Raw genomic sequence first — 241,351 nt, 5'->3', positions numbered from 1 at the left:
TAAGATATCATCCTATTACCGTCCAATATATTCACATATAGGAGCAGGTATGGTGAGAAGGCAAAAGGTATTTAATCTGTTGGTTTTATCGTTCCCAGTTCCATTTTGATCACTCAGTCACACGCCAGACTGTTTTAATATGTAGTAGGTACTCCATTCTTCCTCCATCAGCCAGGCTGTTTTATGGCAATACTTGTCCAGATATGTTGCAAACCCAATGTTATTAATCATGCTGATTTCAAGCTCTTCATGTCTGATAAGCATCATCGCCATCAGTGATCAATTTGCTAATCAAAAAATTTATAAATTAAACAGAACTGTTGATTACACATTATTTTCGATCATTAAAACCTCAAAAACCTACATAAAATACAAGCTTAAATTTCTTTGTGAATAATTTCTAAGGTAAGCAGGGCATGCAGAGAGCCTTCAGAGTGAAATCCAGAGGTGAGTTAAATCCCATTAACCAAACACCTTAAATCCATAATCTGAAGATTTAGACAAGCAAATGGCTTAAGGCTAACAATAATCAGAAGGTGTTTGCCTACCTGGAGGAGAGAGAGCAATAAAGACCCAGATGAAATGAGGATAGTATAATTCTTCTGATGAGATGTGAAACCACTGCCCTACTTGGTCATTAAACCTCCATTGGCTGTAAGAGTAGGTGTGTTACCTTGTTGTCATAGCTCAATTGCACTCCAGGCTTGAACAATCTGACCTCCCAGAAGTTCCTGGCACAGCAGTTTCTCTCTTCCCCCTGGCTGCCCCTGTGGGGCTGCAGCTGTAGAAAGGCTGAATTGACCAGGTAGGGCTGCATTTCGGTGGGGGATGGAGTAGGTCCTGTCTACAGGTGAAGTGTTTTGTGATCCTCTGTGAGGAATCCACAGAATTAAAGTTTCAGGTGCTAACTCATAGGATGCCATGGCATTTAAGCATAAAACCTTTTTTAATCAGAAATCCTTTCAAGCTCCTATAATCTATTAATAATCTATTCATGTTTTTTTTTTCCTCCAGGTCTCAGAAGTGTGAAAGTAAACTGACAACTAAAAGTAAGGTCTCACTGCACCTCCAGTCCAGGGCTGTGCTGCCTGACAAGCATTACAAGATAGGGAGTTCAAAACAGAGTCAATTTTGTGGTAGGAGAGCTTACAGAGATGTGAAAACTCTCTAGTGGGGACACCAAATTAGGTGGGTTTACAACAACAACAACAAAACTATTTGAAATCTATCTGTACATCAGCTCTTTAAAGAAAATGCCATAGGGTGTTTCTTTTCATATACCAAAGAAAGAGCCAAGGACACAGATGGTGTATCTTTAATAAAGATACAGGCAGGACTTGAATTTCATTTATTGAAGGGAAGATGTGAAGGCAGTAGATCCGCACTCACTCTGATGGTGTCCTGGCCATTAGAGGACTTCATGTTCCCTCTCTAAATTCAGTACCAAATCTGTCTCACCAACCCGCCAAGTGCAACAGCACAGCTCCATTCCTTTTCCTCATCTACATCACAAGTCTGCACCAAATCTAACTCACAAAATGAATGAATGGGAAACACTGGTCAGGGAAAATGCAATGACTGTTATGGAGCAATCCCAGACTGTCCTGACTGTGCACCAAAACCTAAAACCTGATGTGGCATCCCAAGGAAGACACATATGGATCCTTATCAGATGAACTGATTGAGTGTATATATATTGAGAGAGAATGTACTGCATGTATTGTACAGTATATATGATGCACTTTCAATCCACTAGCTTCAGGTACAGCAACTAGTGAATTCACGCTGTCAGATGAGTGAAGGTTTAGCTTCATATCTATGACCTTATTTTCTGAAAACCTGGTGTGTTTGTGTCTGCAACAGTCTGTATTAAATATTTAAACAACAGTCTGTATTAAATATTTTAAGATACGGTTTCTACTTCAGCCGCTTTTAGAATACAGAGGTGTAACACTTCATTAATTCTGCATATTGTATTAATATTTTCCTCAAATCATGTTTGTCACTTATAAACCAGATCTAGGAATTGAACTCCAAATGAAAAGTTTCAAAAATCTAATAACATTTTATAGACAGTTGCGTAGTGCAAACCTAGGATCATAAACTCTTGCCCTTCAAAAAAACTTTCATTTATGGATCATCTGAGCTCTCATATCATTAAATATACTATTTACTCAATTGGAGTAAACATATTAACATATTAATTAAGTAATGAAGAGCTCATCTTGAATAAAGGTCAGACAACGGTTTTCTAAGGATGAGGATCTGGACTAAATTAAAACTTTGTCCCCTTCCTACTTCAATCACATATTCAAAACTGGGGCCTAATCCTGGGATTTCTGACTTCCAGTCATCCTGGCACTATCAGGGCTGATACATTCAAGGACAGGTGCAGGCAGGGGGGCTGTACTGATTTAACCTAAGGCCAGGCAAAAAAACAGTGCCCCTTCCACTGAGGTCTTGCATGTTAAATAAACATAAACCAAATTCACATTTGCACTATAAATAAAGTGAAATATAAAAACCTCAATTTAGTAGCAAGAGAAAAAATACGCAATAAATAAATTCGCTACAAATTTCTCCAAATAAAAATACAAAGCCTTTAAAGCTCTAAATTTATATTGCATTATCTGACTCTACAATTGTAGTTAAAAGCTCAAATTTTACAGAAGGGCTGAAGCCTGTCAAAACTTCTTTGTCCAGAGGATTTGATTTCATATTTAGACTCTGTAAGGCAGGCATCAATGAGAGTTTCTCCACAGGCAGTTCTGCAAAACAAAGATAAATTGAGATGAGTCACACATCCATATAGAATGCAACAACCCAGAGAAAAACAAAATCGCAAAATCACATTAATTTATCAGTCTTCATCCACCAATCACACAAAGCAAAGAGAATAAGAGGTAATATCTCTAATGTTCCTAAGTAGTCCTAAAATAAATTCTACGAATTTAACTTAAAATAGAATTGTTTGTTAGTAAATGAGTAAGAACAGACTGGAGCAAAGAACTGTAACATATGGTTGATGATCAGGCTGAAGTACCATTTTCAAATACTGAAACTTTTAGTTCCGTTGAAAGGCACAGCATGAATGTAACACAAAAGAACATAAGAACAGCTACAAATGAGAGGAGCCCATCTGGGTCCAGCTAATCCATCTGGTCAACAGAAGCTAACTGATCGAAGAACTTCATCCAGCTGTTTTGTAAAACAATTGTGGATACAGGCTTCTAAAAATGAGTGGGTAGCTTATTCCATACTTCCACAGCCCTTTGTGTAAAGTGACTTCTGTAATCATTTGTTCATATCACTGGTTGAACTAAAAGGGTCATTTCTGTCCACCAGTCTTTCATTATATATTTTTAAATACAGCTGTATGTATTTGGGCACCCCAAATTGTATGTTTCACTGAATCTCTAAGTGAAAAGAAGTAAGCACAACCTCTACAGGGCACAAACGTAAACATGGCATATTTCTGCACATTTTAAAACACAATTACTATTAGTACTGTACTGTCGTACAGTTCTATTCTTATTTGAAAAATGAACTTTCCATACATCTCCTCAAAACCATAATTTTGTAAATCTACTTTTCATCTAAACGAAAATGATACATTCACTGAGTTGTACATGTTACAAGAATGATCACTCTTGCAATAAAAGATCATTGCAATATCGGTCATCTTACAAAAAAATAACATTCTAAAATAATTTAAGTCAGAAGAGAAAATATTTGTATTAAACCAGTGGCACTCCGGGGCTGTGGTGTAGAGAATGGTGTTTAAATAACTGATGTCCTGTCTCTGCTGACAGAGAACCAGAGGAATATTAAACCAAGGCCTATCCCAGTTTAAACAGAGCACAAAATACACTTGTATGGGATATTGCTCCTTCAGAGATTAACCCACACTTTCTGAGCTGCCTGGAGGAATTGAGATATGCTACCTTATTCAAAGACACCAGAACAGCGTCCGTGTTCATAACCTGAATTCAGGCTCACTAGTATGGAGCCCAAGACACCACCCAGCCTTATTAAGGCAGCTCTTTGCCAAAACGTCAGCAGTTAGCTGGAGTAAGGGACATTTCCTGTTTGACCAACAGCCTTTAGAAATTGTGAAAAGGGGAAAAAAGAGATTTTCAACTTCGTGAAAAAGTCAGACAGAACTGAAGAGGAAAAACAACTGAGAGACAGATAATGCAGGTCCTACACTTAACATTGACAAGATCACAGGGCAGACTTCAGTGTGATTCAGAGCCTCTCAGAAGAAAGGCTCTTGCAACATCAAAAGAATCCAAGCACAATCCTTTAGCAACCCCTGGAAATGAATCTTCCATCTTCCACAGAAAACAAACATTGAGTGTGTCAGAATATTTTCTGTCTAAGAATATGAAGATTTTCATTCCTTCTGATCAATGTTCTTTGCTTTACCTTTTGGATGGATTCACTTTTTTCAGGAAGAAGAGAATTCATACAATTGCAACAGATTCATTCATCACATCAAACACTAAAACTTTCTGTGGAAAATATTATTTTTAAAATCTTAATCTCAATTAAAAGCATGATTTTCCTTTAATGAGTGTATTACAATTCCATCTCAATTTCAACACACCAGAAGAGAAAAACAATCAATAATAATGCATGTGTCAATAAATCTCCCTGGTCTTCCTCTGCCAGTAGTGTTTGATCAAGCCTTCTCATCTAGAATAAGTATTTCACGTTTTCAAAAACAGCTGCTGTGATGAACTTCAATGCTGGCAACACCCGAGATTTATTTAAAGCAACAAGATGCAATACAAATTTGAAAGCCATGATAACCAACATGGATTTTGAAAAGATAGGTCATGCTTAACACCATTTCAAAGTTCTCTGAACGAGCCACAACAGTAATGGATACATACAAAGCGTACAGGATGATGATTTAGATTTTTCAAAGGCTTTTGATAAATTCATAATAGATTGCTTCTCAAAGTACGAGATGTAGGCATTTGAGAAAAGGGTTGTTGTGATAGAGAATTGGTTAATGCACAGAAAGTACAGATAAGGGGTGCATGCTCAAGCTGGTAACTAGTGGAGTACCCCAGGGATCTGTACTAGGACCACTGCTCTTCCTAATCTATATCCACGATCTAGATTTTGCTATAATAAATGAACTAGCTAAGCTTCCAGTTGATGCTAGAATAGGAGGATTTCTACAATGCTATAGAAAAAGGAAACTAAAATTCAAAAAGATTAAGATAGAATTAAAGACATCACAATCACCTGGCAAATATATTTAACCTTACGCATGTAATGAAGTAATATAATCAGTAATGAAAAATGAGCTAGAAGAGGCTACTTATGAAAAAGACTTGAGTATTTTCACACATCACAACTTGTAGACAAAATGGGCAAGCAATAAAAAGGCAAATACAATGTTAGGATATACAGTTAAGAGCAAATAATTTGAATTAAGGGGTGTTACAGTATGTTACAATTGTACAATTGACTAGTAAGACCTCATTTATAATATTGTGTTCAATTTTGGTCACCAAGTTCTAAAAAATAGTGCCTTAGGGAGTCAATTCAGATAAGAACAACCAGATCCATTCCATGGTTTAAGGGAATATCCTACACAGAAAGGCTAAAAGACCCTTTCAATCTTGAACAGCGAAGACTACAAGGGGACCTGATTCGAGTATTAAACTCATTGAAAAAGTCAAGCAAAAGTGCACTTTTTTGGAATTACCAGTATAGCGGCAAGGCTTATTAAAGTACAGGAATTAAGTTTGCTGCTCCCTTGCCAGTCTCTCTCCTTCATCTCAGTGGTGCTTGATACAGAGAGGCCATTCCATTTGGTTCACAATTAAGGTGTTTTTCTAGCCGATAGAGTGTCTTGATAAGGAACAACTCCCAAAGCTGAGATTCTCCAGCAACCCTAATAAATGGTCATCTCTGGCGCCTTACTGTCAAGGAGAGTCTCATCCTAAGTTGTTTACAACCCCAAGGTCAGAGTGCATGGTTGCTCATCCTCCACCTAGATCAGCCAATCAGGAACTGGTAGGGCAGGTTAACCCCCCGTGGGTCTCACATGCCCATGAAACTTTCAACCAATGAACGACCGTAGTCCCTCCGAGCGCCTCCTGGACATTCTCAGACTCAGCTCAGACAACCACGTAACGGCCAGTGTGTCCGAGTGCAGGACTTTTACTTTGTTCTAAGAGTCGAGAACGGAGGTTGCCAGCGCGTAACCAAAGGATCCACCCGAGGTTAGCCCAGCAGCAAGCCTCGTGAACCCACCACGAACGCTCACCTGATCAACAAGTGAACTACGGTCGGAACTGTGGACAACTGAATATAAGTATTCAGAACTAGCGCTACATCAGGAACGAATCGGTCTTCTTTCTATCTAAAGAGTGTGACCTGCTTGGACCCGCAGTCACTTTTCTCCTGTGCACAAACTCTGATAGTAAGCCAGGACTAACTAGCCGATCTTCAGAGAGCATCAGCTGCACATCGCAGCAGGAATCTCTCCCATCACGTCGCAAGCCGCAACAGTACTGCCAGGCACCGAGCCAGAGAGCGCCGATTGGACATAGCAATAGCCTGCCACTGCTTCATTGTGCCCGCGGGAGATCTGAATCCACACAGATCGGATGAGTATTCAACATTCTGCATTACAGCTCGAGAATTCAATTGTTACCTCAACCTGAGTTGATATCAATTAAATTCCTATGAGTGATGTACTTGCTTTTGAGTATCTAGTGTAGAAGTTGTAACCAAGTTCATTTATGAAACAGTCTAAATGAATGGTATACTGAATGTATGTCCCTCTTGGTTTGTAACTCTTCGTGATTGAATATATACCTTTTGTATTCTGCTAACACTCACGATAAGATCTGATATGTTTATTTGCACATTTTATGTTGTGATATATTGTTGGGTATTAGTACCCATGTGTGCGTTGTTTATCCCGCAAGGTTGATTCTAATAGCCATCAAAGAACCATTTTGTGACTTAATGCTACAATTAATAATTGTCCCAGTAAATGCACAAACCCCTACATTTATTGGTGCCTCGTGAGAGGATGCCTACACCAGTGAGAGTGTTGTCAGGATATTTTCTCAAGAGGGTTGTGAAAGCATTAAAAAAGCTATCCAGACATGCTGGATATTCTGGGTTCTTTCAAGAAATAGCTGGATGAGATCCTTTGATCTTCTATCAACTATTATCTACCAAACAAGTTAGATGTGTCAAAGGATCTCCTCTCATTTGTGACAGTTCTTATGAAAAGGGTCCTATTCGCTCGTGTAATGTGTACTATAATTTTATCCACAGCGGTGGTTTGAAAACACTGTAAAATCCTAGTTACACAAATGCTCATCAACATGCAAGTAAATGATTTTAAAACTCCCCTGTAAATCCTATCTAACCCATTTCAACTTTGTAATTAAATTCGGAAAATAGCTGGCCAAGGTTGCTTGCACTGATATCCCTATCTTGATTGATTCTTTATTGCCTTATTTTTAATTAGATTTATAACATGGAGCTGACTAATGGCATTTACTGCTCAGAGTTTTCTCTTAATGCTGATTTAGAGTCAGCAACCACTGTACAGTTTTCTCAAGTAGGTGAAGCTCTATTACTTACAATGGAAAAAAAATGAAAATGTCAAATTCAATCTGTAGCCCAGCTGCTTGTGGAAATCTATTGGTGAGCTCCTATAGCAGGGCATACACCATCCTAAGCCTTCACTTAAAGCTAATAAGTCCAGTAGAGCAATACAGCAGATGTGGGTCTTTCAGCAATATCACTCTCAGCTGATTTACACATTTTAGCCACTGTTACTGTGGAGTGACAGGAACGTCTCCTGCACTGCCTGTAACTCTGACAAAACTAGGAATTGTGACAGGTCTGTATGCTGTAAATTGCCATCTAGCTAAAAAATCCCATTTGCTCTGAAGCTAAAATATGAATAAGTAAAATAAATGCTCACACACTGATGTCCTTTTGGAATGCAAGGTCTGTCATTACTGTTGTTCCAAAACAAATAAAAGCCTGTAAAAGCACTCTTACACATTTCTTACGACTCTCAAACAAAAAAGCACTTAGCAAGTTTTAATGCATAATTCAGAAATTACAATATGTTGTAAATTCAAGGCTGTGTTAGATTACTTAAATCTACTTCAATCACATTTACATTGATCATCACCCTGAGGAACACTTAAACATACACGATAGGTAATGGACTATATCTGATTCTTAGTTAACAATGCACAAGTACATTCACGTCAAAACAGATTCATCTTCAAAAAGGTCTCATTTACATGTGTAAAAAACCCTTTTGATTTATAAAATTCTACCATTTTTCTCCATTAAGGCAGCAGTTCATTATTAAAAAAGTATCTTGAATAACCCCAAAATAAAACCAACTCACACTGGAATTGAACTATAAGAACCTTACTGTTTTATGAATCTGGAGTCCTTTGTCATGTAAGGTTGTCATAATGGTCACAAAAATAAACAAGCCCAAGTTTCCACTGAACTGCACCATGGGATTGTAACATTGCCATAACCTCTTTCTAAAGGGCAAGACATACAATACATTTCAATTCCACTCACAAAGCCTCCTTCCTTCTCGTCTCAGAGCCCCTGGGGCTCCAACTATGAAACAGTTGACTTTTGCTCCAGAGAACTGTACTGGCGTTCAGGCTAATAATAGAGCCATTACATTCCAAAACTACTGCATATAGGTTTGAAGAATTTGTCCTTTTGGAATAGTGCAGTAAATAAAACAATATTGCCCTATGGCATCTACACCTGCAGTCTACATTAAATGTCCATGTATTTGATTTGCATCCTGGAAAAGTGATATTTAGAATAGTTTTGTATTGTCCTGTCATAGACTCACAGCATAGCTCATGTTCATTCATCTGAAATCCCACCCCATTGAAGGATGTTAAGGAAAAGAAACACCCAAAGAAAAAGCCAAAATCTCTGTGGTTGAACAATAGCTGGCTCACACCTGTCATATTCACAGAACAGGGGTTAAGATTTTACACTGGTATAGAATCTCATATAACCATTTCTGAATATATGCTCTAGAAAAAATATTAACCACTTTTTTTAATTTGCTCTTTTCCTTTAGGATTAGTAATTATTTTAGTTTTTAGAAATCTGTGATACGCTGAAGATTATGATGCACTTCAAAAATGTACGTTTGAAAGCTCAATTTAAAAGTGACATCAAGTAGAACATGTTTTAAATTCAAGAATGTTTTGTATTGTGGTAGAAGAGCATTTTTTTCATCACATTTGCATAGCTGCCGCTTGTCTGTTTGAGTAACATTTAATCATGCATATTAAGTGATGGACAACATCTTACTCTAAGCAATTTCTCCATTAATATTTCATTAATATATCCAACAGATGTCTCAAAACAGTTTAATCACCAAAAAGGCCTTATTTGCATGTACAAATTATAACATTATCATTGATTTCTCAAAATGTATACTTCCATTCACTATATTACATCTCAGTATTCATAATATTCATAATAGGGGGATAAAACAACTTGCCTATGATCAGTTATTTAAAGTCAATGTTCTCTTTGGAAAAGAGAATCTCTGAAAAATTCTACATTATTAAGTGTAACAAGAGTTTCCACATTCCGCCCACAGTTAAGTTACGTACAAACCTCATTAGTGGCACCAAGCATAAGCTTATTCGTGGAATAGCATTAAGAATACTAGCCCTGTTCATAATTTATATAACAATTCAAAACTAATTTTAAGACTACTGCTCTGCTACATGATACAGAATGCAGAAGACCTCAAGAAGACCCACTGAGATGAATCAGCCTGAAAGCAGATAAAAACTCAAATAATGAAATTAAATAAATTCACATTTAAATGTGCATTTTAAGTTGTTCTTGTTCCTTATTATCGATACAACTGGGTTACTTCTCTATGTCTGTAGCAGGGCTATAGCTGGAATTTAGTTCAAATATAAAAATAAAAGCTGAGTGATGTCATTCATGTTTGTCTTCTACATTGAGAACTACAGTCAAAGAGCAGGATCGATTGAGTGTCCTAAAAGGGCATGGCATACCCAGTATGCAGCTCTGTGAAATATTAAATATGAGCATTTCACTAAAGCAAAAACCTAAAAACTAATTAATTTCACAGACAACACAAAAAAACAGTCTTATCATTCAGCACTGATAAAACTGACAGCCTTTAATTGATGCAGTAAATTAAGTGTCTTTACAATGCATCTTAATAAGACATCTGCTTTATGGAGTGAGGAAACGAATAGCTGCTGCACAGAATTTAAGTCTTTAATTGACATGAAAAAAACGTTTGAGATGTTGGTGTACATAGCAACGTTACCATCCTGTAGCCTGACCTGGACAGTTCTCACAAGCTGGACAAGGCTGGGCCTGGTCACTACTGGGATGGGAGACCTCTAATTAAAACCAGGCTGCTGCTCGTCCAAGGTGGATCTGGACATCGATCTCCCTCCCTCTGGAGCAGAATTCCCCCAGTGTTGCCCCAGTGTGGTAGTGGAACAGACACTGTGCTGTCCTCCTGTAAGTCTGATGGCATTCCACCAACATCCCAGCTAAATTCACCTCTGGTCCTGCACAATCTGGCCTCCCAGAATTTTCTGCTTAATTCAAATGCAGAAACTATTTTCCATTCCTCCGCTTGATCTGCTGTGCAGTGGGGCAGCAGGTTTATAATGGGCTTAGAGCATCCCCCAGGCAGGTGCTGCACTCCTATATGAAAAGTGCAAAGTGTTGTGACCCACAGCACAATAAAAATGCAGTTTAATACTTTTGTTGTTATAAGAGGCAATGCCTGGAGAGAGAAATTCTTTGAAGTTCAAAATGGGAGATTCATAAAGCATGCGGTTCATTGCATGCTGGGAAGGACCAGAGGCAAAAAAAAAACCCTGAATAACAACATAGCGCTCTTTGTGAACAGCAGAGTCATGACAGAAAGAAAACGGAAAAGTCCAACCTCGATTACCTGCTGTGTTTACCTAATAATTTCAATTTCATTTCACAATCGTAAACTGCTGGGAGTCAAACAATTACTTGACAATTACCACGACTACACGAGCAAATAGTGCTGGTTATGTAGACATTAGATATAGCCATGCATACTGTATATCTGTTCTGGAAGCTTCAGTCTTTGTATTTTAAAACCATGTGTATTGTACACAACATTCAAGATCTGGATGGCTCACGTGTGGTGTAGTAACATGGTTTAACTGCATCCCTGCTTCCAGTGAAAAGGGCGAAAAAACTTCCTGAATCGAACAGCAGTTGGATTTGGCAAAACGCTTATCTTGTTGTTTAATGACGTCACCTGTACTCACCCGTGATCTCGTTTCCTTCCAGATTAATCTTCTTAAGCGTTTTAATGTCAGTAAGCTCCTCTGGAAAGACAGAAAATTTATTTCTGGCCAGGTTGATGCTTGTCAGGTTCTCCATTGAACCAGTTGCTTCTGGGAGCTGTGTGAGTTTATTTCCTTCCAGGTTTAATTCTATAAAGAGTTAAAATAGACACTATGATTAGTTACTCGTTCTCTGAAATTGTGTGCTTAAATTACATTACTGGCAGGTAATAACATTTTATGTGACACCTCCACGTTATCCTTTAAGTAGCTGTCAGTTTCAGACGAAAGCAGGTTTAACTCCAATTTGTACATTGAAAATTTGGAAAATGATTTTCTTCTTAATTTTAAAAAAATCTTTTAAAAAATTATTTTCACAAAGCTGGTGAAAGCCAAGATACATTTCCTGAAATGTTTTGCAAAAAAAGATTCTTTATACTAATAAAAAAAAACATTCTTCTCAAAAATGAATAAAAGGAACTTCAGAAGTTTCACAAAACAATCCTTTTTGCCTCACTGAAAGGCATTAAAAATGATTCTGCACTCCTATATCAACACCTCTGTAAAAATTGAACCTTATAAAAATATTTATTGGCTGATTGCTGGAGGCAACAAGCCAATCTTAAGTAAACTTCTGTTCGCAATAATGAGAAATATTAAACAGAATCCATGGATGTTTAAAACAAAACATGGGTGGCACAGTGGTGCAGTGGTTAGCGTCGATGCCTCTCAGCACTGTGGGCCTGGCATCAATTCCAGACTTGGGGTCCTATCCCCATGGTGTTTGTATGATCTCCGCATGTTTGTGTGGGTTTCTGGTGTTCTCCAACAGTCCAAAGACATACTGGTAGGTTAATGGGCTTCTAGAAAATTTGCCCTGGAGTGAGTGAGAGCGTACTGTATATGTCTGCGTGTGCCCAATGATGGACTGGCATCCTGTCTTGGGTGTGTCTTGGCTTGGGCCTGTTGCTTGTTGAAACAGGCCCCCCATGACCCCAGACTGGATGAAGTGATTACAGTGGATACTGAAAGCTAGAAGAGCTGAATCTAAACCGATCAATCTTCACTTCAACACAATGTCACACTTGGTCTGTCCAGCAGTTTTGTTTTCTTAGAAATCCATATTGCTGACAGAAATGATCTGCTTTCTATTGTCAATTGTACAGCAAAATGTATCATGATTTTTATTTAATGTAACATTTTTATATACACCTAAATACAGACTAGCACAGAAATCCAGACAGTCTATAAGGAATAATTTATTTTGAGGATGGAAAAAAATGCTTTACTTTCCTCAAAATGGATATAATCTTTGCAGGTTTCATTACTTGTACTCTAACGGCACATTCATTTTCAAGACCCCATCGGCATCATTTATCCCACTACAACTTTATCTTGGTACTTAACAGTTTAGGTGAATTTGTTGTTGAAAGTTTCCCTCATTGCCCAAAGGAAATACAAAACATTATTTCACTGTGACAATTGGACTTTTTGATTTTGGGCCTCCTGGGCTTTAAATAGCCATCAATCATTTAAATTGCAAAGCCCCTAGATTTCATCTTTGTCAAAAATGTAAATTTCACAAGTAAAAACAAATTATCTTCCCTGAAGCAACTGTGCAATGGAATATTAATTGGGATAATCCAGAGACACTTCCAAACTCAAATATCCACTGAGCATTTTAAATAACTGCCTCCAATAATAAATTAATTCTTGATGACCTAACAGAAACCTGTGGGCATTTCCTAATTGCCTCCCCCTAGTTTTCTATAAGACAAACTGTTTGCTTTTGATCACCCCTGATGAGATTGTTCACTACACAAACTGTACTACTGCCACTATTGCCACCCCTGCTACTACTATGGGCATTTCTACCAATGGTACCATTACTACGGCTCCACACTATTTCACATTTATTATTGGTGAACAATTAACAGCTAAAAAGACTTCACCTACTCTTTCTCAATTCACGAGAACATAACTGGAAAAGCACAAGGCTTGATTTAGTAATGTAATAGAAAATATTGCCTAGACACAACTCTTCTGATTTAGATTATCTGTAAGAATTTTCTCGCATGAGAGAATAATACTTTCCTGACTTTCATGAATTGATCAGCAGCACAGATCAGACTACCAGGAGTTACTAAACAATGTTAACAAAGACATGGACAGACTGTATGACATTACATACTAATCAATTGAGTGACAAGAATTGCCACTGATGATAGAAACATGATAAAACTTTATAATTATACAAAAATTAAATAATAAATAAGTTAAATTATAACTAAAAAACAAGAAAGGGAAGTATTAATACATAACCTTTTTGCTATGATAAATGATTTAAACTATTTTTAGTAAGACTGATTTTTTTTTATTCAATGGAAAGAATTTACCAAATAAACACATAACATTGTCCCATAGAACAAGGCATTACAATTTCAAAGACCAAACATAGCAGTAAATGCATAAAACAAGCATGCATGAAATATTTCTTCAACATACAAGGATGTTCAGAATTACATAAAAAGAAAGCAAAAAAAAAATCATTTTAATATAATACTGTAGGTCCTTCATAATTGGAGCCAGCAGCTTAGCAGTTCTGAAAATGTGCACTGGACAGCTGATTATGTGATTTTTTGGCAAGCCGGATTGACTATTTCAGCAAAGGCCTGTCTCCTTTTTTTGATCATCCAATTTACTGAATTTTTGATTATGTAGAAACTTTGCAACATATTTCCCTACTGCCTATCACAGGTTCAGTTCAGTTTCAGTTGTTTTTGAAAGTCTCATCACATCACAAAGAGTTTCATACTTATTCAGTGTTATTTGGGGTGCTCCTAGTGAACTTCTCTGGCTTCTCTTTCATGCAGTCAGGAGCCAGGTACAATCTAGAGAACAGGGGCCAGACAGTCCTACAGCCAACTCAGTTCTGTTCCATGGAGGGACTGACAGACTGAGAACAAGCCTTAACTCAGAGAGCCTAACCTCCTGTCATAGGGGTGTGAGTGACAGATCTTGCAGGTTTTAAAGCTCTCTCAATCACCTGCTGGAGACCTGTGAAAGGCAGCCATCGTGACTCATTAAACCACGAATGAGTCAAACTACTTGTCATGTAGAACCAAAAGTGGAAGAAAATCCAGAACATTTTTTGTCCTTAAGAAACTGGATTTTGGAATTTTTCAGGCTAAAGAACACCGGAAAGGACTGTTTGAAAAATGAATATGATATTGACCAGATCTATCTCATCTTGGGGAGACTGATATTGCTGTTCTTGTCCTTCTCTACAGAGTAAAGATGGTGCTACTTTTTATATTACAAGAAAAGGACAGTTTTATTTGATGACTGCATATGAATATTAGACTTCTGAACCAAAGTCGAGATGGGTAGTTTAGTGAAATTAATTCCCAGAAAACCAATATTGACTGCCGAAAAGCTCCTTTCTACTGGCATTTTTTAACGTGATTTCCTTGGTAGGTTTGTTTGACTTTAATTTAACCAGACTTCCAATCCTTTATCTCATTGATTTATTCATTCACACCACAAGAGACAATACTGGCTTTAGGTACTCATTCTACATATATTACTTGTTTGTTCTCCAATATTTACCATTTTGATGTAGTTTTATCAAAAATAAAATCGTTTCCTTTTTTGTTTCTGCCTTGCAGGACTTCCTTCAGAAGACCAGTTAATAGTTTGCAAGCTTTCTGAAGGAGAAAAACATTTGTTAAACCCACAATGAATCAATCTTTATTTCACCTCTTGCTGGATTCAAATAAAATCAGTTCCTAAAACCAGTCAATATCAATGAAAGAAGTGGAGAAAGAGAGTTTAGCAAAACTTTTACCGCCTGCTGTTATAAAACGGGGCCTCTGTTTTTTAAAGTAAATCAGAGGCTCTGCTGCACCAGTGAGGAGCTTCTTCTTAAAACTCCCAGCCCATTAAGAAGAAAGTTACTGTCAAAATCTCACATCACCATAAAACAGCAGTCTTAAAGGCTACTGGGACCACCTTATTTAAAATTTAATACATGCGAGGCCGTGTCTATACAGCTCTAGCAATCTTAACAGAGCTACTAAAATTTCTGTGACACGCATAAAGTGATTCTATAACAGCCAAAATGAGATATTCAGCAGGGATCAGGTTATCTGAGTGTCCCGCTGGCCTCAGTCTCAGGGCCAGAGCTCCTTTTAAGATTATGTGCTTTCTACAGGACTCACACACAGCCAGTTCGGATTGCAATGGTACAGTCATGCTGGTGAGACCTTGGTAGGTTAGTCACTCCCTGCAGGTCTCAGAGATTAGAGATGACCTGAGTGACCTGAAGCACTATGTCAATAAAACTGAATTATACCTGTGAGCTCACAAAAATCATTGCCTTGAGTTTCCATTTTCCCCAACAGCAACCACCACAAAAGTAAATGTTTTCCATGCTCTAAATGTAAAAAAAACTGGAGCACTGCATAGATCTTTGTTTGACCTGAATAATACCTTGTCAAAAGAATCAGGCTTTCATCCAGCAGCAATTTCTCCTCAGTACCTACCTCTTAGCTGGCTGAACGTGGTAATGAATTTGCGGTTTATGGCTTTCATTTCATTGTTAGCCAGAGAGATGACGTGTATGTTCTCTGTTACGGTCCTTAACAACTTATAGATTCCTTCAGGAAAGCTAATCAGTTTGCATTCTGAAAGATCTGGAAAAAAACACAATATAACTATTTTAATCAAATGATCCAGAATCATTATAAAAGAGAAACAAAATCATACTCGTGTAGAGTCTAAAAAATTCTAGTTAATCAACATAAACATACGTTTGGTTAAACTCTTTAAAATCCCTACTTGAAAACACCACCTTTTATCACCAACCCTCCACTGTTGAAATCCCAGCAGTCCTGTTTGATGAGGTAATTACAAACATCCATGTTAACTCCCTGGAACATTTAAAAAACTTAAATCCTACATCTAACATAGAGAATCATAATTATTCAGTGTGACCCTCACCAAGAAAAGCAGACTGAAAATGGATGGAAGGATATTGCAATTCGTTTAGTTCATTAACACTTTAACATCCTGCTCTCTTCGTTATTTTTAGAATGTCATTGGGACAATAGCAAGAATATTGTCCTGTGACAAATAGTGTCATGAAAAATTGTCCTCATGTGTTCTGAATTCTAGTTTGAGGTTTGGTGTTTGAAACTTTGTATGGTGTTGATGTTCTACTCTATATAACTCATGCAATACCTATACTTCAGAAAAATAATTTTGTAAATGTAAAAAAAAATGTATTGTAAATCTTGTCAATCTAAATCACACTGTTCAGTGAAAAAAAGAAAACCTCTCCATGAATCTTTCATTACTATAGAAATGAATATTTAAAAGTTCGATAACACAACTATTCTGGCAAAATAATGCAATTACAAAGGTCAGTTAATTGCATTATAAGTGCACACATTAAACATTCCTTTAGAACAGAAAAAAAACTAATCTGCCCTTTGTGTCCTCATTGAATTTGAAATGTTCTCTTTAGAGGGTAAAGCTAATTAATCACAGAGTTTAATTTGCAAAACCATTCAAACATATTTAACAAAAACAAAAGCCAGTAGCAATTACAGCCTTGTTTTTTTAATTTATAAATCGATTTTCAGAAAGCGAACACAGTACGTCTGTGACCACGAGGCAAAAAGAAAGAAAACTGACTTCCTAAACATTTTAATAGTACAATGGTCACTAGCCAAAACTCTGAAGCCCAGCTGTTCTGTTTTTTTTATCATGGAAAATCCCAACTTAGTCTGGTCTTGTTGTCAGATGAATAACTTTCTCCTGAAACTGCCTAAAAATTTCCAACATGTCACGAACCGTTTTGTCTAGGAAGCCATTTATGTATGAAAAAGTACAACAAAATCATGAATACCATGACCTGTCCTATCAATAAATTGATCCACTTATGTGTGGATTTTGGTTTGTACACCCCATGATATTACAATGAAATATATTAGAAAGTATAGAAATTGCCAAATTTCTAAATATAAAACATGTTTTATATTTGTCCTCTCTGCTTCCCGACCTAAAGCTGACACACTGGGGCAGCGTGGGTGATAGGGGCCTACAGCTGCTAACATCCAGCCACAGAGCTCTGCAGAAAGACACTCTGTGGCCACAGGAGTTAGTATTCTGGTGTTACACTGTATTTAAGGCTAAAATTCACTGCTTGTAATGTCTTGAAAGAAATTGTCTGTACACACTTAAGTAAAATAATTATTACATTTGAAAGTGTATTCTTTCTTCCTTTTCAGTACAACAGTTTTTTGTACATAGACGTACTTCATCTCAACAATTAAAAAATATATATATATATTTCTGTTTATTAAGTGACCCAAACACCAATGCATGTTATTTTAGCTCAGAATTCTTCTGTTCTTCTGCCTGGTGTCTTTCAAAGATATACAAACCCAATAAGTACCCTATATCTTTCATTCCATTACACTTAATCCCGGTCGAATTAAAAACCTGGACAATACTGCCACCTGCCGTGGAGAAGTAGAACAACACACTTACCCAGAGTGTCTTTTCCCATCTCCACGGTCTCATTAACCTTCCTGGCGACATTAGCTACAGCTTCTCCCATTCTGACAGCACTCTGGTTAGCAGGCCTGCACAATCATTTAAAAATACAAAGGAGTATCCCCATAGCTCAGTGGTATACAGTTATTTTAATGTACAGTTGCAAATTAATGATCAAACTGGAATATGGAAAATGTGATTATCTTATTTTAATAAAATGTGACGAGAGACAGGCTTTGATCCCATTAAAGGGAAGGGATCATTTATACTTCCTTTCAACTTATTTTGTCAAGACCAAGGCCAAACCATTACGTGTATGATGAGTTGAACAAGCATCGCAAAAGACACACAGCACTGCAGAATACACAATCAGGTTCAGCTCAGACATGAGGCTCACTGGTGCCATGAAGGAGAGAGAGCATGTGGTTCTGGCTACATGGTCACAAATCTGCTGTTAGCCGTGATCCTCATCTCTGTCCAAGGAAATCCTCCAGTTAAATCTGCAGTGCAGTGTCTGCTGTCACTGGGTCATTGATTTGGAAAGTTCACTCCTAAGAGAAGAGCACCACCTACTGGTCCGCCCACACTGGAACTAACCTTTTCTTTTTAGAGATCTCTCCTCACAGCACTGACCAAGGACACCATATTATCACACAGATCCTCTTGATATAGGTTTTCCTATGCTGAAACATCCACCCAATGTGAGCAACGTGTATTCCCACACCTTCAGGTGGAATAATTAATAACCGGTGAGATATGATCTCAAAACACATCTGAAAACATACCAAGAGTTCTACATGTATCAAGGGCTTTGCATACTCCTTTACAAAACTAGAATCAAGATTTGTTGAGTAAAGTTTACATTCCTCATGACACAATATTAGATATAATTAAACGTTTTAAGACAACAGGAAACTTTTCAACTCTGTAATCAGGTGATTGTGTTATATATTATCAGAAAATGTAATATGCAACAGGTTGAAAATCTGAATTATTGCTTTAAATACATGGGTTAAACATACAAGACCATTTTTTATTTTTCAAGAGTAATTCAAGCGATTATAAAGCAAAACTACTCCTCCCACTACTTGTAACAATAACTTGCTTTAAAATATGTTTCATCACATGACAAAAAGTAGTAGTGTGGTGAAGCTTTAGAAGACTGAGCTACAGAGAAAATCCAGCGTCTTCGAATAGTAGCAGCTACGAACAATCCTAGCAGACCCCTATCTCACTGGCACCTGTGCTGTGCTATACGGACGTCTCGTTATTCCATCAATTAATGCCAGGAACCCCTTATACACTAAGTAGCTTGACATCTCTTCCTAGCAAACACAACTATAGAGTATAAACACAGTAGTGTACTCAAAACGAAAAAAAATACAAAAGGAAAAAAGTAGAGAGGAAAGTGTGTGATTACATCTATCTTTTCAAGGGCGTTTTGATAACTTAAAAAAATCCTAAATGCAGTCATTCTTTACCGGTATATAAAGACAATACAAAATACTGTAACGCAACGGGGGCTCGGGCGGGCGCCCTTGCCGCATCTGGTCGGCCCCTGCACCCTCCGGGGCTCGTACCCGGGACTTCCGCGTCTCTCTGCAGCGACCTAGCCCCGTGAGCCAAAGAGAGATCTCTCCACAGCCCAGTAGCTGTGGTCCTGCTATCACAGGGAAGGGCGGTGACGTCACCCGCTCTGGTACGCCGGCTCTTACACAGCGCCCTGTCGGCCGTAAGCGTTACACTCTCCCCCGCTTAAATCGCCATCCCCGGCGAAGGGCTATCCCACCCCGCTTCTGACACCAATGTAACGCAACGGGGGCTCGGGCGGGCGCCCTTGCCGCATCTGGTCGGCCCCTGCACCCTCCGGGGCTCGTACCCGGGACTTCCGCGTCTCTCTGCAGCGACCTAGCCCCGTGAGCCAAAGAGAGATCTCTCCACAGCCCAGTAGCTGTGGTCCTGCTATCACAGGGAAGGGCGGTGACGTCACCCGCTCTGGTACGCCGGCTCTTACACAGCGCCCTGTCGGCCGTAAGCGTTACAATACTCAGAATCCTGGCAAAGAGAAGAAAGAAGACGAGAGTGCTGTATCAACCAAGTACGGTCAGACTGTGAGTCAGCATGTGTTGCTATTTTGGGGTATGAGGGAGAGCAGCATTCAATAGGCGCATTTTTTTTTTAATATTGGACTCAACTTAAAATCGATCGAGGTTAAGCGTTATTTAAATGTTTTTATTTGACCGGCAACACGTTAACCACAATGCATCAGGACAGGCATTTATTTGCACGAAACCACGCGTGTTCGAACAATGTGAGAGGATCACACAACGTGGCGCTTTGATGTACAGTACGTATTGTGAGTCCACACGCCGATATTCCTTTATCAAAGTGTAAATCCTGTGCAAAACCAGGCACAAGGCACCACCGACTTCATAAAAATAAATCACGAAGCACCAAAGTCTGTAAGCTACACAAACGGATTTCTTTGGCTTACAGCATGCTTTCAGGATTGAAGAAACAGCTTGACAGCATGCTTTCAGGATTGAAAAAACATCCTCTTTTTTTGGCGGTTTCTTCATTGCAGTTTCAACCATGTTATTTTTCACAACCGGTACTGTACTAACAACCCCCCCCCCCCTCTCTGCTGTATTTTACAAACCTCTTACCTCCTAGCAGAAACCCCTGACTTTTCTGCACGGTGAGGTACAGCAGCAGCTGCACTTCCTCATAGCTCCTGGCCAATCACACGTCTACGTCGAGATCACCAAGTTGGGGAGAGAAGTAAGTCAGCCGGGCTAAACTAGCTGCTGGTGATCCCGTGCTTAGTAGTGGTATTTAACCTGATTAGTCCATTGACCACAATGAGAAGGGGTCTCAAGTTAATCTGCTGGAGGCTTCTGTTTTAAACTGAAGTAATGCATCCATACATTTTCTTATCGCTTCATACAGTACAGGTCTGCGGGGGAGTTATAGTCTATTCCGTCAAGCAACAGGCACAAGGCAGGATACAGCCTGGACTGGATGCCAATTCATCGCTGGACACACACAGACACAATCAGGGCACACAATCACAGCTGGGCCACTTTTCCCCATAACTATGTAACATGTAATAAATCAATGCATTTATTTTCTTAGTTAAACATACAGTATATATTGCAGGACAGGGATGTTATGGGGGTGTTCTTTGTACTCTCTATATGGGACATGAGATTTACTACCTGATTGAAAATAAAACTTGATGCTGGATCATATACTGTATCATATGGGATTGACTCCCGACAATAGGATATTTTTAGGAGATTTAACAGTTTGTTACTCCAATGGTTCACTTTTATTTTAGGAGCAGTGATCTCTAAAACACTTTTGCCAGGGCCTGGTTATTATGCATGTTACAATCATGCAGTTAATAAAATAATTAGACCAATTATGGCAGTGAGAGACTCTCGGCCCTGCAGGAGTCGATTCTGTTTTTAAAGAATGAAATTGTGAGTGATCTTCCTTGTTCAGGGAGACAACAGCAGAGAGAATGAGACAGAGAAGAATGTTTTCTGTTGCAATTAAACCCAAAGCTGTTTCTGCCCTGGAGGGGCTATCAATGGGGTCCCTGTCACTGCCCAAAGAGGCCCAGAGCCATTTCATGGTATCCTGGAGATATATTTGTTTGTTTTAATTAATATTTTCGCAAACGAAAAATACAACTTGTCTTTAAGATATAACCAGTTAAAATGCATCCCTCCGCTTTCGAGCGCCCCCTCCAGTTCCTGTTCGCCAACGGAGGCGCCTCCTTCCTGCGGTCAGGACGCTGAACTGCTCAGACTCGCGATAGTACGTGTGCTATCGCGTAAATTATGCTATTTTGCAATTTAGCACGTCCTGCAAAAGTCATAGAACCAACCCAGCCTCGTTCTGAAAGCAAAGCGTTTTAATAATACTGTTGTGAATTGTAATAACAATAAAGTTGTTCATACTCCTTACAAGTCTACAGCCTCACCAGTCCACCGCTAAAAATACATTTTTAACTTCTGAGGCGCAGCGACTGTGCAGTTTATAGAAAACAGATCAAGTACGTGCGGTTAATCTCTGAGGTACTGAGGACCTGACAGCATTTTTATAGCGTCTGACGTCTTGCAGCCCTGTACAACAAAATATATTTTCTAAAGTGACAAGTTCATCATAAAGTTTACGTTTAACTAATTTAGGTTGCATCACCTGATGAAAAGGGCAAGTAATAATAATAATTATTTACAATTATTTAGCGCTTTTCTGGACACTCCACTCAAAGTGCTTTACAGGTAATGGGGACTCCCCTCCACCACCACCAATGTGCAGCCCCACCTGGTTGATGCAACGGCAGCCATAGTGCACCAGTACGCTCATCAGCTATCAGTGGGGAGGAGAGCAGAGTGATGAAGCCAGTTCATAGCTGTGGATTATTAGGAGGCCATGATTGGTAAAAAACAGGGGGAAATTTGGCCTGGACGCCGGGGTAACACCACTACTCATTTCTAGAAACACCCTGGGATTTTTAATGACCACAGAGAGTCAGAACCTCACTTTTACATCTCATCCGAAGGACGGCGCCTGTTTTACGGTACCCCATCACTATACTGGGGCATTAGGACCCACACAGACAGCAGGGTGAGCGCCCTCTACTGGCCCCTCTTCCAGAGGCACCCTTAACTTTCCCAGGAGGTCTCCCATCCTAGCCAGTTGTGAGTTGGACTGCCAGCCTGAGAGTTGCAGGGTGATCTAGCTGCTGGAACAAGTGTTAAAAATTGTTCATTTTAACTTTTTTAAATAATATTGGACAGACTAACTCACCACAATATTAGCACAATTTTGTTCTCACAACACATCAATAGCTCTAATTTCATGACTATCGTGACAGGCAGAATTTAGAAAGTGGTGAAGATTTGCTATCGGTCAAAAACTAAAGCAGTAGATATGTTGTTTTTAAATGTCACCCTGAGCCTCTTGAGTGGATGTAACCACTGATACAGATGATGTATGTTACGAAATTATTTTTCAACCAAGGTAATGCATCTAGTATTAAGTCTGCAAACGCAGAATCCCCGCCGTGCACGTCTTGCGTTTGACGATGGATAACGTCAAGCACAAAGGCCTGCAATTGTATTTTTATTAATTATGTGAATTCACGCCACAAGGCTCGCTGTCATGTTTCTGCACCCCGCCAACCGTCTCCTCTCAAGTCTGGTTCAGGCAGGGAAGACGCCCGCAGCCCGCACATGGGGCTCCGCTATATTGACCTCATTTCCTCCGCGCTGCTGTGTTGTGCTTCCTGGCGGAGGGAGGGGACGGTGCTGACGGCTGGGAGGGCAGACGGAGTGGAGAGAAAGCTTCGCTAAAGAAAGATAAGGAAAGAAGGAAAAAAAGCCACAGATTTTTCAACCGTCCCTCGGCTTTTACGATTTCACAACTGACGCCTCATCGATTCAGGTCAAATGTCGTCCAGTCGTCAGCACAGTGAAAGCCGGGCCATCCCGACCAGGACGGTTCTGATCAACGACACAACGCAGCTACCTCACGATTATTGCACCACCCCTGGGGGCACATTATTCTCCACTACACCAGGAGGTAATAAGATCTTATAAGTCATTCTGAATCTGTATTACAACGTCATGCATTCGGGACTTGCTCTCCTCTGAAGTCCACATTGTGCAAAAGGGGTAAAACGGCGGAAAGCAAAAACAGTCCTCTCGCACCGCCTCTATGCAGCTTGGATGGGTCCCGCTGGTTGTGATAGCGAAGTTTTTAAAATATATGTAAATAGCAGGGCATTTCGAAACGATAAGTCTGATTTAGGGGTTTTTCGTTTTTGGTCGTGCAAACATAGTTGGTGTACTGGTACGTACGATGCCCCCCCGAGTGTGTGGGGAAAAGTCGCGTTTTTGTTCACAAAATGTTGGGATTGTTTTCTGCGTTTGGTGTCACTTCCTCCCTGCTTGTTGTGTAATGCGGTCTCCCAGTTACGTTGCAAAGTAAGTCAAATGTTCGGAGCCGTGTTCTTGGACCGAGTCACAGCTGGTGGCTGCTGTACGGAGCATTTCACTTTTATTGCTTTTCACTTAAAATCGAAAATGCACGATTTCTTTAAAAAACCGTGGCAGGTGCTCTAGCTTGGGTATTACCTTGCTTGCTGTGTTCGGTTGAAAGGTCTTGACGCGAAGCAGTGGCGCTCCAGCTTGAGAGCTCGGTAGGTGAAATGTGTATTGGGTACTCCCTAGTACTCTTGAAGTCCTCTGCAGTTTTGGAAATCTATTGAGAAATCAGTCGTCATGTGTCAGGAGGGAATAATGAACGAAACGGGTGTATTATTGTTACAGCCTCAAATAAGAGTGGAAACTGTTATTTGACAGAGCATCAGATAAATCAGTTTCCGTCAAAGCAAAGTATTTGAGCATTTTCTACGGAGGTGGAGATGCGTATCAGACTTTATTACATTTTGGAACAAGTAATAGGTTGATTCCATGCTGAAAAAAGGAGGAAAGAAAACACAACGTTTCGGCCGTGGAGCCTGCTTCAGGTTCTACAGGTTCCTCACACCTGAAGAAGGCTCCACGGCCAAAACGTTGTGTTTTCTTTCCTCCTTTTTTTTTCAGCATGGAATAAACCTATTACTTGTTCCTTTGCAGCCTACGCATGCTGACGCAGCTCCCCACCTGATTTATTACATTTTACTTGGCTGCTTGGTGAAAAAACAAACAAATATAAATGCGTTAGTTTTCCTCACTTATTATGTCTTGCCATTTATTTAGGTACCCGGATCATCTATGACCGCAAGTTCCTGTTAGATCGGCGCAATTCCCCTATTGCCCAGACCCCACCAGCCCACCTCCCCGACATCCCTGGCGTGACCAGCCTGAACACCATGAACGAAAATAAAAAGAATGAAATGAACAATGCGAATAACCACGAAGGCAAGGCTGTCATCGGTGAGTGGTTTTGTTGAACTTTGCAGCCTTGGAGCCGGGTGTCAAGATATTACAACAGGTTAAAGTTGAACAGGGACAAGTCTATGTCTAGGACAGCGGCTCCCTCTGTAAAAAAGCCCTCCTCCCTAAGATTATTTCTAGAGTCCAGAGATCACGGGTACAATCCAGGCCTTTCCTGATGTAGGGTGGATTCACAGTGGTGTTAAACGTGCTGGGCATATGTGGGTGAGGCTGAAGTTGTGTAGTTGATGCCTGAGGCCATGACCTTCAAATTAATTCTCACCTCCGTAACACCCACTCCCAGTCACCTGCGGCAGTGCCTGTTGCGGTCTGTGACCTGATTGCTAGGCGTCAGATTTTTGTCATAAAAGTAAACGGATGTGAGCAGCCTGCAGTAGACAGACAACAGGAGAACTGGGAAAACCGGAAACCAAATAGAATCTCCCTAAACGTGTTTCCCCTCAAACTAAACCCACTGACAAAGTCACCCCCTCCAGCTTGTTTGGATGTAAATACAATATGTATATATTTAGCAGATGCCTTTATCTGAGGCAGTTTACATAAAATAATCACAGCTTCTAAAATTAATTATTACTGTTTCATGGGTGCCTGTGTGTGTAACTGATACTTAGTGCCTGAAGTAGAGTAATAATTGATTTCATTGTTTGCAAAATAAGACATTTAGTTCAATTGTCCATGCACGTTTTTTTAAACTCACACATATGTTCATCCATCTATCTTCAGTCTGCTAGTTCAGGTCACACGTGTAGCACACCTGTGTACAGATTTGCTCTAAATCCAGTTTTACTAGGTTCTCCCATAAAGCTGTACTCCACATAAAAAAATAATAGGGGGACATAACATACTGGCCAACCCTTGTAATTACAATCACAGTACAAGATACTGTAACGTGTTCAAACTGAAAGGACGCGGGCTGTGTCCTGATAGCTGTTGCATTCTCATTTGAAAACCTAAAGCATATTGAGATGATTGCTTTTAATGTTGCCTTATTAAACTGTTATTGTTGAGTAAGCGTGCAAATGGGTTTTGTTAGAAAGATTTTAAGTTACTCTTGTTGTGGAATTGAGGATAATCATTTCCAACCTAATGATCATGACTAATTGTTTCAGATGAAAATTTTCACTGTTTGCAACTGATATGCTGAAACTCAATACTCTCCTGCATTCGCTGAACCTCATGTAAGAGAAATCAAATCATTCTTTAAGTCATTGTTTTTTTTACTTCATTTTAGGTGATGACGCTCAGTTTGAAATGGACATCTGATATGGACGTATCAAGCTGAAGATGGTGACATCACCTGATGCCTGTGTGCCTGTGGCTTGGCTTGTAGAAACTAAGCTGTGAGCCTTCACAGCTGTCCCGTTAAACCATCCCTCTCTTTTAGCTGCTGAGTGCAAAACGAATTGAATGATGGGATAAACCTATAATTATTTATGTCCAAACATGAAATCTAATGCATAATATTGGGCTGTGCCATCCAGTTATATTCAAGAATCTGTAATGGAAAGTGATTCACCTCTTAAGTGAGGAGTTCCCTAATCTCAATTGGTAACTGTCCCTTTAAGATATGCAAATCCAACCCGGCCACACATAACACAGAAAATTAGAGGAATCAAAACACTATAAATTCATGCTGAAATGAAGCAATAAGAGGAGTTCTTACTTACCGCTGTTTCCTGATCAGAGATTTCTATAAAACCTAAATTTGTTTGTCAATATTGCCTTAGTCACACTATTCTGCAACATTGCTGATTGCTCCAATTCTAAATGTCTGCTCTTGTAGCTTTGGAACAAAAGGCTGATGGTGGGTTCAGCCCAATGGATTTGTGACTCCAGAGCCAACTCATTCAGCCTTTCATTACTCCTGAAACCCGTTGCTGAATGGGCTGTTTGGAACCCTGTGATCTGTGAACTGGGAGCGCATGTTTTCCTGGAAATATCCAGGCTGCTTATTTTATTGGATTTTTTTTTTTCTGGCAACATCTGCCGTTTCAGTTATAGTAGTTTCCTTTCAGCTTGAAATTGAGCAAAAGTTACGTTGGGATAATTTCAGATTCTTATCTGGTTCTAGATAGTACACCTCCTAGCTCACAAAACTGAAAGTGGGAAATAGTGCAATAGTCTTTTAGTTTCAAGGGAGGCAATGAAATACATTGATGTCCCAAGACCACAACTTCAACACGTTACCGAAAACAAGCTAGACAGGCTTTTGTTTTTTGTTAATTTGAAATGTTAAAAGATTTCACCAAATTGCTCTCTATGGTACTGTTGTCTAGGCAATAATACTGGTGACAGATTGTTCCAAAATATAACAAGCTATTGATTCTGCCAGCAGCACTGTATCGGTAATAGTTCAGCATAGGAAGAGCTGGATACTAAGTAGTGTTCCTTTCTATTCTAGAGCAAAGAAAACATCAAGGATTTAGAGGAAGAGAATCTTTGTGAATATTTGAAACCTGAAAGACCTTACGTAAGCTTTTTTATTTCTAAAGTAGGCAGAGTGGACGCTTGGTTTGAAATAAAAGACTACATGTTGCCTCTTGGGGAAATCCATAGGAGGACATGAGTTTTTGCAGGGAATCATGTCTTAACTGTTGACCCTGGTTTGATTTGGGTTTTTTTTTTTGCGTAAGTGTTTTGGTGCGGTCGCGGGGGGCTTTATATGTCTTAGTGACCGGTGTGAAGGGAGATGGATGAGTTGACATCTTAATTCTGAAGTTTTGTGTAAAAGTGAAGAATGTGAGAAGGGATGACATAGATGTTCTCAAGATGCACTTTTTCAGATCTTCTTCTGTGGATTAATACACAGACAAATCTGACTGATTACAATCGAGTTAAGAAAACACTTAATTGTTTCTTGGAAAACAGGCAGATCTAAGCCACAGCTTCACCCAACCCTTGTTTATTTTTAGATCCACAAAAGTCTTTCAAAGAAAGTATTTTTGCGCATCTTAAGACCCAGTGTGATGTCAAGAATTCTGTATGTGGCAGTATGTTAGATCCAACTTGTGGCACCTTTGCTAACAATCAAATGTGTTTAATTGTCTACCTGACATGTAAATTCTCCAGATTTAAGTGTTTTCTTAGAAGTCTGAAAACTTGAAACTTTTTTTTTATATGTATACATTTTGTTCGATCACCTCTACTGTTTTTGTTACATTTTGGTACAAGAAAAGCATTAATCTTATTGTCTAGTCTCAAAACCATGAAAAGGTGAAAAAAGTGAAAAACTATCAGAACAAGGAGAATTATGGGTATAGAATGTTTTTTTTTTCCTACAAAAGATTAAAAATCCTAGGGCGCAAGAAAATGAAGAAGGAAGAAGGAAGGGGATTTGTGAATAAAATTAACGTTTGGAAATAATCTGTGAAATGTTTCTAAATGGCTCACAGTAGTGCCTGTTTAACCTCATATTTTATGTTTTTGTTGTTAGGTTTTATCTTTTAATTCCCTGTACTGAATCAGTGTGTCCAATGCCTTATGTCACACAGCTCAGCTAAAAGGCCACTACTGACGTAGCAATGTAGACACTTTTCAATATGAACTTAAAATACTGTTTCTGGTCATAAATTCCAGTTTTGTTTTATTTCTATTTTTAATTTATATATTTTTAAAAGAGCTATCAAAGGGTTTTTAGTTTTATTCTGACATTTAAAGAGCCATTTACAGAATTTGAGGATATCCTCCCCTTTCATCACTGTACAGCCAGAATTTGTTTTAGAAATCCAATTGTAATAAAGTGCGTTACTGATACCTCGACCAAAACAATTTAATTTTGTGTTTTGACGATGTTTTTTTTTATTTACATATACTTGCAATGAACAAAAATTGGCTATGCAGCAAAATAATGTAAAATCACTGTAGGTCAGTTTACACCTTGGTGGTACAGCCGCAGTATGAAAACATTGAATTATTTGTGAAATGTTGTGTGACCCTGCCCCAACCCACCAAATTTATTGTGACTTTTTATGCAAAGCACACTTAAGGAAAAAAAAGTGGAAACCAGCTTTAAGCTGTTGGGGGTAAATCAACTTTTTTTTACAGGATGGAGCCAATGGGAAAGGTTTCTGAAAACAAAAGCTCCATATGACTTTTTTGTTGTTGATCCAAACGCTTTGTAAAAATCTGTATTAAGGAATTGCCAATGCCAGTGGACACCGATATAACAGGATCAATAAAATTCCTTAGTGACAAAGATGTCAAGGCTGCTGTTTTGTTTCTCGGATCTGTTGGTATTTTGAGATTTTGCAGTCTGACACTTATTACTTAACTTTTATGCATTGAGGTATTTGAAAGTAAAAAGGTGAAACCCAGTAAGACTTAAAATGAGGATGGAGTTTCAAAGTGAACTGTGCTGAGCAAATGTGGACTGTACACTCCACAATCATGGCGCTTTGGAAAGATCGTGCCGTGTTGTGTGTGCTTGATTGGAATAAAAAATGGGTCGTGAGACAAAAACAAAAACCACAATTAAAAGTGCATCAATTCAGAGCCTGAATTTATAAATTATTAAAAGTAAATTATACTTAATTATCTGCATTAAGCATGGTCTTAAATCATTACACAGGGGTGTTTATTTTGAGTGTGAAACAAAACAAAACTAAGATTTCAGGGCAAGTCCGTTCATTAAACGGATTTCCTTTATTTAAGAAAAAATAAGCAATAAATAAAGTTAATATAAAGACCTAACTTTAGTTATTACAATATTTACAAAAATATGACATATTTTGCACAGTATTACTCGTGTGACTGAGCACTCTGAATATTGCTTATCTGATCAGTGATACATTATTTAAATGGGTAAGACCACTTCACACCAGTAAAAAGTATTTCATTATACTTAGTATCTGCTTTTCTCCAATTCCAGGTATGTATGAATACTGAGCTTTTCTTCCCAATATAAACCACCTCTTCTCCACCCGGTCTCAGAGCCTCCCCTCACTCCCACCCCCGTTTACAATACAGGAACAACAGATTCCTACAGCCCCATGTGAAGGTGAACAGCACCTTCGCATTCCGAGCTGTTTTTACGATCTGATTTCTTCTCCGCGCCAGAGGTGTTTCCGTTGATCCTGCTTGCTGCGCGCAGTGTCTTGTTACTTCCTGGTATCATCAAAATGATACAATTCCGTCTTGAAAAGCCGAAAGCGTACGTTAGTACCGTTTTCAGACATGAACGCCCATGAATGTAAGGATGTTCTTTCATCATTCTTGACTGATCAGGCCCTTGAAGTCCAGGAAAAGACGAGAGTTTCAGCGGCAGCCGCATTCGTCCACTATCATTCCTTCGTGGTGGCGCAGAACTATTCGGTCTTCGTCGAAATACAGCATGCTCAGCGGGCTCGTCTTGATGGGGACACAACAGGTCGATGGCACTTGATCGGGGTTATACAATTTCACCAGACTCTGGGGGGGTTGGAAGAAAGCGAAAAAACACCTGTGTTAAAGCCGACGTTCAGCTGTTTCATCACAGACTAGCTGTTGTGGAGCTACGACAGAGTAATCAATAAAACAATGGTAAGCTCATGATAATTGGTACTCAGCTATGTGTAATAAGCATGAATAATTTCCGAAGGAAATTGAACTTTTTTCAAACATAACAACCCCGTTTTGCTTATAAACTGTATTTTAAATATATTTTTACATTTTAGACTTTGCATGCTGTAGAAGGGGAGGTGACTGTGGTCAGAAGCCTTTCATCAGCACGTTCTCCAGCCTCTGCTTTTTACGTGGCGACATGATTTCCCACTCACTTTAATAAAGATCCGCGAACAGTAAGGGATGCTTAACTTTAAAGACTTTTTTTTCCTCCCCAAATTCCCAAGTTTCACGATTTCACTCTCATATAGGTCTTACCTGCATGTACGCGTGATTTGTAGGCTTGAATTGTTCCCCAAGTGGATATGGGCATTCCCCCTCACAGCGGTAAGCATTGTATCTCTTTGGATACACAATCCAGGATGCCCATCCAACGTGGCTGAAATCCACATGCAAGTCCACCCTCCGGCAAAGGGATTTGGCCTTGAGGTCTTGTTGCCTCCTGTTGCGCTTTGCCTTGATGGGATTTCCAGTTTCTTGGCTTTCGTGACTTAAGACAAACCCAGAGTGTTCGGCTGCTAGGAGCAGGCTGGCCTTATCCTGAAGGCCACTGCCCGGCTTCACTTTTGTGAATACAACCAGCAAAGCCTTACCGTTTAAGCCCTGATCCTTCGAGCTGTTGCTCGGCGGCAGATCTCTTCTGGGCAGGGACGGCTCTTTCTCCAGCTTCCGGTTCAGAGAGGACAGATTTTCCTTCAGCCAGTCGCCTAGCAAATTTGTAATGTTGTAGATTTTCCAGTTGGGGTTAGAGGCCACAAAGGACGACGCAGAAAAGAGCCCCACCAGCTGCCGGGAATAGCAGGTCCCATTTGGGCATGGGAACTCGTGAGCGTGCCGCACCTCCACTGTGGAAGTGCTCAGGTTCAGGAACCTGGGGAACCTGATCCTCAGCTCAGCCATCTGGAGCTCCTCATTGGTCAGGAAGGTGGAGAGGTCAAAGGTCACCACCCAGCGACTGCCTTTCCGTGCAAAACCTGTCCACATAAAAGACAAATTCAAATAAAACAATGTTGCTAAATACGTTAAATATTCAGGTTCACCCCGAGGAGAGCCCAGGGTAGACCCATAATATATATATATGTCCATTTCTATAGCCATTACAATCACATACCTAAACAAATCATTCCAAACCTAACACCATCACCACCCATGCCATCTTTCATGATCATTGGTACAGAATATAAAATATCAGAAATCCAGGGTAGTTTCTGACACTGATTGTGTCATATCACATTTAAAGGAATTCTTTAAGAAATCAGAATAAAATGAATTGTAATTATCCTTAGCCATATATCAATACTGCGTACTGTATATCATATGGGGTTGTAAGCAGACAGTGAAAAGGGAAACAGAAAGATATTAAAACTACCAACCATAAAAATATCTAATTGTTTTACAGGGCCTTCTAGTAACCTTAAATTTGAAATGTTAGGATTATTGCACATTTTTCAATTATAAGCAGGCCACTGGATCACGTGATGCGTAAACTGTGAAAGAGTACAAACTGTAGCAGCTTTCCTATTTACACACTACTTAAAACTATACATTCACCTTTGTGTTTCTAGAAATACAGCAGAAAATCGAATCTAAAATTTAAGACAAAAATACAAAAATATTTTGACATTAGTATTGTGTAATATGTAAACACTTTAAGTGTTCTCTGAAAGATTCTATTATATATAGTAGTACTTTCCATTCTATACAACTCAAACTGCTCAAAAACCAAGTGAAGACATCGCTTTTCAACCTAGCAGCATGCAGTTGTCTGGTATCTCCAGTCGTGTGATGTGAACGTATGTACAGCAAATCTGTTTCTCATCTTAATCTTTAATATTATTTTATTTTTAAAGCATATCCTTACACTTTATATAGGGCAATAGTTTTGAGAGTAATCCTCGAATGATCTCCGAGAAGTATCTCGACATCTTACTACTTAATGTAGCTAATGTAGACCAAACCCCGTGAGATATCTTAATAATAACTCAGCTCCTTCAACTGTAGTAAATGAACTCATTGTAAACACCAGACAGACACTTTTATGGAAGCACGTGTAGTTGTTTCCTTAACAATATACATTTTCCAAAGGGGGAGTATAAACTAAGCATCCAAATAAAAAACAAGTGCAAATACTGTCCAGTTGTCCACAGCGTCTAGTCACTAAGAAGTGTGATTCCGCTGGCGTAACTTCTTCACATGTCAAAGTTAATGAAAAGGAAACTGTCGACTTGGTTCAAAGTAGGTTCTAAGTAGGTTGTGGTGTGTAACGGGATTGCATTTTCCCACAGTCTCATATATAAATACATTGTTTTTTAATTTGTATAATTATTTTCTCATAACAATCAATTACACTCTACACATTTTGAATGAAAACTGTGGTTGTCAGATGTTAAAGGAATTGTAAAAAAGTGAGAACTGTTTTACATTAACCACTGCCAAATAAAAAAAACGCTGCCATCAAATCGTTTAACTGATGTTTCTACAGTTACGATGATAAATTCCGACAGCGATAGCGACACCATTAAGCCTCTTATTATGTGATTTGTCTGTTTACATTAAAACTTCTTAAGATTAAAATCTAAAATGCCCGACATTGTATAGATACTAGTGCATGAAAAGACATTCATAGCTGTTAAGAATTCTACACTGGAATTATGTCCTTTTGAACATCAGTATTTTAGGGAATGCTGCTTAGCGTTATACAAACAGGTTATTACTCCGATGTATGTTAATTCTGTTGAAAAAAAACACCTCCCGGACATTATTGGAATTGGCCATTTATGCTCAGTTGACCTATCTTTCTTAATGATTTTGAAATAGTTGAACGCACTCAAACAAGAGAGGATTACAATAACAGTAATTCAGTAACCAAAACGTTAAAGCTTTCACATCAATCCTGCCATGTAACACTTGCACAACTTTGCCTCACAAGCACCCTCTTCATCTGTCCTGTTTGCATGCAGCAGTGATGCTGAAGTGTACGTTTGATTAGCCCAGGCGGATACAAGGAGCAACAGGTTAAAAGAGCAGGGAGGCTAAAGAGCGAGTGGCGATTTAATCTGATCAAGAGACGTGTGAAACGAAACCAAGGAAAGATGTTTTCTGCCGCAACTGATCTGTATAGGGATGTCTGGCAAAGACGGCCAATCAACATCATCAAGTTAAGAGGCCTGCCTTGAAAAGACCCTTTTCACACAGTGCTCCCCGGCAGGGTTAATTAATCCAGAGAAATGAATGTGGATTGAAACTTTGTGAGATGTCTGGCACAGAGATTTGACAGCCGACCACACCATAAGCTCCACCGTGCAGTTCTGCACAAAGGTCAGCAGAAAACTCCCCCCCTACTTTTCCATCTAACGTTTTAATGAATTCTCTGTCACTATTAAAAGAAATGGAAAGGCACTTTAAACATCAAAGGATAGCAGGGATAATAATACGACACTTCTTCTGTAAAGTCAATACAAACCGAGCATAATAATTCGTCTTACAATTTAGTCACTGTTATTATGATAAACTCATGATCAGCAGTTAACCTTTATGTAATTTCATTAATAAAAATCAGATGGGAAACGCGTACTACAGAGATACCCTGCATGCATACGAACTAATAACATTTGCATAAAAACAAACATGTTAAATAAAGCACTGGGAAGAAGAGCTTACGCTTGGGAAGAATGCTTTTGACGGAGTCGGCTTCATTAGCTAGCCGCTCTTCCAAGGTGGCGTTGCTGGTGTGATTGCCGGATTGAACTCTCCTGTAGAGCTGCCTCATGAAGGAAGCAGGCAGGTGGAGTCCAGCCGGTGGATACTTGTACGTCGCTGCTGGCGTCGGCTGGTGGTCCCCGGATCTGAGGGCGTCTAGTGCCGCCGAGAAGAGCAGCGAAGAACATAGCAGAACACTTGACGCCTTGAGTAAATACATGTTGAACCCGAATTGGTTAATGACAGTTTACCTGGTGCGGGAGGCAGGTTGCCTTTTAAATCCATCCTCCCTCCCAGTAATACATATTTATGAAGGAGCAGTGGACCTGGACATGCCCACTCAGCGGTCTTTAGACTACATTGTTCAGGGCCTTTATGTTGATAATGAAGTTCCATTATTCTCACCCGACCTTCCCCTTGAGTGGCAGAGACACTTTTTGTAAGGGAACAAGTGTCGTGCTCATTGTTCCATGTACTTCGGTAAATCTTTAACATTCATCTTACTTTTCCTCTTTATTATAAATAATATTTTGTATCGTGATTTTATCACAGTACAGACTGTATGACGGGAAACTAATGCGTATGTAACGTGACCAACATGAATTGAACTATTTTATTATATATTCCACACACAATGCACCCTTGAAATCCACGAGCTATCCATTCATTAATAAAAGATTGCTGTGAAAAAATGATTTTACTTGATTTAGGAGAAAACATGTTTATAAAGAATAGAAGACGTATACTTTGGACACAAAGCCTAAAGACACGAACCGTACACATTTAGTATTATGGTGAAAGAATATTGTTAATCCAGAATTTGTCAAAACAGTCAGGATACCTGTCGCAACGTAAAAAAATGTCTTGTTGATCTCTCTGGAAAGAGTTGTCATATACTCCTGTGAGCAAGCAGGTGACAATACCCACAGAAGCAACGTTCTCCATTACTTAGTAGATTTGTTGTCTTTTCAGGTTTATGACTTATTACAGATCTTGCAGAGAGTGAATACTAATTTTATTACAAGAGCTACCGAAATCAATCAATCCAAGTTACATGCGATGGCGAAAACAATTGATGCAGTGTTTCACGCTCTTTCCCCGTCCTCCTCCAATGAAAACCCATGGGTATCCTTAAACTGGCCACTGAATGGCCTAAATCGATTTTAAGCCACTACCAGTTCGCGTTGTCTGGTATAGAAACAAAATTTGCAGTATGGGTGGTTGCGGTCACACTTGAAGACTTGACAAAAATATAAAACCGCACAAAACAGAGCTGAGTTCAATGTATTAATATTTAAGAAAAAAAACTAAAAAAGTTATTCCCTCCTCGGTTGTGCGCATGCTCAAGGGGGCGCCTGTGGCGTCTGCCTGGAGTATTTTGCCACAAAAGATCACCGGAGTCTAAGTGGGAGATGAACGAAAAGATATGAATAATAACATTCCTAATAGGAAAAAACTAATGAAGACTCAGAAATTCTCATTTTAAGAACACCAGCCTTGCGAAGCCATTGGGATATAGAGGTAGCGTTTATGGAACACCAACTACATGGTAAGTGAAGTTATAGGAATGTACTTCAACAGCCTGCGATGCAATCTCAGGAATACAAAATCGCAGTTTCTGTCTTATTTACTCTAGAAAATGCCGAAATAAATGTTCTGATCCAGAGTAATGTTGAGTAGGTTTATAGTTCTGGTCGTGTTTCGGATCACCAGTGAATCTACAGTGTATGGAATTAACTATTAGCTTCTGATGCTGAGACAAACTGGTGTTCATCTGGTATTCTGTTTGTGTTGAAAGAGTTAGAATGTGTTGTTTTGTTATCCACAGAAGAAACTCAAATTATTTTGAAAATGAGCGCAACACTCTTAAATATAACGACGCAGAAGTCGTGTTGCGCACGCAAATGGTGATTTTTAAAAATGAGACAGTAGTGATGATATATAATAATGAAAGAAAACAGCATTACGTAAAAAACACGGAATGCGCGGCATTTGTTATTGGTTTTGTTTTAAAAATACATTTTGATGTATGCGAAGATCACGCACAAAGACGCAGCGTATTGTAATTGTAAAGCGTCATTTAACAACAGTTGTGGAGGTAGAAGAATACCAAGCCTTTGTATATTAGCTTATTAATGTGAAATGTCAGTAAAATATTATATTATACAGTACCATAACTTAGAGGATACACTAAGGATAAAAAAGGTGACTGAAAATGGATGGAGGCGTGTTTAACATTTGGCAGAGAAGTTTTTCAGAGCATTCAGGCTTTGCTGAGACACAAAAACAAATCGCAAACATTTGGAACACGTGACGCACGCTTTTCAATATACTGGCCTCAGTTCATTTTAGAAATGTATAATTTCAGAAACATGCCTGGCGTCATTTAGACCATTGGCACAAATTTTCGTGATTCTTCACTTCTCATTCAGTTCTGGATAACGAACCGAATCATTTGACTTTTGTATAGCGAGATTATGCAAATTGGAAGGCACAAAGGTAAGCAAGATGATTAACAGGTGACAGCAGGCACTTCAGGTTGATCTTCAGCATTAATGCTTTGAACATCCTTTGAACTACAGAAGACTTTTAAATAAAAAAGAAGTTGCTCCCCTCTTTCCACATGCTCTTAAAACGGCTGTAAATAAAAACATGTACTGTCTGCAATAGGAAAACTATATTCATTCCATTTAACACATTTTCAGTTCAGTTTTACATCTTCCTCATATACTGAAGGAACACAATGAAATGGGATTTGGGAAGAATATTTAATAGAGTATTTCCCTTTTTCTATTTCATTGCACTTCTTTGAGAGTAAGTGGTTTAAAATGCAAGATATTTCCTATACAAGGGATTTTTTTTAGTTTGTATCTTAAACCAGTGTCCCTCAGAGAAAAAAAAAAACAAAGACAGTTTGATCTCAAAGAAAAACTACATTTATTTTTAGTTTTTCCACTGTCAAACTAATAACCATACAATAAAACATTTAAGGTTCTTCAGATACATAGTGTTGTGTGTTTGTAATTTGGTCTGTTTATCTGTGGTTTTATCCTTCCATGGAGCAGTAGGTGACCCATTTTGCCTGCTGATGTGGAGATAAAAGAATGTCGTCTTTTCTTTGCATTAATTATTAATTGGGACTAATTAGTACAGTATTCCCGAAATGACAGAGACGTGCCCTTTCTAAATCCATTAGAATCCATGTTGACTATCCAAGTCCATGTGGACCTTATTTGTAAATAGATGATTCTCTAGTTCTAATTGTTGTAACAGGAGTGAGGTTTATGATCTGATTTATTCATAAGATGAGATACAATTACTTTTGGATGACTTTTTATGGTGGGCACTACAGTGTCAGTTCTTCACGGAGTAGTTATTACCCTTGTCTTCGGCAACTGGAATCCATGCAGAAGGAGAAAACACAGGTTCATGTATTTTCTTTTTATGTTGAGGTGAAACGGTCACAAACCTCCCATCCGTGGGGCCAGTCTGCCTCAAATGATACAGTTTCCAGTGCAGGTCCTGGAGGGCAACACAGACCTCCTGTTTTTTTTTTCCAGCCAAGCTCTTAGTTACACAACCAATCCCTTAATGAATAACAACTTATTAAAAGTGCTTGACTGGTTTCAGCTCCAAACAAGTTCGGAGGTTGCCTTTTATCCGTCACATTCCATAACGGAAATAAAATCACAAACATTTGAGTTGCATGGAGCCAAGGTGCCACTCTTCCAGTCAGGCCTCCTGTCTGTTCAATTAAGTCTTCAATCAAATAGTTTAAACTGTGCTGGAATGAAAACCAGCAGGTGTGGGGGCGCCTACAGGACAAGGATTGGGAGCACGTGCTCATGGAAATGTTGTATCCTGATGGCGGCAGAGGCTCCCAACAATTCCCTGTGCTTGCCCTTGGGTGGGAGTGCTTTTCTGATTGTTGATTAAGGCAATCGTTTTCTATCTCCTCTTCCTGATGGGGTGACAAGCACCCAATTAGTCTTGTACCTGGTGATGGCCACCACGACCGGGAAGTCATTTGGATTTGTTTAAGCAGAGCCGTTAAGGTTAATAATCTTGCGCCCTTGATCTTCAAACAAGTGCCCTGCCTTCCCCCCGTGATGAAGGGATACAGAGTGTGAAGTGTGGATGCCGCCCAGAAGCTTCTAAAACGTTTTGAACTGCCAGATGGCTAAGAAACGTTACAGGATCTATTTTCAATTTATTTACGAGGTACGCGTAAGTCTGAGGAGCGGCCACACCCAGGGACTGGGTCTTTGGGAGGGGAAGTGTATTGGAAAAAACGTTTGTCGTTGAATGTGCAGTCACCGTCAGGTTTGTCTCAATGCGCTTGTCTGACGGCCAGTCTCCTGGGCAGAGGATGAGGGGCTGGGGCCCCTGCAGAGAGAGTGGCTGTGCAGGTGGAGGTTTTTTTTTAACTTGGTAAATGAAATCGGGGATAATTATGAGTTAAAGCTGCTGTGGCGAAATTGAACTTGGCCGCTGATATCCCTCCCGAACCTTTGACATGAACATGACATGAACTCTTATTTATTTTACTGATATACTGTATGTGTACTGCTTCAAGTAGGGAACTGCGTCGGCATGTGTAGGCTTCAAAGGAACAAGTAAGGGTTTATTTCACGCTGAAAAGAAACACCTGAAGACACCTGAAGAAGGCTCCACAGCCGAAACGTTGTGTTTCTTCTCTTTTCAGCGTGGAATAAACCTATTATTTGTTCCTATATTTACTACTTCTTTGTATAGGTTTTTATCACATTTTAATTCACAAATGCTGACCAGTCTTGAGGTAAACCTGCCTCTTCCCAGCCTAATCAACATTTATTTACCCTTCAGTGGTTCATCAACGACATGAGTATATTGGGTAGTTGAATAAATCACTAGATTCATAAATGTATTTCTATACATATTTATACAAGTATATAATGCATAAATTGCAAAGGAACAAGTAAAGGTTTATTTTCTCTTTTCAGCTTTACTTGTTCCTTTGCAGCCTACACATGCTGACACAGCTACCAACTTGAACTATTAATGCATAAAAAGTTTTTTGGTTAAAACATACACAAACAAAGTACAACTGAAGAGATACAGTGCAAATTACTACACAAAGAACTATCTGAAAGCACTACATACAGCAGACCGTGCCCGGGTGACCCTGCAGCTGTTCAGAGCTGGCAAAACCCCATCACAACAGATTACTATTACAAGGAATTGGGACTGGTCATGGATATCATTTTAAAATGGGACAAATATTGTTGAGATCATTATAAAAGGATCAACAGTGACTTTTTTTCTAAGAAAGCATAGTATTTTAAAGTATGCAAAACTATTTTAACACTTTTGTACAAAGATTTCTTAACAGTGTCTTAACATCCCATCTTATCCCATCTTATCTTATGGTTTGGTAACATCAGTAATGCTAATTGTAACAGGTTGGGGGAAATAGTGAACAGGAGAAACAAAAACTTGGGGGAAATCTGATCAACTCGAATGCTTTCTACAGCAGGTTCTAAAGAAGGCCAAGAGCATTGTGAAGTGTGTGACACACCCCCTCTCTTGGGAACCTACACCATTCCCATCTGCCCTCTGTGCCCCTTACAATGCGTACTGGCAACAGACGAAGGAAATTGTTAATCCCCACTGCACTTCCACACTTTAAATAATGTAAATGAATTCTTTTATTCCTGAAATATTGCTGAGTCCTGAGCTCTTTGTTGGTGACGGTGCTTTTTGTCACCTTGTTATTTTGACCTCTCATTTAGTTGATTAGGTGGGGAAGGTGGAAATGGCTTCATCGTTTTGAACTAAGGGGAAACTTTAGAGAGGCCAGAGTGTGCCACTCCAGAGTGGATTTTAAACTGACACTTGACTTTTTAGTGCTGTGGGTTCTTTAATGTCCAAGGTTAAACTTGGTTGTGTCAGCAGAAACACTTTAGTCGTTCTTGGCGATGTTCAGTGCTTTTATTTCTTGTTTATATTTTTGCTACCTGCATGCATCATCTACATAAAATATCATTTGCCATTCAGTTACTCAGTCATTAATTTCGAGTCTCTTTTTGATCCTCCTTTGCAGCTTCTGCAGTGTCTGCAAATCCTCCTAATTTTTTAACTGCAGACGTGACTAGTTTACTAACTACAGCATATCCTAAATCACATAAATCGATTATATATTTTTTTTATCAATGATTGACTGTTCCTGTGGCAGGTGATACTGTATATCAAGTATGAGAAAGCTTGCGGAGAATAATTTAGCAGTGGGAAAAGAAGGGTTGAAGGAGGCCGGTTTGAAAAACAGAATAACAAAATGATTTGCCGATATGTGCTAACATTTCCCCTTTGGTTTACACTATGGGCTTTTCCTTTTTTCTGATCTTATATGTGTATTATGTTCAGCACTGTGGGGTAAATTCTGTTCTGGTGTCACTTTGATTGACCGTTTTATGAGATCTAAAACTGGGCAGAAGCTTGAATCAATTTAAGGGGAAGCCTGTGTGTTAAATGATAAGTAAAAAAGTAGCAATCAAAATGGATCTGTATAAACAGAAGAATATGCCTCGTTCATGGCTGCCGTCAGTGAGGCTTTCTAGGATGATAGTCTACAACTGGCAGATCAAACCATGATTGATCATGTGGCTTAGCCCTGCAGTCCCTCATGAGGATTGTGGGGAAAGCAGTGGGAACATTTTTCTTATTGACGGCTCAATTGTAATTTCAGCTGGGGTGCAATAGGGTATCTGGAAAGAAGCATGACTTGCTTGCTTTAGGTTAAAAAGGGATTTCCAAGCTGAGCTGGTAATTAAATCCAGTGTCTTCTTGTTCTTTCATTTTAGCAAGCCTGCCAGTGAATCATGCATTCCTTGTTAGGTTTGCTATTCATTTAGATAGCATGGTGAAAGCTGCAATATCACATTGTTTGAGTCTGGCTTGAAAGTGAAGGTAGATAACAGATCACAGCGCATGTACCCTCGCTGCCACAAATAACCGCATCAATTATCAGAGTTGTAGCAGCCTGGAGTCAGAGGGCAAACTCATACAAGGACAAATATTAAGAAGAGATGCCTGTTACCCCCAGCCGGAATGTCAATGGGAGGTCAGAGGAGACGGGAAGTGAAAACCAAGTTGAAAATGGGGAGGACATGCAAACTCCACACAGAACCCAGGAGCTGTGAGGCAGTACAGCTAACTGCCCATCCCACCATGCTGGGCAAGCCTAAACATCTCCTGGTCTAGTTAAAGACATGCTCATTGAGATCTAATGCATGTGACTCTGCATTGCTTAGGTGGATGCTGCAGGTTGGTGGTGGTGGAGGGGAGTCCCCATTACCTGTAAAGCACTGTAAGCAATTAATTAATTATGTTAAGCTATATGGCAAATGGTAAAGCTAGTGAAGTTAGTGGAAGTTACCATGCATTATGAACAGTTCCCATATTCCCTGATTCAATAATAAAATTTAAGTGCACAGAGAAGGCAGTAACTGAATTACTTATAGTGGATTAGAAGTCAGACTCACAACTAGCTCTTTTTTCTTTTCAAAGCTATTCATTTCTTTATAATATATAGTTTGTAGTTTTCATGAAATTATTACACTTCTAAAAGGTTTAGGGAGTATTTACTAGTTTTTAAGATCAATAACATATGCAACCTGAAATCTAGGGTTTGTAAAGTATATTTGTACCCTGCTGTTCCCAGTCTTCTTTTCATCACAATAGACACATCAGACGAGTTATCCTGTGCCGTACTGTTGGCACAATTCGTTATCACATACAAGTGGTGAACTGGAGGGCTGACAAATTTAGCAAAGCAGTGGGCATTGCAAGCCTCCCTTAAGAAATTGTACAGCATCCCTGGAGCAGTTTGAGTTAAGGGCCTTGCTCAGGGGCCCAGTGGAGTAGGATTCCTCTGTTGGCTGCAGGATATGAACTGGCAACCTTCCAGCCACAGGCGCAGATCCTTAGCCACAGGGCTACCGCTCTGTCTGTTTACTAGGTCCAGTATTTTTACCAGCCCCAGCCTAGTTGCTTTGGCAAAGGATAGTCAGTTCTGTTTAATAAAACTAGTCAAACACAGCGATGTGTTTGCATTTCTTTGTAATAACAGTACTTTAATAAAAGCTGATGTGCTTAATTTTCAGGCTACACATTTCTTTGGCAGTAGGTACTGTACTTGAGATTAAAAGCTGTGCAATTTCGTGATCTGCCACTAGATGGCACACACTTGTTTGCGATTCAGGGATCATTGAAAAGTGATATAAGCAGATTTCTTATATTAATGTGCTTTAAAAGTAACATAACATGTTTTAATTACAGGCCTACTTTGCATACTGAACCATACTCTTCTACTGGGAATTACCTATGTGTAATTACTTTCTCTGCTCTCTTTGAACTAGCAGTTACTTGTGGTTTTTCTGTAGGTAGGTCTTTATAGTGCAAGACAGGTGGGTTGCAACATCAGAGAGAAAAAAGATAAAAACTACAGAGAGATTTCAGTTTACTGTCTGAGCAGCGATGTTTTAGAAGTACAACGTCTTTTATTGGGCATATTAGTAGTATGCCGAGTTGGGATAAAGTTGAAAACAAAGGTCCAGGAAGTTCAATGTTTTTAGAACTCAGTGAACTGGGTGTTTAGAAAACATTAAAGAGGTTCAAACTGATTTTTAAGTCTTCCTGAGAATCTGTAATCTAGAGTTTGACCTGCATTGCTTGTTATTGTGATGGGGGCAGCATCAAACTAAACTGTTGTCCTAAGGCAAGAGTAAAGTGGAATAAATAAATGTACCTTTTGCCTCTTTGTAAGCATATTTTAAATCTGTGACTCCACATCAGTGCAGTGGCTGGGCAGTGTGTATTCAGATGGCAACACCAGTCGGTCTCTGTTCATTGCAGAGTGCAAATTGTTGCTTTAGTCATGCGTGCTGTGCAGAAGCCCTACAGTTCGGCTTCAGGGACACACGAGGCCATTCAACAAAACCCAGTGCTGATAAGTAATGCTGGGGCTGATACGGTCAAATGTATTGTTGGAACAGGTACAGCTATTAGTGAAAAGATATGAAAGATAGAAGATAAAAGATAAGTACTTAGCAGAGCTATGTTGTCAATTGAAAGGTTCCGCAAGGCATTAACACATTGTACATCTTGTACATATGTTTCCACTCAATAAACAACTACTAGAAATTGCTATGACAACTGAGATGCTTTTTGAAGACCAGAGACAAACCTGCAAAGATGTCCCAAAATCTGGGATTCTGGCTTTATATATTTACTTCTCACGATGCAGGATTATCATCAAGCCAGCTCATTAATTAAGAAAAAAAAATCTAGACATCTCCATTTAGCCACATCCTCTTGTGGGCCTTGAATTTTTTTAAAGCATACTTAAGCTTTGTAACATGAGGCTCATTTTTGGACTATAGGTGTAGAATACCTCTGCGAGAAGTGAGTATCGATTAAATGAGATTGCCAGTGTAATTATAGCTGTCTGGTCTGTAGTCATAATGTATAGAAAAAGTCCTTGATGAGCTTGTAAAACAGGAATGGAGTGAACCTTCAAGTTGGCATTCTCTTTAGGTTCTGATGAGATGGCTTTCCTGAAATCCCTTCCTATGTATTTACCAAACTACGTGAAGGGAGTGTATGGAGAAGGTTTTGTTGCTTGGAAACCCCTGGAAACAAACCAGGTCTATTATAAAAGACTAGAGAGTTTACCCAGAGGTTAATATTTTCTGACATGTTCTGAAAGACATTGTACCTAATTAAACATTTATTTTTTAGGGAATTCATTGCGTGTTTTTGTCATTACATGAAGAACGGGGTTCTGTGGTTATAAATTTGGAGGTGAAAGCCAGACAACTGAAATGTCAACTGCTGCTCAGGCATGGGCTTACTGGGAGAGGGGCTCGGCCGCTTGTTTTTCACAAGGTTTACCAAATTATTAAGATTATGATCTGAGTAAAAACCCAAATAATAAAATATTTAAGTGCATTGAAATAGCTCCTTTCATTCCAAAAGATTCCAAAGGTCTCTCTCCCACCGTCCAGTAAACGGTACTGAAGCATTCGGTCCAAGTCCAATAGATTACTGAACAGCTTCTACCTCCAGGCAATAAGACTGCTAAATTGCCAACCTGCAGCTCCTTCAGTAAATCACCTGTAATGGCTACATGGACACACAGTTTTCACTGTATTCAGCATAACTGCACTACTTGGACATAATGTATTGCATACACCATGGACACATAGCAGCTCTATTTATATTGAGATCTGTTTGATTTGATTTTATTCAATTTCTATTGCATTATTATGGATTATTATGTAACCTTAATTTTGTGATTTTTATCCTCCCCAATAAACTTTGAGTGATTGATTGATTGTGTAGAAGGGAATCTGTTTCATCCCCCATTAGTGTAGCCCCACCTGGGTAATGTGCATCAGCCCCTCTGCACCAGCAGACGAGAGGGAGGAGAAAGAAGCTGCTTCACTCGTTGAATAAAAGGGGAACTTTGTTCAGACCCAGAGTGGGATTTAGCCAGAACATTGGCACCCCTACTCCTTCAAGATGTGCCCTGGGATCTTTAACCAACAAGTAGTCTGGACCTTGGTTTAACATTTCATCTGAAGGACAGCCCCAGCAACAGCCCCATGTCCCTTGTCACTCATGACTCCTGTTGTCTGATTTCTTAAACTCATCTAAATATGTATGATTGTTCAATTCCCAGAATTCAAAACTGCAGATTGTTTTGAACCCCCCCCCGTTTTAAAAGCATCTGTTACTGCCAGAACAGTTATTAAAAACAATGTTTAAAGAGCTGTGGAAAATAGGACCTGCCCTCCATGGAAAAACAACTTTATCTTCGATTTCTATTTGTCTGTCGCATGAGATTAAACAGACATTTTAATTCTGTTGGGTTTAGTCTTTGCCGAAAAGGTAAAGACTGAAGCATTGAGTAGCTCTGCATCGAGTGAGAGATTGTCCAGAAGTGTTCGCTCGCTGACGAGGAAAGAAACAGACAGTTGCTGGTAGATAAGTCTTTCTTGTTTTTCCACCAGAATCTGCCAAGGAATCTGAAGATTGCTTATAAAGCACTAATCTCAGTTGCTAAAAATGTGCCATATCCACACCTGTTTGGTCTTTATTTACATTCCAGTCCTGTTTTTGATGTTCAGAATCATTACACCGTGCAGAGAGCACGTTATAAACAGAGTTGCCAGTGTGCTGCCCCAGAGAACATTAAACACAGTAAATTAAGGGAGAGAAATAAGCACTGAAACTCTTTTAGCAGGATGTGAGGCTGATGAAAATTTCTCATACAGACAGATGGCATCCCTCACATGTTCTGCTATGTCTGGCTGATAGAAATACAGAGTATGAACATGGAATCTGTCTCTTAATATTAATGGGACATGTGTGCTGAAGATTGCATAGGTCCCAACTTTGAACAGAACAAGAAAATATATCCTCCTGTGGACTCTAAAAACTAACCAAAACCCCAAAAAACAATTAATATTGCTCCATACCTTAATTCAGGGGTCTCCTACCCTGGTCCTGGAGAGTTCCAGTCCAGCTGTTTTGTATGTTACTATTAAGTCATTTTCTAAATCAGTCTCTAAAGATAATGGAACAATTCCATTGTGCTCAGTTAAACAGGTAATTTGTTAAATTAAGTAAATTAGAGATGATTTAGGACTAAAATCTAAGAACTCTTCAGCCTTTTAGGATGAGAATCCTCTTAATTGAACCAATGACATGGTTACTCTTATTTGTAGTTTTGGTAACTAAGATCTTTTGGGGAAAAAAAAAAAGTCTGTCTTTTCAAGAACCTGAAGCCGAACTCTGCAACAGCAGGGCCGTAACTCATTGAAAAGGCAGCTGCTGCTGTCATTTCTTTGCCTAGCCTTCATTGGGCTTCCATTAGGCTCACCGTTGTGGAGTCTTGTAAACCTCGGACATTCTGAAGGTTCCAGCGGTATTTAAAAATCCCCACCCATCAGTAAATCCTTCACCAATGGACGTGCTGACTCGGCTTCGAGCTCAGCTCCTGGAGACCCCAGCCTCTTCTGAATTCTGTTCTTTCCACTCTCTCCATTACATAATTGGTCTAATTGTGTAATTGTCCACGTAATTGTTATACTTCTCACCAGGCCTTGTTGTTGTATAGGTGACTTTAGTAAAGCAGATGTTTGGAGCCAACAACAATGAAGGCAAATTTCTATACACGCCTCAGAACCTAATTAATTGTTTAATTGACTGCACAGGCTAGGACAAAATCCAGGAGATACTAGAGCCTCCAGAGTTTGAGATCTTTGGCCCAGGAACTGCTGCATTTGCAACAGGGCATTGTTTACTATTGACTGGGTGTAGATTTTGCTTTGGGCAGAGATTTCTCTGATTCATATGGTTGCAAGAGAGTTTTCAAGAACATGCCTTGAAGATCTACAGGAAGGAAGGAACAGGTGTGGCAGTGTTAAACATCATGTAAACACCAATTGCCAGACATGCTCAGATTGGAAATACCCATTGTAGATGAAAAATGAAAGCACATTTTTTTAATTCTTGCCGACAACTAGGGGGAAATACATTATCTGAGCAAATGAAACATTTGTCTATGATGCGTTACTGGCTTTTGTAGCATACTACTGAAATCTTTCCACAAAAGATTTAGAGAAAGCTGTAATCACTTTTGACAATATATTGAGATTTAACTGTATTGAGATTGACAATATGTTGATATTCCTTTTATTGACAGAGCTACGGAAACTTCCAGATGAAACGGATCCATGTTCCTAACTCTCCTCCCTTGCTTATTTTTCAGCAAAGGAGCAGTTGTGGTGGCTGAGGGCTCTTGTAAAATCCCTCAGACGCTTTCTCTTTAGTTTCAGGAGCTGGGGCTTTGCTCCGGTCCGTTTCAGAACTGGGTTGCAAATATCGAACTAGTCCAGATTCTCACAGTCTCTGTTGTGGCGTTACTTTGCAGTTTGCAGCAAACTCTCTGCATGAAGCATAAACAAATCCTTAGTCTTGCTTCTCTTTAAGGTAATGTTTTGCCTAACGAACTGTGGGTGGTTAAGATAAGCAAGCACATGTGCTGAAACATATTGCAGATCACTTTTCCTTGCAGTATGCTATAAAATCATTTCAGAGTGTAATGAAACTTTTAAATGCAGTATGCCTTCTCATGTTTTACAACCCGGTCAGTGCCCAACAGTCTTAAAAGTCACTGCTGACTCATGAGTTTATTTTCCAATATGTCATTTTATTAAAAAAAAAAAATCCTGTGCTTGTGAGTGCGGGGGCTTTGAGATCCAGCTTAAAGTCTCTTTTTTTGTTAATGTCCTATAGAATTACTATGTTTCCTTGGATTAGCATGTTTAACTTTTACCGCAGCGCCTGCAGAAATGATCCAGAACTGCACCGCTCAGTATTTGAAGGCTTTTGTACAACAAAATCGCTAAAACAATTGGGAAATTCAAGGGACGTCATATTCCCGACTGATTGCAGGTTGTGTTTTTGCACTTTGCCTCTCATCATGCTTTGCAGATGTTTACATTGTCTCATCAGCATCAACAAAGGAAGTGCTGGTCAGCTTTTGGGGCATCATGTAACACCACCACTCACAACCCTGATGGAACTGGGGAATAAGGAGCTCATGGGCAGTCTGGGCAGCCATGTTTTGAGAATTTAGGATCACCGCCTATGTTATTTGCCCACCCAGTTTGGAATCGCCTGCTGTGAAAGCACAGACAGGCTTCCCAGCCCCACACATGCCTCAAGCTATCGATCTAGTGATTGTAGGCGTGTGGTATCCCTCGCTTGCATAGCTAAATGAGGGAATGTCCTGGTTGGGTTGCCCCAGCCCTGACCAGTGAATCCAGCCCTACCACTGCTGAGCCTGAGCCTGTCCTGATCGCGGTCACAGCTGGTGAGCAATATGACCCAGACCAGAGCTCATTACGTCTGGATCTCGGGTCCCAGCCTACACTCAGGTTGAAGCCCCATTGGATGGCAGAGATACCTGGGGAGGAAGTGATGGACATTTATCAGCATCAGACAGCGTGAAACAAGCTTGCTTTGTCAAGCAATGGGATAAGGGGACCACAACCTTGTTACCAAATTGTTAACACAGACAAACGCCAGAATGACAACAGTCCCAGCAGCCAGGAGTGTTGGAATGCAGTCCTTGGGTTGCAGAGTTGTCCAAGACCTCTGCCACCTATGATTTCTGTAGTCTGTTCATGCAGGCTTGAATGTAATTTGTCAGACAACACTTCCTTCTGCCACTGGCTGACTTCCCCTATCAGCACCCTCTTCTGTGCACAGCAGAAAGACATTCTTGTGCTCTGCACAGACATGGAGCCTGTGAATACCCAGCCCCCTGCAAAAAGCTTTAAAGGATGTGTCTCATCAAGAACTGGAGGCTTCCGCTGTTCCGGTGCTTCTTTGCTTACCTTGGGTTACACGTGGCTGGGGGCTCCATCTTTTATGGCCTGGGTGTGATGAGAGATCTGCTGTTCGTAGGTGGTTTTCTGTGAACCTGAGTGAACCTGCACAGGTGGGTATATTGGTTGGGGCAGTAGATGCATTGAGAAATAAATAGTTTAATTGGTACTCTGATGATAATTGTTGAGTGGTTGGATACATTCCTCCCAGAGCTTACACAAGTCTGATAGGTGTGTCACAAATTGACTCAAACTAACAAACATTGAAGACCACAGGGATTTCTGACTAGAGTCTTCAGCGTTTTAACCTGGTTATATACAACAATAAACACATAATGAAAAATAGTTTCTCTTGTATTTCAAGAAATTGTCAACAAATGTAATTTAAAACTAGAGAACAGATGTCTTTGAAAATTGTGTTTGTCAGGATCCTAACCTTGAACAGGCTAGCAGCTCGCATATTTGAAGAGGAAGAGCTCTTGATTTTTATAAGCCATCCACACTATGAAGAAAAAGAGAAAGCCCCATCCTGAAAGACAATAGATAATAGTTTCACAGCACACAGAAGGTTGATTTATTCAACTGACAACAGAGGTAAGTAAGTTAGACATGTAGCCTAGTCAGAATTGAAACATAACTAGATAATGTTCTCTCTCTGGGGAGGAGTAACAGAATTAGCATAGGTCTTTGCTGAACAAGCCAATTTATTTTAAAACAATAATCTTCTTCCTTTATTTTTTAGCCCCATGGTATTTCTTGCTCATGAGTGTTCTTAAGCGAGAGCATTTATAAAATATCCGTCTTCTTGAAGTGTGATGCAATCGCCACACTTTTTTTCTTCACGTCTTATACAGTAATTGGCATTCAGGTTCATTCAGGTGCTGGGTGAATCTGGAATCTGGCCTCAGATTGCTCTGCGAAGTGGGCTGTCACGCAGCGGGGACTGTCAGCTGACTCTCTGTCACACACAACCCTCTCATGCCTTCAACTTTTGAAGTGTATGAAGCCGGAATGTGCGAAAAGCATGGTTTTAGATGTGTTCAGCTGCCTGCCCTTTTAGAGAGCACACGAGGAGCTTGTTCGGGCTCTGCCCTTGCTTGGGTGTGCTAGGCAGGCTGTTGCCAGGAGGCTGTGCTTGTGATTGGATGCTGAGTGGCTGTTGGGTAAGGCTCACAGAGTCCTCCCCCACATCCTCCTGCACACAGCGAACTGCTGCTGAGATGTCCGGATCTGCTTCAGTCAGCAGAGTGTCTCTCTCTCTCTGAAATAGCTGGAACCATTCAGCTGAAGGGGTATGATAATTGACTCCCCCTCTTTGTAAGGAACTGCTAATGATGTCAGGCAGCTTCAGTGTGCTGGAATCGCAGAGCGGAGAAAGCTGACAAGTGACCGTAAAGATGGATGCTTGAGTAAGACTTGGACTGCACAACTGCTGTTTAATTTTTTTTTTCTACTTCCTTCTCCAAACTCTTAAAATCTGGATGGTATCTGGGAAAACAGTGAGACAGGTAGTGTAGCCGCTCTGTATTTCACTGCTTCTCTTTCTGCTGTGCATCTTGGTTTACACGGTTGGTACCTCAGAAATAAAGAGACTGATGCCTTGTGTTTCAGCACTTGATACACTTTGACTCTGTTTTGCATCTGAATATTTCTTGGTAGAATTTGGATCAAAACCTTCCCGTTCTCTGATTAAAGACCAGAGAATCTGCTCTTTAGTGTGCTGTAGTTTACGAGCCCAGGTTGGGCTGGGGCAGTTATACTTTCTCAGGGGTTATTCTTCCTATCAATCCAATGTTCTTAGATATCTGCTTTTATTCTGGTGTTTATCTTTGGGGAAAAAAAACACGGTTGTGCACCTTGTTGCTTTTATTTGTTTTAAAATGGTTTGATTTGTGTTTCGCATTATGTGTGGCCCAGAACGCTTAAGAGTAGTAGGTCTTTTACTGGGCGTTCAGGTTTAGGAGTTTTTGGACCTGGAAATGCTGTCACAATCTGTACATCTCCCAGTCAGATTGAATTTAAATGCCTGGCAATTCAATAAGCCCTTTCCACACTCTTCTCCTCCCCTGATAAAGGGATGTTACCTGGAGTAGTTTGGGGAGTGGGTTTTGAATGTCGTGGAGCCTCTGTTGCCTGCCCCTTCACAGAGATAGATCATTATTAAAAACCCACGGTCCTCGAACCTCTGACATCTGAGGGCGATTTTCTCACAATGTTTGCTGTCCATGGGTCACGTTTGTTTTTTAGCTCCTCTTTTAAGGTGCATTTTGACAACAGCGGGTTAACGCCTGCAAGACGAAAGGCTAGGGAAGGCTCTTTTAAGAAGGAAAATGTGTTCCTGTGATATTAGGAGCTCATCTAGCTGTAAGATTCTCCTTTCTTCACTGTTGCCAGTACTGAAGCCCAAGCTTAGTGTCAGCTGAGACTTGTCTTGAGGTAGGGGAATGATCGGAAACGGGTAGGTCGAGAGTCTTCCTGTGACTTTGGGGAAAATTCATTCCTTAGTATCTAGTTATATAGTACGATTTTGTACACAAACCTCTTATTTCCATTTAATGGCATAGCTCCTCCTCATTCTTCTCTCTCGTATGAAATATCCAGTTCTAACTTTCCCGAGCAGCAGTTCCAAGCGTGTGAGAGGATCGAGGGAAGGTGACTATCATTCATCTCAGGACCCCCGTTCCCACCTCTCCACGAGTCCATTTGCACCGCAGTCCGCTGCTGACTTCAGACCCGCCGTCTTCTCCTGGCCAGGCTGGTAGCCTGCTCAGAGGCCACCCAGAGAAAGGAAGAAAGAGAAAAGGGCAGCCAGTAACAGATTTTTAAAAATATTCAGTTATACAAGCAAGCAAGCAAGCGCCCTCAGGTACCAGGGTGGACAGTGTCGTCTCACTCTACAGTTCCCATCCTCGGCAACAGCGAATTCAGTTGTTACCGTTTGGAAAGGTTCAGTTTGTTAAAAGTACTACAATGTCGATTGCAGGATTGTACAGCCATCCATTTTCTAACTGCTTTGTCCAATTCGGGGGGAGGCTGGAGCCTATCCTGGCGAGCACAGAATGCAAGGCGATACATCCTGGATGGGATCCTTCACAGGGCACACACAAGACACACACACGCACCAGGGTCAGCCTTACCAGAAGCCATTTAACCTCCCAGTATGTCTTTGTCCCACCTGACTCTGGGAGGAAACCCGTGGCGAACGTACAAACTCCACGCAGATAGAACCCCAGGAACTGAACCCAGCACTGCTAACCACTGCAACACTGCGTTACCTCAGGATGAGACGGAGAGCTGCAATATCTCTTTCAGATAGGATGGTGTGTCTTAAGGGTAAAGGTCTTCAGCAGGACTGTGACATTTGGTGACCGTTATGGCAGGAAGGTAGAAGACATCACATTTCCCAAGAGTGACTTTAGAAGCTGTTCAGTAAACCACATCGCCATAGTCCAAGATGACGCATATGGAGATTTGAGCTAGTGTATAATAGGAGAATCATGTAAAACAGTAATGGAAACGAGGTTTAGACTTGACTTTAGCTTGGAGTTATCAGAATGAGCACGTCTTTCCTGGCTGTGTAATCGCCTCCTTGGCAAACCTCCTGGTCCCCAGAAGCTCAGCGTGGCAGGGCAGAGAATCAGATGTTTTGCATATTTGACCAATCACTAAGGATTAACACACTGCTGAGTTTATTGTATTTGTAATTTAAAAAAAAATGGTCTCTTAAAAGGATTAAATACTGGTTCTTCTTTCTGAAGTTAATTAAGTTAAATTAAGTTATAATTAAAGTAGGTGTTATATGTATTATTTACACAACTCAGAAACAGTCAACACTAACCCTTTCTTTAATAACGAAAAACCACGCACAAGCTGCGCATTTTTCCAAAAACCCTTCGCAAAATATCATATTCTTTTCTGCTTACTGGTGCAGTTTGGAAATGCATTGTGGCTTGACATGGGGCTTTTTCAAATTAAACAGCATTACACTGGGCTGTAAATCATAGGGGATAAAATCAGCTTCCCAAAATAAAAACAAATTATAGACGGGATTTTTTTAAAATAGATGTGCAGTCTACTTTTAACAGTGTTTAACAGGTCGTTTTCAAGATACTTTGCGTAGTGTTTTCTTCTCGCTGGTGAAGAGAATAAAAATCCAGTGTTAGTTCTGGTGTGAGAATACTTCTTGTGGGGGAAGGACTGTTAAACAACTGAGCAATTATACTCAGGACTCGTGCCATCTATGGGAAATCAGCTGCTCAATGTTCTTTCTGTTTATGAAAAATCTGTATTCCTGGGGAATGCGTTATAAAGACAACCAAGATCCATTATGAAAAAAGGGATCTCATTGTAAATGGTAGAGCGTATCCAACACAGTAAATTGTTTTGATAACACAATTACCACTAATTTATTTTGTACAGTAATCGAAAGACATTATCAAGGAAAAGTGAACCTGTTATTAAGCAGAGGATTTGTTTTGTGAAAGGATAGAAGCTTCACTCATCTAAAACTTTTTATAAAGTTTTCAAGGCAAATGGCAAGATTTAATGAACATTTAACCATTGCATTAATGTTATAAAGCTCCAAATCAGCAACACCAATACATTTACTTGTTAATTGTGAAGTGATAGTGGCTATGGACCAGAGAATTGTAGAGGTGAATTGTAGAGTGCATACAGTAGCTGTATTTTCCAGTCACACAATGCAGTTTCATCATTACAGCTCTGTGTTTTGTTCTTTGGCCTGTTCCGGTCTGAAGTGCCTCCTTACAACTGAGCGCAGAAATACATGAAAGTCAGCTTCTGCTGTGTAACCATGTGAATGTGGAGTGGAGCTGCTCTGCTAGCTCTAGGCAACCATTAACAGGCAATGTCACATAACAGGTAAACAGCGGGATTCGTAATTGAAGCCCTGAAACTAGGGAATCATTCACTTCTCACACCAAAGAAGAAATGATCTTGCTATATTAGTAGATCTTTTTTTATAAAAGGGGACAAAGTCATGGCAATATGTGTTACCACACCGTACTATTTAACTGCATTGCGATTCCTAGTGGTTTATTTGTCCTTTTCTGTCATTTGAGTGTTCATTGAGTTTGGACAAATGGCATTGTCGAGGATTTTCTCAGTCACTGTGAATCAGAGATGCATGCTTGTGCAATCAAAGTATGTTTTACTCAATGTCATAGACATCCCTTTTACCTTTTGTGCAACTGCTGCCAGAGACAAATTAGGCCATGTATTGAATGTGGTTAGTGCAAAAAGAGAGGTACATGCCGAAGGGGTTGTTAATGCTTTAGATACATGGTCATGAAGAATTCAGTTGAATAACAGTAACCCTACTGCTGGTTTGCAATTTCTGATGTCTTTGCCTGCTTCAGAAGTATTGGTCTACAAGCATTAGGATGGCTTTGTATCTTTGACACTGTGTATACAGTTTGTGGTTGTGATTTATTAGGCTTGTCTTCAGCAGCTCAGATTTCACCGTAATGTCACTAGTGGGAGTGGGAAAATAAGGGTACCGAGGATCGAATAGTGTGGAAGAAGTATTTGCAAGTCACAGCTGACAGTACTGTTTAGAGCAAGACCAGAAAAGCCTGTTTTGGGCCTGTCAGTCCCTGGGATGTGCAGAAACATATTACATTTCTAATTGTTTATGTTGGAATTATGACAGCAGCATTACCACCTTCTAGCCTGAATGATGAGATCTTGGAAGCTAAGCAAGGCTAGGCCTAGAGAAATGGTTGCTTTGGGCCAGAATTTCCAATCTGGTGCCCCAGAAAGGCGATCAGAGATGCTGTAATGTAGGAAGTTCTAGTGTCTGGATGAGACCTTAAACTGGGGTCCTGACAGATTTACTCTGTAAAGATCCCAGTGCACTGTTTGAAAAAGGTTTGAATGGGTGCTACCCTGGAGTCCTGGCTATATTCCTCTCTGGGCTTGCCTAATCTGACAACTTTGCAGTGGGGCTGGTGCAGATTGGAAGCTGCATTTAAGCAATGGATGAAGTGTTATATAAATGCGATGAATTATTATTATTAAGACATTTGCAGAGTCACAATGCTGGTTGGATGAGATGCTTTTGTGGTTGTAATAAGGTTAAGAGCTGTCTCACAGTGTCAGGTCGGACAGTCTTTGCACTTAAACCAGTATTCCTAAATCAAACATGTAATAACTCAGGATTAAAAGATAAAATTGTTTACTTAACACTAAATGCAAAAATGGTTCAGTAATTGAATTGTGAAGTGGGCCCCGGGTCGTGTAGAATCCAACAGGACTGTATGAGCTCAGGGGGAACAGGTTTGTGAATACCTTTGTTCTTGTTGTCACAATAGTCAGTGATGTCCAGGGAGCCACAGATCAGAAGGATGCTGGATGAGGTTTTAGACAAACAGTCTGGAACCCCCAGCCTGAAGATTCCACTGGTGGATGGGCCACCCATTCTCCCAAACTTGAGATCACATGGTTTGCAGGACACATGACAGAAGTACATCTCTGCACAATGAGGCCCTTTGTTCTCTGTGTTCACCCCACAACTTCAGTTATATCCTCTGGAAAGATGTTCCTTTTTAATGCTGATGCCAGTGAACACAATTGAAGCCTGCATTTACTCTCCAAACCTTTGTGTTGTGCAGAATTGTTTTTCAGTTGTTATGTGTCGTAGCTCTGGAAGTCTGCCTTTGAGAATTGAACTTGTCGTATTTTTGTCATTTGTCGTTTCTTAACAATGAGGTGCTGGGCTTCTGTGGTCATAGGAATTTCAAAATGTTAGTCTGGTATTTTAAGAGGCAAACATGGAGAGAATGCAACATTTTGTGATATGTCTAGTAAATGCATTTAGTAGTTACTTGTTGAGAAATATCCTTCTATCATATATTCTCTTGTGTTATAGTACCACAATAATGCTAATGGATTTGAGGCCACCCTGTTTACATCTAATGGATATAGTATAAATGATATTTTCTGTAGCTTTTATATTATCATGTTTTATGAACTCTTTTCAGGATGGGTAAAATCAAACTTAATCTCATCAATCATTTGGCGACTCTCTAGATGTGAGAGGAAAGACAAGCTGTGCCAGTTAATGGAAACGTATCTGAGCTACTGTACTTCCAGTGAATCGGGGCACCCTGCTTCAGTGTCTTTTGCTTTCTTCTTTTAATCTATTTTTATCACCAGCCATACCTGACCACATCTGCAAACGCTCTCCTCCCCAGCCCCTCCACCCAAGAACATGTGAATGTTACAGGAAAAGCGGCAGAGCAGGAGTCTGCAGAGAGGAGATGGTTCTGTTTGAGCATCTAAGTGGTTTAACAGAAAGAAAGTCAACAAGGTTGCGAAGAGGAAACGGCGCACAGTTTGGAGCTATGAAGTAATATCCGCGTGGCTTTGCGTGGGACTCTTCTGCCTTGTGCGCTGGCTGTGTCCGGTGTTATAACACATTTATTCGGCCTTCTGACCTTGGAAAGTGCAGATGCTGCCTCTTGGGAAAGAGAGCCTTAGCTGCTGGGATTTGCTTCAGATTGCCTGATAGCCACTTCCTCTCAAGGTGCGCAACCACTTCCTGTACTGTAGATTCACCATTTGTAACTTAACTGCCTGCAGAGACTGTGTCCTGTGATAAGACGGTGCTTTTTAAACTGTTTCTAACTGTAGTACTGTGGTGTCACCCAACATGTGGATAATGTTTTTACCTCAGGGCAGAAATGTTATGGATGAAAATGTTGATAATGAAATCTATTTTGTGAGCGGAAAGGTTAAAAAAAACTTAATTTGAATGTAATGTCTTTCTTAATTTAGACTCCAGTCCAGGGGCCATCTGCATATCTTTGGGAATTTTTAATGTTTGAAAATGGCCTGCTGATATTCCCTTTTTTAACTACAAACTTCAGAGAAATTTGACTGACAGACGTGTTCTTCATTAAGGATGAAGGTTGACGAGTCCTGAACCGTTACGCTGTGAACGGTATTGACACCAGCTGGCAGCACCACACCACATTCTCAACACCAGTTTGGATATGCTTGTTACAGTGCACAGCAGCACTGTGTGCTATCTTAAACTGCATGCCCGAGCTCTCCTTGTGCAAATGCCTGTCCTTCTTTTCTCTCTAAAGTTGTCTCCAAGCCTCACACCCGCAGCTCCACCCGCTACAGAGAGCGTAGAACGAGGGCTGCTCTGATACACCAGCCAGCCATGTTGCTGGAGCTGAAAGAGGTGGATGAGATCCTCAGATCAGTAGGCTATTACAATGGAACAGGATGGACGGGCCAAATTGCCTCCTCTTGTGTAGGACCAGTCTAATGTCAATTGTTCTGTCACTCTGCACTTATATGTTCCTCCAGTGGCATCTTACTGCCTTCCCCTGCAGTTGTCTTCTGTCCCTTTAGCAGTGTATGTCTTGGTTTCTCAGATCTGAGAAGAGTGACATGGGAAACACCTGGTCAGCACCTGCCCTGACTCCGCGATCCTGTGCAATATACTGTGCTGCTCTCCACTTTCACTGATCGCGTGGGAGTGGGTCAGTGGGTCAGTAGGTTTTGCAATCAGGTGCCGTGAATGTAACAGGCTTGGTAAGAAATAGTTCTTGTTCAATATATTCTAGACAGACTTAAAAACCTCATATTATAAGGAGAGCAGTGGTCCCAGTGGCATTAAAGAGAGCACTCACCCAGAACTTTCCAGACAGAGGTGATGGGGCTGAATGTTTGACAAGCTACTGTGATATTTGTGTCAATGTATTCTCAGTAAGGACTCTTGATGCTGTAGGACACTGGCCAAAGGAATCACTTCTGGTGTTTCTTCTGAAGCAAAAAGCCTTTGAGCCACTGTGGATTTAAAGAGTACTGTGGAACGTGTCCTTATCGTTGCTTTCATTTGCCACAAAGACCATCAGTCAACAGAGTCACAGAGGCTCCTGAGAAGCTTAATTGAAAATTTTCAGTGCAGATACTTCATACAGGGAAAGCTTTTGCTGCAGTTGAATTGGGTGACATGACAGTTAAAAAAAACGGTGCATTATTTATCTTGTTAACTGTATTTCTTCCATTTTTCCCTTCTAACTGCTCAAACGTATAGGAAGTTAAAGCACGTTTTTCATTATTTCTAGAAAAATTAACGATAGGAAACATGATTATGATCAAATGTTGTTGCCATAATCATCCACTGCTTTTATTGAAGGCAAGAGAGTATTTTGTCCATATAAACTCTACATGCTGTAGGTGTACTGTTATAATGCAGTGTTTATCATACGGTGGTTTTATTAAACTTCTGAACAAAGTGTTAACTTTTTCATTTTTTTCCCGTCCTCGAATATTACCAGCGTTTGAATTTTCCTTCAAATCCCAGAAATCTGTTTGGATAATACACCACACAGAAATAAACACGTTGCTCAGAATAAGGAGCTTCAGCATCCTTCCTCTTATTAGTACAGTCGGCGACAGATGCATCCTGCAGCTGCAAGCGTCTTCCTGTCTGAATTTAGATCCTTTTGTCTGAAGCTCTGTACAGCAAAGTTAGAACGCTGCTGGAATTTAAATAGGCAGTGTCTGACAGGGGCTGTGCTGGCTGTCGTGTGGCTTCATCAGCTTTCTCATGTACTAACTAATGGATAAAACACTGTTAGAAAATCTGCCTATATTCCATTTTCTAAAGTGTAAAACAGACATTGTGGCGCATCAAACAGGTTAGTATGGCTTTTAAAAACACCTTGCTGCAACAAAGCTTGCATTTAATTTATTTAAAATATCACGTATTTCATCTAAGTCCTCCTGCTGTAGCCAGAGGAAGGTTGTCTGCTGTTGTGGAAACTTTAAACTGTAAGTTTACAGTAGAACATATGGATAGTCTTGAAATTCTGAGATCTCTTAATTTTTTTCTAGGACTGCATTTTACTGGAAACTTCCTTCAGTCCACTGGAAAAATGTCTTGGTTCAAGACTGGCCTACTGCAATGGAAACTATGTGTGAAACAGCTACCATATTTTTGTCTAGGTCATTGTGCTCGTAGGTGGTAGAAATGTCTTTTGAGAACAAACAGTTTTGATCAGTGTAGGTGTTTGCTGTAGTTTGGTCTCATCGGCTTACTTTGTTTGTCAGACAGGTTGTCTGTGAGCACTGTGATAAATGTTGGTGTACATATTTGAGTGATCTTACACAACACTAAAACAAACAGAAAAGGCAACAGCATTGGGACAGATGTTTTTTTTAGTTCTGCTTTAATTGTACCTGTACTTGAGGAGTAGTATTGAAAATGAGCAATTTCAGACTAATTATCACTACTCGTGATTTTAAAGTTTGAGGTCCGATGTAAGTACATAAGAATTGTCAGAACCAAAGAAAAGGATTCCTTGAATATCCCCCATGCCATTGTTTTATTTGTAATGCAGTGTCATTATGTAACATTTTTCAAAAATTTTCCAGTGCAGAAGCACAGTTAGAGAAAGTAATCTACAGGGTTTTACTTTTCATCCCAAGCTGGTTTATTTCCCTTTTCTCTTTTGACTTTATTTGCATTGCTCACCATATCCTCCCTCAGATGTTGCTTAGGAAAGAGGTGATTGGGGGAATTGATGCTGTACAGTGATCAGAGACCTGCTGGGGACATGCTCTCCACTATAGCTGTTGCATGAGTAAAGAATTTCAGTGTACCTTCATAGCCAGCATACCATCTCCCCCCTTTTCAGAGCATAAATCAGTGTATTTCCCTTTCATGAGAAATCAACGAATGCCGAATCACAAACTCGCACTACTACTTATTTCCCTGCTAGCAAATAAAACTCAGCTTTCGTGACAGTGAGAATCATGGAGTAAAGTTGTGAGATGCTTGAACATGGACTGAGCCCCTTGTGAGTATATGGAAGTCTAAATAATCCCTCTCACTGGGAGAACACATTAGGGAAATTGAACAGAAATGTCTCTCTTGTTGTCTCCTGGTGAGCAGACAGTTTTTTCTGTCCAAAATATTAGGTTGGCATATTATTTTGGCTTCATGCAATCTCATTTTATTTGTAAATTATTGTAATGAATCCTGTTTTTTTTCGTAACGAGAAAACATCAGAGAGTCCAACAGCACAAAAGGTCCCAGTGGTTCAGTTCTGGGCATTTTTCGTGCCCATGTGAGTTTTTAAAAGCAACTTACTGGACCAGGAAAGTGCTCCTGGCTTCAGGAACACATTTAAATGGCATTTCTGAGGATCCCCTTGATTGACTCTTCGGAGGATGTTTCAGGACAGAGCAATTTCCAAGGAGATGGAGGTCCATCTAAGGTGCAATATTTGTGCGTGTGTGGCAATTGTGCTTATGTATGTGCATTTTTGCGTGTGGGTGTGCATGTCAGGCAACCATTGTCTGTTGCAGAATACAAAAAATATGTTTTACAAAGCGTACGTATGGGGTGCAGCCTTTTTGTGGTCCTCACACTCATTGCAAAGTTATCGACAGTTCTGTGCTGTCCGCAACCTCATTCTGAAAATCTACTCCCCAATAAAATATACTCCGCTGTTGTGTTTTGTTTCCCAGTTTCATCAGGGACTGTTGATACATTTATTTTCATTCAGACCTGTTTTCTGATTTGGGAAAACCTGCTTAGTTTCATTCAGCATGTTATCTGTGTGTGTACAGCTTGCTGCATGAGGCACTTGTGATTTTGGTCAGAATTTGGCATTGACACTTTACCCAAAATCAGGGACTTGGTATTGGAAAATGATCACATGAGCCACTTCAATAATATAATAATATATATTCAATAAAATGACATTAAAATAGGCCACATCTCATCCTGGACTGGATTGTGTAGCACTAAGAGTTCTAGAGGGCATGTGACTCCCCCCTGGTCCGTCACAGGAATGACCCCCCAGCCCTGCAGGCCCCCCACTTACACAGCTGGGTGGGCAGGAGCCACTGGAGTCAAGTACTTCAGTCAAGGTACCACAGCAGTATCGGCAGCAGGGACTCGAACCCACAACCTGTTAGCTCTGATACCAGAAGTTCCGCCCCCAGAGGGTCCTGCAGACCCCTGGGTGTCCTGGGGAGTGGTGCCCTGATGTCCCCTCACCTTGACCTGGGAGAGCTGTTACAGAAAAAAGCCTTTAAAGCTGTAAAGGGGATTCTCACTTTAATGGTGTTCCAAAAGGCAAGAGATTGAGACAGATTTGTGCCTTGTAATGAGGAGGATTTGTTGGGGTTGATAATGTTGATTTATCAAAATTATGAGTGAAAATAGTCTATTATAATTATGCCAACAATCATAACCTCAGCTTCAATTTGTTATATTTAAAAAAGGGGTAGTGAATGACACATTGCCCGTTATTTTTGGTGTAGGTGAACCCCAGATATTATTATGAAAATGTGTAATTGCAGTTACTCTTGTTTTTTTATATGGCCTGATTTGCTTTTATGTCATATAATTTCGCGATGAGTCATGCTGGAATGCTGGCCACTTAGCAACCACAAGTGTTTTATGTCTTTTTTTTTTTAAATGCTGGCCCTGTTTATCAGGCAGAAACATTTCTGGACTTCAGCGAGGCTGTTGTGAACACACAAAACCGGACTTTACTTTCCTGTCAGGGTTCCCCCTTAGACAGTGCTGGTTAGTCAGAATATGAGTTGGATGAAATTTGGTAAAAATGTCATTATTTTGCCCTCTTCTCAAATATATCTGTGAAAACTGACAGATGAACAGAGCTGAAGTCTGCCATTCAGTATGTAGCTCTAAATGTTATTGGAGTAGAGAAAGTGTGCATCCTGTTGATTCTACTACTTTGATCATTTTTTAACTAAACAGCGCCTCTATATTCTTTTGGTTGTGTGTTATTTTTCTTTGTAAAATATTGTGAAATAAGTCATATAACAGATGAAAATGGGTATGCCCATGTAATGGGAGATTAGTAATGTTTCTTATGCCGCAAGTATGAATATTGAGATTTACAGGCTGTTGGTTTAATGTTCGGCGTAAGGAATTTGGAGTATCTATGGCTTGCATTCTAATTGTTTGTGGCTGTTAAAATTCCTGCGATGGTTTCAAATGCATTAATCCAAGATCAGCTTGAACAGTCTGGCCTTTTCTTCGAGTAATTCCTCTACTGGCAGAGGATCAGAACCTCTCGGTAAGTCACCATGCATCTAAAAAATACTGCCCTTGATACTTAGGGGTTGTGAAACGCTTATATCTTATGTAGATTTCACCCAAATGTGGTCGGGCCTCATTCAGAAAGCTCACAATAACAGATAGAGACATTTTGAATGGTTTTTAAAGTGGATCATTTGGATTCAGGAGCCTATCACGATGCCAGCTGTGAGCTCCTGGCTCTTGCTTTTCCACTTTCAGCTCAAAACATTTAAAATTGGACTCGAGGTGCAACTCTACACTGTGATGCTGACGTGCGTTTGCATGCAAGAATACTGTTTTCCCACACCATGTGAATTTAATACTTAAGTGGCATCTTCACAAATAACCAAGGACTTATGCGTTTTTTTAAGTAATACAGTGCAGCATGCAGAAGAAAGGGCCCAATCCCAAGTAATTGTCTTCTGTTACTATGGCAGGAAGTGTAGAATTAAATTCAATAATAGTTTATTGTTGATAATTGCACAATTCAATTCATGAATAACAAACTTTAGTTTGAACCTAACTGGAATTTCAAGTCATTGTCTTCTTTTTTTTTTGTCAGACATACATGACCTTTCATGTAGTCTTTCTTTATTTGTTAATTTGAAACTGCCTGTCATGCAGCAGTACAGAAAATATTTTTTCCAGTAAAATATCCACAGTGCCATCAAAAGAAGTCAAGTAGAAAGTGCCTTTGTTCTGCCACTGTTCAGTAAAGCCAGCAAGCACAGAAGCTCTGCATTTACACACTTGACTGGGCTTTTGAATCCCGGGCAAATTCTTTTAAAAAAAGCCTTTGGCTCAAATAGAAAAAGAGTGCCAACAAAACAATCTGTATGATTTTATGGACCGAAAACACCTGAGAAAAGTTCAGCTATGTATTATAAAATCATTTCAACATATCTCATACTTTACTGTTTAGTAGTTGCACTGTTAAATTAGCTCTGATTTTTATTGCACTTATTAAACCTGCAGTTTACAACACACAGTTGTAAGGCAGACCTTTTCCCTCAACTGTTTTCTCTTGACACAGAGACCTTTTCACAATTTCATAAACCTCTTTCTGGAATGTGCACCAAATACAGACCTTGCGTTGAGTAAAACGGCTTTTCATTTGTGGAGATACTCACAGAATGGTTCAATTTTTCCTTTGGGGAAAAAAAAGGGTCAAATCAAGTAATGAAGAGGAACGTTAACAAATGACAATAGAAAAAGCTTCTGGTCTTTGGCTTTTCTTAAAGGACTCGGAGCTGACAGTGTTGTCTTTATTTAAAGTGTCCCTGTGCAACTTGCAATCAGTGCTCCAACCATCTGCTTGCCAGATGTACTTTATTGGTCCTGGTCTCCTTGGCGGAGGGAGGCTTTAGCTGATCTTACAGTGTGCAGAGAGTGGGAGGGAGGGCCAAGTTGAAGTGCAGTAATGGGAGGTGTCTGGAACTCCATATGAGCGGTTCCTCTTAGCACCCTGGTCACTTGTGAGAATGAGGGAAACAAGTGTTCGTGGAAATGTAGGAACGGGGAGGAAGTGCTGAGCTGACTTTGAGTATGGCTGAAAAGGGGCTTCAGAAAGGAGGAGAGGAGAGCCTGAGCTGCTCGTCCACAGTACCGTAAGCAACGCCGGTTTTACTCATGGATGTTAATCGGTTGAGGCCTTTTTCAGTCCAGACTTTCACCGAAGCGTTCGTTTAAAAACTGTAAAAGTATAAAATTTAAAACTTTAATCGGAAAGGTTAAGACGATTTGAACGTTTTTAATCGAACAAAAAATGTTGGTGAGTATATATAAACAGGAATGCAGACAGGAAATATTCTGTACTGTATACACTTATATGAGGATAGCAAAAGCATTTCACTTGATTGGCTCAACACTGATATCCAGTTGTGCAGCAGCTGTGCAGGCAGATTCTGCACTCAGTCCATTCAGGAGAAAGCTCGGGACAGCAGTCTGCTTGTCCTTCCTTTCATTTCGGTCCAAACAGGTATCTCTGTACTATTGGTCTCATTTCTGCTCTGAATCTGTGCTTTTCTGAAATTCTGAAAAACCTGAAAACTCTTGCTGTGAAAATCTTCATTGTATTTTTTATTGATTTCTTCAACATTAAAATTAAACCACTGTACCATTAGTTCTTAGAAGCTGAGGTCTTTGATATTTACTACATTTACTAATTTACTACAGGTGTTCATGGACTTTCATCTGCAGTACAGTATGGTTGTTTTCTTTTGCCCTGAAGGACAACAGCAGTACTGAGTCCAGGGTGTATTCTGCCTTGTGCCCATTGGTTGGGGAATCACAGTGTGAATTAAAGCAGTATCCACTGAAAAGTGTTGTCCTTACTCCATTGCTGGGTTCAAATGTAGATGGAAAAATCTGGTAAATGTTATGAAACACATCTTAAGAAACTGATGTTTTTCCAAAGCTTCGAAAACACTTGTGTGATATATTCAACAGGCACAGTGAATATGGCTTAGTTTGTGAAATATTGTCGCCTTGCTATTTATCGGGTTCCTTGGTGTTTGAAAGGGTTTACAGACGTGTCCCCCAGGATGAGTGCGCAGTGCGTGCAACACTTTTTTGTATCTGGTGTGTGGGCGGCAACAAAATTGCAGCTGATTTTTCTAGGGATCTTTTCAAAGTAAGCAACATGCTTTGTTGGCTCCGGGGCAGAAATGTAGAATCTTAATGACTGGCCTGCTACTGTCCTCACTGGTGGTTTATTAGCACTGGTGGCTTATATTACAGACATACCAGCATGAGAATGACACAAAAGCTCTCGATTGCTCTCAGAGTCAGTGCAATGAGTGCAAAGAGGATCACTTCCCCACGTATCAGTGAATGGCAGACAGTGCCAGGTCTTTCTTCGTATTTTCTTCAAATACTCTTGTCCCATATTGTCCCAGTGTGTGCTTTTGATGTGTGAGCATGTGTTTAATATATTGTCTCAAAATGTGCTGTGAAAATTTCAGCAATATTTACCGCTCAAACATAACAACAGTGAAATGTTTTCTAGGCATTTTCTAGGAGCATTTTGAATCCTGGACTTGTAACGGGAATGTCATGCACTCAAATCCCAGAAGAGACAGTGCTGATGTACGCTTAAGGCAGGTTCTTCTCCCAAACTGCTCCAGTAAATTACCCATCTGCACAAATGGGTCCAAATGCAAGTTGCTTTGAATAAAAGCTTCAGCCAAATAAATCAGTAGGTTTTGAAACCAACATGAAGTGGTGTACATTGCCGCGGTTGTGTGCTGTGATCACCCGAATGTCACAAATCTGCACTTAAAAAATCTTCCACTTTTCTTTTTGCATAGCTTCTGTATTTGGGGACTTTCCAATGTACTAATAACGAAGTACTCGGCAAGCAAATGAATAAGAAGTACTGCACACCTGCAATCTTCTTAGGAGATTGCAATGAAATTATAAGTGCACGTTTTCTAATGATACGTTTTGAAGTATTAAAAGATGTTGGAAAGAATGTGGAAAAGGTGCTTTTTAGTTTGCAGTTCTGTTTGTTCTCATTGTGTGTGCTTCAGCTGTTTGCAGTAGATTCACATGTTGGATGGCTTACCTCTCCACCCAGGGCCATCCTCACCACAGAACTCTCATTACAGCAGGCGGGGTGCAGTGAGCAATGACTAACTGCGTTAACCACTGTCGGTATCTCAAATAAATATTTTGATCTGGGTATTCCACCCTGGCACGCTGATATAAAAGCAAACCACTTTTGTCTTTGTGCTGCTTGAAAAGTTGTTTTCACCCTTGTTTTGGTCCCTCTTTCGACTTCGCTGATGCTAAGAACCGTCCACAGCCTAACACAAGACCTCTGTGAAGCTACCGTTTCTGCACTTGGAGAATTTGTGGGTCATAGGCCAAGTGAAAATAACCTGAAGTTTGGCTTGTTCAGACGAGATAGATAGCTTTGTTTATCTGGAGAGACTGTATTAGACCTGTTCGCTTTGAGATCTGGAGAAGCTGCAGAAATACTTTGATTATATTGAGGGGTATTGGAAAAAGGCTAACATTTAACATCGTTTTGGCTCATTTTATCAACTGTGTCTCTTTGTTAATTCTGCTAGTATAAAACTCTCTCAATTTTTGACACAGTAAAGTCAGCTCTGTTAAAGCTGACTGTGTTCGAGTTCTAACACGATAAACTACTGCCAGGAAACTTTTGAAACAGCAGGTTGCCTGTTGCTGACTGGTAAAGCAATAAGCATTAGTGAAAGCAGTGAAGAACCAATGAAGAAAGCAGTGTATTGCTTTTTTTCAGTGGGTCTTAATTTGCATTTTCAAAGTGACTTGCAATGACTGTAGAATTTAAATTAGGTCATTATAAGGTGCTTATAAGAACAAAAGTGCGCCTAACAGGCTTCCCTTGTGTCACTTACATTGATACAGTGCAAGCCACGTTGTCTGCAGAATTTCATTTCTCCATTTCCTCTAGACTTTAAACATTGATCTGACATTCCATTTGCAGCGCTTCTCTGTCCAGACAAAACAAGCTGAAACAGTTAAGGTCCTGGATCTCCAGATTTGGGCAAGCGTTATTAATAAAGAGTGCGGCCTGCTTAAAATGAAACAAACTTCAGTTAAAGCTTAGAAAATTGTCCTAAAAGGTACAAAGAGACACAAACATGGGCTGACTTAAACTATTATTTTCAAATGCTGAAAAGTTTTTAAACTATATAAAAGCTACATTTGAAGCACTTTTCATCTAGGATACTAAACAAATGTGTTGACAAGTGGAGTTAACCTCTTCTACGCTAACCGAAAATCGAGGCCTAAGAGGTGTAGGTGTGTTGTTTGCTGGTGTAACGAATATACCCCTGCGTATAACAGGGATCTCAGCCGCCTGGGCTGGGGGGAGCTCTCCTTTAGCTCAGCTGGCAAGTTCCCTGTTGCGTGACGCCGGAAACCCGGGTTCGTGCCCAGGCAGCGAGGGACGAACTGGCAGGGGAGGAACGGCAAGGGCAGAAACCCCAAAACCGTTACACTACACTGGGGTGGATGCTGGTCAGATCAGTGTGTGGCTCCTTGGTTTCCTTTTCACTATTGTGTGCCTCAGTTCAATGTGCTGTAATGTCCTTCACAGCTGCGTGTGGATTATGGGTACAACTGCCAGTGCAGCACAACAGACAGTTGCAGTAGCACCTCCATATGAAAGTATCCATGGCAACGGGATGGCAGACAACAGGCGGTCACTGAGCATTAACTCCTTTCAGACAGTCAACATCCACAGCAGCAAGGCCAAGTCCATCATCACCAATAAGGTGGCTCCTGTGGTCATTACGTGAGTACAGCTTTGGATTTTAAGATTTTTTTCACTGTATGCACCATGAAAACAACAATACTGTAATATTCAGTCACATTTTACTCTAACAGCAAATGTTGTCTTTTATTTGACAAAATTCCTTCCTAATAGTCTTACTCTTGCAATTGAATGCTACACTACAGCAATAAAGATTTTTATTTCTATTTTTCATATATATATCTTATCTCATGTTGAAGCCACTCTATATGTCTGTTTTTGTTTTACAATTCGCCTTTTTTTGGACTTAATATTAACAGATAGCTTTGATGTATTTTCTAGGTACAATTGTAGACAAGAGTTTCAGATTCACGATGACCTTTTCAAAGCAGAATACACCCTGGGGCGAATCTCAGACACAATGCCAGAGCACTACCTTGTACAGGTGAGGAATCGGGCTGGGAACAGAAAGATAGTAGCACAGCCATGAGACCTGTTATAGATTTGAAAGGGCTTAAATGCGCACCTCTTGGAAATGATAATTAAGCTATAGCAGGAAAGAAAAACTAATAGTGTTTTTTTGAGATATTGGTAAGATAACTGGATTGTTTTAGGGGAGCCCACTAACTCTTGTTCAGACCACTTCCATATTTGGTTTATGGAAACATGGGCGGCACTAGGACACATGTGTGCTGTCCTTATGCCAATGCTAAATAAATAAAAGAAATTACATTCATTCTAAATGTTTAGAGCTGAAGTATAAGCCACCAGGATTAAACAGACATCTGCTGTTATATGGGTGGGCTCCTATGTAGAGGTTTCATTGAAGTGTTTCCAGAAGGACATGTGTGATTCTTACCACACAGGTGGGGAGACCCGGAAGCAATGTGTGTCTAAAACAAACCTGGGCACTTTTCAGGGCAACCGAAAGCTTATTATAGTGAGCTTTTCCCTGTTCCTGCTCACTGCTGCCGTTCCTCTTGTGAAACAAGGGAATGCTGTGCATACGCCGGCCATGCAGATGAGAGGAAGCAGGATGAACAATTGCTTAATGGGAGGAATATAGCAGAAATTGTATTTAAAACTTGTTAAAGTAACCACAATATAATACCTATATTTTTGTGTATCTTCATCATCAGGGTAAATACTTCATGGTGCAGGATGTGTACAGTAAAGCAGATGTCCTGAACACTACTGGAAGCTATGGAGCCCCGAACTTCAGGCAAGCCAAAGGCAGCTACCCCTTGTTTGGAATGGGTCAGCCCAGCCTCAGTGGCTTCAAACAGGTTCTACAGAGACTGCAGACACAAGGGTACGAGGTCAGTAAAGCCACACAGTACCTGCTGATGATTTCATGGCTTTTTCAGCACGTGTAATGGATAAAAGAGCCCTTTGCTTTTTTTCAAATCAAAGTCTACACCATAGGAATGGCTTATAGAAGCCTTTGAATTGGAATGGTTTTAAGCAGCAATTTCAGAGCTAACTTATGTCGTTAGATGGCTTTGATGAGAAGATAACTTTTTCTCATAGTTTTGTGGCCGTTTAGGACTATTACCATATTTATTAGGTAAGCAGTGTTTAACAGTTCATGTAGTCTGCCTATGTTCACTGACATCCTGTTGATGATGTGAGGGAAACAGGTGTCTTCAGGATTCTTTCAAAATGGTAATGCGGTATTACATTGGTGCTTTTTAATAAGCTGAGTGATGAAAAGATAGCCTTCAGTATATTTTGTTTCATATTTACATAATAAATACACACATGCAAGAAAAAGGGTGCATTGCCTGTTCATATTTAATTCCAGAAATGTAGATATTTATAAGTCTTATAAGTGGCTTCCTTTATAGAACATAGTATTTATAGTGCTTCCATAACCAGAGCACAATAAACTCCAAGACGATGTCTTTCACTTTAAATAAGTTTTCATATTTCATCTTAACGAAGTCTTTGGCAAAAAAAAGATGAAGTGTGGGGTGGAGCCTGATTTTCTCTTTTTCCTTTGTGAGCAGGAGGTTATTTTCATCTGTGTCCGTGAAGAACCCGTCGTTTTCTTACACTTGGAAAACAATTTTGTGCCATACACTCCAAGGAGGAAAGAAAACCTCCATGAAAACCTGCATGGACTTGGGAAAGATGTCAAAGTTGAAAAGCTGGAGCTGTCCATCAGAAAGGAGGTCTGTGCCGTGTGTTCTTGCTGTTTTTATGTTTCCTTGCTGATCAAATTTGACAGCTGTCGTGTGAAACATGATGTGAGGCCGTGAAAGTATGCTTGTGGAAATCTACATTTTGGAGAGAATGTGGACGGGGTAGTCCACGGCAAGAGAATTCCATCAATCATCGGATGAGATTAAAATCAATCTTAAAATAATTCGGATGAGATGTAAAACCAAGGTCCTGACTCTCAGTGGTCATTAAAAATCCCAGGGCGTTTCTCGAAAAGAGTAGGGGTGTAACCCCGGTGTCCTGGCCAAATTTCCCATTGGCCCTTACCTATCATGGCCTCCTAATAATCCCCCTCTATGAATTGGCTACATTACTCTGTTCTCCTCCCCACTGAGAGCTGATGTGTGGTGAGCGTTCTGGCGCACTATTGCTGCCGTCACATCATCCAGGTGGATGCTGCACATTGGTGGTGGTGGAGGGGAGTCCCCATTACCTGTAAAGCGCTTTGAGTGGAGTGTCCAGAAAAGCGCTATATAAGTGTAAGCAATTATTATGATTATTATTAATGCAAGAGAAGAAAGTGGGAAGAGGAATATTTTGGGAACCATCACAGTAGTGCTGTCAAGGATGGGGTTGGGAGCACCTGGTTGGACCCTATGCGGCGCTGAGACTGTAGGTAGTAGCTAGCGATTGGCGTCCAAGTCCCAAAGACAAAAGGCAAAAGTCGTAGTCGAGGTAGAAGAGCTAGGTCGGGTAACCCAAGAGTCAGGTCAGGAGTATCCAAATCCAAAACGAGAGGCAAGACGAAGTCGAAGCAGGTAGAAAACAAGGTCGGGTAGTCGGAAATCAGGTCGAGAGTAGTATACGCGCACAAGAGAATGCCAAGGGTTATTCTCAATAGTGAGAGGGGACTGAGTGGAGTGAGAGGGTGAGGGATGACAATTAATTCATTAGTGCGTGGGTGTTGGCGGTGAGAGGTGCTCATAGGAATGCGGTTCGTGACAAGTGCTGAGCAGTGAGTGAGGAAACGGTCATGATCTCTGTTCAAATGGGGAGCCCCATCAGTAGGAGAGCTATAGTAGTATAGTATAGTAGGGGTTAACTGGAATTAACGTATACTCTTAGAAGGTGAAGCAAGTTTTGCATCTCAATTTAACACTTACTTTTCTACATTTTATTTGCAGCTGTATGACTTTGCGAAGCTCAGTGAAAATGTATATTATGTCTACAACGACATTGAGCACTTTAAAGATGAGCCTCAGCACATCACCATCACCTGTGAAGAGGACATTCATGTGACTGAAGAGGTTTACAAGAGACCTGCCTTTATTATGCCTTCATACAGGTAGCGTGCAGCTTTGACTTTCACTCTGCAGGTGCTGGATGTCTGTACACTGGTGTTGTTGAGTGAAAGCCATCAGGAATGACTGAGAAGAAGCCTTCCTGCCAATTTTAATTCGATCACATTCAACAAATGTCAGTGATGGGGCCTGGGAATCAGAATGTGACATTTATTTGTGCAGATTGTGATAGAGGCTTCTGCAGCTGGTCAGACAAGATTGCTGAATAAATAGCCTGAGATTGATGAGGCGAGTGATATATGAAGGGTGTTGATTTTCACCGGGTACTACATTTTATAGCTGCCTCAATCTAAAGTTAGTCCTTAGAAGTGTTCCTTTTGTGCAAAATGACCCATCCCTTTGAAACTCAACTTGCCTGGCTTTAGCTCCAGCTTCAGGGACTTCTCTGTACTTCGTATTTATTGTGTAAATTGTTTCTGCAAACCTGTGATTTAATCCCTGTCGGATGGGTGATGTTTTGCTGGAATGTTGGTAAATTTAAAGCAGAGGACAAAAATAGTACTTAGGGTTTTTGAGAATACGTTGGGTGGTGTCTCAGCATACCATCATACATAGAAACTTGAAATTTAAAAATAAATGTAGTGAATCTACACTTAGCAGTCTGAGAAGGGCAGACTGTCTCCTTGAGTTTAAGGACATTTCCCAAAAAACTCCAGTTTAGACTATCTCCTTGAGTTTAAAGATATTTCCCCCAAAACTCCAGTTTACCGCAATAAGGAATTGTTCACTGTTCAATGAAATGACAGTGGACTCTTAACCCTGGTGATATAGATACATGTACATGAGGCTGAGAGGGTTTCTTTTAGGACAAATCATAATATCCACACTTTATGGGTAGGTGGGTATGATAGATATATGGGTTAGAATGCTTGGTTTATCTAAAAGACTGTGTAGCATCTTTGTAACTGTAGGTTAAGTGATATCCTACAGTATATAATTCAGGGAGCATTAATCATTCTGATTAGTTTACTGTTTGCCTCTGTCTGTGCTCTTACAAATAAATCAGGATAATATTTTGGAGATGTTACAATAATATTTTATGGCATGTAACATTCATGGTGTTTTTAGGAAAAGTAGTACAAACTGGTGGAAATGAGCCCGGGGTCATGTCAAGTACAGATGTTTATTAATGTCTGAGGTATTTTCTTTTCCATGGTGTTATGGCTCAGAAAGGGTTATGCTTTCAATTTGCCCAGTTAAGTGCTGGTGAGTCCATCATCTGTTGACCTCTTTAATTTCATAGGAAGTAAAATAATTTTAAAATTGCCAAAGCCTTACATTTTCTGACGCGATAAAACAGGCTAGGTGAATACCGTATGAACCAACCAATGACATCACAACGGTTTAGCTTGTGACGTGCTCCCTCTTGTTTTTATGAAAACCCTTTATGATCTGTTTATATACTGTATAAGGGTGTATTATCTTTGTATCAAGCTTTGGATGTAGCTGTAATACAGCTGGTTATTGCTGTTTATTTAAAGAATTGGAACTCTTTTTGTTTACATGTTGTCAAGAGATGATGGACAGTGCATATGTGTACAGTCTAACAGCAGGAAGGGAAAAACAGGGTGTCAGTGAAGAAAGCAAACCCAGTCCGGTGTGTTGCCCAGCCCTAATGCAGACCCCGTCCTTGCTGTGTCCTCCACTCCTTGTGAAGTGTCCTGGTTGCCATTAATGCTCAGTCTGTTTTCTAGATACTACCGCTTGCCATTGCCGATGGAGGGATCACCACTTGAAGAGCAGTTTGATGGCTTTGTTAACATACTCAGGGTATGTTCTGGAAGGCAAACAAAGGTTACTGTATCTTTGATCCCTGTGCAATGCTGTTAAGATTGTAGTCTAACATGTTGAGAATTTATTTGAGCAAGACACATTATTCAGTTGGTAAATCTTTCAAGTTCAAGATACACAGTATTTAAAGAATATATCTGGAGGTAACTGTGGGTTTCACATTTTTTTATAAAGACTATTGTTTACAGAGTCTTTTCAAAAATAATGTTTCTTCTTTGCTTGTAAGGTGTAAGGTAGGGAGATATAGCATGAAAGAGCTGCCATGCATAAGATTCTGCAAAACTATTGTGCTGCCAAATCATAACTTTTTATGTTCTTAGTGCCTTAGAATGGCTTGACAAAAAAGATATGCTTTTTCTCAGTGCTTTCAACATCACGTCTTTAAGAAGATGGATTTGTTGAGAAAACAATGACCTGCAGGTTTTGAAATAGGTAAACTGAACACATCACTGCATTCAGAACCTACGATTCTAAGGTCAGAAACTGTGAGAAATCCTTGGCTGTGAACTTTCAAGGCAAGCTCTTCCTGATATCAAAGTCTGGTTTCTGTCCTGTTGTTTTACTTGCTGTCTGTCTCTTTTTTCTTTTTGCCTTTTTTGGAGATCTGCTTTTGGAGACAAGGTGTCAAACAGACAGTGCAGTTCTTTGTCTTTTTGAAGTCTTAACCATTTTTGTACAGTGTTCACAAGAGCTTTTAACTACCTCCACATTTATCCTGCGCCCATGTAAATGTTATTGTTACACTCACACAATGTGACTACTTTGTCATTTACTGCAAGACTGTAGTTTATAAAATATTGTCTGGGGGACTAGCATAAAATAATTCCAGAACTGGTCTTTTTATTTCCTGTATTATTCTTTTCAAAATGTTTGGATATTGAGAATTTCATCATTTTAGCTTAACACTCCAGTGCAGAAGCAAAGTATCTATTTTTTTATGAATGTGAAAACAGAAGCTGTTTAAATTTCCTTTTTGTGGATGACTACATAGACTTTGTTCCATAAGCAAACATAACAGCAATGTTTACTAAATGGTGTCTTTTTTCCTAGTTATTGGCCTTTTCCTAGTACAGATTTCCCTCTTTTCATACAACTTTTCCTAATGCCAGCTTAAATGCCTTTCCTAGAGTTCAAAATAAGTGGAGGGAGAGCTTTATTTAGGCAGTGTGAAATTTAAATTATGTAATGGACTAATGTAGCCTTTACAAGTGCACTAATAAGAAACAGAAGGAGGTTTTGAAATGAGAGAAAGCCATTAGGCACACCAGGCTTGCTGGGCAGTAGTTAGTAGTTAATTCATCCCATCCAGCCATTTCCTATAAGAAGCCAGGACATCAGCTTCAGTGATTCAGTCATTTACAAATATAGTGCCTGTAGGTTGATTAGTGTTTGTATCGGCTTGGGCACTGTTTTGTTTACTAGGTCCTATCTGTGGAATTTATAGGACTCAAATGTCCTTCTTTCCCCATTGCAGGAGAACCCGAATCTGCTGCTTATTCGAGACTCAACACGACCTCCACCTGCCTTGCTGTTCAGTTGCCAAGTGGGAGTGGGGAGGACTACCCTGGCGATGATCCTGGGTGCCCTGGTGATGTTTCATCTGAAGGGTGCTCCCGAGAAACCTCCGTAAGCAAGAGGAATCGTGTCCAGTATCGCAGTCATGTGCTGTTACAGTTTTCAGCAGTGAATTACTAGACCCTGTCTTCCGAGAAGCCTGCAGTTCCCCACTAACCTCCCTCACCAGCACAGACAACAGGAATACAGGCATACCGCGCCATTTACAGTTAACACTGTGCAAGTGCAACCATTTTCACAAAGTCTTGTCCCCTGGCTCATCTTCTGGGCCCATGGACATGACTGGATATTATAAGCCTCCATTGATCTGCATGTCTTCAGTTGTGGTGGTTGATCAAGTTTTACAATGAGTGACTCCATAGGATGAGCATCTCCTATCTGCATTAGAGAGCTGCAGAATATGAGAATGCCTTGTTTCCTGTTGTTGTCGGAAGCTACATTAGGGGTGTTTTCTGTGCCTTTATTATGTGTGGACTAGGTTTGCCCAGTTGATCTTTAGCATAGGACTCTCCTGTGTTGTCTGCACTTCTGAAATCCAGTTAGAGGTGAGTAATCAGAAAGCAAAGCACAACAAAAAGCAGCAGAGACTGAACCAGGCGTGATCTCAGTCATTTTTGAAGAGTTGGCGGCTTTCTGCGTGACGGCTTCAACAGTGAGCCCAGCAGTTGCCTGAGGTTTATGGGATTTGTGATAGATTGCGTCCTTGTAGTTGAAAGAAATCACATCCATGGACATGTGAAGAATTTGAGCACGGTTTCTTGTCTGCAGAGTTGACGAGACTATCAGCGCAGCGCCAAAAGTGCACTTCCAGATCATCCAGAGCCTTGTCAGTAAGCTTCCAAATGGGCAACGGGTTATAGAAGAGGTAAAGGGCTCAGCCTCCATCGCAAACAATTTTCTCTTCCCATGTTCTTTTTTTGTACATTTGTATGGCATTTCTGTTTCTCCACAAGAGGTTGACTTTTCTGAATGTAACACTTCAGTCAGCTTTGTGTGATCAAACTGATTTGGATTCTATTGACATCATATGAGTGCTTCATCTCACTAAGTAATGCACAGATGCTTTGGAAACAATATATTAATTTGACCAAAATATCTTTTCTATTCTGTAATAAGGAAAAAAGTATCCTTTTTAAGCAATTTTAGTGATGAATCATGAAACGGAAAAACTTAATCACTAAAACTTATGAAAGTTAAAACTTATTTTCCACTGCCTGTTGGTGTTAAGGTATACAGTACAAGTGTGTGCTTGTGGATCCGAATGCCAGCACTGCCCTCTACTGTATGGCTGAAGTAACTGTAAATTACTCATCGGAGGTGAAAGCTTTATTTTAGCTCACCTCTAACATTTTTATACATGACTGCAGGAGGCTGGTATTTGGAAACCTATGAATCAATTGCATCTTAAACAAGGGAAATGAAAGTCATTTCCATTTAATTTTTACGATTGGGTTTAGTAGTTTAAAACTGGGCATTCGTTATAAAAATATCTGAGGTTGGTATTTTCAGATGCAGTGAATATTTCTAATTGAATGTACTAAGGACCAATGCTAGACTAAACATTAGATGATCCTTAATTTATTTGTATGTTTAATGATGCATCTTTCATATTGGTACCAGTGTACTACTGATACTACTGTTATACTAAGGATCAGTGTATTTATATAGAACAGATAAAGACTTTAGAGCTGCAACATATGCTAACTAATTAGAAAGTGTTTTTGAATAAAAAAATGACCCAATTTAATTTACATTGCTAATCATTTGAGGTTAAGTAGGTTCCCGTTTACAACTTCTTTTTTGTCACAGGTCGACAGTGCTATAGCTCTTTGCTCAGAAATGCACGACATTAAAGAAGCGATTTATGAAAATAAGAAAAAACTTGAGGGGATTGGAGAGGATTATCAGATTCAGGTGAGATGCAGATCTTCCTGAGGTAACATTCTCTGAGGGCAAGTCTTCCTGGGAAGAACCCATTGTCTCATTAACTGTTTCACCGAATAATTAATTGTTGAGCTAATTACAATAAATCCCACATGCCATAACTATCCTTAATTTAGCCCAGTGGTGGCTTAGTTCAGTTTAGTTCAGTCTGGCAGGTTTTCTAGTTCTGTTATTATCACCTGAGAGAGAGAGAAAGACAGAGGAGTGGGTCCAGTTGAGACCTGCTGGACCAATGTGAACCATTGTCGCAAAAACTAGATGCTACAGAAGTTCAGCAGCAGATTATGACTAAAGCACCTATCACTTTTCTGCTACTAGGAAAGGAGAAGACTTTGAAAAAGACATTTGTTCAGGGCAGTCTTTGAAAGCCCGTGAGTCTGGCGAAGGCGGTTATACATGTTCTGTATATACAGTACCACTCTGCGATGATGTAAAAGAAAACATGGCCGGAAAACTGTAGAAGCCTAAATGAGGCCTTTCAGATGAAAATAGAAGAAAAATCAAGAAGCGTAAGAGTCATGAAGCCAATTGTATACACCTTAGATAACTTCCGGACCTGTTTGAATTTGTCGTCTAACTGGTAGCATTGTTGTGTGATTAACAGGGAAGTAGTACCAAAGAGTATTTTCTCCAGCGGACAATGCAGAGTCTGGAGTGTTACTTTTACCTGATTGCATTCAATGCCTATCTTCATGAGCAGGTATGTATTTTCTTACATTTCCTGCGTCTAAAAGTGACAGATGTTTCATTTTTTTCTGTTGTTGGATTTGTTCAGAAATATAAAATGTTTGTAAACAAAAAAAACCCTCGCTGGATTGCTTAAATGACCAGATCTTTTAATTTCAGATGAAGATTCCAGCATTTACTCTCTTTTTAAAAATACAGTACATACGATGTATCCAATAACTATATAAAATTCTGGGCTTCTCTTGTGCTGTTCATGGAGCAAGTTGACTGCGTTCAGACCTTGAGCTGTGTTTTTCCAGTACCCTTTGGTGTTCGCACTGAACTTCAGCAAGTGGATGTGCAGCCACCCGTGGATTTACAGGCTGCTCGCCTGTATGAACTTATCAGAACTGTCGGCGCCCGCAGACCTCGTAACCAAAGGAACAAGAGTGCTGGTGAGTTTTGTCTATGGATGAATGTTGGGCGAAACTTTTTTTTTATTTACATGGTGGGCTTGCTTAATGACTTCTTGGCATTTCCTCTTTATTGCACCACGTAAAATTTCTTAGACTATTTTTCATGAATGGCCTCAGTGACTCACGACTGCTCCCTTGTGGTGACCTAGAAGACTCGGAGAACTGCTGCCTCTCCTGACAAGAGCAGTTAGACACTCACCTCTTAATTTTTTCGATTTTGTCTGAAGGGCAGATGTAGCTCCTGCTCAGGATTAAAATAATGAAATTGTACAGCTCGTTAATGATACACAGCCAAGTTGGCACCTGGGGTCTGCTGGGCTCCTCTCTAATCCTCTGATACAGCCTGGATTTTAACCTGTAATCTTTATGCTTTATCACTTGTTTCTTTTTAGAGTACAGATTTTCCTGGATAAGCCTTCTGGAAGCCATTAGATAATCTTGTTTTCATTTTTCATATTAATTTAGCCATCTAAGTTGTTTCTGGAGAAGTACATCATGATTACAAATAAAAAACAGCTATTTCAACAAAACTTGTGTTTAATTAGAGATGAGAGTATTACTTTTTAGGGTAATAGAATGTTCACAAAACATATTCTGGGGAAAAAAAGTACAGCCAAGCTATTATCAGCTGTTGTTTGCAGACACATAGCTTGCTGTAATGTTATTTATTATTGTTTTTTCTTGTGATTCTCTTTTCTTACAGGTATCAGATGATTTTTTGGCTCCTGATGTTCTAAGTACAGTCAAAGAAATGAAAGTAGCTAACTTCAGAAGAGTCCCCAAAATGTCAGTGTATGGAATGGCACAGCCAAATTCAGAGGTAGGAGCTCTGCTCCTTGCGTCAGTTCAGAAGTCTTTAAATCCAGTGTGTGACACCGGGTTCCTAATGCCCAAGCAAAGAATTATAGGTGAAGTCTGATAATAAGGGGGAACCGATGCAGTTCGGTGTAACTTGATACCGAGTATTATAAAACAGGGAATGGCTGTGTTTTACTGACAAGGAAAAGAATCAGAAAACTTCAGTTCTCATCTTTTGTTCCTCAGGCGGGTGATATCTTGCTAGTTAAATATAAGCTTTCATGTGGAATAAAGTCTGGTAAAAAGGCTCAGCTATTCACATTACTTTGTGCTCTGAAGATAGGTATGCTGTACTTTCCTGTTGTAGGGATAAACTGTCTTTTTATTACTGTTGATCTGCATTTGAAGTTGTGTATTTTGCTTCTTGTCTATACAGAACTGGGAACGGGTTAATTTCTTCTGTTCTCTGCAAAACCACAACAGCCAGTTATAGCTTATATTTATTTTTTGTAACTATACAGTATATTCTTGGTACAACAGGAGTAGCCAAGCCTGCAGGTGGTTCCTAGAAATGTGATTCTGTTGCGAGAAGCTACTCACCTGGACAGGAGGGGCTTCACGCTTTTTTGACATGTAATGAGCAGTGCCTGCTGGTGTGTTCAGGGGGCGGGGGCGGTGCTGGGATACCTGACGGATGAGAAGAGGAAGTACTCCCACATCCTGTGGGTGAACCTGCAGGAGGAGCTGGTCCTCGAGGGCAACGGCCAGATCTTCACTCCCCGGGAGCCATCCAGGCTGGAGACGCGCATCCCTGTGCCCGCCAGCAGTCCACAGGAGATCGAGGCAAGGCAGTGAGCGGGAGTCATCCGTCTGTCCATCTTCTGTCTCAATCCCCTCATAAATAGGGATTCCTCCTATTGTCCGCTTTTCTCTCAGTCTTGAGTACATCACCGAGTTTTTGTGACCTATTAAACTCCATTCTTGAAAGAAAGGCGTCTTGTGGGAAATGACGTATTTTTCAGCTGGTTGGACAGAATGTGTCAGAGCAGCCAAGCATAAACCGAAAGAAACCTGATGGAGGTCTCCTTTATCATGTCTAATGATTAACAGTTTTTTTTCTCCCCTATTGAGGCAAAGTATAGTTTCTGCTGGGGAAACACGCTGCTAATTTCAGATGATCACAGAGAACCCAAGTTCAGTCCTCCAGAGTTTTTTTTTTTTTATCCAGGACTTAGTCATCAGCCTTCAGAAAATTTCTATCCTCTGTTGCCTGTGGTGAACAACATCTGATGCTGACTCAGTATGGTCTGTCTTGCTCTTAGAAACTGGAGACTGCTGTCAAAGAGGAAATCCTGAAAGCCCAGAAATGGCTGGAGGTGTCTCTGGAGCAGGAGAAGCAGATGAAAATGTTTAAAACCTGTGTGACAGTGCAAGAGATCTTCAACCAGCACAAAAGCACTTGCAAAGGACTGGTGTACAAACGCATTCCACTTTCTGACTGCTGTGCTCCTAAGGAGCAGGTAAGATACACTCCAAACTCACAGGGCGACCTCAGGAGTGGTCTATATATGCCTCCTCAGTCAAAAATAATAGCTCAGGCTGCAGTGCACGCAAATAGAAGAACCTGTTATCTTGTAGTCTTTTTTCTGTAGTTAGAAAAAGATGCAAATGAAGAGTTTCAGTGCAAGAATGTTCGGTCTTTGGTATACAGTATATAGAAGTGTGTCAGGAAGTGTGCAAGACCTCCCTCTGGTGGAAAACATCATATTACAGTGTCAGAGCTGGGCTTTGAAGCTTGTTCTTTTAGGCAGCCCTCTATACAGTGTTACAAGACAACAGTTTCTGCCTGTTCTGAACTATAACTGAAGTAAACAAACTGTTTATTGTTAATCCTATGAAGACAATACATTTGAGTGTGTATTTAGATCAGGTTTTTATTTTGATTTCAACAAAAGAACGGTAACAAATAACCAAGAGCATCATAACAGCTTTCCTCCCTGCCAGACGGCCTTTCATGTATTATAGCCACAGTTCCCTTTCCAGACCTCCAAACTGCATATTCTTGTTTTTCTGGACCTTTTATCTCCGCCCGGCAGATGCTGTGTGGGAGCCTCTTGTGTGCTTTGTGGGTGCGCTGAGCACAGCCCCTGACGCGTTTGTTTGGTCTGCAGGACTTTGACCAGCTCATGGAGGCCATGAAGGCAGCCCTGGCAGAGGACTCCCGCACTGCCTTTGTGTTCAACTGCCACAACGGCAAGGGCAGCACCACCACCGCCATGGTCATCGCCACTCTCATCCTCTGGCACTTCAACGTATGTCCGTCTCGAAGTCCCCACCGCGCCATCCCATGTGCTGTGCCCAATGGGGACAAGGGCCAGCCGCTTCTGCGAAAATATTTATTTTCCTGCGAGGGGGTGGCTAAATGAAAAGTAAACGGGAGAAGTCAAATTCTTTTACCGCTGTGAAGAATCTGGGGGTTTTATTTTCTAAGCGAGTGCTGCTTCCTAGTACATGTGGAGAAACTGCTTTTATCGCTCTTGGAAACCAAGCAGTTGACTCAAAAGGAAAGCTGTTTTGCGTAATGATAGTATATACTGTATTTGGAGATATTCTGCCCTTTGCTAATAAAGGTGTCCACAGGGCTCTTGCAGGAGGCTGTCAGATGTGTTATGATGTTATTCATCCATCATGAATGACATCATGAACACAAACATTCCATTCTCAGCTGTCTTTTATAGGGTGGCTGTTTGCTTACTGCACTGGGCATGAGTCATTTATTGGAATGAAATCTATGACAGCTGTCACATTATTTCAGCAAATCGCCTCCTTTCATTTTGCAGGGATTTCCTGAATTCAGTGAAGATGAAATAGTGAGTGTTCCTGATGCCAAATACACAAAAGGAGAATTTGAGGTAACATTGCTTTTCAATTTGATATCTTTGATTGCTTATTCATTGGGCTGTTCTCCATTTGAATGACATGCACTGGTTTAATTATTTTAAACACCTAATTAATGTCAATGCTTAAACTGTCATTAGCACCATATTCTGTTTTAAAGACCAGGTTATCTTTCTATCTTGAATATTATTTCAAACAATAACTAATCTTTTATTTTTTTAAAAAAGCACTAGGGTATTTCTTTGACTTTGAGGTGAACAAAACAATAAACATAGTTTTTCCAAGTAGTGTGTAATCTGTGTTTGTTGTTTAGCTTATATCTCAAAAAGCATCTATTTGAGAGACAAAATGAGCCCTTGGGCATTAAATGTGTTGAGGTGAATCTATAGACATTGTAGTTGTTGTATCATCTTTTTAAACAGAACCAGAAGTGGTCTGATTTGTCCAGTCGTAGACAGTGGTATTCCAGTGGTTGTCTGTCTGAAGTGATTCATTCTAAAGACTGGTGTAAATTCTGGAGTTCTGTTGCCAAGGAGCCGTGTCAGGAAACATCGTAAGCTTGATCTTCAGTAGACGTGCAGTCCTGCTTATTTCTGGCTTGCTTGTGCAAGCTCATTTGCAGGAATACAAAGGTGGCCCTGTCCTGAGCACAGCCTTTTCATCCTGCCCGCCGTGAGCAAACTCGTCCTCCGTGGCTCTGTGGTGAAGGTTTCTGAGGTTCAAGTGGAAGCATCATTATTGGCGACCACTTGAAAGTACCAGCATTCCTTTTTTTTCCCTCTCCCAGTAGGTGCAAAGTATCTGTGCCTTATTAATAGACAGATCACATGTGCAGGGCTGGAAATCTTTGCAGTTTATGTTCTTCAGGTGATTCCAAGGAGAGTGTTAGAGGCAGTGCAATAAATTGTGTGCTAGAGTCCCTGACTGGGATGGCAGTTTGGCACGCTTACTACATCACATCATACAGACGGCTCTTCATGCAGCCCTTGAGGGGTGTGTGCCACCCAGTCAGGCTCTGATGTCATGTCTGCAGGCTGACATCCACTATAACGACGCTACTGTTTAAGGTATTCCAGCCAGCAAAATCGAGGCCACTGGTTTGAATTAGTATGGGTGATGGAAACCTGTCGGCATGAATCCTCCCTTTCTCAGCGCTGTCTCGTTTCTAATTTTGTAGATGGTCTTTTTTTTTGTGCGTGTCTGTTTCGCGGAAGTGGTAGAGAAAGGGATTGAATGTATCACGTCACCACTTTGGAAGAGGGCCTTTGCAACCTGATATTCTGTATTTTAAGTATGAGTTGTCTGCAGATGCAGTTGGGCCCTTCTGCACACTCACAGTGGCTTGACAGGATGATTAAAATATGTTCATGCTGACTTTTCACATCTATCATGTTCTGAGTGCCTGACTTCACTCTTGCCTTTATTATCACTTCCTCTGTAAGGTGTTGATGACTCTTGGTTGGTCAAAATGACTATAAATGTTACACTGAGCTTGATTCTCAGCTTCCGAGGATGACAATGGCCTTTCTCTTCTGCAACAGTATTACAGTCTCTATGTCCAATCGGCTTCTTTCTGTATTCCTTTTTTAATTCAGCCTTTTCTTTTTTTATAGAAGCTGCATTAAGGGAAAGACCATCTTTTATTTTTCAGTTGTCAAGTGTGTGCTGCAAGCAAGGTTATCGACGGTTTTCCGACAATGTAATACTAGAACCAAAAAGGAAACAAAGAAAGTAGATCCAATTAATCACTTCATTCAATAATGAGCACATGTTAAACAGTGGAATCCCCTGTATTCTGGGACAGTTTTAGTTATTGTCTCCACATAAACTCCTCCATGACAATAATTTCCTGCTTCTTAATTCGAAAGAGGTACAGAGACTTTTTTCACCTTGTAAATCAACCCCTTTCTGTTCAGGTTGTCATGCAGTTGGTGAGACTCCTCCCCGAGGGCCACAAAATGAAGAAGGAGGTCGATATGGCCTTGGATGCTGTGAGCGAGACCATGACTCCGATGCACTATCACCTGAGAGAGATCATCATCTGCACCTACAGACAGGTAGGAAGTAGTGTGTTTGGAAGTATGTTATCATCCTCAAGTTGCAATATCAAAAATGGTTGCTCACGGCGTCCAAAGTGCACACATGTAGACTTGTGCGATGCGAGTTTTTTTAAATCTTCTTTTTTAAATACATTCTGATCTGTGGAAGCAGGTGACAGGCTCGTACACAGCGTCACACATTCCTTTGTGTCGGAAGAAACTATGTTGTAAAAGCTTCCAAATTCTACAACATCAGTGACAATGCATTGGATCTGTATACTTTAGCTTCAACACAAAATGTTTAGGAGGCTCTACAAGGGATTGCCAGTTTGCGAAAAAGTTGTGCTCAGGCACTGGCTGGAAATGTTTAGCGCCTGATGTTTGAATAAGATTGGTGGTGTTTAAGGAATATAAGAATTGTTATAAACAAGAGGGGGCATTTCGGCCAATCTAGCCCATTTGGTAGCTAGTAGCTGATCCAGGGATCTGAAGAGCTCATCCAGCTGTTTCTTCACAGCAGCCAGTGTTTCGGCTTCAACAGCAGGTTTGGGTTGCTTGTTTCATACTCCCACAATCCTGTCCAAGAAGTAGCTTTGGTTCTAAATGTCTCTCCTGACGTTTTGAGCTTGTTCGATACTGCTATAACCCTACGTGTACAGAAGTTCCTCCTGTCCTCGGGTTTAAGTGCACTGCCATGCGGAATTGAGATTCTGCTTGGCCAACAAGTACGGAGATGTTAGCAGTGAGATAATGCTGTTGAACAGAGTTTGCTTTCCAGGCATTTTTTTTAACTTTGAAGAGCACCTGCAATTGCAAAACATTTGTAGATTTGTAATAAAATCTGACAGGACACTTAATTCGTCCATGTGTCGGATGCTGTGATTTGCTTGTATTTAAACAAGGCTGCATACTGTCTGTTAGATTTACTGCATCTCTAAAATTACAGGCTGAATCACTGAACACCTTACAATCTATCACAGGGGAGTCATGACTAAAGACATACATTCTGAACTTGAAAAGCTTTCAACCAGGATGAAACATTTTCACAGGACCTTCTCATGTCAAACCAGGAATAAATTCAAATCAAAAGATTTTGGATTCTGTGCTAGGTATTGGGTGTGCTTTATTGCTGTTTGCTCTGTGTGTGATCCTGCATATAAGACACTGATATGGCATTTAAAGAAATTCAGTTTTTCTCTCTCAAATCTGCTATTACTATAATGAGATGGGAATTAAGTTTTTCCTTTTTCCCCATATTTCTCATATTACCTTGAGTTTTCTGTGTTCAAACTGTTGATGCATACCTCTCCAGTTGAAGTCAATTCTCTGCTGAGTTTATTTGCTTTCATTGACAAACTATAAAAGAGCATCTTAAAGGTCACAAGAAACGTCTATATCCTAAATCATTTAATTAAAGCAACCTTATAAAGTTAGGTTATCTGCACAAGAGACTATGCAGCAAATACAACTGCTTGAGAAATAACCTTGAAGAATCTGCCATCTACACAGCTCTGGTACATATTTTCAGTGCAGGAAATAATTTAATCCCGTTGGTTTAAAAGAAATTTGGCTCCATCTTCTCTGGAGACAAAATGGTGTCCAGGATTAAGTGACCCAGAAACACTGGGACCACTGATGACACAACTGTTTTTGTACAGGAACTCTGAAGTAGGAATTTAAACCCGACACCCCATTGTGGTGACAGGGGACACTGTTGCAGAAGGTGCTTATATTGTATTTTTAAGGCCTGCCTAGTCAGACAATGGAGAACAATAGGTGTGCTGCTCCCAGATGGGTCATATGATTCAGTGGGGGGTAAAGAACCTACACACTCTATACCCTATACCCTATATAAGGGTGAATGTCCTATGTGTATTGCACAGAGGAAAATCACTATATAACAGCTCAGAATTAGTTCTTAGTTATCTTAGCAGCCCACAAGATGTGCACTGGCATTCTTCCAACACATGCAGATTAAATATCTTGCCAAATTGATTGTGATGAGAAGCAAGATAATTTTATCTTTGTCAGGGGCACGTTCAATGTTGGGAAATGAACATTTTTCAAAATGTATCAGCTGGAAGTTAAAAAGGTTGTATGAGATCACTTTATTGGCCATATACAGTTTCTTGTATTAGGAATTTGTCTTTTCGCATACCCCAACTTGCTCTCCATGAGACACACAGACAGGGAGAGAAGCTTGGAAGAGCGCAGGGTCAGCCATTTATACAGCACCCCTGGAGCAGCTGGAGTTAAGGGCCTTGTTCAGGGGCCCAACTGTTGAGTAGGATTCGTCTGCCGGTCGCAGGATGCGAACCAGCAACCTTTCAGCCACAGGCGCAGATCCTTAGCCACAGAGCCACCGCACCGCCCTTGTATGTTTAATAAGCAGGGAATCTTGTACTTTTTTCAATAGAAAAATCAGTGGTCTCTGGGTGGCGGAGCTAGTATTTTCTGTTTGATTGGATTTTCTGTGACATCAGGGTGCTTTCCTGTGAAATCGTTCAGCATTAACAGAATTGATTGGGAGGGAGTTATCACTTTTGTCACTGAAGTTGTGCAGAAGGAAGGGAGGAATTTAACACGTTTCATGTTCTCCTGTGCACAGCTCCTTCTGCAACCCTCAGTTAAACTGCTTATTTATTCTTTACAAGCCATTAGCTGGAGACGAAAGTCCTAAATTGAACAAACTTGATCTGGAATTGCTACCCATTTTTAAAGATCTTGTGCATAATATCTCAAACAGATCAATGAGCAGAAGCAATATTAGGTTTTGCAGAAAGATGATGAGAAAATTTCTTGTGCTTCTGACCAGTTGTTGTCGTTATGACTAGTGTCGTAGGTCTGATTAATGATATAGATTGCATGATGTGTAAAAGTAAAACAATTCCAGGAAACAGGTTTTGAAAACACCAATTTAATGAGAAGAAAATGTAGAGTATCACGTTTAATTTGCTATCATATCTGATTCAATTCCCCTCCACCTGGTGACATTAAAATGGACACTTGAAATACTGAAAATTAAGGAGGGTGGTGGCACTAAAATACTGGATGTCCTTTGGCAGCAAAAATTCCACTAGCCATGAAAAATCAAAATAGAACATAATTTTGGTTGCTGAGTTGTCATCATCAGTATGTGACATTGAAGTGAAAGGCCTGGATGATAGTTTGCAGAAAATGTGCTCTTTCTTTGCTTCTGATTTAAAGTATTCTGCCACAAAGGGAAGGTGTTTGTTAAAATACTGAAGCTTTTTTATTTTTATTTTTTATTATTATAAGAAAGTATTTTTAATTAATGGATTTATAATTATACCTTATACGTGTATAAAGCGACACCAATACAGTTGTACTCATTATCTTTAATTTGAAGCTGATAGGTCTGGTCAGTGGACAAGATCCATTCCCAACTACAGCGTGAGGTCTCTTGAATCTGTAACCTTAACCGTAAGTTATGTCTTGCATTAGTGTAGTATTTAACTTCTGAAATGAACTGTTGAGTTTTAGGATATGAGATCTGTTCTTCTAAGTATTTCTAAAATTTCAAACCTCCACTGAAACTACAAAAGGAAGAGTGGGCTTCTCACCGTATTTGGTTTCTAAACTGTATATTTTTGTTGGACAAAATCTTAGTGCTGGTAACAGCAAATTTTCAGATTAAGTAGTTTTGCAGTGAAATGAAATTCGAGCTTTGAGATGCATGTAATATTTATCTTTTATTAAAAATGAATGCTGCTTTATCTGCTTCCCCGGAATAGTTTTATTTTCACATCAAGACTTAAAGCTTGTGTGCTTTCTGATCCGTTTTTTTTTTTTAATTTTCATATGTTGTATATATATGAAAATATATGTCCTATATATGAAAAAATAATTTATATGAAGGATATTGGCAAAATCCTCTCTTTATGTAGGATAGATATAACGTTTCTAGTTTTCCTGAAATTAAATTGTATAGCTTGGGTGAAAAGTAAGGACTGAAATCAAGTCTACTGCTGAGTTTTAAAACCTGATAAAATTGACCAGGTTTTGAATTGGGATCCACTCATTTCACCTGCTGAGGCAGCGTGCGGTGCGCCAGTGCCCAGCTTGCCTGAATCAAACCTAACACAAGCTGCTGGCGTTGGAATGGGTGCCTGCAAAGAGTGTGATGTTGTGATACCTAGGAAGAAAGGCTCACCCTGGCTGTCTAGCCCTCTCTTTTTTTGTATTTATTGTGCTAATGTTGAAGGTGTTCACAGGCACACTGTGGTCTAAGGCTTACCAAAGCCACGCAGACCGTGGGGAGCTCTGATATTTCAGGATTCAGCCGCTAACAGAGGTAGAGAGTTGACAGTACTACTACTGGCCCACAGGTGTCATGAACACACTTTGGCTTTGTGCTGCTACACTCCACTGTAGTTCGTCAGAGGGGTATACGGGCATACACAACAGCACGTCTATCCACGTGTATCTCTCCATGCATATGATAGGAGTCGACACCGGAATGTTTTAAAATATTACAGATAAATGTTTGAAGCTAATTTTCAGAGGATATTTTTGTCTGTACTCTTATCATTACTATTTTTTTTTTCATGATTTGTAAACCTGAGAGCAATTGCCTACAGTATATTTTCATGTGATACTACAGATGCCATGACTCAAAACCAAATCCGTTCATTTAGATCCCTTCATTTAAGTGGCATTTTTAAAGTTTTTTCAGTATTTCCAGAAGCAGTTTCTTCTCTGCCTGGTGCAAAGTATTCTTTTTCTTGACTGCTTTGCTTCTGTTTCTCCATTACTTTGGAAATGGTGACATTGTAAAGCTCATTTGTCATGAGTTAAGATTCCTTCCACTGTGACATGCAATTTGCAAACGAAGTGAACGGTTATCAACTATAGCCATTTTATAGAGCAATTGTATGTAAATTAGTGCAACAACTTTAGAGCAGCTGTGTATTATGCATCATTTTATGACAGTTTATATAATGATTCTGTCAAATAAATCAGTTCTATAGCAGAAAACTGCTGGTTTGTGGGGATGGATGGATGTAGGTCTGAGAGCTCTGTGCTTATGTAAGCTGGGGGCACCCTTCTCTTCTGCAGGAGGATCAGTGAGGTCTTTGTCTGGCTGATCTTCGTGTTAGCTCTTTCCCACAAGGCAGCAGTCCACATAGCAGGCCTGCAGGCTCTGTAAGACTGTCCCAGGGCTCAGTACAAATCTGAGGAGTGTCAGCCTCCCCGTCCAAACAAAGACCAGGCTGTGCTTTGCTGTACATTGCACCATTTAATGACTTTTAAGCTCACTTGCACCTTCGTAAAGTATATTGAATAAGAAGGCTTTGTTTCTTCCCTGTATAAATGGTCATGTTTGATCGTTTCTTTCCAGATTGTTTCTGGAGCTTTCCCTTTTAACCCCTGCCTCGGCAGAGAAGCCCTATAATATCCCCCTCAGGTTCACAGCCTGTGCTGTCCTGGGCCTTTGGCCTCTGTGAGCCTGCAGGATTGGGTGATAATTGGAGCCAGATGTGTTGAAACAGGGCTCTGCTCCAGAATAGGGGCTGAGGAAGGCACAATTGGTTCCCTTTTGGTCTTTAACAGTGGTTGGAAAATCTGTCTTTGATAGAGAAGAATGTATCTGGTTATCAGCGGTGAAAACGTAAAGGGCACCCTTCAATTAGAATAAAAAAAAAAGCGGTGAACATGTAACAAATCCTAACCTCCTTCTTAGCGGTGAACTGCAACACAGACAGTACCTTTAACTGCTGACTGGTGAGCCTTGGCCAAATCACAGTTAGCCACAGATCTGAACTCCTTCTGTCAAGCATGGCTGAAATGAAAATTCACTGGAGACGCATTGTGGCTCCTCGTCTTTAGTACTTAAGAGAAAGCTTTTGGAGGAGTGTTTGGAGGTGGGGGATGGAATGGAGGACAGGATATATTCTGTGTTCATTACTATGTGTTTAACAGCAGTCCTGCGATGTCCAGGAAGCTGGAATTCGGACACTAATTTCCTCTTTGCTTCTGTCAGGACAGGAGCTGCCATCCCCGTGCTTAGACAATGGGTTGACAGACCTGAGATCACTGACATAGGGCTTTCTTGACTGACAAGGGACTGGCCCGGGTTAATTGAGGAAAAACAATTGTCAGCCATCTTATCTTCTCCTGTCTTTTCATTGCCTGATATACTTTGATTCTATGCCCCCAGACAGGCCCAGGTCCTAAAACAGTTAATTATTTTTACCTTAACTTCTCTGCATGTCTGCATGCTCTGCAGGTACATACATATTGTTCTCAGAGTGGAGACTGGTTGTAACCTTTCAGGCATGCACTTTTCTTTGTTACTCCTCCAGTGGCTTGTCTCCAAGCTTAACACGTTTCGCCCTGCTTTCTGAGTCGATCACAATAAATGAGGAAGCAGGCACCGAATCAATTATTAATATTCATCTCAATATTCATGTAAAGTTTTAATGACTTCTTCCTCGTGTGGCTTTGATGTAATTCTGTCAGAGGTCAGAAAATTGTTAAGGGGAAATTATGTCCCTATGTAATGAAGGTTTTTTTAATGCAGTTACTGTATTTTATTGTGATAAGAAAGGTGAGAAACGAGAGGAGGCCATTGCCCAGCATTAATGGAGCTGGGTGTCCTGCACCCAGTGCAATCCCATTGGCCTCACGGGACGGGCTGTAGATTCTACGATGCAGTGGTCTATTTTTAGGCCCAGTCAATCTGTGGCTGGAAGGGCATTTACTGTGGTTTGTCCTCTGGAGAATGTGTTCATTTCATGAGAAGTCTTAAGTGTAATAAAAGCAGAATATCATTTACTGTATCTGTATTTTAAGGGTGTTGCAGTGTCTTTTTTAACGTTTCTTGTAAATGACTATTCAAAACACTGATGTCTTGAATAAAAATGACTTGCTGCCTTGGATATGAGACTGTCATCATACCGTTATAATTTTAATTTTCTGAAAATATTAACAAGAATGGACATGCGAAAGTTTGACCTGCTGGGCGTACATTGTACCTCTGCTTTTGTGTTTAGAAAAAATGAACACTCCCTATCTTGACTATAACGGACTTATTTTTTAAATGGACAAGTAATAGGTTTATTCCATGCTGAAAAGAGAAGAAAGAAAACGTTTTGGCCGTGGAGCCTTCTTCAGGTGTTATTTTTTAAATGCCTTCAAAGTAATCTCTGGTATATTCTAATTTTGATATATTCATTGATGTTTTTCGTTGATCTGTGTCAATAGAATATTTCTGCACAGTAATTAAAGTCACAGTATTGGGGAATGTAAGTTTCTACATATTTCTTTTAGAGAGGACTTCAGTTTTAATTTGCTGTCGATACGAATTGAACTGATTCATTGTTACATTAATCCATAGATTTATTTGTATTCCATATAAAGCCCAATATGAAGTTTTGTGGACATAGCTAGAATGAGTATATTTGTGTTTAGCATGGAAAACGGTAAGTGGGCATGTTTTATCTGTAAATTTAAATACTGAATGTACATCAGATAAAGCCACATTAACTGGAAGTAATAGTTATTTGTCCCATGTTTGTTTTGGGCAGGAGAGAAATCTTTTTCTTTTAGAGCTGAGCTCAGGACTTCTGTTTCCTGAGTATCATTTCTGAACAAAATCATTTTCCGCTGACCAAGTTGTCTGTATTCTGAAATTAATAGCATTAGGAAAGGCGTCTAAATATATTCAGTGCATAGGTCATCTTTTAAGGTGCTGTATTCAGCATTGTGGTGCGAATACAGTACAAACAGGGACTCCTTGATGTCTTCCAGGGAGGTTTTCATAATAAAGCTCTTGCAGAACAGGAGCGAACCTGGTGAGAAATGTTCCATTCCCTGCCGTAAAATGGCATTTTGCTTTGATTTTATTTTTAGAAAAAACAAAAATCCTAATGTCAGGCAGTTGTGCAAGGTGTCTCTGTTTCTGCAGAATGACATATAATCTTCCAGTAAGATTAAGCAGGATTAAATTGTGCTTAATGGTAGGCTATTGGTTTGGACCAAGTAATGGAAAAAATAATTTCAGAAAGGGGCAGAGTATTTGGACTGGACTCTTGAGGAAGGTAAGGAATGACATGAGGGAAAGGGAGAGCGGAATTAGGCGCGATGCACGGGGTGGAGGGATGAAAATTGCTGGACTGGCTCGGGCTGCGGACTGAATGCCCAGGAAGAAATCCGAAAGAAATGTGAGGGCAGAAAGGGGAGGGAGAGGAAAGGGCGAGTTTAAGGAACTCGGTGTCTGCTGAAGAAAGTGCAGACTGGCTGTGGGCTGCAGTGAGAAGGAGGGGGGGCTTTATTCCTCAGAGGGCAGAGCAGAAGTTGGAGGAAGATGAGGAATACAGTGGAAAGCTGCCGTAGGTTCAGACATCGTAACTTTGGGAAGGCTGTTTGACATTAGAGGGCCAATTAGAACTGAGGCATGATATGATTGCCAAGTTAAATATTTTTTAAATACACCCTCGTGTTCGTGAAGCAAGTTCTTATATTTGAGATGCAGGGTACTCTTAAGGCATATGAAAGGACCTCTCAGTAATAAAAGAGACAGTGAGTTAGAAGAGCAAAGTGTTATTTTAATTTCTAATTCCCAGTGTTTTACAAGCCAGTGCCAAAGGAAATATTTACAGGAGCTGGCTGCAGAATAAGTAATTTCACCTGGGTTGCAGATCTTGTATATGTGCTGAATAGAGGAGCAGGTGAATCTGGGATTATTTGCCAACATTTTATGGTGTCATCTGTGGCACTGGGATGTCTGTTTCACAGGAATGTGTTTTATCCACAGCAGGTTTTAGTGAGAATCTCTCAATATCATTAGTTCAGTTAATCACCATCTATAGATTATCATACATGGGCAGAGTTATTAAGGAGTTATTTCAGATATTCGGCAGCTATAGTATTCTGTAAAACTCTGAGCCCTCATACAGATTCAGCACTGTGAAGTTTTAAAGTTGTGAAAGGTGGTTTCACAGTGCATCTGCACTCATTTCAATACATAGTAACAGCACAATTTACGACAAGTATTAATTTAAAATGTAAAGTAAGTGCATGTGTTTTTATTGTATTGAATCTATTTGAAGACCACCTTGCTTTTATTTTATTTTGTGTTTTAAAAATATGCCATGGACTCAGAAAGGTCATGCATCTTAACACTCGCATACAGACGTTCCTACACCAGCTTGAACTAAATCCTTTAAACAGTGGTCTGAAGGATTTTCTTTTTTGTAGTAAAAACATCTCAAGCCAAAGCATGAAAGTATTTGTGGGTGAGCTGAATGAACATTCAAGGTTCTGAGGAAGCTTATTGTCAAATTGTGTGTGTTTGTTCCTAGGGATAATACGTACTGTAAGAGAGAGCAGGGATCGGATTGTAGTGAGGCACCAAGAGACAAAACATGCAAAGACTAATAAGAAAAATAAGAAAAATATAACTTGCATACAATACAATTAAGTACTTTTTTGTGATCAATGATAAATAGAGTTCCCTTCACACCCTTTTCTGAAACTAAAATGTCCCCCCCCCTCCCCCCCTTGTTGCCTGTTGTTGAGATGTGAGTGGGTGTATTTTTAGAATTTTATTTCTATAGGTTTGGGCTATTTGCACTTTGGTAGCACTGAAAGACACAACACAGACACTGTCATGGTTAGGGAGTGACTGTATACAGTATATCAGAAAAAGAACAGAGGCACTCCCCTGCACTGCTATCAGTGTGACACAAGAACGTACTTTCCTGGTGGAGTCAGTGGCACTACCTTTGAAACTTCCAAGATAAATGCCTTTTGCTTTTCATCTCCTTTCAATGAACAGAGACTCTCCTGGGGAACAGATGTGCCCAATTCACTGAAGCATTTTTCCAAATGGCTAATGATACTGTTTCAGTGGTGTACCAATTTGGTCAAACCTCTGTGTGTGGAACTGTATAGGCCCATATGTCAGCACAAAGTAAATATGCAGAATTACATTACAGATATCTTTAGAACTGAAGTATTCTAAGATCAGGCTTAATTTTCTGAAGGTTTTTTTACAATCCTTTGTTGTTAAAACATGCATTCATATTAGAATAGAAAACTGAGTTTGAATTGTATTTTCTAGCAGCACTTTGACTATCAATTGGGTCATAGAATATTTGTAAGATACCTATTTTTCATTCATATTTGCTTATTTTTTTAAAAAAAGGAGATGCAGAGTTGTTTTTTCCACTTGGAAAGCCAATTCTGCAAGTCAATTTTAATTATTGTATTGCATCAAAGCAAAGATGAAAAAAAAAGTATTTTTATGACTTAATATTTAAACATCATTCTGTTCTCAGAAATTGTTTTGAGGAAGGAATGTTATGCTGCATTATAATTGCCTAACATTCACTAGCAGAACGGCTGCGGAGAGATCAAGAAAACAAGAGAAGCAACCTGGCTCCAGGCGATAATTTAAGTATTCATCATAATACCAGTTATCTGCTGTACAATGCATTCACTGTTGACCTTGATAGATATGCAAACTGTAGTACTTAAAGCCTGTAATGTCTTAAATAATATGAAGATAAATAATTCTGAAGATGAGAGAGCTTTCAGACACACAGTCAGTGTGGAAACTGACCATGTAATCAAAGGTGCAGTTCAACATTGCTGTACTTGGACAAACAGGCCCTGAAGAATAGGTGAGGCCTATTCTGTCTTTCCAGGTTCAGTCTCCAGCAGGGATTTAAAGACCACTACTGGAAAGGTCTTTAATCAGACAAGGTCTCCTATCCCTTAATTTATTAAATGAATACATTTTTGATTTATGATGATTTATACATTTTGACTATTCATAAAGGAAATGAACGAAGCATGCCTCTATATACCCGTTTTTGTGTGGTTAGAAAGAGATTTTCGCTACAACCGAGGGACGTCCTTCATAGCCAAATGGAAGATGCCACCCTCATAGCATGACCTCTCACAACACAAGTCCTCATCGTGTCTGCAATCTTTTACAACTTTTTACACATTTTATCTCGTCTTATTTATCTTGTTAACTATGGTACGAGATATTACAGTAGGTACGATAATTATCAAAACCAAACAACAGCGTTCTTATTTTGACAGTCCACGGGTAAGAACAAGTAATGGGTGATTTTCTAATTCCCAGGAATGAATTGGAAGGTTTAACATGTAAAGTAATGGGAATATCCGTTTTTAAGAATTATCACCTTATGAACAGTTTTTTAAGGAACAAGTTCGTTTGTAAATCGAGGGACAGGTGTATGTTTGTAAATTGAAACAATGTAACCTTGACAGCCATGCTAGTCCCCCAGCACTTGGGCCTGTGTGTTCCTCACTGTACAGACCATTGCTCTAGTTTGTCTGTTTTGGGACCTATTATTGTGACTCATGTCTAACAATTCCCATGGTCGTGGCACTCTGTGCTTGTAGTTTTGTAAGCCATTTTCAATCACAACAGGCACTGTTCAAAGCAACTGCAACTGTCATTGCTTCCTGAATTAGGCCATCATAGTTCTGATCTGCGGAATAATAGTCAAAACTCCGCTCTGCACTTTTTTTCTCCCTAAGGGCTTGTGTTCCGGAACCTACCCTTGGCTCGGGTGGTCCCAGGGATTTGAGCACACAATATGAGATGAGATCACTTTATTAGTAATATACAATTTCTTGCATTAAGAATTTGTCTTTTCCACATACAGTGGCTGTCAAAATAAGGTTAAGGTGGCTTTACTGCAAGGACTTCCAATAACAAGAACACTCTCAAGCTACCCCATGGCTACCAACCAACTCTGCCACCATTGGAACTCTGCATAATCTCCAAATTTAAACATTAGCACCCAGTGAGCCTATTTGCAATCATAAATAGGCCTTTTGGTGGCCTCTAGCGGCGGATATGCTGCTACTACAGTCCTTTTTATACCAGTCTGCCACAGTGTGGTTTTAAATGTCTTAAGGAGTCTGCAAAGGTGTCAATATATATATATAATGTGCTTCGATACATGATCTCTAGTCTCTGCTGGTTTTGAACAGTGCCAGTTGCAGTAGACATGGGGGCTATACCAGCCATCCAGGTCATTCCTTATTTAGGTATAAAATGGCATGGGGAACTGGGCTTTTCTGCCTTCCCAGTGGGGATCTGAGATTCAGATTGTGGGTGTGGATATGCCGCATTTCATATGATAAGAATGTGCTGCCAGCACAGTGATTGCAATCTATCAGGTGAAACTACTGTAAGTGTTGCACTGCCCACCACCCAGTTATGATAGCACTATGTTATGAAATCTCTTGTGGCCATGCCATCATAATATCAAAGTGGATAATTTACTTCCTTTGGTCATATTTTGAACATCAACGAATGACATGTATGCATAGCAAAGTGTTTTTAATTGTATTCATCATCTTTCTTCTTTTCAGTCACAGGACTTATGGAGCCTGAAAGTTTAGTTGATGTTGCAGGAGCTAGTGTTTTGCTCCCCAATGAATTCCCTTTGAAGTAAATGTGTGTACTTTTGTCCTTCATACACTATCAAAAGTTCATAGATGCTAAAGTGTGGATGTGCAACATAACAGAAGCTCATATGAAGAGAGCAAATTTAAGGTTTTATTAGCAACATTTTAAAGTCATTGATCTGGTTTTTAAAATTATACTTATTTTAGCACAGAATTATTTTGATTCATGAATAATAGCTGTGTATCAGATTCTCCTAGATGACAGCAGTGGGTATTCCACTTGTACTACATTATGTGTGGGAAACTGCTCTGCTAGCAAGCTGCTGGTCTTTGAGATGCTTCTTAAAATACAGAGAGAACTAATGAAGCAATAAGCTTAGACAGCGTGTGGGTTTTTCTTGTGGAAAAATCTTCTTATGGGAACAGGGTGTATAATTTTTGAGGAGTGGATGTTGGAAGTAAATTAAAATAATTTAAGGTTTCCACGTTTTCTGTGGAAAACATAAATCATTGATGTACAGTCCCTTTGTGAACCTCATTGATAAAAGAGCAAGTTGAGTTGTCAATATGATCACAAGCCAGAATTTACAATGTTAATTAGAAATTTAATTAACACCCAATAGCAAAATTGATTTAAGCTACATACAATGTTTTGAATTATTGTCATTGATTCCTGCTTACTCACTTATTGAATAGTATCACAAAAGGAAAACTCCTGTGTTATTTTGCCAAGTGAATTTAATTATTTTACTGAATATATTATAGGCTTCACATCTTTAATTAGTTTATTATATCAAGAAACCCATACTGATTTATTGGAAAACAACACAAAGACATTTAGCATGTGTTATAAACTTGAAGGTTTTAAAAACCTGTTTTTTGGTTGCAGCGCTGTAATTAGTGTTCACTGATTTCAGATTTGAAACGTCACAGCTCAGAGGACACATCCATATATAGTGTCAAACTTTAGACACACTTTACCAGTCTAGACTACAGAATGGACTCCTGTAAAAGCCACACTGATGTCTTTATTCTTTGAAAGTTAAACTCTCACAGCAAAGTTAAATACTGTTTTTTTGGAGGGTGTGTCTACTGTTTAAAGCTATAAGTTTAAATAACTATAAATAGAACTTTGCTTTTAAAAACTTACTGGACTCTTATTTATCTATTTCTCTGTATGTCAATCTACTTACTTTACTCTCTGTGTCTACATATTTATAATCAACCTGGGAAAAACATCTGTAAGCTGTGTAAGTTAACTGTGAATTACAAATTATTCTCAGATGTTGCACTTCATGAGAAATTTTATAAACTAGCAAAGTGAAATTAAACAGAAAAAGATTCAGATTCAACCATGAAAATGCTTAGAGTGACACATTTTCATCTAAATATCTTATAGTTAGAATTTATAGGTAATTCAATACAGGGTGCATCCATAATGTTTCTAATTATTCACTTTACTGATGTCATAAAATATTACATATGTGTAGATAAGAGTTTGGGTGGAATTTTCCACTTTCAAATTTCATATGAATTCAACGAGCTACATAACAAAATAAGGTAAAACAGATGGGGGAAAGAATGTGTTTTCTATGGACGTTTTCGAAAAACTTAATGTGAAACTATTACATCACATGTAGCAAGAAAAGAGTCGACATTGATTGCGTATGTGAATTAGACTTGGGGAAATATTAGTGAGTAGTGTACACAATCAGTGCAATGAAATTCAAGCTGCAAGGCATCTCAATTATTGGCGTAATTGAAAGCACGTGTAATTTATTCTGCTTAAAGCAGATGTTTTCTCAATAAGCATCCCGTCTTTGATAGGTTGTAGAAAAAGGTATTTCTTGAAAGCTGCAGCTTGGAGCAGATGGGTTTTCAATTTGAAACCAGCGTTGAGTTTCATTATGATAAAAATTCATTGGACAGCCCTACAAATTCATTAGACAGGGATAGTACTAATAACGTGTATGTGGAACTAACTGCTGAAAGCAGAAGAGTTACTAAGCTGCACTAGTGAGTTGTTACAATACAGAAGTGCAATAGGTCAGAGTTTCCCAATTCTGAACCTGGAGGACCACACACCTGCTGCTTTTTGTTCCAGCCCTTAGTTGACTTAACTATCGGATTAATTTGAAGAGTTTGACTGTTTTCAGCTCTTGTATGCTGGAGGCCGCCATTTAACTCTTTCATAAACAAAATTAGAGTTCACAATTTTGACTAGAAAAAAGTTACACATCTTTGAACCTTTATTGGAGCGACCACGTCTGCTACATTCTATTTGATCATTAAGCTGGAAAACTAGCAGGTATGTGGGCCTACAGGGCTCAAACTGGGAACCCCTGCTTTAGGTAATTTGAAAACAGCAAGAAAAAAGCTGTGATATTCAAATAACGTAACAGCAATGTCTTCAACATTTTGTAATATGTGCTGAAGGTCACAGGAAAAGTAAATACTGAATGCTTTTGTTCAGTTGTTTTAAAGTTTATTCCTTTGTGTGTCTGTTTTTCTTATTGAAGTTCTTAGAAATTAAACACATGGATGTAAATGGAGTTTTGTAAGTTAGGCTTGTCATTTTATCAAGGAGCACAGTGAACGGACACAGCAATAACATCGCAGTGAGCACAGTTCTACCTGCTACAGGCACTGCTAAAAACTACTATTTTCTTTTAAAACATTTGGAATGCAGGTCCATACTGTTTGATGCTTCATACAATACTGGGAAGCTGTAATTTATATCAGTTTCAAGCGCTGACTTTTCATTACCTCTGCTGTTTTACACCACTCAAAATTCACTGAACCTCACAGGGGCTTCAAAATTCTTGCTGAATCGTTCTTCCTCTTGTACCAAGTCAGGAGACATGTCAGCCCTCTCAAGCTGATTTTTGTGCATTTTGTCCTCTCTGCATATCAGTCAGTGAGGTTTCATCTGCAAAATGAACCTTGGTTGATTTGGAAATTGTGTTGCTTTATCAGACATGTCTCTGTATTGTGCATAATGTTCGAGATCAGCTCTGTAACGGGGAATCTTCTTGCGCAATGACCAGCACGGTTTACAACAAACTGCATGTCTCTTTTGGAAATGCATGTATTCAGAACAGTCAGAAATTAAATCTTTACCTTTACAGAAAACTCCAGAGGAAAATGCTTCTATCCATGGACACATATGGGAAAGAACAGTGGCACAGTGTTTGGCACTGCCCTCTTTCACTGTGGAGTCTGTGTGTTGTCCCTGTGTTCACATGGGTTTCCTCTGGGTGCTCAGGTTTTCTCCCACAGTCCAAAGACTGTGTGAGTGTGTGTGTTTGCCCTGAGATGGACAGGTATTCTGTCCAGGCTGTATCCAGACGTGCACCATCGCTTCCTGGGATGGGCTATGGCTCTCCTGCAACCCTGAATCAGATGAAGCGGTTATAAATTTGTATGGATGGACATCATCACATTTCATCTCTCATTAACCCGCTTTTTGGCTGATCCCGGGCTTTTGAGTCACTGTATCTTCAGTAAGTGAGTTTAGTTCTTTATCTTTCGTAACAACTGAGAGGGTATTTTATAGTCATATCCTATCTGATTAAACCATAAAACCATATGATCCTAATTCTAAAGCTCTAGCCGAAGAGGATAGTCAAACAATGTTCTTTTTTACTGGTGACATTCATAAATGCTAATCTGACTGGGGCATAATATTGTTGAAAGAAATAGTATTAGTGTAAGGAAACAAGATGGTGCCTTGTAAAACAGCATTTGGAAATTATAGACTTGTATGGTAAAGAGATTTAGCACAAATTAGACAGCAAGAATTGGAGTGGAAACTGAGTGTGATTTCTTAATTAAAATGCTATTTTCAACTTTTGTTAATTAAGATCTTTTTTTTTTCTGAGCGTTAGCAATGAGCCTCCGCCTCTTAAAAGGCTCCACACCCCCCAACCATCCTTTTATGTGAGCATTTTGATTCATTTTTCGGAACAACACCCAAAAATATCCCTGAAGAAGCCCTTCCATCTTGAGACCAGATGGGGCTGATTTCTCACAGCTGTGCGCCCCGTCATGTAGCAACAATCAAAGCCTAGCTCCCATTGTCATGTTTTTTTGTTGAATAAAAAATAGGCATTTGAAATGCGGTGCAATATTTGAAGAAAAGCTGTACTTGGTGAACACTGGAAAGATAATAACCATGATCTTGCCAGCCATTCCTTTAATATAGATGGGTCTGGCTGTGCATTACAGCTCCTCAAGGAAGGAAGAAGCAGAAGTGCTTTTAAAACCGAGCACTGGAGACCCTTCTTTACCCAAAAGGTTGTGGGAGTAGAGACAAGCTACCCAGCTATGTTTTTGAAGCCGACACCCTGGTTTCTTTCATGAAAAAACTGGATGAGATCCTGGGATCAGTTAACTACTAACTACCAAACAGGCAAGATGCACCAAATGGCCTGCTCTTGTGTATCCTTTCTTATGTTATTAAGAAGGAAAAAAAATGTCCATCCATCTATTTTCTAACCGCTTCATCTAAATCAGGGTCACGGGGAGACCCTGAGCCTATCCTGGCAAGCAACGGGTGCAAGGCCGCATGCACCCTGGATGGGTTGCCAGCCCATTGCAGGGCACACACACAGACACAGACACACACACCCAATCACACCAGGGCCAATTTTCCCTGCTTTTGCACTGTATCATGCACTTTTAACCAGCCTCACTGTTTGCGCATTAAAACTGACTTTCCCAAGTGTTTAATAATTGTATTACTGTTTTGTTGCCACAACAGAAGCCAGGATTTACATGGAAATTCCAGCTCTTCTGTAATAGGCATCCCCAACCGTGTGGCTGCCTGTCACTTGAACTTCCAAGTATTGAACTTGGACCTAGACTTACAATATTGTTTAGTCTAGCACGTGGCTGTGGTCTTCTGCTTTCTGTAAGAGATTTCTTTTGTTTCCATTTGTTTTGTTTTTCTGCTTACCTCCCTGAATTGCAGTGACCATAATCACAGGGGTCACAATAAAAATTCAGTTAATGTTGCAGGAGCCAGTGTTGTGCTTCCTCTTGAATCCCAGCCAAGACTGAAGAAGGGCTTGAATGGTATTCCATTTATTTTTTTAGCTTTCTCTTTGAAAGTGTGCACCTTTTGTCATTACTCCTATCTAAACGTCGTAGGCACTTTAGTTTGAATTTGTAACATAAGGCTTATAGAAGCTGAGGGGAAGAGACTTTAATCAAGATTATTGTATTTTATGAGTAACATTTCAGAATCATTGATCTGGTTTTTAAAATAAGATTTCTTTTAACACAGAATCCAGAACTCATATTGGTTCATGAATAATATATGTGTATCAGGTTCCCTTAAATGACAGTGGTGGGTCTTATACTTGTAGCATGTGTGGGAAACTGTTTTACTGTAGCAGGAAAAGTCTGCCAGTGAGCTGTGGGTCTGAGATGATTCTGAAAATGCTGAGAGAACTGAATGAAGCAATAAGTTTAGACAGCTTGTGGGATTTGTTGTGGGAAATATCTTCTTATGGGAACAGGGAGTGTAATCTTCAAGGTGTAGATGTTGGAAGTAAATGAATGCAATTTGAGGTTTCTGTGTTTTCTCTGGAAAAGATGAATCAGTGATGTACAGTGCCTTTGTGAACCCCATTTGTACAAGAGCAAGTTGAGTTTTTCATTTGATCACAAGCCAGGATTAGTAATGTTAACTAGAAATTTAATTAACACCTAAATAAAAATTCTTCTCGAAACTGAGGAATATCTTAAAGTAACAATATATATAGAGGTTTAGGTGGGTAGCTGCGTCAGCATGCGTAGGCTGCAAAGGAACAAGTAATAGGTTTATTCCATGCTGAAAAAAGTAGAAAGAAAACACAACGTTTTGGCCGTGGAGCCTTCTTCAGGTGTCACAACAACGGCTCCACGGCCAAAACGTTGTGTTTTCTTTTGTCCTTTTTCAGCACGAAATAAACCTATTACTTGTTCCTTTGCAATATATATACAGGGAGAGGTTGGACAATAATGGGTCTAGTTTTGTTTTCAGTGAGCATTGCTTAATAAATGTATGTAAATGCTTTTATACAGTAGCTCTAGTTTGGTGTCAACAGCTGGTTATGAAAACTGAAATTCAGAATTTTTACACTGCTGAGTGTACAACATCCCATAAAAAGCGTAAAGACAACCTGCGTCTTTGAGCACATTGTGGAAAACCTGGAAACGGGATATTTTGAGGGGCCTGGGGATATGGGTGACCATTGCCAAAAGGGAAACTTTATCCCTCGTCCATTGCAATAATAACGTGGCACAGCAGGAGTATGAGATTTCATTACTTGTAGGGAGGAACAATTGAGGGTCTTATGGGCTCTGAGTGGTGGATCTGACACACACATATGGCTCTGGACTCCGGACTGGAAAATAAGGGCTGTGCGCTCAACCAGCTGCTAAAACAGTGCCAGAATTGACTTTTTTTTCCAGAAATCTGAACTTGGGCCTGAACTTGTAATTCACTATTGATAGAAATTTCTGCGATGCATGTTTATTATTTTGTAGGCTACGAACTATAACCTTTTTGGGGAACATGAAAATGGAAATTTCTCATAGGTAACTATGGATATGAGAATATGCTTAAAGCGGTGCGTCACACATCACGTGCAGATATAAATTGGTTGAGTTGTTCCACATTATGGAATCGTGTCTCAAATGGCAGGTTACAGCAGTGCATCATTTTTGTGCCAATTTAAAAAACATTGATGGGCCTCCTGTTCTAAATTAGCAGCTGGTATGTGAGATAACTGTGAAATTCTAGAATAATTAAAATGGGAAGCCTTTAACAATACATTAGCTATTGAACTATGACTGTAAGGTTTTCCAAGACTGTGGGATTTTTAAGTGTTTGCCTCAATGTGCTTTGGTATATGCAATCATGAAGTGCATCTCTGTACCTAATGTGATTATACAGTAGGTGAATAATGCTTAACTCAGCCCAAAACTGAGTTCAATGAAACAGTCCAAGAACTAATACAAAGTGTAAGTCCCAGTGCTGTGAGGCTCCAGCTCTGGGTTTATTAAAGACTGAAGGTAACAGTAAAAGTGGAGGTTACCTAATACCTTCTATTGCAGACTAACAGGAAATTAAAGATTCAAGAGAGCTGGTGTGTGTTTTGAGATCCCCTGTCTCTGTATAGTGCAGCAATTCATAAGTAAAAAAAAAGCTTGTCTTGTGGCAAGATGATTAAAAAGAAAAGCTGGATCATGGGAATGTAGACGTGAATGTTTTATAGCACTGATTTCTTTAAGAGCGTAATACGGTCGTTTGCTTTGATGTGGTTGGAATTATTCGAAGAACAGCATCAATGTCATCATCCGCTAAGGAAATTAGTCTGTTGTACAGATATTGAATTATCCTAGATAATATCCTAGATACTGCCAACTGAAACATAATTACCTGTGCCATCTAGGATGTCATCCACTTCTATTACAGTGCTGAGAACAAATTGTTAAAGAATGAAAGATTATGAGGACAATGTGTACACAGAAATAATATGAGGATTAAATTGTAGCAGTGATTTACCATCGTATCCGATATCAGCCGGAGCTGCATGGAATTACCATCAACTGTGAGAAATGAACATGTGGAGAATTATATTACACAGGTAGAATAAATAAATGTCCCTAATTTCAGCTGGATTTCAATAAGACAAAGTAGACATTACTCATAGTGGTGGGCCTCTGTCTTCTTCCTCATAATTGGAAATTGATAATACTGTACATGCTAAGAGCTCAGCACAAACTTCAGAAATCCAGATCCATTGTAATGAACACCTGCACGGTCCCTTTCCCCTGCACTTTACTGTGTACGTTTTAATTCAGCACTACATAAGAAAACGATGGGTTTGAAAAGGTGAAGGTAAGAAACTACTTTTAGGACTCTCAAAGAATTCAGTATTCAGTTGAGTATTGTATTGTGTCGAGGAAAGGAAGATAAGGTAAGGTTCTTTCTGGTTGTGTAAGTAAAGTTGCATGCACGTAGGGTTTTGCACGTGCATGGTAAATCTTTTTAGAATTTCTCAGGTAATTGCTCTTATTATATTTTTTATATAATGACCTCTAAGATATGGATGGCTCTCGGTGCCGATCTGGTGATACAGTGTTTCATCCCAGAGAAAAAGGGATCTGTTATTAATGATTCAATATTCAGCAGTCTGTTACATAGCTCTCTAATTAGTACATAAAAGTTCTGCATCCAAATGTTCTCAGGACCTAGCAGTCTTAATTACTTTAAATTCTAGTCAACTTTATTTTATATAGGCTGTAGTAGTTCAGGTGGGTAGCTGCGTCAGCATGCGTAGGCTGCAAAGGAAAAAGTAATAGGTTTATTCCATGCTGAAAAAAAGAAGAAAGAAAACGCAACGTTTCGGCCATGGAGCCTTCTTCAGGTGTGGGTGCTCACACCTGAAGAAGGTTCCACGGCCGAAATGTTGCGTTTTCTTTCTTCTTTTTTTCAGCATGGAATAAACCTATTACTTGTTTCTTTTATATACCTTACTTATAAGTAATTCTCTCATAAAGCTTTAGAATAGATAAAACACTCATCACAGTAACATAACATAAAACAAAGTAAATTACAAAACCAAGACAATAAAGGGTATACAGAAGCAACAGCCTTTTTTTCCTAACAAAGATTTCAAGGGTGCAAAACCCTAATGCGTGACATGTTCCGTCATGAATTGCGAGTACATACTGTTTGTATCGATGGTTTCTTTCATTCATGTGCAAAAAACACATTGGTTAATTAACAGAATCGTGAGTCTCTACAACAATTTAATACTTTTTATGTTCATTGCATAATTTTTGTAATCAATATAGACTTGATGCAAATGCATGAGATTTTCAGACCAAGGCGTCAGACCGTGAGATTTGGTGCCTCTGTGTAAGACCTGAGAGCTGTGTGATTCCGTACCATCACACCTGCTGGCTGGCAAAGGGGCTTGCGGTGTATTACTATGAAACACTATTTCAGTACAGATTCTTGTTTACATTTTGTTGGCATTCATGCATTTGTTTGGCCAGGCGGCGCTGATTTTCGGCCAGGTGGCCCGCCTGGCCTGTATACAACTGTAGGAAACCCTGACAGAAACACAGTTTGATGGAAGTCGTCTGCTGAACTTGTAGCCATTTTGCATTTTGTGTTAAGCTAAAAGTTGCTCCTTGTAGATATGCTTTTTAGTACAAAATATATCCTTTGACCTCTTGAATGTGTAGAGAGGAAAGAAATTAGGTTAATTTTGAAACCTAACAGTTAATGAATTAGGTTTGATGGATTAGCTACTATAACACTTAATATTGGCTGCTCTGGTATAGTTTATATCACGCTGTTGAGATTAAAGGTTTGAATATTGTGATCAAAGTGAATTCAACACTGCTACACGATCAGCTTGGTTTCTTTTCAAGCAAATTGGTTAGGAAACTGTAGTGGAGGTTTTGATATTTAAGACTTGGACATTGGTGTACATTATGGTATCTCAATCATTACTCATGTTCATAAGAAAATTAAAAATAGTATTTGCTACAGTGCATTTTATGTTAAATGTGGAATCAGTCCTCCTGAATCTGCCTTAATATCACAAATTCAGGATGCATTTGTGCACTACAGCCAAATTTATTATATTCATACAGTAAAAGTACAGTGGTTAAAATTGGTTAACAACTGCAAAAATTCATTTAGGCCATTTGTAAAGTTATTGCAAGAAATGATAAGGAAATGTTTTTTTTTTTAAGTCTACCCTGATGCCAGCTTGGCGTAACTGTGTAGTGAGAGTGGTTACGGTCTAAAGTTGTAATGAGGACAAGCTTTGTCTGGAGTGATTATATATTTAGAACAGGATGAATAGCTGGTTGTCCCTGCAGACTTGGTAACCTTGGTGGAGAGGGCTGATACCTTGAAACTCATATTAGCCTTTTACCTCTGGACCCCATCAGCCTGATAATTGACTACATATGTCTAGTGCATATTGCTTTATTTCCATTCTGTCTTTCAAGAAAGGGCAAAAGCTCCTTGTCTACGCATTCATCTTTAAAACTACATTGCAGATGTATTTTTATGTTTGAAATTCTTTCTTTTTGTTGAAATCCCGGTTCTTTCACTTTAAAAATCAGGACAGGTTTTTTTAAAAACAATTTTTTAAAACATTCACAGAGTTTGTTTCACAAGTCTGGAGGGAACTGGGTTTCTAGGCACTTGCATAATGTCATTTTTGATTAAGTCACTGGAGAGAATTTGTCATCTGCACAGATTTTATTGTGCTGATCAATATCGTTCTTTTTGATGCATTCCCCTTGAAGCTCTTTCTGACAAGGATGCTGGTCAGTCAGACAACCCTCCTTGGGGTGTGTGTCTGAAACGTGAAGAAAAACGAAGATGGCTGAATGGTCTGCTCGTCTCCACAGCTGCTCAGAATAAAAACACAGCTGGGTTCTTGGGATGTGGATGACGGAGAAGCTGGATGCTTAGGATGTGGACTGAGGGAGACCTGTTGCGTACGTGAGGGTCTCCTGTGCAGGCAGCACATTTACAGCATGAGAAAAAAAAAAAGCCTGCACTTGCCCCTTCAAAGGTCAAAAGGTCAGAGGAGCACAGGGCAGAGGGGTCATGAACGTATAGTTCCCAAGGCCACCAGGGGCTGTTTGCCAGGAAGGTGTTTTGACTTTTAACTGTCTTGAGACCTTTAGCTGTGTGCCTGTGGGAAATTGCTGTGGAGACAGGACCCTCCCCTGAAACATCCGTTCTAACTGCAGAAGAATGAAATATCCAGGAAGGGTAATTGGTAGAGACTTGTTTGGCTGTTTTATGCAGCTTTCCACCACTGAATTGTGCATTCTAAGCCGAGATTGTTTGGAGTTGTTTTTTTTACATGTACAATATCTGAACATGATCAAGCATTTAATGTAGAGTTTAGACACTGGTAACCAATCTAATGATTCCTACAAAATTCCCTTTCTTATAAACTATCACTGTGTAGTATTACTGTAATCAAATCTGTGCAACGATTGGTACAATAAGTGTGTACGTTTTGAGTTATTTCTGAAACACACTACATCATGCTACAAATGTTTAGTGTTCTTAACAGATTTGAATAGTTTTTCTGTACTTGAGTTTGTGGAAAAAAAAGGTCTTTACTAATACAGTATCTCTATCTTGCTCTTTTGGTCTCTTGGTCTAGAGATGTTTTGTCTTCAAGCACAGACCGCCTCTATTGGTTCTGTTGAGGTGCAGATGGCTGCTACTCTTTAAAATGTAGAGATTCATATTCTTTTGTGGAGAGTATTTCCAGCTTATTCAGTAAAAAAGGCTCCCTCAGCGGGTCTGGGCAGTGTTATAAGAATATTAGCACAGTGTTTGACCGCAGTGACACCTGGCTGCAAGTAAAAAGGCAGACTTCTGTTTTCAACTCTTTCACAAATTCAGGCTGCTAGACCTCTGACCTTAACCCGGAAAGAAAACAGAATTTATCTACACACAAGTTCTCAGTGAAGTAAACAAGGAATGTTTCTGTTCTAGGCTGTGGAAACTGTGGTATACATGCATTATTATGGGTGTTAGGAATAAAATGGAAGCACAGTAATCATCCACCAGAGAATTTTCTGACTTTCCCTCATTGTTTTTTTTCCTTTTGTACAATACTAGCCTACCAGTTTCCAGAGTCTGACTTCTCCACGTTTCTACAGTCATGGAATGTGGTCTGGTTTTGGCAAAGCTCCATTTCACACAGTGTCCGGCTGTTCCTGGAACATCTATCATTATAATTCAAAGGGATTTTGAGTTATGGGTTTCACCTCTGACAGTGAACGAGGTCTGGGCAGTAAAGTCTTTGCCCTGAGAGACATGGGCTTATTAAGAGGCTGTGATATGGCTCATTCCCAGCCTTACTTAATGTCATGTTGAGAGTGAAAATAATCACCTGTCCTTTCTTTTCTGAACTAAATGTCATAATTATAACATGTCTTTTCTGTGTTATTCCCATGTACATGATAATGCTGCATATCAAAATAAATATCATGCAAGTTAATATGGAAAAGCATGTTGCATTGTCATGAAAAGTTCTTATCCCGCACATTTTTTTTTTACTTTTCTTAAAGTATCTGTTCTTCTGACTATGAAATCTGTCTTTAATTTTCCCATCCTGTGTTCTCATAGCTTTGAGTTGTTATCTTCAATTTGTTTAATGGAAAAAATGTTTGTCATTATGTTTAACGTGATTTGTTATTGGGCAAAGCCAGAGACAATTTCCGCTCTGTGTTTCTGCAATCTGGCTTTCCTAAAGTTAGTTCCATTAGTTGCTGAGCATTTTCTCGCTTTTCTCCTGGGCGTCTGAGCTGCAGGGCTGCTATGTGTGACACAGGCGGGGCTGTACTTATCCAGTGGTGGATAAAGTACAGTAGATCCCCTCCTACTATATATGTAAAGTGACTTCGTTTCCTTTGAGATGAAAATCACTGTGTAAATGGAATTTATTATTATGAAATACACTTTGATGGATATGCTGCTGTACGATGGCACATTGAAGTTTGGATAGACTGTTTATTTTAAAACTATATCAACACAAGGGGCTCAGTGTTCAAAACTCTTAGGCTTTTAAATCTCCTTAGAAAGCAATGGAATTTATGTGTTTTGAATACAAGACCCACATTTTTTTTTCTGGCTTGGGCTGTGCAGCTTTCTTAATTACAACTGAAATAAAGGTTTTAATCTTACCTGTCCCCTTCAAACAGTTGATTCCTGCGTCTTCAAAATGAATCTTTGTTACCTGCAGAAAGTACTGTAGTGCTCCTCATTTCTGCCACTATAATGCTTGCTTTAGAAAGCATGGTTTTCCTGCAAGGGTGCATTTAAACATCACTTTTGGATTTTGCAAATGAGTGTTAAAAATACAGGTGTAAATGAGACTCTGTGTTTTTAAAAATTAAAGAGAATTTTCACTGCTGAAGACGGCGTTGAAATGTAGATAGAAATTGAGTACGTTTTGGAACTCAATGGAAAGGTATGTGGCTGATGGAACCAAAAATATCTTTGAAATAAATGCAAAATCTACATTGATGTAGATCTACAGAGTGTTTATAGTGGGGAAATTACTGATTACTTTTAGAAGCTACAGAGGTTGACAGTTTCTTGTTAAGGTAGGTAACTAAACTGACAGATTATAAAACAGCCCAAGATGAATGAGGAACTGAGAGGAATTTAGTGTTTCCCCACATTTTGGTCTCCTAGACATTATTTATGTGATGCCGTTAATTATTTTAATGTTCTGTTTATGTTCAGCAAATTCAGGAAAATGCAATGGAGTTGCCAGAGAATGCAGAATAAACTCCTTACTGCACATCAAATGTTTTAAGTTATTCTGAGATCTGCTCACCACAGATTTTTGATGGCGAAGGATGGCAGGAAATTAAAAATAAAAACTGAGACCAGCCTCCCTTCTTCCAGCTCTCTATGGTTTTAGGACAGTGCTTATGCAATTGCACATCTGCTAAATTAATCCCAGAATTTAGATTAGCCAAAAGTCTTTGAAGTCTTATGTTCATCTGAATCATTTTTTCAATGTGTGTGTTTGTGTATAGCTAATGACCTACGTCAGTAAATAGCCCTTTCACTGTTTTTCACTGTGCAACAGAAACCCAGCTCATAATAACTCACCCTGAATAAAGTTTAACTTTCTTTGAAGAAGCCAGAATAAGCATGGTACTGTCTGCCGTAAAACTGTCTCCTTGGGTATTTTGTTTGTCAGCTGTAAATGACAGCTATAGTGAAGTCTCAATGAGTGACTTGCTGAATTTAAGGCTTATGTCTGTTTCCTAGAAGCAGAAGATAAACAGAAGCTTTCAATGATGTTCATCGCTGCTGGAACTCACTTCATAGACAGAGATGTTTTGTTGATTTATTTTAGAAATCTCAGACCTGTTATAAGATTGTTTTATGTAACCACATTAGGTAGGGTGACTATATGACCAAGGGTTCACCAAGACCTTTTGAGATTTTGAGAAAGGAGGGGAATTTAAAACTGTCTTTAAATTAAAAGACATTAATGAGTAAATTTGGTATTACGCATTTGCAGTGACAAAAATAGTAACTAACGCATGTGCACTGTGAACATGCGTACTGTATCTTAACTGCGAATACACAGTGCAATTTCCAAATGAACATCTTTCAGTTTTTACCTTCTGTTGACCCCCACATGCAGCTAGAAGACTGACCTTGTCACTGAAAACATTCTAAAGCATACACCACTGAGTCAGTATTGCAACATCTTCAAGGCCTGAACAATCATATCCACACAAAAGACAGACATTGACTGAATGAACCAGAATGAGTCTTGTGAGCAGAGCCCATGTTAGGGACTAGTAGATGAAAGTTACATTATTACCAGGGTTATATAGAGAATTTTAAGTGGAAGCATTCTGAAACATGAAATATTTTCCTGATAATCTCAGCCTGGTGAAAATGTGGACTCAGAATATACATAGTGTGTGTTAAGTATGCTGTCCATGGCCTGGTCAATAGAAAAAATTAAACAGACTTGGCACATGAGGCTCCTGTCATTCGCAGACTTCATTGTGAATAATTTAGTTTACACTGCAGGATGTATTGTGTAATCTAATTGTGTATACTGGTGTCTAGCATAGGTTAAGATATTTAATATGCACAGGATAATATATTTAATACTGAGATGACAAAACACTTCTCTGTTTCCTTAATGAAATATGCAATTACATATTAATCTACTAATCCATTTCAAATTGATGTTCATAAGATTACTAAACCTTTATGAATTTATAAGTTATTTAACAAGCCTGGAATTTACTTTTAGTACATTGTGGAGTGTGTAGTTTTTCTATATTTAGGTAGATACTGTATTAGCTTTTAAATACTTAATAGACCGCTGATGACTATGGTAGAATTGCCTGGCTTTTGAAATGTGATAAACTTTTGAAACGTGGACTTCTAGTTAAGGAAGGCAATGATTAAGATTCACTTTTGAATTTGTAGGGTTTTGCAGATTTCACAAATCACTTCAGATCTTTCTGATTCAGATGTAAAAATATCTTCCCTTGGTGCTGCATGTTTTCTTTGAGGTAACGTCTTGGGCTGTTTCCCTGTCCTTGTGGCGGCATCTTAATGCTCCTGTGTGTTAGTTCACTGACCCATTGCCTACAGGGTTCACTGCTGTCAGGACTGGGATTCCTAACCACAGGAGAGATGCAGAGTGTATCCTGTCTCCACTGGGCCTCTGAGGGGATAGTTCTTCAGAGCTGCTGTCCTGCTGTCTGCCTGCCTGAGAAGGCTGCTCTTAGGGAGAGAGGGAAGGAGAGGAGTCTAAATGCTGATTTAGCAGACACTCCTGGCAGGTGTGTGTGTGTGTTCAGGACGTCTCTAGCCTTCTGTCTCTTTTGTAGCTCACAGGAAGGTTTCTTTTGAGGTTGTGTAATGCAACATTTATGAATTTAAATCTACAGTTTTAAAAAATCTTGTGTTGAATGATACTGGAATATAAAAAGTGTGCGTCCACAACACATTCATAATTGTGCACTTTCGTGAAATTTTTAACTCCCTAGAAAGATTAGAATTTTTAAGGTGAATATGTTTTAGTAAAACCAGCACCAGTTGAAGTTAACAGTTTGGTTGTTTCTTGGATTTCTACCCCATACAAATGTTATCAGATTATCTGTAGTGAAAGCTAAAACGTGTTGGTCATTATTCATTGTTTTGCTAGATGTGTTGTTTTAGAGTTTGATCCTTCTGAAACTCTTCTCTAAACATGTCCCAATCACCTACCCCTAAGAACACAGAATTGCACATTTGTGCTGGTAAAATACATAAAATACAGAAAAATGCAGAATGCCCCAAAAAGAAAGAAGATTTCCTGTTTAAAAATAGAAGAGATAAATATCATGCCTGCTTTGGTAGAGTTGTTTTGAATGACTAGGAAGTATATTTTTTCCTCATAATATATGCAACATCTCCATTTAAAATTTTGGTGCTTTATCCTTTGTAGTTAAGTGACTGTAAAGACCTTTCCTGCTGTCCCTTGTCTGTCACCTGCTGTTGATGTCTATCTGAGTAGGTGCAAGATTTCATACCCCATGATTAAAATGCACAAGTTGCAGTATTGTGTTGCGAGGATAGCAGTGAGTGGCTAGCCGTTTGGGTAGATGATTAGTGTCTAGCAGGGAGTTGCTGACCTCATGTATGGCCAGCTATCTATCTGAGGCAGGTGGGACAATCTCTCTCCATCCCACTGACCTTCAGTTTCAATAAATAATCTACATCTGTTGTGTGCTTATTGAGAACCACCTTCTTAGCTTCCTGCTGACCTGCCCTGAACATCACTGTCAGCTCTTCTTGTTTGCTGTAGTAAAGTGTGAACCATGCCGAACAGCTGTTGGTTCCTGGCCCACTAAACAATTTAATGCTGAATTTGAATATTTTAAAGAAAAATATCAGATGATGTCAACAAGGTACTTACTTCTACAGCAATTGTTATTTTTTTTGCCTCACAGCCAGAGGAAGGAGGGGATGTATTTCTTTGTTGGAAATGAAAAACACCAAGATGAAACATAGATGTGGTGGTAAGATGTCTGTAGCAAACTACAGAACAAATACAAAACCTCTGTGCATGGTTACATTCAAACCAATAGCTTAATTGGTTAAATGGCACTGCATTGCCTTCATTTTAGGGCACAAAACTTTGAAAACAAAACTGGAGGAACAAAGAGCTCTGCTGTTACCACAGCTTGAAATTGAAGCCATTTGTTTTGTGCCTTAAGGTCTGAACAGGATGCAAATTATTTGGATTGTGCTTGTTAAGATGTGTGGTGTCCTAAGAAAGTGGAACACAAACTCTGTGATTTCATTCTGATTGCCTATAATAGCATAATTCTTTATCTGGCATGAATGTCGTTTGCAATCAAGCTGTTTGTAATTGGAATTTGTTTTTTTAAATTTATTTTATTTTGTTCCAGTTTGATAATTCTAGTCCCATTTATCTTGTTCTCATTGATCCTCAAAGTAACAAAATTACTTGCTTTTCTGTTGCACTGCTGTGTCTAATGTTTCACTGGGCTGAGTAAAATAGATATATCTGTATATGAAGAATGAATTTCAATTTAAAGTAAAGATTTTATAAACATCAGAGGTTTAATCTTTGTTTTTCCACTGGTGCAAAAATAGAACAGTTTTTATCAATATTTTGGGTATTGTTGGGTTATAAATATACAGTCAGGACTTGTTTAGAAACTCATTGAAAATCTCCCTTTCACCTTCACACTCCAGCTTTAAACATTACTTTACTGCTTGATAGTTTGATAGGTCTGCAAGTTGGGAAAAACTTTCAGCAAGATATCTTGATGGGTTTTTTTACCTTAAAAGGTTCTCTGCTTCTGTTGCTGCTGAGAAGGGTTTCTCACCATTTGGATCGTACACTGCTTTGCATCTGTGCTAGTTGACTTTACCTAATTGTAACATTCCAAGCATGCACTCCATGTGGATACAGACAACAAACTCATTAGCTTCAGGGGGTTCAGGACATGTGGGCTGAAACTGTCTAACAGGCGGTTGCATTTACTGACACTCTTTTCTTCCCTCTTATACCAAAGGATCCATTTCCGTGAGCTGTGCCGCAATTAGAATCTGAAAACAATAAACCACATCCGACACAAATAGGCTGTGCTGAATTTAAAATTGGAATTGTTGTTGGCATGTTTGTTTTCTAGTTTATCTGGCAGGAAGAAGTATGATTAAATAAATCATCTCTTCTAAATATAACGACAAAACCAAGTTCTTTCACTATCCAGAGAAGGTCAAGGGCTTCTATGCTGCTCTCTCATCTGAAGCTGGGGAAAGTTGCCTGGAGTATTGAAGTCGGGTTCCTTGTGAGGCATATCAATACCCAGTTTGCTCAGTGATTTGGCTTTGAGATTCACATTCTTAAGGAAAATATTTTGCAGCTGTTGGCGGCCCCTTGAGAGCAGGGCTGACCTCAAGCTGTAGATGCACACTAATTTGACCTCGTATGATCGGCCCCCCAAAAACTGAGAGAGCTGCCCAAGGTTCAAAAGTTCACCCCTTTTCAGATCCCCCCCTCTTCATAAGAGGTTCATAGGATCCCTGTCGCTTTAAACTTCATGCTGTTACACAGAATTTCACAATTGTGTATCAAAGGAGAGTCCTCCATTTAACACTTTATACAATTAAAACACTACAATTTATGTCCCATGTTAGGGTGGTGTTTGTTTGATAATATTTCAATGTCACAGTTTCCTGATGACAAAACGTTAATTCTTTTAGAATTGTTCAATAGGAAAGCCAGTTCAGAAAAACCTTCCTCGGCAGGATCAGAACCCCCCTCCTGTGAGATCCAGGTATATTATGTCAAATCAAGTGACAAGTTCTCCTCTTAGACATAAGTTCTGCTCCACAGTCATGAATATTTTGACAAATTAAAGACATTGTTGACAGTTTTTAATAAAAGCTGACAGACAGTATGTTAACTGGCACCATTTGCAGACATGTAGACCTTGTGTTTAAAGAACTGCAGTATGAATGTCAGTTTCAAGGTGGTTTTTCCTGGTCTTTACTTCCTCAGTAAAATGCGGTACATTATACTTCACACATTCTGTTAGGGCATTCTTGTGGTCATTCAGTTCTATATGCTTTCCTCTTGTACGTCTCCAACTGTAAAGCAGTAATGAGGACATGAATAAGAAAAGAAGCAATTAAAAAGCCGCTTTTTCCACGCGTGTCACATGCTTTCTCTGTACTTGGTGCCATTTCCTTGCTCTGTGATTTGCAATTGAGGGTTTACTGTGCTCTGTAACTCCAGAGCCCCTGCAAACTGCAGAAGGTCATGTTTAAGTTTCACAGGCGTAAAAACCTTCTACAGACTACCCTTATATTAATTTTCTTTGCTTTGTAGCTGACACAGATACAAATCATTTCTTCTGTATATTGGTAGCCCAAAGTGGAAGCAAGCAAAAAACTTGATTTCTATGTAGAAGGTCAAAGGAACTTGTGATTAGGGAATTGGGGACAGTAGAAACAGATTGGCGGAACTTGGCCATTAACTTTAGTATGCATGGAAGTTATTTGTCTCTCGCAGTGTCAAAACAATTCAGTGAACTTCAGCATAAAGGTCACTGCAGCCTATAAGAAAGGAGCAAAGCTGCTGCATGATTAAGTAATAGATCAAATCATAATGCAAACCATAATCTCTTCCTTTGCATGATGAGATGTAAAGTGGATTGTAACTTCACACAGGTAGCCATCTCAGGTCAAGGACATTGAAACCTTCAGCTGAAGGGGGGTGTTCAGATGAGGTGTTTTTTTTTCTCTCAGGTGTGATTCCTTGTCTTTATTTATCTCAGTAGGACTTTGTTTTCTCTCTTGTCTTTTTGTTACAGAACTGTCACAAAAGCATTTTTTACTGTGCTTGGTCCTAAGCGCTAACTCTGTCACAATATGTTTCGACTGCTTTAATATTTTGTTAGAATAAAATCTGAACAAACCCCTTTTTTCAGTGCCTTGTTTATTAACAACATGTTTATTTGGAATGGCCATTTACTGCTAAAACAAAATCAAGAGATCATTTTGTATATTGTTTAGAAGCTACGCATTTACGCACTGTTAAGAGCATTTCCATCATATTTCCTGATTTGACAGAAAAGTAGTTTGTCTTGCAGTTTACTTGTGAAATGCCTTTCCCTTTTCCCCTCTGTTATTCTTCCTTTCCTCCACTCAGTTTTGGATTGGTCTGTAAAGTTAAGCAGGGCTCAAGCAATGGGTTTGATTTTTAAAGACTGCGCTTGGGTTTAGAACTCATCACATCATGATGAGCTGCCGTCTTACTCGGTCTGCGTCATTTTCTTATTAAATTAAATTAAAAGTCCCGTTTCTGCTTCCTTCTTAGATTAAAACGGCAAAGAGAGAAAAGGAATCACAGCTGCTGAAGAGTCTGCAGTATCTTGAGCGCTACATTTACCTCATTCTCTTCAACGCGTACTTGCACCTGGAGAAGAAAGATTCCTGGCAAAGACCATTCAGTGTGTGGATGCACGAGGTGAGCACTGTGTGAAAAACTGGCACTGGGTATAGGATATCCATACGTAGATGTGTATGTCTCTCATTGACATCATTTGCATGAAAGATTCAGCTCTTCATTCAGCAAAAACAAAAGTATAACGGCTGTTTGCATCTCAAAGAACGGAATTTAAAAATTCCTCGTTCACAAATCGCACTGTGCAAAGAGCTGTGCAATATTCACGTTATGTGTCTGGGAGGATGTGTCCAAAATATCTGTTAAAATGGGAAGCCCTACCGTGGCATCAGCTTACAAGAATGTCCCCAGGACACAGCAGGAAGGAGATTTTTAAATGCCTTTCTTAAAAAAACAGCCTGTGTAAAAGGTGCAGTAAAACAGCCGTATTCATTAAAATATTCATGAGTGGCACTGACAGTATTTGTTTTGTGTAAAGTGCCTATATTCCTATATAACTGTAACAGTTTGCCCAAGACCCCCAGCACAGCGATTGTTTAGATTCAGACTGCTTTGTCTCTGGAAGACAAAGAGCTATTTCTGTTTCCATACTTAACAAACTTTAGTTTAAAAAAAGAACTGTCTGGAAATGTGTTCTTGTATTTTGGGTTTGCTTAAGTCAACAGCTGTCAAAATTGAAGAAGTGGAAATTGCACATATCGTGTAGAAGGCTAGTGGATTGTGTTTGTACTTTCTAGCTTGTCAGTGCTGTGAACCGTAACTGAAGTTTTCGAAGGATTTTTCTCCTGGAATTTACAAGCTTATTCTATTTCCATTGTCACTGGGTGCTTCACACATTGAACTTCATAAAGTCTGGGAGCTGTTTTTGTTGGTACATTAATCGTTTGGCAGGGTTTGGCCAGCTGTGCTCATACAGTAAAGCGTGGAATTTATGTGCATTCCTAACAAATTACTGCCCATCCACCATGTCCACTGTCTGGAATATTTGTAAGCACACGACAGTATTAAAAAAGCCTCAGTTCATTTAATGAGGCAGGCAGTATAAATGGTCCTGGGAGCAGCTGCCATTGTCTAAACACACTAAATGACATTGTGCTGTGAAGTCATTTGTGTTGTACTGTATATGTACAGGCAGTGAATAAAATAGAAACACCTGCGTAAATGAGGGACACCAATTATATTGAAAGTGAGGTCTTCCATGCAGTATGGTTCATGCATCAAGTATGCAAAAAACATCCTAGCATGCTCAGTGTCATGTCTAAAAATGCTGGACAGGCCTTGTGGCATATGAGACCTCAGTGGCTTTTAAAGAGGGGCATTGCTTAGGGTTTTGTAGAAACCAAAAAAGCCCAACTTGCTGATGCTTCATTAGCAACAATGACTAAGATGATGTCAGTGTGGAAAAGACTTCATCAGCAAAGGGCAACAATAGGCAGAAGTGCATCCTCCAGGATCATCACCTGCATTAATTCAAAGCCCACAGCAGCAAAGTAACAACTAAATGCACGAGCAGACAGTTTCACCAAAAACAGCCCACCAGGAACTCAACGATACTGTAGTCAGGATGCAGTATCCATTCGTGGGAGAGTGAAGTGTGCACAGGTGATCAGCTGATTTCCCCTGTTTTATGGCAAGCCTTGTGAAAATGAAGAAGAACACTGAATGGAACCGGTATGTCCCCTTGGGGATCTTTAGGGAAATGCCTGCATGCCATTGCTGTGTTGGAGGCTGGACTGAGCACTCGCACTGTCGCTCACCCTCAGATGAGGAATTCATGGCTTGCAATTTTATAACCTGGCAGGTCTGAGAGACCACGAATCATGAACCCTTGTCGAGACGGATGGGGCAACAACATTCCAACAGAACAACTCGCGGCCTCGTGCTGCCTGTGAGATGAGAATGTCATTGTAGGATGTCCTGCTTGGCAGACTTGAGCCCTGTGTGATGGGCTGGGACGATATGTGGCAACAAGAGCTCAGAGACCACTGAACAGGCACCTTCTTGTCCAATCTGTACAAGAGGGATGAGTCCCACAAGACAGCATCTGCATCTGTTATTATAGGTGGAAGAAAGGCAACAACTGTTATTCACACTAACTGGTATGGGGTTAACAAGTGGAATCAAGGTAGAAAAGTATTTCAGTAGAGCCTCATTTGAAGTAAAATTGTGGAGCATTTCCTGCATTTTTAACAGCTGGGAAATTTTAGTATGACGACGTAAACATTTTTATGCTTTTAATGAATATTAGAGAAATGTCAGGCTTTAGATGTGCATTGCTTTTAAAACAGAATATTAGAAGTTTAAAAGAACACATTTTCAATCAATACCATTGACTACCACAACAAATAAAAATACTGCCGATCAAAGTACTTGCTTATAAAAACGTTTACAGACGTTCTGGGCATATCCTGTGAATGATGTCATGCCTTATCTCCTAGGGGGATCAATTTGAATGCCAGATTATTAGGTAGAACATCTTTTTTAAAACAAACGATCCTTTGTACATTCACCTATGTGATTGCCAGTAATTCTCTAAGGAAAAAGCTGACAGCAGTTTTTCTCTTATGGAGGAGTTAGAACAGGTAATAGTCAGGGCATTAGTACCGGTCTGAAGGTACCCTTATACTGTAGTTCTCCTTCCTAGAATAAGTGCTGGCCCGTACCTTGATGACCTGGAACAGAACCCAAAGGACTTTTCTTTGCCAGCAGAGAAATTATCCTTCCCTTAGGCGCTACAAAATATTTTAGAATATTCAGTATACTAACAATATTGTTTTACATTTTGAGTCTTCTGATTTGATACCAACAGTATGAGTACAGGAAAGGTCATAGCTGCATAGGTAAAACAGAAAATTTAGGAAACAAACAGTTTCTGCCTTATTTTCAAACACTGATGACCTTGGATGTTAAAAATCTTGCTTTCAGTATTGCCAATATGGATACATATAAACCCAGCGATCTGTTTTCAGCTGGTGATATAAACACTTAAAGCAGATTTGAGGAAGGAGAGTTTAAAGTGGTGCCACAGGCACTTTTTAACTCATTTTTGGAATTCTAAACTGCTGGCAGGAGTTCTGGTAAAGAGGCTCATGACCAGCCGGTGATACAGAAGCAGTGAGAATATCCATTCAGAAGACTTGTGCAAGTTAAGCAGAGGGTAGAGGTCTCTTTCAGCTCCCGTTTACTTATGAATGATTCAACTGCATTTTACCATCTGGATTATATAAGTTTTGATCCCACATCTGTAAGGAAGGTTGATTGTCATGTGTTACAATAAATTCTCAAACACTGAACATGGCATAGTGGAGTGTGTGGCCACCAACATGACTGAGAAGCTTTCCACGTTACAGGGATCTACTGTGACAGTGCTTATAGTGAATCTATGAACTTGGGAGTTCAGCTTTTTATATTTTATTATTATTAATGCATTTGGCTGACACTTTTGTCCAGTGCAGTCCAGTCCAGTGGGCATTTGACTGGAACAGTCTTAAGTAAAGCACCTTTCTTACACAAATGGAAACCACATTGAAGTGCATTTAAAAGAAAGGCGCTTCTTCACCCTAAGGGTGGTGTGGGTGTGAAAAGTTAACCAGCCATGTTGCTGAAACCTTCTTTCCTTGGATCAATTAGTTACTAACAAACAGGCCCGATGGGCCAAATGGCCTCCTCTTGTTTGTAACCTTTCTTATGTGCTTATGTTGCTACAGGTATAACAGTCATATCCCTACCTGGGATTTGGACCTGCAGCCTTTTTGTTATGGGCCCAGAACATTAACCACTATTCCACTGTTGCCCTATTAGAATTATTGTGCTACAAATAGTATTGTTATTTATACTAACTAGGGAGTTCAGTATGTGTAGATGTCCAAATTTGGAGTACTTGTTGTGATAATAGACTATGGCCATACATACTGGTCTTCTGTGGGAATTTACACTTTTTCACAAGTGAAATTTATCTCTTCCATTAGTGGTCCAGAATTATACTGTATATCCTTTTAACTGAAAAAAACTGATGAATTCCTCTTTAAATTTCCAGTCCGTGACAGCTGGCTTTGAATATGCAAGATTTCTTTGCCCCAGTACTCATTAACACGATTGTGACTTTCTGATCATTTTGTTAAAAAAACACTGAATTTAATTTAATCTAAATTAAGTTCTCTGGTCTATTTACTGTTCCATGATTCCTGGAACAATGACATCAAGCCTGCAGCACAGATCATTAACATAACAGTGCAGGCTAGAGCAGAGGATAATTTGGGAGACTTCATAGCCCCAGGTTTAACAGGGCTTACTCTCAGTGCCTGGCAGTCAGCTGGAGATTCAGGACGTGGGGATTAGATCTCACTCGGCCTAACTGCAAATTTCACAAAAAGTATAAAAGATTTTTGTTACAGACCCTGTCCCGTACATGGTTCTCGGTAGTAATGTAAACTGATCACCTTTAACTGTAAGGGTATGGTTATAATTTTTTATAAATGGCCGCAATAACTAGTATATCTGTTTTAAATTATTATTTTGGTTCATTACAGCCAGAGTCCTCTGGTCAGAATACTGATTCGGTACTTCACTTACAAGAAGGGAATGCTTATTGTGCATAAGCTATGCCTATGGGTTTGATAGGTGTGTTTTTATTCCAAAGTTTTGTATCAAATCTTTTTTAGCTTCTTCTTCCGCATCTGAAGAATCTGACATAAGAAACACTGTTAAAAAAGACTAATTACTCCCATCTGTAGAATTATGCAAGTGAGTGGTTATAATAGTTATTCACTGAAGACTAAACAGGAAGTTTTGTTCATGTGCGCTACAGTAAAGCAAGCATCAGTTTGCTCTTAGTGTTTCTGTGGTATTCAGGACCTTTAGTGATAATGATCAGTGGGCAAGGCTCACTCTCTCCGATTCCATTGGAGCTGTTAATGTGTATTGACATGTGTGATCTTCTCAATATGGGGTGAAGGAAACATCTGCTAGGTTTGAACTATACAAGAGAACTTTGGAGAATGCCCTTTTTTAATAGAAGAAAGACAATCTATTAGCTTGTTGTACTAAGATACCACCTCAGGTTTCCTCGAAAATTCTCTAGCCTTCTCTCACACAGAGCAGAGAATTGTGTAAGATCTGTTGGCTGGAATTGACTGGTTAACTACAATAGAGGATTCCATACATATGCTTACCAGACTTGCTCAGGTTATCAGCGGATCACCATTTAATGCTGTGACTCAAGAACCAGGTCAGGTCGTTTACAATGCTTGTCTGCTTTGTGTCACATATACCAAGCAGAATAACGCTTTTCATACTTTAAAAGATGAACGAGGTGAGGCACCAATGGGCCAGGCTAACTGTGAGGGAGAACAGAGGTGTTCTGGTACCAGTGAGCTACTCTTGAGAGTTGCAGGGGGAACAATAATCTTGCTTGAAAGTAGAAATTAAAGGTGTCAACATACAGTAGGCATGATCAACACAGCTTGAATGAACTGAAGCAATGATAATTCTGCTATTGCTACTGTACAATATATTATAAAACATTCTGAGATCAATGCAATGTACTAAAATGAAGAAATGGAATGTTTATGAATGTTTTTAACCATATTTGATCTACTCTCACTTTACTGGACATGTGGTGCTATACCCTGTGTATGCATCATTTTGTAATTTCACATAACGGGACATTATAGAAAGTGTCTGAATAATTTTGCAAGGTACTGAATGTAGTTAAGAATGAACAGTTGGGTTTCATAGTTTTTGGGACCCAGGCATTTCTGTTATGATTTATATTGTGTAATACTTTAAAATAAAATGCTCTGAAATTCCTCTCCTGATCAAAACTGCAACATTGATAAATGATCAGCGGGAATTGTGAACATTTTATCAGTATTAAATGTTTATTGCACACTGTAATTAAGCAAGTGTAGGAATGCTTAATTAGGACATTAATTTCCTTCCCTTTAAAGATAGTCTTAAAATGTAATAATGTTTTGAAATACAGTGTCTCATTTTCACTGTAGTCACATACCCACATGAAATAATAACAGCGCAGCACTGCTTTTTATTTGTTTTTATGCTCAACATAGATATACTGTTGGCTTCTTTAAAAAGTACTGCAGTCCTATCCCGTAATCCTTATGCATCATCTTGCCACAGGACAAGCACATACAACTTAGTCTGCCTTTGGAAAAAGCTCAGGAAAACATTTTTTGCTAGTGAGCTCCAGCCCAGCTGTTCCAGCAGTGAAAACGAAGCAGTAGTTTATTAAACTGTATCCAGAAACCGGAGACGTAAACTTCTGAATGCGTTTGTGTAATTATCTTAAGCACTAATTTTTTTTTCTTTTTTTTTCTTTTTGTGGAGCCACCCAATATTTTTTTACTCTGTACCCACAGAATTTGAAGGTGACCATTGTTTTAAGACCTGGCTCTCTGGCAATAAACACTAGACGTCCCGGAGAAAATCCACACTCTGGTCCTCTGACGAATCCCCCTTTGAATATCAAAACACATTCTGATATTCTGGGTGTACGGCAGACCCTGATGAAGTATTTAGTGCTAGCTGGAGGAGTGGAGCATCACTCACTAGCATCACTGCAGGCCTGCAGTAATGACTCAGGAGCCATTGTTGCAGTGAGAGCCAAGCAGACCCTGACTGACTTAGGAACACACTAGTATGGCTATTTTTTTCATTTTGGAGACTTTGTCAACATTTTTTCACATACCAGTTAGGCATTGTAGCAAATGAAATATTTGGACTTTCATGCTAAGTGTTTTTTTAAGTGTCCATATGGACTTGTGGCAGCACATCGTTCTGAACGTGATGCTCTCCTGTACATTTTGCAATGAAAAATCTGCAGATATCCCTGTGAACTCGATTGTAAACAGAGCGTAGTCAATTAAAAATGTCAGTAACACCAGAGAGCAGACCTGAGGCTGCACTCTTGATTGTTTCTCAAGGCAGTGTCAGAATGTTGATAAATCACCTAAGGCTTTGTGAATGGTTTAGTGAAGCAGGGAATCTTGCAAGCTTGTAGAAAACAGTTTTCATAATTGTGGTAACAGCGTAAAACAGGCATTGAATCCCAGCCGCTCAGTGTAAAGTAACATCAAACAGTGGGAAGACTTACTGTTTTTTAAGTGCATTAAGTTTACACCTTGGAATGTTTATGGAAGCAGTTAAGAACTGATTGAGGCTTTAGTTTTAACCCTAATTCATGTGTAATTCACTGGTATGAGTAAGTATGTTGTAAAGGAAGTAGTAGTTCAGGTGGGTAGCTGCGTCAGCTTGTGAAGTCTGCAAAGGAACAAGTAATAAGTTTATTACATGCTGAAAAAAAGAAGAAAGAAAACACCTTTCGGCTGTGGAGCCTTCTTCACACCTGAAGAAGGCTCCACGTCGGAAACGTTGTGTTTTCTTTCTTCTTTTTTTCAGCATGGAATAAACCTATTACTTGTTCTGTTGTAAAGGAAACTGAGGAACCTTTTCTAGGAATGATCTAGGGCTAGTTTACAAGGCAGGTGACTCCTACTGGGTGTGAAGAACAGGCAGTGTAAACAGAGCAAGCTGTGTCCATTTTAATGGTGTGTTTACCCTGCCTCCTGAGCCTGTTGGAGGATGGTGCTATTGGAATGTGTGCTTGCTCTGCACACAATTAGATGTTAACTGCAGGAATCAATACTCTAAAAGTCTCAGTGCTAAAGGTTCTGTTTTCGGAAAGATGTTCCAGAACGTTTTGTTTTAGAGTATTGTTCAGTGAGTCTGCTCAGAGACCTTTTTTTAATGCACATAGTCGGTTTTGTACAAAAAAGGTTTCTGGGGCTCGACTGAGTTTGGGCCAACATCTTAGCCATACATCTAGGAAAAGGAAGCCGTCATATGCAGTTTAATTGAATTCACAGTCTGCAGGTTTTTTGCTGCATTCTCTCATGGCCTGTTATACATCATGCATCCTGTGGGATCATGTAAGGGCAACGAATGAAAGGACAGTCATTGTTAATACATAATGGCTTATGTCCTGTTCAGATAGGACTGTAATTGCTACGTTTTCCTGCGTGCTTCGTCTGCTTCCATAAGAAGAGCCTTCGGTTATATTAGGAGCTTCCTCTTGAACTTGGTGTACTGAATTACAGCTCTGAATATCATAAAAAGCAGAGTTACCCCCTTGAGTATGGTTCAGATTTCCTATAGGTTACATACTGTATATAGTTGTTATACGTTTAATCGTAGATCTGCTCTCATTCTGTCAGTTCATTAAGATTAATTCTTAATTATTCTAATTCTTTTGAATATATACAAATATTAGATACCTATTATAGATCAAAGAGGGTTCTAACCATGGTTTCAATTAAAATCGGGTAGAGGCTTCTTATTCACTTCTAGATTTTCATTCACTTGAAAAAAAAAAGATTTACTTTTATCAAAACACATTTTAATTTGCTGCAGATATTTCTTTAAGGAGACCCTTAGAGTTGACATGACTGCTAAAGTAAACCACTATGAGTTATGGCCTGTCCTGGCAAGCAACAGACGTAAGGCAGGATACACCCTGGATGGGACGCCAGTCCATCACAGGGCAGACAGACACAAACACACTCACTCACTCAGGGCCAATTCTCCTATAAGCCAATCAACCTACCAGTATGTCTCTGGACTGTGGGAGGAAACCGAAAAACCTGTAGAAAGTGCACATGAACACAGGGCGGAGAACATACAAAGTTCACGCCGGTAGCACCCCAGGTCCAGAATTGGAACCAGGTGTACCTGCCAGGTGTACCAGCACTGCCAGCTGCAAGGCAGCAATGCTGACCACTGCGCCACTGTGCCGTCTTATTCTTGCTCGTACCTCAAGTGAACTCGTTTTGTATGTGTTTGTGTCTTGCAGGTGGCTGCCAGGGCTGGTGTCTATGACGTTCTGAACCAGCTGGGTTTCTCTGAGTTTGAAAACCCACAGGATGTACCACTTGCCAGGCTCCGCTACCGCTGGCCACAGCAGAATGTCCACTTGCTTCCTTTCCGAGGGCAGTTCATTTAAGAACGGATCTCTGTGAACTGCCAAAAATATCTCATGCCTCGCCCAGACCGCCCTCATACATGTTTAACGCCTTAAAAACAACTTTTTCACCCCCAGTTGCCCAAAATCATGAAACTGCCTTTGAAACACACAATACATATGTGTGTGCGTTTTCAGGCATAGTAGTGGCTTAAAGTTGTAAAAAATGATTTAAAAAACAAAACAAATATTGCCTGATTCTGAATGCCACTTAGACGTTCTTGTATTCAGATGATGTGATCTTTGTTTACTATAGGTCTTTAGTGAAAAATGGTAAAACAGAATCCACAGAAGGATACTTGCTTTTCTATGTTTTTGATGACTCTATCAGATTGTATGCTGTCTTACAAATGAGCTTTACCTCATGCAAAGAGACTGTGTAAAGCTGCTGTTACTCCAGCGGTGCTTCATACTGTTGAAAACCATCAAATAAGCGTTGGAAGTGTTGTTTTTTTATATAATAGTCATCACACCTTCCAGGAAAATGGGGAAGATTTATTTTTAACAGATTAAAACTGTTTTTACTTTAGATATTTCAGAAATGTAATATGTATTAATACTGCAGTATGTTTTTAATTTTAAAGGGTATTTTCTTTTTAATTTGAAACTCGGTTTGGACACTGCGTTTCGCTGTGATTGAGCAACTGCTGTGTGGGAGGAAATGGAGAACTCATCAGGTAGGACGCGGTTTGTGGTGGATAACGCTGGACTCGTGCTTCATGACTTGCTGTTTCCTTCAAGCTCATTAGAGTTCGGAGCACAGCGTAAGAAAACCCATCCTGTTGTTAAATAGGTCTAGGTTTGAAATCTACAGTGTCTAATCCACCTCTGTGTCTCTGTGTGGGGCCTTTCAGTGTTCTAGAGAATTTTCTAAACGTCTTGAAATGTGCCCCCTCTGTGTTTTATTAGGTTAATTTTGTTCTGCTTTGTATGCCTCGAATTTTCAACACCTCCACTTGTGTTCCCTGGGTTGGCGTTCTGCATTTCCTCATTAAAATGCTTTTTCCCATTGGCTTTGTGGTGGGACTAAAGCCCTGTGCTGTTTCATTTTATTACTTACATGAGCATTAGTGAAAATAAAATGAGTGGAGGCAATCCCTTTTTTTCTTAAGACATATACAGCTGTATTCATTTAAATGTTCAAGGCTATTATTCAGTGGCATACAGAATCCTGTGCTGAGCAAAGTATTATTCTAATAGAATAAATCAATGTACAAGCCAGGTAACAGTAAACCCATCAAGATATTTCGCAGTATTCTGGCTGCTAGTGTTAGCTGGAAAATCACCATGCCATAAGATGGTGATACAAAGTATTAGGCTCCATATGTCATCGTTTACCTTGTACATAATTAACTTACTGCAGTTCAAAATGGTGATAAATAAAAGTTATTTTTTTGTGTAATCAAGAATCCCTTATAACAAATAGCTTTTTTACATATAGGCAAAAAACAATTTGAGTACAATAAAAAAAAAAAACTACACACATTTTTCCTGACAGATTATAATTATTATTTTTACAGATTCTTTTTGTAAAATTCATGGAAGTAAAGTAACTGCAGTCTTGTTACAAAGTAAAGGATGCATTCTTACTTATACCACTTTCCACAGACACAGAAGTATATATATATAGGATGTTAACCATGAGACCCAAAACAGTTCCAAAAGGAAAATTACTTACCACAGGAAAACATTGCGTCAAGACCTTTAAGATAAAATCATATGCATGATCTAATGGTCTTCACCGTATGTTTGAAAACGTGTGTAATGAAAAACTTTGTAACTCTTTGTATAATTTAATGTTTGAATCTAATTTATAACTGATTAACCACATTAATCTTCCTGGACAGGATTTTCTTATTTTTAATGTACTCTTGCAATCTTCTCTTTTTCTAAGTTTAGATAGAACTGAAAATCTTAAATCTCTAAATCTAGTTCAGTTAGAGGTAGCTTTTTAAGATCACTTTGTTCATTTTTGGTTTAAGCAAATCAGTTACTGCTGGTATTCCTTATTTTTTGGCCAATTGCGGTGGACATTTCCAGAAATTCATTGTCATTCTAATAATGAAAGAACCTCTTATGCACAAGTTGTTTCTATATTTCTATGTAGTTTTTAGAAACCTCAGCCTGTCTGAACTGAACACGTATTCCTGTCTGCCAAATGCACATCAGATTATTAAAAATCTGTTTTCTTTTTTTTTCCTGCCTCTCAAGTCTGCTTTGCATTAGGACTAGGATTATGGTTTCAGAAACAAGCCTGAGATTCGTTGACAGCAGAGAAACAGGAGGTGAAATCTCTTTAATCCTCAGGAATACAAGTAATGACTCATGACCATAAACTACCATATATTTCTGTGATGTCATTGAACTAACTTGTAGAAAAAAATTGAATTATCTAGCTCACAGTGCCTATAGCATATGTGGAAACTGCCAGGGCAGCAAAGCATGAAGGACTGATTTGGCTCTAATGGCTGCAATCAATGGTAAATCATACTGGCAACCTCAAAATATAAAATGTAAGGAACAGTTTACGGTCTTTGAAGATTTTCTATCTGTGATATAATGAAGAGACAGATATTTTAATCATAATACTGGAGGCTGTGCAGTTCACAAAGAAAATCGTTTTGAACTATATCAGTGCATTTTTCACTCCTCATGTATAAGCAATTGAGAGCAGGATGCCAAGTATTATGCTTAGGCTATATGCAATTCAGGTGTTTGTACCACAGTGGGTTGTACTATACATGGTATCATCACATTTGCTCTTGCTACATGTGTATGATTTTCTTTTAAACCCAACCTCCTCCCTAAATTACACCATATTGCATCTTCATGTGCACATGGGCCATTTTGTAACTGCAAAGTTCTCCAAACTTTGTCGCTGCATAACAGCATCTGCAAACTCTTTCAAAACTCAGATCAGGATTCTTCATCAGATGTACAAATTATTGAGCAGATTGAATGGAAGAGAATCTCTGGTCAGTCCCTGTCATCTGTCCCACACCACATGTGACTTGATTTATTCTCAACTGATGAAATGATGTCAAATGATTGCAAAACATATAGAATAAACCTACATTTATTGGTCATGGAAATTTCATTTCTGTTTCTCAAAGACAGAAGCTCTGCTGCTGTGGGTGATATCCAGCCTAGCTATTCAATAAAACAGGTTTTTTTTTAGTTTACAGATTTTTCTAAACAAAATAGGTTAGGAAACGTAGATCATAACATTTCCCCCAACACACATACGTGTCAAAGATAGAAATTCATTTCCGTTCTCATATGAACAGATGTGTGTATTTTAAACATCGTGTACTTCAAATTTCGAAGAATCGGACATAATTTCCCGTGAACTGGATAAAAATTGATGATAGAAGTTCTTGTTGCAGAAAGAACATATTCAATAAATATTTGTGGCTGAAGAAAAAAACTATTTTATAGCTTTTTACTTATTTTGAATTGCACGAGTGATTCAGCAAATATGGTTTTTACTTCTACAGTGCTGGAAATACAATATACAGCATAGCTTGAGCACCAAACTGCTGTTTCTGCAAGCACAAAAACATTTAGTGGTGCTATATTTGCCATCCTCGCTACTTTTCAAATTTTGCCCCTCAAATTAAATTGGAGATACTTCATTTGTTTGCCTTATATGATGTGAAGTGTATCTTTTGACCCAAAATGCCTATGACATGCCAACCCAGTGGTGAATAAGTCCAGACCTACCTGTACAGTGTCTTTGGATTCTATTAGATAAAAAGTGCTATAGACATACAAGCTGTTATACTGCACTGTGATTCGTATACAGTATGTATATGCATTTGCATGTGATCTATGCGACAATGTCTCAGTCACACAAGCACCCACAAAAATACAGTGCCTTCCTGAAGCTGTCACAGCTGTGATTTCTTGTTGAACAATTCAGACACGAAAAATTGTGTTGGAACTGTATTCCATTTGTTTTTGTTTTTCTATTGTCATATTTACATTTTGTAAAAAAATAAAATTGTGTAACACAAAAACTATTGTTTTGTAGTTTTATATGCGTTGTGTCATCTTACTTGCAAAATTTGGAAAACCAATGCCTGACTGTGGCAGATCTGAGGATATCCAGCCGTTTAAGATCTTGGAATTATATCTGTGCTCAAAAGACAAGCAAATTCTTTTAACATGCCTTTTTTTAATGTGTGAATACTGACTGTTGGGGTCTGTATGCTGTTAAAAAAAAAAGGAGGAATACCGGTCTGGTTTTGTGTGGCAGCTGGGTTATTAATTACTGGCTAATTAATTTCATTTTTCCATTTGAGGCACGTTTTACAACTTGCTTTCAACTCCTAAAACATTTCTGAGTTTCGGAACTTCTCAATTTTTAAATGCATTACTTCAAGGGCTACCAACTGGACTTCAGCAGAGGGCAACAGTAATTACCAAACAGTAATACATTTTGATTCCCACCTGTGTATGATTTATAAAGGGTGCATAAGAGCTGTTTTGACAGAAATAAAGCAGCAATCTGCCAGCAAACAAGTTGAGAACAGACTACATAACGTTAGGCATTTTTTTAAACTGAAGGCCGAGTACAGAAAAGTGCAAACAAAAATCTAAACAAGCAGACTGATCAATTTAAGGCTTTCAAGTTAGCATCAATAATGAAGAACACAACTGGAATGAGATCCAGCAGCTATACTGTATGATTCTCCCAGGAAATGTCTTCTCTAGGACAGCAGGTCCTCTATCCTGTAGGACACTACACAGATATTATTGTTGATCAATTAATCATTTGAGTTATTCTGTTATAAATTTATGGTGTTGTTAAAAATAATTGGAAACAAACACAAACAGGCTATTTCCCTTACTGAATCAAACATTAAGTAATTGAATGCACATGTTAAAAGCCATTGTCTTAGAGCTTGCCAGAATCACTGATGAGATTTCAGCACACAGAGGGGGAGACAAACCCGAAGGATTTATATCCCACAGCCTTGCTATAAATACAGAAGCTGAAGACTAATGGGCCTTTGTTACAGCCAAAATGCAATTTGTGGTTGTCAACACCAAATGTAAGTGTCACCCACTTTCACTGAAAAGATTTGTGCAACTGAATTAATGTTTCAGGAAAAAAAAGATAGCTTTAAGTTTTCCTTATGGCCACCTCCAGGAAAACGTTAATTACCACCGTTAGGTAAAATATTCTTCTTTTGTAAAAGTGACATCGCGTGCAGCAGTCACAGTAAAACGCTTGAGGTAATAAGACAGCACTGCAAATTACATCATTTTTAAAATACAGACATAGACATAGAGTTCACTCTTGTAGTATACTGTTTACAAAAAAGTAAACGTATGGTTTCAAAGGCAGCAGTGGTATACGTGTCAGTTCCAGTGTGGCAGATATGTGACTGTGGTGATGATATTTGTACATCATGTTTGAGTAATTAGTCTGTCTGGACAGGGGCAGATGCTTCAACCCGCTCTCTTCTGCTTCTCTTGAGCTTTGATATCCCAGATTACTTCCCTCTACTTAAATGCATAAAGGGGTTATCTTGAGGTACGGAAGTAGTTAGGGTTTTATCACTCTACAGGCTATCCTGGATTAATGAAAATGGGAAGCAAGTGGTATAGATTAAAAGGACCTTTGTAGTTTACAATAGCTGAAGGGGTTAGTCATGGCCAGCTGAGTCTGTAATATTCCAGGCTTAGATAAGCAAAACCAAGGCCTCCAGCTCACATTTTCTCAGATCAATTATTCCATTATTTTGACAAGATTTAACCTCCTCTCTCACAATGAAGCTGTGCCTTAGGCGGAACTGAAAATGTCTGAACTGAGGTCCAAAACGAGATTTCATTCACGGGGCTAAAAAACACAAAATTCCTGTGTGTGTCACATAAAGTTATAGTTGTTTTTTTATGGATTTTTTCGTCTCCTGTATGTTTTTACGGGAAGGTCTTGTGGCGTATCCCAGAATAATGATATCGAGTTCCTCGTGTTGTCTGCATTTTAGCATGATTTACTTGTATGCTAAAGACAAGTTGATCAATGATATTAATTCTAAATATCCTGTTCTCCTCCTTTTAATTGTTTAATATGAAAATAAGATGGTGTATGGACTGTCATCATCTCTTAAAATAAAACAGGATTATGTAAGCTAAACCTTTCTGCCTAACTGACTCTGGTTCCAAATAACCCAGTGACATGAAGGCTATGGCTGAATGATATGGCGGCACTTTGTGCTTTGAAATAGCTTCCAGTCTCATTGAGATATTCCGATGTGTAACTCAAGCTAGCGGTCCTGAAGGATACAAAGATTACAGGGACAATGGGCTGTATTGAGAAGAGGGGATGTAATGAACTTATTTTGGAAGCTTCCTCGAGAGATGAGAGAGGGGCCATGAAAACAGAAAGCTAGGATCCCTGACTCCCAGCAACGTACATAAAAACTCCTCTCTGCCTTTCATGCCAGCCGCCGAAGTCCAAAGAACGAGAAATTATTAGATTTTATAACTAGGTTTTAAGGACGCCTGTGAATTAACACTATATGGCATGGTTTTTAGCAAATATAAGCCTGATTTCTTTTAATTTGTTAACTTTAGTTGTTAGTTAAATTATATGGATTTTGACATACCTGTAAAGGAGTGACAGGACGTATAAAAGAATATTACCAGATCTTCTTATTCACAGTCCTCTTTTTGGACATACTGTAACTCATGCACCCCAGGTTTCAGAAGTGAAATAGCAAGTCAGCTTTTGGATATTGTCAGACCTACATGTTTCCATGCGGTTTCAAATGAAGAAAAGCCTTATGTAGCTTTGTTGAAGTTTATTCTCCGTCACAAAATTAGAATCCTGTCAACATAAACTTAAATGCTTAAGTCTATTTAAAATAAAATAATTTTAAAATGATCCAATTGACGCTTTTGTGATGTACAGAATCTCTCTGCAACATGCATAATTGTCTCCATTTTCCTTGCAGATTTTTTATCCTTCGTTGACGAGTCATAGCACACTTCAGACACTGTGGAAACTCTCCTCCAAGCTGGCTTGCAGTTGTGCAGCTGCTCTGCATCTATTTGGCGGTTGAAAAGTAACATATTTCCTCAACACGCTGGCATTCCCTGCCTGCATTACAGCACCCTCACAGGAATCCGAGCACAATGTGTTGTGTCTTACTGCTTCTTATGGGCAGGATGTAGATATCCAGTGGCTCTCTGGAAGGAGAATTGTCATTTTTATGCATATTGGAGTTAAGGCTGAGATATACAATGTATCACTGACATTAGTAAATACACAAATTATGCATTACAAATGTGGAATCAAGCATGACAAACTTCTAGCAAATGGTCCTTTCAAAACCTTAATTCTCCACAGCCTATTTGCATTGTACTTTAGTTCCTTTTTGTTGCATCTCTCTTCCTCTTAGTGTCCACAGTCTAAGATTACATTGTATATAAAGTGCTATCCCCAAACTAAATGCCATTACATCAGAAAATGTCACGTTGGTGCCTTTTACTCACTTTTCTGAGCTGGTTTGACATGATCTTATATGTCTGTTTCTGTGTTCTCACTAATTGATAATTGAATTCTATTTTACAGTGCAACTCGTAAATCATGGAGATTTTCGGCCTTAGATTTGGCCCAATGCACATAGGTGGCTCTTACTGAACCATGGCTGCTATGGAAGAATGTTCATTCAACCTGTTATTTTGCACTCATACAAATTTACTTTTGTGTCGTGTTTTAAGCTGGAGATATCGCTTCCATATGGATGGACAAGGTCCTGTTTCTTGACCCCCCTCCATTATCATCAGACCTTACAGTGGTCTCTGGGGACTCTTGGAAGTCAGAAGCTCTGTCATGATTTATGCTGTTCAAGTACACGTGGCAACAGGCAGTCATGTCATCAGTGTCAATGGACTGATAAACTCTTCATATACAATATAATGGCGGTTGGTCCTGTGACATAAATGTTACACCTTAACACACAAATGAGGGATGATTTTTATTCAGCTTACGATAGTACAATGATAATATTTTAATAATTTAATAAATATAGATATACAATTACATTATATTCTATTTATCAAGAACAATGGAAAATTCATACCTTCTATCAAACATGTTCTGTATGTCCTCTGGTATGTCCAGTCACATTCCGGACATGTAATCCTGACTTTCACTGTATATTCTAAAGTGTGTCAGGTGACACAAAATAAAGTTCTTGCTCAACGACCTACTGTACATTTACCCATTATCAAAAAGCCACATAACCTGAGGAGGATAATCGCTCTTGAATATGAAATAAAGTTTATTATTAAGGATCACAGCAAGCAACAGCCTTGAAAGCATAAGACACAAGGCAGGATTATGAGCACACTGCTGAGAATTGCAGGACACTACATGTGGAAAGAGATTATTTAGAACAGCCAGTCCAACTCTGCGTGATGGGAGGAACCTCAGTACTGGCGAACATAGGGAAGAGACACCTGAGGCCAGAATTGAACACAGGACCGAAGCTGTGAGGCTGCTGCATTAACCAACACCCCACTGTGATTCCTCCTTCAAGTCTGATTATAAATTCAAACTGCTGAAACCCCAGTAGTGGGCAAACACCACTATAAAAATCCTCCTTGCACCTGTCCTCCCTGTGCCCTCCAGTTTAAGATATTCTTCTTACTGTTGTGCCAGTCAAGTACGAGTCTTTATAAATCTGGACACACTAGAAATCCACCGGGATTTTATTAAGGAGTGATATTCTTTTCTTTTGACAGGCTTTATTGCCTAGGCATAGATAGATCCAGTAAGTTGAAAACATTTAAGATGTAAAATACCTGGTTCTCGTGTTAAAGAAAACTCTTTCAATATAGGAACAGAGCTTCATAAGCAACTTATTATTTCTTCATATTTATTGTTATTGTCATCCTATAAAGCGCTTTGAGAAGCCACCTTTAAAGGCGCTACGTATATAAAATAAAGTTTATTATTATTATAACTTTAGCCCCTATTTGATTCACAGATTTCATCTTAAAGATAAACAATTTTCAAAAAAAAGACAATACAGAATACATCATGTGCCGTTTTTGGTTTAATCAAACCAGTTTTTTACAGAATTTCAGCAGTATGGATCAAACTGTCCAGTGCCCTTAAAGTACAACCTCCAAAATACCATCACTCTCTGGTAATTTAACCCTGGATCTTGAATTTCTCAGAGAAAACAATACTGACGAAAGTTAGTCTTCCCAACTGAATAAACTTTAGGCTATTAAAAAGAGGGGGAATAACTTTGACTTTAAGCATGGGCAACTTCTGCCAAGTACATGATGTCAACAGGCCAAGCTATGCTGGGGGAATTGCATTAGATCACTGGGAAAGTTAAACAGCCAGTTAATTACATTTTTCTTTCGATTCAGTGCTCTGACTAACAAAATCACTATACAAGAGCAAAGAGCAAGAGCAAAGGCTGCTTTAGAAAAGAATGAAACTGTGAACAATATGAAGTTTGCAACATTTTTCTTTTTTTGTGTAGGAAGATTTATTCATTTTTAATGATCAGATAAAGGACTCATTAGGAAAAAGGAATACAGGCAGCAATCACACCCCATTCACCGACATCACTATCAGTGGTACCCCTCTCCAAGTCAACCAAGATCCCAAATCCAAACTGTACAGCACAGACAGAAGCACTGGGAACATTAGCAGTGGCTCTCCAGGCCCCCACTGTCCACTCACCAGCTCCATGAACTCAGGCAGTACAGCGCTCCATATTATTAATGTCATGGCAGGTCAGGATTCAGCAAAATCAGGGAAAGGGTTTTGGAGCTTCAATGTAGCATCAGCACCAATGCAGCACCAGCGTGTTTTTAGCTGCAGTCAGACAAGCCAAATTTCTACACATTTTCATTCTTCTTACTTCATATATAGAGAATCAGTTCATATACACCAAGGCTGATTCTAACATTAAAAGATTTGCTGCTGATGACTATTGATTTGTATATTCTGTCTGCTTTCTTCAAATTTCCAAATTAAGTGACAATTGTGCATTCACATTCCACACACAGGCAGCATCTGTGACACAGAGAGTCTCCCTTGTACTCTGTGCAATTGTTTCACTTTGACGCCATATGTTACATAATCTAACTTGCCTTTCTAAAGGTGCTAAAACACGTTTCATTTTCAATGGAAAAAGAACATAAAAACTGTTACACGGCTTTTAATGGTTTCCATCTATTACGAACTTTTTCATCTGGAGCTGAATCCGTCATACAGCTCCCAGATCCCAATGCCTTAAAAAATCTTAATTTATTACCTGCAGCATGTGGAGAATGTAGACAATTACAGTCAGGCAGAGCACAACGGAGAGGAGCTGTGGTAAATTCCTCTGACTGCAGACATTCTGGTAATTGTTTGGGTCAGGAACAGTCAGTCTAGACCTTCCAGTTGTAAACCACAATCTTTAGGCTTGAAGGGTGATTCTAAGATAAGGCAGTGACATGGGCATGGCTTCCCTTCCCTTCTCTTATCATGCCAATGTAAACCAAGACAAGACAGTTGAGTTGAAACCACATAATTAGAAATCACTGTAATGGTTTTTTATGTATTTCCAATGTGTTTCTTGCACCTTTACCTCCAGAAAAAAAAAGCAGATTCACATAACAATCCATCCGCAAAGAGCTGTCCCTTTTCTCTCCGTGTGGCACTTGGTGATCTGCCACTCAATATGGAGAAACTGCAAGGGCACCACAGAAGGAAAAAAAGGATGTATCTGAAAGCGAATACTCCCATTCCTTCCCAGTCCTGTAAAGGGAATCACAGTCTGCTGTTGACTATACTTGTGTAGAATGCTGGAAGGCAAACACTGCTGGATTACTGTGATTTTTGTGTCAAACCACAAAAGAAACAGAACACAGGACCCCCCCCCCCCCCCCCAACAACAATTTGGGTCCACACTTGTTTCATTAATTTAATTACCTGCATTGATTAAAACAATTACCTGTTAATTACCTGCATTGATTTTTGTTTGCAAAAAGCTGAAACCATTATTTTGATATTTTTTTCACATTCAATTAATAGAGAGACTACACAACCCGTAGTCTGCTAATGCCTTAACTGAAATTATAAAAAAAATATATGAAATGGTAAATCCGGTTTAATTATTAGAATGTAATGTCCATCTCACTTCGTCACAAACTGTTTCAGCCAAATTCAGCTTATGGTCTGGGGAATACATTGCATGCATTGTGCCTTTAGCAGAGATCTCCGCCTTACTGAAACACTCTGCGGCCCTTCTGTTGACTCTCTTGCTTTGACATGGATGGTTCTGACAGTTTCTGTCATTAGGTGAGTCACGCTTTGGTTAAACATCCCCAGCAGCGTGTGGGAGATTGTTTCATACTGTACAGTCATCACATGTGGGATGGATGTTTTGAGTAATCATTGTGGTTTCAGGGCAAAAAAGGCTGTTTGTTGATTACTTTCATACATTTAACAAAGAATTACTTTGGGACAGAAAAAAAAAGATCTAGCTTGAGATGAATCAATTATTTTTGCAAATTTTGTTAACTATTCAGACCTTAGATAGCATTAGTAGTAGACAATACCGTCAAGGAAAGTGTGGTATATTAGTGCAAAGAAAGACCATCAGCTTATATTATCCACAAATGTCATATTATGCCAAATTGTCCCCTCTTATTTGTAACCATTCTTATGTTCTTTATAATAAATGCTGTATGTTTTCCTGACATTGACATAGATTGAGTACCTTCTTCACTGATTGCTTTCCATATGTCCTAAAGCCAAATGCAAACTGGTTCTTTAATTCACTGATGCACCTTCTTTACCATTTCACATTATCAATGGTTGAACCTATCTAAATAAAAGGGGAAATACTACAAACTGCCTTTAAGCTTACTCAAAACTTAAAATTCTTACAACAAAAACTACACAGAAATAAAATTAATGTTTAAGCACAAATTGCAAGGTTGGAACAACATCAAACATGGGCCAAGTCGTATCTCATCCTTCTTTTCTATTATGGGCTCTTGGAAAACAGTCAGGCTAAAAGGCTATTTCATACTGTTTATGTTCCGTGCAGCGTTTATAAATATGACTTTTGAAATGGCAAATATTTGTACAGATGGGTAAAAGCAATGCACCTTCCATAAAACACATCACTGATACTTGTCAAGCCTTGTCAAAGGTTCAGTTTGGAAACACAGAGTTATTCTCTATGCCCGCCTATTCAAGTGATTGGATAGATACAGTATTAAGACTGACATCCTCAGGGTTGTCTGAACTCAATCTTCCTACAAAATGGAATTTGTGCAACCATGACTTTAGGCGAATATTTGATATTTTAAAGCACTGACACACAAATAACTTAAAAGACTAAACTTCCCTCATCCATCCATGAATTCCAGGTACAAATGAATAGGCTGTATTTTTGTTTTTTGACTGTATTCAGATATTCTGTCTGTCACAACATACTGTATTATTGCATACAAGGTTTAATTGAATAACGTGACATTCGTTGGGTGACCTAGCAAAGGCCTTTCTGTTACACAGAATGTACTTGTAGTTCTCAAATCCTAAAGGATGTACCTTGAATGATTACTGTTCCAACTGACACTTTTCTCTGAAAACTCTGAAAGAAAAAACGCTCTGTTAGTACAACACTTACAGTACCTCAAGTGCAGCCTGTGCACTAGCTTGCTTGAAACATCTTTTACAATGCAGTTTCTTTCTTTGGCCAAGAGAGCCTACTGTATATCACAGTTTTGTAAGATTCTTCTTAATATCTTACATTTCAGGAAGAGTAAGCAAAGGCTGTACTTAACATAAGTAGTTTTTCTGTTTTGTATATTTTTTAAATCATGCTCGGAGACACTATACTACACAAGACAATCACAGTAAAGCAGTGTAAAACCAAAATTTGGTGACAAAACTTCATGAAGAAAACATTAATAATACATTCTAAAACTAACTGAAAAACCACATTAGACTATGGGGAATGTTTTAATTAATCATAAATCAAAAACAAAACCTAAACATGTACGAAATTTTCTGCACACTTTATTTAGAATACCATTATGCACCAGTAGGTTCTAAGTGATGTTGGTGGATCGGTAGGTGGCTCTTTCCCCTCTGGAGCAGAATTTACAAACCATTTCCCAAGTATGGTGACTGGAGACACTGGGTTGTAGGAGATGCTGTCCTTCAGTTAAAACCGCAAAAAATAGACTACTTGGCCATGAAAGGCACTGTTTGTAAGAGTGTATTAAACCTGGTATCCTGGTTAAATTCCACTCTGGGCTTGCACACTGTCAACAGCACTTCAAGTGCTGAAGCAATGTATCGACCTGGTCTGCGGTGTAGCGGCGATGTTGATGCACAATGGCTGCCACATGTCACCCAGACGACTGCTGCCTTTCACTGGGGAATGAACCTGGTCGGCTTCTATAGGTAGAGCACAGTGGCATCCTTTAGGATAAAAAAGTGTTTTATAAATCTCACGGAATTACAAATATTAACTGTAAAGGGATCACATCCATGTTTTAAGGGGCCCCGCGACCCTTTGATAACCGCCGTTTGTTCTTACAGAAGGAAAGTTTTGACTGATTTGTTGAAAGTGACAGGAGGCTGAAATCATCTCTTCAGCGTTGTTGAGTCATTGCTATCATCCTGCCTGTGTAAGAGTGATTTAATATAGACCCTCCCATGCTTTCATACTAGAGCTCTGGCGTACAGCATTATAGGATCGGAGATGAAGTAACGCCACCTGTCGAGAACGATTAACTTTTCGGGACTGAACTTTCAGTTATAAGTGCATCTATTTTTCCAATATTAACCCCACTGTATATCAGAGATTAGAATTTGCCACGTTTAAGATCAGTACTGAACCCAAATCTTTAAAAAAAAATCCGGATGAACTGTTTCACTTGTAAAACCTCAAAGAAAATATTTGAAATGCAAAAAAGTAAATGTAGGCTTTCTTTTCGATCCACGTATGAAATATTTGACTTAAACTTACTAAAACCACCAAAAATATTTTCATTCTTAACAAAAAGATCTTATAAAATATCTAAAGCAATATATATGTGTTCTTTCTCGTACTGGGAAAGGATGTACCAGTATTTATTGCCAGCTCGCATGCGCAAAAAATAGACTTTCATCACATTAAAAATGAGTATGACTGTTAGCGAAAGTAAATTATAATAGCACTGTTTTTCACTTTCGGGTGATTAAGGTCTTCCAAGGCGCTGCATGACTTAAGAAGTTTCTTTTTCAGAATGGTACAAAAGTGCAGCATGCCTTATACTTCAATGGTTAAAACAAGAAAATAAACCCCCAATGTGCTAAAATGAAGTTGGCTGGTTTCTCTCTCGGTTAATCCCTTACAGGCTTTGTCTGTGCCTGTTATTGTCGTTTTCATAAAAAAAAAACGATATCGCGACAGATACGGATGGACAAACTAGCCGAGTTATTTTTAAGTATAAGTGGAACAGCGCGCACTTAACAACGCTAAAACTGCACCTCTGCACTCATCACTTGAAAAAGTTAATTGTACATTACAAGAACCCGAAGTTGTTTCCTTACCTACTGTATCATTGGCCTTGAACTATTTTCAGAACTCTTAACGTGCGCTGCACTCTTTAAACTAAAAAAACTTTTAAGGACAAAAACTGCAGTCAATGCGTAATTGTGCACGGCGAGCCTTCCCTCTTCTTCAGTAAACACTGGTACCGCCACCGGTCTGTCTCTCTCTAAAAATCTACACCTACATAGTTTGCAGCAATAAAGACCCCGAAACCCAAACAGCCCCGATCTCCTGCTCACAGTGTAGACTTCACTCAACTCTGTGATTAGCTGGGGAGATGTCGTCACCAACACTGCCGACTTTTTTTCTTCCTAAATGGATGGGGCTGTCCCGGTTTATGCACAGTTCAACAGAGGCCAAAAGATTGGAACAACTTATGAATATCCGTCAGTTTAGAGTTTAGGGTGACGTTCAGAATGCTTGGCAGTTTGGCTGCAGCAGCACATTGAGAACTTTTCCTATGAACATTAACTAGGGCCAAGAAGAGTGTGCATTTCAGCAAAAAAAAAGTGGCTGTAAATTCAAAAGAAAACGTTATTCCCGTTTGCCTCACGATGGATTGTATTTATTTTATACTGTCCTGTTTTGTTAGTTTATTATTTTTGGATTCCTGGCAAGCTGCAAAACCTTCAGGTGAGCGTTTTGCTTACTTGTTGACTGTATTTATTCCATTACAATTCGTTTTACAGTACCAACAATGTAATGCAATTAAAGTAACAGTTTTAGCTTGAGGACACCTTTCTAGAAGGTGAATGTTGGCAGGTGTTCAGGTGGTTCATTATGCATTAAAAATAAGCTGTGTGGCTTTTTGTTCTGATACCGATAAATTATTATTTTCATGAATTTAATTTTTAACAGACGTCTTACTGCAACGAAAAAAAGCAAATTCTGAATATTATTTACTGTTTTAAAATTGGTAGAAGTCTAGATGCATTAATTAATAAAAGCCTGATACAGCTTTTGATCACTAATAAGGGTCATGTACCGCTTGTTATAAAACCAGTAACGTCTTTTAAGATATTTCTTAGTAAGCATATTATTTCTGCTCGGTGATGTACAGTGCTCACTATATACTGCTTTATTAAAGTTTTTCCAATTAACGTCTGCCTGACGTGCGTGTTTTTTCCATCAGCTAATCTCTCTGGAAGTTTAAGTGAATATGGTCTTATCGTGCCGTTCAGCACCGACTCCCAGGGCCGGTATATTTCTCACGTGGTCTCAGCAGCTGGAAGTACAGGCGCCGGGTCGCCTTCCAGGAGGAGGGTGGCCCGCAGCGCCCCCGACACCCAGACATACGACTCGACGGGTGAACAGTTGTTTTTCAATGTCACCGTTTTTGGGAGGGATTTGCATTTGCGTCTAAAACCCAACAGGAGGCTTGTTGCGCCGGGGGCTTTTGTGGAATGGCAAGAAGACTTTGAAAACATTTCTAAGGGACGCGTTCATGGCGATTGCGTTTTCACTGGGGATGTAACGGACATGCCAAAGGCGACAGTGGCTATAAGCAACTGTGACGGACTGGTGAGTTTCTTCTTCATGTAAAGTTAAGATGGTAATATTGTCTCACGTGTACAGAGGCACAAACTTGCAATACCTTGGTCAAGGGAAAGACTAATCCTGCGACGTTCTTAGCTTAGGTACCCAAACGACATTCTTCTTTAAGTTACGCATCTGCGTTTTTGCCCTGCTAGCTTCGAAAGTCTTTTAATGTAGCAGAATAGCGTGCCATTGGTGTCCTTGAAAGCGACGAGGTGCGGCTATGCTGAAGCGCACAAGTCTTATTGCGACACTCCTAAAATAGTTTATCTCTTTCTCTTCGTGGAATAGTAAGTAGGGACGGTACAGATGCCAAGCATGATTACCGAACACCCAGGGTTGTCAACTGGACAGTTTGAGAAAGTACGACTTTAAGATGCCGCTTAATTATCAGAAGGCAGTATTTAAATATATCTACAGTACTGTTACGTGGGGGAAAAAAAACTAACTCTGTCATGAATACTTTGTATTTGCTTTATTTATCTTGCAGTTTAGCCCAATTATGAACTTGGATTCGCCCTCTGTCATTTACGGTACATCCAATTCATTCACACGTGGTCTTTGGTAGAGGTAATGGCGATCAGCTGTTGAGATTTGATTGCTAGAAAGTTTGGCCGACAACAAGAGAATAAACCAATTACGTCATTCCACTTCGTTAACACTTTCACGTTTCGGTATGGAGGCAATATGCAAGCCCCATCCTGTCTCAAAGTGTCCAGTTGATCCTGGGCCAATTGGCAACCCTACCTACTTCCAAAGTATAATTATTAATTAAGGAATGAGAATTGTCTTGTGTCTGATTTTGTCCTGCATTTCGTTCGGAACTAATTAATGCTGGTAGTTCAAAAGAATTTTATTCTGCCCAGGGAGCCTTTGAGAAGACAAAAGCACAGTCCCAGTGATTAGTACTGAGGTTATGAGAGCCAGCACAATAATGAAGGAAACAGTAGCCACATGCTGTCTGGTAAATCTGGTTTTGTGTGCTGATTGGCTTTCTTCTGGAAAAGGGGTGTGACCTGCAAACCATGCCAATTGCCTGTGCAGTGTCTGAATGTGACGTCATTGTCACAAATTGTGGTCTTCATATTAGGTCTCGTTTTGACACCGAGGAGTTGAAGCTGTACCGAAGCTGTGTTTAAACAAATTCTGTCTAAAACTTAACTCAGGTCTAACAGAAATGCGAGGAGCAAATACTGAGCATCTACAGTTACAGAACAGGGTAATTCTGAGGTCAGGCCAGTATTATGTCTGTTTTACGAACAATGTACTCTCAGCAGATATTTCATCCTAAATAAGTCACCTTTTTTCAATCTGCTTTTCTGCTGTTACTGTTTTTTGAGTTTTTATGGGTCTTCAGGAAAGAATGGTTTAAATATTTAGTGTGAGATAATGCCAGAAAGACAGGATTTGCCATTTGCCAGTGTTTTTTTCTGCCAAAATGTTTGACTGGCAAGCTCTAATAGCATGCACTATTGTTAGAGAAAGTCTTTAAAAGGCTGCCAAGATCTAATCAGGAAATCATCATTTGAATTTGATGACCTTAGGCTTTCATTTGGACCATATGACATTTGTGGAGATTTTACAACTGCGAAGGACCACAAAACCTTTGCAGGAAAAGAAAAAACAAGGTCGATACGAAATGAAACTACTGTATAATCAGGTGTCTTCCATATCTCATATATCGATGTTATAATAAAATATTTCCAGAGTTGTTTTAGTTTCTTTAAAGGCATCCAGACAAGAATCCTCAATCTAACCTCCTCAGGTTCTTCATTTCTAAAAAGCTAACATTGAACACTGGGGAGGGGGTTGGGGGGGAGTGTTGTCTCACTCTTCAAACAAAGCTGCAATGATACTTTGAAGCAAGTGGAAAAGTGTCTGTTAATTTATTCAGCTTTCTGTCTAAAAAGTGGAATTCTGAAAGAACTTTCAGGGTCTGCTGGAGCTACAGTATCTTCCTCTATGTGTTGTGTTCAGTTTTTTCCCCACAGGTTCCATAGCCTTGATCACTTGCATCAGAACAGCATTTGAGGGTTTGTCTTGAAAACCACCTTCATGGCGCTCAAAATCAGGAGGTCTGAGTTGCTTAGTGACAATTTACTTCTAGTGCGTTTCAGAAAGCCCCACGGATGGGGGCAGCTGATTGTACCTTAAAGGTAATAACAACCTTTAACAACCCCTTGGAAAACAAATGGTCCAAAATCAGTCCAGGATAAGCGTTCTGTGGGAATCCACTACTGTGGATCGAGGTTGGTTTAAATGTGGTTTGTGCTTCGGACACCTCAGGGACTATGTTGTGGTTAAATTGTATTGCTTTACATTCATTGAAATGTGCAAGGTTAAAAGTATATGCTTCATACTAAATGGAGATTCAAAACTAGAGATAATAGTATAAAGAAACTAGCTTATCCAATTTAGTCACATGTCTCTGCAAAGAGTTTTCATGAAGACGAAATTCAAGAAAAAATATGTCAATATATTGTAAATGTAGGTATTTGATTTGCTCATTTGGTGGCTGTTCTTAATTCTTGTAGGATAAAGCTTTTTAGTAGATAAAAAATATGCCAGTGGTCAAGGATATTTGTGCCACAACAGAAATATGATCACCTGTGCTATGAAATAAAGGCCTATATTGTTTCTTTTCTTTCAAGAACCGCCTGTAGATGTTTGACAACTTTGAAACTTGAAACCTCTTCAAAAATGAATCTTGTCACCCCAGAAAGAGCTGAGAATGCCAAGAGCAGGCATGGAATTGTAATTAAAATGCCTTTTGAATCAGTGACCTTTTCAACCACATCCAAGGACAAAATAAAGCACCACTAATGGTATGTCCATTCTTAAACCACCTTATCCCTTGAGAATTTTAGGGAAAAGAGTATCTGAAAAAGCAGTAGATCATGAGAAATTATCTGTTCAATCTAAACAAATAACTGATAGATGCCACCTGGTTTCCAATCCACAAACCTATAACCTTCATGAACTCAGACAGACAGTAGTAGGCCTATTTATTTTGCTAAATTATAGTAATCATTTAGTTAATTATAATGTCGACTAGCTTTATGGTGATAATTTATGGTTTATGGTGATATGGTCATTTATTTTGGTGATGGGGTGAAGAGTCAGTTTTCTTAGGGTTCAGGAAAGGAAAAGCCAAGGTGGTGCTGTAATGACATGTGCTGGTACTAATTTAGCTAAGTTTATTTTAAAAGAGTTTATATTTGTTTTAACATTGGAAGTCTGTTGCAGTTTTCAGACGTTAATGAGAACAATCAGGCTAAAGTTTTCCTTTCCTGGACGCTGATGTAGCCTGGCCGTCGTGTAATCCATGCTACACAACTAGGCAGTGTCTGTAAGCAGAATACGGTGTCTTATTTAACTGCGTCAGTTTAGCCTGTAGGCATTTAGACCTGCATAAGAACTATTGTTTTTTCAGAAGCAAGCATAAGTTTACCAGTGTTAGACAGACACCCAGGCAAACAATGAAAACATTCACTCAGGAGTCATTCAGTGGCCCTGGAGGTAAGAGCTGCTAGCCACACTGGACAATGCCATCCTGTGTACCAACATTCACCCCTTCAGCACCATCTGATCCTATCGGAGGCCACACATGAAACACTCTTAAGGTTTCTCAAGACCAGCCCTTAAACCTTGTCAGGGTTTTCAAGCCCCCAAAAAGTGAAGATTTGTTAAATAAGGACCCTTTTTAAGGACCATGTTTGAACCTGGTAGAGAATCCCGCCCCTGCAAAAAGAGAAATAAAAATAAAAGTGACTTTTCAAGGAAAGAATGAATATGTTCGCTAGTTGACTCAGCTGTAGTGACATATTTGGCATATTCTCTTGTGATGCCAAGGGGCGCCTATTGTCCTTAATGACCAAAGGTGGTTCAAAGAATGTGAAACACAAGTCCCATCAATTTATTTTTTTCAGGAACCTTGTTTTTCTTGGTATGAATGTACAGCAAATGTAGTACGTTTATTTCCTTTAAAATAAAGGAAGAGTTTTACTTTAAGAGAGTTAAGACATTGCTCATAGCCCTCTTAAAACTTTTAATTACAAATATAGGGATAAGGAGGTCTTGGTTTAGAATGAACAACATTTTCAAACTGTTGGAGAAGATCGTGCATCTTAATTGAGATTTTTAATCACCCTTTTGCTCAGTTGAATATTTTTATTACTACATATAAAAGGATAAGAGAGGAGTGCCATGTCACTGTGTGGGCTGCGATGGAGCAAGAAGAGGTTGTAGAGAAAAGAAAGAAGAAAAGCACAAAATATGAGCTGTAGAGAACAAAGAAACATAAGAGCAAGAGCAGGAGTTTGAGGCTGGGTACGGGAGGTGAGAAGTAAGGTTGAAAGAGATGGAAATCAGGGAAATGAATTCCAGGGGACATGTGACAGGCTGGAATCTGGAAACGATTGGAGAGATTTAGAAAGATTCGAATCGACATTTGAGAGCTGAGGGAAGGTGTAAACCTAGTTTCAGGATAATTTTGACTTCTGATGTATTTCTTGAATCCTGTGAAAGACCACGGACAGAACGGTCACTGTAGTGGTGGCCGGGAGAAGTGAAGTGGGGGCACTATGGGTTTGGAGAGATCTACTGTATGATCGTCACTGCTCTGACGTGGACCCTGAAATGGTCGTCCAGCCTTCCTGTTTCGCCAGTGTAAATGACTGGGCACTTTCTACAAGAGATGCAATCAATATTGTTGAACAAACATGATGCCCTCCAGTTGATTTTGAACTGATCACCGAGGCATGTATACAGTCTGTATCCTACTGTATAAGTATATGTCCAAGTAATAGGTTTATTCCATGCTGAAAAGAGAAGAAGAAAAGAGAAGAAAGAAGAAGGCTCCACGGCCGAAACGTTGTGTTTTCTTTCTTCTCTTCAGCATGGAATAAACCTAAAACTTGTTCCTTTGCAGCCTACGCATGCTGACGCAGCTCCCCACCTGAACTACAGTAACTATATGTACGGCAGGTAACATAGCAGCTTCTGGTGCAGCACAATGTCCAGTCGTGGACGATGGCTGTGTGCGTTTTCATGGAACTGTGGAGAAGAAGGGTGCCTAGATTAGGTGGTCGGCAGTATGAGATGATTGCTTGGTCTCGAAATAGGGTTCCAGTTGAAAAGCCATCCCAGAAACTGGTTTTGTTTGAAGACTTTGGGAATAGGAAGGATGTTGAGGTAGAATGGAATAACAATTGTAATGTGATTTTCCGGATGTGGAAATTGTTTATTTGGAGTTTTTAGGAATTGGCTTTGGAAGTCAGTCTCATTGTTGCATAAACGACAAGTCTAAGGAAGTATGAGAAAGGAAGAGAGTGTTTAATATAGTTGAAAAAAAGAAGAAAGAGAACACAACGTTTCGGCCGTGGAGCCTTCTTCAGGTGTGAGACGCCTGAAGAAGGCTCCACGGCCGAAACGTTGTGTTCTCTTTGTTCTTTTTTTCAGCATGGAATAAACCTATTACTTGTTCCTTTGCAGCCTACGCATGCTGACGCAGCTACCCACCTGAACTACGAGTGTTTAATATGTTGGGTTCAAATGATGGACAGGACCAGTTGTTTCGAAAACTAAGTTCTGTTTCTCTCACCATCTTCAGCTGAGTCCATTCATTTATTAACATAGCCTGTTCCAAAAGCACAGGGCAGTACAGCAAGGCCTTACACTGAATACTAATGGGAAACTGAGACAATAATTATTGATTGTGGCAGCATGTTTCAGTTATAGGGAAAAAAATCAATAGACATCCTTTCACTCATGCGGTAAATCCCCAGTAGTGAATCTGCTTTAGTGATGGAATACTGGAAGACTGAAAATTGTCATAGATCAAGCATGCGTTTAATTGCTCATATAGAAAACAAGTAAAAGGAAGAACTGTATTTTACTATTACATGTCTAATACATGTAATACCTGTACATGGAGTCTGGGTAACACCCCAAGACCGAAAGTAAGTTCCAGAAAGAGAATTAAACTCATTCTGTACTGATCCCAAGGATTAAGTGTTCTCTGTTATTTCTCTTTTTACAGGCCTCTTGCTGAAATTATGAGTCCTTTATTCTTATAAGGACAGCAATATGAATGGAGAGTGAATTTTGCACAGCACACCCAGGGGGGATAGATTTTTATTTCTTTACTGGGGTAACTGAAATATGGATTTATGCTGACCTCAGCTCTTGTACTTGCTATGCAGATTTATTGACTGTCAAAATCGCTCAAATCTAAAAGCTGTCTAATGTACTGTGTTTCCTGCCTTGTTGAGGTCCTGCTGCGAATGAATGGACAGTACGACAGAAATTGATTGCTCCATGGGACAGATGTGGCTTGTTGGAGTAGCATGACTTTAGGCACATCTGGCGGTCTACAAATTGAATTGTGTTTCTGTGACTAATTCAAAATCAAAACTGCAGATGCTTGTACTGTACATGAGACGTGAATATGATCTACAAGAACAGTTATTGTCTGAACTACTCTGCTACTATATGGGAGTGTATTGTACTGTCAGTGCTCTCTCTCCTTTGGAATTGCTCCTAATTGGAATTGCTGGATCATACCTATTGCAGCAGACACATTAGTTGTTGCTCTATTGTCAAAATGTTTTTAAATAGAATAATTTTAACTCTTTACAGTAGCAGGGCAGATTTTCATGTTGGAAGACAAAAAATGTGATTACTGTAGATTATTTGCTTCCTGCTTCATTAAACAAATACGCATAAAGCTCAAACCAAGGTTATAAAAGTTAAAACCAATATGATAAATGCAAGTTTGCAAAGCAAGACGTTGAGACCATTACACTTTGATAATCTAACAATTGTTCACTGTTCATCAAGACAATGTTGCTGCTGGTCTATCTACGTTTGAATCATTATACAGTACCTTTTTGTATGATCTGCCTTGCAATTTCTGGTTGGTGAATGAAACTGATTCTGATTCCTCACACTCTCTCAAGGTCTGTCACTCCCTGTAATTGCTATTTTGAAGAACCCTGCATGTTCTCAACATTTGAGAATGATAAAACATGAAAAAGGCCTAGGCTTTGTTTTTCTTTTTAGAAATAGTGTTGGCAATTGCATTATTAAAAAAAAATAAATCTGTTTCTTTTTTGTTTTAACTGGAGTAATTTTGCTTTGGAAGATTACTGAGGGCAGTACAGTAAATTGTATATATTGTGGGGTGTTTATGAGAGAGAAAAATAAATTAAGAACATAGTGTTCTGGTTTCCAGCTGCAGGTAAAAGAAAACTGAAGGTTGTTTGGTATAAAGGGCAGTTCTCTGCTTTGTAGCTCTGACAGAAGGGTGTTATTTTGAAAAGGGTTGCTTTGGTGTCTGTATGATAGCACTACTGAATCTGTGTATTATTAGTTAGGTGGAGATTTCTATCATCTCTCAACAATGTCTTCTGCAATCATATTGGAGAGCCCTCAGCTGGAGAGATCTTTGATCCTCACTGATTTGACCTGTTCCCTGGAACAGTCGGCCAGATATTGTTCTGATGTAATCTGCCTTCACTTTAATGGGTGACCGGGCAGGACAACGTCATTGAACATGTTATAGCCAGCCAGTTTTCATTAGTTTACCTAGGATTCAGATGAAGAAGAGTGATTGATGTAGAATCACTGTCAACTGTCCTGGATCCCTGTCTAGTCCTAGAGCAGCAAGATAGCACCATATGGACCATGCTTTAGATAGCAACTGACTGCTACTCTTCCCAAACAAATCGCACAGGATTTTCTATCAATATCTGGATAGGCAGGAGAGGATGGTAAGCTACAGAGGGATACACAAATACAGTGTGAAAGAACAGTACAAATACAGTGTGATAGAAACATCAAATAAAAAGAATGAGAAAAAGAGAAATGAGGTGATGAAAAAAACAGAAATCACCACTACTTCAGTCATTGTTTCCAGTTTTGAAACGAATGATGTCATTTGAATCACGTTGTCATCAGTACTGAAGGGATTAGAAGTGATTATGACAGTGTTTAGTATTGTAGCTGAAGTCATGACAAATCACTCAAGATTATCTTTTGAAAAAACATTGATTTTATCAAAGCATAGAGCAGGAGTTCAAAGGTTTCTCTGTGACATATTAAACTTTACACATACATATGGCATGATGTTATTCTGGCAGGATATCAGCATATTCTGCTCAAATTTACACCATGGTGTTACAATATGTGTGTTATGGCTTATGAGCATCAACAAGTTTGCTCAAAATTCATTGTTTTCTTCAGAAAACAAAAAATACAGCCCAGTTTGGATGAGATGAAACACATTTGTCATGCATCAATCCTTAATTTACATTGACAACAGCTTCCTAATGATAACTGTACAGTGATGATAATGTGATCCATCAGATGTGATAGCCTCATTGTTAGGTGTTCCTTCTCATGAGCACAATCAGTTAATCTCTAAGTAGCTATAAAGCTAAAATGCCACATTTTGTAATACAATATTTTACATCTATTAGGATTACCAAGTGCCTTATGACAAAAACAACAAAATCTTCATTAGAATATCACATTCAAATCAATTTTTTTTATTACCACAGAACAACACTTAGTCAAAAGAGAAGAACAATGTAGAGTATCTAAGACTTAGACAGCAGTATTACAGCTTAGGTACGGTAGGTGTCAGGTCAAACCAGGGAAACAAAGTTGAATCCTTGCCTTAAAGGAATGTTTTCCATTGTTAAGTTAAAGGAACTGAATGCCTTTAGTCTTGAACACAAGAGAATGTGAGGGAACTTGATTCCGGTGCTCAGAATCGTCAAATGCATTCACATAGTCAACCCAATGGACTTCTTCTAGGTGAAGCGACACACAAACAAGAGACAGTGATAACTGAGAAGATGTGCATTGGAGACTAAACAAGAACACTTTTCAGCACAAAGGCTTGTGGGAGTCTAGAACATGCTATTCAGCCATGTTGAAGCTGTGTTGAAGCTGAGAAAGTGGATTCCTTCAATAATTTTTTAATCATTCACCTAATAATTTATGTCCTTATAATGTATACTTCAAAAGGTGGGTCAACACATTACTGTGTTGCTGGGCAGGAGACTTTTCTCTTGGTATAAGAACATTTATTACACAAATGCCAATATGCAAATTTATGCTGATGAACAAGTACTTTCACAGATTAATGACTTACAAATGGTCGTGTAAAAAAATCACAGATGTATGAAGCTTGGGTGTGTGTGCGCCTGCAGTATTAATCTTTTGGAGGCCCACCAGCTCCACATGCACCTCAGTGGTATATAGCTAGTACCACAGGTGGTTCCAATTCAACTGATTGACTTCACTTACATTGCCACAACCAGAACAAACACAAATCCTTATGTACAGTGGCAGGGCATCAAAACATGGGAGAAACTCTGGATACATTTACAATAACTCCTATAACATAATTCTCAGAAATCTCTTGGCTCAGGGTCTATCCTATGAGCTCTCTTTCTTAAAACATATTTTTGCTTCTCACACTTTGATCAGTGCATCATTTATTAGCATTTCCTAATTTTCAGTCACTTTTAACATATCCAGACAGGAGACAGAGGAGTCTTAGCATGATCTTTTGTGAACACTGAATGAGATTCTGAGAACTTACTTTGATTTTTTATTTAAACTCTATGAACAAAGAAAACATGCTCAGGTATTAATGTTTTTTTGCACAGTAAAGTCTACACAATAAACCTGAATAATTAAAACCCTCACTCAGCATTTTATTACACATTTCAATTGATAACAACATCTCTTTGATCATTGTTAAACATTGTGTCCTGAAAATAGATGAGGGTCCTATTGTTTATCTACACTCTTATTTGTTTCTCCTATACATGGATATGATGCCCACTGTTACTATCCTGGTTTTCTTGTGTGTGACTTCCTACTCTATTCTTGTTCCTAGTTAAGTTGTTGTCACCTGCCCCTGCTGACTGAAAGACACATCGGCAGGGAAGTAACAAGTGACTTTGATGTTTAATTAGACATCTGATTTATTTGTTTTTTTATTGCATCATTACCACCTTGCCTGTTGCACAAAGGATACGTGAGAAAGATATGTGGAGGGCGTACCTCTGCTGTCCCGTGGCTAAGTGTTTGTGGGAAGTTTTCCAAATTGAACAGTGTTGAGTTGATTGAGTGGGGAGCTTGAAATTTGATCCCTACTTAGCAGACCTCTGTGAGAGTTTCCCATTAAAACCCGTGTAGACTGTACATAAAATGCAATAATGAATAGTTCACAATTTTCTTACCATGGCTAACCCCAGAGAGAGCTTGATTGTGCAAACCTGGTGGTTTCAGGGACATGTTGTTTTATGTATTTCAAATGAATACTTTCTAATTATTTTTTATGGGCTCGTCAGCTGCAACATCTGTGTCGGAACAGCTGTGCGTCTGAGGAATCCAACAGTACACTTTGTTAACCCTTGAAGTAGTGCTCCTCACTTGCTTTTCAAATAGAATCGTGACTTTTAAAATATTTTCCCAACTTGATGCGTTTGGAAGCGGTTGGATATTAGTGTGCTGTGTACGTAGATGAAAAGGACAGAACACAATATCATGTGCCACTGTGCCCTCTCATTTGTAGCTCAAATGCATACTAGGCCCATTGTTACTACTGCTTAACTCCAAGACTCTAGTCATAGAGTTTATCATTTTAAAGTCATTATTTTAATGAAATGGTCTAATTAAACCATCATCATCTAGGGATGTTGCATTGGATGAAAGCTGTCATAAATGGCACAAGAATAAAATGCCTTTGAATACAAAAGAAAGGAAGATGTATTCTTTCCCTGAGCTACTTGGAGAATGTTCAACAGATGTTATTTTTCTTTCTCAGGTGATGAGTTGTGAGACAGCGCAGTCTTGAGAACTCTGAGGTGTATTGGTAGATACTGTACCTTTATGGACCAATAAATTGAATGTGTTCTACTCAAGAAGAAACAGGCACAGCCCAGCTCTATATTCGAATATTTGCTTTGTTCTTGAGTGTAGGAGTACTTCTGTTAGGAGGACAGGCACTAACTGTAGGAATCCTCATGTTAAATGTTTCTGTCATTTGAGCTCCTGTTTGACAGTGTTCTGACTTCAAAAGCTTAAAAAATGACAGACAAAAAACTTTAAGCAAATCTCTGTACCACATTTTCCCTTTATTCTATGTTCATATATTCAGATCAGTGCTGTTTTTTGGACAGCTTGTCATATGCATTGCTTTTATAGCTTCATACTGAAATACTGAAATCATTTATTGGCATCTCTGCTGAAGGGTTAAACCATTCCAATAGGATCGTGCAGCTTCAAATGTGACTATATTTTCAAGCAGACATGCAGAAACTAGGAATAGAGTATTTATAAAAGTTGAAGGTGTGTTTTAATATTTTTCGAATCTCATACTGTAAGTTATGATACATACCAGTTAATTTGAAATGGCACAACCTGGGTATAGTAATAATAATTGTTCTTGTTTTAAGATAACGTTACTGTATTGGACTAATGACCAGTCTGTTTGATAAGGATGCAATATATTTATGCAATATTTTTAACAAATAAGAACGCATAAACAGAAAATAAAAACAACATTTCACTGTTGGTTTATGAAGGCCAGCAATTTTTGTGAGATGTAGTCATTTCTAAAGCAGTTCTTCTTCAAAGATATGGGAACATGTAGTCTCCAGCTAGCTTGATCCGGAGTGAAATGTTTTTAGAATGGTGCATTGCAGAATGCATTTGGAAGAAGTTTAGAATTCTGTTTGTCTGCACTTAGAATACTTCCTGGCTATATAAACTTGATATAGTTCTGAAATCCGAAACAAGGCTTTCTATTTATATTTTACAGACGAAGGCAGGCTGATGGAAACACACTCTATAGGGGAAGCATCGGCCGTCTATTTCAAATTGAAGTTCAGTGGCTGGTTGACAGACATTCAAAAGGTCTTGTCTCTAATCTGCAACTTGATAAATGGGTCAGAATATCAGAGAAAAAAGTGGTGTTGCAGGATTGTGCAATGCTATTATTTTTAGGGAAAAATGCATGTGTTTTTATAATATGCAGCACTGATTGTGTTTTGAAATAAAACCGTTGGATGATAGTAATGTAATGTTATAGTAATAGTAAGATATTGTAATTCACACTCAGGATTGTATGACAGAGTTTAATCATGTGTTACAGAAGATTAATAGAAAGTAAAGGAAATTGATTTAGTTGTAAGTTTAAATGGAACATGGAAGTTTCAAACTAGAATGAGTTTGTCTGTTCTGTTTGATGCACTTACTGACTATAAGTAGATGTGTGGTGTGCAAATGTTAAACTTTGCTCTGTGGCAGGGAACAGAAATTAAATGTGTCTCACACTCCAGGATGGTGCACTCTTATCTTTGTTGAAAATATGTGTAGGCATATTAAAGCTTTTGGGCATTTTATTTGTGTTTGGTTGATTCATTTGCTGTTAGTGCCATATGTTTTGAATTGCATTTCATGCATTTCACAACATATGGAGTACACAGAGTTAGTCATCTTCACAAAAGTATTTTTATTTTGTTTAATTTTTTTTTGTCAGTCTTCTGATTTGTTGTATTATCCTGGCTTTGTACAGCACATTGAGATGTAAATACACCATGAAATGTGGGGTGGATTTTCCACTTTTTTACAGATGGTTTTAGAGTTGTCAAAGGGGTAGGCATTATGGTGCTTTTTTGTAGCAGAGCCTGAACCGGGTTTTGCCTGGTCAGACGTGTGTGCACAAGTTAATGTGTTCTTTAAATTGCAGGCTTCGTGCCATTTCTTTCAAACCAATATAGCTGGAGTCTGAAAGCAGACTAGCTGGAAAATGATACTGACGGGTTTGAAAATGATACCGACTGGATGGCAATGAATGAAGGATTATACATTTACAAAGTTGGTAGTGTTGGTGTGTGGAATTTGGTGTGTCTGTGTGCTTTACTTTTCGATATGTTTAAATTGTTTGTCAAGGGTCATTTGCCCAGACTCCAATGAAAAAAAAGCTGAAAAAGACCTATTACATCTGCTTCTTTTATTTTTACAAATGTTACAATTAGTACACATTTGTCTCTTACATAATGGATAAGCAGATTCATGACTAATTTACTATAAAAGACTATAAAGTCCTTGGCATGTCAAGACCTCCGATTGGTGGACACAATCAGCTGCTGATGTGTGGTGGGGTGGAGCTGGGAGCCGGGTCTTGTGTGGACAACACAGCACTCGTTTTTTGTTGGGCTGCTAACACGGCCCCGTAGGAGCTTTGTCCCTCTTGATATTGAAACGAAAGCCCTGATGCTTTCTTTTTCAGTTTGCATGTGAAATAGAAGAGAAGGAAGCATGTGTGCATAAGGCTATTTGGCTTGAGGTCACCTCATGGTTTTGTTTGTTCAAGACTAAAAAAGGTTCTGTTGCTTCAGCCTCTTAGGGTAGGGCATTACTTGAAGCCTTGGAATTTATCTAGCTGCTCTTCTCTGGACAGTTTACCAAGCAGCAATATCTTCCTGTAACATCTATGACTTAAATTGTATTCATTTTGTATCTCCCCAGATTGGGGATTTGGGCTAAAGGATAACTGGCTGTCCCAGTCTGTGATAAAAATAATTCTGTGAAAAATTCATTTGAAGTCAAGAAATTGTAGCAGGATTCTGTTGGTTACTTCTCTCGTCTCACAGATTTTTGATTCTTATAGCTGTGGTCAGACAGTCACAGTTCAGTTCTCACTATGTGAGGAAACATACAGAAATCTTACTCTAGCATTCTTCCTTATTGTTAGTATCCCATCTTGATTGTATCTTTATCCTAGTGTTTTAGCTGGAGAGAAAGTCAGTTTCCATCTGTCTACACATCTACAGGAACTAGGAACTTCTTTGTCTGCTTTGTTTTTTTAAGGATTACTATCGAAAGGAAGAAAACTCTTCAACCTCCTACAGATGACATGAGATCCCTTTGACTTGCCTAATTAAGTTGTAGAGCTTCATCTTAGCCATTTTTGGAAAAATCATCTAAACATTTTTGTGCTTAGTATTACTGTCAGATTACATATTATTAGCAAGCTGAAACTACTGTATGGGATCTTGATTTGGATGACTGATGAATCTGGGAGAACACTTACCTTATATTCAGGGTCTAAGCATAGTGTGTTCCCAAAGCAGGACATAGTTGAAGTATTTTTCACTTAACTCTTTCAATAAAATGTTCAGTGCTGTTGGTTTACTTCTGAAGAAAGGTGATATTGTACTCTGTTATTTAATGTATTTTGAGAGCAGATATGATAAACAGTTTTTATTGTGTGAAAATTCGTATTTTTGAACCTTAAGTATATATCTGAATATACTGTTTGGAAAGGTGAGAAATATAGTACGAAATTTTATAAATGTGTTTTCATACATGCTGCACAATGAATGTTCTGCTTCAAAAATAATATAAATATCATAGAGCACTGAAGCCTATATTTATATAAAACCTAGTGGTGCAATATATAATTCAGTAGTAGTGTATTATACAGTAGATTATAGAAATTTACTGTTTCTTGCTGAATTTATGCAACAACTGCTATCCAAATTTTTAAAATTGTTTTATAATTAATGTTTTTATTCTGACAGAATAAGTCTGAATATATTAAGAAAATTATGATAAATGCAAACATTTGTAAGCTATCACTTATATTTAACTGCACAAAGACTGACTGACAGTCCTTGCACAGTTGTAAACCAAGTATAATTAGGCCTGGATCAACTAAAATTAAATTCCGAGACTGCCAAAATGTTTGTGGAGATATATATATTTGCATGCTTAAATGATAGCTTGCAGTGTACTGAAAAAGTCTGTGGTATTGCTGTCTTTAAATTGCTGTAGGACGTTTAACTGTTTATCCGGAACCTGAGTCTGTACATGGGGAGAATGAAATCCAGCAGAGCTTTCTCTTTCTTTTGAGTAGAATGAGAAAGTTTGTCCCAGCTTCCCCTTTGCTGGTAGAGGCAAGATGGAGCAGTGACACAGAATTTCGACTCTCCATGCGTACCACTGATTGTCTCAGCGCTGACCGCTTGCAAGGCTGATCTCAGTAATTATATCTATCCACCAGCAGCCAAAGTTTGGGCAGGTCAAACATTTCAGGTCACAGAGGCTGAAATGAAGATTAACAGAGCATTTTTGACATTTATGTTTTTTTTTGTGGGTGGATGATGGAATCACTGAACTTCACCGGAGAACAATAACATACACTTCAGAAAGCTGATGCTTCTGATACACATGCCTATAGAGAGAGACAGGGAGACAGGGAGAGACTGATAGAAACATCAAGGAACGATTGGGCAATGCCAGGCCATAACATCTGGCATCTTTGGCAGTGATGCTGCCCCTATAGAGGGTTATTTCTATGTATGCCTGATTTGCTTAATTTTATGTACATTTTGTTGCACTGCGGTGATTTGTTGATTGGTTCTTTATTGGTTTCCTATCTAGTTTGTTTATTTTTTAGATGATAAGAGTAAAAAAAAAAGCTCCTTGTTTAAGCAGCAAGCACAGGGTTCATCTGCTGTATATAAATGGCGTGAAAACAAAACAGTCTAGGAGCAGTCAAGGTACACCTGCCTGTCGGTGGAGGATTCAGCAGTCTCGCTGTCTGAAACAGTGACAGCTCCAGACGGCTCTCTGTGCTCATTAAATCAAACAAGGAAGGAGGTTCAAGACATTGTTTCCAGCACATTTCAAGTCCTTTATGATGGTGGAGCTGAGAATCCAGAGACTGTGAACAACATTGTAATGAGCCAGTGGCTTCACTTCGAGTATCTTCTCTCTCTTTTCTTTCCTCTTTATGTTTATTATATACAGATATATGTATCGTCCAAAGAACTTAAATACAACTATAAGAATAGTTATGTAAGAGCATGCATTTACAATGAATAATGAGTATGCATATTAGCTTCTGCCATACTTCAGCATTTGGAAGACAGAACTATTATGACTTCTAAGACTAAGAGTAACCTTTATATGTATATATGTATTATATAAAAAGAACAAGTTAATCCCCTGCTGAAAAGCAGAAAGATATTCTCTTTTCTGTCCTCCTTACTTCACCCCTTGGTCTCAAGCTCCTGCCCTGCCTCATTTTCCCACCCACCCGCACGAAGAAGCTCCACAGCCCAAACGTTGTGTTTTCTCATCTTTCTTTTTACTTTCCCATTGGGAATTAACCTCTGCTTGCTCTTTTGCAGCACACGCAGTGACGTGTCTTTCCATACTACCTAGATATACCTGTTATATATAATATACAACATAAAGTACTAATGTGGAATAAAACACTGTATTTAATACTAAGGTGGAATTATAAGTTTTAAGATGGTTCTGTCTCCCTGTTGTTGTGCCATGGCAAAAACTCATTAATATTCATACTCATAATCCATATCCAATCCAATCCAGTGACTGTATACACACACATTATTCTTCCAATGAGTTGTTACTTTTTTCCCAGTAGGTTATTATTTTAGACAAGCTCATCTTTCTAACCCCAACAACACACAGCAGTGGCTGGAGTCACTACCATACTAATTTGCTTGTTAAACACTTTGGACACCCTAGGACACCTCACAGTGATGCATGTTTACTCCTACATGCCTAGATCCTATTGGTCCTAGCAGTTTGGTGCAGCATCCCTCAGAGATTCTCCATCAGGGTCTGGCTTTAAGATCCATTTCTGGGCATGCAAGAAGTTGGCTTGCATTAAAAGAGCTGTGTACATGCATATTAACTGGTACTGTAGCAATATGGTAGTGATATATAGTCCTTGATTCCTGGACACCAATTATTTTAACTTTAAAACAAGAAATTTCTCTTTTTGTGAGCACATATTGATTGTCTTTACTGGTTCCCGAAATTCCTATAGAGTTTGCCACTTGGTGCCATTACATTTAAATAATTGGGGATCCAGGGACAGGACACCCAGTTCTTCTAATCAAAGTGGACAGACTGTTGTTTTGGAGAAACAAGCTTTGCCAAAGGAATTTTCAAAAACATCTCTACTGTTGAAAGCTGTGTTAGCATGAAAGCTTAGGTCATCGTCTGTGTGAGGTTTTTTCTTTTTTCCCTTCAGTTCTCAGCCTAGTTGTCAATTTTTACGCCTTCAGAAACCATGATGTGTGCAGTCTGACACACAGAGCTGCCAGAACAGTGCTGTAGGGAGCCATCCGGCTGGCTTGATACAGTAGGCCTTTGAGTTAGATGACAGTACTAACATGGGAAACTCTTTTTCCAGGCAGGCCTGATTCGCACTGATAATGGAGAGTTTTTCATTGAGCCCTTAGAGAAGGGGCAGCAGGAAGTGGAAGAGAAGGGGCGAGTTCACGTGGTGTACCGCAGGTCTGCCAGCAGAAGGGAATCCGGCAGCACAAGGGAGGACCTCCACAATGAAGGTAGGCCTGAAATATGGAATCATGAGACCAGCAGACAATGGCTGAATTCATTTCGTGCTTGCAGACTGGGAGGACAGCTATGCAGGAAAATACAGTGTTAAAGTTATTATACTTATTTGGTGTTGAAAGTCTATTGTGGTAAGTAAATAAAGTCATAGCACACTAACATGTCCTTCAAAAACATTTTCACAGACTTGGAATTCAGACAAGCTTACTGAAGCCTCTTATTTAAAAGTCTAAATAACAACAGAAGGGTCCGCACTTTATTAACAAAACTTTGTGGATATTTTATTTTTCAGCAATAATTTTGTTCTGCTTTTCTGCCAGTCATTGAAGAAATTCCATATGCAAACTCCATAAATGCACAACGTGCCTGAGAACTGTCACAATAGGAACTTGTATTTCAATTTAGCAGGCTCGCCCCAGTGCCAGTGGAGGTTTTGCAGACTGAAGGATATATGACTTTTCTCTCAGGAGCCGTTCCAGTCAGTGTACATAGGCAGGCCCCCTCCCCTTCACTGCCTCCACCATAACAACAGTATTACAGCTGCTGCAGTGCTCGGTCACCAGCTGGTAAAAATGAGGAATGCAAGGCGCCTGTGGATGTGCAGGGAAGTCTACAGCAAAAGAGGCCCGGGTGCACTGTAAATTCAATAGAGATTTTTTACTGAAAACAATACCCATAACATCTGGTACCAAGCAGTTTATTTCAGCATTTCTTGTCGCTAGAAGAAGCTGCTGTGAGTTTTGGTAGATTTCAATTAAACTACCAGTTTTAATAATGTTCCTTAACACTATTTAAGAGTTACTGTATTTAAATTCACACATTAATTGCTGTATATTTAAAGTCATTTTTGTGTTATGTACTGCAAAAATAGAAAATTAATTACTTAAAAGTATTTTTTGAATGCATCTGCTATTTAGTCAAGTAAGTTTTTTACTTGATTAAATTTCCACCAATGAAATGCTAGGCTTTTATAATTTAGGACATTAATCTACACCAGATAGATGGGACACAAAATAAGTGATAAATAATTTAAAAAGGATTTATAGTACATCGCTGCATATTCTACCTGTGTGTAATATTGAGTTGGATTATACTTTATCGGTGTACCAACAAAGGGCTTAAAGAAGCCAGGATTATAATTTTATTGGATGACTTACTACCAGTACTGTATGGTGAAACTGTACTTTACTGCATGTTTTGCATCTGCTGTTTTCTGTCACTGTACCAGTCTTAAATGTGGAAATCTTCAGATACAGTGACCACATTAGAGCACAGTACATCTTGGGTTTGTGACCTAAACTGCAATTGCAAATCTTTGATGTATGATAACTCCAGAAAATGGACAATTAACGACTTCTCCCACAGCGTCAGCTCATGAGACACAAACCACATCCTTTTGCACAGCATTGAATTTGTGGTCGTTATTAAGGGAGCGTTTCTACAAATGATGCTGGTGCTACGTGAAGGAAAGTGTCCGTGTTAATAGGGCAGAAGATCATAGTGCGTATCCTGCTGTTCGGTAGTGACTCGAATGACACAGAGACCGCCTTTTGTGAAAATAATTCACATTTCTATATTTAGGTAGCAGTAAATCAATCACTATTAACCACTGTTCATCCGTCATTACTTATCAATGTCAGTTAATATGTACTTTTTCACGCTACACAAGGGCAGTGCCATTGGGGTTTTCGAAGGATGTGCAAACATGTAAATACAGTACCTGCTCAGAGTCTTTTCCGTTGCTATCCCTGTGCATGACCTTCGACTTATATAGGGGATACTGGGTCCTGATGCTTCTATTTGCTTTACATACGTTGTACTACGTATCTATTAGCCTTGAAGCCTGGTAAAAGATAGTGGCTCAATGAGAGTCCTGTTAGGGCACCAAGGAAGAAGCTGGATGGGTAAATGCCAGTTAAGGGGATTCAGGCTGGAATCTTTTTTAATTTATCATGTTTAAATATGATAAAAGGCCAGCAGCCATATCACCCTGCAACTCACAACTGGCAACCCACTGAAGCTAAGCAGGTGTGAGCCTGGTCAGTACCTGGATGGGAGACCTCCTGGGAAAAACTAAGGTTGCTGCTGCAAGAGGTGTTAGTGGGGCCATATGATAATATGATATATGATATATGATATATAATATGATAATCTGGTCTTATTTGCCAAACTCTCTTTTATAATAATAATAATAATAATAATTGCTTACACTTATATAGCGCTTTTCTGGACACTCCACTCAAAGCGCTTTACAGGTAATGGGGTCTCCCCTCCACCACCACCAATGTGCAGCATCCACCTGGATGATGCGACGGCAGCCATAGTGCGCCAGAACGCTCACCACACATCAGCTATTAGTGGGGAGGAGAGCAGAGAGTAATGAAGCCAATTCATAGATGGGGATTATTAGGAGGCCATGATTGGTTAAGGCCAATGGGAAATTTGGCCAGGACGCCGGGGTTACACCCCTACTCTTTTCGAGAAACGCCCTGGGATTTTTAATGACCACAGAGAGTCAGGACCTCGGTTTTACGTCTCATCCGAAGGACGGCACCTGTTTACAGTATAGTGTCCCCATCACTATACTGGGGCATTAGGACCCACGTGGACCACAGGGTGAGCGCCCCCTGCTGGCCCCACTAACACCTCTTGCAGCAGCAACCTTAGTTTTTCCCAGGAGGTCTCCCATCCAGGTACTGACCAGGCTCACACCTGCTTAGCTTCAGTGGGTTGCCAGTTGTGAGTTGCAGGGTGATATGGCTGCTGGCCTTTTGATTTTCTGACCTTTTTATTTCAGCTGCCTGGCTTTCGATTTTGTGTCGTTTCTGTTGTTTGCATTATTGTCTGAATGCGCTTACGCTTTTGGTACTAAGTAGAGTAATGAAGCATTTGAACTACTTATCACTTAACAATCAGCTTCTTTCTCTGCTGGCATCAGCCAGACTCTCAATCCGCTGCCTGACATTCTCTCCTCTCATGGCTAGAATTTTAAAGAGGCACTACCACAAAACCCCAGTGCCTTGCTGAAGTTTTACATCCGAGCAGCTCTTATAAAATCCAGCCCTCTGTGGGAGAAACGTGGTGGAGTTTTCCTCTTCTTTCAGTGGTTGGTTAGCAAGGGGCAGTTTGTTTAGATTTGGTGGAAAGTATTTCGGGTTTTATTTTTCTGGGTGAAAGCATGCTGTGGTCTTACACGAATACAGTTTTTTTTCTGTTTGATAGCCACTTTGGAAAGTGGTAGTGTGCGAATATTTACTGTGGACAAAGAATGCTGTACAGTTCACTGCCTTGGCAGATCTCTCTAGCTCTGTGGTACTTAGGGATACCGAAACTGAAAATTTCTTAGGAAACAAACAATTAAACAAAAAGTAGATAAAAAAAGTATCAGAATTTTGTTATATTTGTATTTTGGATCATCCAGTACAATATTCTTTTTCTTTTAAAATATTTTCCTGTTCATGAACAAAAGATTAAAAAAATCAGGTTCCTTGCTGTTATTTTGAAACTTGTCTCTGTCAATAGTTTGAATAGTCAATGGCTTCTCTTTAGTAATTCTTTTAGTACTTTTAGGGCTTTTTAAGCAGTACTGCAGTAATACATACTGTATATGTCAAAAGAAGATCAGTTTGTCTCACTATTTTTTAAACTTTCTATTAATATGTGTATATATTATATGCTCTAGTGTCCCCTTCGACCTTGGATTGAATAAAGTGGTTAGAAAATGGAGGTGTACTTATTATAATAAAATATAATAAAAATAAATTCCACATTTTTTGAAAATCTGAAGACTTAAAATGCATTAAGTAACTATAAAATGCTTTGACATTACATTTTAATTTAACGCATTTAAGCGTTGGTTAAAAATGTGTGTCTCATACTTCATTTTAATTAATAAAAAAGTCCATTATTGTAAATCTTATATTTATCTTATGAGAACTAGAAGGCGGTCTCACATATGTTTTACTGATGATACTGTTAGAAAGCCAAAGCTTCTATTACAGTCCTTGAATGTGCAAATGAACTTGTGGAAAATCCGTGTCATGTCTATTGAGCAGTTATATACTGTATACTGTACATTGGCCTTCTGATTTTAAATATACAGTTTAAAATGTTATGATTTGTAAGAAAGCTTAGACTATGGACATTAGCAAGCTGCTCTAATTGTCTGATATGAAAATTTCACCTAAAGCAGGTTAAATTACAGATGGGTGAATCATTGATATTTTCTTTCACTTACCTAATGTGGTGCACTACCTGTGTAAGCTGACACAGTGCTGTATACTTATTATACTGGCATTAATTGATTCTACATTTATTTGTAACATTTAGAAACTTTCAGTATTTAAAAGGAGACAGTTTTCTTGTATGATTGTATAAAACCATTTCTCATTTTCCATTTGTGTTCTAAAATTGTCATTATTACCTCAAGCAAAGCATGAAAGATCCGTTGGTGTCACACAAAATAGAATATATTTTTTGAATAAAGCTTTTGCTTTTCATGGACACTATGATTCAGCAGGTCTACCAAATATGTATGCTAATATGTTTTAGTGTGCGTGTTTTTCATGAAAAGCATGCTATTTTGTCTTGTTCCCAAACTGTTTCTCTTCAGTCCAGAAATGATGCTGCAGTGCAGTGGGCTGGAAAACGTAGATTCAGTTTCACTCTCATCGGCAGGGGGCCCAATGTCATTTCATGTAGCTTTATAACATGTAAAAAAAGTTGCGGGATACAACATTTTTTCCTACTGTGAAATAACTCCAAGAAGCTGTTTGCAACAAAAATATATGAGAGCTTAACCATATGTTTACTCTTACAGTGGTACACATTTGAATTTTACAGTTCCAGACATCTGAAACCAAAGTTTTTCAACATTAGGCAGACAAGAATATTTACATACCATATACTGTACCATTTATGATGAACACAGGCATTTATCAAATCTGCATTGATTTGCATCAGTTTTTATACTTGTATTCTTGTGGAGAATGTACTGGACTGTCTGCAGTGTGTAGAAATACATTTGCTTATGAATCGCACATTCATATTATTTTCATGTAACCCTGAGTTGGGTGCAGTAATCTGCAGCTGGTATTATCCTAACTTTTAAACTAACTTTTAACAAATGAAGTTTTTGTGCCTGCTGGAGGATACTGTGAGAGTGAAGTCTTTAAATGTCATAAGTCTGCTGTAGCAGATTTATGGATAACATGCATAGCACAGTCAGTGAAAGACAGGAAATCTTTCTGACTTCCTTGATGTAGGGAAAGAATTGCAATATTGTCTTCCAGAACTATTCATATGGGTTTCTGATCCTCCAGTGACATGGTCTGACATGTTTTTTTTGTTGAATCTGAGAAAAGATTGTTTATTGATTTCCATCAGCCTATTCCACAAGCACAGGGCATGCACGCATACACAGGTACATTCAACCTAGCCAGCATGACTGCAGATGATAGTGAGGAAACCATAGTAGGTGGAGGACTAAATGTAAACATGCAGAGAACATGCAGAACCCACACGGAAGGAATCAAACTTTAGAAGATACTGATATTAAAATCTTTATTAAAGTCCATTATTTAACATATACTGATGGAAAAAAGAAATGCAACACCTCCTCCTCCACACTCTGGCCCTCCCGTCTGCGTGGAACAGGCTAAAGAGTGACTGATCCGTGAAGAGGACCTGATGCCACTGCTGAAGAGTCCATCGCAGCTTCTGTCTGGCCCAAGCCAGTCAGGTGTGACGTCTAGGAGGTGGGACCAGAGGGCCTCTGACAGGTCGCCTTGCTCTAAGGCCGGCAGCATAGAGCCTCCCTGTCCTGTCACTGATGTGGGCATTGTGTCTGCCGGCAGTTTCAGCAGCTGTACGAGTGGCAGATCTGAAACGATCTGTCAGATGGACCAGTCTGATGTGTCGGTCCTGCTCTGGTGTGGTCACTCTAGGGCGACCAGATATTGGATGGTCATCTGACCTCCCGGTCTGCTGATATCTTCTCTGCAGTCGGGACACAGCTGAGAGGCTTACTTCATGGTGGCTGGCAACGCTGGCACATGACATGCCTGCCTGCAGCATGCCAGTGGCCCTCTCCCTTGCTTCTGGTGACATTCGAGGCATTATGGAATGCACAGAAAACTGACTAAGTGTGGCCTTTCTTTTGCAGTGACCTAAGCTGTGAATTAAGGTCCTTTTAAAGGCATTGTTACACTTGGACCTCACTGGGCAAAAGTGCACCTAACGAGCTTTCGTGTGATTGGCAAGTTGCAGTACCTCACTGCACAAGCTGGTTTGCTAGTCTGAGGGCTTAAAACAAATTGACACCTTTTTGTGAAAGTACACAAGCTATAACTATTCTCATTTCATATTCCAATGTTGCGTTTCTTTTTTCCATCAGTATACATACTGTATAGTCTAAAATAAAAATGTGTGACACCTAATTAGTTGGTGTTAAAAAGTGAATGTTAAGAACAGGATCAATTGCAGAAACATGATCGTATTTTGTATTGTACCTCTGTGTTTTCAACATTTTTTTAAATTAAATTAAATGAAAATTTAATTAAAATTTAAATTGTGTAAATGAATGTTGATTTCTGTATTTAATTGCTAGCTATGCTGTATTTTATTAGTCACATTTAGTTTAAAGACACATGAAGCACAGTCAGTGAATTGTGAATAAAATATGAAGAAATTATTTCTGGAATGTAACAATACTGCCAAATGAAACTTCATCTCAAATCAAACATCTAAAATATGGTATGTAAAATTTATTTTGTAAAAGTCTCTGTCATCTGCTCAATCTGGAACTTTAATTCTAAAATTAATTTTCCACATTTTCTGGGATTGTATCTTGGATTTTATACCAACTGAAATGCATTGCACTACCTCATTTGTGTTGTGTATAGAGTATGGCATGGTGTCTTGTTTCTTGGCCCTAAGAGGATGAATTATTCAAGGAAGCAGATTGTGCCAAATGGTGTCAGACACAGAGTAAGCTCTTTCTTTGTTTTAATGCCAGATAGCATCTGTACTTCAGTAAAAACAAATGTAGCTTCTAACAGATAGGATGCTATAATTTAAAAACTCAGAAAAGACAGATTGGAATCAGCTGCGTAGGGCTATGTGCTGCTAATGTGTAACCTGGTTCTTCTGAAAAAATTAAGGAAGTACTACTTTGAAGAAAACAAAAGGTAGAAATCAAGAAAATTTTAGAGATAAAATAGCAGCAGCAATAGTACGTTCTCCTTCATGTCTTAGTTTATTTTATTTGATTTTTACTACCACATGCACTGAGATTCTTTGAAAGTTTGTGTTTCAGATGTTATGTACAGTATGTCACTTCATTAATTGTTATTTTTTGATTATTCACAAAGCTGTGTAGACAGATGAATAATGATGATAGTAATGCAGTAATATATGATTATGGTAAAATGTTGTGTCTTCCTCTGCTGCCGTTTTGTTTTTAATTTACATGTATACTTTGTGGGTAACATTTCAATGGAGAATTCTCAAAACACACTTATTTTTTCAATTCAGTGTTAAACAGTCTTGTGTCTGACAATGGCTTAAAATCACTTCTTAGCACACATACTATATGCTCTTAAATGAACTACATGGTTTTAAAATTATGTCCTGCTGCTTCAGTGTTATGTTTCAGTGCTAGATTTTGAATAATGATGATGAAAATGAAGATTTAGTAACATAGCAAGTCTGTTTTGTGCTTTGTCTACAATCTTTTTCAGTGCTAAATTTTAATAATAATAATAATAATAATAATAATAATAATAATAATAATAATAATAATAATGATGATTATGGTGATGATGATGCTTCAGTAACTTAACAAATGTAACTGGTACTTCTCCGGCATTCTTTTTCAGTGCCGGATTTTGGAATCAGCGAACTTCCCAATACACTGGAGCTCATGGAGCGCAGACTGGGGGAGTCGCATCGGAAACGGAGACATGCCAAAAAGGAAGACTACAACATCGAGGTGCTGCTTGCGGTCGACGATTCGGTAGTGCGATTCCATGGAAAGGAACATGTCCAAAACTATGTTCTCACGCTCATGAACATAGTAAGTTCATCATTTTTCATCTGAGACACCTATTGACTCCTATTCGTATGTTACAATTGTGTTTACAAATAAGCTCCCTTTCAATATATGTCTGTGGTAATTCCTTATTAATTTAGTGTTACACAATAACTAATGATTGATCCCCAAACTCCCACTGACTCCTCAGGTAACCATATTGCTTACTATAATTCACGAGGAATGACAGCAGCTGAAGATTGTGTAGCGGTAGAATCGTTTATTGGATTTAGTGAAAACTTGGGTTTAACCCACGTGGCCAATCTCTGGGCCATAGGACGGGGAGGCTGGGACCCCAAATGCGTGGGGCAAAGACGACCAAGGTGTAGCTGTAAAAATGGAGAGGGTTGAAAGAGGGATAAAAAAACGAGTGAGGAAGAGGAAAGGGGAAGTGTGGTATATATGGGAACTGAGGCGATTACGTCAGGATTAGTTGCGACTTACATCCGCTGAGCTTAGTTATTTCGGCTGCCTTCATGCCACCCCAACTTTCATTAGAACTCCATTAAGCAAACCAAAAACTACCAGATTCTCTGTCACTAAAGTTCTGTTTGTGCTCAGGGTCCTCGTCTCAGCATTTAAGGTGCACCCGATGCATAATGTCAAAAAGCAGTTCTTTTCAGACAGACTGCATCTGTCTCATAAAATGAGGTTCTGGACCTCAAGACATATTAGGTGGTAGATCAGATCCAGATTTAGTCACACCCTGAAGAAATAGAAGGAAATAATTTCAGATAGCAGAAAGATTCATAGATTAAACAATGTGTCTTGCTTAAATAATCTGAAAGTATTATTTTGCGATTATAATAGCATTGCACAGAGCAAAGTTCTATTTGTCAGAAATAATCAGTTGAATTACACAAAGGTCACGTTAATTCACACTTTTTCAGCATTCCTTTAAATAAAGACCAACACATACAAACCTGCAATAACATTCTGGAACTAAACAGAAGGCATTGAGTCGTAGCATGTCTCATTATAGTTAAGGTTGAAGAGCTCTCTGAAGACTGGCGGCAAATGGTTATTGACCTCCACCTGTTGGGGGATGGCTATAAAAAAATAAAAAAAATTGGAATCTTGACACTTTCCACTGTTCGCTGTCCATTATTAAGACATTTAAGCTTACTGCTATAGTGGCCACCCTGGCAGGAAGAGGGCGCAAGTGTATTGATATCACAGGGCTATGAAAAAAGTGGTTTAGGAGGCAAAAGCCAAATGCAGAAACTGAAGATCTCCGATACATAATGGCATCATCTGGACAAATAATTTTGAAAACCACTATTTATCGTTACATTTGTGAATGTGGCTATTATGGCCTGGTTGCAAGGAAGAAACCCCTTAAGAAGGTTAACCGCAAAAAGATGCAACTACTACTCAGTGACAATTGGAGCCATATTTTGTGGCCAGATTAATTGAAAATTGATGTTTTTTTACCTACATATCAGATTTTTGACACTCATTGCCTTTAAAAAATGTAACGCACAGTGAAAGAACACTCATGCCTACTGTGAAATATGACAGGAGGTCTAGTATGATTTGAAGTTGTTTTGAAGCATCCTGGAACCCTTGTTGAAATAAGTGGGAATAATGAACTCCAACAAGCATCAGGACGTTCTGTCCAAGCACCTTTTTTTCTGCCAAGACGCTCAAGCATGGATGAAAATCTACATTCCAGCAGTTCTACAATCATCCAAATCAACAAAGAAATGGTTACCCTCACACAAAATACATGTTCTCAAATAACCTTCTGAAGCTGAATCCACTTGAACATTTATGGCTTGAACTCAAGAGGTTTTGAAATGGAAATGAATTGGTCTGAACGATGTTTCTAAGAGCAGTTCTGCCTGGAGGAATGATCACAATTACCCTTTCAGATGATGCCTTACAAGAGGCATCTTGTCAGTGTAAGCCCTGACAGAGGAGGATTTACTAAATAAACCTACAGAGGTAAATAAATGTAATCCTCTGGTTATTTGGGCTCAGATTAACTATTTATATGACTTTCGTCTGTGTAATGCTGTTAAGATTACAGTATAACATTTTTAGAATTCTTTTAATCGGTAAATCTTTCTGCTATATGATGAGTTTTATTCACAATTTATTAGGATATGAATAAATCTAGAGGGCACATCTGTGTGGTATTCAGACAACTAGGAGTTATAAAGTACCTCAAGGGTGTACGTAAAGTCTTTTAGTGTCAGTTGTTGTTCTGTCTCAAGAGCTTTTCCCATGGTATTCACAACAGCTTGGGTTTTGATTTCCTTGTAAAGGCTGTGATGATTTTTAGATGAGGTTCACTGTGCTGCGTACAAACCAAATAAAAAAGACAGATATACAGTATAACCATGAAAATATCAGGTACATAACATGCAACCTCTAAAATCCACAGAAAATAAGTGGGTTGATCAATGTCTTGTGGTACAAAGCATCTGTTGTTGTTGCTAGAAATGTACTAGTGACAAACTGACTCCTTGAAATGGCTGCTAAAAAATGTTGTGTAGGTCTTATCAACCAAGCTTGGACATAACTAAAGAAAATGGCTGGTGAGCTGGGTGGCAATGTAGTGCAGTGGTTAGCATGGCTGTCTTGTAGTACTGGGGCTCTGGGTTCAATTCCTGGGGTGCTGTCTGCATAGAGGTATGTTCTCCTGGTGAATACATGGATTTTCATGGGGTGAAAGTTGGAAATGTTGCCATAGTGTGTTTGTCTGTGTACTCTGCAATGGAATGTCAGTCCTGTCCAGGGTGTAGCTTGCCTTGTGCCTGTTGCTTGGTGGAATAGGCTCCAGCTTCCCCATGACCCTGTAGTGGAAAGGGCATAAGGCAATGGATGGACGGTGCTGAGTAATGATGCTGGTAACAGATAGTTTGCAGTTAATGGATATGAGCAAAACAGTACATCTACTGTAGTATTGGAATACATTCCAGTTTTCAGAACTGTAAAGGTGAAAAGTATTTATTCTCAGTGACTGATGTTGCTGTCTTTGTCTCAGCATTAAGATTCAGTTCTGAATGTTCAGCTCTTTATGTTTAACTCAGCATGATTTTAAAAGGGTAAATTATAATCCTCATGGGATTACCTGTTGTCTGATTTATGCTTGAAAAGGGAATATATTAAAAAAGACAGTAGACAATAGTCTTAAGAATTATCTGTGCAATATGGCTGCAAGAAAAAAGAAGTTACTTTGTGTGTTTGGCACATAGGGTTAATATTGCGCTTGCAAATGTGCGGAATTCTGGGAAGACCAGCTGAGGGAATGACCCTGACTAGCCAGTGTGATTGCATCTGTTGTATGAAAAAAAAATAAATCTGTGAGTCTATGCCAGCAGTAGAAAAAATACTGCCAACTGTTGTTAATCATAAATCATCTCACAGACCACACACCAGACACTAATCCCAATAGCTAAAGACATTCTGGGGCTTGGCGTGTAATAAAGAAAGGGCTTATTTTTATGAGGAAAAGCCAGAACAGAAAGACATACAAAATAATTCATGATCAGATGTCTATAGACATCATCAAACTGCATCCTTCTCTATCTTCTTTATAACACATTAGCTCATGATGGCTAGTAGGATAGGTGCCAATGCAATTGATTGTGATTTTCTAAGGCTTGATTACTGCCTTTTCTTTCAGCATGTTTTAAAGAATGTTAAAGAATAGCAACCACTTTTGATTCTACAACTTTCTCAAACCATGCTGCTATATGTGTTACTGCTGCAGGTCTCTTTGAGTGACAGCAATAGAGAGGTATCAGCAGGGCTCATCGGTGCTCGATCACGCTGAGTGAGCAGCCCAGCACAGATGGGATGGAGGGAGTGCGATAGTTTAGGGAAGAGTCCTGTATTGCAGTTGAACATCATGTGTTTAGAACAGGGGGTCCCATATCACTCTGGTTTGGGAAAAACATTAAAGCACAGGATCAACACACTATGTCCATGCCAATTCTTAGATGACATTGAAAGAAATTAAAATATGTAATTACTGTAATGAAAAAACAATTGTCCCTGGGAGCAGTGTCAATAAATGCAATCAAGGCATATTTTCTAAATGAGAGCAAACATTTATCCGACACTCCTTTTAGACAGGGAGTTGTGGAAACCGAGAAGGAGGATAAAATTAAATCCATTTTTTATTTTTATAGATTTTGAGATATAGTGGAATAACTGATTAGGTAACTACTGTATCCACATGCTTTCAGAAAAAAGGAATGTGTGATGCAGGATGCCCTTTCTACAGCATATCAATTATGATCTGATTTCATCATTTCTTTTCAGCTCAGATTTCAATTAATAGAGAGTTGAGTGAACAATGTTTCTTGCTATGAGTTGCATCTTAGAAATGTTCATGAAATGAATCATGAATATGTGTTTTTGTGTTGAGCAGTGCACGAGTCTGTGATAGAATAAACAGCAAGGAACACAGAAACCCTACATTCAAAATACATGTATTTATTTTCTTATTTTCAGTCATTGCAACAGGGCTCACTCTAGCCTTATCCTGCTGTAACTGCTTATGGACTATTTAAAAATAAAATCTGCCTTTTCATCAAGGGTGCAGCCTGCTCCTGCCACCTTAATCAGATTACGAGTAGAAAAGTCTCTGAGTCAGATTTTTCACAGGGTGCTGGTTTCACTCTGTAACAGTTACGATTTGGCACCGGCAGGGTGGTCTGATTAACCGCTTAAGGCCAATTACTGACTTGACCATAGGGAGTTTGTCTGGATGTATGGGGAGGGGCTGGAATTGGGGGAATGCGAAGCAGAACTGGACCACAAAGCAAGTGGTGTGATTATGCTGCTGGGGACGAAATGTGGAGCACATACTGGCAGAGAGATGTCAGTGGGTTCCTGCAGGGGCTATGTCAGCTAATCATCAGAGCAGCTGAAAGACCACAATTAAGATCCTTATCCTCTTCTGATTACTGTTGTCTGCTTCCCCTACATCTACCTGAAACAATTAGCAATTGTCAGTTTGAGGTTTTTCTTTAGCCTTCCGAAAACAAAGGATAGTGATAGTATGAAAGTTTATTATGCTTTCTTTATTATGCAGAAACCGTCTCTCTTTCAAGGTCCTGTGCTCGATTTTAACACAGGGGTATGTTTGTTTAATGTATGCATTCGATGGGATAGAAAAAAATCTTTTGAAATTGCAAATCAATGTTAATGACCTTTACTTACATTTTCTGGCTCCAAAATGATTTTGTGGGAAATCGTTTTCTAAAACATTTGTATTCCGGAGGACAATTTTAAATGATTTATAAATCTGAACGTGCATCTGATTTTAGAGGCGGTAAACTCTCGCTGTTCTAGGTTTGTTTTTTCATCAAACTGTAAAAGTTTGATTGAAGGAAGTTTTTAGCCTTTTTTAAAAAGAAAACGTGGTGACTGGGCAGTCATCATGTAATAATTCAAATATATAGTTTATGGAGTTGAAAGTTTTTGTTTCCCATTAAATCTAATGTCTTTGGGACCTAAAGTATAACCTCCTCATGCTTTTAAATTGCCTGGAAAACATCCATCTAAAAAAGCCATCTTTCTGTGTCCCTGGATCTTTAGGCTTCCGCGTGGAGGATATGGAATGCTCTCCAGACCTGCAAAGCCCTGCCTTAGGGACTGATCACAGACACTCCTGCTTAGACAAGGCCATGGTGATGGGTCAAGTGTTTGTGCAGCATAACTGTTTTATTTTTCACACACTGAGTTATTTAGTTCTTTGATCTGAAACTGTAAACACTGAACCCTAACTGCCCAAGGCCACAGCTGTTGCACTCATTTCGGCAGATATGAAATCACTGCAGTATATGTTTTGTCCCCAAGAGTGGAAAAGAACTGTCATTGAATTCATATTCTGCATTTTAAACTGAATTTGGGAGGGAAACATTTCACGTTTTCTCTATAAACTTAAGAATTTATCACTCAACAAGTAACTTTGATCATACTCTGAATGTCATCTGGTGAGGCAGCAGACAGCACTGTCAATGTCATTGTTAAACAGCAAGGAAAAGCAGATGTAATGGCAGTCTGAGTCTGGTATAGTGATTTCAATGGTCTGGTGCAGTGTGATTTCATTGTCCTGGTGTCTGGAGTTACACAATGATGATGTGACTTTTGTCATCTGATTCCAACGGCATGATAGGTCTAAAAAAGGTTAGAAGTTTTTTTTAAAAAAAATTAGATCATGTACTTAATGATTTATTGGCTAGAATGGTCAGACCATACAGCCTCTCTTGTGACATGGTTGTCCTTATGTAGTTTTTTTATGACTTTTCTTTTACTTTGAGAAACTTCTCTTGCGTGAAACCAGTGTGACAGAGACTGTCACCATGATCCTGTATACAACTGATATGTTTGGGAAGGAGCCGTCACAAAATCCTCAGCCTGATCCACGATGACAAATGAGTATTCTGTTTCTGAATTTTCATTCTCTTTGGGTGAAAGGTCAGTTTGTTTTACTCGTTGATCTCAGAGTTTGGGTTTGACTTCCATTTCAGGTTGCAATTTCAGTTGCTGTGGTTCATGCAGAGGCCAATCCAGTCTCCTTATATTTGCGTACATAGTCAGTGAATTCTTTAATGACGTACATGTGTGGAGCTGCTTTTCTGTTGTCTTGCTCACAGTGTTAATGGCTAAGAGAAAGTAAGGCATTCGGTATGCTCCATGATAACGGTGACGGATTGCTTTAACACTATCAATCCGACATTCTCACCTATTGTCTAACATCAGTTTCAGAGTGAGATGCGGGGAGTTCTCCTTTAGTACTTGCCAGCTTTAATTAGAAGTTGTAAATAGAGATTTGATGAATAACCCCAAAAAAATGACATAGCTTTTGGGTCACACTTATCAATATCACCTGGTATTGTATTCAGATAGTGGCAGCCAGATAATGTGAAAAATGTTCTAGGATTGATCTGCAAGATGCATGCCTGTATAACGTGACACCCTTCATGTTATAACCTATTGTCATAACCCTAGCATGTATGATCACTAATTTGTCACTAATGGAGGCAATGTTTCTCCAGTGCAGCAATCTTAGTTTTAGTCTTCGGTTGGAATAAAGTCAATAAAATGCTCCATCACCGTTATTTTGTCAGCTGTCACATCAAAATAACATAACACAAGGGACATTTGCTCCTGATGATTCAGATAAGGCACACAAGAATCACTGCAGTGTAGTGTGCTGTCTTAACTCCATCAATAATTGTTTTTCTCACTTTGGATGCCATCATTGAATCCAGGCTCACTCTGAATTTCAGAATAGACGATGGCCATGTTATTGATTATTTTTGATGTGTCACACGTGTGCTTGCATTGTAAAATTGAATTGGACTAATATTTCAATTGATCCAAAATTTACCATTGCCATGTTCAAGAAGACCTACATTCCTTCCATGAAAAGCAGTGTTTTGCTCCTCAAGGAGCAGAACAGTTGCTGTGATGCAGGCAGAACTTACTGTCAGTGTTTCTTCTCCCTGTTTATGTCTTGCTATAGAGTAGAGTTTCTGATGTGTTTATAAGATGTTTCATGAGACTCCACCTCACTCAGACACCTCCAGGCATTACTCCCCTACTGTGCTAATTTGAGTTGAACAATTGACAACAGAAGGAAAAAAAACACATTGGAGGTCTTGCAGTGAGCCATTTTCTTGCAATACTTTCTCGGTTTGCCCATATCTTCTTATGTAACACCTCTGAAAATGTTTGGTTTTCATAAAGTTTAACAAAACAAAATAATAACAAAATTCTTACTAAAGAATAATACATAATAAAGGCACTTTTCCACAATTAATTCTCTGGCTGGATGACTTGATCATACGTATGTGATATATATCACCATATAGATTTTTTTCGCATTATTTCAATTGAACATGCTTTAAAAGGAGTACAAGACTTGGAGAGTGAGGTTTAATTGCCTGGAGTTAACTATTAGGTTATTATTAACTGTTGGTTAGCTACTGTGTTGTTCCTTTAGTATTTTTGAAATTTCACATTGAACTGAAGTAGAAGTCAATATAGTTTGCAGATAACCACTTTCCGCTCGTGGTCTGACCTTTTAAATCCAAACCATTTCCAAACATCAGATGAAGCACCCTTCTTTTCAACAATTTCGTCGCTTGTTACCATCTCGCTAACGCTGCCTTTCTCCATTTCTCCGCGTATTTGTGTGTGCAGACAGACACACCGAACACGTGCGATTGTTTTCACGGTAAAGGGAAGAGGGTGCCCGCGTGTTTTTATTGGCTGAAATGACCTCAAATGCATCGTAAACCGGACTTCTGAACCACCTTTTTGCGACGATGCTGGCAGTGCAATCTATGTAAACATCAAAATCCATTCTCTACTGGTATAAACAGTATAGCCAAATCCATATCGTGGCACATTTATACCGGTATAATGTCTATACTGGTTATACCGCCCACCCCTAGTTCAACAGTTGATCACTGTAAATTTCTAAAGTGCGTTGTCATTGCCTGGTTCTAAAAATGCTGATCTTAGCATCCCCACTGTTGTCACTGTTGTCTCACTGCTTTGTGTGTTCCTTACTTTTTGACTCCTTTGGAACCACAATCCTCTCTAACATATATTCCAATGTCACATTCATCTCCTCTCGCTTCCTTTTTTTCTGCTGGTGCTCACGTTTTTCATTCAGTAGCCCACAAAGCTGTGTTGTTTGTGTTTGCAAACAGCCAGCTGTGCCATAAAAAGACCGGTTGGGCAAATTTGTGCACGCAAACACCCACCCATTGCATTTCCCTCACGACACTACATTTAGCGCTCAGACACTGATGCGTAATAAGCTGTTATTCACGGTTGTGGTTGATGCTTGCTGGTAGGTGTTGCCACCATCACGGTGGCCTAAGTGGCCTCCAAACTGCGGGTCCTGGGAAAGTCCCCCATTCACATTACCCTCGCTCCCAACCTCAGCTCTCTGAGCAACTTTAGAAAAGTTCTTCTGAAAATCTAAATAGACCTTGTGCTTAGGAGGAATACTTGCCTGCACCACATTCAGGTATTTAATATGAATTCAATGGAGTATTCAGTAGTGTATTCAACTGCGTTTTTAATGAACATTTGTGAGCTGGACAACCATAACCTCAACCACATCTGCTCAGATTTCTAACCCAAGGTGTGAAGCTCCCCCATAGCCTGTCTCTCAGTGAAGCAGGTTGAACCAGTAATCAAAATACAATATAATTACTTCTGTCAGTCCGTCTTAATCAGGGTTGTCTTATCTACTGAGAGACATTTAAACTTGAAGACCTTCTTCTGTCGGAAGATTACTCTCTGTCCCTTTTTATTTCTGAGTGCTTTACAACAAGAAAACAGTTCTTTATTGCGAACTTGGCATACTTAAGAAGTGCTTAATTGTATGATAAAATAAACAGGCTTACATTAATCACAACGTTCCCAAACCGAGGAAACATCATTTATTCTTGTTCTCATGTGCAAAGAAACTATTTTTACCCAGCTGTGCTTTCATCATTTTGTGGCATTGTTTATAGCTCAACAGCTGGAGTGACATCATTGAGCAACTAAAAACATGCACATCATGAAAAAATCTTTGGAACCAAACTAATGCACCTCTGAGGTCTTCCCCTAACAAGGATGTGTGAGTCAAGAGTTGAATGGAACAAGGCCAGTCATTAACTGAGATCATGCATTCCTTTGGGAGGATATGGGTGTATCACAGCTTTCAGTTGTTTTACATGCTAAATTTGTGTGAGACCTTTTGTGGAATTATTTTGTAAATCTAAATGCAGTTTATGTTTTGAAACGTTTTCCATAATTCACTTGTCATGATATGTCACTGTTCTTTTGCTCTTTGCCAGAAGCAAGATGACTTTCATCACAGCCTTCACTCTTCTTTGTTTTTTCTCAGCTTCAGAAACACAGCAGTAGTAAAATAATAGTTTATCTTCTTATTTCCAAGCCTACAAAAGCCTACAAAGCTAACTTTTACAAGTAAACAGCAGAAGTGTTTTCTGTACTGCCAGTGGATTAAATCCCTTCCCCAGACCTTGACAGTCTGAGATGTGTGTAATGACAGTCAATTAACTTGTCTTCAGGGCTGCTGATTGAGGTGAGCTTGTAGTGAGATCCAAGACTGCAGATCAAAACATTCTATTAATAATTACAATTATTTTTCTTTCACAGCTGGTGCTTTCTCGAGCCTTTCTGATTGGTTCTCTGTGCTCGTTGTGCAGTTTCTTCCAGGAAGGCCTCTCTTTCAATCATTGTTATCATAAGTTGAATACATTTTTGGTTTTGTGTTGCAGGAAATTGTGTTGCATTATCAAAGAACAGTGCTTTCTTCTAGGTATTTCGCATTAGTCAGAAAATGATCACACATTTACAAATTATTTAATCCTTGGTGAAGCAAAAAATCAAATCATCTCAACTAATATCTGGCACCTTTTTGAAATGTTCTTCTAATGGCTTGAAATGTTTAGTATAAGAGCTTCATAGTGATACAATCTGAAGTTTTAAAGACGATTTTGACTTTAATATGTTGTAGAAAGTATTGACTTTTTTTTAAAAGGACTGACTTTTTTGTCCCAGAGTTTATACACAGCTGTTTCAAGGAAGATACTTGCTGTTTTTGTAAACCATTACAGGAAATGTCCTGGAACTGCTCAAGAATTGTGTGTGCATTTGTATAATATATAGCAAACAAATCTAGTACATCAGTACATTATTTTCAGTAGATATTTCTGTATGTTTATAAATGTTTATCCACTGGCTTTGTGTTGTGTTGCTAGGGGTATGTGTTGTTAGCACAAGCACCAGCCTCAGGATGAAGCATTCCTTAGAAGGTCTAAAACAGGACTGGAGGATTGACTTCAGTGATTTGTAAATACCAGGACACAGGAGTTGAGTTATACTAAACATGTAGACAATCTATTCAGAAGGTAGCATTTTAAAGACCCAGTTCTACTTTGCCTTGTAAGGCTTTGATTTAAATTCTGTCTATGCTGGGGATTAAACGTCATAGCCTTCTGTTTGGGTATCTGGGATGCTACACCTCACATCTAATGAAGATGAATTTCCCCTTCAGCAGGCTTGTCAATAGGCACAGGCACACATATGAAAGGCCACTCTGCTCAGCAACAGAGGTTGACAGTTGAACTAAGTAATTGTAGACCAGTAAGTCATATTCCTGTTATATACAGTACAGTATGTAAGGTAAACTAGAGGAATAACTGTATGAAAGTAGGATTGGATTGAATTGGATAGTCAGCATGGACTTAGAGAAGGTAGACATAACTGAAATAATGTGTTACGGTTCTGTGAACAAGGAACCGTAATGGATACAAACATAACATAAGATATTTAGATTTTCAGGTGAATGATAAAGTTCCATATAAAAGGTTCATTTTTAAACTGAAAGCTGTAGACATACAAGCTAATGCATGAATGTGGGTAGATAGCTGGATAATGGCTAGAAAACAGATATGATTGAATCCAGAAAAAAGGGTGATATAAGTAGAATGCCACCAGGCTTTGTATTCTTTATTGCTACTTTTAGTAATTTCATGCTTAATAAGACTTGTAGACTGCTAGTTCAAAGACTGTAGAAGTGGAAAATCAAAGGACTGGGCAAAGACTTGCTTAGGTGACAATTCATAAATAGAAGACAAAACAGTGTTGCACACTGGTAGGTACTGTAACTATAAATATAAAATGAAATATGAAAATAAACATTTTCCTGTCTTAAAGGTGTATGAATCCCTTGCATACATGTTGGGTAGGTCTTTTTGTGCACTGGACGGTTATGTTTCACATTATTCTTTGTAATATTCACATAATCGTGACTGGCTTCAGAGGATCTGAATCATGGATGTGCAGAATGCCAAATAATAAAATCAATCATGTGATAAATTTGATTTGGTATTGTTTAGATGAACTCATACAAATGGATATGATTTTCAAAGTCTTTGATAGTATAGAATTTATATTGTTATCATAGCTCCTATATTTCATCAATAGTTATATATGTGCGCCCTTAAACTATATAACACAAATACATTTTGGGGGTATTATGTATATTATATATCTTTTAATTATGTCAAATGTCATGTGGATACTGTAAATATTTCTATAAAACATTTATGGGAAAAAAATGGCTTTGACATTCAAAATCTTCTTTTCCTTCAGGTGTCAGGGAATTGTCCAAAGAGGATGAAGGTTATTGGCCATTATTGACTCTACTGATGGCTACAATAAAGTTTATAATTGCTTCTAAATTGCTTTGTGGAATGGCGTCCATTATCAAAATGTCAAAGATGAATGATTACTGATCCACTATAAAATGGACGTTTGGAACATTTTACCCAAATCTGTGGTCAAAAAAGTAGTGTGGTAATACAACTCACACTCAAGGGCAACAATTGGGAATCTTCAAAAACTCATTTATGTCAGACTGATAGCTGCTACAAATGGTAAACATTGCTGCATTGTAGCGCTGGGGACCTGGGTTCAATCCCAGACCTGGAGTACTGAGTGAAGTTTGTATGTTCTCCTCTTGTTCACTTGGGTTTCCTCTGGGGTGGTTTGGTTTCCTCCCACAGTCCAACGACATAATGGTAGGTTCATTGGATTTTGCGAAGATTGGCAGTGGTGTCAGTTGGTCACCAATCAGCCTTCTTGCTCTGCCACCTCTAGTAGAATGTTTCTTGTATGAGCTGGAGAGAGCAGATCACATGCACAGGCTGCACAGGCTGCACAGGCAGGAGATCCTGGAAAGGTTGTGAAATATTCCTCATGAGAAGTTTGAGGATCTATTAAAGGGCTACAGGAATCAGCTCCTGGAGGTTAACTGGGCCACAAGAGGGTTTGCAGTATAGAGATCGATGGGCTGTGAATATATTTGAGTAAATATCAAAAAGTCCTAACAGAAAATGCTGAATGTGCACTTTAATTTTCAGGCTAAATCGCCTTTTAGTTACAGTTCAACAAATGTATGAATAAACTGTAGCAGTTGCTTGATGGAATAGGTTTCTTGAGCTGTGTAGACAAGTAAAGGATTATTTAATAGTGATAGAACATGTGCAAACGGAAACTTCAATTCATTTTTATTTGAATTCCAGGTTTGTTTCTAATTATGCTTCTGCATTCCTCCCTCGAATTGAGCTGCCAGAAAGCACTCAAGGCATTTCTGGGTCAGATTTGTCAGACATTGCATAATAATTGGACACTCTCTGGGGCTGATACCTTGCCAGTGTCTTGACAGGACAGCTCACAGAATTGTTCTTTGAATTACAGGAAGCAGTAAAGTTTATTTTGAATAGCTTCTTTGTGGCCGAAAAGTCCTGAGCATCAATAGAGCGTATTTTAGTCTATACTAGGAATATTGAATGCCTATGTCTGCTCCGCAACTATTTTGGCTTTCTAAAAAAGATTTTACGAATTCCAATATTTCAATTTCTCGTTCCAGCATGAAATAAGGTTTGCCTGAAGTAGGCTTGGCATAAGATATGTTTTGGAAAGGAGATTTTCTGGATACGGTACTGTAGAGAAATAGGTGTTATGTGGTGGCACTACATAGGTAAGATGAAATAGAAAACCACAATACACAAAGTAAGAGATCCTTTATTTTAAAAACAACCAATAACAACAATTATTTTAATAAATTAATCTGTTTGCTAATGTTCCTGAAAAGTGAAAAGGCTACATGGCATAAGATTTTTTTTTCTTGAACTTAAAACTTTTTCACACATTTTAAATTAAAAAAAACACATGAATTTGTTCTTTTCACTTTTATTACATCATAACAGGAGCCATAATTACCATGTGCCTGAGTATTGATAACTTGGAACTTGGCTATCCAAGGGGGCATGTTTCAGAGTAAATGAATGGCAATAATGTAACTATCTAAATTTGTATTAATCAGACTTGCAAGTTTTGCAAATGGTATTAAGTTGTAAAAGTCTGCCTCTTTTTAAATTCATAAAAATGCAAACTTTGTTAAAATGCAATGTTTCTGCAATCAGCTGAAGAAATTGATGTAGGGTTTAATTTAAAAACAAATTACTCCTTATCACAATTTTGAGTCTGATGTCCTTGTAATCATATTTAACTCAAAGCTGTAACTTAAAATTATGTTAATTTTTAAATCTTATTATAAGAGTAAAACATTGCTTATTCAGTTAATTTCCAAAGAAAAAATTCAGCCCTAAATATGAATCTTTTTCCTTTTTCCTATTCCTTGCAGTGCATAGCCTGAGGCAGCTGTGGAGGAACAGCCAGACATTGTTTATACTGTGATGGAAATGTCTTTTGTCAACCATGTCAAAAGCCAAATAAACTAAAAAACTAAGTTCGTGCCCAGCAACTCTGAAAATGGAGGTTTCTGTCCATATATGTGTTTAACTGTAATTAATACATGTGAGCAATACTGTGAACAAAAAGAGTGTGTTTGTTTACAGTGTTAACAACTACTGTACTGTATATGCAGAGCATTGCAGTATTCCTTAATATTACCCGAGCCTAAGCTATATTTAACTTGAAATTGACTATTTATCAGTCTGACAATCTACAAACTATGGAATAAGTGGATTATTGTTTTTTTTAGTTGGAAACAGGGATGCAATTTCTTTTATGCAATATTTTTAGTTTCAGCCCGTAATTCTCATCTGTTGCCAGGATTATCTACATTTGTCACTTCAATCTCAATATCCTTTAGGAAACCCATGTATGTTTTTCTAAGTCTAACATGCGTTCTTTGTGATAATTTAGAGAAATGCCACATTTTTGTGTGCACAAAATGCATTTACTCTTCCATGTGCCATTCTTCGGTGTTTTCCTTTATGTATGCGTTATGTAAATAACATTTGTCATTTGTAATTATTGCTGGGAAACCAGACTAAGAAACAGACACATTGAATGTACTGTAAGATTTGAAAGTGACATTGATGACATAGATTAATTTTTACCAAGAGAGGGAAAATACATTTTTAATGTTTTTTTTGCATTTGCTTAAAGACCTGCAGTAGGTGAACAGTTTATATCACAGACTGTGCATACATCATGAAGGTGTGTTTTTATCTGAATTTATTTTGCCATATTTGTTGGCTTTTAGTACTGTACTCACTAAATGCATTTTTGAGGTTACTAGCAGGCCCCATACTTCTACAGATGCACAAGTGACTGTCCTGTTAATTTTTATTCTAACTCCTATAATTTGAAAGAACATAAATGTTCAATGGCAAGGACAGGACATTCAGACCAGCACAGTATCACATATCTGCTCCAACGCTGGTCTTCCGTATCTATTCTACTCACTGTAAAAAAGGTTTTTGAAGCAGACGTGTACAGAATGTAACTACATCTTTTGAGTCATGGCCTTATGTATTGTGTGAAGGCTCTTTTCTGTGGTGTCGCAATTCATTTTTTCCACAGCAGAAAACCATTATTCCATTTAATGTAAGTGGTTGACAATGTATCCCTGATAATTTCTTCCAGGTGGATGAGATTTACCATGATGAGTCACTGGGAACAAACATCAATGTGGTTCTTGTTCGGATGATTATGATTGGATATCGACAGGTGAGGATTTTTTTGTTCCTTCTTGGTGTTCCTGCCTTAACTTGACAATCTGTACTGTACCTTCTTGTAATCGCATTGAATGGCTGAACTCATTTCTTCAAGTTGTTTTGTTTGGAAGTATTGTGCTGCATTTATTTTGCAATGTGTGAATACATATTGTACAGTAGTGTAGTATATATAGTACAGTACAGTGCCAAAAATGTGTGTAAACCCCCTAAGTTGATATGTTTTTTCATATATTTTGGACCTACAGCAAACATAATTAACTTTCATGAAAGCATAACCTGAAAGTCTAAAGTGTATAGCACAAAGATAAAAGATGTAACCAACAGTAAATATCCTCATGTGAGTAAGTACTGTGTGTGAACCCTTAGATTCACTAATGACTAGACATCCTTGCAAATTTCTGCCAATTCACTCTGGGTCTGCTATTAAATTTAATTGGGTTTAGATTCAAACTTGGACTTACATTTACAGTATCTACTATCCTGATACGGTAAATACTGTAAAATGTGATTACTTCTAACTCCCTACCTCAGGAGGATAAGGAAAAATATTAGGGTTATCCAAGGAAGCTCTTTAGTCCAAGTCAGCCTCTTTTCCATTTAATCAGGATTTGATCAAATCTCATCCAAATGTTTCTTGAAAGAATTTGGCAAATGGCTGCTTATTCCAGACTCCAGCACACCATTGTATAAAGAAGTGCCTCCTGTCCTCAGTGTTGATTAGACTTCCACTTAGGTTCTGTTTGTGTTCTCTGGTCTGTTTCCATGCTTATCCAGAAGAAGTCCAGTAGGTTGACTCTGTCAATTCAGTTGGTGATTGTACTGTAAATACTTAAATTAAGTGTCATTTTAGTCTCCTCTGTTCAAGGCTAAAAAGGTTCCTTTGCTTAAGTAGAAAGTTACAGTATATTTGGTTTCTCTTTCACAGCAACACGGACGAAAACTGGTCATCGTGGTGTCGAAATTGTAAATCAGAAATCTTAATATGGATACTGTAATCTGAGTGCCTTTACTTGTTTCTTTAGTAAAATACCGGGAAAGGTATACAGCCCCTGCAAAGAAAGATTAATGTCATCCAGGCTTGGACATGATCTCTACTAATCAAAGCAGTTCATTAATCTGGTCTGTTCTCCTTGGTATTTTGTACACCACCAAGAGTTAAGGGACCACCAAGTATATAGACTTTCTTCCCACCAAGAGCTCCAGCAGTAGGGGATTAGTTTTTCCACTTGACTTCGAGCTCATGGCAGACCTGAATCAATTGTGACAGCCTTGCCAACATGAATAGAAATGTACATCATCACATTTGAAAATCTTGATCCTGTCTCACAGAAGAGTACAGAGGTCACAGGAGAACAGGGGATAAAACCCTCTAAAATGATATTACCCTGTGTGTTCATAACTTAATTTTGTGTGGTCGAAAGTCTGGGGGCAGCTCACATCATGACACATAAGAAGTGTTCATCAAGTTTGAGGAGTGAGACACATTGTTGGTTTAATAATGCTAAATGCTTTGGTTGAACTCTGTGACTCCCAAGGGGAAAAAAAAGATCAAAAAGTCTCCAGAATAATTAGGTTTTCTGGTTCAGACTTCAATAATTGTTTGATACCGGTAGCAATATTGATTGTGCAAGAGCAAGGCATAATCTTAAGAGCATATTTGTAGGATGCACAGCAATTATTGTTATTTCTCAACAATGCAAAAAACTAAAATATCAAGAATTGATTGATAGTATAGTTATAGTGATTTATTATATATGCACAGGAAGCAAGAACTTAAAAAGGTGACAAGCAAGAGGAGGCCCATCTAGCCCTTTTGGTAGTAGCTAATTGATCACAGTAACTCATCCAACTGTTTCTTGAAATCAAACAGGCTTTTGGCCTCAACAGCATGGCTGGGTAGCTTGTTCCATAATCCTGTAACTCTTTTTATAAAGAAGTGGCTCTTGTTCGTTGTTTCAAATATAGCAGATTACACTTGTGTTCTCTGGTTCATTTTTCACCGTTCATTCAGACAGTCTTCTAGATTGACCTTGAAAAATGGATCAGGTCTCCTCATAGTCTTCTCTGTTCAATACTTAACATGTCCAGTTCTTTACCTTTTCAGTATAGGACATTTAATTAGGCCTTTTTTCTGGACTGACTCACGAGCAGCAATACTGTAGCTTTCCTAGACCATTGAAAGAAAAATTGAACATAATATTTTAAATAAGATCTTATTAGTACAATTTTCTTACAACATTTTATCCAACAACACATTTCTCCAAGTTTATGATTTTGTATTTATTTGTTTTGTGACATGCATGAGTTATTCTACCTTGTTATTAAAAATGAGCCATCTAACTCATTTCAGTTGTGGGATTTCTGAAAAAGAGACACTCTTGTAATACAATATACACTTCGACTCCAGCAAGCATTTTTCATAATGTCAGTTTAGATTCTAAAAATTAGTAATGGATTTCTGAGTTCCTCAGAAATGAATTTCTAAACTCGAATGGAAAAATAATGTTTTGACATCAAAGATTATGTTTAATGTCACAGGCGTCACTGGTGATGGAACAATAAATAGGATTGCTTTTTTTCCCCCTTTTTAAATGAAAGCCTTACAGTAGAAAATCACTTTTCCTAGTATTTCAGCAAGGTTAAGCTTGTTACGGAGCGCCAGGAAGAACCCTGTGCAGGTCGGTTCTGTGGACGAGAGCGAACAAATCCGAAGGCGAAGTCGGTGAGGCAAGCAGTGCCAGGATCCTGAGCAGGAGAAGGGCTTATTCACTGATGGTCTTCAGGAAGACAGGGCGCTCAGGAAAACAACAGGCTGTTCAATACTGAGCAGTGAAGTGCGGGTTGATGAGGGTTTAAATAGAGGGTCATGTGCGGAATGTTAATTGGTAATTAACGAGGTCCGGCTGTGCCCGTAACAAAGCTGCTTTGAATTAAAGTGAACATGACGTAAAGACAATGGAAAACTTCCAGCTGTGCATTTTGACTGCATCTTCTAGAACTGAGGCAGTATAGCTAGAATCTGTCTTCATGTGGTGTACAGTATTAAAAAAAAATGTTTGATCTTCAGACTGTCCAAGCTACCCCAGCAACATCAAATGGTGTCATCAAATGCTAAATATAAATGTGAATAGCTTCTCAGTCCATAGCAATTGACAGCTGTGTTCCATACTGATCTCGCTTTTGGTGGGTGATGGTATGTGGTGATGGATGGGTCTGTCAGGGGGGTGAGATGTGGAAGAGGAAAGGAACACGCATGTGTTTCATAATGGCTGAGCTCACACTGACCTGACAGGGTCTTCACACATTCTTCAGAACTTCAAAACGCCTTATGTGAAAACTCATATATACATAAAACATTGATACATGTGGCTCTGTTCTTCATTAAGCTTTTAGTGAATAATTATGAAATAAATACAATGTCTTCTTCTTTCTTTTATGAGTTCTCTCATGTAGGGAGTCTCATGGGTACACGTTCACATCCCAGTGGCTTTCCCCAGTTCACTGAGCACACCACAAATCCCTAGCGTTTACTTACAAATAAATTGCATTGCAAAAATGCAAATGGCCACTTCAAGAGCACCATTTCCAAAGTGTGCACTACTGAAATCCCTTCTGATTTGGACCTTCTGATTTTTCATTCAACTTGATGTTTAACAACTTGATGAATCTCCAATTTAATGTTGTAGTTAGGTTCCTGACGTAGTAAGTAGGTACGTCCCTTTTCAGGCCATAAGGCCCATGGGGGAATGGGGGCAAGTGCCACCATTTTGCTTGACCATCTGACACCGGAGGTCGAGTTGATTTGGTCAGCATCACGCTCTGGTCAGCCTGTTACCAGAGCTCCACTCCTGACATATCACTTAAGTGCATATCACTTAAATCATGTTTAATCAGTAAACCACCCTTAGACCCTCCTATTCCCCTCCCTTAAACAAGATAAATCAATCGTAAGCGTTTTAGTATAGTATATGTATGTATGCAGTTTAAAGTATAACGAAAACGGTAATATAGCAAATACAGTACTGTATACGAAATAGCTCAGGTGTGTGCTGCCCCAGATTTGAATGTGAATTATTTGATTTTTTTTTATTGTTTTGGCGCTGACTGTGTACACACAAATTTGCATAAAAGTATTTCACGTAAAATGCAAGTCTACTTTATGTACTTTTAAGGAGATATGGGTGGGCCCTGTAGAGTTATGTACTGGGAATGCTGAATTCACACCTGATTTTGATGGTGTCCCACCTGAAGAAGACTCTACAGCCAAAACGTTGTGTCTTCTTTCTTTTCCTTTCAACATGGAATAAACCTTTACCTGTTCGTTTACAGCTCTTGCACGCTGACACAGCTACCTACAGTGCTTTTTCATGAAAGGTATTGTTTGTTTGTTCCCGGCAGTCCATCGGTCTGATCGAGCAAGGGAACCCTTCTCGGAGTCTGGAGCAAGTCTGTCGATGGGCTAACGCCCAGCAGCGCCGAGACCCAGACCATGCAGAATACCACGACCATGCCATCTTCCTGACAAGGCAAGACTTTGGTCCCGCAGGTATGCAAGGTACTGTATTTCTCTCGATCGAGGCCTGTGCAGACTGAATGATGATGAATATCTGCTTCTCTTCACAAGGGTTGGCTTCAAGTCTTGCTCAGGTAAGGTTTCTGGAAACTTACGGGATGCCACATGTCAGGTCATCCAGTTTTTAGCCGAAAGTGGCCCTCATTCGAGAGTTATAGTATTTTTCCAGCACTTTGCCGACTGGGCATTGGTGCCAACCACTAGAAAACTGTCCACTTGTTTTGAAAATGAAAAGAAGGTTTGGCATGTAGAGGAAAAAGGAAATGTATGATTGGTCCTAACATAACATTCATGTGGTACTGTACATCTGAGAATTGCATTAAGCAGATGTACTGTATGTCGGCCTTGACTGCGTTTTCCCCTTTGTGTCTTTTGGGTATCCATCCTATGTTGATGAAAACATTTTTGTACTCTTCTTTGTGTTTTGTTCCCTGAATTAGCTAAACTCCTTCCTCTGTATAACATCAATGTAACAGGATGTCTTGTATGTATATATTGACTCTAATCTCTAAACCTTGAATTTGTACAGCCCACTTGTATTGAATTATTATTATTTTACCAATTCACTTAAATACCGTGTCTCTTTGGTGGCATTTTTGTTTTTGTAAACCTGTGTTTGACTTCTTGCATGATTGATTCAAAGAATACACAGTAGCATAAGACATTTACTGCCTACTATTCATAGCTCAGCAGAGACTTATTTTTAATTTCACATAATCATTTTTTATTAGCAAAATGGTCTGTAACAGAGTAGAGAGAGAGTGTAATTTGCCTCACAAGAGGAAGCAAAGTCTATAAATTAGCCAGGAATTCAGTGCTGTTTGTCAGTATAGCTAAAACATCAGACAGGGTCTTTGAAATTGTGGTGTAAATGATATGGCACGTTGAGAAATTCAAAAAGCAGAAGCAGCACACATTAGTTCACAAGCAGGTAGCATGCAAGAAGGTTTGTGTAGTACGTTATTATACAATTACTATAGCCATTTTTTCTGAATTCTAAAATGTACTTGTCATAACCTGAATATTTTAATGCAACATAATTGCTAAATTACATCATCCCAGGGAGAGAAAACATTGTAATTAAATTTTAACACAGCAGCTTAAGTAATATTTGTTTCTAAGTTTAAAGTCTTAGGTTTAATTCACGCTTTGTTCTTCTTGCACGCTCTCAGAGTCTGAAAGACTCCAATGGCTTTGTTGTTGTCTTACTTGGTGTTGCCATAGTTTCAGCTGTATTTTGTTCATAACAGCCTAGTCTCTAGGACAGTGAGGCTTGGTTGGGCTTTGCCCTCTATTCCAATGGAGCACTCTTTCAGGAAGGAAGGCAAACATTACACTAACGTGCAAGAGGATTTATCCAAAGATAGTGTATTATATTTTTAAGTTTCGTAGATGGAGTGAAAACATTTTTAGAGACATACCTACAGACATACCTACAGATGTCTAACATAGCATAGAGAACATATTTGAATGTGCTTTTAGAGTCTAAATGGGAAAAATACTTTGTAAGCTCAGCAATGTTGATGTACTGTACTTCACAGTACACAGAGAAATTTCTCTTTGCCTGTGTTGTAACCTTTTATAATGTATTTAAAGATATTGTGGAGGATTTAAAAAAATATTGAGCCTGGGATCCATTAATCTTTAGGATTTCTTAGGCGTGCAACACATAAAAATACATTTTACACCATAATTGAGTCATAATAACGCTTTAGCCAATATTCTGTGTGTTACAGTATGCTGTTGACCTGGGGAATGCAGCTATGAGGCAGGAGGAGGAATCCAATCACTAGTACCGTGTGGCAGAAAGCAGACATGCAGAGCAGGAGATACACTGGGCAGACAGGCAGAACGAGGGGTGTGTTGGGCAGACGGGCAGAGCAGAGGAAAGGCTGCACAGCCAGACAGATCAGAGAGATTGCTGTATACACCAAATTCAGCCATGCAGCAAACAGAAAGCAGACGGGAATCTGGATAGTGGTCAAATCCTGGCTTGGATTCAGAATGAGACAGTTCTGAGTTTCATGCAGATTGCAGGGTAATTTGCATACAGGCTGGTTTGTGTGAGGAGCACTTCAATACACTTCAATACACAAAGGTGAAAGCCCACTGACAGATCTGACTGAAGACAGAACTTGCATATCCTGCCCATTAAGTGTGGGCAGATGGTACGGACAGCCGCCCTGATCGCATTCTCATGGCACTGGGAGGTGTGTTCATTTCAGACACGATTCAAAGAAGCAGGCTGCAGTTTTTCACTATAGTAAAGTTTTTCTCATGAAGTTCGATATGTATTTTTTCCTCTGGGGTGTTGTGAATTTGTTGGAAAAATACGGTTAAAAATGTGTTCTTGAAATGACAGTGTAAAATAGTATGTCACAAATCTTTTTAGTGCCATAGTGAGGATAAAAATATCATGTGCCATTAATCATCCTTATTTGCTAGGGCATTGTACATTTAGACTATGCATTTTAAAATTCTTCAAACTTTTCAGTACATAATTATTCAAGATTCGTCAACGTGTTTAGAAAGTAACAAAATCTATATATTATTTATTAATGCTTTCATTGGCTTCTTCATAGAAATGTAGAAATGCTGTATACATTTGCTGCAATATTCTTCTGTCTTCCTGCTGTGCCATTTCATGCCAGCTCATCTGCTTTGCACATATATGTCCCATGCCACGTATGCTCTTAGTAATCCTTGCCATTCTCTTCAGCCTTGGCCAAGATCATTTTTGAAAATTAAAAAAAAAGGCTGACATCAGAGTGTTCTCTTGGTGGTGAATGTATTATTGCTGACAGGAGTAAGAAATTTCAGTATCTGAATGATGCTTGCCTTGCATTCCTGACTAATACCGCCTGTGCTGTTTGCATTTAGATATTCCTGCTTTTTTACCTGCATGCCAAAGTTCTTCAAAAGGTCAGAAAGCATTGTCAAAAAATATAGAAAAGTGCTTCTGAACCACAGTATGCTAAATCACTGCACACAACTTGATCGAGTATAGTACACTTTGAGTTTATTTTTCAGTCTGTGCTTTGCTTTGGGAGAGCTTTCGCTGAAGGGTACTTTATAATCATTTTGCTGTCTGCTGTGGACTGTACTCATGCCTTTTTGACCATTTTTGCACATACTGTAGAAGCCTCTGATTAAACCAGCAAGGTTAAAACCAAGAACAGACAATTCATTCCTATTATTTCTAGAGGTAGATTTGTTTGGTATTATAATTATGTTATTGTCTCACATAACTGCTTCCTTCCTGTTGTCTAATTTTTTTGACATTATGTAACTGAGTTCTTGTTACATAATAACCTTGTATTTTAAGCTTCATGTAATCATACTCTTCATTTGCTGTATCCCCAGGATCATTTCCATAGATGGATGAAAGACTCAGTCTAATCCAAGTATATTAACATTCAAAACAGTATTTTTCACTGATTGCTTGCTGCCAATTGAAAAACCTTTTTATCACAATTGCAATGATATATCTGCATACCAGCAGGTTACCTTTCTCTTCAATTACAACAAAGTAATAAAAACATGAAGCAGATTTTTTAGGAGCTTCTGGTTGCTGTGATATTTCTGTGTGCTAGAAACACTGAGAATCAGAACACTGGGACCTCACTATGCTGTGCCTTCCACATAATCTCCTTTATTATTGCAATATTTTTATTACTCTTAAGAATATTAAAACACTGTGCCACATTTCTTACATTTTAAATATGCTTCTTCAGAGTAGCATCAGGGTTGGGCCTTCAATGCCCCATGAAGGGGTATTGCTTATTGCTTTCCAGTTTACCAGCAATGTCTCTGTCCATCCCAGGTTACGCTCCGGTTACGGGGATGTGCCACCCTCTGAGAAGCTGCACACTGAATCATGAAGACGGCTTCTCCTCTGCCTTTGTGGTGGCTCATGAGACCGGCCATGTGTAAGTGCAGGGTGGGGCTTTAGGCACCTTTAGGTGCCACTGCAGTGATCTGCAGTGTCTCACATTTTTATGAGGCAGCAAATGAACTGAAGAATGTATCCTGTGACTGGGGAAAATCAGCTTGTTTAAGTAACCTGGATCCTCTCTTTCACTTACTCTGTTCCTGATATGGTACCGTAAATAAAAAAGTTAAGTAATATTTGGACATTTTTCAGCGCCTACTAAGCATGTTGGGCTCTTATGAAATTATGCAGAATTCATTTTTACAGGTTCAATTAAGCTGGTCATTTGTATGATTAATTTCCTGCATTAAAAATGTCGAGCGCAAAAATAATGTTAGTTTGCCTACATTAATTAAAATCATTTGACCTCATCAGATTGATTTGGAGAATACATACAGTCATTGTACATTATATACATGATTCATTCATTATTACAAAAGAAATTCAGAAATTTCGGAAAATCTTTGTGCTAAAAGAACTCAAGAGTGCTATGTTGTTCTCTAGAAAACAAATCTATGATTGAAAGCTAGAAATATAAACAACTTGAGTAGCTCTGAGCTCTTTTCTTAATCCTGATTGTAGAAAATGGGGATCTAGTTTAGTTGAGGATAATACAGTGCTCATTATGTTTTCGTTTTTTGTACATTTTACCCAGGTCTGATTTTACCTCTAAATAAGAGTTGTTAAATAAAATTCTTGCATTTAGTTTTTCATTATTTTGAGGTACTAAAGCGAGCATTTTTATGTATTTGATCCTTTTCGTTTCCTTTTATGTTTGTGTTTTAAGGGATAACGTTCAGAATGGAAGAAAATAATTAAAATCGTTTTGAACTGGAATTGCAAGCATTTTAAATGACAGAATCAACTTGCTATGAAATTAATGCACTGACTGATAATAGCTCCTGTGTTTCAGGAAGCCCAGAATGCTAGTGGGTTTTCACATCAGAACTCTGATCACTGCTTTAGCTCAATAGTGCTGTCTGTGTTGACCAGCCTGGGACTTTCAAGCATGAACTGAACTGACCTTACTCTGCTTTTCAGCTCCAGCAACTTTTTAGGTTGCACTATTTGTGTTATAACTTCCCTTAAGATAATTGCAAAGCACATTGAACTTTACTCGCCTTTTCAAGAATCACTTGTTTCCAGTGTTCATAGCAGGATGTGATTATTATTTAATTATTTTAGCAGTGAAGGAGTAGACTGTCTTTGATCTATTTAGCAATCTCACAATCACGTATAGTACTGTATGAACACAGTATCCATTGCTTGTCCTTTAATTGGTTAAATATATAAAATATAGAATATATGTAAGCACTATATGTAAGCAAACATCTCTTATTCTTAATCTACTCCTTTAATTTCTTGATACTAATTCATGCTTAAGTAAACTTTTTGCCTCATTCAATGTTTTAAATATAAATTTCCCTCTTCAAGGTAAATAAAAAAACAACATTAAAACTTAAACAAGAGATTCCCCTTTCAATTGCCATTACCTTTGGCACTATAACTGTAGTATTTTGTGAAGGTTTACAGATTTGTTTCCTACATTTTGTATTGCTTGGTGTTCACTAGATGGACTTTTCAGCGGTGGAGAATAACTCCACCATTAATGTTGCTGCTGCTTTCTTGAGACACTAACGTGCAATTTTAACAGGTTAGGTATGGAACACGATGGCCAGGGGAATCGCTGTGCTGATGAGACCAGCATGGGGAGCATCATGGCTCCTCTGGTGCAGGCTGCCTTTCACCGCTACCACTGGTCTCGCTGCAGCAAGCAGGAGCTCAACAGATACATACAGTACGTCCCATCCTCTCACGTTTTAATGGTGCATTCGAGTCTTCGAAAGATTTTATTGATCAGCCTGTTTTACAGCCATCTTAACTTCTGATCCTTTTATAGCCTTCTATTTTGCATCTGCTGTCAGATAAGGAACAAAACATCGGCCTGTTTGGGAAGGAGGGTCTAGATGATCTCAGGCTATAGAGTGTGATGTTGTGTACTCAGTTTTGCGTTTTGTTTCCAGCTCTTATGATTGTCTACTTGATGATCCCTTTGAGCACAAATGGCCCAAACTCCCGGAGCTTCCTGGGATCAACTACTCTATGGATGAACAGTGTCGCTTTGATTTTGGAGTGGGATACAAAATGTGCACTGCTGTAAGTACCGTTCTAAAACAACGCTGGTGTCAACTTTTCTGTCTTTCTAAATAACTAAATGCTGTTTTAAAGGAAATTCATACAGTATACGTCATTAGGAAAAAGACTGTCCAAACTGTTCTGAGGACATGTTAGAGCTGTGAGGTTCACAGATCTCCCCATTTCACTTCTCCCAGCCTTAATTACATTGACCATTCTGTCTGTGTCCTATCGCAAAGATTCAAAGACCCCTGCACCAGTAAAATGGGTTTACTCCTTCCTCCAGCACACCACGATCAGCTGATGTCTTTCTAATACTGAGTACAGATTGCCTTCCAGACCTCCTCTTTACCTCATATAGTGGCTGCCCCCCTCCTTCCCCCACACTCCTGTGTGCTCCACAGCTGAAACATTGTGTTTTTAGCTTTTTTCTCTTTGCTCTTCAGTGTGGAACTAACCTCTGCTTGCATGCCAACACAGTTCCCCATTCTAACCCCCACTCTGACTGTTTAGAGTAAATCATGGCAAGTATTGTTTCAAGGGGGCTGTTGAGCGCAATACCGAGCCCTGGGTGGTCCTGCAGAGGGAGAGAGCTGGGCTTACACCTCATTACCTGGGATTGAAAAGGGAGGCTCTGACACCTTTTTACCCTCCAACCTGAGTCATATGTTATGAAACTGCACATGCATAAATGCATTTAAGCTCATAGACAATGTTGCACAGATCACAACTGTCTTTAGGGAATGCGGTCAAGCTGACATTAATGACAAGTTCCTATTAACCATTTTTGAAGTGAAGATGCTGTGATTACTTTGGTATTTTTGTATCAGTTGTAACAACCAGAAAGCACAAGGTACTGGAATTTTCCCAGTTGATATGTGATTGCTCAAGAGGGCCAGGATATAGCACATTCTTTGTGTCATTGCTCAAGAGGAGCTAGATATCAGACATTCCTTTCCAGAGTAAAGAACATACAGTATTTTCTGACACCACGATATGGTTTTTGTTTTAGTTTCGAACATACGACCCCTGTAAACAGCTGTGGTGCAGCCACCCAGATAATCAGTATTTCTGCAAAACTAAGAAGGGACCACCAGTAGATGGGACAGAATGTGCTCCAGGAAAGGTGAGTGTAATCATTGTTTCAATAGTCATTCGTATCAGTTACTTCTAATGATTAATAGCTTTATAGTTGACTGTTACCCATCTGTAATAAATGTACTAATGTCCTCTGTAGACAGAAAGATACAAGTCTTATAATAATCTTGTACTACCTTTACATAGTCCAAGCATTGCAGGAGATAAACACTTAGCAAAATGGAATTAAAGAAATTTAAGAGAACAATCAAAGGAAGTCTGTGTGAGGGAGTGGAGGTTTTAAAGCTTATTGTTCTATGGGTGCAAGCAAATGTGGAACATTTAGAACAACCTGTTTAGTGAACACAGAGTATAACTGCAAGGAAACCACTGTATCTTCAGAACCCAAACGATGGACTGATTGAATGGTTTTCCAGAACCTTCCGAAATTTAGCCATGTTAAAAAAGAAATCAAACCAGGCTTTGCTTTATTGCAACATTTGCTATAGACAGTGATGTAAGTATGTGTTTTTCTATTTCCCTATGTGATGTGAAATCTGTGCCTGTGTCTAGTGGTGCTTTAAGGGCCACTGCATCTGGAGGTCTGCCCAGCAGCCCTATAGTCACGACGGAAGCTGGGGCTCCTGGAACAAATTTGGCTCCTGCTCCAGGTCTTGTGGAGGCGGAGTGCGTTCCCGCAGCAGGCAGTGCAACAACCCACCGTAAGTCCCCACATGGGAGAGGAGGCTGTGGCAATAAAAGTGTGCTCATGTAGCTCAGTGTTTCTTCTGAATTTTTCTGCCACCCCTAAAGCCATGATGTCCCAAGGCCACCTGTAAATGAAATATTAAACACCAGATTACCCATGTCTCGGTGTGTCACTGAGCCACTTAAGTTTACAGAAACCAATGGGTGAAGGTTCATTCCATGCTGAAAGGTAAAGAAAAGCAATGCTGTTTTGTTTCTTCTTTACCTTTAAGTGTGGAATGAATCTTTACCTGCTCCTTTGTAGCCTACGCATGCTGACGCAGCTCCCTGCTCGAACATTTTACAGAGAGGGCACGCCATATGAATTCAAGTGTCTACTGGGATCTGACTCACTGTGACCCTGTATTAGACTAAGTGTTTGTTGAAAAGAGATGGAATGGGTGAAAACAAGGAGGTGTCCTGAGAAGTAAACAACAATGCTGACCTCTTCCATTACAGAAGCCAGTTGCCTCAGAGGTGTTAAAAGAAATATAGATCCTTACAAACCACGGGTACTTAAATACATTCTATTAATCATTTTACCTGATTGTTTTCTTCAGACCTGCGTATGGCGGACGAGACTGCCCCGGATCAGCCTTTGAGTATCAGATATGTAATACAGAAGAGTGTGCTGGCCCTTATGAAGATTTCCGTGCACAGCAATGCATTCAGCGAAGCAACAAATATCACAAAAACGTCAAACATACATGGCTGCCGTATGAACATCCAGATGGTGAGACTTTTGAGTCATTAACTTTTCTAAAACATCTTGTAAAAATGTTGAACTAGGAAGAAATAGTCAAAGAAATCTGGGAAAGGTCATGAATTATAAGGAAAACAATAGTGTGCCTAAGCTAGAATTTGTTTTTAACTCTGCCTCTATAAGCGATACCTTCATACCTTCTTTTGCTGTGTTGCAGAGGCCCATAAGTGTGAGCTGATCTGCCAGTCGAAGGAAACAGGTGAAGTGGTTTTCATGAACCAGGTGATGCATGATGGGACACGCTGCAGTTACAAAGACTCTTTTAGTGTCTGTGCCCGTGGAGAATGCCTGGTAAGGAATCTCATCTCATTTTCATTGCCTGCCCTTAATATCAGGCGTGTGTTTCAGAACTATGATGAGCTGCTGTCATTCCTGCTTAACATTTCTGTTTTTTGATTATTTTGGTTCCAGTTTTGATATTGTGTCACATCATGGCAGATCTTAATTCTGTGCTCACTGGGCCTTTTTTTCCTGCTCTCAGTTACCTTTTTTAGAATTAATGTTGAAAGAAAATGATAATAATACAATGTCTAAACCAGGAATAGTTTGTTCTGAGGGGAGTGTTTAGATGTGTGTTATCCACTAAGTCTGCAAGACTATTTCAGAGTAAAATACCTTCTTGTTTCTGGCATAATGTTCTTTTATCATTTTTGTCTTGTCTTATTTTGTGTTTGCCGGGCACTGGGCAACATGCCTCTTGACTTTCCCTTCTTTTTCCAGCACGTGGGATGTGATAAAGAGGTTGGATCTTACAAACAAGAGGATAAGTGTGGAGTATGCAGTGGGGACAATTCTCACTGCCGGACTGTCAAATTGACACTAACCAAGACCCCCAAGAAGCTGGGTATGAAACAAGAATATAGTATTACCATTTTTGAAAATGACACACCTAAGCACTTTCCACTGTCCTAATAGCAAGGATGAGTCCAGAACGAATGAGTAGTTAATTCTAGATTTTAATTGGAAGGAAGAACTGCACTGCAGGACACCAGCTGTACTGAAGGCAATTTTCAGCTTTACTGTAGGCAATGTCAGTTTGTTTCACTTCACTCAAGTAGACGATTTTATAAAGTAGAAAATACCAGAAATTAACCCCCTAAGATATTTATCTTCTTCCTTATGTGGGGAGAGGTGAAGATGTATTGTGACTAAAATTGGAGAGTATAAAGAGGATCATGTAGAATGACAGCAGTTTATATTATGTGTAGCCATTTATCATCCGCTGTGCAGCATCCCTGGGTCTACTGGGTAGTTCTGTACAGAATTGCTTGACATTAGTAGGACATAACAGTGTTTCCTATGCTGAATTAATTCCTTTCATTTCTTAATTTAATTAGGAATGCTGAAGATGTTTGATATCCCTGCTGGGGCAAGGCACATTTTAATAGAGGAAAATGAAACCTCTCCCCATGTCATTGGTAAGTACACTGCATTACCAGAACTAATATGCACACATTATTCTGTACCATCTATGCAGAAGAGTGCTTGAAAAAGATTTGATTTACGTCAGTCCACCTTCAAACTTCATTAAAAGTATTTCCAAAGTGAAAGTGAAGTATTCCTTCAGTTCCTGTTCAAATATCAACCTTGTCCAGGTTATATAAAAGCTTCAGAGACATTTATCTCAATTGAAATTACTGTCATGACCTAGAAACTTCACCCACACAGCTTCTTCTATTGTTAAGCATTAGTACTTCACATCAAAAGAGTTATAAGTAATTAGGTATTGATTTTGCAGGTGTGTCTATAAAGGTGAAATAGCTAGTGGACTCTTCTTTGCTAAATTTGTGAAATTCCACTTGTATTAAAGTGATCACACTTTACAAAGCATCCACTTTTCTTCTTGGCAATGAAACAAACCTTAAAATCTTGATCAAATTATTTATAAAGGTGATAATCTAATTTCACTCAATTTGCTTTTGGTAACTGGCTTATCCAGGACTGCACTCCCAGCAGTTACAGGGCACAAGAATGGACCACACCCTGCAGGGCACACACACTCACATGCATCCACTCACAAATGCAAAGGGGTTGGGGAGTGGGCAATTCAGAGGTGCCATGTAACCTAGCCAGCATGTTTTCCAACTCTGTGAGGCAACCAGAGCATCCAAAGGAAACCCACATGGCCACGAGGAGAACATGCAAACTCCACACACAAGGAGTCCCAAGCTATAATCTAAGTGTAAGCCAAGTGCTATGGTGTAGCGGCACTAAATGCCTCATTACTATTCTGTCTTGTTCCGCATCTGTTATTCACACTTCTTAAATATAGTAATAATACTAGAAGTATTTTTACTTTTTATTTTTAAAGTGAAGTTTAGAGTAGACAACAGTACAACTAACCGTAGAAACATGAATGTTACAGCAACATAAAAAGAGGGCTCTAAGCTGCTAATAAAGTGTAAACATTGATGTATCCTGATGTTATTTGATATGTTGCTTGTGTCTGTCTCTGAGAGCTCTGTAGGAGCCCCTTGAGCTCTGTCAGGTATAGGCGAGTTTTTGTGACTCTTCATTAAGAACACACAATACCTCTCTGTGTAGATCTCTAACTCAGAGGGTCTGTGGCACTGCGCCAAGCACTCCTAAATAGGTCTTTCTGAGAAAGCTATTAATTCAAAGGAAGATGAGAAGGAGCCTTCAGGATTATTGATGAAGGGAACTGTGTGGCTCAGGCAAACTTAGACTGGAAGGAAACTTTCACATAAAAATAAATGTTTAAGACATAAAAGTAGTAATAATAATCATTATCACTGTTATAAGTACTGATCCCGGGAAATATATCAGAAGCCACTTTAATGTGATAAATTCCAAAGTTATATGCTCTAGTTCTCATAATGTACAAGACTGGTGAGAAATGTTATTCTTTTTCTTAAAAACAAATAGGTGTCTATTGTTTTATGTTCTTAGCATTGAGAACAAGTAGAAATATTCTTGTTTTAAAAAGACCTTGTTTTAAAAAATCTTTTTGATCTTTGTGCTCAGTGAAGAGCATTATTTTTTCCTTGCTTTTTTGCTAGCTTTCTCATTTCCAGCTTTTAATTCCCTGGAAGTGGAATCTTTTAGGACATTAGAGACCCTCAGTACATTAACAGCCTCCTAATTGAAATTACATGCCAAGTAAGATTTCATTAGGAATATTAGCAGAAGCATTGATGTGCAAACTCTTCCTTTATATGCCATTTAGGAATTGGAAAATATTTAGTCTTCTGTTGAGATGTGGTCTAAAGGGTAACTCGTTGTTTTTTCCCTCTTTCTCTTGTGTAACAGCTGTTAAAAACCAAATAACAGGCAACTTCATACTAAATGCAAAAAGTGAAGATGCCAAATCCAAAACGTTCATCGACAGTGGTTTGGAGTGGGAATATACCTTTGGAGACGGGAAAGAATCCCTGAAAACAACTGGCCCCCTGCATGAAGGCATTGTCATCCTGGTAGGAACCTGCATTTCAATTGGGGAATGGGAAAGGGGTTCCATTTTTGTACTTTTATTAGATACTGTATGTTGTGTGATCACCAGCATTTGATATTACTTTACTATTCTAAGGTGCTGAAGCTTGAATTTTGTCTGCCTACTAGGTTATTCCTCAAGAAGACGACTCCAAGATCAGCCTGACGTACAAGTACATCATTCACGAAGACCTGCTACCAGTGATCGGCAATAATAACGTCTTGTTAGCTGAGCTCGACACTTATGAATGGGCCTTAAAGAGCTGGTCACAGTGCTCCAAACCCTGTGGGGGAGGTGGGTTTGTGGAATCTTCAAGAAATGTGGATTCAATCTCCACATGCAAATTGCTGAAAATTCTGGTCAGTTGTTTTCACTGGAAAATAGAGGGGCTTATAAGTTTTGTTTGTGTGTTCAAACTCTATCAAGAAAACTACACCCTGGTGCAATAGTATCACACCTACGAATGAGACTTGGGAAAACTCACACTCATTGACAGCAACAGTAAACATAAGAGAGGCACTGTACGTGCTCAGTCTGGCCATGTGTCTTATGCATCTGTGACAGTGGTAGTTCTGCCATAAGGAAGCACCTACAGTTATAGAAAAAGCCCCCGAATTTGAAATATGCCACCTCATTTTTTTAAATGTAATTAGGTGCCCTGTTATTCATTCTCAATACCAGCTACCATCTATGTTCATGCCTTCTGGTTTGTACTGTCAGTGTCCTTGGGAAGATGTTCCTGATATGGTCCTATTTGTACAGTATATGTGCCCAATTTCATTGCTTTGCGGTACAATTTTAATAATGTAGTTGATTTAATAACCAAGCTGACTTCCAAATACGCACTTTGTGAATGGAATGCCATGTCAAATATAACCCACTGCATGTCAAGGTAAATTTCAAAAGCAAAGATAAAATATGTAATCAGAAGTTCAACTAAGGGTCACGCATGTGGCCATGTCTTTTTGAATTGCTTACCGGAAAAATGTATAGTGAGCACTTCTACATACTAATCTACTTGTCAATTTGTGTTTGCAAAACCAATGTCAAAAATGATTTGATTCTCTTTACATAATAAGCTGATCTTATAAAATGTCCTTAGAACAGTAAGAAGACACTGAAGAGAGAGATGTATGTACACTCTGATGTTTAATTTTCTAGGAATACAGTACACAAAATATGGATGCAGAAGAAAAAGTGACAGCAGGATGGTGCATCGGAACTTCTGCGAAACAAGCAAGAAACCCAAACCAATCAGAAAACGATGCAATGTTAACGAATGCAGTCAACCAGCGTGAGTTTTAACTTCTGCTGAAATATCTAAAGACATTTTTTAAAGATACATGTGGAAATAACATTTCCTTAGGATGTTTTGAGAGATTCAAGACCTTAGATCTGAGGAAAATATTTCCAGGAGAAATCTGTCAGATCTATTAAATTCATTGTGATGTCCAAGTTAGGCCAGGAATGCAGAGAGAAGCCCCTCCCCTGTAGCCAGTGTTGCAGAGAGAAGCCCCTCCCCTGTGGCCTGTGTTGTGGAGGGAAGCCCCTCCCCTGTGGCCTGTGTTGTAGAGGGAAGCCCCTCCCCTGTGGCCAGGGTTGCAGAGGGAAGCCCTTCCCTGTGGCCAGGGTTGCAGAGGGAAGCCCCTCCCCTGTGGCCTGTGTTGCAGAGGGAAGCCCCTCCCCTGTGGCCAGGGTTGCAGAGGGAAGCCCCTCCCCTGTGGCCAGGGTTGCAGAGGGAAGCCCCTCCCCTGTGGCCTGTGTTGCAGAGGGAAGCCCCTCCCCTGTAGCCAGCGTTGCAGAGGGAAGCCCCTCCCCTGTGGCCTGTGTTGCAGAGAGAAGCCCCTCCCCTGTGGCCAGGGTCGCAGAGGGAAGCCCCTCCCCTGTAGCTAGAAACTCCCTCGGTTCTAGCAGGTGCTGCAGAGTGTGTCTCTGTCCTTCAGGTGGATGGCTGAAGACTGGAATCCCTGCAGCAAAACGTGTGGGAAACTTGGATTCCAATCACGAGTAGTGCAGTGTGTTCAGGCACTGCACAATGGCACGAACCGCACAGTCCACACTAAGTACTGCACTGAGGAACGTCCTGAGACACGCAGACCCTGCAGCCGCTCTCCCTGTCCTGCACAGTGGAGAACAGGAGCCTGGTCTCAGGTGGGTTTTTGGCTCTAATTGAAAGGAAACAGACAAGAAGCTACAATAAGCAATACGGGCCAAAGCATGATCTCATCTCTAATAAACCCTGGTCAAAGCATTGTAGTCCGCCTGAATGAAAGTGGGCTGTCACATAAAAAAGTTCCAGTTTCCAGGTATACAAAAATGTAGCACCAAGGGATGAAGCACTGTTCTTTTATATGGGATGTACTGTATGAAATCAAGAAACAGAAAATGAAACATTTTTCCTCCTACACAAGCACACTTCGTGAGTACACACATCTAAACATTATTGATCAAACAGCTGCCCAGAGTCTCCTGTGACTTTTCTATTTGTGATCAAACCATCAGAAGATTGTTAATAATAATGATGATGATAATAATAATTAAATATGGAATAGTCTCTTATTTATAAGTGAAGTTACAGACTAAATGTTCCTGTCTCTTATTTTTTGCAGTGCTCTGTGAGTTGTGGTGAGGGAATTCAACAGCGGCAGGTTGTGTGCAGATCTACTGATAACAGCATAGGGCACTGTGAGGGGCCGAAGCCAGAAACAGTGCTCATCTGTAAACTGGAGTCCTGTCCAGGTAAAAGAGGAAAACGCAGTTAGAGGTGTCTGAAAGGCTAAGGACTGTTTGTTAGATTTTAGCACACTCCTCTTTAAACAAAGGTTAGGAAATGGGTTGGGTTTGGAAATAAATAAGTCATGTTAATAAATCATTTATTCGGTACTATACTTAAATGATGTTTTTTATGGTATTTTTCTTAATAATCATGCTCCTCAACATTTTTAATGGTATGCTATGTGCAAGATTGATGGGGAAATTCTGTTTGTCAGCTCCTGGGAAATGCAAAGTTGTTTAAAAAACAGCTGTTTCCAGCACTATTTATATTTATTAAAAGATGATGCCAGAGGTAAAAAAATCTGAATTTTAAGAACAGGAGGGTAATTTTACTTTCATCCTTATGCTTCAGAAAGAAAATATTTGTTAAAATCCTACGATTTAAAAATTCCCTGCTTTGAAAAATAGCAGGACATAAAGTAGACAATTCAAATTGAGATTAATGTGTTGATGACCATCTCTGGCTATGAAAAAGCCTGAGTCATTTGTTTATCTAAACTCTGCGTTTGCAGATTTTAATTTTGTCCTTGTGCTGCCAGTTACTTTCCTGTTCATCTTGGACAGAGGACTTTGTATTTGCAGGATCTGATGTAGTTCTTGCCTTTGTGTGCCGCCCGCTGATTTTATCATTGTTTCTGCTGTGTATAAGCCTTAATTGATGGCCTCAGACCATGTCCTTCTTGGTAGGGTGGGATCTAGTCTTTCTGGGAGTGTCCTTTGTTGTCAGCAGTGGAATGAAGAGGGAGTTCTATGAACTTGAATGGGAAAAGGAAACAGTAGCTCTTTTAATGAAGTGAAATGAAAGACAACTTGTGATCTTGTGCTAAAATGTCCTGAAACTTGAATGCAAGTTTCTTCTGGCATAGCAATACCCATTTTCCAACAGTACGAATGAGACAGGCTGATTTTTTTTTCTGCCTCGTCGGAGTTATTACCCAGTAACTGAAGCCTTTGAAAAGTACCTTTTTAAAGCAAAAGAACAGCTTCTAAAATTATGATCACTAGTGTATGGTTTGTGACCAGGTGTCCTTTATGGTGGTTTCTGAGATAAATACAGAAAGAAACTGATCTACATCATTGTTTCCTTCAATATTATAGGGAAATCAGTGTTACCCTCCACAAGCATGGAAACTGTGGAGAATGTGACCCCAAAGGTACAATGGGTATCTCAGATTGCTCCAGAAAGCCCTGTTAATAAAATTTCTACAAGTAAGTATTCAGAAATATGAATGTAAGAATGCTGAAAACATCATTGTGATCATACTTTTTATTGTGGTTTTATTTTGTTAGTACTGTTCACCTATTTCTGTGACCTAACTAGGGTTAATTGATTTGAATTATTAATAATAATAATAATAATAATAATAATAAACTTTATTTTATATAGCGCCTTTAAAGGTGGCTTCTCAAAGCGCTTTACAGGATGACAATAACAATAAATAAGAAGACTACAACAATAAATAAGAAAATTTCACAAGACAGGACACAATTATAATTACAACAATATTTAAATACTTTTAATAGGAAAATGACATAGAGAATTGGACCTCAGTCTGGTGGTGAAAGCAGCTTGTGTTATCAGTTTGATTTATCCAGACACTTTTTCATGTTTTTTTCTTTCTTATTTCAAGGCTAGGTTAATATTGAAGTATCTCAGGTCTGTGTGAAGACAAGCCAAGTTACACCCACATTACAGACTGCATCCGTACTTGCTCTTTGTACATCCCTCTTTGAGACATGCATACTGTATAATGGCCCACACTTTGTGTGGTTACGAAAATCAGGCACCAATTGGTTTTTCCTCACTGAGCTATTTTTATAGAAAGATTAGGACCCGAAGTTGTAGACTACATCTAGTGTTCAGATGAAGTATGGTCCTGCATTTGAAACATAGTTGCAGAGTTGTTTTTCTAATGCTTAGTTCAGCAGAATCTTACTTCAAAAAGAGTTTGGGTATGGCTCTGTAATTTTGAAGGGATTGAAGGGATTCAGTAGAATGCACAATGTTAACCTACATACAGAGACTTTTCAACCAGTGCAAATAAGCATTTAAATTTTACAGTAATGCTTTTTTCTCATGTTTGTCAGAATAGAAATGTAAGTAGTCAGTAGGGGCACTGCTAAAGAATTTAGTAAACCATTTACACATTACAAAATAAAGATATTACTAAATATCCTTCAGTGAATGGAAATCTAAGGTATGCTTGCCAGCTTTGGAAAGAGAAACAGCACTAAATCCTTAAATTTACTGCAGATTAGGAAAATGCTTTATTTGTAAATAAAATACTTTACAGATTTGCTGTATAGGGAAAGCATTATGCTTTTTTAGGAACACCCAATGCAATACCTTAATGCTAACTAGACGTAATGGTTTAAAATCTTATGGTCGATTCTCTAAAGATTGAGGCTAACTAGTGCAAACTACAGTTTGGACAGGATCTCCTAGCAGCACATAAGGACACAGATTTCAAAGGCTAGACCCGCCACAGCAGTTTTCCGACTATTGACTGACTTGTTGGTTCTCTCAGATGAGCCGTGCCTTGGTGATAAATCCATCTTCTGCCAGATGGAGGTCCTGGCTCGCTACTGCTCCATTCCGGGCTACAACAAGCTGTGCTGCGAGTCCTGTAACAAGCAAGTAGCTGGAACTCCGCTGCCACCCGGTTTTGACAAAGCTACTTCTGCACTGGGGGATTTGGGGACCACCACCGCCCAGCCCAGCCCTCTCCCCTCGCCGGAAATGGTCGGCCCCATGGCACAGAGCCGACCTCCCACGACCAAAGCTGCTGCTAGGAAACTGAAAGCTAAGTCGCCCGCCCCCACCGTCGATCCCGGGAGTCTCAGGCCCGCCGGCCCCTCGGCGGCAAGCTCCCCGGCTCGCTCTCAGGGCACCGCTGGCAACGCGTCGCCGCTGGGGCAGGAGGACCCGGGAGACGCGGCCACTCTACCTCCAGGCCACAGAACGGCAGGGGCGGGCGCCGAGCGTGCCCCCGAAGCCGCCGCCGCCGCCGCCCTGCGGAGGCCTGCCTCAGACCCAAGCAGAAACACGCCTGGCAAAAACAGCCGAAACAGCACTGCAGGCGCCTCAGGGTTACCCAGATCAAGAAGGGATGGCTTGGGATCTGAGAGGGACCTGACGCACAGAACCATGCCCGTGGTGACATGAACAGGGACGCCCTCCATGGCTGTGCCAAACCACAATGCCCTCACATTCAGAAGCTAACAGTTTTGAACTTTGTATTCATTTGTTTGATGCTGAGGCACGTTTTGCAACCGGTTGGCTGAAAGAATTGTTGTTGTACAAATGGACTTTCACCAGTAGTGGTTATACCTCAAAACTGGTCAATTTCATGCACAAATCCTGCATTACAGAAAATCCTCTGCTCAAAATGAGAAACGGAAGGACAAAACTCAAGGTGCTATAATCTCAAAGGACTACGAGACAGGCTAACAATGTCTTGGATCAGTGGACAAGTGTCTTAACATATTATTTAAGTGCATCAGAACTACTGTTGTACTGATTTTGTGAAGATATGAGGTATTAACTAAATACCTTATATGGGCGCTGTGATTTGCAGAACTTGACACTGAATAGGGACTACGTATATAAATCCTTGTTTTAGTGGTCAATTGTTAACACGCTCCTAAAAATCAGTTTCCAAAATTTATTTTCCCAAAGAATGATTTTAATTGGAAAACATTGCTGCCCAGCTATCTATGGTAACACATCACTCTTACGTTCTAGCATGCGAATTACCTTTGTGAAACTTTCATATACAGTACTTGTGTTAAATTCGAATTGTTTTTTTAATAACTTGATATATTTTCAAGTAATGTATATATTGTAAATGTCAGCATCCTATAAAAATGAACAGGAAACCATGTAGAATAAAGTGTACTGTAATGGAAAGGAAGAGAAACTAGATTTAGATCATGTGAGTCTGAAAAGGAGAGAGCCCTGATGCTGCTCAGTGTGTTTCCTTCCTGACTTGCATTCGTTAACTCCATGACGTGTTGTATAGTTCTTGTATATACGTGAATGAGAGCTTTAAATGTTAATATTTATTAAATTGTGAAATGTTAGGAAAATATAAAAAGTGCATTCAAAAATATTTGAAAATGAATCCAGTTTGTTACTGTACCATCACAGTGACGGTGAAACGTGTTGTAGCCTATCCAAAAGTCATGGCAAAGCCCTAGACACAGACTTCACTGAGTGACAGAGACCATTATTTTATGATATCTCTGTGGAACCTTAACATTCTTGAATGCTAAACAATGGTGTAGTTGAGTATTGTGACATATACATTGTATTCCACAGGGAAGGTTTTGTTTTGTACTGGTATTTTGTATCCAGATAGCACAGCGATCTGTATATTTATTTCTGATCATGTTTTTACAGCAGTAGCAATAACAGTGGTGCTTTATTGTGAAGAGAATATGCTTCTTCAGAAAATGAAACACTGGGACACATTTCTACACACTTTCCAGCAGGAGCATACATATTTAAGAGTGTAACTGTCATTACACAACTGTGAGTAAAAACATTACTGTTTTCACAAGAACAATGAGATTGTGTCTGCAATCTGTAGTTTACTTTATACACTACTTTGTGGTGTGTTACAAATGTCAATATATATTTTATTACAGCTCTAAAAATGTGAAAAAAATTGGCTTTAAGAACTTCGGATGTATTCCCAAGACCTCAGTTTTAATAATGGAATAACAGATGTTTATTAAGAAATAAAATGTCTTTGATTTGAATGTAATCTCATCTGCAGTTGTTTGCTTCTGCCTGGTTCTATCAATATGCTGTGTAAAGTACATTAACTATTTTTTCTTTCTGCAAAAGAAAATATTTAAAAGCATACATCTAGAGTACAAAAGAGTACAGGTTTGTTTGCTTAACAGTTTCTCATGTCAGAAAGTATTTGCATTCATTGAAAAATGGAACTCAAGATAAAGGACAAATTGGTTTATTGAAGTATGACGTGTTTTGTAGATAAATATGCATTTTTTGTACTAACAAAAATGAACTAAAACTAGAATAAACTATAAAACTAGTATTCTTAAATGTTTTCATGGTCTTAGATGTACAGTAACAAGCAGAGCAAGTCTCAAAACATTTCCTGGAAATATTAATGATCAAAGACCATTGATCAGTTTCATAGCCATTTGCTGTCATGCAGATGGTGGCAACAAAGCAATGATGTATTTACCTGATTTACTGATAACAATTTGACACACCTAATGATGCAGCAGTTAGCTGAGATGTACAGTACCAGCAGTAAAGCTCCTACAGCCAACAGTTAGAAAATACAAGAAGAAACATTAGACTTTGAGGTCTGTGTTGCCATAGTATCCTTTCCTATTAAAATAAATACATATTTGAGGCTTTATTTTCAATCACCTCTGAGGGAACTGGCATAATTTTCAGTTTAACCACAATCACTCGGTTGTCTCTCAGTCTCTGCTTGTACAACCTGATCTTCTTTGGCTCTCTGAAGTGCTAGTTGTGCGCACTGAGCAGCTGGGCCAGAGAAGCAGGTTGATGTGGAACAGCTGTAGAGTCCAACAGTCTTTCCTCAAGCATCTTCATCAGCTACGCCTCGATCCGTGTGTGTCAGTGCTGCAGGGGGACCAGCCTTGCTGACAGCCGTTTGCGTAAATGTTTTGTAAAATCAGCCTGGGCTTGCGGCAAAACCTGATTGACGATGGACTTTGGTAGCCAGCCCTGAAACAAGCAACACATCGATATGTTTTAATACATAGTCTTGTGGATATTGTGTCAGTTCATAGAGAAACCAAAGGAACACACAGCTAACACATATCTATTGTCTAACTGCTTCATACAATTCAGGGTCATGGTGACCTGGAACCTATTCCAGGGAGTATCTCACACAAGGCGTGATACACCATGGACAGGACACTCATCCATCCCTGGGAACACAGACGCAACTGGGCCAATTTTAACCTACCTGTCTTTGGATTGTGAGAGGAAACCCACACAAACACAGGGAGAACATACAGTATAAATTACAGTAGCATCCCACAAATTGAACGCAGGGCCCTGCGGCTGCAATGCTAACCACTGTGCCACTGTGCCAGCCTGCAGCTAACATTCAGTACCAAAGGAAAAGCAAAGCCCTCAACATATAGTGTTTAAAGAGAGATTAAAAGCTTATCTGAAGTTGAAGCTGTCTCAGCACAGATACCAAATCACAGAAATCCCCAATAAAAAGGGAAGTCGGTGCTGATTAGTTAGTGGCAGTTACATGAGGACAGACCACATAGTCATTTCAGGAAGGGCAGCAGGATAAGGAAAAGCCAAAGGGAAACAGAGTCTGGAGTCTTCAGTTTCCACATGAACAAAGAGACAGTATAGGGCTCTCCTCAGGCTGCATAATGAGGATGTGTGACCCGGAGTTCAACCCGGGAGGTAGAGGAGTTCTAAAGTGGCCAGAACAGGAGGCAATGGATCAGAGAATTGAGGGCCAATGTAGGGAAGAGAGCCATTGAGGTGGTTTCAAACATTGTTTCCAAGTCCTCCTAGGTCTCGGAAGCCACTCTTTAATGAAAAGAACATCTAAACAAAGGGTGCATTAAATCTTAATTCAGTGCATCTCTTTAAGGCCTGTGCAAGGACAAAAGTACCACGGAGAGAGTAAATAAATAAGTTGTGAACCTGCTGGGGGCCAGTCCCTGAGAGACTGTATTCAGTGCAATGCAGTGAATCCAATAGAATGTCAAATGCAAGCAAGCACTGCAAACATCACAACGTGGACTTAATATTTCCTCTCATGCTTTGTTTTCTGTATCCTACAATAACTGGTGTAGGTCAGGCGGATAGAGCGGATGTGGTTCATGACATGCTTTAGATTGCACCTCAGCAAAAAGGTTGGTGGGAATGTATCCTTGGTGGGAATATGTTTATAAGCAACCACATATATACTGCCATACGAGATGCTCTCGGGCAGTGGAATCTTTGAGGGATGTGTGGGTTTGGTGAAATTGTTTCGTTTTTCACAGTCTTGTTATTTCAAAAGTCCACATTTGAAGTTCTTGCTGTGTGCACAGAGCTGCTGTGATTTGATTGATTGCATTGATTTTGTTTTCACTCTCACTGAGTGCATGCTTCGTCAACAGCAATTGATTCCAATATGACACGTGTGAGCTTATCTAAGCTGGAGTTTGAGTAAGAAGTGGCAGGCATCTTACTTTGAAGAAAATGTTTGTTTTAACATAAACAATTTAACTTCTATAGGAAACGATTTTGCATATAATGCTAACCAAATATGACCAGAACTATTCAGGAATCAAAAAGAACATGTTGGATGGGTTGATGTAGCCAGTTTATAAAAGGAAACAAACTGTGCATTTTTCTTTGCAATACTTTAAGTGTCAAGACACATCAAAATAATATTTAAAGCTGATTTTTGAAGGTGTAGGTCTGCAAAGTAAGATCATCTTGCCTTAAGATCCATATTAAGAAGCCATGTGAGCTGACATCTCTTCTTTTCCTCCCCAAGTGGCTGTAGGATAATGCACATAGGTCCATCTTGAGCTCTAGAGGAGAAGGCAGAATACATTTGTTAGTATTTTATTGAAATTATCTTCAACTGGACATTCAACAGTATCCTAATCCATAAGTCAATAATTCACATGGAAATGTTATTATGACCTCTCACTATGTACAATAGCTTTTTTAAAAATTTAGAATCACCAACATCTTGTAACCACCCAATTTGGAATTGTCAGTTGTGTGTTTTTCATGTCTCAGCTCTCAGCTATAATCTGCTATACATAGAGGAGAATGAGGAAGTGTAGACAGACACCTCCAACCTGCCCACTTTTCAAGTCAGTCATCTTTTAACATCACAACCAAGTTTGTCCAACGCTGTAGGTTCAGAGCCAACTGGAGGAGAGGCAAAGTCCAATCCTGACTAATCCCACCTTACCCTTAATTGCACTCAGCTAATTGTGCACCACCTCTTGAGGGGAAATCATGGTCACAGTCCACTAACGACTTGACTCGAACCAGCGATCCTGAAGGTCAGCCTGGACTCAAATGCCTTTACTGGATAGTACTTTTTTTTATTTTGAGAAATTGAAAACTTTAAATGCCAAATAACACCCTTTAAAAAAAAAAGAGTGAGTTAAAACCACCAAACGAAACAATTAATCTGAAGTATTATTTAATAGTAAATAAAAAAAGTGTTGATTACCATTGTTACTTTTAATCTTTCAGTGCACTGAAACGCACTGAGACTTCTTTTCTCTCGAGGTTTGCAATGTGTGCATCTGAAACATATCTGACCCGTACCTGACAAACCCCTTCTGAGGCGGGAAGGCTTCTAGATGCGTGGCAGCTCCAGCTAAATAAATACAGGACTTCTGTTTGCAGCAGTGTCTGACGCTCACAAAATCCCTCTGGCCCACAAGATTTCCTGCTGTCTCAGCTGAAACCTCATGCGTAACCATGGTGTCCTGTCCAATGTGCTTTAATATCTAAAAAGCAAATTGCAACATTATTCCCTGTACTGCAGTGTGTACCTCTATTTGCTTTCCTACTTGTAATTAGTGTTATTGTTAGAAGACATTTCTGTGGTATTGGCACTGATTGAAGAGGATTCAGCATTTTTTATTGCAATACCTTGTACAGAGGACACAATGCTTGTGGTGGTGAGCTTCTAAACCCAGACAAAGTTGTTCTGATTGGAAAACGACAACACTGAAAAACGTACTTTGATTTGTTTGACATCAGGGTTCCACTGATTCATTTCCTCCACTTTCACAAACAGGTCATCATAAAGTTCCTCAGGGGTGGCATCTAGGACTGCTTCCAGTCTGAATACCTTTCCTGTTCCAGGAAGGGTTTTACTCAGAACCACATCACCGCTTTCCTACACAAGGAAAAGGGACAGGAGTACATAATAAAACACGGTACAAACAAATGGGAAATCTGAAAAATACTGAATAACTTCCACTGCCACAGTGCAAGACGGTGCTTTCAAGACATTCTAGATCAGGGATCTCCAACCTTGCACCTGTAGAGCTCCAATAAAGTAAGTCTTATAGGACGCCCTAAGTCATTTCCTCCAATTTATTCTAAAGGGCATGAACATCTATACATAATTTATCAATTATGCATGTAATTGCTTCAATTAAAGATATTCTGGACCTTGAGGGATGAAGGATATTTTGATTTATGTTCCAGTTCATCTCTAAATTTGGAAACCTAAGACATCGTCTGATCAAATGACCAGAGTTCAATTGTCCAAAGGAAAATGGATTATTTAACGGTTAACTCAAAAAATCTGCTGGATTGTGGCAGACCTCTGTTCTAGATGAATAAATAAGAAGCCGATGGCCAAGTTAATGAAGCAAGAGATGTTTATCCCTGTCCAATAACTGTGTATTTAATTTAAACTAAGTGAATTTGGTTAATCTTTCACTGTATTACATATACAGTATGTTGCTTATAAATCAAGATAGCCTAGCCTTACATGACACTCCAATTTCGGACTATTTTTTGCCATTTAGATGAGGTGAATATATTTCGTGAAGCAATAATTTGGCATTTAGAATAAACAACATGCAGAAATACATTGGATAAAAAAGGCCTTGTGGAAGTTCCTGGTTGGGTGTTTGGAATTTAAGTGGGGGTAAATTGTTCACCTCAAGAACAGATTGCTGCTTTTTACCCCACACTGTCTGTATATATGTCATAAGCTACATATGATTACATTCTTGCTGCTGCATTATTTTTGGTTTAAATTTTACGATGTACTTCAAGCTTTATTAATGCTTTCATTTGATTATTTTGTTATTTTATTGAATTGGTTGATTATTATATCTGTTTAATTATTGAAGTAAAAAATATTTTACTTATTATTATTTACTTATCATTAAAGTAAACATTGTGTCCATTTTAAAGTGTCTTTCCCAATTGTGTCTGCTAAGCAAATAGCAATAACAATAACAACGTAACCAGTGTGAGTTATGTTAACATTTCAGAATAATTCAGGCCCAGGAAACACAAACAAAAGGCTGTGTGCATATTTCTGCCACAAGGCTGCAGTGTTTGAGTGCTACTGAAGGAAGAATAGATCTGAACTGCGGAAGATAGCAATTTCGCTTACCTCTAAAATTTCCCGTTTCCACCCATCTTTGTCCTGCAGAATTTCTAGCGCCTTTTTTAAGGCCTCCTTCCCTTGGTTTACATAGACCAGCTCTTCTTCCCTCAGAGTCATGGGTGTGCTTATAGTTCCTTCATTTTCTGGTTTTCCTGGAAATCAGGTCCACGAATTGTTTGTTAAAAGCGTCGATTTGTCTCCCAAATGAACAGTTGTCTTGAAAAGCACAGTATGCAGGACAGTTTTAAAACTCATGTTGTGAGGATGAGCTATATTGAAGGCCACATGCAGGAGATTACCTGAGCCCAATAGGTTTTGTACCTGTACTAGTACCGCCATTTCACAATTAACTCTCAGACAATCATGAGTTCAGAGCTCTCAATAAAAAAGTACTTGAACTTACCAGTGTGAGAGTTAGCTTTTATCCACTGTACATGACTTGCCCAATTTGGTAAAGTGATTTGACTCCCACGTTGCATCAAATTGATTTCTTGTCCAATAGCGGCCACAGCTCTTTGTTGCAATCCTAAACGAACAAAAAAAGTAAATGGCAAGAACCTACAAAAAGTAGGTTGCATACTACTTACCACAAAAAATAAGTAGTATGTAACATGGAATTTATATGTTTGAGACATGTTTTAAATAGAAGAATAAATGCAAAATGTTTTTTTATGTATTGTGAATAGAGTGGTGATGTTAAGTTATGCTGATATCTTTTCACATACAGACACGTGAGTTGCCCATGAGCTTTGATTCAGTATAATGCAAGGTTCTGTTACGTCTTTTCAATATGGAACAAAAGTCCAGTGTAAGAAAAAAAAATCAAGAAAATGTCATCTTTTTCAATCATGTTTGTCTACCTGTCATGCTCCTGAAATGTTGGTATGAGATTCCACAGCAGAGTTTAACGATTGCTGGCAGCATGCTGATTAACTCAGAGGTGTTCACTTCCAAATATCAGGCCACAAATTTATAGAAGTTCTGAAGGACAGGCAGAGGAGATAAGGAGCAGGTTGTTAGATAGGATATGACTGAACTCTGCCTTCAAGGTCACATTCATTGGAAGAGAAAAGAGGAGTGAGAGAGTGCAGAGATGAATGAAACAGTCGTTCTTAGACAAAAAAGATTGTATTTTAAATCCCAAACAAATTGAACTAGCGCACCCTAGAGCTTACAGAGTTGTCCATGATATAAGGGTTGGATGATCAGGGGAATATGTGATTATTTTGTAAATCTGCTGAAAATATTTTCCATTTCTTGTGCAGGGCTGCATAAAACTGCAGGCAATTGGTCTGCCTTTTATAATAAGTCACCTAGAGTAAATTCATTTCTTTTGACAGAATCAGTCCATTTTTATGTAAGTTTGTGTACTTGACTATGACTCTAGATAGCCTGTGCTTAAGTCACAAGTAGAGACTTTACATTCTTGGCACTTACATCACTGAGACTAAGAAATAGTTTTAATAGACAAGAGGTGGCTTTACATTTTGCACATAGCTAAAAAAGGGCCTTCAGAATTGGATTAATTTGCACACTGCATACAGTAATGAAGACATACCAGAGAATATAACCCATTTCTACAGCCGTAACCTTCAGAGATGAACTACATTCCTATGGAATGGCTTAATTCAAATAATAAGAAAGTCTTTAAAAACAGCAAAAAAGATAAATGCTGTAACAATGTAATGTTAAATGCTGTAATGAATGGATATACCAAGTAACTCCTCTAAGTAATTTTTTATGAATGCCAAGAACAAACCAGCTTTAGTTTCTGAAGGACAAAGGGGCAATAATGAAGCCATCACACAAAGACACAGACAAAATTTTACAGGGGTTTAAATAGGGCCAACAGAGCCCAGAAATAGCTGGTCTGACGTTAGCCAGCTTTGACCAACATTCCCAAGCACACAGTTCTCTCAATTGTCTTGACCTGAGCCCAAGAAACCCTTAGCTTGTCACTCAATATGTGCCCCAAACTCAATGAGCAAACACCCCCTTCTTTATCAAGTGACATTAAAGCCACATTGCCTTTCAACTTATCTGGGTGACACAGTGTGTTCTGAAATCATATGAAACTCCAAAAGATGTGTCTATTATTAAAGAAATGTAATACTGTTAGCCTCATTCCTCCTTTATTTAAATTTCAATCCAAACAGATATTGATTAAATACATAATGTGTGGGGAAACCGCACAAAGGTTATAAAGCTACAAGATAAAAATGATTTTTTTAATAACTGAATTATGTATGATTTAAAGCAGAACAAATATTGGTTTTGAATATTTGCAATGCTCTTACAGGTAAGGTGATAAAGTCAGAATTTAACAAGCATAAAAGCTTATTTTTGGTATTGGTGTTATTGAGGCCAGCTTTACATGAGGTCTTGCTTTATACCAGGTTTAATGTTTAGATCTAGCCAATTAACATGGGGCATTACATTGGCACTTCAGCCTCGCCATTGAAGGTGACCCCGTTGGAGAGTGCCTCACGTGACTGCTAAGATACACACCTTAGCACGGAGTCACCTAGCTTCATTCTCCCTCTCAGGCTAAGGTGAAAAGCTATGCATTTTAAATTATAGGAGGCAATTTCCAATAGACAGCAGCACATTGTGGTTTTGGGTAATTGGATTATGGGTGATCAACAAAATACACTGGGCCACTAGGTGCTCACACTAATGATCCGGTAAGCAGAATGTCATGAAATAAGCTCTGAAGTGGTTTTGTTGACATGTACTGTACAATGGGTTTCAAAAGGGTTTCCAGCCTGAAGCATTGAATTGCTCAATGTGTCAAATATGTTCACAATTTCATTGCTTTGTAAGGTTTATGTTGTTCAATGGAGATAAATGTGTCATGTCAATAATCCTACTGTTAAAGCTAAAATTACTTTCCTGATTTGCTTCATTACTATTACAAAACTAGTCTGGTGGACAGAACTTTATTATCCGAGTGCCATGAGCAGGTAAATATACTTAACTATTGCATTTAATACAACTCAACAGCAGTAGAGTATCAGGTTAATAATAGTACTCTATAAAGAAGGTCCATATTATGCATTACAACTAGAATGCTCTTCTAGTCAATTATTGGGCTCACAGTTCAACAAAGAGCCTCTGCAAAATTTAAAGCTCGATATTACCAGATCCCTCTTGATACACCAAAAATACTGTAAAACATACCCTGCATTCAAAGTAGCACAATGACTTTACTGTTTCATAACATCGATTTGGATGTCGTTGTGCACACAAACCTTTTTTTCAGTAATCTTGTCAAACCCTAATTAAGGTGGAGATGAGGTGTGATTTGAATAGTGAGCTTTAATGGGGTAATGAGGAAGAAGCCAGCAAAAAGGGGGCAGAGGGAGGGATGCAAAAATGAAACACACAGGAGAGTCGGCAAGATGTGTGATATTTACACACAGGTGGGCAGAAGGAGCAGGATTAGTGTTTGACCTCCTCTCTAACATTTGTTTTAAACTCCATTAATAGTTATGAACATCAAACCTAATTTCAGCCGTGTTTAATGTGCTTTACTGTACCTCAGGCTAGAGCGAATCTGAGCAATCTTATTTCAGACTGGATGTTGCTGTAAGTCTAAGTTCCATCAGAATCCCAAGGCCATAAGGAATTGGTAACGCATTATATTACAGTACAGTTCATATTTCATCATTATATACATAATTAATAGAGTGTTAATAAATGATTTATCAGTGCATTCATAAGGAAAAAAGAGAGGTCATTGAAGTGTAGAAATAACATTTTTAAATCTTCTTAAGTACCTTTTAAATTAACATTTTACAGGATAAAATACTATGCATGAGTTAGGGTGTAGGAGCTAGGGTACGAGGTCTGGATTTGAGTAAGGATGAAGGCTAGCTTAGAGTCTGAATGCTCGTGAATGACAAAATAGATGAGGCTGCTATGCTACTCTTTGAGTTGGATCCTATTTATTTTTTACAATTTGCGCTATGCAGTAATGTGAATTATTTAGCATATTAAAAATTTTCCCCAACTGTGCATTTATATAGCACAACAGGTTATTGTGATCACAGACTATCTTGTTCCTGTGGACTGTTCTGAACAACTTTAAGCGTAACAAATTGTAATCGTAAAAGAGGATTCTCCTTTGAGCCAGAACTGGAAAGAACGCACAGGTGGTTGGACCTACAGGGACAGAGTAATAGGACATGGAACAGTCATCAGAAACTACTGCACGAATAGGAAACACAAAGGAAAAATAAAGGACTTTTCTTTTTAGATTGAATTTACAAATAGCTTTCAGCCATGAAACAATTATTACTGAAATGTGTTTACTGCAGTCCAGTGGTCTTTTTCCAGCCCAGCTGTTTGTGGCTTGCAGGAGCCCATGCTATCCTCCCCTCAGAGACAATCACTGTGTGTGAGATTAATGCAGTTTTACATTCCTCAGCATCAATACCTCAAGTTATGGAAATAACTCCTTACAAAAATGGCAGTGGTAGTGATGTATAACTTGATCATTGTCTCTGTGTGTGAGCATACTGTATATTCAAACTATGCAAATTTTTTGTTTGTTTAGATAACGGTGCACTAGAAACATCTGAGGAAAGATAAGAAGTGGTCTGGGTCTAGAAACAGAGTACTCGGTAATCAAACCTGAGCTCTTATCTGGCCCAGACAATTTTGAAAGGTTACACTCAATTATGTGTTTGGAAGTGCAGCCAGAACATTGTGTTATGAAGAAAGAAGACTGGTAGCTACAGAGCAGGGCATTTGCTGTATGTTAAAGATAGCTGCTACCAAACAGAGACCTACAGTAGATGTGGAGCGTGTCTCTTGCTGGAAGTTCTCTGCAGGTTATTTTACCATCCAGACCCTTTCAAAAAATCTAAGAGGAAAAAAACAAGTGTGAAATGGTATATTTTCCTTAGGATGAGCACACGATCTAGAAAATATATGATGAGCACCTAAGTAACACACTCACACTGTCTGTATGGACAGTCCTAGAAACGAATGACTCCAAACCACTATGTTATACCACTCATCGAATGGCTGTGGTCGAGATGCCGATGAGCATGCTCAATTGCAAATGCGCAGTGAAATCACGGTTAAATCAACGTGAGGAAATCTACTGTATAGTACATCTTGATGCCGGCCAAGGGAAATCATGGACATTCAAAGCACAATACACACATAGTAAATGAATATGGTAAAATTACAAAATATGAAAATATACATACAGTATTATATGTACAGTATACTATCTACAATATTAGGTAATGATTTGTTTAAAAAATGCTTTGTTTTGCACCACAACATCTCATTATAATCGCATAGCAGCCTAGCAAGTGCAAGGCTGTGTCTCAGATCATACCCCTCATGACTCCTGAGTCCTGTCATGTTGTAGAAATGGCTCTGAAAAGCAGGACTTCAGTGGGAGGCGTCAGCAGTGCACAGTTAGCAAAGACAGCACTCTGACAGCCTGTGGCAGTATAGCTTGCGAAATTTGCCAGAGCTGATAATGATGTTTTCTTCATTCCATAATTGGATGTTGCAGTTGTCATACAGAGCTTTGAAAACAGTGTAACAATATGCCCCTTGGTGTCAACACCAATTTAATTTTGTTTAATTGGCCATCTTGTCTCCCATGTACTGACAAACACAACCTGTTTAGTTTTTATCCATGAACTATTATACTATTTCCACTAATTGCTCAAATGGCCTTACATCTGTACACATTACGTACAGAATGACTTTGAACATCTCTATGGGAAAAAGAAAAGGACATCTCCTGGATTGAGCAAACTAAGATAAAAAGACAACAAGCTACTCAACAAAACATACCGGATGGCTGACAGCTCCACATAAGAATGGCTCATCACATCAGAAGGAAAACAAATGCACTTTTATGAGGGAAGAAAGTTACTGTCAATGACCATACTGTTATATGTTAAGATAAACAGAAGGAAAATAGTGCTCTTAAGATACAACAAAAAGTAAAAAGTCAACAGCAGTTTGCAGTTGAAATCTAAAGCATGTTCGGTCTATGAGTAGATTTTTCACTCCTCTTGGGCAAAGCACAGGAAGAGAACAAGGGAGAAGAATGGAATACTCTGGGTGGCCAGTTTTGTCCTAAACAAACATCTCTGCTGTCTGAAGCGGCTTGCTTGAGAAGCATTAAGTAAACCGTGTTACCGAGACAAGTGAAAGTACTGCGACTGAAGGAATTGCTTTCAATATGAGCTGTGATTCTGTAATATTACCTCAGATGTCTATTCTACAGTGAATAATGGATAGGGCATACAATACGTTTAAACACAATGCTTCATTACATATGAGTTATATAATACATATATAATACATACATATTACACATTACGTAGGGCGGAGTGGTGGCTCTGCAGCTAAGGATAGGCGCCTGTGACTGGAAGGTTGCTGGCTCAAATCCTGCGGCTGGCAGAGGAATCCTACTCCGTTGGGCCCCTGAGCAAGGAGCCCTTAATCCTAACTGCTCCAGGGGTGCCGTACAATGGCAGACCCTGCGCTCTGACCACAAGCTTCTCTGTATCTGTGTCTCCATGGAGAAAAGCTGGGGTATGCGAAAAGATGAATTCCTAATGCAAGAAATTGTATAGGGCTAATAAAGAAACATTATTATGTAGTATATACAGAATATATGTATTTGTTGGATACCAGGGTGCAACTATTTACCTTTATTACAAATAGCAAACCATTCTATTAAACACATTTCTGGCATGAATTAAATTCTGATCATGTGCAGGCCTCTCAAGGTATAGTCTGATAGTTCTCAAGGCATATAATAACAGATGCAGTTCTACAGTAGGTTTTAAATCAATGTAAGGGCAGTGTAGCTTTATATAATTTAATGGAAATGGGAAAACTCTCATATGGCTTGGAGGTATGGCAATTAGTATCGCTGCCTCACAGTTCTGAGTGGCATTTGCTTGTGCTTCCTGTATCTGTGTGAACATTCTCTAGATGCTTTGGTTTTATCCCTGTGCATCTGTGTGTAGCCTGTCTGGGGTGTAGACCTACAATTAGCCATGTGCTTCTGGGATAGGCAACTGCTTGAGGTGCCCCTGGGCAGGAATGAGCAGATTGAACAGCACAAATGAGCAACTCCTGTTGCTTTTTTCCAAACAAGTTTTAATATGATGACTATTTAAAATCTGGACATTTGTTTAAAATCACATCAAAGCAAAATTGTCTCAACCTCCTGTAATGTAAATTAGAAATTTCAACCTAGTGTTTTATGCTGGACACGTATGTCACACTTAAATTTGTTTCTGCATTTGCTCAGAGAAAACTACTTTGAAGCATTTATGGTTTGAAAGAATATCAAAGAATCTAAGAAGCACTGTGAAATCAACAAGATGTGCTGAGCCTCTCAGAGGATAAATAAATAAAACATCTTTATTTATTCTTGCTTGATTCTGAGAGCATTTGACTTCCAAAACTGCTTCATAATGATGAATGGTGTACAGTACTTGCAAGATTCTGATAAATGTTTATACATGATAGAAAATGAACAATTTATCTATAATATATGAAGCACTTGCACACTTGCATATGAAGTGCTTGGCTGCTGTTGTGGGAAGTTTTTGGGTGCTGTTTTTGAAAATATACTTCTGTTTGATTTGTAGCCCAATACCAAGATGTGTTGTTGTTTATGGTTTTGATTTTTGATTAAATATTTTTTTCATTGCCAGGTCAAAACTTATTTGCAAAATATTGATATCATCTTTAACATGTCATATGTTACTTCTCTTTCTTTGATTTAGATTCTTTGAGCTACTTTTCTTAGAGAATGAACCACAGTCTTCGGTTATTCAACCTCCCCTGATCTCCTCTCACTTGAGGACTTGTAATGATGTGGACTTATTCAGCAGTAATCCTTTTGTTCTTGCTTTGGCTTGGAGGTGTGGAATCACAATGTCAGTCCTCAAGCAGCTTTTTACACACCTCGGAATTTCTCTGATGCAACGAAGTCTCTTCTCCAGGAAGGGTGAATTTTCTTCCCTTCTGCATCATGAATTTTTTCCCACTGGGAAACCTCTCATGTATCACAATAGACTCCCTAAAGAAAAGATGGGGCAGAAGTAACAGAATTTAAAACCTTACAACCATGTCATGATATGTTGTTTTGGCCCATATGATCATTAATAAAAAGCAACATGCATGTGGGGACACAGAGATTGCACAGTATTTATTCCACCTGTAATGGAAAGAATCCTTCTTCAGTTGCAGGCAGTGAGAGATTGGAAGCTGCGAGAGGCTCACAGTGTTGACAACGGTGATCGGGGCATGGCTTTCTGAGTTGGTTTGGATCCCAGCTTGCCTGAAAGAGGTATCGATTTCTGTCCAGGCATAGACAGCCAAGACTCCTCTGTATGAAGCAGTCAAACAAATTGAATTCAGAAAGGTAATTCAGTTGAACACATGAAGGTGTCATGCTTTTTGTTTTAACTTACATACCTTTTATTTTTATCTTTTATTAAAGGTGCACACCCCAGTGCACCCAAAATGAAAAGTTTCCAGATACCCAGAGAGGACATGAGGCAGAGAGTTTTTCATTAACAAGGTTTTATAAATATATCAGGACCCAAAAGTCTGTTTTTTAAATCCATTTACAGAGGAATCAGAAAAATTTCAGTCCACTTTTCAATGTCTGCATAATTTTCACATACCGTGCTGCACCACTATAACGTTTTGTGTTTGGGTTTGAACAGATGAAATGAGACATGACAATTTATATGAAATGGATTCCTATTTTTACTCATTCTCTGACCAGTAAAGATATACAGTATCTGTGCTGTATGCTGTACAGTAACGTACTGGCCTTTTTCTTTGGGCTGTGTAATTAATTGCACAGTGCACAATAGTAATTAAAGACTGCTGTTGATCTCTCAATAGCTCTCTTCTCTTGTCATTAAAATCAAAAGAATTTTAATGTCAAATTCAAAACACACAGTAAATTTTTTTGTTATTATTAATGGAATCTGTCTTGTAATAAAGAGCAGATTTAGTGGTTCTTGATCTTACCTGCTTCTGATAGTGCTCTTTGACTGCTGACTCAACAAGCTGATCTCAATGCTACCTGTGACATCGAGATTGAGTCCTCCTTGAATGTGGATGAGGGCTTGTAAACCAGACTGAAGTGACAGAGCCTGAAAAAGCCTTGAGTTAATACATTTAAGGGAAATTTGCTTTTTTGTGTTAAGTAAAATGTGATGAGGCAAAATGAGTAATTAATAAAAATTCCTTGCACGCCTGTAGTGCCTTTCGTACAGCAAGATCCCAAAGCACTAAAATAATAGTAAATTGCATTTGTATTATAATTTACATTCAGGAGTGGACCCACGTCATGCACCATTGTAAAGTGCAGCCCCTACCTGGGTGACCTATACTGTACTGGAGCAGCCATTCTGCACCAGCAGCTCCACCGCTCAGCTGAGCAAGTAGAGGATTGAGAAACTGATTCAGCAGACCAGGGTAGAGTTCACTTAGAACACCAGAGTTAAAACCTCTACTCTTACAAACAGCAGATCGGAGGCTTTAGAAACCAACGAGAAAACATCTCAGTTTGAAGTCTTGTGTAAAGAATATCAGCTCCTACAACACAGTACACAGTACCCCCAGGGTACTGTGGGGGGTTTGTGTGGAAGTTCTGGTCTGAAGGGAAGGGAGTCTCCTACTGGTCCACAATGAACACTATGTTGTGTTTGTTTCTGATGCATGTTTTCCTGGACAAATACTTTAAATAAAGACAAATCACCAGGTCATTTGTTTAATCCAAATCCCCTTTCCGCCTTTGCTTTGAAGTATTACCTAATATTCTGACTCTAAAACATCTCTACTGTATATTGACTGACTTTTATACCTTTATGAACATTTTTTATTGTTTTTATACTTATAATGTCACTTCATTATTTTTGAAGAAAAAAAAAAACAGTTCAGGGTGTAAACGTTTATTTTACCTGCAGATGGTCAATTATCAGAATATTTCCTCTCAGTATATTTTCAGGCTCCCCTGTGGCGGACCAATATTTCTCCATTAAATCGGAATATCCCTTGAAAATCATCACCGGGCGGAGCTGCACGTCGAGGACTATGGCCGACATTTCAGCTTCAATTTCCTCCTCCTCCTCTGCGCCTTCGTTTCCAAACAAAGAATCCAGACCTTTCGCCTCCATGGATACCTGCAAGCAAACTGGAGAGCTCTATTGCTGTTGTGATAAACCTTCACACTTACTGTCACCAGAAAGCCTCGCTCCTTTCAAAAAATGAATTGCCCTTTAGAGAGAAGATGGTGAGGGAATCTCAGGCCTCCAAGAGGTTATTTTTAAATAGTTCCGCATCTTGAGATGAGCCAGGAAAAATGACTGATAGCTGTCATATGTCAAGGAAAGAGCTTTGTCATGATCGATTTGAAACCAGCAGTTGCACTGTGTGTGTCTGGCAGGATCAATAGGTTGCAATTGTGCTAAAACTTAAACAGAGTTGAGCTGCAGCACAGGACAGACATTAAAGAATTAATATACAATAGCACCACAATTTGAAGGTTAAAAATAGTGATTCATTATGACTTTAGTCCAGGGGCTTACTAAATTGTAAGTCACAGATAAATGTTAAGGGCACCTGCCCTTCATAACAATAATGTCAAAATGTTATGATTTACTCTTCCACACAGCTTCTACGTGAATTGCTAAGCTTCTTTATTAATTAGGCTGATTGGTGTCTTGACATGAGAAATTACCTGCACAGAATGCATTGTACTTCCATTTATGTGGGTATAGAAATTAGTGTTACTTTGTCTTAAAAATCCATAGTCAGAAAAGAGGAAGTCAAAAGTGTAAGAGGACATCACATCCTTGTTTGCTAAACAAAGAAAGAGAGAAAACAAATCATTGTTAGGGAGGTTTGAATTATATATGTCTTATAATATATAAAGTGCTTCTATACACATTTGATTTAAAATTTACTGATGAAAATAATGACAAAAAACCTGGCGCAGGTCAGCGATATATATTTCCTATGACTCATTTTTACAGGATGTTTAAGACGTCCCAGCTGAAAGGCACTGACCACACATTGTACCAGCACTCCCTTTTGAGGAAGGTTCTGGTGTAGTTAGTGAACACTACTGATCTGTGGATGTGCCACGGGAGTTTTTCAAAACAGGGAAAGGGTAATGGCACAGGACATTTTCCACAGGAAGGCAAGCCTGAGGTGAAGGAGCACTCCTACACACACGGGTGTGTATGTGCAACCCAGAAAAGTGTGACTGTTTACAGTCAGTGGCTCGAGCTTTTATGTCTCTCACTCAGATGTTATGCTTGGAAAAGCGCTGAAGGAAATGTTGCATAAACTCAGCTGATTTCTGATGGTACATTAAAAAATGATTTTTGGAAGTATGTGTCTTTCTGCGAAGGAAAAGGAAACAAAAAAGGCTGTAAGTACTTAGCATAATTCATCATCGCAGTTCATCCTATAACAACACCTGAAGAAGGCTCCACGTTGTGTTCTCTTTCTTCTTTTTTTCAGCATGGAATAAACCTATTACTTGTTCCTTTGCAGCCTACGCATGCTGACGCAGCTACCCACCTATCCTATAACAATTACTATTTTATTATTATTCTTACCGGCCATGTAACCAGAATACACTGTGGAACTCCCACTTCTGGAAAGATGATTGTAGTTATTTAGCTTTAGATCCTTCAAGATGTCATGAATAATTTTCCTTGGAAGAAGTCAAAAACTGCATTAAATTAAACTGGTTAAAGAATCCATCTGTTACACTAGCTTTAAGGGCACAGAAAACAAGATTTTATGATGCCTTTCTCAATTAGCATTCAAATGTGCCTTAGAATGCATTTGCTTTCACAGAGGTAAATACCAATAATTTTCCATAGACCTTCACTGGCTTAATACAGTTTATCATCAGAATGACTGACAGCAAAGCAAGTTTGCACAGTAAAATAAACATGACATTTGTAAATGTTTCAGACATTTGTGTCTGAAAAAAAAAACATTAAAAAAAGTGTTGCTTTGATATGATTTGGATCAAGAAAGGTACCAAGAGCTTAAACTTTGTAAAGAAATGCGCCATGCAAAGGACTAACTAGATAGCCCAGCACACGCTCTGCCCAGCTTTATTTGGCTGCAGAAGCTGCAGCAGCCTTGTGTGGCCATCTTTATTTGTGTGGCTGATGCTTTGTATTGTCTGGTTTGACATTTAGCCTAGGGGAGCGACTGAGGCCAAGACAGAGGGCAGAAACTGGCTCACCTTGCTGCATGATCAGAATATCGAATGCTTTGAATTTTTGATGCCAAATATCTGGATACTTCTGGCCCTTCCTTTCCAATAGCCTCTATGATATTTCTTATGTCCATATGCAAAGGCTCATTGTTTAGCAGGACTTCCGCAGCAGCTAGTCGAACAGTTTCAGTGAAGTGCCGATTCCTGTGATTAAAAATTTGTCTCATGCGATCCTTAACCTGAGAAAGACATATAGTACTTAAAGTTATTCATGACATACAGAGAGAGAAAGGACTGTAAACAAATGCTCTTTGGAAATGTAACGCAGTCAGACGTTAAAACTCTTTTGCACCATCTGTATTTTCCAGTGAGTTACGGAAAACAAACTGCAGAAAACCCTAAATACAGTTCTCCCTGCTTGCACCACAATCTATTGGTACTGAAAAGTTATGCTTATTATTTTTCCTTTTCATTTCCTACAGCATGACTCTTGCATTCTGTATTCCTACAGATCTGCTCATTACCTTGCTGTCAATATGCTCCACTGGAAGCCTCTGCAATGCTGACAGAGCAATAGAGGAGACAGCGCCTGACATCTCTGTGTACTGAAGTAGGATGGGAATTGTTTCTGGAAGCCGTGCACTTTTCAGGGCTAAAAGATATGTCATCATCTCAGAATCTTCAGTAGAGGATTTCAGTCCGTCCAGAATCAAGTTCTTTGCAAACACTACTTCCTAGTGAAATGTGGTTAATAAAACAGAATAACAATAATCAAAATGTTAAAACCTGGATCTTAGTCTTCTGCTCACTAACACATTTCTATGTCAGCCTTAGTTCTATGATATATTTATGGTGAGGGACAGGAGGCAAGGAGAGAATTAAAAACCAAATGGAATTCAAACGTGGAACATCATGGACAGCCTAGGTAAAGTCTAATCAACTTCTGGGGTCCAATCTGCTTTGTTCCACATCAAACCAACTCCTTAATTGCAATATTAATCATGCTGGTTCTCTGTTACGTAATTATGGAGCTGGTTGCAAAATTCTGGAATGGAGCAGACTAGAAGGGCTGCAAGTTGAATAGCCTGTATTAATATAGTTCTATTTGCATAACAAAATATTTAAGAGCATCCATAGATGTATTTATAACAATAACAATGAAAATGTCAACCTAAATCAAAGAACTACTCCTCACCTTTGAAACAAAAAAGAACAGTATTTGATATAGTTTTTTATAATTATCCCTGGATTTGGTCATTTTTGAAATCACACAATATGTCAAATATTTAAACATATATATATAAGTAATTCTGATCTATCCAAAACACTTAAAAGTTACAAATATCCATAAAGTAATTAAAATCGTTTTATCTTTATACTGGTATAATGGCCTTACATCAGGCTACAAAAACAGCAACCCTGAAGCTTATACATTCCAGGCATATCACAGCAAATAGAAGGATTCCTATGGTCATCAAATGCTGAAACAGTGACTTTGCTGGCAAGGTCTGTCCCTCTTGTGGGTTGCCAGTGTGGCACTAAAGCAAAGCAATTTAAAAAATAAAGATAAAAAGGGGTCACTTATCATCAGAGAGATAAGGCTTACCACAGAATACTTCTGTTATTTGTGCACAGCATTGCGACGTACAGTGTACCTAGAAGGGGCTTTATTGGGCTCAAGTTTGCTATGACAGAGGTTCTGTATAGTTTTAAAGTTGATGTGTTAATGCCAACATGTGCTGATAATTTACAGCATCCCTGCTATTCCTCATCTCCTGCCTGACTGATTTATCCTTGTAATGTTGCCAAAAGAAGGGCGATATTCTAGTCTAAATGTGTGGACTTGGACCCCTGTGTAAATGGTTTAATGTCCTCACCTTACCTGTGATTCACACATCTTGGCAGAGCACATCTTCCCAATCACAGACCCCAGGGTAATAATGGCAGTCTCTTGGACGTCTTTTTGAGGAATTTTGCTAGAAAGAATTCGCTGTGGCATCCAGGGGAAAAAAGAAGCATTTAACATAATTGTACTTTATTTACAGAAATCCTAAATGAAATATGTTCACTATACAAATGTTTTAAGCAAAAATACAGCAGATGAGCCCTTTAGAATCAGGGTCATTCAAACTAAATGAACAGTTATTTTGAAGTGTTAGTTGATAATATAAATATAATAACCATGTGTCTATAAATACTTATTTTTGCATTTAAACATAACCATAATGATAACCTTTGCCGTATTTTAGTGGTAAATATGCAAGTGGTAATTGCAATCCTAACCTTAACTCAACACAAAATTTTGAAAACCTTTTCAGCTGCATGTTACAAAAAAAGAAAATTGGGTAAAATTCAAACAGCAGATAATGGAGTTCTAACGAACATTCAGCCAAGCAGGTTAAGTTTACAATAAACAATTCGACTTTCACACAAACTTCTGCTGCACTCATTCCATAAATGGTAATTTAATTGATTCTGGATTATTTACAGTACATTTCCGACTCAGAACTCAAGATTTTGGATCATTGTATTCCTATTTTATATTGAATTTTGAATGAAAGAAGAGATCAAGACAATGGGTGTGCATTCAATAATCTGACAATGAACTCAGCCAATGCAAAATATTAAAAAGTGCACTGAAAGTTTTCTGGAATATAGTGTATACTGTATACTGTATAATCTATAAAGTGGTTTGGAGTCTATAGAGTGACACATAGAGTCATGTATAGACTGGATACAAATTGGAAAATCTTTAACAAAAAGATTTTAGTTAAAGCTCAAGTAGCAATATGGCACCTCTCATACGAGATGTGCTGGCACTCACAGTGAGCATGTTTAGCAACCCCTTTGATGGCCGAGGAGAAAAAGCACAAGCATGCAAAAATCTCTGCAGCAGAACCCCCTGGTATCTGTTGGTGAAATCCAAGAATGAGGAAAGGGCCTCCAAGGATTCTGGGGTCAAGGCTGCTGTAGCTGCATCTATGAGAAAAGAACTGGAGCACAAGAAAAAACACATTCAGCAGGGCTTTAAAAATACTGAGCACAAGAAAGTTAGCAAATGAGAGGTGGCCGATTAGCCCATCTAGCTAGTGTGGTTACTGGTAGCTAATTGAGCCATGATCTCATCCATCCACTTCTTGAAAGAAACCAGGGTATTGGATGTGACCACTTGTTACAAGAGCTGGTTCCAGACGTCAGTTGCAAAGAGATTCTTGCAGCATAAAGAGAACAGGTAGCTTAGTTGATTATCAACACAAGTGCTAAGTCTGATGATAGTTCTTTCATACTGGTTTACATCAATACCAAGTGAGATTCTGGTTACCAAACATACTTCTCACAGCACACTGCATTTCTTTTCACTGCCACAGGAATGTGATGTCTCAGTTGATTAATTGTCTTGTTTCGGAATGGAAATCATAGCTACTTATATGATCAGATGATTAAAAGCCACCATGAATCTGATAATGAAAAATGACAATTCGAAGGATCTTTATGGGGTTTAGTCATGAAAAACAGATGAGTAGCATTCTCATGTAAGATGTTTGGATTGGAAAAAAAAAATCATCGCTCTTTGCATAACTATCGAGATGACAGGCAAGCTGATGGAGTCCATGCCAGCAGATGTGAAACAGAGTCCAATTCTGGTCCTTGAGAGTTGGTGCATCTGCAGGTTTTCATTCCATCACAGTTCTTAACAAGTTAAATGTAACTAGACTGATTTGCCAGTCCAATTTCACCCAGCCAGACAGGTCTGGCTGTTTCAAAGAGACTGAGAAAACCTGCAGACACAGAAGACTAGGATTGTACAACCCCGATGTAAAATAAAAACATTTGGTCTCAAAGCCAAATTCAGCTTGTTCAAACTCCTACAAGGCCGATTAACTAGGTTTTTTTCATTTTCTCCCCCTTGCACATTAGTCACATGTAACGTTCAGAAACACGACTTCGGAAATGAACCCGATATATTTATTAACCCTGATGGAAAAACTTCATGGCTGGTGGCTATCACAGATGATTGCCTTGCCAAAGCATACATATTTTATGACACCCTAGGAATAAATAAAAAGCTAATTTTGTGTCACATCCTGAGTGATTTATCTCATCACACCACAGCCTTTCTTATGAATATGACATGTATTGTGAAACTGGACAACTCTGGTGCTGTTTTAAACTTACATTACAGTATGGTCAGCGGTTCTGAGCAATTGGAAAATGTTTTCTTTCTTCATTTGTCGTAGCAATCTAACCACTTTGAGAAATTTTTTAGTTGTTAATATTTTAGATACATCCACCTCTTTTGTTTTTAAAGTTGCCAGCTGTTCAGTAACCTGTGTGAAATCAGAATTATGTTAATCAGAGCATTACAGCAATTACAGTAATTTTTAAGAAATCAAACTAGCTGACTTGGAACCAAAAAGCACATAAAAGCATCAATGTTAGAATAAATTAATTCTGGTAATAACATATTACCACAAACATGGACATTTGCAAAAACAGTTTTGTGTTTTGTGATTTTTCACATTACTGTAGTCAACTTCAACAGCTCATTTTATGATGACATTTAAATGCAATAAACATGAATTTACAGATTTAACATTTTCAGAACTAAACATTGCGTGGGTAGCACGACAGGAGTCAGGGATCAATCGAAGAAAACATGCGAGGGAGTGATATTGAACACTTAAATGCTCTGCCACACACAATAAGGCTGACCACGCATTTTCAGTTCAGAAAATGTTAAATATGTACAGTTTCTTCATTGAATGGGCAGTGAAACATCAAATTTTCAAAGAATCGAGTCAGGGTTAGGAAGAAAAATAGTACAGCTGTATCCTTTCTTCTCAGCAAATTACTCTTTATCTTAATTAAACAATCACTATTATGTCCACATTCTGAATAAATCTCACTCAGCCATCAAACCTTTCTTATCGGAGAATAATTTATTATCTAGTACAATATAGTTATACTTGGATGTAGGTATAATTTGAAAGAAATAATTGCTCTCTCTTATTTCTCTTAGTCATGCTGTATGCATGAATACTGTACCTTGAATGAAGTGTAAAGAATGCAACACTTTAGCCTTCGATTAACTGTTTTTTTTTTTCAGAAAACGTCCTTCATAAAGGACAGCGCTTAAAATAAATAATTTAGTTTGTATGGATTACGTATGAGCTAACATTTGCCTTATGTCTTTCAATGTCTAGAATGTAGCATCTTATTTGTCAATTGCTTTTTTTTAAATTGGTACATTTTTTTATTTAAAACATTAAATCAACTTCAGACTTCCCCAGCACTGTGTGATTCTTGTGTTTAGATTATTTCATGCGATGGATTTCCAAAATACAGTGGGCTGCTTCATATATCTCATGAGGAGGCCATAGATATGCCAAACACAGAGCCCAGCAGGGCAATTGAAAGTCTGCTGCAAATCAGAGGACAGCAGACAGTGCCTGAATGGGAAATACATGTGCACTCAAAGATAATGAGAATAGGTTAAGATATCTGGAGGTTTCAAAAAGGTTAAAATTCAGAATAATCTCATTCACTCTGTTACTTACATATAAAAATAGGTGAGAAAGAAAATTATACTGATGCAAAGAGATGTCTATGTAATAAAAAGGTCTAATGACTAATGAGTAAAGTCCTAATGACTCCACACAATCATCAGGTCTTGTCATTGAAACTAGCCAAGAGGAGAGGATGGGCAAACAAAACCACTAAAGACAAAGATGCTGAAGTCCATTAAGGTGTCTCTAGGGAATGTTCCCGGAAGATGACTAGAGAGGTGTGATCAAATTGAAGCTGTTTTCCAGCTGGTCTGGTGTTCCAACAAAAGATAAAAAGCTCTCAAACACAAAAACATTTCCCCCTACAGTTAATATCGCAGACTCAAGGCCTCTTTTGTAACGATACAGACACTATCTAAAAAACCTCATTGTGGGATATTTTCTTTTTTTTTGTCTTACCAAATGGCAGCTGGTGCAAGTTTTTTTTTCAACGGGATCAGCGTGAATAGTTATTGGGATATAAAGTTCTTCGAAAGCTTTCAATACCTCCTGAAGGCCTGGCTGCGTAAACTCGGATTCTCCTGGATTTGTTGATAAGAGCAGCAGCCACTGCCTTAGGGTGACAATACAGAAAATTCCAGTGTTACGAAATGAAAACCATTTTTGCTAAATGTTTTAACATACTGTAGTTATCACTATCAGAATTATTGTTTTATCACAGTTAGGTATAATTATAGGAAAAAATAAGAATTCCTTTGATCCCAAGTCACCTTGCGTAGAGGAGAAGACTAATGAAGAGCAACTGTTGTTGTCACAGTGCTGTGGGTTCTGTTTTATTATGAATGAAGAAATATACTGTACATGAAAGCAACAGTGTAGAACAAGAAGGACCTGTAACTTTTAATAAAATGTTCTATTGCAAATTTTCCATGTTCTGTTGTCAGTGAAATGCAAGCTTCACGGAACACAGTAGGACGATCTAGAGTGGGCAGTCACATAGCAGAAACCCAATCAAACTGGAGTTTCATTCTAGGGACACACAGGACATGCTTAATAAAAATGTAAGTCTTTGGGAGGACAGTGTTTGTCCTAGCTGGAGTTTATTAATAATTTTATTAGATGTTTTCAGGAAACTCAAAGCATTATACAATAGTACAGTGTAATGTTTCTACTTTTCATGTATATACTGTACAGTAATACAAATAAGTTGTTTTCCATTACTAATATTCCGGTTCAGAGAAGTTAATGGTGCACAGCTTCCTCTAGAAGTTCCATAATTCCACACAAATCCTCTGGGTCTAAAAACAAACACCCTGGTTATTAGAAGGACAGGAAGTCACATTCCCTTTGAGAGAGTGGTCCTAATCTTGTGAATATTTGAATCTACAGCGTTGTTGCTGAACCTCAGTAACTCAGCCAACTAAAGAGCAGTTTTACTTAAAAACTCCATGTAGAATTTTTTTCACAAGAATATTCATGTCCATTACAAAGATTTCATAAACATCTCCCATTTTCCTATGAATGCAAAAGCAAGTTTCACAACATAAGGAATCATTGTTTGAAATATACACATCTTTCTTGTATCTCTAGAAGTGTAGCAACTTTTGAAAGCAAGTCAAGATGTACGCCAGGAGGTACATGTCTTTTGGGGAACAAAATGACAAGGAGTGATACTCTTACCTAGAGTTAATTTTTGTACCAACTGTAGACTGCAAATTCAGTCTAATCTCATGGCTTTCCTCACATTCCATTGCTTGGATCAGGTGGCTTTCCAACGAATAGACACACTTACTAGAACCTCTCATGCTCGTGCCGAACACCTTAAAAGACAAGAAACAGATCATGTTTTCCATGGTGATATACAGCTCTGTAAATTAAACACAATGTGTTACTTGCTCTTCAAGTAATCTTAAAGCAGATGAATAATGAATTTTGTAGAGTGGTTCTTCTGCTGCATGAGGAGAGTCACCTCCTTCACCGACAGCACAAAAAGCCTGCAAGTGCTTGGAAGGCCACAGGGGGCGCTGTGTCACTGACACCTGAGAAAGCCCTGCCTGACTAATGGAGCTCAACTTGTACTTCAAAAAGTACCTTTACTGGACCAGCCACTCAGGAGGACCAGTAATTAGCTAAAACAATTGGAGATGAGAAGGGATGATGGTTTTAATTTCATCAGGTTGACACTTAAACCAGGGTGAGGTGCTGAGGACTGTGGGTATCCTAAGGGATTCATCACATCCTCATGAACTACATAGGAAAACAAAGCACAGAGAACAATAGAGTTGCAAAAATGTGTTTCTTTGGTCATATGTCCCTGTATGATCACGGTACTGTATTTGTTGTGCTGATTGACCAGCTGCGTTTCTACAGTAGGTATAGCCTTGCCCACACACCCTACAGAAATTTAATCTTGAGAAAATGTGAATTAGTTACATAGGCTACAAACGTGTGAAAAAATGAAAGTTTTTTAATAAAATAAACAATTAAAGACAGGAATATCTCATTTTAAATCAAACCAATATGAATTTTCAGTGATCTATTTTTAATACCCCAAAAAAGCCCTAATGTTTAATGGTTGTTCCGTTGTTTATCTTCTCGTTGCCCAGCTGTTGCTATGGTAATATGAGGTTGGATTAATGACAGGAGTTAACTCTTTAGGGGAATTCTGAATTACTAGCTTCAGCCCTAGAAAACCTTGGCAAAATTAAAAGCTCAAGAATTGTCATTTCTCACTTTAGTATGATGATTTGGGGGTGATTCACTGCAGAATTTTGGAGATATTATAAGCAGCCTACAGTATAATCTACCTGTTTACCGTTAAAACATTTTCTTTCTCCAAAAGCCTTTTTCAAGTTTCAACTTCAAATGAAAGTCCTAATAGTAAATCTTTTTGATTGACAATCATACAGTATATATGTAAATAGATAATCAGATAAGATTTAAGCTTTGCAGTTGGAAACTGTTAAAAGCTTCTTAGTGCATCGATTGAAGGGCTGTTTTAATCCTTCAGAATACTGTAGTGACCCTGCAACAACTGTTGTTTGACACACTCTTTGTGTGCATGTGAGTATGGGTGTGCGCATGCACATGTGTCTTTTTGGTGTGTGTGTAGTAGTGTGTGCTGTAGTTTCTTGTGAGCCATTAAAAAGAGAGAAACTGTTAAACTTCACCTCTATCCTGTGCCTCCTTGTTTATGCTGCAAAGAAAAAGGCTGGCATGAAAGCAAAAAACACTGTGTTCTTATTTCTTATACAGCTCTTTTATGAAAGAAGTTGTACACAGAAGGACATCGTGAAGCATGCCTTACTTGAACCACATTATTCAGTAGCATTTCTAATTCATAGAAGCTCCCCCAGACTCCGGGGAATGTTGGAATACATGCTTTTTGCCATCACATGGATCCCTACAAGCTTTTTCAGTGTTCTTTTGAAATTGCGCTATAGATGGACGGCTGTGGAAAGCCTTTGTTGAATTGACCTCCGGTGAGGTCTTTCAGAAACTTTCAAATTCAATATTCACTTACCTGTTATCTTTGTCATCCCAAATCAAGGGACCATGTGTTTTTTGGATTTTTTTTGGTTACTGTAAATAAGTATTCTTAATCAATGTATTGGTTATTTGTATTGTTTAATTACCGGTTATCGATCCACACTATTTTTCTTGTGTGTTTGTTTGACCATTTAGTGTCAGGTTACTAACTCACCTCTGGTTTAAATGGAGGCTCACCTGCCCATCAAGAGGAGCCATGGGGCAGAGTTTAGAGTATTTAACCAGGCAATCATGGGGTGGCAGTGTAGAGTAGACTGTCTTAGTGATGAGCATTTCCTTGCCTGTGAGCAGTTATTGGACATAGTTTGGTTTATCTTAAGCCAGTACCTTTGAAAATCATTAGTGGGGAATTTCTTTGGGGAAACTGCACTTTATCCTCTTTGTTGAATGTGTTTTGTTTTTTTTCTTTGTAAATATTTGACTTGCACAAGAGCACCAAGTAAACCCACACTTGTTGGACTATATTGTTTATGACTTCTGTGACCACTTGGCATGAACATGCTGCCAGGTGTTTAGTTGTATTACTGTGCAACTGTGAATTTTGCAGTTTCTGACAAAAATTCAAATTCAGCAGCAAATGATTATGCGGGTTGAAATGAGGTGTAGCTGACAGCATAGCTACAGTGTCTCTCAAAACAGATGGTTACCAGCCTTAAGAAAAATGGAATGAGTGCCAGCAATCTTTTTCCTTCATATCGCAAAGAGCCTACAGGTGTCCTTGTGCAAAAGCTGATGACGTTAATGTTGAACTTCACCTTCTAACCCCATTTCTTTCTAGCTTCACAAAAATACCAGTTTCAATAATTCTCCAGTGAATACATTTAACTTGCTAATTAGTACTAAACTAATGTATCACAGAAAAAAATGTGTAATATAAAATCCCTGTATGTTTATTTAATCAGTACAAAATGTCACCAAATTACTTGTTAAACATTAGCAAAAGCTAGCAATATTAATTAAAACCTACTGTATGTAAAAAAACAGGCATAAATGTCAGGGAGAAACGTCATTTACATTTTAATTTTTTAAGTGTGAGACAAATATCTGTGCAGAAAATAATATTCCTTTAAACCAGAAAATTTCAATCTTCATTCTCATAAGGAACTGCATTGCAAAACAAAAAAAACAAATGCACACCACATTTATAGTGTGCATCATAGGAGAAGCTACTCTAAACTGCAACTCATACATAATGTTACTGTCAGGAAAACTTGATAACTTATTTCTTTTCATGGACTTAACGTCTACTTGCTCCTCTGCTGTGATGTAGTTCCTTGCTCTAACCTCTGTATACATATAAGTTGGCAACTGGTCCTTAAACAATCATAACATCGCTGACACAACCTCGAGCCTACAGAAACAGGCCTCATCTTCCATATTATAAAAACATATGGCTGGCTGAAGTTGTAAAACACATTTTAAAAACAGGCTCATAGAAGAGTGTGGTAACTTATTAAAAACCTGAATTTATTGTACTTTCACTAGGCTGAACAGTTGGCACTTGACACCATTCCAAAATTAATGAAGAAAATGCTTGATATAATAGTCTTTCTTTTATTGTAATTAGTAATTATGAACATCACTTTTTTATTTCAACACCTTTACAAATATTTATGTGAATTATGGTAGTACAATAATGCTATTAACTGCATCTTCCAAGACACGAAGGAGTATTCATGGACTCAAGCTCCATATAATCAAAACAATACTCACTCATTTCAGTGATTTAGCATACCTGATTTGTGGATGTATATCCAAAATCTTCCTTTTTGCAGCTTTGAAAGTCTTTTAGTTTAGTTATTTCCTTCCCAGAAACCTCATACAAAACATCACATCTACCAGTTACATCATTCTGCAGGAGCAAAACATCAAAAGTCATCAGTTTCTTCAACTTCATGTCTTGCCAGTTCTACACTTGCAATTCCAATAAACAGAAACCGAAAAACACCAGCTCCAGAGCTTAGTGAAGTCATTAAATTGAAATGATAGGCATGATACCTTAATGCTCAATGAAGATCAAGACAGAACTTAAAATAAAAGCTGTCTATGTTTTAGAGATATCTTTCAGAACCTCTTGGATTGTACCAATCAATACAATTTACCTAAAAGGAGAATTTTTTTAAAACTGTATTGAGTGGTTACTGTAGATAATGTATCCCTGGAATGATTGAAAACAACAATTCTGTTCTTTCTATTGCACTTTCACTCCAGCTACATGAGGTTAAAAAAATGAGGTGGCCTTTTTTTCAGGGCTTCTAAATCTGCACATTGATGTTTTCCTGCACTGTAGGGGTCCTATTCAGAGAAGACTCTCTGTTTTCAAAGAATCTGTCAGAATACTGACATAATGTGAACTTATACATTAGGCATGCAACAAGAAAAAGATATTTCAAGAGCATTTTCAATTTCTGAGATGATTACTGACTTCAAAAATCTGAATCGTTGGAGAAAGTTAATAACTGCCATTTCATTTTCCTCATTCAGTCTTTTCAGCAGACTGCATCTAAGATTTATTCCAAATAAGGCTATTTGTTACAAATGATAACAGGTGCATGTCAGATTCTGAAATGCCTTTTTTAAATAAAACTGCATTTCTCTTTTTTTCTTTAAATCAACAAACGTGTCAAAGTGATTGAATAGCTGGTTCCAGATTTTAAGGTATTAAAGCATTTCCTTTCTCTCTAACTTGTGTTCATCTCTCTTCTATTGTTCTGGGAATGTAAAACAGCTTAATGTGATGCAGTAATTTGTCATTCTCAAATTACATACTGGTAAACAAATTTAATTTCATTAGGTGGTCATAATGAATTCCCAATGCTCGAATGTTATGTGTGTATAGATCTGTGATGTTTTATTACTTTATTTGTGTCTATTTATGTATAGGGTACAAAAACTAAATTTCTCTTCCAAAATAGTGTATGAATTGAATAATATCTAACAGCAGGCTGTGAAATCTTTCTTGCTTTGTTCAGAGGCCAACATAAAAACCTCTTCTTTTCTTGTATGAAAGATATGAATACACCACTATTTAATAATATGATTTTAACAGACATTTAAATATTGGTATTAAACTAAACGCACCAAAATCATTATCAACAATTTAATGCATACCAAAAACATTCCTCAAAAAATGGCCCTGATACAAAGTGGAGATGTTTTATGGGCTTACTCCTTAAATTCATGCATTCATGACACTTTAAACACATAAAGGAAAAATTCAATTACACGCCAGCTGCACCGCTAATGAAAATAAATTCTGGAAACAAATACTGTTCGAAGTGCTTTGTCTGACTTCTTGGATTATTATGCCCTTCACAATTTTAATGAAACATTCTTAAGCAAAAAGCCAAGATAAGAAAAGGACCATTAATAACTACAACGAATTCACAAAGGCATTTTGCAAATCACATAAATATATCCTAATGAAAATGTATTGTTGACTGCAAAATGCATAGTGATTCAAAAGCATTGTAATATAATGAGAACCTACTGTTTTTAACATTTTCTTTCAGAAGTATTGAAGCAATATTTTCTAGCACTTGCCAAGATCCTACAATGCAAAGATCCTACAAAATGATGTGTCCTGAGCAACAACAGATTTGCATGTATTTTACTTAATGCAAATTAGAACCGATTCACAAAATTATAATCAGGAAAATAATCTTTTTGTAGCAGGAGAACTGACATTTAATTGAACAGACTTGACACAGGTAAATGCATTATGCTAATCAACATTTGTCATCAACAGCGCTGATCAACAGGAGCTCTACTGTGAAAGGCTAGCAGTGAGTATGGCCACTTCTAGAAGCAACACAGATATCAGATGCTGATTTGCAGGATTCTGCCCCACTCCTCCTATAATGCCTAGACAAGAATGTGCCTGGTCACTGGTCTCTAAGCTCTAGGTGCTCATCCACAGCATTGCTCATCTAGAGGAAACCTGTTGTTACATGAGCAGCAAGATGACAAGAGGTGTCCTGCTGGAAATGTTGTCACATCACTACAAACATGCAGGAAGGGCAGCGAGTGAAGGTGCCAGGGCTTGATCACTGAAGCGCTGTCAACCATTACAGGCAGAGTTCTGTAATGACTAGACACTGAGCAAAACCTGACACTTGGAGTTCCCTGTGACCTGTCAATCTCGTGGCTGGAGCTCGGGGTCTGCCAGATTGTATTGTCTATCATCAACAGACTGGATCTGGCTGTAATGTCTTGACAAGTTAGAAATTGCTGGCTGTAAGCACCCCAGAGGGAAAGTGGCAGCGTGCCAACTTGGCCCAGCCTCCAACTTAATGATGGCATAAAGGAGCCTCACAGAGGCATAATAGTTCCTTCTGGCTCTCTTCTTTCTTGACTTTCACCAAGATTGGCATTCAGCCTCACTCTCCCCATTACCTGTGTACACTCAACTCTCTCACCAATGAACTGAATTATTGATTATGCAACAGCCACTGGAGTGCATCACGGTCTGACGTAAATGATCAATTAATCAACATCGTTCTAAATACATTTAATCAATATCCCAAATCTATATAATTTATTTTTCAAAAACAGTCAGTATGAATAGACTGAAGAAAGCTTTTTTGATGCTCAGTACATAAACTTTGAGAAAAAGATAACATTAAGATTGCCCTTTATTGTAGAGTTGAGTCCATTCAATTTCTTTTTCATGTTGTTTATGGCTAAACTTATACTCTACAGACTTACTCCTGAACAAGATGCTTCTTACACATTATAATTCCAGGATTTGAAGATGGTGAAAGGCTTTTATCAAATACCAAATTGGCAGTTCATGATTAGCTGAAATTTTTAGTACAAATGTTTGACAGTCTGTTGCACGCAGCAATATGTTAAAGAAAATATTTCTTCATTTTTTTTTGTGATTAGATCCCAGGGAACGATAAACTCACCTCTACTCGTGTTCCGGAATGAGGCCACATCTGGAACAAGCTGGCGAGACCTCTTTTCAGATTCATAATGGCCACATTGCCTTCTTCGGCAGCAAATAGTTTTTCTAGCTGGAGAAGGGCCAGCAGGGCCATGAAACCGTTGTTTTAACAAAGATTACCCAATGGAAATATGCCCGATTATGTCATTTAAAAGTAATGTCTATATAGTAGTATGACATTCTAATACAAATATGTGTGAACGTGTGTAACTATACAGGCTTACTTTATTTTACAGTTCAGCAGGTTTGAATAAAATCTAAAACTCATACTTTATCAACAACGTATGCAAGGAAAAAGATGAAAAGATCAAACACCTGTATCTCACCATTGAATATAAACAGAGGACAACTGACCGTGTCCTGAATTAAACCTTGTGCAATTCAAAGTAGACATACAATTCATGATACAGTAGAAAAACTTTGATCATAATCTTCACAGAATTTGATTCTCTGTTATTTATGAATTAGAAGATGCAATCTTGGTTTTATGTGTGGGTGTTGCAATGAAGATCCCTTCTAAGTTACAAATGTGTTTCTTTTAGATATTACTGAAACGTGCATATCTAGTACATAACTGGTTTTGTGAACAAAAGACAGAAAACTGGACATAATGGATATTAAAGTCATCCTCAGAATAGCATTTAGAAAGTACATTTCTCTTCCTTTTTCTGTGCAGTCTAGTATATTAGTTCTGCAAATATACTAGAATGTATAATAACAGGTTTATGTCAAGTTCCTTTCATATTTCATTATTACACAAAAGAGTTAAGAAAATAATTTGTACATTACGTTTCCTGATACATAGTGAAGCAGCAGAGGTTTTCTCAAATCAGTAAGGTGGGGATGTCCAAGTAAATCTTCTGCTAAAGAATCTTTGAAGAAGCTTTGACTCTCATTCCTTGTTACGTTGTTTATGACTTTGAGGTCTTGAAACTAAAAAAAGCAATAACATAAGTCATATTTTTACAGATGTGATCATTGAATTTACTTGCATTATTGAGCTTAAGTTAATGTTATTCACAGTGGTGACCATATACCACTGAATAATGCATGAAATTCTCATACTGTATGCTCACCAAATCCACTTCTTCAAAACAAATAACCCTTTAAACCTTTGTACAATATATATCATATCCCTTGTACTATATGTGCATATCTGCACAAGCAATGCATTTTAAAAAGTGTTTTTTACGCAAGTTGGATGTTTATTAATCCGTCCATTCTCTGCTTTATCCAGTACAGGGTCACAAGGGAGCTGGAGCCTATCTCAGCATGCAACAGGCACAAGGGTACTGTATATCCCACTTTTCGCCCATTGCTTGCTGGGACAGGGTCCTGCTCCCACATGACCCTGTGCTGGATTTTTGGTAAGCCTGACTTAAAAATATAATGATAAACTTAACAGTGTGAAAAGTACATTGCTGTAAAAGAATGTCGATATTTTCAAGATTCAAGATTCAATACTTTATTTCCACGTCAACAAAATTGATTGGAATTTTCCTCAGTTGTGGCCCAAATAAAAACAACACATTTCACACTTATACATCCACAGTACACATGATTCAATCAGTCAATCTTAGTCTCAAAGTTTAAAATTGTCCCACTTATATTTATATCTACTCCCATATGACGCTTGCAACAACCAAGATCTCATATTGAGGTGCCTATTAGCCTCTAGAAAGGTGCTATTTCAGAGCCAAGCTGTACTACATTTAATATCTTGAAACATTCCACCTGGAAGGAAAATTTAAACAATTCTGAATGAGAATGAAGGATACTGACTTTGATTTCCACAAGCTGTTCCTGCTCGTTGTTGGGATTAGTCCATAGGGAACGAAGCTGGACAAGTGCTTCCATTCCAAATCCGGCAGTTGTCCGATGGTCAGCTCCAGCCGGCTCCAGCCCGACACTCACAGTGTAGAGGTATGTGTACAGAACTCCAGAGTCAAACTTTGCTGCAGTAGAGAATATTACAAGTAAAAGATTGCATTTCCTTTCCATATATTACTACTAAGAATTCTTCACACTTATATAGCACTTTTCTGGACACTCTTCTCAAAGTGCTTTACAGCCCCCACCTGGAGGATGTGACAGCAGCCGTAGGGCTCCAGTACGCTCCCCACACATCAGCTCTCAGTGGGGAGGAGAACAGAGTGATGAAGCCCGTTCAGAAGCCCTAATAATGGGGATTATTAGGAGGCCATGATTGGTACAGGCCAAGAGTATATTTGTCCAGGTCACCTTCTTACTGTATTTACAATACTGCCTTTCAAATATACAGTAACATTTCCACAGACTATGTTCCTATCACATTTTGTGGGCTTCTAATACGACAAAAACAGATTTAAAAGATCACAACTTATCTGAATTTTAATTAATATGGAAAATCAGATTCTCAGGCCTCATGCAATTCACATTTACAGCTGTGTAACAAAGAGGAGTCTTCATTTAGTCAAAAAAAATAAAATGAAATGGAACATTTACAATGACAAAGTACATAACATATGCATCAAGAGTAATAGTAAGTGAAACTGTTTGCAATATGGAAAAAACACTGGCTGTATAATGTCATCCAATGAGTTCAAGGAAGTCCAGCCCTGGTTCTGCAGTCCAGCAAGTCTTATCTCTCTTTTTTACACTGTCTTCTTCTAAATGCTGAAAGAAAGAAGAAAAAAACACAACGTTTCGGCCGTGGAGCCTTCTTCAGAAGGCTCCATGGCTGAAACGTTGTTTTCTTTCGTCTTTTTTTCAGCATGGAATAAACCTATTACTTGTTCCTTTGCAGCCTACGCATGGTGATGCAGCTACCCACCTGACCTACTACAGCCTTCTTCTAAATGCTTCTAGAATCTAAATTTTTTAAGTTTAAACATTACTTAATTCAATTAAGTAATAGATTATCTGAATAAGAAAGCATTAGTACCCTGCAGCTGGACTTCCTGAATGTAGCAGAACAAATTATCTAAACTTGTCCAACTTGTCCAATTTATTTAAAATGTTCCAATTCTTTATGAGCACATGATTAAAGGATGAGCCATTAGACATCATAATAGTAATATTTAATAATAACAGTTTTATTCATAAAGTGACTTTCCAAAATCCAAGGACGTGTCTATAGTGATAAAGTAGAAAAAGAGATCTCTGGGGTCAGGGTTGGCCATCCTATATAACTGGATATGCATCTCTGGTTCAAAAAAGTAGCAGTTTTAAATCTCAAACTTCAGTGTAGACCAAATTGAAGAAATCAAATCATTTACATTTAGAATATGAATATATAGATATACATTACCATTTGCAGCAACCCACACAAAAGAGAGAAGAGGAAGTGGAAAACATCTGAACGAGCAAGGTATCTTCATGACGAAGAGCACAGAGCAGTGGGAAAGGTAGGAGAAATTAAATACAGCAACCTCTATCTGTTCTTTTGGCTTTCAGATAAGAAACCCGGAGTCAACAGAGCCCTGAAAGATCTGGAGAGAGAAATTAGGCAAACATTCAGAAGTGGGAGGACTTCCAAAATGCAGCATAAAGCTCAGTTTTGGAAAAGCAAATAATTTAGTTTTAGATACTTAGAAAACCTTTGCTGGAAAACCAAAATTGAAACCAATATTTTGTTAACATACCACTTCAATAGGTTCAATACAAAGAGAAAATGTTCTAATACTCCCTAGCAAAGTTGTAAGCTAGGCTGTAGCTTTTTGGGTCTTGTGCAAACCCATTTTTTCTAGGCATTTATTAATACAGTGTGCTCACTACAAATTAATAGAAACACCATTTTTATCTCTGTATTGCTACAGTACATACTACGGGATTGATTTAATGAAATTGTGTTTTTCAAATAAAATGATTTGAACTTGACCTTAAATTAGAGTGCACCTGGTAAACTCCAAGACCTACCCAGAAAGTCTCACTCTTAATGACTCATACTGTAATTAATATGTTTGCGGCTCATTAATATTCACAGAAGGTGAAGTTTCTACTGAAATTCATTTAGTTCAAAGAATTTGAGGCTTGATTAAAACTTTAGGAAGTATAGGCACATTCGTTCCGTAACAGCAGTTTGTGACTCTTACAACTTAATTATGATCATAGTGTGCATATAATTTTAAAAATGAACTGAGGCCTAGGGA

At 38.9% G+C, this 241,351-nt stretch overlaps 7 protein-coding genes across 16 annotated transcripts; 3 read left to right on the top strand and 4 right to left on the bottom strand.

Moving 5' to 3' along the window:
• Nucleotides 1-2,589: 2,589 nt before the first annotated feature.
• Nucleotides 2,590-24,248, bottom strand: lrrc20 (leucine rich repeat containing 20). 5 transcript variants are annotated; one of them, XM_088634648.1, is made up of 5 exons: nucleotides 23,207-23,297; nucleotides 17,934-18,028; nucleotides 15,923-16,072; nucleotides 11,361-11,528; nucleotides 2,590-2,768 (listed from the first exon to the last, which is right to left on the bottom strand). In XM_088634648.1, the coding sequence occupies exons 1-5, from the start codon at nucleotides 23,209-23,211 to the stop codon at nucleotides 2,617-2,619; spliced, it is 570 nt and encodes a 189-aa protein (XP_088490774.1). In that variant the 5' UTR covers nucleotides 23,212-23,297; the 3' UTR covers nucleotides 2,590-2,616. The 5 variants fall into 5 exon arrangements, with proteins under 5 accessions (XP_088490774.1, XP_088490772.1, XP_088490769.1 ...); XM_088634646.1 differs by lacking the exons at nucleotides 2,590-2,768; nucleotides 23,207-23,297 and adding exons at nucleotides 10,196-10,755; nucleotides 24,089-24,248; XM_088634643.1 differs by lacking the exon at nucleotides 2,590-2,768 and adding an exon at nucleotides 10,196-10,755.
• Nucleotides 23,402-29,110, top strand: eif4ebp2 (eukaryotic translation initiation factor 4E binding protein 2). Its single transcript, XM_088634649.1, has 3 exons — nucleotides 23,402-23,534; nucleotides 24,716-24,892; nucleotides 26,145-29,110. The coding sequence occupies exons 1-3, from the start codon at nucleotides 23,402-23,404 to the stop codon at nucleotides 26,174-26,176; spliced, it is 342 nt and encodes a 113-aa protein (XP_088490775.1). The 3' UTR covers nucleotides 26,177-29,110.
• Nucleotides 29,111-29,590: 480 nt separating this feature from the next.
• On the bottom strand, nucleotides 29,591-34,430 carry ndr2 (nodal-related 2). The gene is made up of 3 exons (XM_088638174.1): nucleotides 34,172-34,430; nucleotides 30,770-31,485; nucleotides 29,591-30,319 (listed from the first exon to the last, which is right to left on the bottom strand). The coding sequence occupies exons 1-3, from the start codon at nucleotides 34,428-34,430 to the stop codon at nucleotides 30,167-30,169; spliced, it is 1,128 nt and encodes a 375-aa protein (XP_088494300.1). The 3' UTR covers nucleotides 29,591-30,166.
• Nucleotides 34,431-35,560: 1,130 nt separating this feature from the next.
• pald1a (phosphatase domain containing paladin 1a) lies at nucleotides 35,561-128,206 on the top strand. 5 transcript variants are annotated; one of them, XM_088634641.1, is made up of 20 exons: nucleotides 35,561-35,759; nucleotides 66,840-67,037; nucleotides 67,338-67,440; nucleotides 68,135-68,314; nucleotides 69,005-69,169; nucleotides 70,343-70,503; nucleotides 72,214-72,289; nucleotides 73,785-73,936; nucleotides 74,654-74,750; nucleotides 75,695-75,799; nucleotides 76,434-76,529; nucleotides 76,816-76,950; nucleotides 77,675-77,791; nucleotides 78,433-78,612; nucleotides 79,092-79,289; nucleotides 79,941-80,081; nucleotides 80,610-80,681; nucleotides 82,584-82,724; nucleotides 115,067-115,216; nucleotides 124,020-128,206. In XM_088634641.1, the coding sequence occupies exons 2-20, from the start codon at nucleotides 66,853-66,855 to the stop codon at nucleotides 124,167-124,169; spliced, it is 2,604 nt and encodes an 867-aa protein (XP_088490767.1). In that variant the 5' UTR covers nucleotides 35,561-35,759; nucleotides 66,840-66,852; the 3' UTR covers nucleotides 124,170-128,206. The 5 variants fall into 5 exon arrangements, with proteins under 5 accessions (XP_088490767.1, XP_088490765.1, XP_088490766.1 ...); XM_088634639.1 differs by lacking the exon at nucleotides 35,561-35,759 and adding an exon at nucleotides 49,840-50,057; XM_088634640.1 differs by lacking the exon at nucleotides 35,561-35,759 and adding an exon at nucleotides 49,840-50,156.
• Nucleotides 128,207-139,137: 10,931 nt separating this feature from the next.
• On the top strand, nucleotides 139,138-205,591 carry adamts14 (ADAM metallopeptidase with thrombospondin type 1 motif, 14). 2 transcript variants are annotated; one of them, XM_088634636.1, is made up of 22 exons: nucleotides 139,138-139,402; nucleotides 139,902-140,290; nucleotides 157,566-157,722; nucleotides 165,607-165,803; nucleotides 181,278-181,361; nucleotides 185,768-185,924; nucleotides 189,766-189,871; nucleotides 191,528-191,671; nucleotides 191,898-192,030; nucleotides 193,022-193,135; nucleotides 193,660-193,808; nucleotides 194,394-194,566; nucleotides 194,754-194,887; nucleotides 195,317-195,440; nucleotides 195,934-196,014; nucleotides 197,867-198,030; nucleotides 198,176-198,341; nucleotides 199,209-199,341; nucleotides 199,991-200,198; nucleotides 200,657-200,786; nucleotides 201,921-202,031; nucleotides 203,351-205,591. In XM_088634636.1, exons 1-22 carry the CDS (start codon nucleotides 139,324-139,326, stop codon nucleotides 203,986-203,988), a joined length of 3,771 nt encoding a protein of 1,256 aa, XP_088490762.1. In that variant the 5' UTR covers nucleotides 139,138-139,323; the 3' UTR covers nucleotides 203,989-205,591. The 2 variants fall into 2 exon arrangements, with proteins under 2 accessions (XP_088490762.1, XP_088490763.1); XM_088634637.1 differs by lacking the exons at nucleotides 139,138-139,402; nucleotides 157,566-157,722 and having other exon boundaries at nucleotides 140,189-140,290.
• A 211-nt stretch (nucleotides 205,592-205,802) lies between these two features.
• Nucleotides 205,803-211,951, bottom strand: star2 (steroidogenic acute regulatory protein 2). Its single transcript, XM_088638147.1, has 7 exons — nucleotides 211,819-211,951; nucleotides 211,362-211,484; nucleotides 210,965-211,110; nucleotides 209,567-209,725; nucleotides 209,146-209,330; nucleotides 208,295-208,388; nucleotides 205,803-206,556 (listed from the first exon to the last, which is right to left on the bottom strand). Exons 1-7 carry the CDS (start codon nucleotides 211,880-211,882, stop codon nucleotides 206,446-206,448), a joined length of 882 nt encoding a protein of 293 aa, XP_088494273.1. The 5' UTR covers nucleotides 211,883-211,951; the 3' UTR covers nucleotides 205,803-206,445.
• A 6,132-nt stretch (nucleotides 211,952-218,083) lies between these two features.
• On the bottom strand, nucleotides 218,084-240,663 carry LOC148661219 (microsomal triglyceride transfer protein large subunit-like). Its single transcript, XM_088634634.1, has 18 exons — nucleotides 240,511-240,663; nucleotides 239,004-239,176; nucleotides 238,011-238,154; nucleotides 237,184-237,291; nucleotides 234,009-234,125; nucleotides 230,405-230,544; nucleotides 229,184-229,337; nucleotides 227,394-227,545; nucleotides 226,042-226,210; nucleotides 225,100-225,207; nucleotides 223,742-223,951; nucleotides 223,245-223,456; nucleotides 222,601-222,698; nucleotides 221,715-221,836; nucleotides 220,936-221,157; nucleotides 220,001-220,125; nucleotides 219,174-219,344; nucleotides 218,084-219,035 (listed from the first exon to the last, which is right to left on the bottom strand). The coding sequence occupies exons 1-18, from the start codon at nucleotides 240,578-240,580 to the stop codon at nucleotides 218,894-218,896; spliced, it is 2,637 nt and encodes an 878-aa protein (XP_088490760.1). The 5' UTR covers nucleotides 240,581-240,663; the 3' UTR covers nucleotides 218,084-218,893.
• Between the last annotated feature and the right edge of the window lie 688 nt (nucleotides 240,664-241,351).

This window comes from Lepisosteus platostomus, chromosome 6, assembly GCF_059453375.1.
Source record: "Lepisosteus platostomus isolate fLepPlt1 chromosome 6, fLepPlt1.hap1, whole genome shotgun sequence".
NCBI lineage: Eukaryota > Metazoa > Chordata > Actinopteri > Semionotiformes > Lepisosteidae > Lepisosteus > Lepisosteus platostomus.
Note: the sequence above shows the minus strand (reverse complement) of the source record. Positions and strands in the feature narration are given on the sequence as shown.

Coding starts and splice junctions, on each gene's coding strand:
- lrrc20 (XM_088634643.1), bottom strand. Junction 16,073..17,933: donor GATGGGAAAAGACACTCTGG/GTAAGTGTGTTG, acceptor GTTTTTTTCCAG/ATCTTTCAGAATGCAAACTG. Junction 11,529..15,922: donor CACGTTCAGCCAGCTAAGAG/GTAGGTACTGAG, acceptor AACTCTTTATAG/AATTAAACCTGGAAGGAAAT.
- eif4ebp2 (XM_088634649.1), top strand. CDS start 23,402: ATGTCGTCCAGTCGTCAGCACAGTGAAAGCCGGGCCATCCCGACCAGG. Junction 23,535..24,715: donor ATTCTCCACTACACCAGGAG/GTAATAAGATCT, acceptor CCATTTATTTAG/GTACCCGGATCATCTATGAC. Junction 24,893..26,144: donor CGAAGGCAAGGCTGTCATCG/GTGAGTGGTTTT, acceptor ACTTCATTTTAG/GTGATGACGCTCAGTTTGAA.
- ndr2 (XM_088638174.1), bottom strand. CDS start 34,430: ATGTATTTACTCAAGGCGTCAAGTGTTCTGCTATGTTCTTCGCTGCTC. Junction 31,486..34,171: donor CAAAAGCATTCTTCCCAAGC/GTAAGCTCTTCT, acceptor TTATGTGGACAG/GTTTTGCACGGAAAGGCAGT. Junction 30,320..30,769: donor CAAATCACGCGTACATGCAG/GTAAGACCTATA, acceptor CAACCCCCCCAG/AGTCTGGTGAAATTGTATAA.
- pald1a (XM_088634638.1), top strand. CDS start 63,296: ATGGCTGAAAAGGGGCTTCAGAAAGGAGGAGAGGAGAGCCTGAGCTGC. Junction 68,315..69,004: donor TGCAGACACAAGGGTACGAG/GTCAGTAAAGCC, acceptor CTTTGTGAGCAG/GAGGTTATTTTCATCTGTGT. Junction 80,682..82,583: donor ACACAAAAGGAGAATTTGAG/GTAACATTGCTT, acceptor CTTTCTGTTCAG/GTTGTCATGCAGTTGGTGAG.
- adamts14 (XM_088634636.1), top strand. CDS start 139,324: ATGGATTGTATTTATTTTATACTGTCCTGTTTTGTTAGTTTATTATTT. Junction 185,925..189,765: donor TGGTCCCGCAGGTATGCAAG/GTACTGTATTTC, acceptor TGTCCATCCCAG/GTTACGCTCCGGTTACGGGG. Junction 196,015..197,866: donor AACCTCTCCCCATGTCATTG/GTAAGTACACTG, acceptor CTTGTGTAACAG/CTGTTAAAAACCAAATAACA.
- star2 (XM_088638147.1), bottom strand. CDS start 211,882: ATGCTGCCAGCAATCGTTAAACTCTGCTGTGGAATCTCATACCAACAT. Junction 209,726..210,964: donor GGAAACGGGAAATTTTAGAG/GTAAGCGAAATT, acceptor TTCCTTGTGTAG/GAAAGCGGTGATGTGGTTCT. Junction 208,389..209,145: donor CCTCAGAAGGGGTTTGTCAG/GTACGGGTCAGA, acceptor CTTCTCCTCTAG/AGCTCAAGATGGACCTATGT.
- LOC148661219 (XM_088634634.1), bottom strand. CDS start 240,580: ATGAAGATACCTTGCTCGTTCAGATGTTTTCCACTTCCTCTTCTCTCT. Junction 223,952..225,099: donor CCAAGATGTGTGAATCACAG/GTAAGGTGAGGA, acceptor ACATTTCACTAG/GAAGTAGTGTTTGCAAAGAA. Junction 221,158..221,714: donor GTACAATGCATTCTGTGCAG/GTAATTTCTCAT, acceptor GTTTGCTTGCAG/GTATCCATGGAGGCGAAAGG.